At 48.7% G+C, this 283,653-nt stretch overlaps 4 protein-coding genes, 1 long non-coding RNA gene and 1 pseudogene across 14 annotated transcripts; 2 read left to right on the plus strand and 4 right to left on the minus strand.

Moving 5' to 3' along the window:
• Nucleotides 1-1,167: 1,167 nt before the first annotated feature.
• On the minus strand, nucleotides 1,168-158,043 carry ARHGAP39 (Rho GTPase activating protein 39). 3 transcript variants are annotated; one of them, XM_058276212.2, is made up of 12 exons: nucleotides 157,946-158,041; nucleotides 71,734-71,893; nucleotides 51,472-51,885; nucleotides 50,682-50,759; nucleotides 38,408-39,695; nucleotides 35,921-36,482; nucleotides 7,689-7,781; nucleotides 5,515-5,588; nucleotides 4,082-4,281; nucleotides 3,650-3,741; nucleotides 3,203-3,372; nucleotides 1,168-2,502 (listed from the first exon to the last, which is right to left on the minus strand). In XM_058276212.2, exons 2-12 carry the CDS (start codon nucleotides 71,811-71,813, stop codon nucleotides 2,308-2,310), a joined length of 3,246 nt encoding a protein of 1,081 aa, XP_058132195.1. In that variant the 5' UTR covers nucleotides 71,814-71,893; nucleotides 157,946-158,041; the 3' UTR covers nucleotides 1,168-2,307. The 3 variants fall into 3 exon arrangements, with proteins under 3 accessions (XP_058132195.1, XP_058132196.1, XP_071064191.1); XM_058276213.2 differs by lacking the exon at nucleotides 7,689-7,781 and having other exon boundaries at nucleotides 157,946-158,043; XM_071208090.1 differs by lacking the exons at nucleotides 71,734-71,893; nucleotides 157,946-158,041 and adding an exon at nucleotides 57,454-57,554.
• A 23,808-nt stretch (nucleotides 158,044-181,851) lies between these two features.
• Nucleotides 181,852-243,557, plus strand: LOC139436178 (zinc finger protein 7-like). Its single transcript, XM_071207794.1, is given in 6 exon segments — nucleotides 181,852-181,995; nucleotides 181,998-182,157; nucleotides 182,160-182,331; nucleotides 242,029-242,432; nucleotides 242,502-243,110; nucleotides 243,186-243,557. Coding segments are annotated over 6 exon segments (1,659 nt in total). The 3' UTR covers nucleotides 243,356-243,557.
• LOC131273333 (uncharacterized) lies at nucleotides 183,187-212,679 on the minus strand. 2 transcript variants are annotated; one of them, XR_011645736.1, is made up of 4 exons: nucleotides 211,716-212,666; nucleotides 196,014-196,121; nucleotides 183,779-184,037; nucleotides 183,187-183,568 (listed from the first exon to the last, which is right to left on the minus strand). It is a non-coding gene; the product is annotated as an uncharacterized lncRNA (long non-coding RNA). The 2 variants fall into 2 exon arrangements; XR_009180555.1 differs by lacking the exons at nucleotides 183,187-183,568; nucleotides 183,779-184,037 and having other exon boundaries at nucleotides 193,598-196,121; nucleotides 211,716-212,679.
• Nucleotides 227,239-241,622, plus strand: LOC101426065 (zinc finger protein 565). Its single transcript, XM_071208109.1, has 6 exons — nucleotides 227,239-227,327; nucleotides 229,390-229,612; nucleotides 229,820-229,946; nucleotides 238,138-238,257; nucleotides 239,796-239,938; nucleotides 241,533-241,622. The coding sequence occupies exons 2-5, from the start codon at nucleotides 229,412-229,414 to the stop codon at nucleotides 239,846-239,848; spliced, it is 501 nt and encodes a 166-aa protein (XP_071064210.1). The 5' UTR covers nucleotides 227,239-227,327; nucleotides 229,390-229,411; the 3' UTR covers nucleotides 239,849-239,938; nucleotides 241,533-241,622.
• Nucleotides 243,558-244,299: 742 nt separating the features above from the next.
• COMMD5 (COMM domain containing 5) lies at nucleotides 244,300-257,581 on the minus strand. Of its 7 annotated transcripts, none has more exons than XR_009180554.2 (3): nucleotides 256,565-256,655; nucleotides 253,384-254,601; nucleotides 244,300-244,564 (listed from the first exon to the last, which is right to left on the minus strand). XR_009180554.2 is itself a non-coding variant. In XM_023587701.3 (2 exons), the coding sequence occupies exon 2, from the start codon at nucleotides 254,542-254,544 to the stop codon at nucleotides 253,870-253,872; it is 675 nt and encodes a 224-aa protein (XP_023443469.2). In that variant the 5' UTR covers nucleotides 254,545-254,601; nucleotides 257,400-257,581; the 3' UTR covers nucleotides 253,733-253,869. The 7 variants fall into 7 exon arrangements, 5 of the variants coding, with proteins under 5 accessions (XP_023443469.2, XP_071064209.1, XP_023443464.2 ...); XR_188044.5 differs by lacking the exon at nucleotides 256,565-256,655 and adding an exon at nucleotides 256,045-256,269; XM_023587701.3 differs by lacking the exons at nucleotides 244,300-244,564; nucleotides 256,565-256,655 and adding an exon at nucleotides 257,400-257,581 and having other exon boundaries at nucleotides 253,733-254,601.
• Nucleotides 244,571-246,353, minus strand: LOC101413731 (pre-mRNA-splicing factor RBM22-like; annotated as a pseudogene).
• Nucleotides 257,582-283,653: the final 26,072 nt, after the last annotated feature.

The following is a 283,653-nucleotide window of genomic DNA, read 5'->3' on the forward strand; positions in this document are numbered from 1 at the left end:
TCCGCAGGGCGAGAGGAACGGGAAGGCGGCCTCGTAGCGTCCCGTGCGGTTGGGCCTCAGGCGGGAGAAGAAGGTGACCAGGAACTGCGGGTCTGGGGGCGAAGGGCGCGGCTGCTCACGCGCGCGCCGGGCGCGGGGCTGCCGAGGGGAGGGCGGGCCGAGGCGCCGCGGTACCTTTGAAGCAGGTGACGAAGTTCTTCATTCTGGAGTCGTCCAGGAAGAGCTGCAGACAGACGGGCAGCCGCTCGCAGCGCCGGCGCGGGGGTAGCGCACAGGCCGGCCGCCCCGGCCCCCGCCCCGGCCCGCCCCGGCCCGCCCGCCCGCACGGTCACCTGGCCCTGGTGGTCCACGAAGTAGAAGTACTCGCGCGTCCGGGGCTCCGGGCTCTGGCCCTGCGTGTAGGAGACGCCCCCGCGCCCCCCGCAGGCCCGGGTCCCCCGCGATTGCGCCCGCGCCCAGGCCCGGAACGCCCCGCTAGGCGGCCACATCCTCCTCTGCGCCGGAAGCGCCGGCGCTCCGCGGGACCTCGCTGGGTGAACACGCGTCCCCCGGCGCCGCGGCCGCGGCCTTCGGGTTCCGGGAGCGGTCCCGGCCCGGCCGCGCTTCCTCTGCACCCCCGGCCCCCCGGCCGCGCTTCCTCTGCACCCCCGGCCCCCCGGCCGCGCTTCCTCTGCACCCCCGGCCCCCCGGCCGCGCTCCCCTGCCCCCCAGAACGCCCGGCCGCGCTTCTCCCGCACTCTCAGGACCCCCGACCGCACGCCACCCGCACCCCGGCCCCCCTGCCGCGTTCCCCTGCCCCCCCAGGACCCTCTGCCGCGCTTCTCCCCCGCACCCCCGGGCCTGGCTGCGCTCCCTCCCGGATCCCCTGCACCCCCGGCTGCGCTCTCCCCAGCCATGACCCGCCCCCCCTCGGTCCCCTGCCCAACCCCCCACCCCACCCCGGGGACTGGGAGGCGGCGGCAGTGACCACGTCTCAGCAAGTCCGTAAGTGGTTTATTCACACCAAGTGGAGCCGTCTCTGAGTCTGCGCGGCAGGAGAGTCGGTCGGGCCGCCGCCCAGGCCTGAGCCCACCTGAGCAAGACTCTCCTGGGGGGCGGGGGGCTGACCCTGCAGGACGCCCGGCTTGGGCAGGGCTAGGCTTTTTGTTTCCAATAATAAATAAAAACTCAACTCTAAAAATATATATATATATAAACTAGGGAAAAATTAAGTTTTACAACAATTGGAACTCAAAATACAAAATGGAAAATGTACAAACTTGAGTTTTAGGGTGACCCCTACCCCCAGCAGCTCTGGACCCCAACTGGGGCTCCTTCCTGCTCATCTGCTGCAGGTCTGGGATGGGGATGGGTCGGGCAGGGTTTGGTTTTTGGTCAGAAGCCAAGGTTGGAGAAGAAAATGAAGGAATGCTACCAACTTGCTCTGCAGAGGACGGTGACGACGGCTCAGAGATAAATAGCATTTGGGTTAAAACTATGTCGTTAGCAAATTTAGTTCTTATAATCTTTCGCTCTATTTATATCTCTATACACAGGCAGACCTGGGATGCAGGATAGATTCTGGATTTATAGGTACACTAAGAAAAAATATTCTCATCCCTCCCCCTCCCTGCCCCAAGATGCCTGCCCAGCCCTGTACCCCACCCCAGAGGACTTTGGTTTGGGTGCCCTCCCATCCCAGAGAGTTCCTATGAGGCTGTGGAACGGGTGGACCCTGCTTGGGCCAGTGTCCGAGCCCCCACCTCCTGTGCAGTCACCTGGCTCAGGCAGCAGGTGGGCAGGTGGGAGAGGAGGGGGCTGGCAGGGCAGCTTCTCCTGGTGCCCAGGGGCAGCTGTGGGCCAGGACCAGCCGGAGGAGGGAGAGGGGCAGTGCTCGTCCTCGGGGTGGGTCATGTGCTCCGGCGCAGGCCTGGCGGGGGGGGCAGTGTCAGCTCGGCTCCAGGAAACAGAAGGCACTTTCTCAGGGCTGCGTAGCCGGCCTCCTGGGGCCGACCCACGGGTGGTGGTGGGCAAGGCGGTGCCGGCAGAACTGGCCGTGCGGTGGGGGAGCCCACGAAGGGCGGGCTGCAGGGCTCTTCCCCTCTGCCCTGACGAGGCTGCGCCCTCGGGCTCAGGAAGAAGACGTGGGAGGGCACCAGGCTGGGGGGGGGGGGGGGCGGCCCGGGACCCCTGTGCTCAGGGAGCTGGTGCTGGGTCACTCCGGGGCGGGGCGGGGTGGGGGCAGGCCGGGCGGGCGCCGCGCCCGCGGGCAGAGCCAGGCACGCTTCCCGCCCCCTCCCCGGGCCTCCGCGCCCCTGCTCCGCCCGGCTAGAGCACGCCCTCCATGAAGCTCGTGTCCAGGTGCTGGATGAGCACGCGCAGGAAGGACATCTCCTTGCGCGTGTTCTCGAAGATGACGCGCGGGTCGTCCGACTGGCAGCGCAGGCAGTTGGGCGCCATCACCATGGCCAGGTTGCTGACGTCCATCTTGGTGACCGCCACGTTGGCGGGCTGCGCGAACACCTGCGGGCGTGGGCGGGGCGTGGGCGGGGCTGCGCGAACACCTGCGGCACGGGCGGGGCGCGTGGGCGGGGCGCGGGGCGGGGCGAGGCGCGGGGCTGCGCGAACACCGGGCACGGGCGGGGCGCGTGGGCGGGGCGCGGGGCGGGGCGTGGGCGGGGCGCGGGGCGGGGCTGCGCGAACACCTGCGGGCACGGGCGGGGCGCGTGGGCGGGGCTGCGCGTGGGCGGGGCGGGGCTGCGCGAACACCTGCGGGCACGGGCGGGGCGCGTGGGCGGGGGCGCGGGGCGGGGCTGCGCGAACACCTGCGGGCACGGGCGGGGCGCGTGGGCGGGGCTGCGCGAACACCTGCGGGCACGGGCGGGGGCGCGTGGGCGGGGCGGGGCGTGGGCGCGGGGCGGGGCGCGGCGCGGGGGCGCGTGGGTGGGGCGGGGCTGCGCGAACACCTGCGGGCACGGGCGGGGGCGCGTGGGCGGGGGCGCGGGGCGGGGCGCGGGCGTGGGCGGCGCGGGGGCGCGAGGCGGGGGCGCGGGGGCGCGGCGCGGGGCGCGGGCGGGGGGCGCGTGGGCGTGGGGGCGGGGCGCGGGCGGGGGCGCGTGGGCGGGGGCGCGGGGCGGGGCGGCGCGTGGGCGGGGCGGCGCGGGCGCGCAGGAGGCGGTGGGAGTGAGGGGCGCGCAGGGGCCGGGAGGGGCGCCGCGCCCACCTGCAGGAAGCGGATGAGGTAGCAGAGCACCATGCGGTTGATGCGCGGCAGCGCGTGCACCACGGCCACCGCCGCCTCGGGGCTCTCGTAGTGCGCGATGCACTGCTCGTAGAACTCGGGCGGGATCAGGGGCTCCTCCAGCTCGCGGTACCACAGCTTCAACAGCGACGCTGCGGACACAGGGGCGGGCCGGGGCTGTCTGGACGCGGGCGAGAGGGCCGTGCCAAGTAGGGGTTCTCCAAGGGAGCCAGGGCCTGCTGCGAGGGGCGCCGGGACACGGGCTTGCCCCTGCAGAGGGCCAGGGGCGCGCGCCCTGCGCAAGACGGCCCGGGGGCTGGGCTCTGCACAGGCTGGCCCTGGGGAGCCCAGATGAGGTGGAAACTGCCCAGGGGGGGCAAGGCCGTCTGCTGGGGAGTGGGGGGCCAAGGGTGGAGCCCCGGCTCTCACCAGGCACGTGGGGGTCCTCCAGGCCCGTGGGCACCTTCCACTGGTCCACCTGCAGCTTCAGGGCGTTCACCTCGTCGATGTCCCCAGGGACCCTGCGGAGCACAGGGTGGGTCTGGGGGGCCTCGCTGCCCCTCGGGGCTGCCCCACACATCGGCCTCGCGGCGGGCTGCTGGCCCCCGCTCTTGGGCTGGAAGCCCCGCTGTGGCCAGGTGGGCGGCACAGCCTGCACGCGCTCGGGCTGGCCCGGTAGGTCGCGCACTCCTGGCCGGCGCGGAGGCCCGGTGAGGGCGGCGAGCCCTGAGCCAAGCTCCAGCAGCGACTGGGCCCTGCCCCCTGCCCGGCCTCCCCGCCCTGCTCTGGGGGGGCCTCCTGCTGCAGACCCCTTCCCGCCCGCCGCAGGCAGGCCCCCTGTGGCCCCCGCTGCTGTGGCACCTGAAGATGCCCTCCGTCTGGTCGCCGTTGAGGGCCAGCACCTCCTCAGACAGCCGCGTCTGCACCCAGGGCAGCTGCCGGTCGGGGTAGCGCTCCTTCTGCGCGCTCATCACCTCCTGCAGCGCGCTGCCGAACATGGACGGGCTGAACACGGCGTTCTTGGCATGCCGGATCTCCTCCAGGCTGGGCTTCCGCAGCCCCTGCGGAGACAGTGGCTCTCCCGTCCAGCCTCCCCACCTGCGCGCCGCAGCTCTGCCCACCCCTGCCCACCCCCGGGCCGCCTCCTGCTCGCCTGGTGTCTGCTTCCACTCACGCCCGCAGGCACAGGGGTCTGCACCGCTGGAGCCCACCCCACCCTGGGGCTGGCCGGAGTGTGCTCAGCTCTCGTCCCCAAAGGCCTCCTGCTGGCCGCCTCCAGCGCCCCGAGGCTTCAGGGCCCCGGCGTCACAAGGGAGAGCGGGAGCGGCCCCTAGGTGGGCCAGGCGGGGGCTGCCGGGGGGAGGGGGGGAGAGCCTGGGGTCCGGCTGTGGCAGGGCTGGGGAGCCTGGGCAGCAGCCCGGAGCAGACGAGGCCCGAGGACTTCCTTGAGTGGGTGGCGTGGGCAAGGGACTGACGTATGGGGAGGGCATGGGGGGAGCGAGCATGCTGCACCTCGGCAGGTGAGGGCCGGGGTGGGCAGAGCCAGCTCAGCGCGAGGCCAAGGGGGCGCAATGGGCGGGGGCGGGCAGGGCAGAGGCTGGCCTGGGGCTCCGGGGCTGCGTGGAGGCCAGCGGGTGGCCAGGCCGACTGCGCCCCGCCCCCGCCCACCTGCCCGCTGGCCGCTGTGCGCTGGATCCTGTGGCCTCAGCTCCCAGCAGCTCCGGCGGAACTGGGGGCTCAGCAGCAGCTCCCAGGAAACCTTCCTTGTCAAACTCCGCAACCACCACCGCCCCCCGCCCCCCGCCCCCCCCGAACCTGCCGCAGACCCCACCTGGCCGCCAGGCCCTGCTGTTCCCAGACGGGCAGCCCGGGCACCCCGGGGGCTGGGTGCACGCGTGGCCCTGGGGATAGGCGGTGCCGCACAGCGGACCCCGGGCTCCTGCCCAGCCTGCATGCTCCCTGGCAGGCTGCACCTGCACAAGGCCACATCTGCCGTCCACCTGCCTCTTGTGGTCCAGCACTGGCCCCTAAACTGGGGGCCTGGGCACAGGCGGGAGGCCCGTGAGGGAAAGGGGGCTAGGGTCCCTGCTGGGGGCTCTTCTCCCGAGCCCAGACTGCTCTTGGCTCCGAGGAGGGATGAGGCCACAGGGTCTCCCTGCCTGGCCCTCCCCACCACAGAGGGGCTGCCCACGGTCGCCCCCTCACGTCCATGATCTTTGGGTACTGCCTGTTGCCCCCACGAATGAAGGGACCCAAGGCCCCGGCCCCACCCGGCCCCCGAGAAGCGCACGCACCTTCTTGGCCCCGGTCAGGGCTGCCCGCTGCAGCTTGTGGTAGCAGTACTTGGCGTAGGCGCTGATGGCCACCCCTGGAAGGAAGCAGTGGTCAGTGGGCGCGGGGGAGGCCGCGGGGGGCAGCCAGCAGAGGCACCCCCAGCACCTGCCCACGGCAGGGCCGCCCAGGCAGAAGCAAGAAAACCCACCCAGAGCCCACGTGCCCACGCCGGGGAGGGCAGAGGCTCGGCCCGAGGGCGCAGGGCAGGCTTGGCTGCAGCGGCCTGGGCTCCCTGCGCCCTCGCCCCAGCCCTTCGCCTTGGAGAACGTGTGGGCGCCACCGATTCCTGAGCGGGAGCGGGCGCCCAGGCCAGCGCTGGAGACCGGCCAGCCGGGTGGGGGTCCCGCCCTCCCGCAGCCCCGAGGGCCTCAGGCCACGGAGGTGCTGCTGGGCCAGGGGGCTGCCCCACCCCGGGGTCTTCCCAAGGGCCAAAGGCGGCAACCGGGAAGCGCCCCAGCCCCTTCCCCAGGGCGCGGGTTTCCCTCTAACCCGTAAGGTACCCGGGCTAGACCAGGCAGTGTCAGCAGAGCCCAGCAGTCCCCAGGGCAGGAGCTCCCTAGCTACAAACAGGAGGTGTGGGTGAGGAGGGGGGGAGGGGGGAGAGGAGGGGAGAGGGGGGAGAGGAGGGGGGACAGGAGGGGGGAGGAGGGGGAGGGAGGGGGAGAGGAGAGGGGAAAGAAGAGAAGAGGGAGGGAGGGGGAGTGGGGGAAGAGGAGGGGGCAAAGGAGAGAAGGGGAGGGAGGGGGATAAGGGAGGGGGATAAGGGAGGGGGAGAGGGGGAGGAAAAGGAGGGGGGATAGAAAAGAGGGAAGGGAGGGGGAGGGGAGGGGAGGGGAGGAAAGCGAGAAGGAGGAGAGTACAGGGAAGGGAGGGGGCAGGGAGGGGGCAGCTGCGGCCTGGTGGGCACAGGCGAGGAGGGGGCCCCCGCAGGCCCGGCGCCCGCCTGCTTGGCCTCCCGCTCGCAGCAGCAGGTCCTCCTGCACGTCTCAGAATGTGGGGACTGTGGACCCGAGCTCGGGGCACACCTAAGAAAGTCTGGGTCTGGAATCTTCTAGTTTCTAATGACGTGAGAGACTCTTGACGTTCTGAGGGGCTTTTTAGAGTGACCACAAAGAGAGCAACTGGAGTTTCTCGGAACGGTTCCGTGCTGGGGGCCCTCTCAGGGTCTCTGGAGAGAACCCACCTCAGGACCCAGGCCGGGCGGCTGAGTGGGGTCTTGGCCGGAGCCCAGCCTGACCCCCGTGGGGGCAGACGGGGTCCAGGCTCTGGCCCCCCACTCTGCAGCCCGAGGCCGGGGTGGGTGCCCCAGGCTGCCCGTGTAGGGCAGGTGCCCAGGCTTGTGCCTGAGCCCCCAGCCAGGTGGTGTGGCTGGCCAGGGCGGCTCTGCCTTTCCAGCTGCAAGGACAGCAGCCTCGGAGCACCCACCCACCCCACTTCACGGCCGGGTGTCCCAGGCTGCAGGCCCGAGGGCCCGCGTGGCCAGGGGAGAGGCTCAGCCCCAGAAGTGATGCGCTGCAGTGTCGGCCAGCACGCCTGCCCCCAGGCTTTGAAGCGCCTCTTTCCAGCCACCCCGGGGCAGGGGAGGGCTGCAGGTCACAGGTGTCGCTGTCCTGGAAAGTCACGGAGGCTCCAGGGGCTGATCCTGCCCCAGGTCCCCACAGGAGTGAGCAGCCAAGGAGGCTTCCTGGAGGAAGGGGCGCCCGAGCAAGTGGGCCCATGGGAAGAGGACGTGGGCACAGAGCAGAGGCAGGACGTCCTCAGAGCGGCGGGCACCCCAGTGGGAGCCTCTGGGGGGAGAGTGGTCCAGAGCCAGAGCGCAGGGGGAGAGCGGAGAGCCGGGGACCCCCGGGGAGGAGGCGGTGGGGCGGGGCTGGGCGGCGCCCCTTGCTCACTCACCTGGGGCCGCCCCCGCGAGATCAGCGCCAGCCCGCGGCGACCCCCGAGCCCCACAAGCGGGGCGGGAAAGGGCCTTTGCGCCGGGCGCCCGCCCAGGTGGACAGCAGGCCTGGTGGTTAGTGCTGGCCCTCCCGCCCCCAGCCCGGAAGCTGTTAGAGGGCCAGGCGGCCGAGGCCGGACAGAGCAGAGCTAGGCACAGGCGCAGCTGCCCGCGCGGGCGCTGCGGAGAGGGCCCTACCATCCGGCTCTTCAACATAGGGCTTGGGTTTCTTTCTCAATTTGGACCTCTTCTTAGTGTTTCTCTCCAGGAGCTCTTTTATGTGCTGGGTCACTGGGGAGCAAACACAAGGATGAGGACGGGAAGACGGGCGCCACGCGCGTCTGCCCGGCGGGCAGGCCCTGGAGGGGCTGTCCTCCGCCGTCCCCGCCGCCCGACTCCGAGGTCTGGGGCTGACGTGGGACCACGGCCCGTGTGGGGCCCGGGGGCTGAGTGGGGCTCCGGAGCCTCTGCAGGGTCCGCTCGGGGCCGCAGGCCTGGGTGCGCCCCCGCGGGCCGTGAAGGAGGAGGCGGACGGGACGGGCAGCGGGAGGAGACGGGGCAGCCGAGGCCGCGCAGCCACCCGTGCCCCGGCCGACAGCCAGGCTGAGGGGCTCCACGGAGACCCTGGCCCGGCGCCCAGCCCGCCCACCCGCACGCCCCTACCCACAGAGGCGGAGCGGCGCGGCAGCAGGCGAGTCCGCGCACCCCGCCGGGTCCTGGGCAAACCGCCGCCCACGCCTCCCAGGGCGCTCGGCTGTGCGGCCGGAACGGCTGGGAGGCAGCGCCCCTGCGCCAAGGCGGCCCGGCCTCCCCCCCCACCTGCCTTGTAGACCAGCCCGGAGGCCCCGGGCAGGCCCGGGACGGGAGGGGGAGGAAAAGGGGAGGAGGGCGGGGGTCCTCCCTCGACCTCTGCCCTCCTCTCCCTTGGCCTCCACCCTCCTGCAGACCAAGAACGGGCGTCCCTCACGCCTCAGCGACCAAGGTTCAGAGTGCGAGGGCCGCCCGACAGAGCCACGGCCTCGCGTGCGCCGTCACCGTGGCGGCGTCACAGCTGCACCACACTGACCCAAAACGTCGGCCTGGGGGACAACGGTGGGGGCGACGGGGTGTCACCTGGAAGCTGGACCTTCTGCGCAGTGTCCCGGTAAACCCACAACTACTCGGAGCACTTCCAGGGCGGGGAGAAAGCCCTCCCAGGCACCGTGTCCCTCCCAGAAATTCACCGTTTTCAACCAGCACGGTCATCGTCAACTCAGGCAGGCGATGCCGAAGCCACGGGGGAAGGCGTGGAGGTCTGAGTCACAGTCCAGCCTCATCTCGCAGGGGCCCATCGGGATCGGCGCTGGGGCGCCCGCACCCAGGCCGCAGGCCGCCCGCGCTGGAAGGGCCTGGCACCACCCCGCAGGCTCCCTCCCAACACGCATCAGCTGAGCTGAAGGGTGAGGACACAAGCGCCAAACGCAGGCCCTTCCCCACAGACCACAAAGGCCCACGGGGCTGGAGAAGCTGCTCCAGGCGAAAAGAGGGCGAAGGAGACCTGAAAGCCGCGCCGCCCCCCCCACCCTGGAGAGAAAGTAAAGGGGACTCAAAGGGCAAGCACCAACGAGCAGAGCTGGCTGCGGGCTGCATGCCACGCGGTCTTGTGACAAGTCAGGTTTCCAGGAGATTAGATGAAGAGCCTGCCGCGGGGGCGCACCTCAGGGTGCCCAGAGCAGCTCTGGAAGCAGAGTGGGGAGGAGGCGGGCGAGCAGAGGGGCCCGCGTCAGAGAGCCTGGGGTGTACTCGCAATGCTCTAGACATGAAATGTTGGCAAAATAAAATGGTTACTAAAATAAATGTGCCTCAGAGCACAAAGCAGGTAAGCGGTGGGCCGGGCAGGAAGTGGGAGGGCCAGCGGTGCTGCGGCTGACACACAGCCCTCCTGGGGCGGCTGTCGTGGCCTGAGCTGTGCTGGGCGCTTTGCTCTGCACAATTCCTGGGGCTGCCTGCAGCACCTTCAGCAGATGAACCACGCTCCCTCCAAAACACCCTCCTCGACATCGTGGCAAGGCGTCAGCAGTGCCGCAACGCTCCTTTCACAGGGAGACCCCGGGCAGCCTTGCCCAGCTCCCGCCCGGGCTGCTGGGGGTTTTTCCCTGCAGCACCTGGGCCCTCAGCAGTCTGGCTCCGTTACTGCTGCTTCGACGCTGGTGTGCCTTTCTGCTCTGCCTGCGTTTAGCATTTTCTCGGGTTTTCTGGAGTTGAGCACATGTGCCCTGGGGTCTGCTGAGCTGCTTGGCTCTGAGGGTTGATGTCTTTCATCAGTTTTGGAAATTTCTTGGCCATTATTTCTTCCAGTACTGCTTCCTACATTCTCTCTCTCTGCTCTCCTCCTGAGACTCAAATTATACCTTTTTCAACTTTTGACTGTGTAGCACATGCTTAGGCGCTGTTCTCTTTTTTAAAAAATCTGCTTATTTTCTGCGGTTCAGTTAGGATATTTTCTAGTCTATTAGACCTATCTGAGGTGTCATTTAATCTTGGATATTATATATTTCAATTGTTATGTCCATTGACATTTTTTCATATATTACAGTTCTCTGTTGAAAAGTTCCATCGTTTCATCCATTTTGCTCCTATTTTATTCTCTGTAATATATTAATTGTATGACTTTACAGTCCCGGTCTGCTTACCCCAACACAGGGGCCGTGCCGTTTGGAGTTGTGTCCACTACGGATAAGCGTGTTCTCAAACCTGAGTGCTCCTGTGGGCTGAAGCCCCTGTGAGGCTGCTCCAGTCGGGACAGATCTTCTCCCCCTTTTCAGGAGGCGCTGGGAACTGAACTGGGACCTTGTACATGGAAGCAGGTGTGCACCGCTGAGCTGCGCCTGCTCCCCAGGGATGGTCCGAGTCCTATTTCTGGGGCCCCTTCTGAGAGAATAAGACTCAGAGAGCAAAGCTGCAGGTCAGCAGAGCCTGGAGAGGAGGCAGCGGCGTGGGGAGGCCGCCGCACACTGCCGTGGCGGAGGCGCCCAGGACCGAGGCCGGCGGCCGCAGCCCCAGGCCGCCGTGTCTGGGAGGAAAGCACTGCTTTGGTGACATCCTGATCTGTCTGGGACCCCCTCCCACAGAGGTCGTGTACCCTCTACCCAGTAATTTTGGTAGGATCAATCATTTTTATTATTTTGATGATTTACATGAACACTTGAACCATGTACAAATATATTATGATTACTCTTTTTGATTACAATAGTTGTCTTCTAAGTGATTGCAAATTTATTCCCAAACTCTCTTTCAAAATGTGCCAAGACAAAATATTTCTTTGATTTTTAAAATTTTTATTCTGGTAACCTTTATATAATGTAAGATTTCCCATTTTAACTACCTTCAAATATACAATTTATTGACGTTTATCACATTCATAAATTGTGCTACCATCAACACTACCCAAGACCAACACTTCTCCTCCACTACAGATAGAAACTCTGCACCAATTAAGAATTAGCTCCCCATTTCCCGCCCCCGGTAAACATGCTAATCACTGACTAGTAATTTGTTTATTCAGATTATTTCATGTGAGATCATACAATGTTGTCCTTTGGAGTCTAGCTTACTTCACTCAACATGATGTCTTCGAGGCTGACCCATGTTGCAGCGTGTACCACACTTCACTCCTTTCTATGGCTGAATAATATTCCATTGTATGGATAGTCCACATTTTGTTTATCCGTTCATCTGCTGTTGGACATTTGGGTTCTTTCCACCTTTTGGCTATTGTGAATAATGCTGCAATGAACATCTGTGGGTGTGTAGTTTTGGTACGCATTTCCCTAATGGCTAATTACGTTGAGCATTTTTTTCATGTGCTCATTGGTCATTTGTATATCTTCATTGGAGAAAGGTCCGTTCAAGTCTTCTGCCCATTTTTAAATAAGGTTGTTTGCCTTATTGTTGTTGAGTTGTAGGAATTACTTATATATTCTGGATATTAAACGCTTATCAGATTCATAGTTTCCAAATATTTTCTCCCATTCTGTAGGTTATTTTTTCAGTTTCTTGATAATGCCCTCTGATGAACATCTGAGAATCCACTACCCAATACAAGCAGCTAAAGCTGTTCACCAATGTTACCTTGTAGGAGTTTTATAGTTTTGGCACTTAAAATTAGATCTTTGATCCATTTTGAGTTGTTTGGTATATGGTAAGAGTTAGAGGTATACTTTCACTCTTTTCCACGTGCTTATCAGTTTCCCAATTTATTGATGAGACTAATATTTCCCTTGTCAAAAACTGAAATGTCCATGAACTAATGAATGGATAAACAAAATGTGACAGAGCTACACAATGGAATGATACTCAGCCATAAAAAGGAATGACGTATGTGAATATATTTCAATAAAAATGCTTAAAAAAAAAAAGAGGAGAGAGTGGCTGTGGCTCATGTGTTGAGCTCCTGCTCCCCACATGGGAGTTCCAGTGCCTCCGTTAAAAACAACCAAGCAAACTAACTCGGGGAAGCTGATGTGGCTCAGTGGTTGAGCGCCACCTTCTCACATACGAGGACCTGGGTTCGATCTCTGGCCCCCAGTACCTAAAAAAAATACAAAACAGAAAGGAGTGTGGTACATGCTACAACATGGAGGAAACTTGAAGACATCAGGTGAAGTGAAGTAAGTCAGACACAAGGAACATATGTGATCAAAATAAATGAAATTACATTAGGGAATGAAAATTGTCAGAAATTAGAACACAGGGCACAAGGGGCAGGGGTGGGAGTTGGAAATGGGGGTTTGTTAATGCCTAATTGGTAAAGCATTCTGATTGGATGGAAAAATTTTGGCAGTGGTAATGGTAGCACATTGTGGATATAGTTAACACCATGGAATTGTATACTTGAAAGCGGTTAGAGCTAGAAATTTTATGTTGTATATACAGGTTATCAGGAAAATAAATAAAAAATGAAAAACCCATAGAGCTATTCAAAGAGTAAAACCTAATGTGAACTAGGACCTATTGTAATGATAGTTATAACAACACTGGTCCATAACTGTAAAAATGTTACCACACTAACGCAAAATGTTAATAATTTTTTAAAAAAGATTTAATTATTTTTTATTTATCCCCTCCCCCGGATGGTTCTCTCATCTACCTGCTCATTGTTTGCTCGCCTTCTCCAGGAGGCCCTGGGAACTGAACCCAGGACCTCCCACACGGGAGGGGAGTGCCCAGTGGCCTGAGCCACATCTGCTCCCCGCGGGCTGCAGCGTCTGTGGTGTCTGCTCGTCTTCTTTAGGAGGCACAGACCCGAACCCGGGACCTCCCATGTGGTAGGCAGGTGCCCAACGGGTTGAGCCACATCTGCTTTCCTAAAATTTTTTCTGTGTGTGTTATATGGGAATGTTGTATTCTCTGATTTTGTTGTAAACTTATAACAGCTCAAATATATTTTTTAAAAAGCAACTGGCCATTGGTACGAGGATTTATTTTTGAACTCTCAATTCTATTCCATTGGTCTATATACCTGGACTTGTACCATACCACACTTTTGATTGCTGTAGCTTTGTAATACGTTTTACAATGATAAAGTGTGAATCATCCAGCTTTGTTTTTCTTTTACAAGATGGAATTTGACTATTTGGGTCCCCTTACCCCCCTTACCCATCTATATGAATATATATATATTAGAAGATTTTATTTATTTTATCTCCACCCTTGTTTGTTCTGTCTGCTGTGTCTATTCGCTGTGTGCTCTCTGTGTCTATTCTGCTTTTTTTTTAAGGAGGCACTGGGAACCGAACCCAGGACCTCCCATGTGGAAGGGAGAGGCCCAATTGCTTGAGCCACTTCCACTCCCTGCTTGTTGTGTCTCTTTGTGCATCATCTCGCTGCGTCGTCTTGTTGCGCCAGCTGTATTGCTGTGTTCTTTAGGAGGCACTGGGACTGAACCCAGGACGTCATGTGGTAGGCAGGTGCCCAACTGCTCGAGCCACATCCGCTTCCCATATGTGTATATATATATTTTAGGTTTTAAAACTTTTTATTTGCATATTAAAAAATAGTGCATTCCAGTAATTAAGATCATTTGAACAACAACAAAATGCCACTCTGATTAAACTGCATTTTATAGCCTGAAAGACACCTTGGTCCAGCTTCTGCTTTTCCTCTAGATCTCACTACTGTGCAAGTTCTTGTCCTCCCCTGCCAGCCGCCGGGCAGATGGGGCAGGCGCGGCCTTCCTCTCCAGTGGTGCTTGGTTCTTGGATGTGGAAAGGGAAGCACAGTCATCTGAACTTGACCCAGCCTCTCTGCACCTTACGGAGTTAACAGCGAAAAGCTGTGAAACAAGAAGGCAGTGCTTGTGGAATGCACACGCCTCGTTACGACTTGCTTGCTTCTTCTGTTCCATCATTTATTTGGAAGGCAGTGGATTGTTCTCTTGCATTTCTGTCTTCTTCAGTTTCACCTTATTGAATTTCTCAACCTCAGTCTTAATGGGTTTGTCAGACATGGTTGCAGAGGTAGCCGAGTGAGGCATGCGGGTGAGAAAGTCTGGTCTGCGTGGAGCCTGCTGCCGAGTCCCATATAAATATTTTAAAAACAATTTATGAGATGCAGATGTGGCTCAAGCAGGTGAGCTCCTGCCTACCACACAAGAGGTCCCTGGATTGGTTCCTGGTGCCTCCTAACGAAGATGAGCAGGATAGTGAGCTGATGCGATGGGCTGGCGTGGCGAGCTGATGCAACAAGATGACACAACAAAGAGACACAAGGAGGAAAAACACAATGAGAGACCCAACAAAGGAAGAAGCAGAGGTAGCTCCCTCCCACATGGGAGGGTCCCTAGTTAGGTTCTGATGCCTCCTAAGAAGAAGACAAGCACACAACAAACAAACACAGCAAGCTCAAACAATGAAGGAGGGGGGCAAAATAAATAAACCTTAAAAAAACAAAACTATTTTTAATTGTGGTAAAATATGTAACATAAAAATAACTCCAACCATTTCAAGTGAACAATTATTTGACATTAAGTACATTGAGAACACAGTGTAACTTTCACCACTATTTCCAGCCTATTTTAATCATTTCAAACCAAAACACACATCCTCATTTAGCAGTAACACTGCATTCCCTCATCCCCATCTCTGGCAACCTGTACACTACTTTCTGTCTCTATGAATTTGTTTATACTAAGTACTTCATATGAGAGAAATCCTACAATATCTGTCCTTTTGCGCTTGGCTTACTTCACTCAACATGCGGTCTTCAAGGCCCAGCCACACGGCAGCAGGCACCAGCTCTCCGCTGCTTCTCGCAGCTAACTATCATTCCAAGGTACAGACAGACCACATTTTGTTTGTCGATTTATCTGTTGATGGACACTTAGGTTACTTCTACCTTTTGGCAACTGTGTTTAATGCCACAATGAATGCTCATGTACTTGAATATCTGTTCAGATCCCTGCTTTCAATTCTTTCAGGTTTATTCCTAGAAGTGGGACTGTTGGGTCGTGGTAACTGCGTTTAATGTTCTGAGGAACCACCCAACTGTTTTCCATTGCAGCTGCACCATTTCACGTTCCCACCAGCAATGGATGAGGGTTCCTATTTGTCTGCAACTTTGCCAACAAGTGTTATTTTCAGGTAGTTTGTTAAAATAATAGTGGCCCTAGTGGCTGTGCAGTGGTCTCTTGTGGTTTTGATTCGCATTTCTCCAACAGTTTATGATGCTGAGCAGCTCCCCATGTACTTACTGGCATTTGAATATCTTCCGTGGAGAAATGTCTAGCAAAATCCACGACCCGTTTCTTAATGGGGTTGTCTTTTTGTTGTGGAGTTGTAGGAGTTCCTCGTATATTCGTATATTCTGGATACTACACCCTTATCACATATATATATGGTCTCCAAATAATCTCTCCTATTCTGCAGGCTATCTTTTAAATTTCTTGACAGTGTCTTTTTTGACACATAAAAGTAACTAATTTTGATGAAAGACTGTTCTTTTCCCACTGAATGGATTTGGCACCCTGGCAAAAAATCAACTGGCCATAGATGCGTGGATTTATCTCTGGACTTTCCATTCTATCCCATTGGTCTATGTCTATCCTTATGGTAGGACCACACTGTTTAGTTACTGTAGCTTTGTATTAAGTATTTTTTATTTATTTTTTGCCTCTCCTAGATGGACAAACTTTCAACGATTCTATTTTTTTAACTGCTTTTTTTAAAAAACATAAATAGATCACAAAAAACGTTACATTAAAAATATAAGAGGTGCCGACAAACCCACCCCCACCCCCCAGTCCTCCCACATCAGCAACCTCCCTCGTCATTGTGGCACATTCATTGCATTTGGTGAATATATTTTGGAGCACTGCTGAACCGCATGGATTATAGTTTATATTGTAGTTTATCACTCTCCCCCAGTCCATTCAGTGGGTTATGGCAGGATGTATAATGCCCAGCATCTGACCCTGCAATATCATTAAGGACAACTCCAAGCAAAGTTGCAAAGCCTACTCTGCAGTTCGTTGGACTTCCCCAGGTCAGCTAACAGGGAGGTGAGGATGGTCAACCACCACAGCAGGGAACAGAGAGTGCCCACAGCTGCAAGCAGGAGAATCGCATCCATCAGCCATGTGGGATCTAAGCCCCCTCTTGGTTCAGAGGTGGAGTGGACATCACCATGTATTAAGTTCTAAAATCAGGAAGTGTGAATCCTTCTACTTTTTTTCCCTTCAAGATTGTTTTGGTTGTACAGGCCTCCTTGCAATTCCATGTAAAGCTGAGGATCAGTTTTCCCATTTCTGATGACATTTTGATAGGGATTGCATTGAATATGTAGATCACTTTAGGCAGTACTGACATCTATTTTTTTTTTAAGATTTATTTTTCTCCCCTTCCCCTTCGTTGTCTGCTCTCTGTGTCCATTCGCTGTGTGTGTTCTTGGTGTGTCTGCTTGCATTGTCAGGCAGCACTGGGAAACTGTCTCTTTTTTGTTGCATCATCTTGTTGCGTCAGCTCTTCATGTGTGCGGCGCCACTCCTGGGTGGGATGTGCTTTTTTCAGGCAGAGCGGCTCTCCTTGTGGGGCGCACTCCTTGCACACGGGGCACCTCTACAGTGGGGTTTCCTGCGTGGCATGGCACTCCTTGTGTGCAGCAGCACTGCGTGTGGGCCAGCTCACCACATGGGTCAGAAGGTCCTGGTATCGAATCCTGAACCCTCCATATGGTAGGCAGCTGCTCTATCAATCAGTTGAACCACGTCCACGTCCCAGTATTGGCATCTTAATAATACTGTCCTCCAATCACGAACATGGGATGGCATCCCATTATTTAGATCTTCTTTTATTTTTTTCAACAAAGTTTCAGTGTACAAGTCTCTTCCCTCTTGGCTAAGTTTCTCCCTAGGTATATTATTATTTTTTTAAATATTTTTTATTTATTTCTCTCCCCTTCTCCCCCCCAGCACCCCACCCCAGTTGTCAGTTCTCTGTGTCCATTTGCTGCATGTTCTTTTTTGTCTGCTTCTGTTGTCAGCAGCATGGGAATCAGTGTTTCTTCTTTTGTTGTTGTTGTGTCATCTTGCTGCGTCAGCTCTCTGTGCCATTATTGGGCAGGCTGCACTTCCTTTCACACTGGGCAGCTCTCCTTACTGGGTGCACTCCCTGCGCGTGGGGCTCCCGCGTACCTGCGTGGCAGGGCACTCCTTGCGCGCATCAGCACTGCGCATGGGCCAGCTGCACACGGGTCAAGGAGGCCTGGGGTTTGAACCGCGGACCTCCCATGTGGTAGACGGATGCCCTAACCACTGGGCCCAGTCCGCTTCCCTATTATTCTTTGAGATGCTGTTGTAAATGGAATTGTTTTCTTGATTTCCTTCTCAGATTGTTCATTTCTGGTACGTAGAAATCTGAGTTCTGCATGTTTATCTTGTATCCTGCAGCTTTTATGGATTTGTGTCTTAGTTCCAATACTTTCTTTTGTCATCTGCAAACAGGGATAATTTGCCTTCTCACTTTTCAACTTGGATGCCTTCTATTTTCATTTTGCCTGGTTGCACTCATTAGAACTTCCAGTAGTTATGTTGAATAACAGAGTGAGAGCAGGCATCCTTGTTCTATTCCTGATCTTAGGGAGAAAGCTTTTCATTTTTCTTCACAGAATGTGACATTTGCTTTTTAAACATTTATAAATACCCTTTATCATATTGAGAAAGTTCCCTTCTATTCCTAGTTTTCTGCATGTTTTTTCTTTTAAACTATGAAGATTGTTGGCATTTGTCAAATGCCATTTCTGCATCAGCCGAGATGATCATGTGTTTTTTTCCTTCATCATATAAAAGTGGTGTATTCCACTGATTGATTTTAAAATACTGAACTACCCTTACATGACTGCAATAAATCCTATTTGATTGTGGTGTACCATCCTTTAAAAATATTGTTGGATTTAGTTTGCCAGTATTTTGTTGACGATTTTTGCACCTATATTAATAAAGGATACTGGTCTGTAATTTTATTTTCTTGGTTATCTATACCTGTTTTTGTTTTTTTTTTTAAGATTCATTTATCCCCCCCCCCCCCGGTTGTCTGTTCTCTGTGTCTATCTGCTGCGTGTTCTTCTTTGTCCACTTCTGTTGTTGTCAGCGGCACGGGAATCTGTGTTTCTTTTTGCTGCGTCATCTTGTGTCATTTCTCCGTGTGGGTGGCACCATTTATAGGCAGGCTGCACTTTTTTCGCGCTGGGCAGCTCTCCTTATGGGGCACACTCCTTGTGCATGGGGCTCCCCTGCACGGGGACACCCCTGCGTGGCAGGGCACTCCTTGCATGCATCAGCACTGCGCCTGGGCCAGCTCCACACGGGTCAAGGAGGCCCGGGGTTTGAACCACGGACCTCCATGTGGTAGGCGGACGCCCTCACCACTGGGCCAAGTCCGCTGCCCTAGACCTGGTTTTTGTATTACAGGTGATGTTTAGGGAGTGTTCCGCCCCTTCAGTTTTTTTGGACAGGATTATTGTAGATTCTTCTTGGAATGTCTGGTAAAATTTACTAGTGAAGTCATCTGGTCTTGGACTTTTCTTTGCTGGGAGTTGTTTTTTTTTTAATTACATATTAAGTCTTTTTACTTATAATTGGTTTGTTGAAATCTATTTCTTCTTGAGTCAGAATAGGCAATTTAGGAAGCAGCTGTGGCTCAAGCAACTGAGCTCTTGTTTACCATATGGGGGACCCAAGTTCAAGCCCCAGGACCTCGTGGTGAAAAAAGAAAAAATAAAAGGTGTCCCAGACCTGCCCAGAGAGGAGCAGGGCCCTGCAAGGTGAAGCGATGCACCAAAAAAGATGACAACACAACCAGATTGGGGGGGGGGGGGAGGAATAGGCAACTCGTATGTTTCTAGGAATTTGTCCTTTACATTTAGGTTATCTAATGTACTGGCATACAGTTGTTCATAGTATACTCTTATAATCCTTTTTATTTCTGTGGAGTCAGAAGCAATACCCCACCCCTTCATGTCCAAATATATTTGTGCCCTTTCTCTTTTCTTCCTTTGTCAGTCCAACTAAAGGTTGGTTTTATTGATCTTTTCAAAGAACCAATCTTTGATTTTGTTAATTCTCTTTATTATTTTTAGTTCTCAGTTTCATTTATCTCTGTTCTAATCTTAATTTTCTTCTTTTGGTTTGAGTTTCATTTGCTCCTTTTTCTAGATCCTCCTGTTGTGAGGTTAAGTCTCTGATTTGAGAGCTTTTTTCTTTTATAACAGAAGCATTCAGAGCTATAAATTTCCCTCTTGGCACTGCCTTTGCTGCATCCCATACATTTAGGTATGCTCTGTTTTTGTTTTAATTTGCCTAGGGATATTTCCTAATTTCCCTTATTTCTTGTTTGACCCATTCATTAGTTTGAGTGTGTTCAATTTTCACATACTTGTGAATGTTTTGGTTCTCCCTGTTATTGATTTCTAGCTTCATGCATTGTGGCCACAGAAGTTACATAGTATGGTATCCATATTTTTGCATTTATTATTTATTCATTTAAGTATGTTATTTTTACATATTTTTAGATACTGGGGATTGAACCTGGGCCCTTGTACATGTGAAGCAGGTGCTTAACCACTGAGCTACACCCACTCCAGTTTTTGTATTTATTGAAATTGATTTGTGAAATAACATAGAGTCTGTCCTGGAGAGTGATCCAAGAGCACTAGGAGGAAAGTGTATTCTGCTGCTGTTGAGTGATGTGTTCTGTGTATGTCCGTTAGGTCTGATTGGTTTATAGTATCATTGAAGTCTTTTAATTCCTTATTGATCTTTTCTCTAGATGTTCTTTCCATTATTTAAAGTTGTGTATTAAAGTTTCCAACTATTAATGTAGAACCCTCTCTTTCTCCCTTCAAATATGTCAGTATTTGCTACATATACATGGGGCTCTGCCATAAGGTGCAGGTAAATTTAAAATTATGTCTTCTTATTGAATTGACTCCTTTCTCAGTATATAGTGACCTTCTTTGCCCCTCATAACAGGTTTTGACTGAAAGTCTATTTTAATACGATATTAGTATAGCTATCCTTGCTCTGTTTTGCCTACTATCTGCATGGTATATATTTTTTCCATCCTTTCACTTTCAATCTACTTATGCTTTTGAACTTAAGCCAAGAGATGTCTCTCGTAAACAGCGATAGTTGGGCATGCTTTCTATTTCCTCCATACTGTCAATCTGTATTTTGACTGAAGTGTTGAATCAATTTAAAGTAATTATGGATAATGCAGGGATTATTTATATGATTGTGATACATGGCCAGTACAATAGCACTGGCATTCGTAACTACCCATGTTACCTTTACCATCGGTCTTTACTTCTTTATGCTACTTCAGTTCACCATCTGTTGTCCTTTCCTTTCAGTCTGAAGGACTCCCTTTAGCATTGCTTGTAGGGCAGATCTAGTGGTTACAAACTCTCTCAGCTTCTGTTTATCTGGAATGTCTTAATCTCCCCCTCATTTTTGAAAGACGGTCTCACTGGGTATAAAATTCTTAGTTGACAATTGTTTTCTTTCAGTACATTCAATATTTCATAGCACTGCCTTCTTGCCACCATATTTCTGATTAAAAATTGGCACTTGGAATATTTATTGGGATTCACTGAATCTGCTTATCACATGTATTTTTTTAAGATTTATTTATTTAATTCCCCCCACTCCCACCGGTTGTCTGTTCTCTGTGTCTATTTGCTGCGTCTTGTTTCTTTTGTCCGCTTCTGTTGTCGTCAGCGGCATGGGAAGTGTGGGCGGCACCATTCCTGGGCAGGCTGCACTTTCTTTCATGCTGGGCGGCTCTCCTCATGGGGCGCAGTGCTTGCGCATGGGGCTCCCCTATGCGGGGGACACCACTGCGTGGCACGGCACTCCTTGCACGCATCAGCACTGCGCGTGGGCCAGCTCCACACGGGCCAAGGAGGCCTGGGGTTTGAACTACGGATCTCCCATGTGGTAGACGGACGCCCTAACCACTGTGCCAAGTCCGTTTCCCTGTATTTTTTTTTTTTAAGATTTATTTTTTATTTCTCTCCGCTTCCCCCGACCCCCAGTTGTCTGCTCTCTGTGTCCATTTGCTTTGTGTTCTTCTGTGACCACTTCTATCCTTATCAGTGGCACCGGGAATCTGTGTTTCTCTTTGTTGTTTGATCATCTTGCTGTGTCAGCTCTCCGTGTGTGCGGCGCCATTCCTGGGCAGGCTGCACTTTCTTTCGCACTGGGTGGCTCTCCTTATGGGGTGCACTCCTTGTGGGTGGGGCTCCCCTACGTGGGGGAGACCCCTGTGTGGCACGGCACTCCTTGCGCACATCAGCACTGCGCATGGGCCAGCTCCACATGGGTCAAGCAGGCCGGGGTTTGAACCACGGACCTCTTGTGGTAGGCGGACGCCCTATCCATTGGGCCACGTCCACTTCCCTGCTTATCACCTTTAGGTAGTAATGACATATATATTTTTTAAAACAAATCTATTTTATTGCTACATATTAATAAAGCATACAATTCATCCAAGCTGTATCATCAATGGTATTTGATATAATCACATAGTTGTGCATTTATCACTTCAATCATTATTAGAGCTTTTCATTTCTTCAATAATAATAAACAAAAAACAGACAATATTTAGTCTTCTGATCCATAAACATGGAATGCATTTCCATTTATTTAGGTTTTCTTTAATTTCTTTCAGCAGTGTATTATAGCTTTCTATGTACAACTCCTTTGCTTCTTTGGTTAAATTTATTCCTAGATATTTGATTCTTTTAGTTGCCATTGTAAATGGAATTGTTTTTTCCTTTTTTTTAAAAAAAGATTTATTTATTTCTCTTCCCCCCCCACCCCTCACCCAGGTTGTCTGTTCTCTGTGTCTATTTGCTACGTCTTCTTTGTCCCCTTCTGTTGTTGTCAGCGGCACGGGAATCTGTGTTTCTTTTTATTGCATCATCTCGTTGTGTCAGCTCTCTGTGTGTGCGGCACCATTCCTGGGCAGGCTACACTTTCTTTTGCGCTGGGCAGCTCTCCTTATGGGGTGCACTCCTTGTGCATGGGGCTCCTCTACGCGGGGGACACCCCTGCATGGCAGGGCACTCCTTGCCCACATCAGCACTGCTCATGGGCCAGCTCCACATGGGTCAAGGAGGCCCGGGGTTTGAACCGTGGACCTCCCATGTGGTAGACGGATGCCCTAAACACTGGGCCAAGTCCGCCGCCCCTGTTTTTTCTTTATTTCCATTTCACATTGCTCATTACATAGATATGCCACTGATTTTCATGCATTGATCTTGTAGCCTACCACTTTGCTGAATTAATTTATTATCTCATAGCTTTCTTGTAGTTTTTTTTTGTTTTTTGGTATTTTTCTATATACAGGATCTTGTCATCTGCAAATAAGGAAAATTTTACTTCTTCCTTTCCTATTTGGACTCCTTTTACATATATATATATATATATTTTTTTTTTTTTTGCATTTACTGCTCTGGCTGCACTTGAAGTCCGGCTGACAGCTGCACCCTGGGTTCTCTCTTGTCCCCCTCCAGGAATTCCCTTCTCAGTTCACCAGTGTGGACTCACTCTTTCTAGATCCCATACCTCCTCTTTCTTGGGGTACTCTCTTATTTGACAGAAGGAGTGCTCCAGGAGTTTCCTGAGGAAGGCTGCATGGGAAGTTTAAATGCCTTTATTCTACTCTCAGACTTGATTGATAATTTGGCTGAATAAGGATTTCTAGACTCAAAATGAATGTCCCTCAGAATTTTGGTTGTTTCGCTTCATTATCTTCTAGTTTCTGAGAAGTACGATGCATTCTGATTTTCCTGACCTTTTGAATGTGATGTTTTATTTTCTTCTCTCGGTGGTGGCAGTCACAGGGTGGGGGAAAGAGCAGTGGGGGTGGCCTGCGGTGAGGGAGGGCACGGACCAAGGCTGTCAGCCCCAGTGTGTGCTCCACTGCCCCACCGGACTTCACCTACAAACACAAATTCAACGATAAAATTAAGAATGTTAAGATACCAACTGGAGGACATTAAACTCCAAGTGCAGGGTCCCATGACATGGTATCAGCTACACGTCTGTGACGGTGCCACGGGGATGCCTGAACGCAGTTCGTGCAATGGCGCTGGCCGCACATCTGTGAAGGTCCACGTGGACGCCTGAGCGCAGCCCGTGGATGGTGCTGGCCACACATCTGTGAAGGTCCACAGGGGACGCCTGAGCGCGGCCCATGCAATGGCGCTGGCTGCATGTCTGTGAAGGTCCACGTGGACGCCTGAGCGCATCCTGTGGATGAAACTGGCTGCATGTCTGTGAAGATCCACGTGGACAATGGCACTGGCCGCACACATCTGTGAAGGTCCACGGGGACACCTGAGTGTGGCCCGTGGATGGCGCTGGCCGCACATCTGTGAAGGTCCACGGGGACGCCTGAGCGCAGCCCATGGATGACACTGGCCACACGTCTGTGAAGGTCCACGGGGACACCTGAGCGTGGCCCATGGATGGCGCTGGCCGCACATCTGTGAAGGTCCACGGGGACACCTGAGCGTGGCCCATGGATGGCGCTGGCCGCACATCTGTGAAGGTCCACGGGGACGCCTGAGCGCGGCCCATGGATGGCGCTGGCCGCACACCCAGGAAGACGCCTGGTGTGGCCCTCCCTGCCTCCTACTCTCCAAGGTGCCTGGGGTCCTGCAGGGCAGAGACCCTTTGATGCCCCCCTAAAGAATAACCTCCAGGCATCTGTCCAAGGAAAGAAACGACAATGACAGTAGATACCGAGTGCTTATTTCATGCCAGGTGCTACTCTAGATACTTTATACATACTCATTCTTTTAAAAAGTTTAAAAAAGCACACTTTATTATAGAGAATGTATTCAAACAGGCAGGACTGTAGGATAAACTTGCAGGTACGCATCACCCAGACCAGCAGAAGCACTGATCCTAGTTGTCTTCGTGACAAATCTATGCAGTAGGCACTCTCATTGTCCCTATTTTACAGGTGACAGGTTTCACGACTGCCCAACATCACCCAGCTTGTAACAGTTTTATGAAGCATAAATGACATGAAAAAACTGCACATGCCCTAAACGCACCATCTGGTAAGTTTGGCATGTGCATATGAAACCATCCCATAATCGAGAAACCATCCCCAAAGAGCCCTTGTGCCCCTTTGTCACTTCCCACTCTTGTCTGTCCCTCTGCTCCACCCTGTGACCACTGACCTGCTTTCTGTTGTGACAGGTAAGTCTGCATTTTCTATAATTTGATACGAATGGAATTATAATGTATGAGCTCTTTGAAATCTGGCTTCTTTCATTCAGCATTGTTATTTACAAACTCCTCCCAACTGCTGCATCTATCACTAGTTGATTCTTTTTATTAAAAAAATATTTGATTGTGGTAACATCTATAACATAAAATTCCCTTTTTAACCATTTTTAAGTATGAAATTCAGTGTATTAGTTAAACTCGCCATGTTGTGCTACCAATACCACCACCTACTACCAAACTTTCTCATCACTCCAAATAAAGACTATCCATTAGGGATTGACTTCTCCTTGCCGTCCCCCGTCCCTGTAATTTGTAATCTACTTTCTTTCTCCCTAACTTTACCTACTCTAGTCACTTCCTAAATAAATGAAATCATACAGTATTTGTCCTTTAGTAACTGGCTTACTTCATTCAACATGTCTTCAACGTTCATCTGTGATGCCACATACACTAGTACTTTATTCCTTTTTATGGCTGAATAGTATCCCATTGAATGGACACACCACATATTGTTTGTCCACTCGCTTGCTGAGGGGTACTTGGGTTTGTCCACCTTTTGGCTATTGTGAACAATACTGCTATGAACATTGGCGTACAGGTATCTGCTTGAGTCCTCACTTCTCAATTCTTTGGTGATGTACACTTAGAAATGGGGTTGTCAAATGGTAATTCTAAACTTTGTGAGGAACTGCCAAATTGTTTTCCACGGCAGCTGCACCATTTTACATACGACCAGCATGGTCATGAGCTTTTATGTCTCCACATCCTCGTCAACACTTGTCATCTTCCACTTTCTAAATGACTGCCATCCTGGTGGGTGTGACGTGGGATCTCGCTGTAGTTTGATTTCCATTTTCCTGGTGGCTAATGGTGGTGAGTATATTTTCATGTGCTTATTGGCCACTTGTATATGTTCTCTGGAGAAATATCTATTCAAATCCTTTGCCCACTGATTTAGTTTCTTCATTGCTAAAGCAAATACCATGCAATGGTTTGGCTTAAACAATGGGAATGCATTGGCTCATGGTTTTGAGGTTAGGAAAAGTCCAAATCAAGGCATCATCAAGGCAATGCTTTATTCCCAAGGACTGGTATTTTGGGGCTGGCTGCCAGTGGCCCTTGGTCCTCGGCTCCTCTGTCAAATGGTAATGAACAAAATGAACAAAAACAACAGAAAGAGGGGAGAGGACATGGCCCAATGGATAGGGTGTCCATCTACCACATGGGAGGTCCACGGTTCAAACCCCGGGCCTCCTTGACCCATGTGGAGCTGGCCCATGCGCAGTGCTGATGCATGCAAGGAGTGCCCTGCCACGCAGGGGTGTCCCCTGCGTAGGGGAGCCCCATGCACAAGGAGTGCACCCCGTAAGGAGAGCTGCCCAGTGTGAAAGACAGTGCAGCCTGCTCAGGAATGGCGCCGCACACATGGAGAGCTGACACAACAAGATGATGCAACAAAAAGAAACACAGATTTCCGTACTGCTGACAACAACAGAAGCAGACAAAAGAACATGCAGCAAATGAACACAGAGAACAGACAACTGGGGCGGGGTGAGGGGGAAGGAAGGGAAAAGAAAGAAAGAAAATTAAATCTTAAAAAAAAAAAAGAACAGAAAGAAAGGAAAAAAAAAAAAGGTAGTGCACATGGCAGCCTCCACTGGCCTCTCCCTTTTCTTCCAGGTTCTGCCCACCTCCACCTTCTGGTTATTTCCTCTGGCTTTTCTCTCTGTCTGAATTTCATTTTGTCTATAAAGGACTCCAGTAATAGGATTAAGACCCATTCTTTTTGAGTTGGGCCACACCTTAACTGAAGTAACTCCATCAAAAGGTCCTATTTACAATGGGTTCACATCTACAGGAGTGGATAACGTTCAAGAACATAGCTCTAAACCACCACATCCATTTTTTAATTGGGTTGTCTTTTTGTTGTTGAGTTGGAGATTTTTATATATTCTGGACGTTAAACTCAGATATATTATTTGCAACTATTTTCTCCCATTCTGTAGGTTGTCTTTTGCTTTTTGATAATGCCTTTTGATGCACAAAAGCTATAAGTTTTGATGAAGTTGAATTTATCTATTTTTTTCTTTTGTTGCCCAGTTTTTTGTGGTATATGTATGATTTTTTTTTTAGATTTATTTATTTCTTTCTTTCACTCCCTCCCCCCCCACCCCAGTTGTCTGTTCTCTGTGTCTATTTGCTGCGTCATCGTCTTTGTCCGCTTCTGTTGTTGTCAGCAGCATGGGAATCTGTTTCTTTTTGTTGAGTCATCTTGCTGTGTTAGCTCTCCATGTGTACAGCGCCATTCCTGGGCAGGCTGCACTTTCTTTCGTGCTGGGCAGCTCTCCTTACGGGGCACACTCCTTGTGCGTGGGGCTCCCCTACGCGGGGGACACTCCTGCGTGGCAGGGCACTCCTTGTGTGCATCAGCACTGCGCATGGGCCAGCTCGACACGGGTCAAGGAGGCCCGGGGTTTGAACCGCAGACCCCTCATGTGGTAGACGGATGCCCTAACCACTGGGCCAAGTCCGCTTCCCTATATGTATACTTCTTTTTTTTGCTGAGCAGTATTCCACTGTATGAATATACCACAAGTTCTTTACCTGATGCTTTTGGTTTTGAATGCAAAAACTGTAGCAGTTAAAGCCACAATTAACGTTTTCAATTCTCTTGGATAAATATCTAGGAGTGGCATGGTGGGATCATAAGGTAGGTTTACGTTTCACTTTTTTAAGAAACTGCCAAACTGTTTTCCACAGTGATTGTACCATTTTATATTCCCTGCAGGGGGTTCCAGCTGCTTCACATCTTTCCCAAACTTGTTATGATCAGTCTTTTTAACTTCAGACCTTCCAATATGTTAGTGGCTCTATCTCACTATGGTTTTAATTTGCATTTCCCTAATGACTAAAGATGTTGTTCATTTTTTCACGTAATTTTTTTTTTTTTTTTTTTTTGCCATCCATGTATCTCCTTTGGTAAAGTATGTGTTCAAATCTTTTGCCATAAAAAAAATTTAGGTGGATTGAATTTTTATTATTGAATTTTGGGGTTTGAAAAAAATTGTTCTGGATACAAGTCCTTTATCAGATATGTGCTTTGCATGTATCTTTTCCTTGTCTGTGGCTTTTTTTTTGTAATAAACTTTTGATTTAGAATATTTGTAAATTCACAAAAAAGTTATAAAGATAGTACAGAGTTCCTATATACCACATATCTAGTTGCCCCTAGTTTTTAAAATCTTATATGTAGTATAGTACACTTATCATAATTAATGAAACAATAATGCTACATTAGTAACAGAAGCCCATACTTCATTCTGATTTCCTTACTTTTTGTTCCAAGATCCCATATTATTTTAGTGGTCATGATCCTTACACTCCTCTTGGCTGTGACAGTTTATCAGACTTTCCTTGTTTTTGATGACTTTGACAATTCTTTTTCAAAAAACACTGAGATATGCTTCACAAACCAAAAATTTGCCCCTTTAAAGAGTGCAATTCTGTGGTATTTAGTATCACCATTCTTTAACTTCTGAACATCTCATGGATTTGACTCTTCACACAGTTTTGAGGAGTTCTGTTCAGATATTCTGGAGAACGCCCTTTAGTCAGGATTCCCTGATGTTCACCTCATGGCTGGATGGAGCTGAGTTCTGAGGCCGCAGAGAAGAACTGACATTTCCACCACAGACTGTCAGGGCGCACGCTGTCCTGTGTGGCTGAGGTCATGTTTGTCAGGTTCTCCATCGTAAATTACTCCACTGTAAGTAACTCTGCCCAAATTTGAGGAGTGGGAAGTTATGCTTCCCCTCCTGAGAGTGGAGTAGCTCCGTAAATTACCTGGATTTCTTCTGCATGAGAAATTTGTCTATTACCCCTATTTATTCACAATATTTAATCATTTATGTCCATTTGGGTATTTTGTGCTTTGGGCTATAATCCAATGACTTTATTTTGTTGCTCAGATTCCTCCAGTTCTGGCCACTGGGCGCTCTTCCCGCTGGCCTCTCCAGCCTGCGGACACGCCTGCACCACTTTCCGCCCAGGCGCAGATCAGGGGCTTCTGGGCTTCCTGGCTCTAGGCTCATCTTGTGCATTTCCTGCCTCGGTCCTGGAACCAGCAGTTTTAGTTTGCCAAAGGGCTGCTGATGCAAATACCAGACATCTGTAGGCCTTTTTAAAGGAGACTCGCCTGGGGCTTACAGTTCCAAGGCCATGAAAAGTCCAAACCGAGGCACCATCCGAGATGCCCTCTCACCGTCAGCCCCCGTCGACGCGGGCAAGCTGCGCGAGGAGAAGCAAGAGGGCCGCCATCTCTGCCCAGCTCTCCGCCTCCGCTCCGCGCTCACTCTTCCTCTTGAGCTGCCCCGTGGGCCCGGCCTCTTGGGGTTTTGTGCTTGAGTGATCCTGTAGTCCTCTCCTGGCATAGGGCTTGTTTCCTTCCAGGCCTCCTGTATCTGTCTCAGCTCTTCTCCCCTCTTCCTAATTTCAGCTGTAAGCCATCAGAAAAATGCTCATCTCTCCCGAGGACCTCAGCTGCTTGAGCCTCTCCTTTCTGTCACATGGCTGGATCAAAAATGGCAGAGCTCTCTCTTCCTTTGTTTATGTGTCCATTTATATCAGACCCAGGAAGGGGGTTGGGATTCAACCTAAGCCCAATCAAAAGCCCTAACTCCATCCTATCCAGTAAACTAATCAAGGCCCCTCAGCTGCATTTAATGCAAAGGGTACCACACCCAGAGAAGATTAGTTTACAGGCATAATCTCTCCCTTTTTGGGATTCATAAAATAATTTCAAACTGCCACACAAACAGCCATTTCTCCACGGATCCCTGGTTCCTTTCGATGAAGAGTGGTGTTAGAAACCTAGAGCAGGTGCTGGGGGTGCTCACTGCTGCTGAGAGCCACTTGCTTCCAGGCCCTTTCAGCTGACAGGAAGGACATACGTGTCTGTGTGCTGGGCTGTGTATGTACACGTCTACAAGCATTTCTATAGTACCCTTATCTGTATCAAGCTCAATACAGAGTCATACTCATGCCTCCAACTTGAATCCATTGCCTTGTAGATCGTTCCAGTTTCACCCCTTGCTTGCCTATAACTGGCTTGTATATTCATTTTCTTAACAGTGTCTTTTGAAGAGACGGAGATTTAATTTTCATGATATCCAGTTATATCAACTTTTTTCTTTTGTAGATAATAATTTTGGTGCAGTGCCTAAAAAAATCTTTCCCTAACCCAAGGAGGCAAAGGTTTTCTCTTACGTTTTGCTCTGGAAGTTTTATAGCTTTAGGTTTTATATGTAGATCTATGATCAATTTGATTTACTTTCTGTACATAATGCAAAGTATAGATGGATTTTTTTCTTTTTTTTTGTAAACATAGGGATATCTTCAATTGCCCCGGCAGCATTTGGTGAAAAGACTATCCTTTCTTCATTGAATTGCCTCTGCACCTCTGTGGAAAACCAGTTAGGCATATGTTTGTGTTTGTTTCTGAGTCTGTTCAGTTCTGCTGATCTACTTGTCTACTTCATGACAATACCACACTCTCACTAGCTTTATAACAAGTCTTGAAATCAGGTAGACTCCTACTCTCCAGTTCGTTGGACTTACCCAGGGCAGCTAACAGGGAGGTGAAGATGGTCAACCACCACGCCAGGGAGCCCAGAGTGCCTACAACTGCAACAGGAGAATCCCATCCATCAGCCATGTGGGATCTAAGCCCCCTCTCAATATAGAAGTGGAGTGGACATCACCATCCCAGGGTCCAAAAGATGGAGGAATAAAATATGGATTAGAGTGGACTTACTGGTATTCTACTATAGAATTGTGACTAGCAATGGAAGAAATGTAGCATTGATGTGGAGAAAGTGGCTGCAGTTAGTTGCTGAGGGCAGGGAGAGGGAAGAAGAGAGGTGATGTGGGGGCATTTTTGGGACTTGGAGTTGTACTAAAGGATACTGCAGGCACAGATGTTGACCATTATATCCTGCCATAACCCACTGAATGGACTGGGGGAAAGTGTAAACTATAATGTAAGCCGTAATCAATGCGGTACAGCAGTGCTCCAAAATGTATTCACCAAATGAAATGAATGTGCCACAATGATGAAAGAGGTTGTTGATGTGGGAGGGGTGGGGTGGGGTGGGGGGTATATGGGAACCTCATATTTTTTAATGTAACATTTTTTGTGATCTATGTATCTTTAAAAAAAAGGCAATAAAATAAAAAGAAATGAGATAGTATTGGCCTTCCAAATTTGTTTTTCCTTTTCAAGCGTGTTTTGGCTATTATAGATCCTTTGCATTTACTATGCATTTTAGAATTAACCTGTCAAATTCTAAAAAAAGAAAAAAGCCTATTGGGATTGTGATTAGGATTGAATCTATAGATCAACTTGGATAGAACTGACATCTTAACAACAAAGTTTCTGACTCACAAACATGGCATGTTTCCATTTACTTAGGTCTTTTTAAATTTCTTTCAGCAATGTTTTATAGTTTTCAGTGTAAAGTTCTTACTAATCTTTGTCGGGTTTATCCCTAGTATATCATATTTTTTAATGCTACCATAAATAGTATTTTAAAAAACACCAACTTTCAGTTGTTTGTTGCTAGTATACTGAAATTAATTTTTATGTATTGATCCATTTTTATTTTATTTTGTTTTTCCCTTTTTTAAATTTTATTTTGTACATATAATAATTGAAAATATAAACAAAAACTAAAAAGAAAACACAGTTGAATAAAAACATACACTTCTGAATTAAGTGTACTGGATACCTATAAAAATTTTTTTGAATCATATAATACGTTACACAATATATTTGGTTCCTAGTAGTGCAGCCATACAGTACTTGTCCTTTTGTATCTGGCTTGCTTCACTCAACATAATGTCCTACATTTTTTTTGGAAGCACTGGGGATTGAACAAGGATCTCGTATGTGGGAAGCAGGTGCTCAACCACTTGAGCTATATCCGCTCCCCTATACTGGTCTTATATCTTGCAATCCTGCTAAACTTATTAGTTCTAGTAGATTTTTTTGTAGATTCCACATGATTTTCTAGAGGATCATGTTATATGTAAATAAAAACAATTATACACTTCCTTCCCAACCTGTATGCCTTCTATTTTTTCCCCTTGATTTAATCCACTGGTGAGAGCCTCTGGTATGATGCTGAACAGATGCAGGGGTGAGAGGTCAGCCTTGCTCCTGGTTTTAGGGGGAAAGCATTCGGTCTTTCACCACGAAGTATGACGTCATCTGTCGGGTTTTTATATATGCCCTTTGTAAGGCTGAGGAAGCACCCTTCTATTACTAGTTTGTTTGGGGTTTTAATCAGGAATGAATGTTAGATTTTGTCAAAAGCTTTGTCTGCATCTACAGAGATGATCCCGTGGTTTTTGTACCCTGTTGAGATGGTGAATTATATTGATTGAATTTTGAATGCTAAACCAACCTTGTATTCCTCGGATAAACCCCACTGGTCAATGTTTTAGTTTCCTGGCTGCTAAAATGAATACCACACAGTGGGTTGGCTTAAACTGTGGGAAGTTATTGGCTCACAGTCTTGAGCCTAGGAGGGGGCCAGGCTTTCCAGCCAGCCACCTCGAAGCAAGGCGATTTCTCGCCCCGGAGCCTGCGGCACTCGGGCTGGCTCCGGAGGTCCTTGGCCTCTGCGTCACGCGGCAGTGCACACGGTGGTGTCTTCTCCCGGAGCCTCCGGTGCCGCTGACTTCAGCTCCTGGCTGTTCCCTGAGGCTTCTCTCTATCTGACACTTCCTCTGTCCATAAAGGATTCCAACCATCCAGACTAGAGTCCAGCCTGATGCCGTCAGACCAAACCTTAACTGAAGTACCATTTGGAAAGGTCCTGTTTAGGACGGGTCCACACCCACAGGAGAGCAGACCAGGGCAAGGACACGGCCTCGTCGGGGACACGATGCGGTCCCTTCAGGCAAGAGCCCAGCACGCTGTTGCTGGGCTCAATTTGCTAACACTGCTAATAATTTTTCTATCTATGCTCATCAGGCATACTAGTCTATACTTTCCTTTTCCTGTAATGTCTTTTTCCAGTTTTGGTATAGAATGAATTGTGATATGCTCCTAACCACTTCAGTTTTCTAGGTGAATGTGTGTAAAATTGATGTACAAACAATTAAATGTTTGGTAGAATTCACCAGTGAAGCCATTTGGATCTGGAATTTTCTTTGTAGAAAGTTTTTAAAAGTACAAATCTAATTTCTTTAAAGAGGTCTATTCAAGTTATCTATTACTTCTTGAGTGACCTTTGATAGTTTGTGTCTTTCAAAGAATTTCATATAAATTATCAAATTTATTGACTTGACATTGCTCATAATATTCCCTTACTATGTTTTAAATTTTTATAGACTCTGCAGTGATATTATTTTCCATTCCTGATATTGGTAAGTTACGTCTTCTTTTTGTCCCAATCTGATGAGAGGTTTATCAATTTTATTGACCTTCTCAAGACTCAGCTTATTTCCCTGATTTTTCTTCTCTAGTGTTTTCCTGTTTTTTTCTTTCATTGGTTACTACTCTGATCTTCATTCTTTCTTTTGTTTACTTGTGGTAAAATTAGCTCTTTTTTCTTTTTCCTTTTAAATTTCCTACAGTAGAAGCTGAGAACACTGACTTGAGATCTTTTCTAATACAGGCATCTAAGTGGTATAAATTTCTCTCCAAGAACTACTGTGGCTACATCCTATAAATTTTAATGTTTGTTTTCATTTTCTTTCATTAAAACTGCATCTTAATATTCCTTTTTGTTTAAGTCATAGACTATTTTAGTAGTATGATTTTTAGTTTTCAAGTATTTGGAAGTTTTCCAGTTGTCTTTGTGTTGTTCATTCCCAATTTAATTCCATTGTAATCAGAGAACACATGTCCATGAGTTACAGTTTTGAACGTTTTTTAAAAGATTTTTAAAATTTTATTTATTTATTTACTTATTCCCCCCCCCCCATTGTCTGCTCTCTGTGTCCATTCACTGTGTGTTCTTCTGTGACTGCTTCTATTCTTATCAGCCGCACTGGTAATCTGTGTTTCTTTTTGTTGCGTCATCTTGCTGTGTCAGCTCTCCGTGTGTGAGGCACCATTCTTGGGCAGGCTGCACTTTCTTTCGCGCTGGGCGGTTCTCCTTACAGGGTGCACTCCTTGCGCGTGGGGCTCCCCTACACGGGGGACACCCCTGTGTCACAGTACTCCTTGTGCGCATCAGCACTGTGCATGGGTCAGCTCCACACGGGTCAAGGAGGCCCGGGGTTTGACCCATGGACCTACCATGTGGTAGATGGATGCCCTATCCACTGGGCCAAGTCTGCTTCCCCAGCCTTGAACCTTTTTGACACTTCTTGGTTTAAGGCCGAGAATGTGGTCCATCTTGATACTGCCACTGGGATTTGAATCCAGATGATCTGGATTTGGAATCTGTGTTCTCATCCACCCACTATGGCTGCTTTGTCCCTAGCACAAGTTTTCAGCCAGTCTTTTCCCATTGCTGCAGGAAGCTGGCTCCACCCATCACCGACGTTCTAAGGATTTGCCACCTTCCCTAGCTTCTCGCCTTGGGCTGTCTGGTTCGGATCCTCTGGACTGCCATGTCAGGTTCCTACTGCGCGTCCACGTGCTTCCCCCCGTCCTGGAACACTGTTCTCGCCTTCCGTTCTGTCTTCGGGGGCTTCTGCCTTTTGTAAATCACTCGCTGTTAGTTCAGCAGGAGCTCCACGCAACGTGGTGCTCTGGGTTCCGGGGGCCACATCACAGGGGCACTGCTGGCCGAGGTGGGAGGCCGAGGCAGATGGGGTGGCCGGGTGGGGGCTGCGCACGGGAGCCAGCTCGGCCTGCGCCTGCCTCCTCAGCAGCAGCCGGCACCCGTCCTGGACCACGTGGGGCGCCCGGGCAGGACCCACGGCTCCTCAGACAGCGGTGGGCTTGGAGGACCAGGCCCTCTGAGGAGCTGAGGGCCAGCACCTGGCTATCGGGATGCCCCGTGCTGCGGATTAAGCTCAGGTGCCGCAGGGGGCATGCGGGCCACCCGCCAGCAGGGGCACCAAGCCCAGGCCCTTCCGTGACCCCAGACCACGGGTTGTCCGCAACCCCGCAGGCCTTCTCCGGGGCCTCGGTGCCACAGCTGCTCAGGGCTGCACCCCAGACTCACGCCCACGTGAAGGCCAAGACCCACTGGAGCAGGCATTAGGGCAGAGGCCAAGCAAATCTCTGTGGAACAGGGAGTCCGCTGGGCTGCCCACCTCGTCTGTTCATCTGCTCGCTCCATTCTCCACACTCAAGCATTTCCGAGCGCCTGCCCGTGGCTGCAAGTCACGCCTGGCTCTGCAGCCTCTAGCGTGTGGCTACCCCATCTCGGGGCCCCTCTGGAGGTGGCCCAGGTGAACTCGAGCCAACAGGGTCGCACCCGGGAGCCCACTTACTCCTGGACAGGCCTGAGGACTCCGGGTTCGCGGAAGCCCCGGCACAGCAGGACTCCTAGGCACCTGTCCAGCGGCCCCGGCCAGCCCACCTGGGGCGGGCCATGCGCACCTGGGCCGAGGATGGCGCCTGGGGGGCGCTCGTCTGCTGCACCTGCTACCTGTGTTGAGAACTGCACATCTGGGCCAAAACCTCATCACTTCCGAGGTCCCCCTGCCAGACAGCCCTCCCCTGAGGACCCCACAGCTCTGCAGCCGTGACCGTGGCTTGCACTGTGCCCCCGTAAACCCTCGGGACCCCCGCCCCTCCCACTGTCCAGGGACAAGGACCAGTGAGGCCAAGTGGGGGCAGATGCTCACTCCTTGGAGCAGCTGCACCTGAGTCTGTGCCTGGCGGCGGGCGCCCAGGCGGGTGTGCACGTACAGCCGCAGGCTGGGGCGGCAGGCGCCGGGGCACCTGGTCAGCTGCAGGACCACCTGACACAACCACAACCCTGGACCAACACAGGCCGAGCCAGGCTCAGACGGATGGAGGTGTGCTCCCTGCTGGGAGCCCAGGGCCAGCGGGGCCGGGCGAGCTGCCCCGACCTCTGACCCCGAGCCGTCGGCGGCACTGAGGCTTCCCTGTCATGGGTCAGGGCGCCGTGCTCCTCCCAGGGACCCGCTGAGCTGGCCCGGGGCAGCCAGCCCTGTAGCCGCAGGCAAGTGCCTTGAGCGAGGGGCCTGGCTGCTCTGTCCCACCGTGTAGGGGAGGGCAGGGGGCCAGGTGGGTGTGGTGGGGAGGCAGGCCAAGCCCACCAGAGGGAGAGGGTGCCTGCTGGCCAGGGCCCTGGGACCTGCAGAACCACGAGCCTCGGCCAGGAGAGGATGCCGCTCTGCTCCGAGGACCCCGCCCACCTGCCCCTCTGCTCCGAGGACCCCACACACCTGCTGCTCCGCTCCGAGGACCCCACCCACCTGCCACTCTGCTCTAAAGACCCCTGTGTGCCTGCCGCTTGCTCCCCGGGGACCCCGGCGCGCCTGCTGCCCCGCCGCTCTCAGGACCCTGTGCACCTGCCGCTTGACTCTGAGGACCCCCTGCGTGCCTGCCGCTCTGCTCTCAGGACCCCAAGCATCTGCCCCTCTGCTCCCTGAGGACCCCGCGCGCCTGCGGCTCCCCAGAACCCCTGCAGCCGGAGGAGCTGGGCAGCAGGCGGCTTACCTCGGGTGTCGTTGCCCGGGTCCATGTGCCGGTAGATGTAGCCCTCCAGGTAGGAGTGGAACTTGGGCGTGGGCGGGAAGAAGGCCAGGCAGATGGCCATGAGCTCCCAGCCGCGCGCCAGGCTCTCGAGGCGGAAGTTCTCCGTGGTCTGCCGGCACAGCTGGATGTAGAGCTCGTCCCGCAGGCCCTGCGCGCTCCAGCCCTTGGTGGCGATCTCCAGCGCCACGTGCAGCTGGTCGGCCTTGGCGCGCCGGTCGCCCATGTACATCTGGATCAGCTTGAAGACCTCGCAGGCCTCCTTCTTGACGTGCCGGTCGCTGGTCACGATCATGGGCTTCTTGATGGACTCGCTGCTCCAAGCCAGCATGTTGGCGATGGACACCTTGCGCCGGAAGAGGCCCTGCGTGTGCTTGTTGAAGTGCTTGGATGCCCAGTTCTCGATGTCCGTCTCCGAGGATGGCTTGCGCAGCGTGAAGGTGGGAAAGACGCAGCTGGCGCTGGGCATCAGGGCGCGGTTCTGACGGCTGCTCTCAAACTGGGCGCAGGCGCCGAGGTCCTCAGACTGGGGGGACGAGGGGGCTGTCAGGGGTGCAGACGGCGCTGCCGGGCCGGCTGGACACAGCCCGGTGAGCGGGAGCCGGGGCTGCCGGACACTGCTGAGGAGACTCCTGGTCCGGGGCAGGCGGGGGCGCCACCACAAGGATGGGCTGGGGGCTCGGGGGGCAGCGGCCAGGGCGCCCGCGGACAAGGGGAGGGAGGGGCCAGCAGGACTGGCGAGCCCAGGCTGTGCCCCATGGCCCTTCCCAGGCCCTGGCCCTCATGTGGAGGGGCTCGGCCTCCACCTCCACCCGCAGCGGGGCCTGGGTGCCTGGGTGCTAAGCCCGTGCACTGCCCGCCCTCACCCCGTTGTCCTGTGCCTGGGCCCAACCTGAGCTGGGGAGGCCCCAGCGACGCTGCCCTCCTAACGGGCCCTGGGCGCACACCAGCAGCACAGCTGCCCCCGAGCACGAGGCCTTGGGCCGGGGGCAGAGCCCTGAGGGAGGCCTGAGCTCCAGCTTCGAGGACGCAGCTCTGCAGGAGGCACCGGGGGGGTGGGGGGGGGTGGTGCTGGCCCCACCCCTGCCAGCCAGCTGGCCTCCTGCTGTTCTCCCGCACCAGAGCCCTGGGACGTGGCGCCTCGGTGGGGAGGGGACACCCCGGAATGGACGCGGTCCTGGTGTGGAGGTGACCCTCTGGGTGTGGATGAGCCCTGTGGGCGCAGCCCCCACGGACGTGACCCCTCCTGGATGTGTCCCCTGCGGGTGTGGCCCCTGCTGTGGAGGTGACCCCTCCAGATGTGGACGAGCCCCGTGGGCGCGGCCCCTGGCCCGCAGACTGCGCTCTTCCCTGCTGAGTCCACCGCGTGCCTGGCTGAGCGGCTCAGCGGAGCAGCCAGAGGGAGCACCGCGAGGAGGCAGCAGGACAACCGCGTCAGTGCGCCAGACCGCGCCCCGAGCCCGCACCGCTGCCACCATCTCCTTCCTCCCCCAGGCCCTCGCCCGGCCGCCTGCACGTGGAGCTGCACTGGCTCCGCGGAGCGAGTAGTGGCCTTCCGCCATCCTGATTCCCGGAAGACCCCAGGGCGTGCCCCCTTGGACCAGAGCAGCGTCCAGGGAGGGCCCCTGGCCTCGGGCCCCACCCTGCCACCCCTCGCTGCCTCCCGCGGCCCCAGGCGTGGAGCCTCACAGGAAGGTGCTGCCAGAGGGGCCTGTAGTCAGGCACGAGGGGCCCCAGGGCCTGCCTGAAGCCCACCCCCCCTGCTGGTAGATCCAAAATGCCCGAGAACAAAGCCATGGCCAGCGCTGGTGCAAGGGGCCGCGGGCGCTGGCGGCCTCGCGGCTCAGGACGGTCCAGCAGAGAGCCTGGTCCCCAGGGCCTCCAGGTGCTGGAAAGGGGGAGCCGCAGCGCAGGCGGGGCCGCGGCGCCTCTGCTGACGGCACCAAGAGGCAGATGAGGCCGTGCCCACCGCCCGCGGTTCTTCCGGGCCTCACCTCGCCTGTTGACGCGCCCAGCGCAGGCCCCTCCTGACCTCTGCAGGGTGGCGTCTCGGGCTTGCAGGCGCCCTTCCCGGGAGCGCACCCTTGAGCAGGCCCACAGCCGTGCCAGGCCGAGTCTGCCCGGCGCTGCTTCCTTCGGCCCTGTCTGCGCAGCCTGGTGGCCCAGGGCGGTCCAGGCCACGAGCACAGACAGACTCCTGACTGGAGGCGACTGAAGCTCGCTGCCCAGAGGGGGCTGTGGGCCCCTGCCCCCTGCCCCTGCCCCCCGGGGTGCCCCAGCTTGCACTCAGCCCAGCTCTGCCCAGCCCTCCGCTGCTGCGTGGCCCCGGGTGGATGCCAGGAGCCAGGCCTTGGACTCGTACAAGTCTGCAGTGGGCGAGGGGCAGGCGGCCGGCCTGGGGCGGGGCGGGAACCGGGGCGTGGGGCCACTGCCGCCCACCGAAGGACTCACCTGGGAGGGGTGCAGGTGTGGCTCGGGTGAGGCCAGGCTGCTCTGCACAGACACGCTCTTCTCCAGCAGCGCCTGGGGGAAGCCCAGCTTCTCGAAGGTGCCCCTGCGCCAGTGCCGGCCGTCGGGCTGCGCCAGCGCCTCGTCCTCGCTGAAGGCCCGCACCACAGGCCCCGGCATGGGTGGCGGCACGGCCCCGTCGCTCTCGTAGCCCGAGCCATCCTTCTGCGCGTCCCAGCTGCCCCGCTGCCGCAGGTGGTGGTGCGCCTGCTGTGCCTCCCAGGCCAGCCGCGCCTGCGCCAGGAAGGGCTCGGCCGCGCCCCGGGGCCCCGCGGCCTCCGCGGGCTGCGTCTCAGCCAGGAGCTGCCCGCCCAGCAGGTCACGGCCGCCCGAGCTGTCCGTGGACGAGGCGCTAGGGTCCTGGACCAGGGCCGGCTTGCGGCTCTTCCTCTTGCGGGAGCCGGGCGAGTAGCCCACAGCAGCCAGGGTGTCCTGCTGGCTGCACCAGGACATGGCGTCGTCCTGGGGGGCGGGCGGCGGCGTGGGCGGCGGGCCCTCCATGCTGCTGTAGTCCCCCGAGCGGGCCTCTAGGCGTGGGTCCCGCCCCAGGCAGGTGCCGGGCTGCGGCGGGCAGGCACCCGGGCTGGCGAGCTTGTGGCGCGGGGCGGCGCGCAGCCGGGGGCTGGCCTGCTCCACGTACACCAGCTGCCGCACGTACTCCTTGCCCGCGGGGCTGTACTCAAGGCTCAGGAAGCGCTCGGGGCCCTTCTGCCTGGTGAGCACCAGCTGCTGGTATGGCGAGGCCTGCCGCGGTGACGGCAGGAAGGGCGGCCTGCGCCCCGGCGACACCTGCGGCGAGCCGGCCCTGTAGCTGCCGCTGGCCTCGTACTGCATGTCCACGGGCGGCTCGTCGTAGATGGGCGCCTGCAGCTCCACGGGCGGCTCCTCGTACAGCGGGGGCTCGTAGGCATAGCGTGGGGAGGGGGGCTGCGAGTCGCCGGAGGGCCGGCGGGGCGGGGCCTGCAGCGGCGAGCAGGGTGCCCCGAGCTCGGCTCTGCGCAGGAAAGGCGAGGCCTTCCTCTCGGAGAAGAAGACGGCCGCGTCCGCATCGGGGGCGAAGGTCTGCAGGCCGGGTGAGTGCTGGCCGCCCGACGGCCTCCGGGAGCGGCCCCCCAGCTGGCCGTCCAGGGGGCAGCCGTTGCCCTGGGGGGCGAGGAAGCCCGGCTCCCGGTCGGGCACCTTGATGAGCGTCCGCTCCCTGGTGCCCGAGCTCCACCGCAAGGAGGAGGTCCTGGCAAGGAAGGAAAACGGGCGCTGACGCCTGCGCCCCGCGGTCCCCCGCCCCCGCGGGCCCTGTCAGCGCTGGACCGCGCCCTGGACACCCAGCAGCCCCCGACCGACCCAGCCGGGCTCCTGGCCGAAGCCACCCCCCCCCCACCCGCTGCATCTCCCCATGAGGCCCTCACCCGGCCCCCGCCCGGGTCAGAGGCCCCGTACCCCAGCCCCGGGGGAGCCGCAGGGGAGCACGGCACAGGGCGGGCCTGGAAGGGCCGCGTTTCCTGACCGTGCACAGAGCCCACCAGACTACCGCCCCATCCAGCCAAGGGGCTCCCACGACAGCCCTGCCCACCCCAGGCCAGGTGAATGCACCCTCAGGCACTGATGGTTTTGGGGTTCCCGAGATGGAGAGGCGACCTCGCCCGGGCACGCAGCCTCCTCTAGCCTCGTTTCTGTCCCCGCCACAGGCTCAGCACTCCACGGTGCAGGGAGACGAGCGTGGGAACAGGGTGCAGGTATAGCACCGAGCGCCTCTGGCCTGAAGGCACGGTGTGCGAGGGCACCCCCTGGGTCCCCGCCTGGGGACACGCAGGTATTGACTGCGCAGCTCAAGGCTTTTGTGGGCCCCGGCAAGCACGTTCTTAGGCTCCTCCGCTCCTCCAGATGTGACTATCGGCCACCGTGGTAGGGCGTGGCTTACGGGGCAGCCACAGGCACAGAGGAGACCCAGGGGCTCACAGTCCTGGAAGCCAGAAGCTGAAATCAGCTAACCCCGGAGGCAGAGCCACGGGCGGAGCAGCCGACGCTGGGAGCGGAGCTGGAGAAGCCAGAGGCTGGCTCCCCGTGCCAGGAGGCCAGGCTCTCCAGCAGCGGGCGGCCTCCGGGGAGAGCGCGCTGCCCAGGGCCTTGATCTGGACGTCTCCCAGCCTCCGAACTGCAAGCTCGTAAGGTAACAAACCACGCTGTAGGCCAACCTGGCCCGGCACGCCGCCGTGCAGCCTCTGGGGAAGTGAAACGACCACCCACGAGTCGGCCGAGCGCACGTAGGCACAGGCGACGCTGGAGGCCGCGCTGGCCCGAGCCGCGTCCCCACCCAGTGTTCGGGTCCCCCAGCACACCTGCACACACACTCAAGACCTCTCCCTGGCCCCCCAGGCCTGGCAAAGCAGGGGATGGCGCAGGAGCCTGCGAGCATCCGCCCTGGGGTGCCTCAGGTGAGCTCCTGAGACCTGGCTCAGGGCGTGGCAGCTTGGAGGCCACGCTGTCCAGGGGTTGCGCCACGGGGCGACGTCCAGGCTGGCTGCCGGAGGCCAGCAGCTCTCCTCCCGGCCCTGTCTGGTGGCGACGAGCCCTGGACGCGGTAGGAGGCTGTGCCAGTGCCTGGCCGCTCCTGCTCCTCTGCTGCCCGCAGCTTTGTCTCGGCTTCTGGGAGCTCTCCTCTCCGAGGGCCTGTCCCACTCGGTGTCCGCCCATCTATAAAGGATGCTGGTCAGAGGATCAAGACCGAGCCCAGGCCACGCCTCAGCAGGGCAATCTAGCCAGGCCCGTCACCGAAGTGGTTTCATCGCAGGCCTCCTGCAGGAGCCCACACCATGGCACGGGCTGGCTCCGAGGACGTGCTCTTCTAGGGGCCCACACAGTCTCAAACCACCCAGCGGGTGGTGCAGCCTGTGGACCTCTGCGTGCCAGCTGATGTCGTGTGAATTCGTGTCGTAGTCCTGGGAGCTTTCTTGTGGGTTCCTCAGGATTTTCCAGGGATAGGGCCATGCCATCTGCTAATGGGGGTAACTCGACTCACTGCTTTCCATTTGGATGCCGTTTCTTTCTCCCCCCTAATTCCTCTGCCCAGAACCTCCACCAGTCAGGCTGACTCAGGCGGCGACATCCCTGCTTCGTTTCTGACCTTAGGGGGAAGCTTCCAGTCTTTCATCACAGAGTACAAGACTTGCTGTGGGCTTTTCATAAACGCTTGCCAAAGTTCCCTTCTGTTCCTAGTTTTCTGAGTGTTTTTATCATGAAACAATGTTGAATTTTGTTAAATGCCTTTTCTGATTTAATCGAGATGATTGTGTGGTTTTTAAAATCAATGTGGTATATTACTTGGTTTTCTTAAACTGAACCATCCTTGCATTCCTGGAATAAATCTTACTTGGTTATGGTGTATAATCCTTTTAATGTACTAGTGGATTCAATCTATTGATATTTTGTTGAGGATTTTGCTTCTATACTCATAAGGATTACTGGTCTGTAATTTTCCTTTCATTTGCTGTCTTTATCTGCTTTGATATCAGGGCAATGTTGGGCTCATAGACTGGGGTAGAAAGTAACTCATCTGCTTCTATTTTTTGGAAGTTTGAGAAGCATTGGTGTTAAATTATTTTTATGTTTGGTACAACTCAGCAGTGACACCCCACCCAGTCCTAGTGTTTTATTTGTTGGGAGGCTACTGAGTATTGATTCATTCTCTTTACTTCTTAAAGGTCTGTTGAGATTTTCTGTTTCTTCTTGGATTAGGTAATTCATACATTTCAAGGAATGTGTCCATTTCATCCAGGTTTCCTAATTTGTTTGCCATATAACTGTTCATAGTACATGTGGATTAAAAAAAAGTGGAACAGGAGTGGAGGTCCATCTTTTCCTAATATTCCCAGCATTGTTTCCTTAAAGTAGTTTGTCATAAATCAGGTGGTGTGTTTTGGACTCTCTGTTTCATTGTTTTACTTGTCCATCCTTGAGCCACTGTTTTAATCCTGTAGCTTTATAAGAAGTCTTGATCGTGTAAATATTCCATGGTCCTTTGCATTTATATGTGCATATGGGGAGAAACGACATGCTTATATTGAGTTTTCCAATCCACCAACAGGGGTCTCCCTCCATTTACATGGATTTTCTTTAATTGTTCTCAGCAACACTTTAGAGTTTTCAGTCTAAAAACTTTGCACATCTTTTGTTAGATTTATTCCTTGGGATCTAATATTTTTGATATGACTATAAATGATATTTTTAAAACAAATGACATTTTCTAATTGTTGATTGCTTATATATAGAAAGCAATTTTTTGTATATTGACCTTGTATCTGGTAATCTTCATAAGTTCATTTACTAATTCTGATGGTTTATCTGTAGATTTGTTTGGATTTTTTTTTAACATATTCATTAATGTTATCCAACAACGATGACAGTGTGATTTTCTTCCTTTCCAAACTTTATTCTTTTCCATCACTTTTCTTACCTTATTGCACTGCCAGGTCTTCAGGTTCAATGCTGAGTAGAAATTACGACCATAGACATCCTTGTCTTAAAGAAAGCACTCCATGTTTCATGTAAGTATTATGTCTATTCTAGTTTTTTGGTTTTTTTAAAAAATTTATTAAGGAAGTTCCTTTTTAACCCTAGTTTGCTGATTTTTTATCTATGGGTGCTAAGTTTTATCAAATGCTTTATCTGCACCAATTGAGAACATAAGTTTTACTTTCATTTGGTCAATGTGGCAAGTTATACCGATTTTGAACCCCATACTTCCTTTGTATTCCTGCAATAAGCCCCAGTTTGCATGCTATATTACCATTTCATATGACTAGATTTGTTTTGCTAATCTTTTGTTTAGGATTTTTGCATCTATGTTCATGAAAGATACTGAGTTGTAATTTTCTTTTCTTGTAATGTCCTTGTCAGTTTTCAGTATCAGGGTCATACTGTACTCATAAAATGATTTGGAAATTTTGTTTTCTTTTTGTATTATCTGGAAGAAGTCTTTTTGTAAGATTGGCATTACAGCTGATCCTCATTCGTGGATTCCATATTTGTGGATTCACCTACACACTCAAATTTATTTTTAACCCAAAAACTATTTGTGGTCCTTTCGAAGTCATTTCCAAACATGTTCAGAGCAGCAAAATACCTGCGTTGCCCGAAATGCACTCACAGCTGAGGCCGGGCAGGGGGTGCCCTTCCTCATTTCAGCTCCCACACTAAACAAGGGTCTCCGCAGTACATTCAGAGCTACATTTTTTGTATTTTTGTGCTTTTTGTTAGTGGTTTCTCTGTTTAAAATAGCCCCCATAGCACTGAAGTGCTATCTAATGTTCCTAAGAGCAAGAAGGCTATGATCTATCTTATGGAGGAAATACGCATGTTAGAAAATTTGCTCAGGCGTGAATTATCTGCATTTAGCTGTGAATTCAATGTTAATGAATGAGCTCCAATAATCTGTCTCCCAATGTAATTTATAATTAAATTTGCTTAGATTTATTTTTAGAGGCTCTAAGTGGTGCTCTTTTCTTTTTGGAGTAATGAAATGGTTTTAAAATTTTCTGTGGTGATGCATGCACAACATTGTGATTATACCAAAAGCCATTAATTACACTCTTTGGATAGATCGTATGGTATGTGAATCTGTCTCAATAAAAAACTGCTTAATAAATAAACGAATAATTGTGCAAGAATAGCCAGAAATAGCTGGTATGTAAAGCAGGGGAAGAGGGAGATTGAAAGGTAAAGAATTTTCTTGTTTGTTTCTTGTTTATTATTATCGAAATAATGAAAATGCTCAAATAATGACTGAAATGATGAACGCAACCCATTGCATAGTATTTGTTTTAGTGGCCAAGAAACTAAAACAGTTTTTGGTACCAGAAAGTGTGGTGCTGCTATTACAAATACCTAAAAATGTGGAAGGGGCCTTAGAATTGGGTAATGGATAGAGACTGGAAGAACTGTGAGTGCTCAAAAATGAGTGAGAGCTATAGAGAAAGGTTATGTCATCTCAGAGAATATATAACTGTCATGAACAGAATGTTGGTAGAAATATGGATGTTAAAGGTACTTCTGGGGAAGCCTCAGAAGGAAATGATGAATATGATACTGGAAAATGGAGGAAAGGTGATCCTTGTTACAAAGTAGCAGAAAATTTAGAAAAAAAACTGTTCTGATGTCAGATTAAAGGCAGAACTTGCAGGCGAGGAACTTGGATGTTTAGCTGAGGCCATCTCCAAGCTAGGTGTAGAGGTGCAGCCTGGTTTCTTAGGCAGCGTACAGTGAGATGCATGAGGAAAGAGATAAACTGAGGAGTGAACTGCTGAGCACAAGGAACCCAGCAATGAATAATCCAGAACATGCTCAGCTATCAAGACAGTGCTCTGAGCCTAGGCCAGAAGTGCCTCCCTCAGGGCCCTTGGGCTTCTGGGAAGTGAGTCTCCAGAGCACAGGGCCTGCAAGGGTTTAGCAGAATGAGGATCCAGCCAGCCTTCCAGCAGAAGTCAGGATTACAGCAGTCGTCATCCAGGAGGAATCTGCACACAAGCAAACCAGGTTTTTGTGAAAATTGTGCGAGCAGAACCACAGCCGTCAAAGAGACGGAGACAGGACAAAGTGAAGGAGGAACGATTCCTGGACAGAGCCCTGGAAGCCAAGGTCTGGACGGAGGCCTCCCTGGCCAGCAGAGCGGGCCCACCGTGTGCGCGGGGAGGGCAAGTCCACCGTCGGGCGAGGACCGGCCCATGCCCCCCGGGGATGTGAGGCGGTGGGCGGGGCCTGGCGTGCAGGGTCCGACAGGGCCGCCCTGAGGCCCTTTTCCATACTGATGACCGCCAGACTCCTCTGACTCTTCTCTCAACTTTTTTGAAACTTATCAGTTGCTATTGTTCAAAGAGTCAATTTATGGCTTTGATTTTGTTTAACCTGTTCTTTTTCAGTTTCCTGAAATAGTTTAGATGACTGATTTTCAACCTTCCTTTATGAAAATAAACTTTTCTGAAAACCCTCCTTGAGCTGCATTCCCTAAGTTTTGATATGTCATATTCTCACTAGAAATTAGTTAAAAATTATTTCTAATTTTTGTTGTTATTTCCACTTCGACCCATTGGGTTATTTAGAAGCACGTTGCCTAAACATTTGGGGGTTTTATAGGTGTGGTTTTTTTTTCTTTTTCTTCTTCCTATTATTGATTTCTATTTTAATTCTAATGTGGTCAGGAAACTTACTTTGTACAACTTAAAAATCATTGACATTTTTTCACTTTCCTTATAACAAAGATTTATTTTTGTAAATGTTCTATTTGCAGTTGAAAAGAATTTGTATTCTGTAGAACTTTTGTGTAATATGTTTATATACCAATTAGGTCAAGTTAGTTTATTTAATGTCATTCAAATTCATATCCTTGCTGTTTTTTGTCTGCTTGTTCTACCAGTTAAAGAGGAGTATAAAAAAAATCAATGGTCTTGGATAGGTTGTATGGTATGTGGATATATCCCAATAATACTGCTGCTGCTGTTTTTTTTTTTTTTTAAAGATTTATTACTTCTCTCCCCCTGCCCCCCATTGTCTGCTCTCTCTGTCCATTCGCTCTGTGTTCTTCTGTGTCTGCTTGCAGTCTTGTCATACGGCACAGGAAACTGTTGTTTTGTTGCATCATCTTGCTGCATCAGCTCTCCATGTGTGCAGCGCCACTCTTGGGTAGGCTGGGCTTTTTTCACAAGGAGTGGCTCTCCTTGTGGGGCACACTCCTTGCGTATGGGGCTCCCCTACACAGGGGACACCCCTGCGTGGCACGGCATTCCTTGCACACAGCAGCACTGCACGTGGGCCAGCTCACTACATGGGTCAGGAGGCACTGGGTTTGAACCCTAGACCTCCTATATAGTAGGTAGATGCTCTATCAGTTGAGCCACAACCGCTTCCCTAATACTGCTTCTTAAAAAACTATTGTGATTTGTCTATTTCTTCTTTTAATTTGATTAACTTTTGGCTTATATTTTACAGCTATATTATTAGATGCATAGAAATTTAGGACTGTTATAGCTTCCTGTTGATTTGACCTCATATGCGTGCAATGTTCCACTTTATCTCTAGAAATAGTTTTCCTCATTGTCTACTTGGTGTGAATAACACAAATTATTTCCACACCAGCTCTATTTTGGTTGGTCCTTGCATGGCACAGTCTTTTTCAACCGTTTGCTTTCTGCCTCCTTGTCCCGTTTTAAGGGTGGGAGCGGGGTGGTCTGCACACGGCCTGCCGCCGTGCCCTCGGGACGTGTTAGCTGGCCCTGGCAAGGGACGGGCAGTGTGGCCGACTCCCTGTTGCAGAGTCTCACTAGCTGCATGCCTTTTAGGCCCCCAGTTCGCCCTGTGCCTTTGTGTACCTGTTGCTGGTGGGGAGGGAGCAGCCCCTGCGTTGGCCATGGCTGGGGGCCGCGGTGCTGGCCCACACCCACCTGGCGGGCTCCCACACATGCTCTCCAGAGTCACTCGGCCTCTCTGGCTCCGCTTCCTCCTCAGTTATTGTGGAGGTCAGACACCACCACGGGCGTGTGATGAAGTTCGTGGCTGAGAACCAACACACAGGAAGCACAGGAAACAGCAGTGCTTATCTTCACATGTTCCACCAATGCCCGCTCAGCTATGCGCCAGGCCTGCGCTGGAGCTGGGGTGCCAGAGCCGGGAACCATGGAGGGGCCCACGCGGGGTGGCCGGGGTGAAGGCTGAGGCAGGGAGAAGCAGGCAGGAGAAGGGCTGCGGCTGGGGAGGGCCCCCAGGGAGGCTGCTGGGGTCGGCTGTCCCCTGCCAGCCCCTGCCGCTGTACATGTGCATCTACAGAGCGGAGGTTACCCCCATGGCCCCAAAACGCCGCAAGTCGGGCTTGCTGACTCCATGGGGACAGGGCGCCCACCACCCCCATGCCCGCATCCGTATTCAGGACACATGGACACGCGGAGCTGCCAGAGGAGGCTCCGCACGCAGGCCGGAGGTGCACCTGGGTGCTGTGTGGCCTGCGGTGCCAACGCCCAGCTCAGCTCCTGCCCCCGACGCTGCACAAGGTGCAGAAGGGCGAGCAGAAGCACAGGTCCACGGACCTCTGGGCCCTGCCACCCGGCCCAGGCCCAGCAGGAGGGTGGGGGAGGCGAGGCAGCCATGCTGGGCGCCCTGCAGGGCTGGGGCCGCACGAGGCCAACCAGGGCGGCTCTTCCTTCCTGAAACCACCTGCTCGAAGCCCAGAAGTGCAGCCCCTGCTCCTGGACCTGTGGGTCCAGTCCAGACCCAGACGGGAGCTTAACCAGAGCAGGTGGGGGGCGCGCGGGGGCCACGGGGGGGCTGCGGGGGCCTGCAGGGGGTGCCCCAACCCAGCTCAGGGACCCTGCCCTGGTGGCTGCACCAGCTCCCTGAGGGCGGGGGGGCGGGCGGGGATCGGACCGCAGCCTCCACCCACGGCCACCTCCTCGCACAGGAGGCAGAGCAGAGCCGCGGCCCCTCGCGGCTGGGCCCTTCAGGCCCGGCTGAGCTCCTCCTGTGGGTCACCCCAGGCCGTCCTCAGCCCTCTGGAGGACGCCCCCCCCCCCCCCGGGAGCCACACCCCCACGCCCACCCCCTCCCGAGCCGACCCTGGGGGCAGCCAGGGCCACCCCTGGGCGGCATGGGCGGAGCAGGCTGGAAGGGGGGCCGCAGCTGTGGGAGGCGGTCAGGGGGCGTGGCCGGCAGAGCAGGGGCAGCGAGCCACGCAGCTGCAGGGCCCGCGAGAGGCCTGAGCCCACCCCCGCGGCCCACGTCCGGGCAGGCAGGGACGCGGCACAGAGCGCCTGCTTGGGGCAGTGCGGTTTCCCGAGGGCTGCCTGCTGTCCAGCATCCCGCAGACCCAGGGCCGAGTGGCCGAAGCCCCTTCCCTTCGGCCAACGCTAATGCTGAACCTGCAGAGAGCCCGGGGGTGCACCCGCGTCCTGCCTGAGCTCCCTCGGGTCCCCTCGGCATCTTCTGAGATCTGAAATCCCCACCGCAGGCCTGGCTAGACGCCCACTAGAGCCCCTAACTTGTTACCTTTGACCCGACATAAAATAAGGGCCTCCTGCCCCAAACCCACCCTGTAAGACAGACGACCCTCACCCAGCAGGTAGGGCGCAGTGAACTTCCTGTCCACACCTGAAAACTGTTTGCCGTCCCTAGAAGCCCGAGACAGCTCCCACTTTCCAAGTGATCCGCTCCCTTTGCTGCAGCGAAACTGCTGTCCCAGGAGAGCCTGCGGTCTGCAAGCCCGACTCCGACTGCGGTTTTGGCTTGACTCCCCACGGCCTCTGCAACCCTGGCCAGCGCGCCTCCTCTGCCCACACCTGCGCGCGGGGCAGGTGGCAGGGCCGTCCCGGGCCTCCACGGGCAGTGGCTGGGGCCTGGGGCCCGCGTGGGAGGGGCGCAGTGGGGTGCACCGTGGCCACCGGCTCTTTGCTCCCTGCCGTCCTGACTCTTCTGTGACCGACGTGCATCTCCTCGCCCCCAGGGCTGCCAGCAAGGCCGCCCTCCGGTCAGTGAGGCAGGCCCAGCCCAGAGCAGACCCTGGCCAAGAGGAGGCTGCGGGAAAAGGGGTGCACTGCTGTGGGGGTGGGACCTGGGGCACGGCAACGCCGGCCTTCCTCCAGGGGCTCCTGCACAGAGGCCTGGAGAGGGTGGAATGTTCTAGAGCATAGAGTGAGGCTGGCGGGCTGCTGCTGTCCCAGGGAAGCCGCTGGCCCCCAAACAGTATTTCTAACGCTCGGCTTTACATGGTGCCAGGCTTGCTGCAAGCGCGTAGCCTGCCGTACCACGCGTGTTCTGAGGGAGGTTAAGCGCAGGCAGACGAGCTGGTCTGCAGCAGGGGCCGGCGAGAAGCAGGCAGCAAGGAAGCCGAAGGCTGAGGCGTGGCAGGTCAGGGCCAGGGGGGCAGGAGGCTGCACCAGGGCATCTCGGGCCCAGCAGCAGGCTCTGCTGCAGAGGCGGGTTTCGGGGCACCTGGAGGGGGAGGACACTGTGCTCCAGGGCAGCTCCCAGGGTGGCGGGGCCTGGCTGAGGGGGACGTCAGGGGGAACAACGCCCAGAGGGGGCTGCAGTGGGAGCCGCCCACCGACGGGACTGGAAAGCTGACCGGGGGCAGAGCGCCCGCGAGGAGGGAGCCAGCGCCCGTGCCGCCCACTGCCTCGCTCTGGGCCCTGTGCACGTGCCTGGTGCAGCCTGGAGCTGCTCGCGGTGGCCAGTGCCTGGTGGAGACCGGCAGCCGCTCGGGGCGAGCCCAGGGGCTTCAGCGGCCATGCTGGGCGCTTCGGGCCCCAAGGGTTCCTGTCACCCCAGAGACGCAAGGTTCTCTGCGGCCACCACGCAGCACCATGACCGGCCAGCCCACAGGGAAGCCAGACTGCGGCAGGAAGTGGCGGGGGGGCTCAAGTGGGAGCGCACAGTGGGGCTGTACCAGGCAATGTGCAGGGAGGGGAGGGGATGCACAGGGCAGGGGGTGGAGAGCAGCTCAGTGCCTCCATGCATGTGGCAGGCCTTCCCACCCCGCCTCGTCTGCGCTGCTCTTTCAGGACTTCCCAGAACTTCCCAGAACCTCCCAGGACCTTCCAGAATGTACCAGGACTTCCCAGGACCTCCCACCGAGGGCATCCCAGGGCATCCCAGGACCCTGGCCTGGGAAGAGGAAGATGGCAAACCACTTCCGAGGCCCCAGTGACGCTCCACTGGAAAGCAGCAGCAAGCCGTGGTGTGGGGTCCCCAGCCTCACAAAGCCCGCCCGGCGCCCTCCTCTGCGCGCTCCCTCCCCACCGCTTCGCCTCATCTCACAGGCATCTGGGGATACAGGGCAGTGCAGAGAGGGGAGGAGGGAGCGAGCCAGGCAGAGGCAGCTGAGGCCTCCGTGTCTGCAGGTGGAGGCACTGAGGGCCTGGGGCTTAGGGTGAGCATGTGCGAGTGTGTGCGTGCAAGGCTGTGTAGCGGTGTGCGAGCACGCGTAAGAAAGCGATTCTGCAAGTGTGAGAGGGCGTGCGCATGTCCACGTGCACCTGAGTCGTGCAGATGGGTGCTGTGAGGGTGTGTGCGAGGGCACAGGGCTGGAGTGGGTCACGGAGGTGGGGGTGAACCCCGAGACGTGGCCCGCAGGCCAGCCCAGGAGGGCGGGCAGGAGGCCCCACTTTCCAGACCACCCACCACAAACCCCAGTGGCCAGGGCGCAGTGCGAGGGGCCGTGCCCACCCGAGGCCTGGAGCCCTACCTGTAGTGGCGCAGTGGGCCGTCGGCGGCGTGGTCCTGGTGCACCTCGCAGTCCTCGAGGGCTCCTGGGGGTGGAGAGCTGAAAGGCAGCGAGAAGAGAGCAAGGCGTGGGACGCGGGACGGGCTCATGCCCTCCCAGATGTGCGGTGCCCTCGTTTCCTACTTCCTGGGAACGGGCCCTGCCCGGAGCCAGGGCCCTGGCCGCTCCTATGTCAGGCCACAGGCACAGCGATGGGGACGAGAACCGCCCCAGCAGGGGACTGGGCCCGGCCAGGGGCACAGCCCTGGGCAGCCGGGCGACGAGGCCCGCCTGGGGCTTTGGGCCTGAGACCTGCCCCCACGCCCCACCGCGCTCCGACGGGTCGCCCTGGAGTTGGCTGAGCTCGCCAGCTAGGCAGCACAGGCGCTGCAGGCCTCGGCCCCGCACCAGGGCCTCTGGGGCGCGCAGAGTGGGGATGCCAGCACAGCTCCCGGGGCGATTGGAGGCAGACTAGCCCAGGCCGCACACCCCTGCCTAGCCACACGTGCCTCTGCTCCATCCAGAGCTGCCTCTGAGCTCCCGGGAGTGGCGCAGACGCGGCTGCTCGCCCTGAGCCAGCCCGAGGGGCAGCGGGTGGGCGTGTGCCCTGCTTTCCTACGGCTCTGCTCCCAGCCAGGAGGGAGGATGGCAGGCGACCATCCCCACCTCCCTCGCCACACTGCTCACCGGGCCCTGGCGGCTGAGAAAGTGGCGGGGACGAGCCCCTCCCGGGCTGGGCAGCGCACGAACAAGCGCGGCCGCCCCTCCTTACCTGCCCTCCTCCTGCGTGGGCCCGAAGGCCGCCTGCCGGCTCGTCCTGCCCGGCAGCTCCTGCCCCTTCTCGACGACTTCCGGCTCAGGCTCCAGGGAGGAGCTGGCGCTGCTGGCGCGCCCAGGGCTGCTCTCGGCCGAGGCGCGGGGGGACTCGGTGTTCTGCTTCAGGGTCTGCAGTTTGGCCAGGGGGATGATGTCGCAGCTCTGCGGGCGGTGCCACACGGTGCGCTGCGTGGTGGCGCTGTAGTAGTAGAAGCGCGAGGTGTTGGGGTCGAAGAGCTCCCACCACTGGTTCTCGCTGGTGCGCTTGATGCGGACGCCGGCCGGCGGGTCCCACACGCACTCGCCCGTGAGCAGGTTGGCATACATGCGTTCCCGTGTGCGCGGCTCGATGATCTCCACCCACTCCAGCCTGCAAGGAGCAGAGCGGGGCATGGGACCCAGGCCGCGCCCACGGCCTAGGGGTCCTGCGCCTCCAGCCAGGGCGCAGGCCTGGCCAGCGGCTGCACGAGCCCAGAGCCCCCCGCCTGTGAGAGCTTGGTGGCCGTGGTCTGAGCACCCCAGCCCCAGGGTTGGAAAAGCGCAACACACACTAGCTTCAGGAGCGAGGACGCACGGCCGCTGGATGCTGCGCCAAAGGGCTGGCGCTGAGGGGCCATGGGCCACCGAGACGCGGGGAAGCGACTCTGGAGGTGCAGGCAAAGAAATCACCGGAGATGGGAAGGGGATGGCCAGGGCTAGGTGGCGGCTGTGTGGGCAGTGCAAGGACCCCGGCGTCTGCCCTGGGCCAGGCGGGAGCACCACGGGCGGCGCTTGGGGGGCAGGGCTCGGGGAGCGCGCTGGGCACCGCACGGGGCTCTGCCCGCACCGACGCCGTGGCGCCTGGCAGCCCTCGTGGTGGCTGCTTCCTCCAGAACTGGCCTGGCAGGCCCGGTGGGCCCGGCCCCCTGCACGCGGCCCCCGGCCCCCCCAGCCCCAGCCCATCATCCCAGCCGGGCTCCCACGCAGCCCGAGTGTGCTGGGCCTGCGGCCTGCCGGGCCTCCCTCTGCACTTGCGGGTGGGCCCAGGGGCCGCCTCCAGGCCTGCAGCTCTCACCCTCCGGCCTGACGCCCGTGGAGCTCCGGATGCCGACTGGCTAGAAGTCTGGGAACAAGGCAATGCTGCCCCTCTTACTACTCTTATTTAGTATAGTGTTAGAAGTGCTAGCCACTGCAATAAGGCAAGAAAAATAAATAAAATGCATACAGATTGGAAAGAAAGAAGTGAAACTATTTACAGATGACAATCATCTATGTAAAAAACCTCAAGGAATCTTAAAAAAAAAAAGGAAAGTGGGAAAAAACCCTTCTAGAAGTACCAACTGAGTTTAACAAGGCCAAAAGATAAAAAAGCAACAGAAAAATCTCAATCATGTTTTTATGTACTAATAATGAATGTAGAAACTGAAATTAACACACTATCAAAAGTTTTAAAAACTGAAAAATAAGACATATTAAAGAGCTCTAAAGAAAATAAGATTCTTGAATATAAACTTAACATGTATAGGACCCATATAGTGAAAATTACAAAGTGCTGATGAAAGAAATCAAGGAAGACCTAAATGAGTAGAGAAATACCATCTTCCTGGACAGGGAGGCTGGCATAGATTGTTACTTTGATCCATTGGTCTAGTGTGATCCCTATCAAAACCCCAGCAGTGCTTTCTGTAGACACAGATGAGCATATTCTAAACTTTACATGGAAAGGCCGGGCTCAGGAATAGCTAAAACCACCTTGGAAAGGAAGAGCCATCCTGATTAACACTAAGGTGTCCCAGGAGCTGCAGCGATCAAGGCAGTAGCCGCGGGAGCTGCCAGGGATGGATGCAGAGGCAGGGACGGAGGACAGCCTCCAGTCTCGAGGCTGCAGAGTCCCGGGAGCTCAGCAGCCTGGGGTTCCAGCCCAGTCTGCTCCCCCTGGGCCTCAACCTCTCCAGCTGAAAGTGGGCCAGGTGATCTGAACTACGGGCAGCAGAGCCCCGGGCCCAGGACCCCTCCAGCCACTCAACGTGAAAAACAAGGAGTTGGACACTGATGAGGAAGCCAGTGGGCCCATCAGTTTCACTGTCTTCCCAACCATGTTTGGGAAAAGCTAAAGGGTGAGTGAAGGGGCCTGGGTCTCGGCCCCCAGCCACCCTCCTGGAACCCTTCAGGGACCCTTCAACCTTGTACCCTCTGACCTTGCCCCCAGCGCTGGCCCCAGGATGTCACCACTGGAGCCTTCGCGAGCTGGGGCCTGAGGGGAAGGGCGCCATCGAGAAGCAGGTTCCAGCGGCCCCTCCAGGAAGCCGCCTTCGGTCCCAAGGCTTAGGGAGACGTGGGGCCCCGGGAGACGGGGCTGCTCAGCCTAGGAGGGTGACATTTAGCAGCAACTACAGGGGGCAGGGCAAAAGTGGGGAGGCCGGAGTGGGAGCCTGATGAGGGTGAAGAGGGGTTCTGGTTTGAGGGGAGACTGGGGTGACAACGAGGATCTGCTGGGAGGGAGTGGAAAGGACCCACGGACCCGGGCTCAGCCGCCCAGTGCCGCTCTCCAGCCTGGAGGAGCTGGTCACCACGTGGTGTGGCCGCTGCTCCCACGAGGCGGCGGGAGGGGGAGGAGCCTGGGAGAAGCCGCAGGACGGGGGAGAGGGGCCTGAAGAAGGGGCATGAGCCCCCGGAACAACAGCACGTGGGTGGCCTTCCCCCCCGAGGTGGGCAGCAGTGAAGACCACCAGGACATCTGCTGTGTCACCACACCTGGTGATGCCAAGGACAGGAGCAGGGGACCCTCGTAGGCCTTGCGGCCAATGTCCTCCAGCCAGCGCCGACCCCACCACCACCACCCCTGACAACAAGAAAATGCAAACGGTCTTCCTTATCGGCAGTGCCCTCAGTGTGTTTGGGTGGGGGGGCCCTTGTGGGTGGCTCCCTCTGACGGCCGCCACTTAGCCACTGGCACAAAGACCACGTGGGCACAGGGAGCTCAGTTCTTACTGAAGGCCAGGCTGGTGGGAGAGGAGCAATGCCCGAAGGCGGGGAGGTGGGCAGGAGGGGGCTGGGTGCTCTCGAGGGATTCTTGACAAAAGTGCAACAGCAACTCAAAGGAGGAGATACAGCCTTTCCAACAAATGGTACTGGACCAACTGGACACTCACAGGCAACAAACAAGCCGCTGTAGCAGTTTGACATGGTTATGAATGCCAAAAGTAGATACTGGATTATGTTTGTAACCTGGTCTCTACCTGGGCATGATTGAGTTATGATTAGGGCTTTGATTGGGCCAAGTCATGAGGGCATTGAGTCCCACCCCTTGGTGGGTGGGGACTCACAGATAAAAGGCACGGCAAAGGACAGAGTTGAGCATTTTTGATATTGGAGTTTTGATGCTGTAGTTTGATGCTGAAGTCTTAAGATGGAGCCCCGGGAAGTAAGCTCACAGAGGAAAGAGAAGCCAGCTCCAGGAAGAGAGGAACCCTGAGCCCAGGAAGAAGCAAGCCCCGGGAAGAGAGGAGCCCAGGAAGCCTGAACCCTGGCAGACGTTGGCAGCCATCTTGCTCCAACACATGGAAATAGACTTTGTGAGGGAAGTAACTTATGCTTTATGGCCTGGTATCTGTAAACTCCTACCCCAAATAAATACCCTTTATAAAAACCAACCAATTTCTGGTATTTTGCATCAGCACCCCTTTGGCTGACTAATACACCCACCAACCCCTGATCTTCATCTCCCCGCAGCACCTAAACAGGTGACTCCTCTGGGAAAGGGTTTCTCAGGTGTAATTAGGCCAAGACGAGCTTTACAGGGCTAGCGCGGGCCCTTAGAAGAGGAGAGGTCCAGGAAGGACAAAGTCCACGTGAAGTGGAGGCAGGGCCTGGAGTGAGGCGCGGCGAGTCCAGAGCACCAAGGACAGCTGGAGGCCCTGAGTGCCCGAGGGAGCAGGGCCTGCGCCTGCCCTGACCTCAGACCTCTAGCCGCCAGGGCCAGGGAGAACGAACCTGTCGTTTCAAACCAGCCAGCTCACGGCACTTTGCTACTAGCAGCCTAGAAAACTAACAGAACACTTTATACAAAGATCAACTCGAAATGAATCACAAACTTAAATGTAAAACATCAAACTACAGAACTTTCAGAAAAAATATAGGCGAAAATATTCGGGACATAGGGCTTGGTAAAGAGTTCTTAAACTTGACATTAAGAGTACAACCCATACAAAGAAAAGCTGATAAACTGAATCTCATCAAAATAAAAAACTTCTGCTCTGTAAAAAGTCCTATTAAGAGGATGAAAATAGGGAAGCAGATGTGGCTCAAGCAACTGCGCCCCTGTCTACATATAGGAGGTCCAGGGTTCGATGCCCAGAGCCTCCCGGTGAGGGCAAGCTGGCCCATGTGGCGAGCTGGCCCGCACGGAGTGCTGGCCTACGCAGAAGTGCTGCCCTGAGCAGGAGAACTGGCCAACGTGGAGAGCTGATGCAGCAAGATGACACGACGAAAAGAGACACAGGAGAGACAACAAGAGACGTAGCAGAAAAAAGGAGCTGAAGTGGCGTAAGAGAACAGTTGCCTCCCTCCCACTCTGGAAGGTGACAGGATCAGTTCCTGGAGCCCCCTAATGGGAATACAACAGACACAGAAGAACACACAGCAAATGGACAGAAAGCAGACAACGGAGGAAGGGGGGAGAAACAAATAAAAAAAAAAGGGGGGAACAAAATATAATCTTCAGAAGGGGAAGAAAATATTTGCAAACCACATACCTAACAAAGGGCCAGTCACTCAAATATATAAAAAAATTTTCAAAACTTCCTAAACCACACATATTCCGATGAGAAAGTGGGCGAAAGCGATGACCTGCACTGCCTCTCCGGGCCTGGGCCTTTCTGAGCCTGTTCCTGCCAGCAGGACACCTGGAGACCTGGGCCCCAAGGGCGGGCACACGCCAGCAGACGTGCGTCCTCCCAAGCACCCTCCCGAGGGCTCTGCTGGACCCAGGAGTCGCACAGGCTGTGCGGCCACGGGCTGCCTCCCTGCAAGGTGGCTTGTGGGTCATCTCGACCAGGCAACGGGCCAGTTGTCGGTCCAGCATCAACCAAGGGCAGTTCACGGCCCTTAGCCGTCAGCGAGCTGCCTACGTGCACCATCAGCCCATCAGCTTAAGTCGCTCGAAGGAAGCGATTTCAGCGTCCAGGGAGAATCCCCACCTCTGCTCCAGAAGCCAGCGCCTCCTGAGGAGCTCGACGAGGCCCTCATGGGAGCCCTGGATGCGGCCCACCCCGTGGTGCCCAGATTGCGCATCGGGCCGCGCGGGCGACTTTATAGAGCCTCATGTAATTTATGGAAATCTCCTGTCCGCCCTGCTTCCCTGGAGAACCCCGTCTACAGAACCTCCCCCAAGCCAGGCTTTGCTGTTTTCCTGCCTTATTTTCCCTGCTAACCAAACACCATACAATGATTTGGCTTAAACAACGGAAATTCGCTGGCTTACAGCGTTGAGGCCAAGTCCAAGCACGAGGCGCGCGGGTGATGCTGTCAGCAGAACGCGCACTCCGCGCACTCCGGGCTGGCTGCTGCGCTCCTGGCCCCCCCTCCACAGCAAGGCCCACAGGCGCCTCCTCCCCCCTCCTCAGGCTTCTTCCCGCGGCTCTCTAGCTGGGTCTGAATTTCCTTTTCCCTGAAGGACTCCAGCACTCTGGGTTAAGCCCGCCTGGCGCAGGTGGGCCACACCGTGAGGGTGCACAGAAGGGAGGTTAGGCTCATTTCCTCAAGGAGTCCTGCTTCCTTGTGCTTGGTTTAGAGGGAATTTGGAAAGCAGACTCGGGCCCTGGGCATGCTCACTGCCACAGGGCGTCACGGCTTCTGGACCCCTCGCTCTGGCGTGAAGCCCCCCGTCTCTCCACCTGTGCAGCGGTCAGCGCAGCAGCCACGCGCTGCCTCCAGCTCTAACCCGGCACCCGGCACTCACCTGCCTCCCTTCTCTTCCCTCCTGCTTGACGTTTCTTCCCTCTGATGGGAAGGAGCCTGGCTCCCACCATCTGCCATCCAGATACTTATTTGTTCACTGTCAGTATGTACACAAAGCAGTTTCAATTATTAATCTTTAACTGCATGAGAAAAAAACCTGCCAGCTCCAGTACAGTGTTTGTGCCCAGTGCTTTTTTGCTCCGTCTTCAGAGTCTTCCTAAGTTACCTGGCTGCCCCATCAGTGTGGCTGTGACCAGCTCACACTGCAGCTAGACTCATGGGCACAGTCTGTCCCGAACTGTATGCCCAGATCCCGGCTGACTTTTTCTTTGTCTGCAGGGACTGTTCTGTGGAGTCTGACACGTCTCGTGCCAATGCCAGCTAGAAGCCAGCAGTTCACACGGAGACAAGCTGTGCTGGATGCTCAGACACACCCAGCAGAGCCAGACACCCAGCGGCCCGAAGCCCCTGAGCGAGGAGCCCCCCTCTCCTCGGCCGGTCCCCCACCTCCCCAGAACCCAGAGGGAGCGCCCCCGCCCCACAGCAGCCCCGTCCCGGCCAGAGCCCCCAGCTCCTGACGGCAGCCCCAACAGGGAAGCAGAGCGGCTCCAAGCCCGGTCCTTGCCGGGGCCCATTACCCCCCACACCCCCCCCTCCGAGGAATGCAGGGATGGAGGATGGGGCCCCCCAGAGGTTCTCTCCACAACGTGGGCTCCGGGAGGAGGGCTGGTCGTGGATGCAACCAAAGCGAAGGGCAAGGAGCGCCCACAACCTCCCTTATGGTTCAGCTACACAAAGGAACCAACCCAATTCTTTCCTTTTTGCTGACGCAGTTTTTAAATTAGTGGCTTCAGCAATGGACAGCGGCTTCTTTTTTTTTTTAAAGATTTATTTATTTACTCCCCACTGCTCCGTTGTCTGCTCGCTGTGTCCATTCACTGTGTGTTCTTCTGTGTCTGCTTGTCTTCTCGTTAGGTGGCTCCAGGAACCCATCCTGGGACCTTCCAGAGTGGGAGGCGGTTACTCTTGCACCACCTCAGCTCCCTGTTCTGCCGCATCTTCTTATTTTCTCTTCTCTGTGTCTTTCTTTGCGTCATCTCACTGTGCCAGCTCTCCGCGTCAGCAGGCACTCCTGCACGGGGCAGCTTTCCCTCACGGGCCGGCACTCCGTGCGGGCCAGCTTGCCCTCACCAGGAGGCCGTGGGCATTGAACCCTGGACCTCCTATATGGTGGATGGGAGCCCAATCGGTTGAGTCACATCCGTTTCCCGACAGCGGCTTTTTATACAGATCAGAGCCTGTGTCCGCCGTTCTCTGCGTTCGTTTTTACGTATATTTTCAAGATACTCTTAGGAACAATTCCTCCTGGGTGTCGGCGGACCCAGAAAATCAAATGAACACAAGAGGGAACTGGTGCAACTGGCAAGTGCCTGCACTCTCCAAACCTCACAGGGGACCTCGGCCTCTCTCCCAGCACAGCCCTGGGAGAGTCGGAAGGTCCATGCACCGAGCCCCACGGGAAGATTCCGGCGTTTCAAGCTGCAGTGACGTCCCTGCGCAGCAGGCTGGAGGGACCAGTTAGCACATGGCCAGCACCGGGCTGAGAACTTTCCAACGGCAACAGCCTCAGCTCAAGCGCACCCACAGGGCACGTCCTCTGATAACCCCAATTCTACACACCAGGAAACTGAGGCCCACAGAGGGCAGGCCATGCGAAGGGGCAGAGCCGGGGCCCGGCTCCCAGGCCTTGCAGCGCCATGCATGCTGGGAAGTGGCTCCAGGGGTCTCAGCAGGAAACCGTCCCAGGGGAAGCTCAGAACTGCCCGCTGTGCCGTCCCTCACCCAGGGGCCCTTCGGAGCCGCCAGAGATGGAGGAGGAACCTCCAGGAGCCCACAAGGCCTCACCTACCGGGGCAGCGAGCTCCACGTGAGCTCTACGGTGCGTCCAACGCACCCTCATGATGACAGTTGTCTGCGTTCCACTGTGAGCACGTCCCCTACCAGTCTCCTGTGCCAGTCACAGACCAGTGAGGCAGGTGCGACAGCAGGCGTCCAGGAGAAAAAGCCCCTGGCCAGAGGCTCTGTGCAGTGGGAGAGAGACAAAAGCAAGCGACAAAGCAGACCCCCGGCCAGTGATCAGCGAAGCGAGGTGTGAAGGGGCTGGCAGACGCTGCGGTCGCCCCTTCCCAAGTCAGTGTCCCCTCCTCTGCCTGGACCTTAGCGGCCCTTGCAGCTACAGCGCTGTCGTGAGCAAGCCCCAGGCCATGAACGGAGGACAGGGACGTGCGCCTGCTCGGGCCAGGCTCTGCGAGAAACACGTGCTGCCCTCCCTGGCCCCTCTCCCACTGGCCGCAGCCTGCCCTGCCCCCGTGGTCTGGTCCTGCTGGTGCTCGCTCCTTGTGCCTGGCTCCCTTGTGTGCTTTTAAAAAATTTTTTTAAAAAGATTTATTTATTTATTTCTCTCTCCTTCCCCCCACATTGTCTGCTCTCTGTGTCTATTTTCTGTGTGTTCTTCTCTGTCTCCTTGTATTCTTGTCAGCAGCATCCGGAATCTGTGACTCTTTTTGTTGCGTCATCTCCATGTGGGCGGCGCCATTCCTAGGCAGGCTGCACTTTCTTTCGCGCTGGGCGGCTCTCCTTATGGGGCGCGCTCCTTGTGCATGGGGTTCCCCTACAAGGGGACACCCCTGCGTGGCACGGCACTCCTTGCGCACATCAGCACTGTGCATGGGCCAGCTCCACACGGGTCAAGGAGGCCCGGGGTTTGAACTGTGGACCTCCCGTGTGGTAGGCGGACGCCCTATCCGTTGAGCCACAACTGCTTCCCCCTTGTGGGCCTTAAGGCCTAGCCCTGGGTTCCTCTGAAGCCCCAGCTGCTCCTACAGCATGACTGTTAGGAGAACTGGGGGCACCAGGCGGCACCCCAAGTCCCCCAAACCTCCCCTTCAGCAGGTCACCAATGAGCCTGTCGTCAGTGCCCCAACCGCAGCTCCAGGAGGGGTGCCCGAGGGCCTAGAACAATCCACCAGAGAGCACCACCCCCCCGTGAGCCGTGCCCCCAACCTGCTGCCGTGCCAGTCCCTGCACACATACCCCTTTCCGTTCGGGGGGCCGGACCCACAGTTTGGTTGGAAAAGAAACCCAAGGCCTCACACAGACAGAAGGCTGCTTGCCATAAGCGCTCTGGGGGGGGTGGCGGCGGCCTGGGCAGGGGCCCCCCGTGGGGCAGGTGCCTCGAGGAGGCCTGGGCTGGCTGCTCTGCATCCCGACTCAGGACAGACCCAGCCCGGATGTCTCCTTGACCCCCCACCCCCTCCAGCCTGGACGATGCTGCAAACACAGGTGCAAAACACTCAAGTCTGACGAGTGTCTTGCCCACCCCGGGAACAGGCCCTGCTCCTGCACGGCCTCCAGAGCCCGCCCTGCAGCCCCGCTCAGACCACGTCCACCCGAGCCACGGCCCTGCCCATGCCTCCCAGCCCTGGCCGCCAGGAGCTGCCTGCCCACCGTGCCCACACGCTGGCCTCCCTCCCCGGCAGTGCCGCCCACTCTGGCCCAACATGTGTGCTGGCCGGCTCCTGGTGCAGCAGATCCCGTCACCATGTAGGCCTCAAAGCGGCTGCCCACCCTCCTGGGCACCCGCTGTCCAAAGGCGCCTGCGTAAACCTTCAAGGGCATCGTGCTGCTCCCCTCTTCCAGGACACTCTGGGCACCGCTCGAGGCCCCGGGCCCCTGGCCACGGCCCTTCACACCCTGCACGCGGCCAGCTGCACCCTCCCTGGAGGTGCCCTGCTGGCGGTCACTGAGGTCACATGAGCAGTTCCAGGCACCGGTTGGGCCGAGAGAATGGACAGAGGCAGGGCCAGCGCTGGGCAGGCTGCTGTCCACTCTGGGTCTTGGGCTCCAAGGCCTCAACACGCGTGCTCACCCTCAAACCCCAGGGACTGCTTCGTCTCACCCGCCCCAGAACCGGGCCTGTGTCAGTTCACGAAGTGGTGACACAACCCATCCTGCTCCTAGCTGACGGGTGCACAGGGCCTGAGGCAGGATGGGCTGTGTGGCGCTGCAGGGACACACGCCGCGAGAGCCTGGCCTGCACCTGCTTCTCTCTCGTTATCAGAGACCATCAAGGCACAACTGCGATTTAGTGTTTCGTTCTTCTATGTCCCTGTGGACATAAAAATGTTCATAAACTTAGATAACGACCTGCGAACACACATCTAACGTTTCACTGGGAACGCGTGCACCTTCCTGGCACCGCTAAGCGCAGGTGCAGCCTGAGGCTGACCCGTGCGTGTGTGCAGAGGTCGGGGAGCGCTCCCCATCCACGCGTCTGTGCAGGCGCGGCCCAGGTCCACAGCCCGACACGAGGCCGCCTGGTGGGTCCACCACGTGGCCGAGGCCGCTGCGGGTGGGAGTGCCACGAGCAGGCCGCTCCGCGCACCTCCTGTGCCAGGCTCTGCCACAGGCCTGACATGGCGCAGGTGGCGGCGCGTGCCGGGGCCCGCTTGCTTCCCCCGCAGGCTGGTCCACGTGGTGAACGTGCGGCCTCTCCGCGCCCACTCTCCCGCTGGGCACGGGGACCCCGTTTTGGGCTGCTGGGCTTCCTGCTGCTCACGCAAACGCCAGGGACGGGGGTGGCTTAGCCAACGGGCACTTGCTGGGTCAGGGCTTGAGACCAGGAGCGTCCCAGACCGAGGGGGCGCTGACGCCCCGGGCGCTGCCTGTCTCGCGGCGGTGCGTGTGCATTCCGCTGGCCTCCGCTTCCTGCTTCCGTGGCCTTCTCCCTCCGTCTGGACGTCGCTCAGCTTAGGAGAGACTCCAGGAACAGGGTTAAGACCCACGCCGACTGCGGGGCCTCGCGAACGCGACAGCCGCGCCCAGGGTCCAGGGCTCAGAGAGAAGCTGTTCTTCACTTCCTGTCCAGAGGCATCGGATAAGACACCCAGGGGCGCAGGGGACGCTGCGGGCGCCCCGGCACCACTGCGACTTCGTCGGAACGCAACACTCTTGAGCTGCCTTTAGGAGCCAGACGAGATTTCACAAGCAACAAGAACTCTAAAGAAATCTCGGATCCAGGACAGGTCGAAAAAGCTCTCTCAGCACGTGGCCTGTTGCAGTCGCTAGAAAGTAACAGCTACGAAAGCCAAACACCGAACTCTAGAAAGCTCGATCCAAGTTCTGCACTCCATCACAAACACCCGGTAGCAACTGCGGCACGCGCCTGCTGCAGTGGAAACACAGAAAGGTACCCCGTGTGCAGCGTGAGACGCTCGCACTGCTGCTTCACACCAAGGCAGCGGAGCCCTAAGGGCAAACGGAGCATCCAGCGGAGCCGCGGAGTCTGACGCGTCACTGGAGCACCAGGAGGGGAGGGGGAATGCAGCCGATGAGAGCCACCAACCCCGGGACGTGAGACGCCATGAGAGCCATACACAGCACGAACACCAAGCAGGCATCCCCGTCCCTAAGGGACCGAGGAGACGCCCCCTCTGCATAGCGCTGTGCGCGTCCTCTGCTCTGCCCTGGGTCTCCAGCCCTCCAGCCCACGGGAGCCGCGGAGAGCATCAGCCACACGAAGAGCTGCCAGCCCTCACCTGCTGCGGCACACCACACAGCCACCTCTGCACGTCCTGGCTCAAGGGACACAGGCGCAAACGACAACGCTGCAGAGGCCAAGGGCCTGCCTAGAACTCAGCTTAAGCAACACCGACGCCCAGTTCCTGCGCTCGCGCAGAGCACCACCAAGCAGCACAGGGCAGGCCTTGGGAACCCGGCTTTGCCTTTAAAAAATCTCATAAAGAAATCCAAATGGATGACTCTTAGAGCTACCTGCTCAGCTCACGGCACATATCTCAGACGCTGCAGGGACCTCTCGTTTCCCCGAGTGCCCTCTGCACCTGCGCACTCGCTGGCCTGGGGCACGCTGCAGCGTCGGTCCCCCCACGCTCCTGGGCAACAGAGCAAAGACGTCCAGAGACGCACACGCATGGAGCAAGCCAGGAAAGCCCCGCGGTGCCGGCAGGCCTCGAGGCCAGAACTGAAAATGCCAGGAAGGGCTAGAGGCCTGGAGCGACCCTCCCTCCCGGACCCCAGGCTCAAGGGGGCAGTGGCCAGGAAGGGCCTCCAGTGCCGACGCGGCTCCCCGGGTGACGGAAACGCCCGCTCCACGCTCCCTTCGCGGCAGGTGCCATCTTGACAGGATGTGTGTGTGGCAGGGGATGCCGTTCAGAGCTCGCCAACAAAACGGCCAGACGAGGAGCCCAGGAGCACGACCAAGCCAGAGAGATCGCCCGCCCAAGGCCAGCGGCAGCCGTCCTTTCAGCCGCGCCCGCGAGAAGCCAGCGGAGCCCGCGGCAGGAGGTGGAGTGACCCAGCACCTCCACCAATGGGCACGAGAAAGAAACCAGAAGATGTGCGCAAAACAGGAACTGACCAAAAGCCAGGAGGGAAAGTGGAACTGCAGGAACACAGCTAAAGGAGGCCTGGCTGTGTCGGAGCCGGCAACAGCGACTTCAACATAACCGTGATAAGATGGAGGTCGTCTACAGACAACAGGCAACCTAGAACCGCAGAACACAAGGACTGAAGCTGACGGAGCTGAGCTGACGAGCAAATCAGACACAGCGAACAGAGGAAGCAAAAGGTCAGGAGAAAATATCCAGAATGAAGCACAAAAACAGCAACTGAAACTAGAGAAGAAAGAACCAGAGCAAAGAAAAAAGGCCTAACATGTGACTTACAGCTGTCGCAGAAAGGGGGAGAGAAGAAAGGGGCAGACATACTGCTTTATATAATAGTGGCTGAGGATTTTCTGAAAGTCCAAGAAGGACTCTGAACTGCAAGCAGGCAGATAAAAGAAAATCGCACTCGAAGCACGACAACAGGCTCTCGGGACAAAAGTCACTCAACATCTTCAGGGAAGCGCGGTTGTCACGAAAAAGCCCTTAAAACAGAGGGGCTCTACCCGCGTGCCAGGGTGGCTACAGCAGGGGAGTGGCGCAGCATCCATCCAGAGTGTCGCGGGACACGGCTGCGATACCATTGCTACGAGAACGCTAGGACAATGGCTACCCACACCTCGGGGCAGACCTCTCGCCGTGACGCACGAAGGCTCAGAACAGCCACGCTGAGCCGTGGCACTGGATACAGGGGTGCTGGGGAGGGGTGAGCGGCCCTGGTGCACGAGTGCTGCATTTCTTGGCCTGCTGAAGGACGCCACCCCGTGGACCCCTCCTGCGCACCCCAGGGCGTGGACACTCTGCTTTGGCGTGCTATGAAGAACAGCCATGGCACGGCCTTCACCCTTGAGGGCCAGGGGTCCAGGAGGAACAGGAGGGCACTGGGCACGTGGGGCTCGTCTCGAATTACCCCTGGGAGAGATTTAAGTAATAGTTGTCACAGAAGGCGGGGAGGGGAGAGCCACGAGGACCTCGGCAGAGGGCTGCCGTGGTGAGGGGTGTGGGTGGCGGCAGCCTCCTGACAAGGCCAGAAACAAGGGGCTCCTTCCTGGTGCAGGAGGGGCACCACCCAGGCTGGACCCAGGCTAGACCCAGGCTGGACAAGGGGCACTGCCCAGGCTGGACCCAGGCTAGACAAGGGGCACCGCCCAGGCTGGACCCAGGTTGGACAAGGGTACTGCCCAGGCGGGACCCAGACTGGACCCAGGACAAGGGGCACCACCCAGGCTGGACCCAGGCTAGACAAGGGGCACCACCCAGGCTGGACCCAGGCTGGACAAGGGTACTGCTCAGGTGGGGCCCAGGCTGGACTCAGGCTGGACAAGGGGCACCACCCAGGCTGGACCTGGGCTGGACCCAGGCTGGACAAGGGCACTGCCCAGGCGGGACCCAGGCTGGACCAGGGCACATGGGGCCTGGCATGGGGCACTGGCTGTCCTCGAGGTGTGCCCCAAGCCTGTCTCTCGCTCTTGGGGGCCAATCTAGAGGAGGCAGGACTGAAGCCGGGGCCGGGTGTCCCTCCCACGTGGGACTGCTCAGCCCAGGTGCCCTGCAGCCCCCCTGCCATGGTGCAAACGTGCACCCCACGGTGGCTGGACACGGGGCTTCTTTGTGAAAATTATAAATGCTATACGGACTTTGTTTCTGAAAGACTCTAAAACCAGGTTTTTGTAAAGTTGCCACAATGCCAACCTGTACGTGTAATAGGGAAGTGTGACCACTACTGCCCCAGATGTGCACACATGAGTGAGCAAAGGCCGCCCGCTAGTGCCCAGGTCCGCTTTGTGAAGAAAGGACCCTGGACACACCCGGAGCATCCTCAGCGCCTGGAAGTCAGGCTGCTTGGGGCCCTGCGACCCCGCGGGTGGGAGCACCTGCGCCCTTGGGTAAATGGCGGCATCGGAGTCTACCCAAAGCACGGAGCCCATGCTCACAGGCCCACGGGCCTAAAGACACGACCATGGAGAAGAGGGGAGCGGGGACAGCTTTGCCCTCTGTGTAATTGGCGCACCCTCCACCCTCAATGACCCCCACCCCCACAGCGCCGGCTGCCAGGGCCACTTCCCTCCCCAGAGCGCAGACGGGAGAGGGGACTGGACACAGAGAAGCTGGCAAGCACGACCTCCGCCCGAGGGCCAGGGTCAGCGTCGCCGGCCGACAGCCACGCCGAGAGCATGCAGCCTGGGCGGGGTGCGCGAGGAACGGCCCACCTCCGCGTCCTTCCCGGGCAACCCCAACGGGGGCGCTCTGCAAAGCACCCACTAAACTGTCCAGAGGCGAGGGGAGGGTGGGGGCAAGGAAAGGGGAGGGGAGAGGGTGGGGGCAGGGCAGGGGGAGGGCAGAGGGCGGGGAAAGGCCGCGGGACAGCAGAGCAGCGGAGCGGCACCAATGCCGCGTGGACCCTGGGCCTCGCAGGGAGGGCGCTGGGGCCTGTCCTGGGCTAGAGCAGGGCCTGGGCCAAGGGGCTGGGGAGGGGCAGGCGCCTGGCCACCCCCCCGGCCCCCGCAGGAGCGCGTGTGTGCCGAGGAGGCAGCTAGCGGGCGTTGGGACGCGGGGCGCTGCCTCTGTCCCGCACACGGCTTGCATCTGCTTGCCAGCCATGCCCTAGCCAAGGGCGGCTGGGGGACCCTGTCTCCAGAGCACGGCCAGAGCAGGTGCGGGGGCACACCGCATCTTCGCTCCGGCTTGGGAACAGGACCGCGGGCACGCGCGCATGCACCGGCGCATTCGCACATGTGCACACACGGACCAGCGCAGCCGCACGCATGTGCACATGTGCCAGTGCAGCTGCGCACACATGCACATTGCACACACGTGCCAGTGCAGCCGTGCACACGTACCAGCGCAGCCGCACACACGCGTGCTCACGCAGCCCGCTGGCTGCCAGTCTGCGGAGCAGGTGTGAGGGGCGCCCCCGCCCTCGGGGGGCCTCTGATCAGGCGGCAGGGCTGCCACTGCACATGCACGTAGCACCCGTGGCCGTGGCCTGCGGCCAACCACCCTGATCTTCTCCGCGGGTGCTGAGGAGCCCCTGGAGGAAGGGGCAGCCGCCTCCCTCTCTGCTCAGCCCTGAGCCACCCCCTGGAACGAGCAGGAGCCGGTGGGAGAAAGAAGCTGCCGCAGGGCCACTTGGAGCCTGGGCCCCACCGCCGGCCTCGCCCCTCCACGTGCCCCAGGGAGGCTGGCAGCAGCTGTGCCTGCTCACCGCAGCACCCTCTGTCCACGTGCCCGGCCTCTGCTTCCTGCCACAGACCCCTCGGAGACTGCGTCTTCTGACCCGCCTGCTCAGCGCTTCTCGGCCCCTACCCTGCCTGCCTGCCGGCATGCAGACGCCCGTGGCACAGGCCCACACAGCAGAACACCCACGTTGCCCCATGCCGAGGGGCGCTCAGGGAACAATGCTGGGAAGCAAAGGCTGGTGGCTGGGCCACGGCCCGGCAGCCACGGGGCTGCAGCGAGCCACGGGCACCAAGGCTCGGTCACGGTGCTCTGCTCAGAGGCAACGCGGGCAACCCAGGGGCAAGGGGGACCTCGCAGTCTGTGGGGGGGACAGCCAGTGCTAGTGGGCAGCCTCAGTTTCCCCAACTGTAAATCTAGGACACTGACGGGCCTCCCTCAGGGGGTGGGGGCCGGTCGGCATGGAGCCCTGCACAGACCCGGTAAATGTAGACTGCACACAGGTGGCTCTGCAGTGCAAGAGAAGGGCTGGGCTGGGGTCCTGGGCACAGATGGGAGGGGACAAAGGGGACAGGGCAAGACATCCAGAGACAGAAGGTCACAGAGACACGGCTGCTCAGAGACAGCCTGTGACCCTTCAAGGGCCACTGGTGTTTTCTACTCACAGGAGCCGGCGGGAGCCTGGCCAGGCCAGGCGGTCGTGACGGGCACGTCCCCTCCTTGGGACCCGTGACGCACTGCTGGCGCCAAGCTCTCCTTGGTAACCTCGTCCCTCAAGCACCTCGGATGCTGCGACCTTCCCTAGCCCATTTCAAAACTACGCCGTGGGGGTGCGCGCCTGGGGTCGGCTGCCCTTTGGCCCGGACCCGCCACACCTGGCCTGCCTTCTGGGCACCTGGCCTGCCGCTGCCCCAACCGGCCCTGCTCCCCCTCACGACCACCTGCAGGAGCTCGCCCAGGACCTCAAGCGCGCAGGTCCCTGCCTGGGGGAGCTGGCCGTGCCCACCACCGTGCTTGTGCTTCTGAAGACACTGGTTCTATGGCCTCAATGACCGCGACCTGCGGCTCACACACGAGGCATCCCCGTGCCAGCGTGCGTGCGCCTCGCTGGGCGCCAGGGCACGCGGAGACTAACACGGCACTGACACACCTGCCAAGTGAGGGGACGAGGAGAGCTGCGCAGCGGGCACCTTGGGAGGGCAGCCCCGCGTCCCCTTCCTCCCTGCCAGTGGCTCCAGGACAGGACGTCTTGGACTTGAAAGAAGACAGTGCATGGGTGAAGAGGGCGCACGGGGGCGGGCCCTCTGCCCTCATGGCGCAGCTCGGGTGGGAGGTGTGTCACAAGGGCGGGCCCGGGAGGCCTCTGGGAAGGTGCTGTGCAAGAGGCCCCATGGGAGCGACTCCCAGGCCACGGGAGCCACGCAGGCAGCAGGGTGGCCAAGGCCGGCGAGAGGACAGCCCGGCACCAGAAGCCGGCAGCACCGAGGGTCTCGGAGCAAGAGCCGGGGCTCCTCTGCACCAGGGGAGTCCCTGGATGCTCTGGACGCCGAGGTCCTGCTGCCCCGGAGCGAGGCTGGAGGTTCTGGAAGGCCGCTAGGAAGCCGCTGCACCAGTGGCTGGGCCAAGACATGTCCCAGGAGGTGCCGACAGGCCCCCAGGGGCAGCCTGGGCCGGCTGACTGCCCCGCAGGCCCCGAGACGCAGGTGCGCTGGCGTCGCCCAGGCCTGCAGGGTGCCAATGCGCGTGAACTGCACGCCGTCTCCACCACAATGCCAGGCTTAAGCAGAGCAAAATGGAGAGTCCCCCAAAACGATCTTTCTGTACACAGAGAAGCCCAGAAAGCAGTAACTTGAACATTCTAAGCCCCAACCAATACCAATTTTTATTTTTGCTTAAAATACACTTTCAAATAATTTAATGACTAGAATTCCCTTTGTAAAGAAGAGCTTTTTGTTCTGTTTCTAAATTGCTCTTGTAAAGAATGACTCTGCACGACACCAGCTTTTTAGGAAGAATGTACCAGAGACCCGCAGAGCTGCGGCCTTGAACTGAGACCTGAGGGGGGCAGAGGGGACGGGCAGCGAGCTCACGGGGCGCTGAGCCGCGGGGAGACCCTGTCCAGAGCCAGCTAGCGGGAAGGACGGAGAGGCTTGAGGCAGGGGAAGAGGCTGCGGGGGAAGACTGGGGGTGGCATGGGGGGGAGCAGAAGGAGGCAGGCAGTGTGGTGGGGGGATGCGGGGGATGGACAGGTGTCCACGGGCAGTGAGGGTCTCAGGACGAGGAGGTCACGCCCACCCAGGGTGGGAGGGTCTGCAGACGCTGCCGGCTGGACGGTGACCCCCACAGCCCAGGGCCGGGGTGCACAGCTCGAGGCTGGGGTCCGGGCCAGTGATGTGCTCAACCCAGGCATCACAGAAGCCTCCTGGGGAGGGGGCGGCATAAGGTCGGCCAGCATTTGGAATCCCCTGAAAAGATCAGAGCTGTGTTGAGAACCTGGGGCAGGGCCTGGCTGCCCTCCTGCCCAGCAGGCAGAGGAGACACGCCGCTGTGGACGCAGAGCAGCAGGGCCCGAGGAGGGTCCGGCAGCTGGCCGCACTGCAGCCCTCGGGAGGAACTGCCCCGAAGACACAGCTCCACGAAAGAGGAGCGAACGAGGTGCGGCTGCCTGCCATCGCGGACTGCTGAAACAAGCAGACACCAAGCAAGGCCGGCTGTCTCCCGGGCTGCAGCCAAGCAGGAGCAAGACCCAGGAGCCGGCAGCAGGGCTTCCCAGGAGCCGCTGCCGAGGGAAGGAGCAGCGCAGAGCAGCACGGAGCCTCTCCACTTGTGTGGGGGGAGGGAAAGCAGAAAGCACACCTGACAGTCTACCTTACAAACGGGTGGGAGGGGGAGCCGTCCATGAATGCACCTTTTTGTACAGCTTGGGCATCTGGAAGCTTGTTAATATTCTACATAATTTTTTAAAAAATTTGAAACAGTAAGGTCAGGGAGAAAGAAAACCTCACATTGAAACCAAATGGAAAATGAAACAAATCAAAACGAAAGAACAAAACCAAATGGAACAAACGAACCCAAATATTTCAATGAAAATCATAACTATGGAGGAAAAAATAACTGATCCAAATACCTTATGAACACAGGCTCTGACTCAGCACCCTGTTTTTCAGGTGGAATGTGTGAGTGGGGCTTGCAAACAAATCTGAATATTTTAGGAGTCTTTTGGTAGTGGGATGGGCAAGGCCGATCTGAACCAGTTTCAGATGAATAATTAGACATATAATTGGACAAGCAAATAGGCAGAGGCATGGGTGTTCTCGGAAGCCATGGTTCTCACCAAGGCAGGGGAACGTAAAAACACAAGAGGGGAAGAGGCAGGAAAACACCCTCTGGGAGTGGACAGAACTGGACGGACCAGTGTGAACTCACTGTTTCTACAATGTGTGCGATATAAATACGGTTTATGCACATGTGCGTTTTCCAGTTCTGTTTGCTCAAAGAGCCAAGAAGCAGATCCACCTCATAGCAGCGAACACACCCAGAGCCCACATCTTGTTCTCTAATCCCAGACTTCCTTGAAAGGAACAAGAGTTCCTTGGAGAAAAAGCTGAATTCAGGCCTGGGCTTGGCAGCCCGATCCGGTTGGAAACATCTAGTTAGACAAGAAAGAAGTGCTCACAGGGCGATGGGAGCACGGCCTGCAGGCTCAGCAGCCGGCCGAGCACCTCGCTGGCCAGACCTTGAAGGAGTAACAATGCACAGTAATGAACTTAAACTGTTCAGAACTCAGATGGAGAATGAACAAATGAGGGGAGCCAGGGTCCTCGCTCATGGAGGACGCCCATGGCCGACTGGTGGTATGTGCTCAGCATTTTGCCCCATTCCGGGAAAAAATACCTCCTGTCAGGACTGATGACGGCAGGGTACCTGTGGACACAGGGCGCTCACAGGCTGCCCAGGGAAGAGAGACCACAGTGGGACAGCCCCTCAGCCCTCTAGCAGGCAGGACCGCTGGACGCACGGCTCGCACACTGACACCCGAGAACCCCATCACCTACGTAGTGGGGCCCAAGGAGGCTCCAGGCAAACCATACCCAGGCCTGCTCCATTTCAAAGGGCGGCCCTGGCCCTGTCCAGGCTCTGTACTGGATGGGGCTGCCAGGAGGGATGCGTCAGTCCACTACAGGGATGGTGACAGTAGAGCAGACGGGCCTGGGAGCCCGTGAACACCCTGAGGGTGATGGCTGTCAACTTTAGGAAATACCTGGTGAGGTGTTCAGGGGCCCAGGGCCGGTACTGAGACCCTCAGGGGACTCAGAAACCCCCGCAGGGAGGGAGAGCGGGAGCCGGCAGCAGCCACCGGCCGCAGGGGACCTGGGCAAGGCCAGCCGAGCCCCTTCAACTGTTTTTACTCTTACAACTTTTCTCTAAGTGTAGAAATACTTCCAAATAAAAAAGTTAAAAATTGGGAGAATAAGACCAAATGAAGGATGCTACAGGTACCCATGTGGGTCCCTACCGGGGCGCGGGGAAAGCCCCTTGTGGCAGTGGCGAGGCTGCGGGCCCCTGCCTGAGGTGAGGGCTGGAAAACAGGGCGCCCCCGGGGCGGGTTCCCGCTCGGCCAGCACCGCCCGCCCGCTCCTTACCGGGTGCTGGACGCCGGAAGCCTGGAGTCTGGGCCATCGGCGCTGGGGCCCCTGCACTCGTAGTCCGGTGCCTGAGACATGGTGTTCTCCTCAGCGCCGCACCCGGTGCGCGTCAGCGGCTGGTCGCGGGGCCTCCGGCGTCAGACGGGACGACGCGGAGCTGCGGGCGAGAGGAAGGCTTCAGGCAGAGCCACACCCAGGCCTCGGCCGCCCGCAGCGGCCAGCCCTGCCCCAGAGCGGGCGCGGGGTGCGGACCGGGTGTGGCGCCTCCCGCCGGAGGGTGCGGGGCCGGAGGGTGCGGGGCTGGAGGGCCCGGGCCTAAGGGCGAGGGCAGACCCTCCCTGGGACTCGGCGCCTTTGCTACAACCAGGCACTGGCACCACCTGGACACACCCAGCCCCACGTGGAAAACCCCCTGGTATGCGGGGGAGTCACTGCAGGCACAGAGGGTCTTTCCAATGGGGCTGCTGGGATGTGCATACAAACATACTTTTGGCCTGTCCTGGCCAGTGCACAAGTAATTTCAGCTAAATTGCAGATCTAAATGTTAAACAGTAAAGCTTTTTAGAAAAAGTGCAGTAGAACAGCCGTGCGACCTTAGAGTAGTACAGATATTCTAATCAGGCAAAAACTCTACCACAAAAGGAAAAAAAATTCAGACTATAATAAAATTAAGAATGTCTGCTTATTAAGACATAAGGTGGGAAGCAGACTTGGCCCAGTGGTTAGGGCGTCCGTCTACCACATGGGAGGTCCGCGGTTCAAACCCCGGGCCTCCTTGACCTGTGTGGAGCTGGCCCATGCGCAGTGCTGATGTGCGCAAGGAGTGCCCTGCCACACAGGGGTGTCCCCAGTGTAGGGGAGCCCCACACGCAAGGAGTGCGCCCTGTAAGGAGAGCTGCCCAGCACGAAAGAAAGTGTAGCCTGCCCAAGAATGGTGCAGCACATACGGAGAATTGACGCAAGATGATGCAACAAAAAGAGACACAGAGTCCTGTGCCACTGACAACAGCAGAAGCGGACAAAGAACACGCAGTAAATAGACACAGAGAACAGACAACTGGGGTGGCGGCGGGGAAGGGGAGATAATAAAATAAATCTTTTTTAAAAAAAGAAAAAGACATAAGGGAGTAAAAAGCCAAGTTTGGGGTGGGAAATATTCAATATATATATATTATAAATACACATATATTCTGATGAAGGACTAATATTCAGAACACATAAAAAATTACAACTAAATAAGAAAAAGGCAGATAATCCAATATAAAAACCTTAGAAAACAGAATGGCTAAATGACTAATAACCATGGAAATGTGTTCAACTTCATTAGTCATCACAGAAATGCTAACTGAAAGTGCGCCATGACACGAGCACACCCCAGAGGCCTCGAGTGGACAAGAGCACAGGAGCGCGCCGGGCTGCCTGTCCCTGCGCTGGGCAAGCTGGCTGCTCCAAGCCTCTTCCTCCCTGCTAAAGGAACATTTGCACAACTATTTCTTTAAATATGTAGGACTACTAGGAAACGCCATTTCCAAAAATGAAACTCAAGTATTTCTAACTTAATTGTCTTGATTGCATTTTCTAAAAAGTAGAAACAGCAGTGTTTGTGAAATTTTGAGAATCGACAAGTCTCTACCATAACCTGACAGCATCTCCAATTCGCCTCTTCCACCGGAGCTTCCTTTCAGTCCTTACCAAATCTCCTGTCCGTTCTGCACGGTTGGTCTGGAGCAGAAGACAGAGTGGTCAGCAAAGCTCACTGCCTCCAAGGCACAGGCTGACCCCACTCACCCTCTCATCCTTGACTCATGCATCAGCTCCTCCAGGAAGCCCGTCAGGGAGAGACCCCTGCGTCGGTGACCCAAATGCCCAGGGTCTTAAGTGAAGCTGGTTAGTCCCTCAACTCTGCTCTTCAGCCTTGGAGTCGTTATGATTAGAATTGCCTTTGCATTTCCACAAGAATTTCAGAATCAGCCTCTCAATTTCTACAAAACAGCCTTCCTGGATTTTGGATGGAATTATGATGGATCTGTAGATGAATTTGAGGAAGGCTACATCTTAATAGCATTGACTCTTCTGATCCAAGAGCAAAACAAGGATGTTCTTTGTGTTTTGCTTTAGACTTTTATTTTTCTGTCCTTATTTTGGATCTACAGTAGACCTAAATGAATGGTATTGCTCTCCATTTATTTATGTCTACTTTCTTTTGGCAATGTTTTGTGGTTTTCAGTGTACAGATCTTGCACACATTTCGCCAAATTTATCCCTAAGTATTTCCTATTTTTGTAGCTATAGAACGATACTTTGAAATTTTAAATTTCCAACTGTTTGTTGCTGGTACAGAGAATTTTTTTATTTTTTATTTTTTTTTTACAATGACTTTGTACCTGTAACCTTAGTAAACTCACTTCCAGTTGCTCTGTTGCAAATTCCATTAGGCTTCTACCTAGGCGACCATATCAACAGTGTCTAAAGACAGTTTCACTTCCTTCCTTACAATCTCAGGACTTTTCTTTTTCTTGCCTTACTGCACTCACTACAACCTCCGGTATGTTGAACAGACATGGTAAGAGTGAACATGCTTGACTCATTCCTAATCTTAGAAGGAAAGTGTCTGGTGCTTTACCATTAAATATGTTAGCCGTAGGTTTTTTAAAATGCCTTTTTGAGGAAGTGCACTTGTATTCCTAGTTTGCTGAGTTTTTTTTTTTTTTTTTTTTTTTAAATCAGGAATGGATGTTGAATTTTGTCAAGTACTTTTACTGAGTCTATTGAGATGATCCTGTTTCATTTTTTCTTTTAGGCTGACAGTATGCATCTAAGAACTCTTGTATTTAGATTGATGTGGGAGGCTGGTCTGTACTTTCTTGCTCTTAATGACTGTCTGGTTTTGGTATCAGGGTAATGGGAGCACAGATTACCTAAATAAGTTGAGAAGTAGTTCCCCCTCTACAATTTTCTGGGAGCTTGCATATAATTACTTTTATGTCTTCCTATACGGTAGAATATACCAATAAAGATACAAAGGTCTTTAGTTCTCTTTGTGGGAGAAGTTTTAATTACAAATTGAATTTAATATATATAGTGCTAAAGAAGGTTTTTATTTCTTATTGAGTGAGCTTTAGTGGTTTATATCAAGGAATTTGTCTTTTTCATATAAGTTGCCAAATTTACTGACATAAGTTGCTATACTATTCCCTTATTATTCTTTTTTTTTTTTTTTTAAAGATTTATTTTTATTTATTTATTTAATTCCCCTCCCCCGGTTGTCTGTTTTCTGTGTCTTTTTGCTGCGTCTTGTTTCTTTGTCCGCTTCTGTTGTCGTCAGCGGCACGGGAAGTGTGGGTGGCGCCATTCCTGGGCAGGCTGCTCCCTTCTTCGCGCTGGGCGGCTCTCCTTACGGGTGCACTCCTTGTGCGTGGGGCTCCCCTACGCGGGGGACACCCTTGCATGGCACAGCACTCCTTGCGCGCATCAGCACTGCGCATGGGCCAGCTCCACACGGGTCAAGGAGGCCTGGGGCTTGAACTGCGGACCTCCCATGTGGTAGAGGGACGCCCTAACCACTGGGCCAAAGTCCGTTTCCCTATTATTCTTTTAATATCAGTAAATTCTGTAATGACGCCAGCTTTTTCATTCCTTATATCAGCAATTTATGTCCTCTCACTTTCTTTCCTATTCTGTCTGGCTAGTTTGTCAATTTTATTGCTGTTGTTCTTTAAAAAAAAAAAAAGAATGGTTTCATTGATTTTCTCTATTGTTTTTCTGATTTCTGTTTATTTTCTAGTCTGATCCTCTCTTCAGCTTCTTTTGGGATTTTCTCTTCTTTTTCCAGTTTCTAGAAAATAAACGTTTTATTGACTTGAAATCTTTTTTCCCTCCTAATGTAGGCATTTAGTATTATAAATTTCACTGAGTAGAACTGTTGTAGAATTTGAGAGAAGTTCAATTATTTGAGTATAGAGAGGCCAGGACTCAGGAATGATTTTGAGAAGGAAAAATGGTTTATTGACAGCCGGCTGGACTCGGGAACTTCTGTTTGAATCCTGAGCCCCGAACAAGATTTTCAAACGTCTTTTATACAGAGAGGAAAGGCCAAATGGTCCCTTTGTTTCAGTTTTCAATAGGCTTCAATTAGCATATATCTCTTCCACATCTTAGGTAAGCTTTTAGCATGGACTCCAGATATTCTAGATAAGCTTTTAGCATATTTACTTTTTGCATTTCCCCTAAATACTTAAAGTTTATAGCCCTTGCATTGTTAAACATTTCCTGGGACTGGAGCCGCTGCCACTGTCCCTAAGGGCAGGACTGCAGCCTCTTACCGTTCCACACCCACAAGTCAAACAACTTAGTTATCTCTGAAGAGACAAAGAGCCTTCCACCCATAGCCCACATCAGAACTTCATAACATCCCACACATTTTTAATATGGAGTGTTTTCATTTTCATTCAGCTCAAAATGCTTTCTAATTTCCCTTTTAAGTTCTCCCCTGACTCCATGATTTTATAGAAGCATGTTATTTCACTTCCAAATAGTTGGTGATTTCCCAGCTATCTTTGTTTTGTATTTAATTCAAATTAATTCCATTTTGCTTAGAAAACATACTTGGTATAACTTGAACCTATTAAGTTTATTAAGACATTTTTATGGCCCATATTATGGTCTACTTTGTTAAATATTCTATAGGCACTGGAAGAGAATTTGCTGGGCAGAATGTTCTGAAATGGTCAACAACCTTAAGCTGGTCGATAGTTTTATCCAGGCCTTCCACAGCTTATTAACTTTCTGTCTACTAGTATCGACTATGAGAAAGGGGTATTGAAGGTTCCAACTGGAATTGTTGATTTATTTATTCTAGCAGCTTTCCTTTTTGTTTCATGTATTTTGTAGCTCTGCTATTAAGTGCAAAAGCTATTAGTATTGTGTATTCTTGATGAATTGATCTCTTTATCATTAAGAAATGATCTTCTTTATCCTCATAATATCCTTTGTCCTGTAATCTACTTCACTTGATATAGCATCTCCAGCTTCCTTTTGTTAGTAATAACATATTATCTTTTTCTCTTTTACTTATTTCTAGATTAAAATTTTTTTTAAAATTTTTTACTTATTTCTCCCCACTCCCCTCGTTGTTTGTGCTTGCTATGTCTGTTTGTCTTCCTTGTTTCTTTCAGGGGGCACCAGGAACCGAGCCCGGGACCTCTGACGTGGGAGGGAGATGTCTAATCACTTGAGCCACCTCTGTTCCCTGCTTTGTGTCCTCTCTCAGTTTTTCTTTCTTGTAACTCTTGCTGAGCCATCTTCTTGTGTCAGCTTGCCATGTCTGCCCATCATGCCAGCTCACTGTCTTCTTAGGAGGCACCCGGAACCAAATCTGGGACCTCCCATGTGGTAGGTGGGAGCTCAACTGCTTGAGGCACATCGCTCCCCTCTTTTAATCTCTTTGAGTCTTAATATACTTAAAGTGGGTTTACAGTAAACCAGCATATATTTGAGTCTTGCTTTTTATGCAATCTAACAATCTCTGCCTTTAACTTTTAACCTCTTTGAGTCTTAATATATTTAAAGTGGGTTTACAGTGGCCAGCTATATTTAAGTCTTTCTTTTTATGCAATCTAACAATCTCTGCCTTTTCACTGGGGTCTTTAGACAATCTACATTTGCAATTATAAACATGGCTAAGTTTAAATCAACTATCTTGCTATTTGTTTTCCATATGACCTATCTGTTCTTTGTTCCCATTTTCTTTTTTCTTTTTAAGTACTTACGTGATTCAATTTTATCTCCATTGTTGACTTACTGCCTATAAATTATTGTTAATTTAGTAGTTGCTTTAGGGTCTTTTAAGGTTTATAGCATACATATTTAAGATAGTCTTTCTTCTAGTGAAATTATACTATTTTAAAGATAAGAATTTACCATTATCCCCTCCTGGCCTTTGCCATTTTTGTCATATTTTACTTTTATATATAACACCCACCTGCACTACACATTGTTAATACATTGATTTAAATAATTATGTTTCAAAAAGATTTAAATAATAAGAAATTTATCTACATAGTTACCATTCCCAGTGAGCATTATTCATTTGTGTAAATCTTGCTGGTAATTAACTTTCAGCTTTTGTATATCTGAAGATGTCATGATTTGACCTTCATTTTAAAAAGATATTTACACTGGATATAAATTTCTATGTTGACAGTTTTTTTTCTTTCAGTATTTTGAAGATGTTTATGCCACTGTCATCTTGCTTGCATTGTTTCTAACACAAAATCTTAGCTGTTATCTTTATCGTTGTTAGTGTGCCTGTTTTATTCTCTGGCTGCTTTATAAGTCCTTTATCAATGGTTTTGAGCAATTTGGTTATGATATGCCTTGTAGTTTTCATCATTATTTCTAGTGCTCGGGCTTTGGTAAAGTTGTATGAGCTAGGCTTATAATTTTTATTAAATTATAAAAAGGAAGCACTTTGGCTATCCTTTCTTCAAATAGATTTCTGTCTCTCCTCTCCCATCTGAGAACTCTATAATTACATAAATATTAGACTCTAGGAGTTGTCTTACAGCTCAACGATGCTTTTGGTTTTAGACATTAAATCCTTTTTCTTTCCTTGTCTCACAATACCTTCTATTTCTTTGTCCTCAAGTTTTCTTCTGCAATGTCTAGTCTAACATTAATCACATCCAGTGTATTTTGCATTCAGATATTTTAGTTTCCATTCTACAAGTTTAATTTGGGTCTTTTCTGTATTTTCCACGTCTCTACTTAAATGTGTTCAATCTTTCCTCTAGCTTTTTGAACATATGGAATATTGTTACAATTATATTAGTGACTTTGCTAATTTTTAACATCTGGGTCCGTTTTGAACCAATTTTGATTTCTTTCTCAATTTGTTATTTTCCTGTTTCTTTGCATGCCAGGTAATTTTTCAGTGGATGCCAAACATTATGAATTTTAGCCTTTGGGAAGTTGTATATTTTGTATTCCTATAATCATTTATGAGCTTTGCTTTGGGATGCACTAAAGTTACATGAAAGTAGTGTGAACCTTCTGGTTCTTTCTTTTAGGATTTCTTACTGGAACCAGAGCAGCACTTTTCCCCCCTGGAGCTAATTATTCTCCACTACTGAGGCAAGACCCTTCTGAGCACTCTGCCTAATGCCTGCGAATTATGAGGCTCTTCAATCTGCTAGGTGCAGCAGGCGCTCTTCATGGCACTGAGAGCTCTGAGCATGTTCTCTGATGACTTTAGATATGCCATCCCATTGTCTTCCGGACCCCAGGATTTCTGATGAAATCCACTGTTGGTTTTATTGGGATCCCTTGCACATAAGAAATCACTTCGCTCTTGCTGCTTTCAAAATCCTTCGTCTTTGGATTTTGACCTTGCACTATAATGTGTCTTGGTATAGATCTCTTAGATGCTCCTGCTTGGAAGTTCACTGACCATTCTGGATGTGTATATTTACATCTTTCATCAGATCTGAGGAGTTGTCAGGCATTAATTCTTCAAATATTTTTTTCTGGCCCTTTCTTTCTTTTCCTTCTGGGATTCCATTGATGAGCATATTGGTATGTTTGATGGTGTCCCAAAGGCCCCTCAGGTTCTGTTAATTTTTTTCCTTTTTTCCTTCTTTCTGCTTCTCACACTGGGTAATTTCTATTGCCATCTTAAGGTTCACTGATTCTCTCTGTTCAGATCTGCTGTTCAATCTGTCTCATGGGTGTTTCATTTCAATTACTGTACTTTGCAGCTGCAAAATTTGTTTCCTTTTCATAGTTTGTGTTCAGAGGTTTTCATAGTTTCCTTTAGTTCTTTGTATATAGATTTCTTTAGCTCACTGAACATATTTAAGATGGTTGATTTAAAGTCTTTAAGTAATAGCTACAATGTATGAGCTTCCTCAGAGATGGTTTCTGACAAATTCTTTTTGTGCTGTAAATGGACCATATTTTCCTCTTTGTGTGTACTTTTTGGTTGAGAACTGGACATTTTGAGCATTATGTTGTAAGTCTGGAAATCCAGTTTTCCCACTCCTCTGGGATTATTTTTTTTGAGGGCTAGAGCTGTCATTTTTTTACTTTTCCAAACTACTTTTGTTCCCAAATAGGGAATGGAAAAAGTAGGTACTGCCTTTTAAGACTACTGTGCCACTTTTGCCTGAGGGTGTGGAACAATGGCTGTCTTCAGAGCCACCCACTCCAGCAATCTAAAATAGTTGGCCCAAGGCAGTGACAGGTGACGAGAGCAACCCCACCAGACTCTGGGGAACGAGGGCCTCACAGCCCTCTGGCACCAGCGAGCTGCACCAGAAGCCCAACATGCAGTCCTGAGGTACCAGCTACAAGGCAGGAGATGGGAGCCGGTACCAGCCACACAGAGGGTGGGCTTCCCTGACATTTACCACAATTTACCAGCCTCCTCCTGCAGCTCTTCCCTGAATGCCGCACAGTGCTCCACTAGACGCGAGGGTTTTCTGGAGCCTAGTGAACAGGAGACTCAGGCATTTCCCGCCAGTTCAAGAATTGTTTTGGATTCCTGGAGCTTCCTACTCTGCCATTTTCCCTTTGTAAAGGTTTTATTCTTCAATTTTGTATCTTCCTACTTCATCATCTTCCCTTTGTAATAGTATTGTCTATAATTTCTTTTCTTAGCAATGACAGCTCACTTTTATGTCCTTCTGTCTTCTCGTCTCATTAAGCTATATTACAGTGTATAGAGAAGGTTTTATCTAAAATTTCCTTCAGTTTCTTGGACTAATTCTTCTACATTTATTCTTCATTGGCTATTTAGGTGTATTCTTTCCCTTTTTATTTTTCTATTTTTAGTGTCTATACAGTGGTCTCTTATTGGCTTCTGATTATTACTCATCTTTTAAATTATAAGAGAAATGGGACTGAGTTAGGGTAGCCTCAAATCAGGTAGATCATTCGTGATACTCTATTACCAATTTCCGCCTCCACAGGCTCTTTTCTAGAATTAACCTTTCTGCTATTAGAACTTTTGTTGCCAGTGAAAGAAACCTCATTCAAATCGTAGAAAGGGGGTTTCCGGCCTCCTGTGATATGGGTCTCTAGGCGGCGCCGGGGCCACCCCTCCTCTTTGGGCTGCTCTGCTCAGGACTGGCTGCCCGTGCGGCAGGCACCCTCCATGCACCACGGACAGCTTGGACTCAAAAGCCTCCGCACAGCAGCAGGAAGTCCAGTGAGTGTCTCTGCGTAGTCACTGGGGCTCAAGAAATAGGGTCAGTGGCATCAAGATAAGACACTTCTATTAGCGGAACAGAATTGAGAGGCCAGAAATAAACCCTCACCTCTATGGCCAACTGGTTTCCAACAAACCTACCAAGTTCATGTTAAAGGGACAAAAGTCTCTTAAACAAATGGTCCTAGAAGAATGGGATATTCATAACCAAATGAATGAAAGAGGACCTTAGCTCACTCCCTATGCAAGAATCAACTCAAAAGTGATCAAAGACATAAATATAAAAGCTAGGATCATAAAACTACTAGAAGAAAATGTAGAGAAATATCTTCAAGACCTTGTAATAGAAGGTGGTTTCTTGAACCTTACACACAAAGCAAACCCAACAAAAAATAGACAAATAGGACCTCCTCAAAAGTAAACATTTTTGCATCTCACAGGACTTTGTCAAAAGGGTGAAAAGGCAGCCAACTCAATGGGAGAAAATATATATATATTTTTAAAGATTTATTTATTTATTTAATTCCTCCCCCCCCCCCCCCCCCCCCCGTTTGTCTGTTCTTGGTGTCTGTTTGCTGCGTCTTGTTTCTTTGTCCGCTTCTGTTGTCGTCAGCGGCACGGGAAGTGTGGGCGGCGCCATTCCTGGGCAGGCTGCTCTTTCTTTTCATGCTGGGCGGCTCTCCTCACGGGCGCACTCCTTGCGCGTGGGGCTCCCCTACGCGGGGGACACCCCTGCGTGGCAGGGCACTCCTTGCGCGCATCAGCACTGCGCATGGCCAGCTCCACACGGGTCAAGGAGGCCCGGGGTTTGAACCACGGACCTCCCATATGGTAGACGGACGCCCTAACCACTGGGCCAAAGTCCGTTTCCCGGGAGAAAATATTTGGTAATCAATATAGAAAGATGCTACAACCAACAATAAAAAGACAAACAACCCAATTAAAAAAGGGGCAAAAGCCTTGAATAGACATTTGTCCAAAGAAGAAATACAAATGACACACACAAAAGAAACCACATGAAGAAATGCTAACATCACTAATGATTACAGAAATGCAAATCAAAACTACAATGAGGTATCATTTCATACCTATCAGAATGGCCATTATTAAAAAAGACAGAACTACAAGTGCTGGAGAGACTGTGAAGAGATAAGAACACTTATTCTCTGTTTGTGGGAATGCAGAATGGTACAGCCACTGTGGAGGACGGTTTGGCAGTTCCTAAAGAAGTTGAGTATAGACTTGCCACGTGACCCTGCAATACCACTACTGGGCATACACCCAGAAGACCTGAGAGCAGTGACACGAACAGACCTGCACGCTGATGTTCACAGTGACATTATTCACAATTGCCAAAAGTGGGAAACAACCCAGGTGTCCATCAACCGATGAATGGATAAACAAACTGTGGTGTATTCAACACAATAAATATTATGCGGCTGTTAAGAGGAAATGAAGTTGTGAAGCATATGACAACATGGATGAACCTGGAGGACATTATGTTGAGCAAAGCAAGCCAGACACAAAAGGACAAATACTGTATGACTGTGCTACTATGAACTAAATATATTGTGTATTGTATGATTCCGTTTATATAAAATATAAATATTAATTTATAAAGATGGAATTATGGAAGCAGATGTGGCTCAAGAAACTGGGTTCCCACCTACCATAGAGGAAGTCCAGGGTTCAACACCCAGGGCCTCCTGGTGGAGGCGAGCTGGCCTGTGTGGCGAGCTGGCCCACACAGTGCTGCCCTGTGCAAAGTGCTGCCCCACACCTAAGTGCTGCCCCGTGCAGAAGCGCTGGCCATGCAGAGAGCTGGCGCAGCAAGATGACGCAACAAAGAGAGACACAGAGGAGAGACAATAAGAGACGCAGGAGACCAGGGAGCTAAGGTGGTGCAAGAGAACCACTTCCTCCCTCCCACTCCGGAAGGTCCTGGGATCCGTTCCCAGAGCCACCTAACGAGAAAACAAGCAGACACAGAAGAACACACAGCGAATAGACACAGAGAGCAGACAATAGAGGGAGGGGAAAGAAAAAATACTTAAAAAAAAAAAAAAGATGAAATTAGATTAGTGGTTATGTAGGGCTAGGGTAATCAAGTTAAAGGGTGCAGAGTTTTTCTTTTTTGAATAATGACATAGTTTAAAAATTTTTTTTGATGAATGTACAACATTGTCATCATATTAAAAGCTATTGGATTATACACTTTAGATAGATTATATGGTATGTGAATATTTCTCAATAAAACTGCTTAATAAATAGCAGCTATGTACAGCAGTGGAAACAGATTGAGAAGTGAAGAATTGCCTTTTTATTACTGAAATAATGAAAATGCTCTAATAATGATCCAAGTGATGAACGCACAACTATGTGATTATACCAAATACCAATGACTGTACACTTTGGATGAATTGTGTATTTTATTAATATGTATCAATATGATTTGATTAAAAAAGAAAGGAAAAGAAATAGGGTCTGGGCCACCAGCCCAGGACTGCGATGCCGGTGGGTGGAGAAAGACAGGACTAGGCCTCCCAGACCGCGTGGCCCAGGTCGCGAAGGAGGAGGGGACCCCGTCGCCGGAGGAGAGGCAGGAGGGCACCCCCAGCCCCCTCCCAGGGTGTGCCTCCCGCAGGCAGGGGGTGGGGGCCACCAAGTGCCCAGGCGTCATGGCTGGTGACGTTCATTTCTGCTGATGAACTCACTGGCACTGAGCTCCAGGAGAGCAGGGACCTGTCTCAGCCCGGCGTCGCCGCCGTCATGTGTGGCCGCGCCTCTGAGCGCAGCTCCGTGCAGCGGCGCTCTCCCTCTCCCCCATGAACCACGTCAGGGCCTGGGTCGACCTGACCCCTCGCTGCCATCACCAGGCGGGGAGGAGCCGTTGCCCACCCGCAGCGCCCGGCCCCTCGCGAGGGCCCCGCTTCCACCGCGCCCGCCTGCCTCCCACTGTGCTCTGGCTGTGGCTGCCCCTCAGATTCTCTGTAGATCAAGTCTTTCATTCTTTTTGTTCATTTTTGTGAGCTTCAAGGAGGGAAGTAGAACAAGGCTTTACTCAGCCATCATTTCCAGAAGGCTCAATGCTGTTTGTAATAAGTCAGTTTTCCAAGCTCTGAACAATGGGCTTATCTCAGTTTCGAGTTCTAAAAGCCTAACTGTAAGCTGGAGATACAATGCCCCATTCTCCCAGCTCAGTGTCTATGACAAGTTTAGCCACAGAGGAGGAGAGAGGGCTGCGGCACTTCCAGCGTTCGCTCCTCCTCCAGCAGCTGTTTTCATCTGACTCCCAGAATGGACGGGCAAAACTGTCATATTTAAAACTGATTGCAGCCCATTCGCAGGCCACAGAATCAATTCAGGGGTCAGGACCAGCTTTTCAAACTTTTCTGAGAAGGCAGAGGGGGTGTCAGACCACGCACCTGCAGAGGACAGGCTGTGTGGTACCCCGCACTGGGGCTGCCTGTGTGTACAAGGCCACGGGGCTGGCAGAGGGAGCCACTGCCCAGCTCTTCCTGCACCCCACACAGCAGGGCCCACCAGGCCGCCGCTTCTGCTCCCCCAGGAGCACCAACACCCGGGGCAGTGTGGCCTTCCCTGGCACCACCAAGCCCTGCGACGGCCACCACAGCATGCACCACAGCTTCTGCGCCTCCTGGATGTGACCCAGAGTGCAGGCACCGCCCACGCTGGGTGCAGCATGCAGCTTCTACAGGCACAGCATGCACAGGTCGCTGAGCGGGACCCTGTGTGCAGCAACCCCACACCAGGCCACGTGCGTTACTGACTGTTCAGAGGGAGACAATGTGCTGCACACGCCTGTACTGGTGCCTGGACACACGCGGATGGACTCTCGGCTGGGGTCTGAGAGATCCACAGGGCCCCGAGAAAGGGGCTGGGCCCTGGACCCGGTCACTTAGCCACGAGCTCTTCACTGACGTGGCCAGGCTCGCCTCTTGCCTCGCCTCTCCGAACTCGCCCTTCCCACCGAGGACACTGCCCGGTCAGGCCCTGCTTCCCAGCAGCTCAGCCCTTCCCATGGCCTGTCCCAGGCCGAGCACACGGCAAGCCGAGGGTCCAGTGACAAAGCGACTGTGTGTCCTTCCTGTCCCTTCTGGTGCGGAGCCTTCCTGCAGAGCAGCCCATGCCCGGGTGGAGGCGAGGGCGCCAAGGGGGGTCCACAGGCAGCAGAAGCAGGTGGCGGGTGGGGGGGTGGGGGATGCTGGGTCCCCACAAGGAAGCAGAAGCACGGAAAGCAGATGAAAGGCAGGTGGCTATTAAATAAGAACAGAGCCTCCTGTTCACCGCTGTAGCTCCAGCACCCAAATGTCCAATAAATATTTAGCCAGCGATGAGTAAAAACTATTTGTTTGTCTGTTTTTTATTATTACTGAAATAAGGAAAATGCTTTAATAATGATTGAAGTGATGAACACACAACTATGTGATTACGCCAAGTATCACTGATTGTGCATTTGGGATAAACTGTATGTTTTATTAATATGTATCAATAAAACTGTTTTGTTTAAAAAAAAAAATAGTGGGTTGGGAAAAACACACCAAATTGTAAGATAGGACTAGAGTTAGTCACATTTTAAGATGCTCTTGCATAGATTGTAACAAATGTCTCACGACAACGCAAGGTATCAGCGGAGCGTTGATGTATGGGACCCCTGTATGACATTATGCATGTCTGCTTTGTAAGTTCACAACTTTTACTAATACTATACACATTGTTTATGCATGTTTATGTATGAATGATATACTCCAATAAAAAATACATTAAAAAAAAAAAGATGAAACAGCTGGTTGATTTCTCAACAGAAGGTCTGGCAATAATGAAATGAAAACGATGCCCAAGAACCAGGCATGGACGACGCAGGAGGTTGTGGGGCCGTTTGCAGGACTGCACTGGTGGCCGCCCGCGCCTGGCCAGGAGGCCGACCTGGCCTCGGGCAGCACAGACAGTGAGAAGCTGCCTGCACTGAAAGCAGATGCCCACGTGGAAAATGAGGCCCGTGAAAACATACGAGAACTGAAAGTACAAGCGGACGTGGCCTTCCCGCACGCTGGTGCCGCTCCACAGGCCTCTCCCTCCCCACCGCCCACTTTCTGCGGCTCTTTGAATCGTAGGGTCCTCTCACACGCAGGCTTATTTCTTTACCTCACACGCAGTCGTTCCCCTTCTGTGCGGTCTTTGCCCACACGGACAGCATTTGGTCTGCTGTTCTCTTCCACAAGAATTTAAACTCAATTTTAACAGAACAGAACGTTTTCAGTTCTACCGGTAGTCACTGCAGTGTTTCTCTAGAAATTCTTAAACCCGCAGTCACCCAATTCTTAGCTGTTTTTGAAGAAGCCGTGGTGGGTGCTGGTGTGGGTGTGGGCAAGCAGAGGGCAGGGCGCTGCCCAGGCCGGCCTGAACAGAAGAGCCGGCCAAGCGGGATACCGCGCTGGCTGATGCCCCGCCCAGAACCCAGCACACCCCCAGGACACCCCCCAAGGCCCCCCCCAAAATGGGTACAAGTCCCCCCAGCACACCCCCCATTCTACCCCCTCCCCGCTACAAGTCCCCCCAACACACTCCCAAGGGCCCCCCCACCCCTCATGGGTACAAGTCCCCCCAGCGCACCACTCCCAGGCCACGGCACACACCCTCACACCCCCCACCCCTGGCAGTACCTCCTTGCCCCCGGCACAGCCCCCAAGCCCCCGCCATGGCCACGGCCACACTCTACCCTGAACCTCACAGGCTTCCGCCTCCCTCGCCTGCCAGCAGCTGCTGCGCTGCGGAGGAGACCACGCCGACGGGTCTGGGCCCTGGAGCCCCGGGCGGCGGACCCCAGAACTGGGCATCCCTCTTCCTGCCTGGAAGAGCAGGGCTGCCAGTGTCTGCGCCCGTGTGCTGGCCGCATGGCCTCCCAGCGCCGCAGTCGGGTTCTGTCAGAGAAGCTGCGGGTTTCCAACAGTGCTACGCAGCACACAGGTTCCCATGGGCACCAGCGCCCTGCACTCACGGGGGTGGCACGGGCTCATGTCCAGCACCTACGGGCCCCGTCCACAGCGGCCCCGCCATGCGTGCTGTGTGGGCCTGCGTTTGTGTTTATTTCTATCCTCCTAAGGCACCTACAACCAGGAGGCGCCCACAGCCAGGCTCCCCCGTGGGTGTGAAGCTGGAGACCTGACCCGTGTAGAGCGAGGTGTCGTCCAGGGACCCCCAGAGCCCAAGGCTCCGTCCTGGTGCTCCCACCCTCTGTGCACTGCAGGGAGACCCAGTACCGCGTGGGACCCAGGCACGGGGCTGCACGATGCCCAAGACGCCACCTTGGAGTCCCTGCTGGCCCAGAGAGCTGCCCTCGGGGCTCCTGGCACTGCGCACGTGCTCCGGGGCCACCTGGTCTGCGGAACCGATTCCCGCCAGTCCCCTCCGCGCAGGGGCAGGCGCGTCCCCCAGCTCTCCAGGCAGCAGCCCTGCCAAGGGCGGGGCAGGGACCTCGGCACCGCCTGTCGGTTCTCAGGAAACGCTACGGGCGGTGGCCCCCCGCAGGATGCACCCATGTCCGGAAGCAGGGCGTGCACCTGCTGAGGGCGCTGAGCCCAGCGCAGTCGCCTCGCCGGCCTCCCCGTGCCCGCACACCGCCCACAGCAGCCGGGGGAGTTCTGAGCAGCCCCGAGCCTGCGCTCCAGCACGGCCGCAGTCGACACACCACGGCGAGCCCAGCCCCACTGCTGACCCCGACTGGCGACGCTGCACACCTGCCCCCCACGTGCTGCCATAACTTCCAGCAGCTTCCAGGCCGAGGCCGGCGGGGGCCACAGGGCTGCCACTCTCCGGCTACGGAAACGCCCGTAAGGGCATCTCCCCGACCCGGAGCGGCTCCCCTTGGCAAAGCCCCCCCGCCCCCCCCCACCCCACCCCCAGCCCCGCAGCACCACGGGGCGGACCAAGGAGACTCGGGGCCACATTCCTGAAATTACTCCCACACCCAAAACCACCGAAAGCGGCAGCTCGCGGCCCACCTGCAGGCGGACGCGGCCTCGGTGCTCATGACAGGGAAGGGGGAAGACCCCACTCCCCGCCTCGAGAGGGGCCCGCCCGACGGACAAGGCCTTCCACACGCGCGCTGTGCACACCTGTGCACACCTGGCCCACAGCGGCGCCCCGCCCCAGGCCCTCTGGGTGCTGCCGCCCAGACCGGCCCACTCCACTGTGCCAACGGCCTCTGCGCCCGCCTCCTCCTCTTTCGTTAGCGCGGTATTGTGGCAGCGCCTCCAGCCGGCTGTTCCTAGGCACCCTCGTGACCTTCTCCTGCGTGAACGAACCCTCCACTCAGCACCCCTTGCCGGCGCTGCTGCAGCCGCAGGGACAAGGCCCGTGGGCGCGAGAAGCGCAACAGTGATTCCCGACAGGGCCAAACGCCACAGGACCCCATGCAGCTGCCCACCGCCCGCGGAGCAAGAGCAAGGCAGACCTGCCGGCGGGTGCGGGAGGGGCTGGGCCTGCTGCGAGGGACACACACCCGCGACCCGGAGGACCAGGCTGGAAGCAGAGGTCTGCGTGTCTGCTCTGCTTCGGTGCTTCCCGGCCCAGGGCGTCACCCACAAGGACACACCAGGAAAGATGGGGCAGCTCCCAGGGACCCGCCACCCACCCTGCTGGCCAGGGCCACTCGTGGAACACAGCCACCCTCAGTGACCTGGGCCGGCGGCAGGGGCCACTGCACATCCTCCGAGTTCAGTCGGGAGTTTCAGGCACGCCAGCCGAGCCAGAGCAACCTTCCGCCTGAAAGACAAGTACTCTCAAAGGGCCCCTTCCAGCTCAGAACGGCGCGCTCAGCACCCTAAGGCGTGGAAGAGGTGCTCGCCATGCTGCGTCACTTACCTCCCGTCCAGAAAGCGTGAGCTGTGACTCCCAGACCCCCTCTCCTTCCACAGTGCTCCAGCATCTCGGATCCTCGGAGCCAGTGAACCTCCTCAGAGGCGAAGCCTGCCCTCCCCTGGGACAGGCAGGCCCTGCCACAGCATCGGGGCTGCCCGCTCCCAAGGATTCCAGCCTCAGCACAACACTGTGGAAAGGAGAGGCGGGAGGCAAAGTCTGGTACAAACAGCCAGCAGAACTCGAAGGTCAGCTAAGTTATTTTTCAGAAATGAGAGAAAATAAAGAGATTTTCAGGCACATAAGGAGCAGCAGAGAGAGCCGCCCACAGGCTGTGCCAGCGTAACTGCTGAAGAATGCCCTCCGTGGGAGCGACGCTCGCGAAGGGACCCATGGGCAGAGCGGGGTCCTTCTCCGGCCAAGGGAGAGCAGAGGTGCTGGAGAGCACGACGCTGTTAGGAAGACTTATACTTGTTAAGTGGTGTAACATTTTAAGGGTGATCATGAAAATAATCAAATAGCACAGGGAAAAAAGGACAAATACAGAAAACTATTTGTCCAACAGAAAGCATAAAAAAAAAGATGACGAGAGCTGGGTGGACAGAAAACATAAAAAGCGCTACAGCACAAAGGTCCAACATGTCAACAGCGCAATGAGAATGGATGACACTCGGTCCTTAAGCGCAGGCGGGCCGACAGACCCACGGGGGCTCTGCGGCCTGCCTCAGGGCCCCGGGGCGCAGAGGGAGGGCCCAGGGTGCAGGGGTGGGCTGTGGATGGATGGAGGGGCTGCCTCAGGGGCCCCATCACTTGCAGCTTGTTGGGGGCTCCCAGAAGACTGCTGATCACCTGTAAATAGCGCCTGACTTCAGAAGACATTCCAAGTGGGGGCGCCCCAGCAAAGCGTTTAAACAGCACAGGGTCGAGAATCTACGTCTAAGAACCTCAAAACGGCAGCATAAACATTTCCTTCAGAAAAGAGGAGTCGGAGCAGTGCACACCCACTGGCCTGCCAGGCCCCGCCGTAAGGGCCGACCTGGGGCCAGGGGGCGGCCAGGAGGGGTGCGGAGTGGGGGGCGGCATGTCCCCGGGCTGGTCCTCAGACGGCCGCCCCTGATGGGCACACGCACGGCTTCACAAGACCCGCAGGGGAGGCCTCCGGGTGCTGCGAGTCAGGAGCTCCTGGGGAGCCCAGCAGGGGCAGGCAGGGCAGGTGGTGAGAGCCCGAGAAGGGGAGCAGCAGGGCTGCCGACGGACTGGCCAGGGGCCAGAGCACAGGGGGCGCAAGGCGGGCTGTGGCGAGGTCTGCCGAGTGCAGGAGGGCAGGGATGGCAGGAGGGCAGCACCAGGAGACGTCCAGCAGAGGGGCCCGGAGGGGCGCAGGAGGTGGGCCTAGACACGTCATGCAGGGACAGCTGGAGGCCAGGTACATGGGGTCCCATGGTACATGGGGTCCCATGGTACATGGGGGTAGGCAGGGGAGAAAGGAAGACCCCTGGCTCCTGGTGTGCAGGCAGGAGGCATCGCCTCCGAGCAGCTCCTCGGCCCCGGCACAGGAGCCTGTCTCCACGGTCCTGAAGCAGCCGCCGGCGCCCGCCCGCACGCCATGACAAAGGGCATCTCTGCAGACACTCCCAGTTGTAGGGGCAGAGTCGCCCGGTGGGAACCCTGCTTTAAAGGAAGTCGTACCGTCCATCCTCTGTCTAGAAAAGACACTAACTGTGAGTCTTCCCCACGCCAAGGAAAGAAAAACAAAGCAGCTGGTTGCCGTCTACATCTGCTCTAAGAAGTACAGCAGTGATGGGCAGGACCGCCTCTGCCACGAGACTGTCACAGAGAAGCAGCAAAGAAAACCTCCCAGGGTGCTGCCTGAACGTCTGGTGGAATGTTCTGGAGACCACTCCTGCGGTGCCTCTGAGCTGGCCGGCTGGCCTGCCAGTGGGGAGGGCCCCGGCGTGGGGCCTCGCCTTTGCACTCTAGCCTGCTGGCGGCCCAGGGGACGCTGGGCAGCAGCTAGGGGACACGGCCTGGGGCACGACAGTGCCCTGAGGGACCACTCAGCCCCTCGCACGACCTGGAGGCACTCACTGTGCACAGAGGACCCAGCCCCCTCTCCCCTGGGGGCAGAGCAGAACGGGCAGCAGGCCCCTGGCGCCGGAGAAGGCGGCCTTTGCGCTTGTCACAGCAACGACTGCCTTCCAGGAGACCCGCCTGTCCAAGGGCCCACTAGAGCCTCCAGCCAAGTCTGCTGACCGCGGCAGGCAACAGGAGTGACCGCACTTCCCGAGCGGCCAGGCTCTGCTAGCGCATGCCAGGGGGGCACAGATGCGCCTGCGAGCCGAGGCCACATTGACGGGCCTGGCGGGCAAATCAGACTCAGACTGGCAGCCATGAGGCCGGAGTCGAGGAGCGCATGCCATCTCCATCAGAAAGATGAGCCAGGCGTCCCCAGAGACACACGCAGGCCCGAGAGGAGCACCCAGGCCGCTGGAGGGCCCTGGAGGAGGACGGGCGCCAGCACCCTGGAGCAGCCACAGCCACAGCTCTGAGAACAGGGGAGGAGAAGGCCTGCACTGGCCCAGAGCGCAAACCCCTCGGAGACACCCAAGAGCTGACACCGGGGAGGGGAGGGAAAAGCGGAAGGAAAGCCGCCGTCCGCCTCGGCCCTCCCTGCCCGAGGACGGCGGGTGTGGCTCAGACGCCATGAGGGCACTGGGGGCACTGGGGTAAGGCACGGACCTGGCACGCAAGTGACCAGAATGAAAATGCCACCAGAGCTGTGAATTGTTTGGTAGGGGATAAAAAACCCATTAACAGACTGATAACTGAATTCTGCATGTTAAAATATCCAGGGCAACACCATGGAGACTGAGTGAATAAATTCCAATCTGGCGGAGGAGAAAAAAGAAAAGAGGAAAACAATAAATCCAAAAGAACTCAAGGCAGCAGCCCCTGCCCCCCCAAAAAACAGGACAAATAGAGAGTGCAAAGTAAGATGGGTAGAAATAAATTCAAGTATAATTACAACACATAGGGAACACGTGGTCTCATTAGAACAAAGACTGTCAGACCAGATTTTTAAAATTTAGATATAAGCTCTTTAGAAAAGACAATTCTGAAATCTAAGAATATAAAATTTTGAAAGTCAAGAATGGAAAAGGAGTTGCAGATGTATCTCAAGTAGTTGAGTGCCTGCTTCCCATGTACCAGGTCCTGGGTTCAACCCCCGGTATCTCCAGAAAAGAAAAGAATGGAAAGGGAGACACTAACCCCGGAAACAGCCAGTGCAGCTCCATCAGTGCCAGGCAGCGGCAACAGGGACGCGTCTTCCCAGAAGGCTCCTGCGTAAAACACACAAGCAGAAACGGAGCTCCAAGGCAAGTGGCAGAATCACCACCGTGGGAGAGCATCAACGTGCATGAGACCAAGACAGCAATCGCACTTGCTCGTGGGCAGACAGAGCACCGCACCCAGGGCCAGGAAGACACTCCTCCTTTTCAACCGTCCATGGAACATTTTTGAAAACTGACGCACACCAGGGCACAGAGCAAGTTCTTAGCAAATGTCAAAGGGCCGGCACCATCCAGCCACATCCTCTGACTGCAGCTCGACTGCGTCAGAGATCAGGGCAGAAAGAGTAAACCGGGTAAAAACCGACACAATGTCAAAGACTGGTGCCCCAAATCCACCATTTGCTATCGCAAAAGAGCATGCCAAAAACAAAAATAAAAGAAGGAAAATGCACAACTTGTGCTCCGAAGACACCCACTGCTCCACCAGGCAGATAAGGCAGCCACGGGCCGTCCAGCTGAGGACCGTGGCGAGAAGCCGAGTGCACCTGGAAAAGCCGAAAGCCTCCCCGTGCTCCAGAGCAACCGCCGCCCCCTCGTTCTACTGGCCCCACGACGCAGGGCCCCAAAGAGAAGCCACGTTCCGGGTATTTGAAACAGAAAGCAAAACCAAGAACACTAGAGCCATAAAGAGTCATCCCAGTAGACCAAACCAGTGTGCAGATGGCACTCGCCTGGTGAGAGCATGCAGGAAGTGGGCGGCACTCCGCCCCGTCCGGGGATCCCGCTGGGTGTGCAACAGGGGGCGCCACAGTGTTCACTGCTGGCAAGCATGACTCTTGGTTTCAGAGAAAGGAATAAATCGTGATGAAAATAATCTTCTCCGTAACTTGCCCAATACGCAAGTGCAACCCACTGGGCAGGGAAAACGACAAGAGGTCTACCCTAGGACCACCTCCCCACTTAGCCAGCCCCAGCCTCTCAAATCACCCATGAGCACGTGCCGGCCACACAGACCCCTCCTGCCTGGCACCAGCACACACGTCGGCACAGCCCCCAGCCCCCAGGCTGGCACCCACGGCCCTACTATGCGTGGAGCCCACGGGACACCGGAAAGTGCCGGGCAGGCCAGCGGGGGCAGGACTCGGCTGGGGGGTCTTTTCCTGAATCAGAAGGCATTCGAATGACTTACACAGAAATGTGAAAGGCGGTTTCCAAAACCAGCAGTCTGTGGTGGCAACTATACGACAGCATTCATTCGTCAAATTTCATAGAACTGTACACTTTAAAAAAGTGGATTTCATTGAACGTTAAGTTATACCTCAACAAATCTAACTAAAAAAAAAAGTGTCTCTGGGTGTGCTCTGGCTTCAGCGCAGCCAGTGCAGGAGGGTCAAGGCAGGTCAGCGAAGGAGGTGATGGGGGCATGGGGGGAGAGGGGCATCAGGGGGACTGGGCTTTCCTTGGGGGTGTCGGGCCCCCTCAGGGGGGTGTCGGGGTGTCAGGACCCTCCGAGGGGGAAGTGGACTCTCCTTGGGGAGTGTCAGGCGGTGGGCTCTCTTCAGGGGCACTGGGCAGGCTGCAGAGACCACTGCCGGCCTGAGGTCCCACGTGTGTCCAGCTCACCGAGCAGCTCCAAGCAGAACCATTCTGTGGGGTGGGACGAGGGTCCCTGCCTGGCAGGGGGTGAGCAGAGCTCTGGACCACGAGCCGATGGGCACATAACACCCTCCTGTCTGCAGAGAAGCTGACCGCCTTCCCCAGGAGCACACCACAGCCCTGGAGCAAGCCCCTCCCGCTCCTGGGCTGGCCAGGAGGAAGGCTGCCTCCACAGCTCTGGGATGGTGCCCCAGCCTCTCTGGTGCCAGAGCCCCCACCTCTCTGATTTTCTGCTACCTCTCTCCAGAGGAAAGGCCTCCAAAGTTCTCTCGGGACAGGAGCGCAGCAGCTGTCAACTCCAAGAAGCACGGGAGAGGACCTAGGGGTCCCGCTGCTTTCCAGGCAGCCCTCTTCTGGAGGATGCTGGCATCCCTGACGCTGAGTCTCTGGCCACCCTGCTGCAGACAGGCCTGGTCTGGCTGCCCACGTGGGTGCGACTCTGCTTTCCTTGTCACCAAGGCCACCTCCGCTTCTGACGCTCCCCGACCTCCAACGTGCTGCCCTCCCTGCGCCCCCCTCCACACTCAGCCTGGGGAGCTTTTCTCCTCATACAGCTTTGTAAGGTGTAGTTTCAAGTAAACCTGCAGATCTCCACAGAGATCCGTCCATGTCCCTGCATCCCTCCTCCCACCCCACAGCCTCCCGCTGCCTCTGGACATTGCACAGCGACGAAGGGCCCAGCCGTGGCTGGTGTGCGCGGCTCCTTTCGCCTGCTTGTCGAGGCCGCCCATGATGCAGCAGGCATCCGGAGCTTTGTTCTCTCCATTTCTGAACAGCGCTGCGCTGGAGGCTCCACGCTTTATTATACATTCACCAGCTTACAACTTTTAGCAATTACGAATATTCCTAGGAGCAGAACTGCTGGGACACATGGTAAATTTATGTTTAGCTTTTTTAAAACTTGGCTGCACACTCTATTTCTCGTGAGTGATGTGCAGCATTCCCATGCTGCCTCACTCCTACCGACACTTGGGGTCACTGCCTTTTCACCAGGCATCTGCGTGGGGATGAAGCAGCATCCCACTGTGATTCGGATTTGCATTTCCCTAATGAATAAGGATTTGAGTAGTTATTTCAAAGGATTTTTGGTCATTCATATATCTTTATTTGTGAAATGTCTATGCAAATCTTTTGCCCATTTATAATTGGCTTATTTTTCTTCTGACTATTGAGTTGTAAGAGTTCTTTATATATTAGGATACAAGTTTGTTAGCATATATGTGATTTGCAAATATTTTTTCCCTGTCTGTGGCTTGAATTTTCATTTTCATAGCAGAGTCTTATGATGCACAAAAAATTTTAACTTTGATAAAATCCAATATATCTTTTTTTCCCCCTTTTATGCATCATGTGTCTGGTGCCATAGTGAAGAACTCTTCGCCTAACCCAAGGACACGAAGACATTATCCTATGTTTTCTTGGAAAAGATTCATAATTTTAGCTCTTACTCTTAGGCCTCTGATTCATTTTTAGTTTCTCTGTATAGCATAAGAATCAGGGCAGGGAGGCGGACTTGGCCCAGTGGTGAGGGCGTCCGTCTACCACATGGGAGGTCCGCGGTTCAAACCCTGGGTCTCCTTGACCTGTGTGGAGCTGGCCCATGCGCAGTGCTGATGCGCACAAGGAGTGCCGTGCCACGCAGGGGTGTCCCCTGTGTAGGGGAGCCCCACGCGCAAGGAGTGCGCCCCGTAAGGAGAGCCGCCCAGTGCGAGAGAAAGTGCAGCCTGCCCAGGAATGGTGCTGCACACATGGAGAGCTGACACAGCAAGGTGACACAACAAAAAGAAACACAGATTCCCGTGCCGCTGACAACAACAGAAGTGGGCAAAGAAAGTACACGCAGCAAATAGACAGAGAACAGACAACCGGGGTGGGGGGGGAGGGGAGAGAAATAAATAAATACATTTTTGGAAAAAAAAAAGAATCAGGGCATACACTATCCATTTGTTCTAGCCTCATCTGTTGACAAGATTCTCTGTCTGTGGAAGCGTCTTGGCAACTGTGTTGAAGACAGGTGCCTTGAGATGTGAAGGTTTATTCCTGGGCTCTAAATTCTATTCCACTGGTCTGTACATTCATCCTTTTCGGCAGTACTAGACAGTCTTGATTTCTGCAGCTTTACAGCAAGGTTTGAAATCAGGAAGTAGAATTCTCCAACTTGGTTTTTTTTTTCAAGAATGGTTTCCACTACTTGGAGCCCCTTGACTTTCTATTTAAATTTTAGAGTCAGCTGGCCAATTTAGGTAAAAAAAACTCTGCAGGGATTTTGACAGGGATTGCACTGAATCTATCCTTGTGAGTTTAGGTCTTTTTTTTTTTTAGCACCCCTCTGAGTTTTGAGAATAACGTCCACTGGAAGTGAAATGAGTCAGATATGTGTCTCTGCCGCCTCGACCATCACTTCCATGATAGGTGTCAGCGTGGTCCCGTCTTCAGCACCAACAGCCCAGGAGGAGGGCCAAGGGGGCTTCTGCAGAGACCACCTGTGCCGCCTCCGAGGCAGGCGAAGGCCACACCTGTGCAGGGGGTGAGCGAGGGAGGAGGAGGAGGGGCCAGAGGCAGGCTGGGCAGGCACCCAGAGGCACCCAGATGGAGGGAAGCACAACGGGAAGCTCCGGAGAGCTGTGGGCGGGGGTGAGAGGACGGTCCACCTGCGAGGGGCTGCTGCAGAGGGCAAGTGCAGGGAGGCAGGAGGCCGGAGGCGCCGCGGCAGCCAGCACGGACGGCGCTGCAGTGACTGCATGGAAGCCGCTGTGAGGACACGTTCCCAGTGGACTCGAGGGCCCGAGACAACAGCCGGGGCAGGCCCAGGCCTGCCACCCTCAAGACGGTCGGCAAGGGTGAGCATCCAGACAGGCGCTGGCTCTCGGGGGAAAAGGAAATGAAGAAACCTGTCGTTTGCTTTCAACTCCAGTTTTTTAGACCGTCATCTCCACACGTGCTCAAATCACAAACATTCGGCATTTTTACTCTGTCTCCTTCAGAGGAACTGATGTACGCACATATAAGACAAAACAAAACACGTCCTATTTAAAAAGAACAGCGACCACAGGCAGCGCAAAGACAGAAGGTGCTCCTTGGCTGAGCCTAATGATCGAGGCCTTTGGCCAGGCTCCCCAGGGTGGCTTTTCCAACAGACGCTGCTGGGCACAAAAGAGAAATCAGTGAGGTGACCTGGGCCCATCTAATTAAATCAACACGTGCAGGACAAGACAGAATGTCTCAGAGCCTCCAGGAATCGCCTGATTGGCGATATTCACTCCCACAGAGACCACGTCAGCAGAGGAGGAGGCAGTGCGGGCTGGGCCTTGCGCCAGGGTGCCTGGTCTGGGGTGCTCCCTGCCTCAGCACAGGCGACCCTCAGACCGTCCGGCTCCTTTCCTGCTACCCAGCTGCGGGTCAGACTCCCGGGGCTGCTCAGGCCACGCCCACAGCTACTGGAGCACTGCAGCCGCCGGAGGAAAGCCTTTCTCTACACACTCGTGGTCCAGGATCTGATGCACACCTTCTCTGTGTCAAGTTTTACTTGGGCAGGTGTGGCACCAGCTGTCTTCAAATGCAGCTGCTCTGGGAAGGCTGTGTGCGAGGGGTCAGCGTGAGCTGCCAGCACTGCCAAATGGCAGCTCCAAGGGCAGGGCCCTCACAGCAGGGTACTGTTCCTTGTTCGACTAAAGATGGCAGATGCATCTGTCTGGGAGTGACAACGTTAACGGAAGCAGGAACCTGCGAGAAGTCCAATACAGGGCTCCGGGGAGAAGTAAGCCACGCCTCTAGCCAGCCTTGTGCAAGCCAGCTCCAGGGCGCAGTTTGCTGTCACCCTCTGCACAGAGTGGGCCCTTCCTGAGCAGTGGCCACTCAAGACATTTCTGCAGATGCTAAAATAATAAGGCCCAGGTTCTTGGCTTCTGACAATGCAACCCAACAGAGAAACTGTGCAGTGAGTACCAGGCAGTGCTGCCAGAGGCCCAGTGGGCCAGGGCAGCAGCCCTTGCCCTGGCTGTCCAGACAGGGCTCACGCAGCCCTGTGCACAGAGAACACACACAGGCACGCGTGACGGCCACGGGGCTTGATACCTCACCTGCAGCACTGGGTAAAAGTTGATAAAAAGCACGCACTCCAGGCAAGTGGGCATGGCTCAACTGACAGAGCATCCGCCTAGCATATAGGAGGTCCAGGGTTCAAACCCAGGGCCTTCTGACCCATGTGGTGAGTTGGCCCACACGCAGTGCTGCTGCACGCAAGGAGTGCCCTGCCACGCAGGGTGTCCCCCGCATAGGGGAGCCCCACGTGCAAGGATGTGCCCTGCAGGAAAAAGGGGCACCCTGACTAGGAGTGGAGATGCCTAGGAATGGAGAGCTGATGCGGCAAGACAATGCAACGAAAGACACAGATTCCCAGTGCCGTCAAGAATGCAAGCAGACACAGAGGAACACACAGCAAATGGACACAAGAGAGCAGACAACGGGGGGAGGGGAAGGGCAGAGAAATAAAATAAATCTGTAACTCTTAAAAAAAAAAAAGCACGCACTCCCACCCCAAAGCCCTTAACCAGAGGCCCCCGCAGTGCTCAGGGTCTTGAGTTCAGAAGCTGTACCTCACACCATGTCTCTACCCAATGCTCAAGTGAGCACAGCAGCTGGACACGCCAATTTCGGAGGCCAAAGAACCTGGATTGGTACCCAGTACCAGCTAAGTGCAGCAGGCTTGTCCTCTTGGGAAATGGGGGTCCCGTCCCCGCCTGCACGGGTGGAGCAGGGCGCAGCCGGCAAACAGGCGCCCATCTGCGTCCCTGCTCGCGGGCAGCGCTCGGAAGCCCCCATCCTCTCAGGCAGGCTCCCAGTGCCGGCTTGTGCACGAGAGGCCGAGAACAGCGCAGGAACTCGGCCTGGGCAGGAGTGGGGGAGGGCACTGACATTTCTTACCTCTGTCACATTTCCCAAAAACCTATACCCAAGCATCAGAAATGCTAACCAAGAGGAAAACGATACTCCGCCAATCACATTTCACACGCACGACACGTTTTTGCCCAGGTCAGAAACTGCTGGGACAAACAGCACTGGAGTCATCTGAACACTGCGGTTAGTAGTTCAACTGGGAATCAGAGAATGGCTTATTTTGGATGATGTAGTAACTACCAAGGTTTAATCTCAGACATGTTTGCTTGTGGAATAACTGAAAATCTATAGCATATAAAATGTATTATCTCTAAAAGGGCCTGCCTGAAGCGTGTGGATTTGGCTGATGCCCTGCAGAACCCGTGACACGGGCAGCCACTCCTGCTGCCACCACCGGCACCTGCGGCCTCCCCGACCACGTTCTTTCTCCAGCAAAGGAGGACCGTGGGCTCCCATGATGCCAAGACCTCACCGAGGAGGCTGTCCAGCAGCTTCTGCAGGCCAAGCCCCAGCAGGGGACACAAGGACTGCCTCCCTTGAGCCCTCCGTTTTACAGACGGCTGTGAGCCACCGCCACCGTGCTCTGCCCAGTCTGTCCAGTCAAAACAGGCCAAATGCAGGCCCTCCCAGGACGCACACACTCGCCGGCGGAGGGGGATTCTGCTCTGCTGGCAGACGTGGCTTCCACCCGCGCTTCACGAGAAGCCACCTGGCCATGCTGCTGCCAGTGGGGCAGAGGCACGTACTCTTCCCAAGGCTAAGGTGTTCATGCAGCACAAGTGAAGATGCAGAACCGTCTTCGGGGAAAGAGGAGAGCAAATGGCTGGGACCACAGAGTCCCTCCCGGCTGCACAGCCACAATCCAATTGTGCGCCAGAATCCTGGCAAGGAGGGAACCTCAGCGAGCATGTGCGTCCTCCTGGCCATGTTTCCTGAGAGCGTGGGCAGTTTAGAAGCTGAGCCCTGGACAAGCGGCCGGGGAGCTGAGAAGCTGAGCGTCCAGCGTGCTAAGCAGAGCCTCCAGCAGCCCCTGAGCACTGCAGAGAAGCAGGTGGCATTCAGAGCTGCCGAGGCACCCAGGGCTGAGGGGGCCAAGAGGACTTAGTTACAGAGTTTAAGAAAATGGATGGGGGAAACAGACTTGGCCCAGTGGTTAGGGCGTCCGTCTACCACATGGGAGGTCCGCGGTTGAAACCCCGGGCCTCCTTGACCCGTGTGGAGCTGGCCCATGCGCAGTGCTGATGCGCGCAAGGAGTGCCCTGCCACACAGGGGTGTCCCCACATAGGGAAGCCCCACGCACAAGGAGTACGCCCCCTAAGGAGAGCCGCCCAGCACGAAAGAAAGTGCAGCCTGCCCAGGAATGGCGCTGCCCACACTTCCCGAGCCGCTGATGACAAGAGAAGCGGACAAAGAAACAAGACGCAGCAAATAGACACAGAAAACAGACAACCGGGGGAGGGGAGGGAGAATTAAATAAATTAATTTAAAAAAAAAAAGAAAGAAAGAAAATGGATGGCAAGAGTATTAATTTCTCCAAAGAAATGGAATATAAACATACGATTCAAATGTAAATGTAAGACCTGAAAAAATATAAATACAAAATGAAGAACTCAGTGGATTTGACAGTAGATAGACTTGCAGAAGACACTGTTGGTCAACCAAGAGGAAAGTCAACAGACTACTCCAAACAGAAGCACAGAGCAGGAAAGAGGCAGACACGAAGCAGACAAAGAGTCAAGTGGGCCACGGTGAGGTCTAACCTGCACATCGTCAGTCCTAGAATGAAGAGTGACAGGGTGTGGGAGCAACATCTGAAAAGACAACGGCCAAGAACTTTCCAGAGCTGGCAAACGACACCGAGCCACAGACTCAGGAAGCACTAAGCACCCCAAGGAGAATAAATACAAAAATCCCACATCTAAGAATATCATAAGGAACAGTTTAAAACCAAATGCAAAGAGAAAATCTTGAAGCAGCCAGAAAAAGCAAAAAAGGTCCCAAGTTTATCTTGGGACGGCTCGTCAAAGCCAGCTGATGAGGCCTGAAGCCACAGAAGTAGGAAAAGGCTGGCAGAGTCAGGCTAAGGCTGGTCTGCATGCAGCCACAGCTTTTCAGCTAAGCTTCCACTCACCCACTTCAAAGGGGTCAGTTCTTTCAGGACGAGGCCAAGGACTTCCAGCTTCTTCCAGAAACCCACCCTCACATCACCACCTGCCCAGCCACCCCCTTATCTCTCACTTGACACCCACAGCCACCCCAGATTCCTCTCTTCCATTTCTCCCAACATAGGCTTTCTCACCCAAACCCTGAAGTTCCTTCTCTCTTTCCATACACACCATCCAAAACAAGACTACTTAGAAACTCAGCTAATTTCAGTGGGGGACTAGAAATAATAGTGGGAAAGGAGGGAGAACACAAGAAACAAGGAGGAAACCTACAATCGATGAACAGATGCACTAGGTCGGTTTGTTTCATTCCTACTGATGGAAGGAGGACAGGGCAGCACTAAGAAAGGTGATACTGGGAAGAAATCAGGGAACCCGAAGGCTTCTACATGCCAGCCCAAGCTCCGATTTTCCCCACACAAGGTAGGTGACATGAAGGCGCCCAATAGAGCAGGGATGCATGATCACATCAGAGAAGTTGCCCAATAGACAATGAAAGTGGATATACATCATTGCCAAGTTCCTTTTTCACTTCTGCAGTATAATAAATTAAGCATAATACTTGCTGGCTTTTTTATATTTTTCTTTCTAATCAAAACATGCGTGCGCATAGCTTAAAGACAACGAGCCTGCTACACGTGGAGGACGGCTGGCGTCCTCCCTCCAACGCCGCGTGCTGGACCAGGTCGCCTGCTCACAGAAGCCTGGCTTGGTGCTCTTGGTTTGATACCTTTTGGGTAGAGAAGATCTCCAGGCACTTCCAGGAACAGGGCAGATAGGAAGCAAGTTGTAAGACCTTCGATAGTTTCAATGGCTATACCAACAATGTGTAAGAAATCACTTTCCACAAAATTTTGATGTGACTGGTAATGAATTTCTAAATTCTAGGACTGCTGTTCAGAACTCCAGAAACATGGGACTCTCTTCTCCAGAAAAACAGCTAGAGGACAGGCTGAAACAGCTTGGACAAAGACCTTCTAGGGTTTAGGACATGAGGCTGAACCCAGCGACTGCTGCTGCTGGCACCATCCCACACTAAAGACACTTTAGAATTCCCTGGGCTCTGGGCCTGCAGCTAAAGACAAAGGGGCTCCAGGAACCACCACTCCAGGAAAAGGGAGAGAGAGGGACACGGCGTAAGGCTGACACAGCTTCTGACCCACAAATTTGGTCTCCTGTGTCCCAGGAGCCCTTCCAGGCCGGGTGGGGATGCACCAACGTTTGTCCTGGGAGCCAGGGAGGGACTGGAAAAATCCAACTCTCGCAACCTCCCTCTCTTCCAGCAGGAACAGATTATTGAGGACCCAACTCCCCAGGAAAGGGGAGAGAGAGGGACTTCTGCTGTGTCCAGGAGCCCGTCCCAGCCAGGTGGGGCCGAACCATCGTTTGTGTTGGAGCCAGCAAGGGGCTAAAGACGTGCGGCCTCTCAATCTCCTCCTCCTCTGACGAGAATGACTATTGAGGATTCAGAAGGGAGTGGAGATATTTCCCACCCAGAAAAAGGGAAGGAGCTGCCAGCGAAGGCTGGAGAACTGTCTTAGAGAAAGTAGGAATTACAAGGCTCCTCGCCTCCAGCAAGGAGCTCCATCGCATCGATCCCGTCTGTGTTACAAGGAACACTCCGACCAGGCACTGAACTGAGCACTGCCAAAGAGCGCCATCTGCGGGCCGACCAAGGAAGTGCAGTCAAGAAAATGAACAGATGGAGAGAAGACCAGCAAGATGGCAGCAGAATAAGGAGCTCCTAGAGTCGGCTCCTGCCACAGGGCCGTCAGTAAACACCCAGAGCTATCTGGAGCTAGTTGATGCACCTGTCTGGGGCTCCAGGAGGCCAGAAAAGCATCCCACAACACACTTGAAGGAATGGAAGGAGACTGCCAATCTGCCGAGAAGACTAACTAGAGCACTCCATGCCATGGAGGTCACTGTCCATCTCCCACTGGAGGCACAAGCCGCTCAGGAGCTGTTCTGCAGTTGGAATCGGAAGCTCCATTTCACATAAACATAGAGGAGAAGTTCATAACTTTTACTATACACCTATTGGTTTATGTATGTTCATATATAAATGATAAGAAGATACTAAGAATAGGGTTGGTTAGGGGAAAATACTTTGGTTAGTAGTAATATTTTGACAATGCTCTTTATCATTAGTTAAAAAGGTTTAACAAGAACGCAAGTTATTGGTGATAGGGTGAGTTATGAGAGTCCTGTATGATGCTGTATATGTTTGTTTTTTAAGTTCACAACTATTATTATACTTATTGTTTATATATGTTTATGTACGAGTGATATACTTCAGTAAACTAATTTAAAAAAATAAATAGGAGAGGCTTTTTCTGTCTTCTACAGCCACCCTCCCCAAGGCCCTAAGAAGGGATTCTACAACCAATTACTGGTCCAGTGCCCAGTTTCGAGCAATCGGCAGGACAATCCTAACAATCCAGGTCGAGCCAAGAATCAAAGAGCACTGGTAACACACAGCCTCCTGCCACTAAATCCCTGCAAAAGAAAAAGAAATTGAGCATCTGAGTAAACTACATCCAAATCAGATACCTAGACATCAGAAAAAAATTAAGAGCCATACTAAGAAAACAAAAGATATGGCCCAAGAAAAGGAATATAACAGAGCCCCAGAGAAGATGCAGAATTTGAGAGAATCAGCAAGATGCATAATCATTTCCAAAATCAAATTAAAGAGTTGATCAAAAGAGATAAATGACATCAAGAAGACACTCAGTGAATGCAAAGAAGAATTTAACATCCTGAACAGAAAAGTGATAGCTTATGGGAATGAAAGACAAAACAAAAGAGATCAAAAACACATTTGAGGCATATAACAGCAGACTCAAAATGAGAGAAGAAAGAATAAGTGATAATCAAAGACAGAAAAGCTAAAATTGAAGAGAGAAAAGAATGGAAAAAAACCGAGCAGGGGCTCAGAGAGTTGAATGACAACACATAATGCAAGAACATACATGTCCTAGGAGTTCCTGAAGGAGAAGAGAAGGGAAAAGGGACAGAAAGAGTACTTGAGGAAATCACAGCTGAAAATTCCCAACTTTCACGAAAGAAATGAACTTACATGTCCAAGAAGCACACTGTACCCCAATCAGAATAAATCAAAACAGACCTACTCCAAAACCCATACTATTCAGAATGTCAAATACCAAGGATAAAGAGAAAATTCTCAGAGCAGCAAGGAAAAAGCAAACCATCATGTACAAGGGAAGTCCAGTAAGACTTAGTGCAGATTTCTCTTCAGAAGCCATGGAGGTGAGAAGACAGTGGTACAATAAAATTAGGATACTGAAAGAGAAAAACTGATAGCCAAGAACTCTTTACCCAGCAAAACTGTCCTTCAAATATGAAGGTAAGTATAAAATCCTCATAAGCAAACTAAGAGAGTTTGCAAAAAGAATCCACCTTTGCAGGAAATATTAAAGGAAGCCTTAGAACCTGAAAGAAAAAGATAAGAGAGGGAAGAGGACTTGGCCCAGTGGATAAGGTGTACGCCTACCACATGGGAGGTCTGCAGTTCAAACCCCCAGCCTCCTTGACCTGTGTGGAGCTGGCCCATGCACAGTGCTGATGCATGCAAGGAGTGCCATGCCACCTAGGGCAGGGGTGTCCCCCGCATAGGGGAGCCCCATGTGCAAGGAGTATGCCCCGTAAGGAGAGCCACCCAGTGCAAAAGAAAGTGCAGCCTGCCCAAGAATGGTGCCACACACACACAGAGCTGACACAACAAGATGACGCAACAAAAAAAGAAACACAGATTCCCAGTACCGCTGATAAGGATAGAAGCGGTCACAGAAGAACACACAGCAAATGGAGACAGAGAGCAGATAACTGGGGGATGAGGGAAGGGTAGAGAAATAAATAAAAAATAAATCTTAAAAAAAAAAAAAGGACAGGAGAGACAGGCTTGGAGGAGAGTATAGAAGAATAGCAGAAAGGATCACCAAAAGAGTAAAAAGACAGACAAAAGTAAGGTATGAAAACCAAGAATAAAATGGAGGAAGTAAACAGTGCATTTACAGTAACATCACTGAATGTGAGTGGATTAAAGTCCTCAATCAAAAGATACAGGCTGACAGAATGGCTAAAAAAACATGAGCCAGTCATATGCTGCTTATAAGAAACTCATTTTAGACCCAGGGATACCAACCAGCTGAAAGGGAAAGGTTGGAAAAAGATAACTACAAATGAAGAGTAACCAGAAAAGACCAGGGGTAGTTACACTAATATCAGACAAAACAGACTTTAAATACAAAAAAGTTATGAGATACAGAAGGTAATTCTATATTAATAAAAGGAACAATACACCAGGAAGATATAACAGTCATAAATATCTATGCACCTAACCAGGGTGCCCCAAAATACATGAGACAACCTCTGGGAAAACTGAAGGGAGAAAAAGACACCTCTAAAATAATTGTTGGAGACTGCAACACCCCACTCACATCATTAGATAGAACTACTAGACAGAAAATCAACAAGGAAACAGAAAACTTGAACAATATGATAAACAAGTTGGACCTAACAGACGTACATAGAATGTTCCAGGCAACTCAGCAGTTAGACATTCTTCTCAAGTGCCCATGTATCTTTCTCCAGGATAGACCACATATTAGGGCACAAGGCAGCTCTCAAAGAAGAGCATTTTGAAAATAATTAACACCAATCCTGTTTAAACTCTTCCAAAAAATTGAAGAGAAGGGAAAATTACCCAACACATTTTATGAAGGCAACATCACCCTAATACCAAAGCCAGATAAAGATACTACAGGAAAAGAAAATTACAAACCAATCTCTCTAATGAACACAGATGCAAAAATTCTCAACAAAATACCTGAAAATCAAATGAAACAGCATATCAAAAGACTTATACATCACGACCAAGCGTGATTAATTCCTGGTATGCAAGGCTGGTTCAACATAAGAAAATCAATCAATGTAATAAACCACATATATTAGTCAGCCAAAGGGGTGCTAATGTAAAATACCAGAAATCTGTTGGCTTTTATAAAGGGTGTTTATTTGGTGTAGAAGCTTACAGATATCAGGCCATAAAGCATAAGTTACTTCCCTCTCCAAAGTCTATTTTCACATGTTGGAGCAAGATGGCTGCCAACTTCTGCCAGAGTTCAGGCTTCCTGGTTTCCTCTCTTCTCAGGTCTTGCTTCTCTCCAGGCTCAGGTCCTCTGTTTTCTCCACAAGGTCAGCTGGAGACTATCAGGCAAACAGCTCTGTCTCTTCTCTCCAGGGTTTCTGCCATGTTTAAGGAAAGATCTCTATTCCTCTGTGTCCTCCTGGCTCAGGTCCTCTCTTCCCAGAGCTGGCTTCTCTTTCCTCTGTGTGCTTACTTCCTGGGGTTCCAGCTCAAGAATCCAGCATCAAACTCCAAATCAAAACTCCAACATCAAAATCTCCAACTCTGTCCTTCGCCGTGCCTTTTATCTGTGCCCCCACCCACCAAGGTGCAGAGTCTCAACACTCTACTGACGTGGCCCAATCCAAGCCCTACTCATAACTCAATCATGCCCAGGTACAGACCAGGCCACAAACATAATCCAATAATTATTTTAGGAATTCACAACTATATCAAACTGCTATACCACATAAACAAATTGAAGGGAAAAAACACATGATAATCTCAATCGATGCAGAAAAGGCATTCAAAAAAATCCAGCATCCTTTTTCAATAAAAACGTTTCAAAAGATAGGTACAGAAGGAAAATTCCTCAGTATGATAAAAGGCAAATATAAAAAACCCATGACCAACATTGTACTCAACGGGGAAAGGTTGAAAGCTTTCCCTTTAAGATCAGGAACAAGATAAGGATGCCTGCTGTCACCACTGTTATTCAATATTGTACTAGAAGTTCTAGCTAAGGCAATTAGACAAGGAAAAAAAAAGGCATCCAAATAGGAACAGAGGAAGTAAAACTCTTACTGTTTCCAGATGACATGATCCTGTACTTAGAAAATTTTGAAGTATCCACTACAAAGTTACTCAAGCTAATAAATGAGATCAGCAAAGTGGCAGGATATAAGATCAACACGCAAAAATCAGTGATTTTTTTGTACACTAGTACTGAACAATCTCAGGAGGAAATCAGGGGGAAAATTCAATTTTCCACAGCAACAAAGAGTCTCAAATACCTAGGAATTATTTTAACTGAAGAAGTATGGACTTAAATGCAGAAAACTATAAAATAATGCTAATAAGAAATTCTTAAAAACCTAAACAAATGGGAAGACATTCTGTGTTCATGGATTGGAAGAATAAATATCATGAAGATGCCTATCTTTACAGATTCAATGCAATACTTGAAATCAAATCAAAATCCCAACAGCTTACTTTGCAGAATTAGAAAAGGCAATTACCAAATTCATTTGGAAGGGAAAGGGTACTCAAACAGCAAAAAGCATTCTAAAAAAGAGGAATGATGTGGGAGGAATTTCACTGCCTGACCCTGAAACATATTACAAAGCTACAATGGTCAAAACAACATGGTACTGGCATAAAGATAGACTCATCAATCAGTGGAATACAATTGAGAACCCAGAAATAAATGCTCACCTATATAGGCAATTGGTTTTTGACAAACCTATCAAGTTAATAGTCATGGGACTAAACAGTCTCTTCAACAAAGAGGGACAAGTGGATATCTATAACCAAAATAATGAAAGAGGACCCCTATCTCACTCCCTACACAAGAATCAACTCAAAATGGATCAAAGACCTAAATATAAAAGCCAGGGCCATAAAATTACTAGAAGAAAATGTAGGGAAACATCTTTAAGACCTTGTAGGGAAACGTACTTGGCCCAATGGTTAGGGCATCCATCTACCACATGGGAGGTCCACGGTTCAAACCCCAGGCCTCCTTGACCTATGTGGGCTGGCCCATGCGCAGTGCTGATGCGCACAAGGGGTGCCCTGCCACGCAGGGGTGTCCCCCGTGTAGGGGAGCCCCAGGCGCAAGGAGTGTGGCCCATAAGGAGAGCCACCCAGTGCGAAAGAAAGTGCAGCCTGCCTAAGAATGGCGCCACCCAAACGGAGAGCTGATATAACAAGATGACGCAACAAAAAGAGACAGATTCCCATGCCGCTGACAACAACAGAAGCAGACAAAAGAAAAAAGACGCAGCAAATAGACACAGAGAACAGACCATTGGGGTGGTGGGGAGGAGGGGAGAGAAATAAATAAAATAAAAATAAAAATAAAAATAAAAATAAAATAAAATAAAGACCTTGTAGTAGGTGGTGGTTTCTTGGACCTTACACCCAAAGCATGTGCAACAAAAGAAGAAACAGATAAATGGGACTTCCACAAAATTAAACACTTTTGCACCTCACAGGACTTTGTCAAGAGTGAAAAGGCAGCCAACTCAATGGGAGAAAATATTTGGAAGCCACTTATCTGATAAGGGTATAATATCCAGGATATACAAAGAGAAGTTATAACTCAACAATAAAAACACAAATGACCCAATTAAATAATAAGCAAAAGACTTGAATAGACATTTGTCCAAAGAAGAAATACAAATGGAAAAAAAAAACACACACACACATGAAGTAATGCTTAACATCACTAATGATTAGGGAAATGCAAATCAAAGCTATAATGAGATATCATTTCACACCTATCAGAATGGCCACTATTAAAAAGACAGATGCAGCACCTACCATCTGGTTTCTTGAACTTAACCTGGCCAGGTGACAGGGAGGTGAAGAGGGTCATCCACCACACCAGGGAGCCGAGAGTGCCTACAGCTGCAAGCAGGAGAATTGCATCCATCATCCATGTGGAATCTAAACCCCCTCTTGATGTAGAGGGGGACTGGACATAGCCATCTCAGGTCCACAAGACAGAGGAATAGAGTATGGATTAGAGTGGACTTACTGGTGTTCTGCTGGGGAACTACTGTGATTAGTAAGGGAAGAAACTGTAGTAGTGATGTGGAGGGGGTGGCCACGGTGGCTGCTGATGGTAGGGAGAGGGAAAAAGAGATATGGTGTGGGGGCATTTTCAGGAGTTGAAGTTGTCCTAGATGGTGCTGCAGGGACAGATGCTGGACGTGGTGTGTCCTGTCATGGCCCACTGGGTAGACTGGGGGAGTGTGTGGACTACAATGTGGACCACTGTCCATGTGGTGAAGCAGTGCTCCAGAATGTATTCGCCATTTGCAGTGGATGTGATGCAATGATGGAAGAAGTTGTTAATGTGGGAGGGGTAGGGTGGGTGGGGTAGGAGGTATATGGAGACCTCATATTTTTTAATGTAACATTAAAGAAAATAAAGAAGAAGAAAAAATGAAAATAAATAAGTAAATAAATAAAAAGACAGAGAACCACAAGTGTTGGAGAGGATGTGGAGAGACAGGAACACTTACTCACTGTTGGTGGGAATGCAGAATGATACGGCCACTGTGGAAGACTGTTTGGCAGTTCCTAAAGAAGCTGAATATAAACTTGCCATGTGACCCACTAATACCACTACTGGGTATATAAACAGAAGAACTGAGAACAGTGACATGAACAGACATCTGCACACCAATGTTCACAGTGACATTATTCACATTTGCCAAAAACTGGAAACAACCCAGGTGTCCATCAACAGATGAATGGATAAACTGTGGTCTATTCAGCAGCTGTTATGCAGCTGTAAGAACAAATGAAGTTATAAAGCATTCGACAACATGGGTGAACCTGGGGGACATCAAGTTGCGTGAAGCCAGACAGACACAAAAGGACAAATACTGTATGGCTGCATTACTATGAACCAAATATATTGTATAACACATTGTATGATTTAAAAATTTTTTATAGGTATCCACTACATTTAATTGAGAAATGTATGTTTTTATTCAACTGTGTTTTCTTTTTTTAGCTTTATTTATTTTCATTTATTTTCCCCCTCCTCTTCCACCACCCCCACCCTGCTGTTTTTGCTGTGTCTATTTGCTGTGTGATCTTCTGTATCTATTTCTCTTTTTGTCTTCTCTTCTCATTTTTTTCCCTCTAGGATTCACCAGGATTTGATCCTGAGTACCTCTGATGTAGACAGAGGTTCCTTGTCAGCTGCACCATCTCAGTTCCTGGTTTCTGCTGCGCTTCGCCTTGACTTTCCCCTTCATCTTTCTTTTGTTGCATCATCATCTTGGTGCGTGACTCACTTGCGTGGGCACTAGCTCACCACACCATCACTTGGCTTGCCACGTGGGCACTGGCTCACCGCACAGGCACGCTTTCCCTTCTTCTTTTCCACCAGGAGGCCCCAGGGATCGAATCCAGGTTCTCCCCTTTGGCAGGCGGAAGCTCTATCACTTGAGCCACATCCATTTCCCTCTTTTTAGTTTTTAATTGCTTATATTTTCAATTATTGAGTGTATGAAATAAAGTTAAAAAAAAAACAACTCTAAAGTCTTTCTGATTCTTGATCCTTGAATGGATTTATCTTTCTCTGAAAGCTTTTTTTTCTTATTTTTTATTTTTTTAAAGATTTATTTATTTAATTTCCCTCCCTCCCCTGGTTGTCTGTTCTTGGTGTCTATTTGCTGCGTCTTGTTTCTTTGTCCGCTTCTGTTGTCGTCAGCGGCACGGGAAGTGTGGGCGGCGCCATTCCTGGGCAGGCTGCTCTTTCTTTTCACGCTGGGCGGCTTTCCTCACGGGCACACTCCTTGCGCTTGGGGCTCTCACGCGGGGGACACCCTTGCGTGGCACGGCACTCCTTGCGCGCATCAGCACTGCACATGGCCAGCTCCACACGGGTCAAGGAGGCCCGGGGTTTGAACCGCGGACCTCCCATATGGTAGACGGACGCCCTAACCACTGGGCCAAAGTCCGTTTCCCTCTCTGAAAGCTTTTAGAATCTTCTCTTCGTCCTCATTGTTACAGAATTTCAAAATGTTAGGTGGATCTGTTTTCACACTGTAGTGGATGTATTGGTAGATCTGAAACATTTTCTTCAGTGGCTTTGTGGATGACTTTCTCTCAATGTTTCTGCTGTCCTGCTGAAATTTTTATTATTCAGTTCTGGACTTCCTAGATTGGTCCTTTAATCTCTTCTCTTCTCCCCTATTTGCCCATTCTAAGTTTTTGTTTTTATTCTGAGTTGATCTGAGATAGTTGACCTTGTAACCCATCTATTAAGGATTCTTTCATTCTTCAGCCTTTATTATGTGCTGCTTGTTTTAGCCAAAGAGAAGCCAAGGCAAAGTTCCAGAAAAAGGATAGCTTTTATAAAGGGGATTTATCTGGGGTAAAAGCTCATAATTCCAAAGCTGTGAAAAACCCAAAACGAGGCACCGTCAGAGATGCTTCTCACCAAAGTCAGCTACTGTTGATCCCGGTGTGCTGCCGTGATGCCACTGATCTCTGCCGAGGTTCAGCCTTCCCCTCCGGCTCACTGTCTCCTTCTGGGCTGTTCTTGGGCCCAGCCTCTTGGGGCTTTATGCTTAAGTGATCCTCTAGTCCTCTCTCTTACCTGGCAGGATCAAATATGGTGGCTTCCTTTTCGTGTCTCTCTGAGTCTCTGTTTCCATTTATATCACTCCCTGCAAGGGGCGGAGACTCAACCTGAATCACACCTCATTGATGCAGCCCAAGCAAAGGCCCTCAAGCATATAAGGCTTTTTACCTTTTTTTCTTTTGAGGTACAGGGAGCCAGGGACTGAACTCAGGACCTCGTGTGTGGGAAGCAGGCACTCAACTGCTTGACCCACACCTGCTCCCAGCATACAAGCCTTTTGTATGCTTTATCAATATGTATCAATAAAATTGATTTGTTAAAAAAAATTTTTTAAATCAAAAGCCCTAAAGCAATCTTATCAAGTAATATAATCAAATGTCCTTCAAGTGAATTTAGCAAAGGGTATCACAGAGGAATGGATTAGTTTACAAGCATAATATTTCTCTTTTGGGAATTCAAAAAACAATTTCGAACTGCCACACTGCTGCTGTTAGTCTGGTTTTTGAACCCTACAGTATTATCTTATGCAATGTTTAGATTTAGAGACACCTCTATCAATTTTATTTGTTAACAATTCTTTCCTGCATCTCACTCTTTCTTTATAGAATCACTTTCCATCTTCTTGAAGTGTAACATTTAGAAGCATCTTTAATTTAGGTCTGTTGGTAGTAAACGCTCTGTTTTTGTTTTTGTTTCAAAAAGGTCCTTATTTCACTCTTGATCTTGAAAGCTAGTTTTGGTGGATGCCCAAGTCCAGGACTTGCTAGCTTCTCTAATGTTTAAGATTAGTTCCACTGTCATCTATCTTCCATTGTCACTGCTGAGAAAGCTATTCAACTATTTCTTGTTTCTAGAGGTTCCACTTGGTCTCTTTCAAGTCTGACTGACCCTCTTAGTCTTTTATAATCTGCTCATCTTTCTGGTTCTCTCCTTTACTTCTTTAGCGCCCATGATACCTACAATTTTTGAAGTCTTCGAGAGTTCAAAAGGGGCTTTTACCCCAAATAAAGCACAAATAGACTCGCTTTCTCAGATCTACTAAGTCAATTATCACTTACCCATCTGCTCCCAGCTTCTAAAACTTTATTACTATTATCCACTCTCCCAGTTTACCCATCCTTGTATGTCTTTTTTAAAAAGCACTTTACCATTCATTTATTAGGTGTTCAGGAGAGAGTAAAATTTCATGCATGTTTTTAAAGCCATGCTTACTTGGAAGCCAACATGCTTTCTTGTAAAATTACTTTCAGCATAAAAAACTGAATAGAATTGGGCTCTAGAATTATTTTTGAATTTAAATTTCATTTCCACCACACATATTATTTCAAATTTCAAACAACATCATCTATTTAACATTAATCATATTACAAAGAGAGATAAATCCATAGATATCTTCCTAGTTAATGTGTTTTTTTTGGTTTTTAACAGTTTAGAAGTTCATAAATCAAAAAAAAAAAAAAGAAGTTCATAAATCATGATTCTTTCAAAATGAAGTTCAGTCAATGGCTCTGGAGAAAATATATACTTATGTCAAAATGCCAAATCAACATTTTCAATAAAACAACATACAGGTGGAAAAACCAAGTTGAATCCAAATCCAATTGGGAGAAGTCACAATCACTTACACACACTTGAGAAGTGCACAAAGTAACAAGGGGCAAATGCAACTCGGATGCCACTTAGATGCTGCCCCAAGAGACCTGTCAGTGTCACCAGGAAAAGCAGCAGCATTTCACCTCTGGAGTCAGGAAGCCATGCTTCAAGCATTTACATCCCAACATGATGGTCTATGTGGTAGGCTGAGGCTTTTATACACCCCAGAAAAATCATGAGACTAATCCAGTCCTGTGGGTGAACCTCTTGTGGGTGGGACATTTTGATTAGGTCACTTCAGTAAGGCGTGGTCCAGGAGGGATCTTAATCCTCCTAACAGAGCCTTTATAAATGGGATGGATATAGAGAGAGAGAGAGAGAGGAGAGAGAGAGAGAGGGAGGGAGGGAGAGGGAGAGGGACAGGGAGAGGGAGAGGGACAGGGAGAGGGAGAGGGACAGGGAGAGGGAGAGGGAGAGGGGGAGAGAGAGAGAGAGAGAGAGAGAGAGAGAGAGACCCACCCTCAGGAGCTGAGAAAGAAAGCCAGAGGAACCCAGAAGCTGAAGCAACGAAAACACAGAAAAGGACAACACGAGCAGATCCGCCAAGCGCCAAGATTCCCAGCAGCCGGTCTTCACGAAGAAAACATCGCCTGACGATTTTGGGCATTTTCACAGCCTCAGAACTGCAAGGAAATAAACTAATGAATCCCATTATAAAAGCCAACCCATTTCTGGTATATTTTAGTCTGGCAGCCTAGCTAATAAAACAGTCTATTTCTTACATAAAGGTATTATACAGTGTTTTGGTTATGTTTTAGGTAACTCGTTAGATTGACGTGTAATGAATTATTAATTTTTCCCACTTAAAATAGGATCCAGTTAGTGTCTTCGTGCAGAATGTCTGATATTCAGGAATGGATTACTGATGTTTAAGTAAGAAGCACTTGAACATTTTCACTCTTTTGAAGATTATAACACTTGTACATTACAAGTGTCATACAGAAAATATTGAAAACCATTTCTGCTGAAAGTCAGATCAAGTATGGAATCTATGCCAGGCCAGCATTTCCCTGATACCAGGGATTTGCTAAACAAGAACAAGATCAAGCAAGCTATGGCTTATTTTTCTGCCTATGACCCTTGTCAACTTTGATACAGAACAACAATTGAAAGAAGGCAGTTTTCATGGCAACTTATAAAGCAATTATTTTAATACAGATTTAGCAACAACAACAAAAAATGTTGAAGTATTGAAGTAAAGAATGCCTTCAGTGCACAGGAATAAATGGGATTATCTCATTCTTCATCTATACAGGCGTTACCCTATTTTTTCTTTCTTAATTTTAAGAAAATCACACACAGCCAGGTATATTTTTATTTCAGTACTTTTTTTATTCATCCTATTAAGTACACAAATTCAAAACACGGCTCTTTTAATTAAGGCGTTACTTAACTTTAAAAATTAGATTGACATGCAGGCTCTTGGACAAGCCCTTCTTCCACCAAGTCCATGTCCCCGAGTCTACAAGCACCTCTGGTGATCTCTAGGCAGGAGAGTCATGCAGCCGCTGGCCCCAACTCAGCACTAGCTTCACAAGGCTCTGTGAAGGGGTGTGGGAAGCCTTTTGTCCTAGCTCAGGGTCACAGGTGGGAAGGCCATGTAAAGCAAACCAGCAAATGCCCATCTGTGCTTCAAAAAACACCATTAATGGGAAGTGGATTTGGCTCAACTGATAGAGCATCCACCTACCATATGGGGGGCCCAGGGTTCAAATCCAGGGCCTCCCAACCCATGTGGTGGGCTGGCCCACGCACAGTGCTGATGAGCGCAAGGAGTGCTGTGCCATGTAGGGGTGTCCCCCACGTAGCAGAGCCCCATGTGCAAGAAGTGTGCCCCCGCAAGGAGAGTTGCCCCACGTGAACAAAGCCCAGCCTGCCTGGGAGTGGCACTACACACACAGAAAGATGATGCAACAAAAAGAGACACAGATTCCCGGTGCTGCTGACAAGATGCAAGCAGACACAGAAGAACAGCAGCGAGTGAACAGAGAGAGCAGACAATGGGGGGGAAGGGGAGAGAAATTTTTTTTAAAGCTTTAAAAAAACAAATAACAAAAATTAAAGCAAAAGACATCATTGAGAAATTGAAAAGACAAGTCACAGACTAGGAGAAAAGATTTACAAAATCATCGATGTGATAAAGAATATGTATTCAGAATATATAAAGAACACTTACAACTCAGTAACAAGATGACTTGTTGTTTTAATGAAAACTTGGGCAAAGAAACTGAATGAATTATTTCACCAATTAAGATACAGGAATGGACAATAAGCATATAAAAAGGTGGTCATCAGGAAATGCAAAATAAAACTATAATGAGATGCCACTTCCCACCCACTGGGATGGCTAGTGACAGACAATAACAAATGCTGACAAGGAGGTGGAGAAGCAGGAACCCTCATACACCGACAGGGAGAATGTAAAATGATAAAGCCACTTTGGAATTAAACATAAGTTTACCATTTGACCTAGTAATTCCACTCCAAGGAATCAACCCCAGAGGAATGGAAACATCCCCATAAACACTGTGCATGCACACTCATCGCAGCATTATTCGCAATCACCAGCACGTGGCAACCCAAATGCCCACCAACTAGAGAGTAGATAAGCAAAACGTGGTACAGCTGTACAATGGGACTCCAGTCAGCAATAAAAAGAAACAAACTCCTGAGGGGAAAATCCAGACACAAAAAGCCACATACTGTAAGATTCTACTTATGTGAAATGTCCAGAATGGTTAAATCCATAGAGACAGAAAATAGATTATGGGTCACCAGGGGCAAAGGCAGAAACTGGGGTGACTGGAAACAAGTGCACAGGATTTTTCTGGAGCCATGGAAATGCTCTAAAATTGCAGTGTGGTGATGGTGCACAACTCTGTACATTTACTAGAAATCGTGGGATTGTTTACGTAAAACAGATGGGTTCTATGACATAAATGATTTCCTCCACAACCCCAGGCCACCTTCTAACTCCGCAGCTGCTCCCAAGCAGATGCCATCTCCAAGGCCCCCACGTCAACGCGGTGACGCACGTCCACCCTGGTGACGGCCTCGCCCTTGCGCCCCCTGAGGAGAGCTGGGCCTGCATGCTCTGCTCGCCACAGCAGACCCCAAACCAGATGTCACCTGGGCAGACTAACCCACCCAGCACCTTCACCCCACGCCTCCCCTCCCCATGCCCCTTCTCAGGCCCCACCACCTCCAGCTCAGGCCAAACCTGAGAGGCCTCTCACTCCTCTCACGGAGGCGCTGCCCTGTCCCATGCTCCTCTCCCTCCATGTCGACAAGGAAGAGGATTGGCAAGATGGGATAAGCTGGAGAGATGGGTCTGGGAGCGGCTGCACCGCAAGGTTTAAGGCCCCAGGTGCTGGGAGAGCCCCCTTGAGGTCAAGAGACCGCACCAAGCCCCCTCCCCCACACGCTCCGCTGGACTCCGGTTCTGTCCTCGCCCGAGCCACCAGCCTCAGGCCTGTGTGCAGTGGGAACTGTCCCTGGGTCTGGGCAGCTCCTGGCCATCGTTTGGGGTACAGGGTGGCCTCCCAAGTGCCCCGCCCTGGACCCCAGGGCCTGCGCTCCACGCAGCCACCCTGCTCACCCCTTTCCTCAGGGTTTCGGCAGCGCCCCCCACAGAAGAGAAGCGCCAAGAAGGCCGAGCCTGCGCCCAGCTTTTCTCTAGAGACTGACAAAGACCCTCACATATTTGTCACGTGGGCACCACCTCTCAGAACTGCTATGAACTGGAAAAGGAACGTGCAAAAGTGGAAAGGTGAAGGATTCTTATCCTTGAAGGAAAACTGTCCCCAAACCGGGACATCGCTCGAGACAGCCTGGAGACCGTGGACACGGATGTTCACCTCGTGGAACTCACACCCCGGAAGAGTCACCCCACACAAGCCCGTCAGGCAAGGCTCCCGGCCCTGCTCCTGGACACGGGGACTGCAGGGAGGACGGCAAGGAGCAGCTGAAGGGGGCACCGCGCATCCCAACATCACGGCCCGCCCGACCCTGGCAGCTCTCAACGGCCAGAGAGGTGGGGCACCACCGACGAGGACGCCGTCCACTTGCGCAGGGAGCCTCCTGGACCCAGCTCCCCTCTGCCGGGCTTGTCCTCCGCGCACGGATGGTGCCCAGGCTGCCCAATGCAGCTCTGTGGCCCACATGGGAGGGTCGCCCCGCCTACAGTGCGGTGCTGCCAGCTGCCAGCAGAACGAGGGTGTTCTCGCCATGCTAATGAGCAGAGAACTTCAAGTACACTGCTCGGTGGTCCAAAGAAAGGAGAGAAAATGAGGAACCTTGTTACCTGTTTAAACCTACAATAAAAGTGGTTACCTGGGAAACAGGTGTAGCTCAAGCAATTGGGCTCCTGTCCACCGTATGGGAGGTCCCGGGGCCTCCTGGTGAAAGGCAAGCAGGCACGAATGGCAAGCTGGCCCAAGCAGAGAGCCGGCCCATGCGGAGAGCTGGTATGGCAAGATGATGCAACAAAAAGAGACACAGAGGAGAGACAATAAGAGACACAGGAGACCAGGGAACTGAGGTGGCACAAGAGATTAAGCGCTTCTCTCCCACTCTGGAACGTCCCAGGATTGGTTCCTGGTGCTGCCCAAAGAGAAGACAAGTAGACACAGAACACAAAGAGAGCAGATAGTGAGCACAACACAATGAGGGGTAGGAAGAAATAAATAAATACAATAAATCTTCCCCAAAAAAGTGGTTACCTGAGAGGTGGAAGAAACTGGCAAGAAAGTAGACAGCCAAACTGTACTGAACACCATTTATTTTCTGGTTTTGTTTTTCTTTAACCCTGTGAAAGTATCAATACTAAAAAAACTAAACTTTAAAAATCACCCCTGCCATTAAAAATAAAGTGGGGGGAAAGGAAAAGGAATAGAGGGGAAACAGGAAATGAAGGCGTGCTGGCGCTGGCTGGCCTTGGGAGCATGTGCAGGCTCACTGTGTGTAGAGTCTACAAATGCACACTGTAGGTGCACAGATTCATGCTGTATGCAGAGGAGCCGCTACAAAACAGTAAACCATGTAGGGGAACCTTTAAACCATGTGCATTTATTAATTTGATTAAAATTTTTTAAAAATTCTTTTTTTTTTTTTAAAGATTTTTATTTATTTATTTAATTCCCCCCCCCCTCCCCTGGTTGCCTGTTCTTGGTGTCTATTTGCTGCGTCTTGTTTCTTTGTCCGCTGTCGTCAGCGGTATGGGAAGTGTGGGCGGCGCCATTCCTGGGCAGGCTGCTCCCTCCTTCGCGCTGGGCGGCTCTCCCCATGGGTGCACTCCTTGCGCGTGGGGCTCCCCCATGCGGGGGACACCCTTGCGTGGCACGGCACTCCTTGCGTGCATCAGCACTGCGCATGGTCAGCTCCACACGGGTCAAGGAGGCCCGGGGCTTGAACCGCGGACCTCCCCTGTGGTAGACGGACGCCCTAACCACTGGGCCAAAGTCCATTTCCCCTAAAAAATTCTTTTTAAAACCTTACTTGAAAGCCTTGATTCCAAGAACGAAAGTCGAAAATGAGTAATAGGCATAAAAACCTAAAACAGGGGATCCATGCACCAGCGCTCAAGCATCTCAGCCCGGTGCGCCGAGTCAACATCCCCGCAGCCCCCAGCCCCCAGGACGCTGCGCAGGGGCAGGCGCCCTCACTGCCCAAGGCCCTTCAGGGCTGCCCTGGCCCGCATTTATCGTCTGCTTCCTTCTTTAAAGGAGCACGATCCCTCCCAGAAGGACACGTCGGTATGGGGAGGGGAAGGATGGACGGGGCTGTCCACCCACCTCCTGTGCCTGCCAGCCTTGGTAGGCCTGCGGGAGACCCCAGGGCTGTCCTCGGGCAGCTGTTGTGGACCTGCACCCACCACACAGTCACTGGCTCGCAGCCCCCACTAGGCTACGGGCGCCCCCCTAGGAAAGGCCCTCAGCAACCCAGAATCCGCTGGCCCACTGCTGCCCTCCTACCAGCCTGCCTTTACGAAAATAGGTATATTCACACAACAACAGCAACGTGGGAAGGATTTTACTTGCATCAGGTTGGGAACTTCAATGGGGTAAGGGAAAGAAAAACCCCTATTAAAAGACTAAGAAATCCACCCAGAACACGAAGAAACAATGAGGGAGCGCTCCCGTGAGGGGGAGAGAGGCAGGACCAAGAGCGCCATAGAGCCTCCACCAGAGGACGGCAGCTGAAGAAGTGTGGGACCCCCTGCTCCACCAGCAAGGTCCAGAAGGAAATCACTCCACGCACACGGCAGCAGAAATGAAAACAAACCCACACCTGGGCTCCTGGCAAAGGACAAAACACCGCCCTAGAAGTTACCAGGGAGAAAAGAAATGACGCAGTGGCTGGAGGTACCGAGCAGGAGCACTTGACACCACTCCTCTCAAGGTGAAGGCTGACTTCACTTCCTTGAAGGCTGACTTCACTTCCTTGAACACTCGCCTTCACAACCCTCCAGGTGAAAAAAGGCAAAGCGCGGGGCACTGTGGATCGGAGGCTGGCTGGGAAGGAGATTCCCTTCTGCGCACTCACTCCCTCTGAGTCACCAAGGAAGAGGCCTCCGCACCTGCGGTCAGCAGTGACCAAACTGCACTCCAGAGCTGCAGGTGCCAGCTGCACCTTGCGGTCCCAGTCCGCCCAACCTGGCACCAGACGCACACGAAGGGAAGCCTTCAAGACAGCGCGGCCACCACCTCGGTGCAGCCACCTGAGGCACCCCATTCCCCAATTTCTGACCCACGGAAGCCAGTTCTGGGGTGGCTTGTTATGGCGCAATAGTAAACAGAACGATCACCTAAAAGAAATATCCATGCGGACTTCAGCTCAGTCAAGGCAGTAGGACACACCAGGGTCTGCAACCCCACAAAATCCTTGAATAACTAGCAACCTGGCAGGGTCCTCTTCCGCAGAGCTCCAGAAAACAGTTCCTTGAGGTTTACAGTATTAACCAGCAAGTACCAAATCAAGAAAATGCAACAAAACGACAGGAGATGCTTGTGGCGCCCTTGCTGGACCCGCCCCCTCACTTCCCAGCATCAGAGAGCCTGGCAGCCCCCTGATGGTGTACCCCAGACCTGTTCTCCAGGGAGCAGGGTAGGCCCTGCGTACATACTGGGTGCCTGCACATCGATGCCTGCCTAAGGACTGGACCAGGATGCACAGAAGTGAGATTCTGGTTCACCTTCCCAGAACGTGCCCTGCAGGCAGAAGTAGCCTGTAGGAAGTGATCAACCTGAAGTGGCCTGGGGCAAAGAATTTACTACCTGCTACAAGACACACAATAGAGCACCGGGAGGGGAAGAAAATCTATTTTAAAGGGAGTAGAAGGGGCATTCCAATCCTTGTAAAAGGGAGATTTCTAAGGCCAGGAGTTCAAGCCCAGGCCAGGGAACATGCTCAGAAAAGACAGGGGACTCCGCACTTTTGCCTCTGGCTGATCTCCTAGGAAGAGGCTACCAGCCAACACAACCAATTTGCAAGGTCTGCAAAAGGCACGTTTCGTGTTGGGCTATTTGTTTTTGTGAGCCCTGGTATTCAAGGAAATAACTGTCATAGCACTAATTGTACACAAACTTAAGAAACAAGACAACTCAGGGACTAAATTCCAGAGCTAACACATTAAGATATTAAAATGCAACAAAAGATTACAAGACAAATGAAACAAAGGAAATGATGATGCATCCAAAGGAATGAAGACAGAACATGAGAAACAGTCAACAGAACACCAGACTCTGGACAAAGCAAACAAAGAAGTTTAAAAAAATGATCTTCAGTATGCTCAAGGAAAACAGAGAACGAAGAAAGAAATAAAGGATATCAGGAAAACAATAAATGAACAAAATGAGAATTTCAATAAAGAGATAAAAATTTTAAAAGAGTAATCACATAGAAATACTGGACTTGAGAGACCACAAAAACCAAAATAAAAAATTCTCAGAGAGCTTCACAACGGATTAAGCTGGCAGGAGAATCACTGAACTCAAAGGTAGGAAACTGAAATTATTCAGGCTGAGGTGAAGAAAAAAAGAACGAACTAAAGAGAACAGAGCCTGAGACCTGTGGGTCACGTCAAGCACAATAATATGCCTTAGGGAAGCCCTAGGACGAGAAGAGAGAAAGAGGAAGAGAGAATATTCAAAGAAATAATGGCAGCAAATTTCCCAAATTTAATGAAAGACATGAATAAGCGCATTCAAGAAACCAAACAAAGGGAGGAGAGTGGGAAGATGGTGGAGTAGTAAGTTTCACAAAGTCACTCCAAAAAAACGGCTAAGGAACTGGCCCGCCCTGTCACAATCAACGCCTCTGGAGACTCTAGCCTAGGGGCGCACTGGGTAGAGAAGAGCCTGGTGAATTAAAGCAAGTATCTGTGAAGTCCCATCCTCCAGCCCCCAAGACACATGGCACACAGCGGTGGGCCTGCAGCCCGGGCTACAGGGGCAGGTCGCTGACCAAGGCGGAAGAGAGGACGGAGGCCTCCAGCACCCAGAGCTGGGGGTCTGACCGCTCCTCAGAGCTTTTGACACGACCTTGCAGAAGCTGGAGGTCAGCTATGAGGGTGACCCCTGTTCTGACTCCCTCAGGCGAAAATGGCAGGAGAACCCTGAAGAGGGGACGTTGCTCTTTCCATTTCTCTGTCAGTCATCCAAAGCGGTCCTGATGCGAAATTCCAGAAACCTGTTGGCTTTTATGAAGGGTACTTATTTGGGGTAAAAGGCCCCAGAGAGGCCAACTCAAGGCTGCTTTCTCAGAGTCGGCAGTCACGCGCTGCAGCAGAGGGTCTCTGCCTCCTGGGCTTCCTCCTCCCTTCCGGCTCCGTGGCCCCAGCTTCTCGCCATCTCAGCTGCAGGCTGGCACAGGGCTCGTGTCTCAGGCTTCCTCTACCAGCCTGCTCTCCTCCCAAGGTCAGCTGTCAGCAAACAGTCCACCTCTCCCAGAGCTTTAGCTGTTTGCGCCTTCTCCTTTGTCACATGGAAGGATCAAAATGACAAAGTTCTTCCCTCTGTCTTCTTGAGCCAGTGTCCATCTATATCAGCCCATCAAGGGGGTAGGGATGAGTCCCTGCGTCACACCTTACTGATGTGGTCGAACCAAAGCCTTAAATTAATATAATCAACTAAACTTAATCAGAGACCCCTCACTGAATTTAATATAATCAAAGGGTATCACACCGAGAGGAAAAGATTAGTTTACAAACATAATCTTTCTTTTTGGGATTCACAAAATAATCTCAAACTGTCACAACTCCCCATTTGGGAGCGAAAGTAGTTTGGAAAAAATCACAAATTGATGGCTCAGCCCACAACAACAGCACAGAACACAGCAATCCCAGAGGTGAGTGAATAAGATTTTCAGAGTTATAAAAACATAGTACTCAGAATGTCCAGTTCTCAACAAAAAATTGTAAAACATGAAAAGAAACAGAAAATTATGCTATAATATACAAGAGAGAATTTGCTAGAAACCATCCCTGAGGAAGCTCATACATTGGAAATGGTCAAGATTTTAACTCAACTGTCTTAAAGATGTTTAATGAGCTACAGGAATTCCCACACAAAGAACTAAAGTAAATAAGGAAAACATTGCCTGAACAACATATAGCTACAGAAATGATAAAAAGGAAACAAAAATAAACTTTGGAGATTCAAAGTACACTGACTGAATGAAACACAAGATGGTTTCAATGGCAGTTCTGAAGAGGCAGAAGAAAGGATCAAGGAACTTGAAGACAAGATGATTGAAATCATCCAGTGTGTGGAGCAGAAAGAAAAATACTGAAGAACAGAACAAGCCTGGCCCATGTGGCAAGCTGGTCAGAGAGCTGGCCCGCACAGAGACCTGGCACACAAGATGATGCAACAAGGGAAACGGACTGTGGCCCAGTGGTTAGGGCGTCCATCTACCACATGGGAGGTCCGTGGTTCAAGCCCCGGGCCTCCTTGACCCGTGTGGAGCTGGCCCATGCGCAGTGCTGATGCGCGCAGGGAGTGCCGTGCTACACAGGGGTGTCCCCCGCGTGGGGGAGCCCCACGCGCAAGGAGTGCACCCATGGGGAGAGCCGCCCAGCGTGAAAGAAAAGTGCAGCCTGCCCAGGAATGGCGCCGCCCACACTTCCCGTGCCGCTGACGACAGCAGAAGCGGACAAAGAAACAAGAGTACAAAGAAACAAGACGCAGCAAAAAGACACAGAAAACAGACAACCGGGGGAGGGGAGGGGAATTAAACAAATAAAAATAAATCTTTAAAAAAAAAAAGATGATGCAACAAAAAGAGACACAGAGGAGGACAGTAAGAGACGCAGCAGACCAGGGAGCCGAGGTGGTGCAAGAGATGTGAGCACTTCTCTCTTACTCCAGAAGGTCCCAGGAATGGTTCCCGGTCCCGGTGCCACCTGAAGACAAGACAAGAAGAAACAGAAGAACACACAGCAAATGGACACAGAGAGCAGAGAGCTCGCGCAAAACTACAGAGGCGGGGCAGATAAATAAACAAGCAAATAAGGAACCGAGCCTGAGACCTCAAGGGCACCGGCGCTGCATCACTGCAGTCCCAGAAGCACAAGAGAGAAAGGGGCAGAAAATGTATTTGTTTTTTTAACTTTCTTTTTTAAGAATTTTTAGGTTACAGAAAAGTTACATCGAAAATATAGGAGATTCCTAAAAAATAAATTAAATAGGGGATTCCCATATATCACACCACCTCCCCCTCTCGCATTTTCCCCTATTAATAACATCTTACATGAGTATGGTACCTTTGTTACGATTGAACAAATATTAAAGCATTGCTACTAACCATGGTCAATAATTTACATTATGGTTTACACTTTGCACTGTACAATCCTATAAGTTTTGAAAAATGTGTAAGGGCCTGTATCTGTCATTGCAAAATCATGCAGAACAATTCCAATGCCTAAAAATGCCCTATGCTACATCTATTCTTCCCTCACCCTCCCCTTAGAACCTATGGTAACCACTGTCTTTTATATCAGTGTTACAACTTCTTCCATTACGACAATAAGAGGAAGTCCACTTTGGTTCATGGTTGCGTTCGCCCTTATGTTCATTAATTCCTCGGCGCTGAGTATTTGGGGACGGTGATGTCCACCATGCTTCAGATTCAGACAGAGACTAGGCCTTATGGGGCAGATGGAAGGAACAGTTTTGCTCGCAGTAGTAGATATGCTTTGCTTTTTAATAAGGACATTGTCCGTCACCATCATTCTGTTAGTTGTCCTGGGCCAGAAAACATATTTGAATAAATAATGTCCCAGAACTTACTAAATCTGAGGAAAGGTATAAATAATCACAACCAGGAAACTCAATAAACTCCAAGCAGTACTCTCCAGTTCACTGGGCTCATCCAGGACAACTACCAAGGAGATGATGATGGACAACAACCATCCCATGGGATAGAGAGCGTCTGCACCTGCAAGTGAGATAGTGCCATCCACTGGCCCCATGAGATCTCAATTAGAGGTAGAGTGGGCATCAGCATCCCAGAATCCTCAGGACTGGGGAATGAACGATGCACTAGAGTAGTCTTACTGGTATTCTAGTGCAGCCTTATTGTGATTCTAGCAATGGAAGAACTTTTATCATTGATGTGGAGGCAGTGGCTGCTGGAGGTTCTGAGTGAGCGGGAAAAACAGGTGTAATATGGGGGCATTTTGGGGACTTGGGAATTGTCCTGAATGACACTGCAACGACAGACACAGGCCATTATGTATCCTGTCATAAGTTACAAAATTGTGCGGAAGAGAGTGTAAACCATAATCCACGCTTAGTGCCAATGCTCCAAAATGTGTTCATCAATTTTAACAAATGTACCACATTAATGAAGGATGTTGTTAAAGTATGAAAATGTGGGAGGAGCTGGGAGCGCGGCATATGGGAATCCCCTGTACTTTTTATGTAACACTTATGTAATCTGATGATCTTTTTTAAAAAATTAAAAAGTATATTTAGAAAAATAAAGACCTAGAAAAGCATTTCTCAAGGTGTAGTCTGGATACCGACCGTCAGAGAGCCCCCTGGAGAACTTGTCAGGAAATTTTAGGGTCCTAGATCCTGCTATTATAGATCTACTCTATTTGTTATACTTCCTGGTTGCAAGGAACAGAAACCAACCGTGGCTGCCTTAAACAAACAAGGAACTGACTAGAATGTGATCAGGGAGTCACAGAACTTACCAGAGATTTACCAAGGGAGCAGAGGAACCCGTGGCAAAAATCACACAAGAGGAACCATGTGGTGTGCATGCTGACACTGTCATTGCCCCCAGCTCTCACTCTGTCACTGCATCATTGCTCTAGATTAAAAGCCCCAGAAAAAGGAGCCTAAGGCCTGTGACAGACCCAGGTGACTTTTTTCTAAGACTGTACGTAATGAGAGGTTCCTCCACAAGGTGACTGGAATGCAATTGGGAAGTGGAGCTAAATGCTGGTTAGCCGGGAAGGGGACTTGGCCCAGTGGTCAGGGCGTCCATCTACCACATGGGAGGTCCACGGTTCAAACCCCGGGCTTCCTTGACCCGTGTGGAGCTGGCCCATCGCAGTGCTGATGTGCGCAAGGAGTGCCCTGCCACGCAGGGGTGTCCCCGGCGTAGGGGCGCCCCACGCGCAAGGAGTATGCCCCATAAGGAGAGCCGCCCAGCGCAAAAGAAAGTGCAGCCTGCCTAAAAAAAGAATGGCGCCGCACACACAGAGAGCTGACACAACAAGATGACACAACAAAAAGAGACACAGATTCCCGTGCCGCTGACAACAACAGAAGCAGAACAAAGAAGACATAGCAAGTAGACAGAGAACAGACAACCGGGGTGGGGGTGGGGAAGGGGAGAGAAATAAATAAATAAATAAAACTTAAAAAAAAAAAAAATGCTGGTTAGCCAAAACTGGCAAGAGCCTGTTACCTATTAAATTAGAATCTCTGAAGGGTAGGCTGAGGATTTTCCACATTTTTAACAACCTTCTCAGATGATTATGATATATTCTAAAGCCTGAAAATCACTAACATAAAGGATGTGATCTACACCCTAGCATAGATTTAAATCAAAGTGGAAAGTACAGATACATTATTTCTGAAACTGAGGAATAATTTCAACGTCTTTATCAGAGGTTAAATTCCTCTAAACATTGCCCCTCACTTCCACCTCTCATTTTCATCAGCTATCCATATGATAAAAACTGACCATCATTGTAAAAAGGGATCTTATGTTTATAAAGTCAGTTACAACTGAATATAAGTGCATGTGCATCTTTTTTGGAAAAACAATGTATCTGTGCATAAAAGAAAGTTTAGAAGACTACACATTAAAATGTTAACATAGAAAGAAAAGAGTAACAGAAAATATAAACAAATTCATAACAACTGTATAGAATGTATGCATAATAAAAGTAACTGGGGGAAAAAACTCCAAGCAGGAGCCACTCTAAGAGAATCACACCAAGACACATTACAGCAAAACTGTTGAACTCAAAAGACAAATAAAACAAACAGCAGATTTCTCATCAAGAATTACAGAGGCCAGGAAACAGTGGGTATTTAAAGTTCTTAAAGAAAAAAAACTGTCAACCAAGAATGCTATAAATGATAAAAATTATCTTAAACATGAAGATGAAAGTAAGACACTTACAGATAAACAACTGCTGAAGGAGTAAATTACCAAAAGACCTGCCCTACAAGAAATACTAAAAGGAGTCACTGAGGCTGAAACAAAAGGACACTGGAGAGGGAGTGGATGTAGCTCAAATGGTTGAGCACCTGTTTCCCATGTACAAAGTCCCAGGTTCAATCTCCGGTACCTCCTAAAAAGAAAAATAAAATGGGAAAAAAAAAAAAAAACTTTCATGGGTGAGTAGATGTAGCTCAGTGGTTGAGCACCTTCTTCCCATGTAAGAGGTCCTGGGTTCCATCCCCAGAACCTGTTAAAAAAAAAAAAAAAAACTGGTAAAGGTAACTACATAGACAAAGATAAAATCCTTTATTACTGGATTTACAGTTTGTAAAGGCCCCTCCATATGACTTAAGAGGCAAATGTGTTCTTAAAATCTGTGTTAATGGGCAAACAATGTAAAAGATGCAATCTGAGACAATAGCAATATCAAGGAAAAGTAATGGAGATATACAGGAGGAGTAGAGAGTTTGTATATTACTGAAACCAGGTTATTAGTCAAACTAGGTTATTAGTTTAAAATGTTAATGGTAATTACTAAAGTAACCACTAAGAAAATTACCAAAAAATACAGTGACAAGAAAAGAAAGAGAAAGAAAACCAAAATGGTACACTTGCAAAAAAGCAAATAAATACAGAGAAAGCCATCAGTGGAATACCTGAAGACCAAAAACCATGCACAACATAAAGAAAACAAATATCTATATGACAGAAATAAATCCTTCCATCGCAGTTATTGTCTTAAATGCCAGTCCATTAATCCCCCCAGTAAAAGACAAAGATTTGATAGATTGGTTGAAAAAGAATGATCCATCTACATGCTGTCTACAACAGACTCACTTTAGGTACAACAACACAAAGAGGTTAAAGTTTAAGGGTGAAAATAGGGAAACGGACATGGCTCAACTGATAGAGCATCTGCCTACCATATAGGAGGTCCAGGGTTCAATACCCAGGGCTTCCTGACCCATGTGGTGAGCTGGTACATGCACAGTGCTGATGCGCACAAGGAGTGCCGTGCCACGCAGGGGCGCCCCCATGTAGGGGTGCACCACATGCAAGGAGTGCACCCCACAAGGAGAGCTGTCCTACACAAAAAAAGCGCAGCCCACCCAGGAATGGCGCCACACACATGGAAAGCTGATGCAGCAAGATGACAGGACAAAAATAGCAACACTTTCCAGTTCCATACGAAAAGAATGCAAGCGGACACAGAAGAACACACAGTGAAGGGACACAGAGAGCAGATGGGGGGTGGGGGGTGAGGAAAGGAGAGAAATAAATTAAAAAAATAAATATTCTAAAAAAAACAGCAATAATAAGAACTTGCAAAGATGCAAGAAATAGGAACCCTCATACACTGTTGATGGGATTGTCAAATGGTGCAGGTGCTATGAAAAACAGCTTGGCAGTTTCTCAGAAAATTAAGTATAAGGTTACCATAAGACCCGGCAATCCCACTTCTAGTTATATACCCAAAAGAACTGAAAGCAGGAACATGAACAGATATTTGCACACAAATACTTATAAGTAGCATTATTCACAACTGCCAAAAGATGGAAACAATCCCGGTGTCCGTCAACAGATGAATGAATAAAATGTGGTCCACCCATACAATGAAATATTATTCATGCATAAAAAAGGAATGAGGTTCTAATGATGAACCTTGAAGACATCACGTGAAGTGAAATAAGTCAGACATAAAAGGATAAATATTATATGATCTCACTGACAAGAAATAATTAGAATAAGCAAATTCACAAGTTAGAATCTAGAATACAGGTTATCAGGGACTGGGCTAGGGGTACAGAATGCAGAGTTAATGCTTAATTTGTAAACAATTTCTATTTGGAGTGACTGTAAAGTTTTGGAAACAGATAGGGGTGATGGTAGCACAATACTATGATTGTAATTAACAGCACTGAATTCTGGATGTGAATGTGGTTAAAAGGCATGGCAGTTTGAGTCTTTTGTGGACCACAGAAAACCATGTCCTTAAAGCTAATCCATTCCTCTGTATGTAAACCTACTGAAGGTAGGGTCTTTTGATTAAATTACTTTAGTTAAGGGACTTTGATTAGACTGTGTAACCCACGGTGGGTCTTACTCCTCTCACTTGACCCTTTATAAACAGAGGAATAAAAAGCAACAGACAGAGAAAAAAGCTGCAGAGACAAAGAGGAATGCAGAAGCTGAGAGAGAAGGCCCCAGAGCCAGGGCCACTTTAGACAGAAGGTGGAAGCAACGAGGCCTGCAGGAGAGGGGAGAAATGAGCTAAGGCCTCCACTGTGTCCTGCCACATGGCTCATCACCCACAGCTGCAGCTCAGGCAGAAAGCATCTCTGATGATGCCTTGGTTTGGACACTTTCACACCCAAAGACCTGTAAGTTTTTAACCTAATATATTCCCACTGTAAAATGTACCCATTTCTGGTACATTGCACCCAGCAGCATTTAGCAAACTAAAACAAAAGGGGAAATTTTAGGTCATATATATGTAACCAGAATAAAAATTCAAAGGAAAAATATAAGACTGTACAACACAGTGAGCCCTATTGTAAATGATGAAGCATACTTAATAGTACAATTACAAAAACGTTCTTCCATGAGTTGTAAGAGATGTACCACACTAATGCAAAGTGTTAATAATACAGTGGCATTTTGCGGGGGAAATACAGTCTAATGTAAACTGTAGACTAAAATTCATAGGACAATGGTAATATTCTTCATCAATTGTAACAAAGGTACCATATGCATGCAAAGTGTTAATAATAGGGGGTGGGAATGATGTATTGGTTTATATGCCTTTTCTGTAAACCTACTTCTCTCCTTAAATAAAAAATGATAATTTCAATGTCTCAAAGTACTAGAAACCTGGATATGTGAAATAATTGCTTTCAGACACTGAATATCAGGCAACAAAGAACCATGCTCCCTGACAAAGGGAAAGGAATGAGTTGAACGCTTCAGGCTCCCTGGCTTTCTGCCGTGAGAAACCACGGTGGCAAGGATCCCAAGGAGGGCACTGACGACTCTCTGTGATGAGAAGAACCACGGGATGTGATTAATTGCATTAAAGGAAAGACAGCAAAGGAAACTATCCAAAAAAATAAATACTAGTAATAAATGGATAAAACTCAGTGACCAAAAGATGGTATCAAGTAGTCTAACATATACATAATTGGAGGCTCCCCCATCAAAAGGGAGGGGGAACAGTAAAAGCAGTAAGAAAAATAATGGCCAAACATTTCCCAAATTTGATGAAAACTATAAACAACCAAGAAGCTTGATGAATGTCAAGCAGGAAAAACCACACCAAAGCTCATCATAATCAAATTGCTAAAAACCAGTGACAGGAGTGGATGTGGCTCAAGCAGTTGAACTCCCGCCTCCCACCCGAGTTTTGTTCTGGTGCCTCCTGAAAAAACAAAACAAACAAACAAACAAGCAAAACAAGAGATAAAACCAACCAAGGGAAGCCAATGTGGCTCAATGACTGAGTACCAGCTTCCCATATACAAGGTCCCAGGTTCAATCCCTGGCCCCTGGTATCTCAAAAAACAGTGACAAAGAAAAACTGTAAGAGACAGTAAAAAGACACACTGTGTACAAAGGAATAAAAATAAGAATGACTACCAATTCTCATCAGAAACAATGCAAGTCAGGAAACAATGAATATTGGAGGAGGGGCAGGATGGCGGCTGAGTTAGGAGCTCCAAGAGTCACCTCATTCTCCAGAAGTTAGTAATCACCCAGAGCTAACTAAAGCACTGTTGGGGGACTAGGCACCCAGAAGAGCATCCTCAACATCCTTGAAAGATTAGAACGCGGAGACTGCCCACCTGCAGTGACGCTGCATGACTAAGCACTCCACACCGTGGGAGCCGGTGCCCACCCTCCACTGGCGGCAGAAGCCACCTCAAGAGCTATTCCATGGCTGGACTTGAAAACTCCATTTCCAAAAACGGGGGATGAAGAGACAATTGCTCATGGACTTCAGCTACTGATGAGTAAATTCAGCAGGCTAAAGCATAATCCTAAGAACAGCTGAAGTTTGAACCTGTCCAAGTCAGAAAGAGGCCAGCAGCCTCCATTTTAACTCCACGCCTGGCATGAGGAGACACAGGGCTGCCTGAAAATCACAGTGACTGTAGGGAACAGCTTCTTCCACCCAGATTGGACTGCGGCCTTACTGTAGGCTCCAGGCCCACCTCCAGAGGGGAGGAAGCTGGAGGGACCTACACCAGCCTCTCCAGGTAACCACAGGCACTTTCAGCCAGCGTAGACTGGAGAGTCAGACACCTGGGGCTCTATCCCTGCCCCCAAAAGGATAAGGGGGAGCTGGTTCCTTAGCCTCTTGGGCAGCTGCAGATGCTTTCAGCCCACAAGGACTGGTTTGTTGAGTACCTTCGATTCCACCCCCACACAGTCCCACAGAGTAGGAGAGGAGCTGGTATTTCTACAACCTCTCTGGGCAGCTGCAGGCACTCTCAGCCTGCAGTGACTGGACACTGGCACAACAGTAGCTCCATCCATGCCCCTCAATGGGATGTGAGGGAAGCTATGTTGCCTTGGCCCATGCAGACTGGTTTGTTAGGTCCCTGTGGCTTCATCCACGCCCCACAGAGGGCAGAAGCCTCTCAGGGTATCTGCAGGAGCTCTGGACACATGGATTAGATTGTTGGGCATGCCAGAGGTCCATCACCAGCCCCTGGCAGGAGCTATGACAGTCTACCTGGGCACCTGAATACAGTTCTGACTCACATGGCTTAGTTTCCTACCCACAATTGCAGTTCCATTTCTGCCCCAAAAAGGAAAGGACAAGCATGAAGCGTCATCGTCTCCCTGGGCAACTACAGATGGTCTTGGCCCATACAACTTGATTGCTACACACAGCTGTGGCTCTGTCCCTACTGCTGGCAGAAGAGAATGGTGGGAGAACTTTTATCAGTTCCTCAGACAACGCGGGAAGCTTCACCCTACACAGCTTAGAATACCAACTACATCCTCAGGTCCTACTACAAAACCAGCAAGGAAGAAAGGGCAAGAAAGCCCTAAACTAAAGTGAGAAACTACACCCAGAATAAATACATCTAGTTAGCCAGATGCCAAGACATGAACAAAAAATTACAATCCATACCAAGAAAGAGGAAGATATGGCCCAGACAAAGGAACAAGATAAGCCTCCAGATGACATAAAGGACTGAGACAACTAATCCAAGATATTCAAACAAATCTCCTTAATAAATTCCATGAGATGGCTAAAGACTTAAGGATATTAAGATGACACTGGGGAGCATTTTGGGCCTGGAATCCCTATACAACCTGGTGGTTTTAGCACAATGAGCTCTACGAACACAGGGTATGACCTGTCAGCCTCTACATTCTCTCCTGATGGGAGAGTTTTTCAAGTTGAATATGCTATGAAGGCTGTGGAAAATAGTAGCACAGCTATTGGAATCAGATATAAAGATGGTGGTGTCTTTGGGGCAGAAAAATTAGTCCTTTCTAAACTTTATGAAGAAGGTTCTAACAAACGGCTTTTTAATGTTATCAGCATGTTGGAATGGCAGTAGCAGGTTTGTTGGCAGATGCTCATTCTTTAGCAAGAGAAGAAGCTTCCAACTTTAGATCTAACTTTGGCTATAACATTCCACTGAAACATCTTGCAGAAAGAGTGGCCATGCATGTTCATGGCTATATACTCTACAGTGCTGTTAGACCTTTTGGATGCAGTTTCACGGTAGGGTCTTACAGTGTGAATGATGGTGCACAACTCTACATGACTGATCCATCGGGTGTTTTATATGGTTATTGGAAGCCATGCCATTGGTAAAGCCAGGCAATTGAAAAGCTTCAAATGAAAGAAATGAATTGCCGTGATGTTGTTAAAGAAGATGTAAAAATAATTTACATAGTACAAGATGAAGTTAAAGCGTTTGAACCAGAGCTCAGCTGGGTTGGTGAATTAACTAAAGGAAGACATGAAATTGTCCCAAAAGATATAAGGAAAGAAGCAGAGACTAGGTTAAGGAATCTTTGAAGGAAGAAGATGAATCTGATGATGATAATATGTAACATTTACATCTGCTTCTGTTTTAGATTTCTATATAGTCCCATGTAAACTATTTAGCCATATAGATTATTATATACCCAATAACAAGTTTTCATTAAATTTTCATCTTATTAAAAAAAAAAAGATGACACCGGGTGAGCACAAAGACTTTGAAAGCAGCCGTAGAAAAAGAGCAGATCTTATGGCACTGAAAGGCACGATAAATGAAATTAAAAATACACTGGAGGCATATAAGAGCAGATATGAGGAAGGAGAAGAAAGGATCAGTGAGCTTGGAAAAGAGGAAGTAAAACTCTCACTATCTGCAGATGACGTGATCCTATATTTAGAAAATTCTGAAATGTCTACAACAAAGCTACTTAAGCTAGCAAATGAGATCAGCAAAGCAGCAGGATACAAGAGCAACACACAAAAATCAGTAATGTTTTTGTACACTAGTATTGAACAATCTGAGGAGGAAAGCAGGGGGAAAATACATTTACAGTAGAAACCTAAAGACCCAAACACTGGGAAACAGACTTGGCCCAGTGGTTAGGGTGTCCGTCTACCACATGGGAGGTCCACGGTTCAAACCCCGGGCCTCCTTGACCCGTGTGGAGCTGGCCCATGCGCAGTGCTGATGGACACAAGGAGTGCCCTGCCATGCAGGGGTGTCCCCCACGTAGGGGAGCCCCATGCGCAAGCAGTGCGCCCCGTAAGGAGAGCTGCCCAGCGCAAAAGAAAGTGCAGCCTGCCCAGGATTGGCGCCTCCCACACAGAGAGCTGGCACAACAAGATGACGCAACAAAAAGAGACAGATTCCCATGCCGCTGACAACAGAAGCAGACAAAGAAGACGACGCAGCAAACAGACACAGAGAACAGACAACCAAGGTGGGGGGGGAGGGGAGAGAAATAAATAAATAATAAATAAATCTTAAAAAAAAAAAGGGCAAAAGACTTGAATAGACATTTGTCCAAAGAACAAATACAACTGATAAAAAAAAAAAGGTGAAAAAAATGTTCAACATCACTAATGATTAGGGAAATGCAAATCAAAACTACAATGAGGTATCATTTCACACCTATATTAAAAAGACAGAGAACCACAAGTGTTAGAGAGGATGTGGAGAGACAGGAACACTTATTCACTGTTGGTGGGAATGAAGAAAGGTACGGCCACTGTGGAATACTGTTTGGCAGTTCCTAAAGAAGCTGAATATAGCTTTGCCACATAACTCTGCAACACCACTACTCAGTATATATCCAGAAGACCTGAAAATAGTGATATAAACAGACATCAGCACATGAATGTTCACAGCAGCGTTATTCACGATTACAAAAGCTAGAAACAACCCAGGTGTCCAGTAACCAATGAATGGATAAACAAACTATGGTTTAATCACAAGATGGAATATTATGTAGCAGTAAGGAGAAATGAAGTTGTAAAGCATATGACAACATACATGAACCTGGAGGACATTTTGTTAAGTGAAACAGGCCAGACACAAAAGGACAAGTACTGTATGGCTGCACTACTAGGAACTAAGTATATTGTATAACATGTACGTTTTATATATTTAAATAAAATATTAATGTATATCAGTTTATAAAGATGAAAAAATACACTGGAGGCATATAAAAGGAGATATGAGGAGGCAAAAGAAAGGACCAGTGAGTTTGAAGATACGGTTTCTGAAAGAAAACATACGAAAGAACAAATGAAGAAAAGAATGGAAAAAATTGAATAGGTTACCAGGGAACTAAATGACAGTAAGAAACAAGCAAACATACAGGTCATGGGTTTCCTAGAAGCAGAACAGCAAAGAGGCAGAAGGAATATTTGAAGAAATAATGTGGAAAATTTCCCAACACTATTGAAGGACATAGATATCCATGTCCAAGAAGCACAACATACTTCCATCTGAATAAATCCAGACAGACATACTCCCAAGACAAATACTAATCAGAATGCCAAATGCAAAGACAAAGAGAGAATTCTAAGAGCAGGATAAGAAAATGATGCAACACATACAAGATATACCCAGTAAGATTAAGTGCTTATTTCTCATCAGATGCCATGAAGGCAAGAAGGCAGTGGTATGATATATTTAAGATACTACAGAAGAAAAATTGCCAGCCAAGATCCTTATATCCAGCAAGATTATAAGAAAAATATATTAAAATAAAAATGACGGCAAGTTTAGAATATTCACAAATAAACAGAAACTGAGTTTGTAACCAAGAAACCGGCCTTGCAGGAAATACTAAAGGGAGTGCAACAGCCTGAAAAGAAAACATAGGAGAGAGAAGCTTGGAAGAAATCTAGAAATGATTATAGCAATAAAAGTAACTAAAAGTATAAAAAGAGTGGTCAAAATAATATATGACAGGTAAAACCTAAAGGTCAAAATGGGTGAAGAAGTGCTGTTACAGAAATAACATTGAATGTTAATGGATTAAACTCCCCAATAAAAAGACACAGACTAGTGGAATGGATAAGAAAATGTTAGTCACCTATACACTGTCTACAAGAGACACACCTTAGACCCAAGGATACCAACAGACTGAAAGTGAAAGGCTGGAAAAAGATATTCTACTCATGTAGTAACCAAAAATAACAACAACAACAACAACAACAACAAAAACAGCTGGAGTAGCTGTACTTATAGTGGAAGAAATAGACTTTAAAAGCAAAGCTGTTATTAGATACAAGGAAGGGCATTATACATTAACAAAAGGGGCAATTCACCAGTTAGAAGTATAAGTATATAATGCACCTAACCAGGATGCCCCAAAATACATCAGGCGAACACTGGCAAAAACTGAAGGGAAAAATAGATCTCTACAGTAACAGTTGGAGACTTCAATATACCACTCTCAGCACTGCACAGAACATTTGGGCAGATAATCAATAGAAAGTGCAGCCTGCCCAGGAATGGCCCTGCCCACACTTCCCGTGCCGCTGACAAACAGAACAGAAGTGGACAAAGAAACAAGACACAGCACACCGACACCGAGAACAGACAACCGGGGGGGGGGGGGGGGTTTAAATAAATAAATAAATCTTTTAAAAAAAAGGGAAAATGTAAGGTTGTATATATGGCAACAGAAAAAAATTTTTTAAAGAAATCCATGAAACTACACTACATGGTGAACTAAGTTAAGCCATAGACAGTACAATTACAGAAATGTGCTTTCATCAATTGTAAAAAATGCTCCAATCAATGTAAGGTGTTTTTTTTTTTTTTTTTTTAAAGATTTATTTATTTTTAATCCCCCCCCTCCCCCGGTTGTCTGTTGTCTGTGTCTTTTTGCTGCGTCTTGTTTCTTTTTCCGCTTCTGTTGTCATCAGCGGCATGGGAAGTGTGGGTGGTGTCATTCCTGGGCAGGCTGCACTTTCTTTCGCGCTGGGCGGCTCTCCTTACGGGTGCACTCCTTGTGCGTGGGGCTCCCCTACGCGGGGGACACTCCTGCGTGGCAGGGCACTCCTTGCGTGCATCAGCACTGCGCATGGGCCAGCTGCACACGGGTCAAGGAGGCCCGGGGTTTGAACCGTGGACCTCCCATGTGGTAGACGGACGCCCTAACCACTGGGCCAAGTCCGTTTCCCCAACGTAAGGTATTGACAATGGGAGGAGTGGGGAGTATCTGGAACTATATGGCAAGTACATGCATGATGGTTCTGTAAACACTCGACTTCTCTAATGAGGAAAAAAAAGACTGTCAGACCAGAAAGAAAAGCAAGGCCCAAGTGCGTAATATTACAATAAAAACAGTATATGTGATAATGACAAACAGATTAAAGTAAAAGGAAGGAAAAGATGTACTATGCAAATGCTAATCATAAGAAAGCTGGAGAGCCTATGTGTTATCAGATAAAGCAGATTTCAGTAGAGTAAGTATTACCAGGCACAAAGAAGGCCAATTTATCAAGGATATTTAACAATTGTAAATGTTTATGTTCTAATCAGAGCTTTAAAATACATGAAGAAACTTACAAAATTGTGCGGGACAGAGTGTAAACTATAATGTAAACTGTAATCCATGGTTAGTAGCAATCGTCAACATGGGTTCATCAATTGTAACAAATGTACCACACTAATGAAGGATGTTGTTGATGTGGGAGAGGGGGAGGGGGGCATATAGAAATCTCTTATATTTTTTATGCAACATTTATGTAACCTAAAGCTCCTTTAAAAACTTTTTAAAAATAAAATATATGAAGAAAAAAGCAATTGAGAGGAAGAAGAGAAAAATGCAAAATTTAAGATTTCAATACTCCTATCAATAATGGATAAACAAGTAGGATTTTAAAAAAATAAGAATATTTGACCGAAACTCTATCAATCCACTTAAACTAACTGACATTTAAATGTCATTAAACCAAATGGCAGCAGAACACACACTCTTTTTAAGAACACAGGTATAATTCACTGGGATAACCTACATGCTGGGCCACAGAAGTCTCAATAAATTTAAAAATACTGGATTGAAAGCACACAGCCCATGATCTCTGAATACCACAGAAATAAATTAGAAATCAATAACAGAGATAGCTGAAAATCCCAAATAAGCGAGACCTAAACAACATACTTCTATATAACATATCAATCAAGAAGAAAGCACAAGGAAATTGGGACATATACTGAATTGAAGGAAAATGAAAACACAACATATCAAAATCTGTGGTATGTAGCTAAAGCAATACCTAAAGGAAAACGGAGAGTATTAATTGCTTGTGATAGAAAAAAAGAGAAAGATCTAAAATCATTAAGCTTCCATCTTAAGAAACAAGAAAGAACAAACTACACCAAAGGTAAACTAATACAAACGATCCAACTACAACTTATGAAGGAACAGATAACCCGAACAGCTAATATATCTATTAAAGAATGAATTTATAGTTAAAATCCTTCCCACAAAGGCCACGATAGTTTCATTAGTGAATTCTACAAACATTTAAGAAAAACACCATCTCTATACAAATTCCTTCTCTACTACTTTCTGGAAGAAGCTCTTGTCAACTCATTTTATGAAGCCACAATCATCCTAATATCAAAAACAGACAAATGTTGCGCTCCCTCTGTGCGGCTACCCAGCACCACGGCTGCCCTCGGACCGCTCATGAAGCCCAAGATCATCAAAAAGAGACCAAGAAGTTCATCTGGCACCAGTCAGACCAATACGTCAAAATTAGGTGTAACTGGCAAAAACCCAGAGGCACTGCCAACAGGGTACAGAGGAAGTTCAAGGGTCAGACCTCAATGTCCACCACGGGCCAGGGAACAACAAGAACACAAAGCACATGCTGCCAGCGGCTTCTGAAAGCTCCTGGTCCTCAAGGTCAAGGAGCTGGAGTGCTGCTGCTGTGTAACAAATCACTGTGCTGACTGTTCACAATGTTTCTCCAAGAACTGCAAAGCGACCTGGAAAGGGCAGCCCAGCTGGTCATCAGAGTCCCTAGTCCCAATGCCAGGCTGTGCAGCAAAGAAAATGAATAGGGAACTCTTTTGCAGGTTTTCTTTGTTTTCAATCAAACCATAAAGATGCTCCAAAAAAAAACAGACACTGCAAGAAAACTACAGCCAAGTACCCCTCATGATCATTGACACCAAAACCCTTAAAATTTTAACATACTGAATCCAGAAATAAATGACCATCACAACAGAGTCAGATAAAGCATTTGACAAAACCTACTATTTGTTCTTGATGAAAACTCTTAGAATAGAAAGGAACTTCCTCAACCTAATAGAAAGGATATATATATATGAAACCTGCAGCTATCACCATACTAAATGGAATGCACTCTCACCACTTCTCTATGACATTTTACTGGATCCTAGCCAGTGCAATTGGGCAAGGAAAAGAACTAACAGGCATAGATTGGAAAGGAAAAAATAAAACTATCTTTATTCATACATGACACAACTATGTATGCAGAAACTCCTAAGCAATTCATTAAAAAAAATTCAAATTATAAGCAAGTTTGGCAAGGTCACAAGGTACAAAACCAACGTAAAAACATCAGGTGTATTTCTATATACTGGCAACCAACAACTGGAAATTGATATTAAAAATAACATTTACAATAACATCATAAACATGAAAGGATAAACTTGGCAAAATATGCGCAAGATATAGGCACTGAGCACTACAAACTACATATCAGAGAACTTTAAAAGGACCTAAATTTATGGAGAGATACATTAGGTTCATGAATTGGAAGCTCAACAGTGTTACGATGTTGGGGCCTTGTTACCACACGGTATCAAGGTCAGTGCCTTTGTCCAAGTCCACTTTCCTCACTCCCCTCACAGATGCTGGCTCAGAGTACCCCAGGAAATGTCCTGCTTACAAATCAAGAGTTAAGAGCTGACTTCCTAGAAAACACCCCATGTGTCAGTAATTAGTATTACATACATTTACCAAGGAAGACAGACAAAAGTACAATATATAATTATTATAGTCAACATAACAAATAGCAAGATACCCAATGCTCACCAGGAAATTTAAAGTACTATCAGCATAATTATAGATTAAAACGGTGGACTTGGAGAAAGGGAAAAAAAAAACAAAAAACCTTAAAACACTTTCTTTATACAATCAGATCTACCATATGAAATTGTGATTTTTTGAGTTTCTGGCCTACAAAATCTGCAATTTCATGTGGTTCAACCTAATATTTCCCTTGAGTCCTATCTTAATTACAACAAAACGTCTTTGAAGCCAGAGAACTGTTTGTTTTAAATCATCAGCCTCTGATCTTAAATGTGGCAAGAAAAGTGTTATTGATTAACCTCAGTCAGAAACTACTTTCTCAAAGTCCAATCCAAGAGTCTATCTGGGGGGGGGGATGTAGTTCAGGTGGTTGTGTGCCTGCTTCCCATGTACCAGGTCCCATGTTCGATCCCCAGTGCCTCCTAAAAAACAAACAAAAAAACCAGCTCTCATTGGGGAGTGGATGTGGCTCAGTGGTTGAGCACCAGCTTCCCATGTACGCAATCCTAGGTTCAATACCTGGTGCCTCCTAAAAAAATAGTTTACCTGGAGGACGTGGACCCTTAATCAAGAGATCAGAGAATTCCAAATCATCTTTTGCCAAAACCTCTGGCCTTGGCCCATTCTGTGGTTTACATGGTTTACTGCATCATCCTACCTCACCAGCCCGCACTCCCTTCTAAAACTTCTCTCCCCGGAGGCTCCCCAAGCCTTGAACTAACCACTTCTTCCCTGACCCACCCAGCTCTGGCCTCCTCAAGGAGCCTCCCTTCGACCTCCCTTCAACATGCGGTGCCCCAAGGCTCTTCTCTTTCTACACCACACACTTAGAATTCCTTGTTCTGCTTCCAGTTCCACTATGACCTCTCTACAGCTAAGTCCCAAATCTCCACCCCAACCAAATGTCTCCCAAATGCAAGTTCCATCTCACTTTACAGTTGCCAGCTAGACATTCCCTTGCAGTGTTTGTACACTCAGGGTTCTCTAGGGAAACAGGAAATATCTGTAAATAGTTTGAGATTCTATAAAATTGTCTCACAAAACTGGGGATGCACAAGTCCAAATTCTGCAGAGCAGGTTGCAAGCCAGGGGCTCTGAGGAAGGTCCTCAAGGAGGTCCTCAGGAAACGCTGGCTGGCTGAAGCAGAGATGGAGTTTCTCTCACTGGATGCTGAAATTACTTCTTTTAAGACCTTCAACTGATTGGATGAGATGTCATTCATTGCTGAAGGCAATCTCCCCAGTTGATTGGAAAATTAATCAGCCATAGATGCTGTACTAGTCAGCGAAAGGGGTGCTGATGCAAAATACCAGAAGCCTGCTGGCTTTTATAAAGGGTATTTATTTGGGGTAGGCGCTTACAGTTACCAGGCTGTAAAGCATAAGTTACTTCCCTCACCAAAGTCTATTTTCACGTGCTGGAGCAAGATGGCTGCTGACGTCTGTGAGGGTTCAGGCTTCCTGGGTTCCTCTGGGCTCAGCTCCTCTGTCAGTTCAGCTGTAGACTATGAGGCTCACTAGGCTTTGCCTCTCTCCACAAGGTCAGATGTAGACTATCAGGTGAACTGCTCTGTCTCTCTCCCTGGGGTTTCTGCCATGTCAAAGAAGCCATCTCTATTCCTCTGTGTTCTGGCTCAGATCCTCTCTGCCTGGGGCTAGCTTCTCTTTCCTCTGCGTGCTGACTTCCTAGGCTACAGCTTAAGACTTCAGCAACAAACTCCAACATCAGGACTCCAATATCAAAAAACCTCAACTCTGTCCTTTGCCATGCCTTTTATCGGTGAGTTCCCACTCCTACCAAAGTGGCCCAAAGCCCCAGTCATAACTCCATCACTCCCAGGTACAGACCAGATCACAAACATAATCCAGTATCTACTTTTGGAATAAATAACCATATCAAACTGCTACAGATGCAATCAACTGACTGATGATTAAAGTCCACAAAATGCCCTTGCATTACCATTAGCCCAGTGCTTGCTTGACCAAACCAGGCACCATTACCTGGCTGACTTAACACATTAGCCTAACCATCAGTGTTCCACCACCTAAAACCCAACAGTATTCCCCTCTCCAAGCCACCTTTTCCCCAACCAGTCCATGCACTTCATCCTGCATCACCTACTGCTCGTGGTACCACACTGGCTCTGCCACCCTGTCTGCATGCCTTGACCAGTTCCAGCAACCTGCTCTCAGAGCTGCTCTCACTGTTTCCAGTACACCCAGGACTGAATTCCCTCAGACCTACCTTTGGATTCCTTATTTTAAGAGCTTTTGATTAAATAACAGGAGAATCTCCATGCTTTCATCTCAAACACCACTGCCAGATCTTAAAAGCTCCAAAAAGGACAACCAAGGTCGCATCACTTTCACCATGATAAACACCGAATAAAGTAAACACTCCTTACACCATCATCTTTTTATTTTTTTTAAGATTTATTTATTTCTCCCATCCCCCCGCCCCCACTGTTTGCACTTGCTTTGTCCGTTCAGCTTCCCTGTTTCTTTAGCAGGCACCAGGAACCGAACCTGGAACCTCTGATGTGGGAGGGAGGTACCTAATCGCTTGAGCCATCTGTTCCCTGCTTTGTTGTGTTCTCATTGTGTTTTTCTTCTTACGTCTATTGTTAAGTCAGCTTTCCATGCCTACCTGTCACACCAGCTTGTTGTCTTCTTCTGGAGGCACTGGGGCCCAAACCCGGACTTCCCATGTGGTAGACAGGAGCTCAACTGCTTGAGCCACATCTGCTTCCCAACCATCATCTTCTGAAACTCAGCTGCTCAGTACAGTAGCCACTCACCACTGATGGCTACCAGAATTTAAAAAGTAAATAACATTTAAAATTCAGTCTCACTAGGCACATTTCAAGTGCTCAGTAGCCACACATGGCTAGAAAGTACTACTGAACAACACAGGCCTAGAATATGCCTAGCTTACAATCTTCACCCAGACTGATTTCCACTACTGTTGTTCCAATAAAAATATTTTATGGATTGTTCCCTAAGTAAGTCTCCCACCTGCTCTCCACCTAGTATGCTCTCTCCTCTTTTCCCCCGCCCAAGATTTATTTATTTATTTCTCTCCCCTTTATTATTCCCCCCGCCCCCTGCCCTGGTTGTCTGTTCTCTGTGTCTATTTGCTGCATCTTCTTTTGTCCGCTTCTGTTGCTGTTAGCGGCACGGGAATCTGTGTTTCTTTTCGTTGCGTCATCTTGTTGTGCCAGCTCTCCGTGTGGGAGGCGCCATTCCTGGGCAGGCTACACTTTCTTTCGCGCTGAGCGGCTCTCCTTACGGGGCGCACTCCTTGCGCATGGGGCTCCCCTACGCGGGGGGCACCCCTGTGTGGCACGGCACTCCTTGTGTGCATCAGCACTGTGCATGGGCCAGCTCCACACGGGTCAAGGAGGCCCGGGGTTTGAACCGCGGACCTCCAATGTGGTAGGTGAACACCCTAACCACTGGGCCAAGTCCGCCGCCCCTCTCCTCTCTTTTTAATTAAACTACTCATTCCTCAAGACATGGTACTGATATTCTATCTTCTAAATGAGCCACTCGCTCCAAGTTGCTGGAACATTTATTTCTATCATTCAAGTAATCTTTATAATTATGCACAGCACTAGCTTGCAATGTCTCTTGAATCCCTGATCTATCTAATTAATTACTCTGTGAATTATTGCTTCTAATTTTGCATTCATCAATTCATCCCAAAAATATCTATTTTGTATTTATGTGTTATATATTGTACTAGGCCAGAGGAATATACCAATAAACAAAAACCGACAGGGTCCCTGCCCTCACCCTTTAAGGAGAAACACGAACAACGAACAAGTACAAGGCAAATACACAATTACGAATTTTGCTAAGTGCTATAAAAGAAAATAATAATGTTCCAAGAGGGAATAACAGAAAGGCCCTACATTTAAGTGAGAAAGGCCTCAGCGCTAAGGAAGAACCATTTAAGCTGACACCCCGAAGGGCAAAAGCCAGCCCCATGGAGAAGGGAGGGCCTAAGCACGCTGTTCCAGGCAGGGGGGAAGGCGGCTGAACACAGGAAGGGCCTTGCAAGGAGCCTGCAGAGCCACAAAGGCCTCAAAGGCGTATGTTTCGATTTTTAATTGGGTTCTAAGTACAAAAGCCATTGTGATGTTAGGCAAATGTGTCAGCTCAGGCAGGTAATGTGCCCAGGTGTTTGGTCAAGCAAGCACTGGGCTGTGATACAAGGGCATTCCACAGACTTTCATCATCAGTGAGTTGATTGCACAGATGGCTGGTTACATCTAAAATCAACGGAGATTGCCGTCAGCAATGAGTGACACCTCATCCAATCAGCTGAAGGCCTTAAAAGGGGAAGTGATTTCAGAGAAAGAATTCTCACCTCACTAAAAACAGCAGCGTCTCCTGGGAACTCACTGTGGCCCTTCATCAGAGCCCTGGCTTTCAGCCTGCCCTATGGAATCTGGACTTGTGCATCCCCACGGTCATGTGAGACAATTTTACAAAAATGCCACTGGAAGAGAGTGAAGACGGCAGCTGAGTAAGGAGCTCCCAGAGTCAGCTCACCCTACAGGGCAGTTAGTAATCACCCAGAGCTCTCTAAAGCCCCTGCTGGGGGCCCAGGCAATCAGAAGAGCATCCTGTAAAATCCCTGAAAGAATGGCACGAGGAGACTGCCCACCTGCAGTGCAGCTGTGAGTAGAGCCTCCCCAGCACAAAGGCCAGGGACCGTCCTCCACTGGCGTGGAAGCCATCTTGGGAGCTATTCTGTGGCTGGAGTTGGAAGTTCCATTTCCCAAAAAAGGGAGAGTAAGGACGGATGACCACCACTTCAGCTACTGATTAGCACATTCAGCTGGCTAAAGTATAACCCTAAGAGCAGCTAACGTTTGAACCTGGTAATTGCCATTTTAGCTGTGCCCCAGCAGGATGGGAAATGGGGCTGACTGAAAACCAGTGATGGTAGGGAATGGTTTACTTCCACCCAGACTGGACTGCAGCCCTGGCCTACAGTCCATTCCCACCTCCAGCAGGGAAGAAGCTGGTAAGACCATACCAGCCTCTCTGGGCAACCGCAGGCACTTTCAGCCAACACTGATTGGATGCTTGGACATGTGTAGCTCCATCCCCATACCCCAAAAGGGTAGGAGAAGAGCTGCGTTTCTTTGGACTCTCTGGGCAACTGCAGGCAATTTTGGCCCACACAAACTGGTGGTTGAGTGCTTTCGATTCCATCTCCACCCCCACAGGCTATGAGGGGGCTGGTGTTTCCTCAACCTATCTGGATAACTGCAGGCACTTTTGGCCCCCTCGAACTCAACCGCTGGGCACCTGTGGCTTCACTCCCACCCCACAAGACAAGAGGGGAGTGGTGCTGCCCCAGGCTTTCTGGGCAACTGCATTGCTTTTGGCCCACACAGACTGAACAGTCAGACACCTGCAGCTCCATCCCCACCCCCAAGTAGGAAAGGAGGGGAGCTGGATTTCCTCAGTCTCTTCAGGTAACAGCAGGCACTATCGGGCTGCAGGGACCAGGCTGGTGGATCCACTCTTACCCGCCAACAGGATAGGAGGGCAACAGTAGGCACTCTGGGCCTGCACGGACTGACAGTTAGGTACCTGTGGATCCACCTCCACCCCTAATGGACAGGAGGGGGCTGGGGTTTCCTCAGCCTCTCTTGGTAATGGCAGGTACTTTCAGTCTTCAGGGACTGAGCTGTTGGGCACCTCTGGTTCCACCCCCACCCTCCAAAGGACAGAAGGGACAGTACTCCCTCAGCCTCTCAGGGCAACTTCAGGTGCATTCGTCCCACACGGATTAGATTACTGGGTACTCCAGAGGGTCCATCCCTTCCCCTGGAAGGGGAGGAAGGGGCTTGAAGCTTCATCAGTCTCTCTGGGCAACTACAGATGATCTTGGCCTGCACAACTTGGATTATTCCACACGACTGTGCCAGTCCCTACCCCTGGCAGAGGAGAAAGATGGAAGAAGCTTCATCGGTCCCTGAGGCAATGCGTGCAGCTTCAGACTCCACAGCTTACAGCACCAACTACATCCTTGGCTCCCACTGAACAAACAGCAAAGAGAAAAGGGCTAGAAAGCCCTAAACTAAGGAGAGTACTACACCCAGAATAAATACATCTAGTAAGCCAGATGCCAAGACACCAACAAAAAATTACAATCCATACCAAGAAACAGGAAGACATGGCCCAGTTAAGAAGATAAGCCTCCAGTTAACATAAAGGAGTTGAGACAACTAATCTAAGTTGTTCAAACACATCTCCTTAATAAATTCAATGAGATGGTGAAAGACATTAAAGACATGAAGGACATTAAGACGGCACTGGGTAAACTCAAAGAAGAATCTGAAAGCAGACACAGAAAAACAGATCTTATGGCAATGAAAGGCATAATAAATGAAATTAAAAGTACTGGGAGCATATAAGAGGAGGCAGAAGAAAGGACCAGTGAGCTGGAAGATACAGCCACCAAAAGCAAACATACAAAAGATGAAGAAAAGAATGGAAAAATTGAACTAAGTGACAGCAAGAGACATGCAAACATGTATCATGGGTATCCCAGAAGCAGAAGAGAAGGGAAAAGGAGAAGAAGGAATTGTGAAGAAATGGTAGAAAACTCCCCAACCCTACTGAAGGAAATAGATATATCTGTGTCCAAGAAGCATAATGTACTCCAATCTGAATAAATTCAAACACATCTACTCCAAGACACATAGTAATCAGCATGTCAAATGCCAAAGACAAAGAAAGAATTCTGAGAGCAGCAATAGAAAAGCAATGTATAACCTATAAGGGATACCCAATACGATTAAGTGCTGATTTCTCATCAGAAACCAAGAAGGCAAGAAGGCAGTAGTCTGATATATTTAAGATACTGAAAGAGAAAAACTTTCAGCCAAGAATCTTATATCCAGCAAGACTGCCTTTCAAAAATGAGGTGAGTTTAGAATATGCACAGATAAACAGAAATAGAGTTTGTAACCAAAAGACCAGATTTTCAGGAAATACTAAGGGTATGCTACAGTCTGAAAAGATACAAGAGAGGGGCTTGGAAGAGAGTTTAGAAATGAAGATTATATCAGTAAAAGTAGTTAAATGTGTCAAAAGAGTGGTGAAAATAAAATATGACAGCTAAAACCCAAAGGTCAATATGGGTGAAATAAGAACTGCCTTTACATAAATAACACTGAATGTTAATGGGTTAAACTTCCCAATCAAAAGACACAGACTGGTGGAATGGAAAAGAAAATATGAGCCATCTAAATGCTGTCTGAAAGAGAGGCACCTTAGACCCAAAGATACCAAAAGATTCCAAGTGAAGTGAGTTTAAAAGACACTAGTAATGCACAATCTGAGGAGGAAGTCAGGAAAAAATTCCATTTACAATAACAAACGAAAGAATAAAATATTTAGGAATAAACTTAACTGAGAATGCAAAGCATTTGTATTCAGAAAATTAGAATGCATTGTTAAAACGAATTAAAAAAGACCTAAATAATTGGAAGAACATTCCATACTTACCAATTGGAAGACTAAATATAAGATGTCAATTCTACCCAAATTGATATATAGATTCCATGCAATCCAGATAAAAATCCACCAGCATTTTTTAAACAAATGGAAAACACAATTACCAAATTTATGTGGAAGAGTAAGGGGCCTTGACAGCAGAAACATCTTAAAAGAGAAAAGCATAGTTTCAGGATTTTCACTTTTGGACTTTAAATCATATAACCTAGCTAGTGGTAAAAACAGCGTGGTACTGGCATAAAGATAGACCAATGGAACCAAACTGATGGTTCAGAAAGAGACTCACACATCTAAAGTCAAGTGATTTCTGATAAGCCTGTCAAACCCAACCATTGGGTAAGAACAGTCTATTCAACAAATGGTGCTGGGAGAAATGGCTAACTATAGACCTAAATATAAAAGCTAGAACCAAAAAGCTACTTAAGAAAATGTAGGAAAACATCTTCAAGACCTGGTGGAAGGTGATGCATTCTTAAACCTCATACTGAAAGCACAAGCGATGAAAGAAATCATGGATAAATGGAACCTCTTCAAACTTAATTACTCTTATGATTGAAAGGACTTCATCAAGAAGGTAAAAAGGCAGCCTACTCAATGGGACAAAATATTTGGAAACCACATATCCGATAAGAGTATGATTTCCATTCTATATAGAGATCATACAACTCAACAATAAAAGATCAAACAATCCAATTTAAAAATGGGTAAAAGACTTAGACATTTCTCCAAAGAGGAAATATGAATGGCCAAAAAGCAAATGAAAAAATGCTCAATATCACTAGCTATTAGGGAAATGCAAATCAAAGCAACAATGAGATATCTCACATTACATATAATGGTCGTGATTTTAAAAAAAACAGAAAACAGTTAAGTGTTGGAGAGACTGTGGAGAAATAGGAACACTCCTTCACTGTTAGTGGGAGTGTAAAATGGTGCAGACTTTGTGGAAGACAGTTTGGTGGTTCCTCGGTAAGCTAAATATAGAACTGCCATATGATCCAGCAAGTCCTATTCTAGGAATATACCCAGAAAAACTTAAAAACTGTGACACGAACAGACATTTGCACACTGATGTTCACAGCATCATTATTCACAATTGCCAAAAGATGGAAACAACCCAACTGTCTATCAACCAATGTGGTAAATACATATGATGGAATACTATGCTGCAGTAAGAAGAAATGTAATTGAGAAACATATAGTAACATGGATGAATCTTGAAGACACGATGCTAAGTGAAATAAATTAGACACAAAAGGACAAATATTGCATTGTCTCACTAATATGAATTATTATAAATACAAAGAATAAATGCATGGAGTTAAAACCTAGAGTATAGGTTATTAGGAGATAAGAGGAGGGTTGTCAAGGACTACTGAAGTTTAATGTACGTAGAAGTTTTAATTGACTGTAAAAGTATGGAAATGGATAGAGTTCATGTAAAACATTATAGTTGAGTAGCAGCTGGTTTATATACAGGATTGTGGCTGAAAAGGGTAGTCTAAGGATGTAAATGTCAATTGAAAGAAAGCTTGAAAATAATCTAGGGACTGAACAACACAGTGAACCCAGAGGTGGATGAGAATTGTGATTAATAGTATAAATGCAAGAATGTCGTCCTGTGAACTAAAACGAATGTACATCACTATTACAGGGTGGAAGGACAGAGGAGAAGGATGGGAAAACTACAATTAATGTAACCTATGGGCTACAGTTAGCAGCAATACTTTGGCATTCTTGCATCAATGCTAAAGATGTACTGTGTTAAAAATGGGGGGGGTATGGAAAAAATATGCCAAATGTATGCTATGGACCACAGTTAGTGGTAATAGTCTGATGATAATAGCTCATAATCTGTATCAATTTTTCCACAACAGAGTGGTGTGTTGGTGAAGTGGTGTTGTATGGGAATTCCACACGTGCATGATTGTTTTATAAGCAACCAAGAGTCTGACTCCAGAAGATGTGGCTCAAGCAATTGGGCTTCCACCTACCACACAGAAGGTCCTGGGTTCGGTTCCCGGTGCCTCCAAGAGAAGGTAAGCTGGCATGGTGGGCAGGCACAGTGAGCTCACACAACAAGATGATACAACAAAAGAGACACAAAGAGGAAAGACAATGACAGACACAACAAACCAAGGAGATGAAGTGGCTCAGGTGATTGAGTGCCTCTCTTCCACATGGGAGGTTATGGGTTCAGCTTCCAGTGCCTCCTAAAGAGAAGGCAAGCAGAGAGCGCACAGCAAATGGACACAGAGAACAGAAAGCAACTGCAAACAATGTGGGGGGTGGGGAGAGAAATAAATAAATTTTTTTTAAAAAAGAGCCTGACTCTGTGGTGCTATTTCTTCCAAATCTTCCTCTGCTGAAGTCACTCTCTGGTATGAGTATGTTTGTATATGTACACAAAACGAATACCTCTGTCTTCTTCCCTATCCTTTCCCTTACCATATGCCGTTAAGTTGTATCGGCTTCATGTCACAGTATTTAAGGATGTCAAGTGTAAGTATGGATGGTACCCAAGGACGTGCACCCTCTTTGAAGGGAGTTAGTACATCCCAGTCGTAGGCAGGAAGCTGAGCACTGAGGCCTTCCAGCCTCCTGGCTGTCCCTCGAGCATCCTCCACCTCTGGTCTTTGCGCTGGCGGCCCCCGCTGCCAGAACCCTCCTCCCCAGGTGGTTTATCTCCTTCCCTGCTCCACATCTTTGCTCAAAGCCATTGCCTGTGATCGCCCTGTTTAGACTGACAGGCACCCCTCCTGAAGGGAAGGTGCACTGCTGCCCTGTGAGAAAAGACTGGGCCTGTCTTCTCTGCCGTCACATCCCAAACTCCCAGAACGGAGCCTGGCGAGGAGTAAGGGCCCAATGAGCAAGCGCTGGGGCCCGAGGCCAAGAAGGCGCCACCTAAGAGAAGGCACAGCCCTGTGATTAAGAGGGGACACGCTGGCCCTGGGGATTCGAACCCTCGTGGCTCAGGCAAAGGGGGTGGCTGCACAGCTCTGTAAATCACTGAGTTTTATGATTTGTGAATTATGCCTCAACAGAGATGATTGAAACAGACCACCTGGCATATACACCAGGGCAAACCGTTCGTGACAAATGCTGCGTGGGGAGGGGACTCTTCAAATATGTGCTTAGCAATAAGGAAGGGGTGATCCTTAAATGACCTAGGACACAGTGACCAAAAATCTAATTAAAAAGCAGAGGTCAAAACCACAGGTGACATAAACTGTATCACAACCCAGAAGGAATGACCAAGGACCCACACAAACGAATCAACCACGAAGCTGAGCTGGCACAGGACGGCAGCCCTGACGGGCCGCACAGGTTCCTCGAGACCCCTCCGCCCCTGCCACGTGCCCCTCCCTGGAGCCGGGCCTAACCCAGTCGCCAGCCCCACCTGGTCTCTTCCGACTCACCTGATGCAGTGGCAGCAATGCTTCAGAGACCAGCTGAGGGTCCGACAGCTTCCCGAGGTCCTCCCACAGCTCAGGGCTGCCCGGCCTGGCTCAGCCGCCCCGGGCCTCACCTCCTAGGGTCCCCGGGCCCCCACACGCGACCCTGCTACCCCAGGGCTGCCACAGCAGCTGACTCCTCCCTCCCCCTCTCCTCTGGGGTGGGCTGTCCTGACCCCTCAGTCTGAATGGGACCCCATTCAGAATGGGACCCTCCTCCAGCAGGTTCCTGCCGGGAGGGCCTGGTCGATTTCCTTTTAGACTCAGTCACACCACCTCCCCTTTCTAGACTAGGTACCCCCTCCTCCAAAAAGCCTGCCTGGCCTAGGCAGCCAGCCCAGGGTCACCCCACCAGTGGGCGAGACCCCGAGAGGACAGGCCTGTCAGGTAACAGGAGAGCCAGGGGACCACGGCAGGGCCTGGCCATGAGGGCTCGCCCCGCTCGCGCACGCTCACAGGGAAGGGCTCTGCCCTGCGGTGCCCCTGCTGGGTGCCAGGGCCCTGGGGAGAAGGCACCACGTGGCTGCTGGGCCCTGCCCGGAGCTCCTGCACCTAATGCAGCCCTGGGACCCAGAGTCTTCCCTCCCGCTTTCAGGAACGAGGCAGCTTCTCAGGGTTGGAAAAGCAGCATTCCTACTGGCACAGCTACATTCTAAATACAAAATAAAAGACCACTGCAATTAAGCAGAAAATCCAGTATCTCCAGTTTTAGAAGTCATGTCACATTTTTAGACTGCACTTTTATTAATGACACATACAGGCTGCAATCTGATGCACAAATGATGTGGGACCTGGTTTAGGAAATTTAAATGACCCACACTTCAGCACATCCTGCTATTAGGAAGAACATGCTGGCCACTACAGAAATCCTAGGTAACTGTTAAACCAGCTATAACAGAAAACCACTAGCAGTGTCTTAGGGCAAATAATACTGTAAAATTTTGTTGGCTGAAAACACCCCACTAGTTTTTGAAATAATCCATGAAGGAAGCTGTTTCCCATCAGCCACTTTCTGACTTAAAAAAAAAAAAAAGTTAAGAGAAAACACAGAAAAGGTGAAAGAAGCAGTAAGGCAAAAAAGGAAAATAAACCGGAGCTGTGGGTGAGACAAGGGATATGCCCCTAACTCTGCTCCAGCATCTGGTGCCAGCCAAGTACTCCAAGTAAGTGATAGTTTTCTGTTTGCACCTTACTTCTGTGTACCCGGCACTCAATCGCACTCACTGTTTTTGTCTTAAGACCAGCCTACAAGAGGACAGAAAAAGTGCTCTGTGGGCTGTGGCCCATTTATGTTGAAATTAATTTGTTAAACCTCACTTACAGGTAACACCTGGTGATAAAAAGAAGCCTCTGTATAGTTATTCTACTATAGACTTATTGTTATTCTAGCAATGGAAGAAATTTTTTCACTGATGTGGAGGCAGTGGTCTCCGGAGGTCCTGAGGTTAGAGAGAAGGAAAAATAGGTGTAATATAGGGGCATTTTGGGAACACTGGAATTGTCCTGAGTGATGCTGCAATGACAGATACAGGCCATTATATATCTTGTCATAACTTTAAAAATTGGGCAGGAGAGAGTTTAAACTATAATGTAAACTCTAATACACACTTACGTACCACACTAATGAAGGATGTTGTTAGTGTGGGAGAAGGAGGGAGTGGGGCATATGGGGAATCCCTTACATTTTTTATGTAACATTTATGTAATCTAAGTATCTTAAAAAAAAAAAAAAAATTTAAGTAGTAAAAAAAAAACACTTCCCCAGTCATAAGATGAAAGGTGACCCTGAGGAAGCTGGACAGAGACCAGAAGACCGTCACACAGTGGGGACAAAACAAGGGCCTGACCCGAGGCAGCAGCAACGGAAACAGAAACACTCCTACCTAGAGCAAAGCGGTGTTACGGGCCATAGAGGAATCCAAAGCACGTGTCCCCGTCAATGACGTACTTTGAGGTAGTGTAATCTTTTGTAGCAAGGAATCTCCTTGAGAAATTAATACGTTTTTTCCTTGTTATGGATATAAAGGTGTTTCCTTCTCTTCTAACCCAAGGGGGGGAAAGATGAAGAAGCCTCTGAAACTCAGTAAAGCTTCAGCCTCACAACCCCGGCAAAGTAGCAGATGAGTTGTTCCCATCTGCAGTGAGGACCTGGGGCTCAGTCGGCTCAGCAGGTCAGCTGCTGCCAATCCCACAAGCAGCTTGTGCCTGGCCCACTTAACTCAAGCCAGCCGCCTCCTCGGCAGGGCCGCCCTTCCACCGTGCCTTTTGGGGACTTCATCGCAGATCGCTGGCTTGCCTCCCTGCCCGCTCCGGCCTTTGCATCACCACAGCCCCACAAGGGCACACACACCAAGGCCCTTCTGTGGACCCCAGGCCTCCGACTGCCCAGCTTGGAACGCTCCCATCTGAAAATCCGACTCACTCTTTTTTTCACAGCTTCATTGAGACAAGATGCACATACCATACCACCCTCCCATCTAAGGCGTACAGTCCAACGGCTCTTAGTACATTGAGTGTGCATCTAGTGCCACAATCAATTTTAAAATATTTTCATTACCCTAAAAAGAAACCCAGGACCCTGTCATTCCCCAGTCCTCCCAATCTCCCCACCCCAGCCCTTAGGCAAACACTAACCCACATTCTGGCTCCAAATAGTGGCCTATTCTGGACATTTCATGTAAGTGGAGTCAGACGCCACGTGCCTGCTTCTTGCACACAGCACAGGGTTTTCAAGGTTCACACATATTGTAACGTGTCGTGCTTTATTTCTTTTAGTGCCAAATAATATGCCATTAGACACATATACCATATTCTGCTTATCCATTCATCAGTTGATGGACACTTGGGTTGTTTTCGGGTTAGGACTATTATGAATCACGGTGCTATGAACACCTGTGTAGTTTTTCCATGAATATATTATATGTTTTCTCATCACTCTTAACCATAAGAAGGTGTAAAAAGTGAATAATTTCCAACTGAGAAACTCATTAAATCCAAGTCACTATATTATTTAAAATATATATAATTGGGAGAGATAAAGAACCAAAGGAATTTATTAAGAAAAAGGAGCAAAATCTTATCCAATGAAGTAAATAATGATTAAAGAAAAAGGTGGTATTTCTAGGATGGATTCTGTGGCACATATGCATATCTGCAAAATGCAATACATGAAGCATTTTTTATAACTGCAGAAAAGATGATATTTACCATGATTTAATAAATCATGGTACCCCACACAACAGAACACGATGCAGCCAAGAGAAAGATGTACTGGAAAATGTTCTGGTATGAAATGACCACCCACATAGACTGAGTTAAAAAAAAGGCAAGATTCAAAAACTTTTTGAAAAAAAAAAAGTAGGAGGGGAAAAAACACACACCCAGGGGAGAGGATGTAGCTCAAGTGGTTGAGCACCTGCTTCCCACATATGAGGTCCCAGGTTCAATGACTGGTAACTCCTAAGAAGGGCACATCAGGCAGGGAGGCCATGCAGGGGGCATGGCCATCTCCAGGCTCCCATTTGGGCCGCAGTGTTGGTGAGCGAGGATGGGGGCCCAGGGAGCAGGCCCTGGAGGGAACAGGATGTGGAGCCTGCTGCAGGAGCCTCCCTACATTTCAGCAGGTAGGAGGTTGGTACAGTCTCCTAATTATCAGCTCACCCTTCTTTGTATGACTGTCTGACAACCTGCCCATGGCCTGTGTATATATCCCTTCCCAGTGGCAGGCTCAGCAGTGTGATCTGCTTCAACCAATGGAATGGGAGCAAACATGCCAGTTCCAAGCAGAAGTCTGGAAAGCCATAGTAAGATTCCACTACTCTCTCACCAAAAGACCACCATTTCCCAAATAAGGGCTGGGCTATGCCCAGATCCAAGACTACAGATGTTAGGAAAAGAGCCACAACAAATGAAACATGAGTAAGACATAAACTTCAAATGCTGTAACCCACTGCAATTGTGTGCTTATTTGTTACTGCAATCTTTCCTAGAAAGAGCTGTCCAATACATGCAATACACTCAGGGTTCTTCCTTCTCCAATCCTACAATCCTACACATCACTGCCAGTTAAATCTTCCTAAACCATTTTATCACCACTATCCCTGTTCACAAACCCAAACATACAAAATGTTCAGTGGCTCCCTATTAGAGAATTAAAGTCAAAAGTCTTGAATCTGAATTCAAAGACCTTCACGCTATGACCCTAACCTGCCTTGACAACCAGACTTCCCAATATTCCTAACACAACTCTCTAATCCCCAAAATCACACATAATCCCCTTTGCCTTTGCTTCCAAAACTAGAAACATTTTATCTGGGGTGTAAAATGCCCTAGCTCCTTTCGCCCATTCACAACCTCCTGAGTAAGGCTAAGCTCAAAGACAAGCTCTTCCTTGCCTTCTCTCACTGCTCTAGGCCCCTACCATCACTCTCCCTGTGAACTTCTAGACCAGCGACTGACAATCTTCTATATAAGGGGCAGGTAGTAAACAGTTTAGGCTTTCAGAGACATACAGCCTCTGTCACAACTAGTCATTCTACCAAAGCAGCCACAAACAACACATAAATGAATGGGTGTGGCTGGATTTCAATAAAACTTTATTTACCAAACAGGCAGTGGGCCAGGTTTGGCAGGCCCCTCATCTAGGGCCCTGGTCTGTGTCCTTAATAGATGCCCTTTATCATCTCAAGCTTCTTGAAAGAACACTGTGCCAAATGTCAGTGGTACTTGAATATATGCACAATAATTGAACAAAGATAAGATGTTCAATTAACAAAATACTGAATAAATGATACTTGGAGGAAAAATTATACAGAATATCTAAAATTATTCCTAATGATATTATAACTTTCCTATAGATATCCAAAAACTTAGAAGAAAATGAAGGGAAAGTCCACACCTAATGTTGAACCAAGAAAAATTCCAACCCATGGAGCATAATTGTGGCCAATAAGCTCTTTTTACAAAACTGAGACTGTGTCAAAGCCCAGTATGAGTTTAGTAGCAAGATTTTGATAGGTTGGGGGTAGACCCATTTTATGCTATTAAAATTCACACAACTATGATAATAAAATCACCTTTATTCAAGTCACCCTAACATTCCAGGGGGTTGAGGAGGACAACAGTGAAGACTGAGCAGCTCATGTCAGTCACAGAAAAGTCTTCAGAAGCAGCAGTGGGAGCCAGGACTGTGCATCCAGTGAGAAGCTGCAAGGTAGAAAAAGTAGAAAGTGTGTGCCAGAGGACGTGAGTCAGGGCCAGATTCACTCTCAGGAAGCAGCGAAGACCTGCTCATAAAGGCAGGTGCAGCACCGAGGGTCTGAAGACAGACAAAGGCAGGCAGGCACAGAAGGCAGCGGACAATGCCAAAGACTGAGGGTAGGGCTGGTTCCTGGAGAAGGAGCTTGGAGGCAGGGCCCACCAGTCAGTTCTCCTCTGCCAGAGGCGTCTCCCAGGCCCAGGGCTGCATGGACTAGGCTGCACCCCATGTCTACTCTTCCGAGCAATGCCTTGTGGTGTCCTTATGGGACACCTGCAAAACTGACTTGGAAAGGGAACGTATAAAAGCCATAATAAATGCCCATGAGTCACTTCACTCGTGTTCACACATAGCAAAGGGATAAAACTAGCTATCTCAAATTGCATGGACATTTTTTTCAAACACAATAAAGAACCAAGCCTAGCAAGATGCTGCATTCACTAAGCAGACACTGCATTCACTCGCCAGTTGTTATTAAGTTGTTCAGGGACAGATTGAGCCCCTGTGGTGTACAGCTTCTAATCCAAGGCTTTCCCCCAACAAAGGTCGACACCATGAAGCTGAGCAACAAGCACTACGGTAGCTTCATTCAGAAAGAATTACCCAGGAACTGCTGTAAATCTCATTTTTGTCAGCAACAATCCTACCTAATCCCCAAGGTTAGTAAGTCCTGTCGTATTCTAGAGTGGCTCTAGAATCTTTATTTTTTTTTAATATTTCTCAAAAGTTCTATATAACAATTCATTTAACTCTAAATATATTGATATTTGTTCCTCTTTACCATTATAAAGACGTGTTTTTCCAAATATGACACCCAGCTTGCTTGTGTAAGAAACAAGAACCACAGCTTCAAGTTCACTTAAAACTAAGCAGTCCTAGGGGCAACTAAAGAACCAATGACCCCAGCATATACACAGTGGAAACCCCAGATTTTGGCAGTAACAATTTCTAACTTTTTTTTTAACACAATGTGCCAAGCGTGAAGCGTTTTGCAATCCTTACTCTAGTCCTCACAACAATTCTATAAAGCCAGTATTACTGCTGTTCCCATTTTACAGATAAGCAACCAAACGCCCAGAGGACCTGCCTAAGGCGACGAGGCCAGTGAAGAGAAGAGACACGACTCAGGCAGGCAGAGGGCTCTAGAACTCACCCTCAACCCCTCTCCAGCCCCTTGGCAAGACAGCTCGTGCAGGCAGGCTGCCCGGTTTGCTGCCATTCGTTCACTCAGCAAGCAATTACGGGTCACTTACTCTGCACCCAGGGCGGTTTACAGAATGAGTCTCCTCATTTTTTAGTCACACCTCCTATCAAATCTCTTTCCCTTCCCCCAGTACAGAGAAACACTCCTTGCTTATTGTCACAAGGGGGCCGGCTGGTTGGGAACCACCTGCTGTTTATAAAGACACCCAAGATGCACAGTGTTAAATTCCCCTCAATGGATTCAAGAGACAAATCACCATATTGTCTGCAGGCGGGAGAAACGCCAAGCCCTGCAACCGTACGTTTTTCTGCAGAGGTCACTGGAGGTTTGCTTAAACCCGTAGGACAGTGAGGAAGCGGGCGAAACCTAGCCGCAGTTTTGCTGCTGAAGGCTGCACAGCGCCTAGAGCAGCTGCTGGTGGGAAGCAGTATGTAACACACCACACACCCACAGCTGCCACGGCCTCGGGGCAGGATGCACGGTTTAAAATAAAAGATCCCGAGCCCCAAGACTTGCAGCCCGCATGGCGTGTGGTCCTCAGCGCAGAACCGCCTCCCGCACCAGGGAAAGCAAACCGAGCGCATTCCAGCGCCAGGAAAGACCGAGATGAGGCGGTGCTGGGCCCCGGAACGCCCCAGCCCGTCCTTGCTGCAGAGGCGAGGTCCGGGGAACCCACGCGGCGCCGCACGGCCCCGCACCCGCGGAGAGACCCGCAGGCAGCCATGAGCCCGGCGCCGGAGCCGCCCGCGCCGACCCCTCGCCTCTGGCACTGCCCGCACCGCCCGACTGTCCTTCCACCTGCCCGGCAGCCCCCTCGGCCGCAGCCGCAAAGCCGCTCGGCGGCTGCCCCCACCCCACCCCGCCTGCGCCCCCGCGTGCAGCCCGGCACCCACACCCACCTTCCGCCCCGCACACCGCTCCCGCGCACGCACCCCACCCTCAGACCCGGCCAGGCACGCTCGCCCGCAGCCACCCTCGCAGCCCCTCTCCGACCCGGCACTCTCACCCGCCCGGCCGGCACGCGCACGCACACCGACACACCCCCAGCCCCCGCCCGCCCCTCGCGGGGCGCACACTGCCCCGACAGGCCGGCGGCCCCGGGCCCTGCGGCCCGCACGCCCACGCGCCCGCCCTCCCCCGTCGGCCTCCCCCGCCCCCCAACGCCGGGACCCCGCACTCCTCCCGCGGCCGGCCCGGGCCTCCGAGGCCCGGCGGGAGCTGCGGGGGCCGCAGCGCCGGCGCCCGCCATCTTCCCAGGCCGCCCGCCCGCCGCCCCGCGCTCTCACCGGCGGGCTGCGCACGGGCCGCGCCGCCACAGCCCCTCATGCCGGCCGCGCGGCTCCAGTCTGCGCCCCGGCCGCCGCCGCCGCCGCGCGGTCCGCCTCCTCCGCCGCCGCCGCCGCCGCCGCCGCCCGCCCAGAGCGCCGCGGCCGCGTCCTCCCGTCACCAAGCGCAACCCCCCGCCTCCGGCCCCGCCCCCCGCCGGCCGCCGCCAGGGGGCGCCAGGGGGCCGTGCGCATGCGCTGGGCGCGAGGCACGCCGGGAGCCCGAGCCCCGCCGAGGGCGCAAGGTATGCCGGAAACCAAGACGGCTGCCGGCTCGCCCCGCCCACACGGTGCCGTGGGAGCCGGCGGGCCGTGGGCACTGGCGGCGGTGGCCGGCTGAACCGGGAGCCCCCTCCACGGGTCAACCCGGGTGGGGTAGTGGAACCAGTTCTGGAGAAGAGTTTGGGAGGTTCCCCAGAGAATTGAACATTGAATTACTGTATGACCTGACAATTCCATCCCTAGGTATATATCCCAAAGAACTGAAGGCAGGGACTCAGGTATTTGTACACCAAAGTTCTTTGCAGCATTATTCGCAACAGCCGAAAGGGCGAAGTAGCCCAATTGTCATCAGCAGACGAGTGGATAAATACATTGTGGTATATACACACAATGGAATGTTACTCAGCCGAAAGAAGTAAAGAGCCGGTACATGCTACAGCATGAATGAACCTTGAAGACAAGATGTTGAGCGAAATAAACCAGACACAAAGAGACAAATATCACATGATTTCTCTTATAGGAAATACATAGAATAAGCACATTCATAGATACAGCAGAATAATGGTTACCAGGGGTTGAGGTAGGGGAAATGGGGAGTTACTGCTAAATGAGTATGAGTTTTGGTTTAGGATGATGAAAATAGTCTGGAAAGGGTGACAAAAGTTAAACAATATAGTCGATATACTTAATGTGAAAGAATTACTCACGTAAAATGGTTAAAGTTCTTTTTATCCTATGTATATTTTACCACACTAAAAATAATTACATTATTTTTAAAAAATAATTACATTATTTTTAAAAAATAATATACAAGAATATAAGGATCACTCAACATTTGAAAAATCTAGCAATGTAATTCACTTCATTGGACTAGGACAAAATCTCATGATTATCTCAATTGTTGATAAAAACAATTGACAACATCTCATTATCAAAAATTAAAAACTAAGTTATAGAAAACAAATTTCCCTAACTGAATAAAGACTATATCCAAAAACAACTACACAAATTATTCTCCACTGAGAATCTTCGAATGGAAGCCCTTTAAGATGAGGAGGAAAGGGTGCTGGCTCATGTTGGAAGAGCTCAGCCCTTGCAATAAGATAAGAAAAAAGAAGGAGTCTAAGGATCAGATGGTGTAGTGGGGTGAATGGTGGTGCCCTAAAGATATGTCAAATCCCTGGAACCTGTGAGTATTACCTTATTTGGGAAAAGGGTCTATGCAGATATAATTACATTTGTGGTGATTTGTTACAGCAGGCTGAGGAAACTAATACAAAAGAAAATAACCTAAAGTCTCAAAATTTGAAGATAATATGAAACACCTCACTGAAAATATACAGAAATTTTAAAAACTATTAGAATTAATAAGGAAGTCTAATAAGCTCAACATCCAAAACTCAACAATGGTCCTCTACACTGGAAATAAACAACTAGAGAACATGATGGAAAGTAAGATCCACTCACAACATCAAGAGAAGCCATAACCATGTAGGATTTAAGCTAATAAAAAATATACAAAACTTTTATAAAGGATACTTAAAAACTCTTTTAAAAAACTCTCTTAAAGAACTTAAAGAAAGCCCAAATAAATATTTATGGGCCAGATGACATGATAGTGTAAATATGTCATTTCTCCCCTAAAATAATCTAAAAATCCAAAATAACTAATTATCTAGATCCAGCAAGATTTTTTGATGAATGTGAAAAATGTCACATTTTGAAATGTACATCTAAGAATATAGGTCTATAAATAGTTCAGTTTGTAAGAAGAACAAAGAAAAGTGATGTACTTTTCTAGATTAGCATGTACTCAAAAGCAATGGCATCTTGTAGTCCCAAGAATACAAATAGAGCAATGGAGCAGAATAAAGAATTCAGAATAATACTGATGTATAAAAATGAATGAATGGAGGGAAGCAGATGTGGCTCAACCGATAGAGCATCTGCCTACCATAGAGGAGATCCAGGGTTTGATACCCAGGGCCTCCTGGCCCATGTGGTGAGCTGGCCCACATGCAGTGCTGCTGCACACAAGGAGTGCCATGCCATGCAGGGGTGTCCCCCGTGTAGGGGAGCCCCACGTACAAGGAGTACACCCTGCAAGGAGAGCTGCCCTGTGAGAAAAAAGCACAGCCCACCCAGGAGTGGTGTCACACACATGGGGAGCTGACGCAGCAAGATGGTGCAACAAAAAGAGATACAGATTCCCAGTGCCACCAAGAATGCAAGCAGACACAGAAGAACACACAGGAAATAGACACAAGAGAGCAGACAATGGAGGGGGGGAGGAGAAATAAATAAAATAAAATCTTTTTAAAAAAAGAATGGAGATTGTTTAGTGGGTTCTTTGTTGGGAAAACTGGTTCACTATATGGAGAAAAATAAAGCTGTGAGATACGGATTCTCCTTTTTTTGCATATGAAGATCTAAGTTTTCCCTTCACCATTTGTTGAAGAGATTGTTCTTTCTCAATTGAATGGTCTTTGCTACCTGGTCAAAAATCAGTTGGCCATAGATTTGAGAATTGATTTCTGAACAGTATATTCCACTCTTTTAGTCTCTATGTCTGTCCTTTGGCCAGTACTATGCTGTTTTGATTATTGTGGCTTTGCAATAAGTTTTAAGATCAGGAACTGTGAGTCCCCAACTTCAGACTTCTTTTTCAAGATGTCTTTACCTATTCTGAACCTCTTACCTTTTCATAAATATTTGTCATTGGCTTTTCCATTTCTGCAAAGACAGTTGTTGGAATTTTGACTGGGATTAAACTGAATCTAGGGAAACGGACTTGGCCCAGTGGTTAGGGCGTCCGTCTACCACATGGGAGGTCCGTGGTTCAAACCCCGGGCCTCCTTGTCCCGTGTGGAGCTGGCCCATGCGCAGTGCTAATGCGCGCAAGGAGTGCCCTGCCACGCAGGGCTGTCCCCCGCATAGGGGAGCCCCACGCACAAGGAGTGCGCCCCGAAAGGAGAGCCGCCCAGCGCGAAAGAAAGTGCAGCCTGCCCAGGAATGGCGCCGACCACACTTCCCGTGCTGCTGACGACAACAGAAGCGGACAAAGAAACAAGACACAGCAAATAGACATGGAGAACAGACAACCAGGGGAGGGGGGGAATTAAATAAATAAATCTTTAACAAAATAAATAAATAAAATAAACTGAATCTATATTCTGCTTTGGGTAGTGTATTTGTCAGCCAAAGGGGTGCTGACGCAAAATACCAGAAATTGCTTGTTTTTTTATAAGAATATTTATTTGGGGTAGTAGCTTACCAATACCAGGCCATAAAGCATAAGTTACTTCCCTCACCAAAGTCTATTTTCTTATGTTGGAGCAAGATGGCTGCCGACGTCTGCGAGGGTTCAGGCTTCCTGGGTTCCTCCCTTCCTCAGGTTTCTCTCTGGGTTCAGGGTTCCTCTCTCCCCAGAGCTTGCTTCTTCCTGGGCTCAGGGTTCCTCTCTTCCTGGGGCTGGCTTCTATTTCCTCTGTGTGCTGACTTCCTGGGGCTCCAGCTTAAGGCTTCAGCATCAAACTCCAACATCAAAAAACCCTCAGCTCTGCCCTTTGCCTCGCCTTGGGTCCCCAAGGGATGAGGACTCAAAGCCCTGATCATAACTTAAACACACTCAGGTACAGACCAGATCACAAACTTAATCCAATATCAGTTTTTAGAATTCATAACCATATCAAACTGCTACAGGTAGTATTGGTATCTTAATAATATTTAGTCTTCCAATCCATGAATACAGAATGTCCTTCCATTTATTTAGGACTTCTTTGATTTCTTTTAGCAATGTTTTGCAGTTTTCCGGGAACAAAACCTTTACATCCTTGGTTAGATTTATTCCTAGATATCTGGTTCTTTTACTTTCTATTGTGAATGGAATTATTTTCTTGATTTCTTCCTCCGATTGTTCATTGCTTATATATAGGAACACTACTGAGTTTTGGCTGTTGAACTTTTACCTTGACACTTTGCTGAATTTGCTTATTAGCTCTATGAGCTTTGTTTTGGTTTTTTGGAATTTTCTATATATAAGATCATATCATCTGCGGATAGGGAAAGTTTTGCTTCTTCCTTTCTAACTTGGATGCCTTTATTTCTTTTTCTTGCCTAAATGCTCTGGCAAGAATTACTCTTGTCTTTTTGTTGTTGTTGTTAATATTTTTTAGTATATGTAAGCTATTTTCATTTATTCCTATTTCTATTGAGATTTTACTTGAAATTGTTCCAGAATTTTATCAAATGTCATTTATCATATATAGCTAAAGTGATTTTATTTCTCCATTAATTTGTTGAGCTAGTGATTTACAATGGTATTAGGCCATGCTTGTATTCCTGAAGTTATAGTGTGACAGTTTGAATTTTGTGACTCTCAGAAAAGATTGTTCTTGAACAAACATACTCCTGTGGGTATGGGGCCCTTTGATTGCTTTAAATACAATTAAAGGGCCTTTGATCAGATCACTTGATTAGATTGCTGTAGGGCTTTTGATTGGACTATGTTAGTGAGGCGTGACCCAAGTTAAGTCTCTGCCCTCTTGGTGGGTTGTATAAAAACTGAGTACACACAGACAGACAGACTTGGAATAGCTCCAGAATTTTATCATATATTTTTTAAATGATTTTATCGTATATTTTTTATCATATATTTTTAAATGATTTTATTAAGACTTCTCCTTTAATTTGTTGAGCTAATGAATTACAGTGATATTAAGCCCTATTTTTATTTCTGAATTAAACCATCTTGGTCATATTATGTTATTCTTTTGATATGCTGTTTGACTCTTTTTACTAACATTTTATTTATAACGTTTGTGCCTGTATTATGCATAAGAAATCTTGGTCTATAGATTCTCTGAGCTGTCTTTATCATTTTGGAGGGTTAAGGTCATTCTGGCTTTATAAAATGAACTAGCTGTTTTGTATTTTATATGACCAGGCATATTGTAAATAACTTTCAAATGATCTGATCGCTGAAGGTTGATGAGAGCTCAGCTGGGAGGCCATCTGGTCCTGGAGATTTTCTTCATGGTAGCTGTTTAATCACTTCTCTAATCTCTTCCTTCGGTAATTAGTTAATTTAAGATTTCTACTTTAAGTTTCAGTATTTTATATTTTGCTAGAAATATCTCATCCGGGCTTTTTTAAGCCGTCCGGGTCTGCGCGGGTCAGCCTGCAACGCCGGGAGCGAAGCAGCTCGATCCGAGAGCGCGGGGGTCCTTCGCGGCCTGCGGGGGTCGGCCCGGGCGGGGCCTGGAGCCTGTGCAGGCGCAGGGACGGGAAGCTGGCCGCGGCCGCTCCGTGCGGCGGGAGGGCCACCGCCGCCCTCCTTCCAGGGGTAGTGAGCCCCACGACGGCGAACGCGTGGAGGCCTGGGGAGCCTTGGGGAGCCCCGGCGGCTTCCGGGGGGGGCGGCTGCCGCGCGGGACCCCGCGGGAGGTCGCGGTTCCGCGCACGCGCCCCCCGGGAGGAGGACGAGCAGACGCGAGCGGCGGCCGAGCGGCCCAGCGAGGGGTGCGATATAAAGAACGGAAACCTTGAAAAATAAAGAAGCGCCTTCGTGGCCCCACGGGACCCTCGTGTCCGACGCTCGTGTAAGCCCGGGGCCGGCGCCGAGCGGGGGGAGGGCAGGGCGCCGGGCCCGCCGCCCCGGGCGCGACCCCCGCCGCGACCCCCGCCGCCGCGTGCGGACGCGAGGGAGGGCGGCGCCCCGAGCCCCGGCCCGGGCGCACTGCGGGCCCCGGCGCGACCCCCGCCGCCGCGTGCGGACGCGAGGGAGGGCGGCGCCCCGAGCCCCGGCCCCGGCGCACTGCGGGCCCCGCCGCGACCCCCGCCGCCGCGTGCGGACGCGAGGGAGGGCGGCGCCCCGAGCCCCGGCCCCGGCGCACTGCGGGCCCCGCCGCGACCCCCGCCGCCGCGTGCGGACGCGAGGGAGGGCGGCGCCCCGAGCCCCGGCCCGGGCGCACTGCGGGCCCCGCCGCGACCCCCGCCGCCGCGTGCGGACGCGAGGGAGGGCGGCGCCCCGAGCCCCGGCCCGGGCGCACTGCGGGCCCCGCCGCCGGCCGCGCGAACCTCCCGCGGCTCACGCCCCGTTGGGGCGGCGCGGACCGGCGGCTGCAGGGCGGGCTCTCACTCCCTATTTCTGTTGAAGATGAAAATTGTTTTGGAGCTGGATAGTGGCGATGGCGGCACAACACTGAATGTAATCACTAGCACTGAACTCATAACTGAATGTGATTAAAATGGGAAGTTTCAGGCTATGTATGTTACAAGAATAAATAAAAAGCACATAGGACTGTACAACACAGTGAACCCTAATGTAAACTATGTGCTGTAGTTAATAGTGCAATTATAATAATACTCTTCCATCGGTTCTAACAAAGGATAAACAATAATGCAATGTGTTAAAAAAAAATAGGGGGATATTTGGGAACACGGTATTTTCTGCATGATTTTTCCGTAAATTCACAACTTCTCTAATAAAAAATTTATATTTAAAAAAGCACATTTAGAGAGAGAGAAAGCATATCAGTGGTTACGTACACATGAGGGTGGGAGGTGAAGCCGGCCAGTAAGAGGGAATCAATCGATGGATCCGGTCCCAGGGGACATCAATCACCCCCGAGATGCTGCTGGAAGACCCTCCCCAAGACGGTCGTTCAGAACATGATTTCCTCCAGAAGCCAGGAGAAGCCCCCGATACTCCCTGAGAACTTTATCATTGGCCTTTTGGGGAGTGATGGGGGGAATCAGTGAAGACAGCAAACAGCTGGGACTCCTCCTAGGCCCTTAGCAAAGGGGTGGAAAAATTAACAGTTCAAACAGCAGGTGCACGGCCTGAATGCTCTCGCACTTCGGGACCCCTGTTCTGCCCTCTGTGCCCTGCTCTTGCCATTTTTCCCCTGCCGTGAGGCCATGCAAGTAAAACCTGGGCATCTATAATCTATAATGGGGAATTGTCTGTAATTCAGCCCACTTTATCACTTTTCAGCCCCTTCCTCTTCACCTGGGACCCCTGATCTGTTATTTTCTCCCATTTCTCTTCCCTCCCTACCTGAATAAATAACTGGCCTAACTCACCCGACGTGCTCTTGAAATTCATTTCTGCAGCACAGTCAAGAACCTCGACAAAATCCGTTAACAGAGGGAGAAGGGTTGGCTACAAATGGGCATAAGAGAGCATTTTGGGGTGATGGAAGTATTCTCAGACAGGATTATGATAATGGCTGCACAACTTTTAAGTTTACTAATGATCATTGATCTATATACTTACAATGGGTGTTTTTTAATGTATGTATATTATATTTAAATAAGACTTTTAAAAAGTAGAGAATTTAAATGTGTCTCAAGTTGGCAGTAATCAGCAGTAGGAAATGCAAATTCTTATTGTAAGATCTTAACTTCAATCTTGACCAGTCACTATTTCAGATATTAAAATGTGAAAAAAATGTGCATTCTATAATTTTAAAAAATATGGCAATTGAATTAGGCTAGGATAGACTATGCTGTGGTTAACAAATGAATCCCCACATTTAAGTGCCTTTACTTATTTATGATTCCTACGAAGTCTAATGTGGGTGGTGGAACACTCCCCAGTGGCTCTGCTCCAAGCAGTGACTCAGGGACCCAAGCTGCCCCATCTTACAACTGTGCTACCATCTGAAATATTAGTCTTCCAAGATTGTTGCAACAGTCCGTGAGAAGGTTGAAGAATGTCAGTGGGTGTATTTAAGGACCAGAAGTGGTACACACCACTTCCCACATTTCACTGGCCAGAATACAGTCACAGAATACACAGAATACACTCAAATCTAACTGCGAGGCAGACTGGGAAATTTAGGGGCACATTGGAATAAATGATAACTAACAATCTCTTCCTCTGTGGTTTGAAGTTATGTACTCTGGAAAAAGATGTTCTTAAATCTAATCCATTCCTGTGTGTGAAACCCATTTTCAGTGGGATCTTTTGATGAAGCTACTTCAGTTAAGGTTTGATCAACCTCGTTCAGGGTAGGACTTAATCCTGTTACTAGAGTCCTTAGAAATGGAATGAATACAGAGAGGGAGAAAGCCACAGAAGCAAGGAGCTAAAATCAACAAAATCTGGAAGAGAAGGAAAGACCAGTGACACCACCGTGGGCCTTGCCATATGGCAGGGGAGCCAAGGATCACCGGCAGCCGGACTTTGGGAAGGAAGCATCTCCTTGATGATGCCTGAATGCATTTTCTTGGCTTCAAAATGTAAGCTAATAAATTGCTATCATTTCAACCAACCCATTTCATGGTATGTGCTCTGAGCAGCCTGAAAAACTAAAACAGATTTTGGCATGAGGACAGTGAGGTGCTGTTATTGCAAATACCAAAAATGTAGGAATGGCTTTGGAATTGGGTAATGGGTAGAGGCTAGAAGAGCTGTGAGGTGCTTAATAGAAAATGCCTAGATTGCTTCGAAGAGACTGTTGGTAGACGTACAGATGCTAAATTTACTTCAGGCCTTAGAAATGATGATTTTTTAAATTGGAAACTGGAAGAAAGATGATCCTTGGTTTTTGTTTGTTTGTTTGTTTAGGAGGTACCGGGGCTTGAGCCCAGGACCTTGTACGTGAGAAGCAAGCATTCAGTCACTGGAGCTACATCCACCCCCAATGAAAGTTGGTTTTGTTTTCCCTTCATTTGTTTGTTTTTAGGAGGTACTGGGGATCAAACCTGGGACCTTATACACGAGAAGCAGGCGCTCAACTCCTTGAGCTACATCTGCTCTCCCGATCTTGTTGTTTTTGTTTGTTTGTTTGTTTTGAGGTCATTGAGGTACGAGGTCTAGGGATTTCACCCAGGACCTTGTATGTGGGAAGCCGGCACTCAACCACTGAGCCACGTCAGCTCCCCTGAGTTGTTTTTTCCATTTGTTTTGCTTGTTGCTTTGCTTTTGGTTATTTTAGGAGGCACTGGGAATCAAACCCAGGACCTGCCATGTAGAAAGCAGGTGCTCAACTACTTAAGCCACATCTGCTCCCCCATTCCTTGTTTTAAAGTGCCAGAGAACATGGTGAAATTGAGTTCTGATGTCAGATGGGAGACAATTTGAATGTGATGCGCTTGGATACTTAGCTGAGGAGATTTCCAAGCTGTGTGTGGAAGGTACAGCCTGGTTTCTTCTTGCAGTTTATAGTAAAATGTGAAAGTAAAGGGATGAGCTGACCACTGACCTCCTGGGCACAAAGAAACCAGGAGTGGATGGTTTGGAAAAGCCTGAGTTTGTGGAATTCAAGAGCCCAAAGAATAGTGCTCCATGTGAGAGTTTAACTGAACATGGAACCAGTGTCATTTCAGTGCAAGTCAGGACTGGAGGTGCAGTTATCCAGGAAGGGTCTGTGGGAAATCCTACCATCTGATGATTTGGACTCATGTGTACTATATCCAAAACCACTTTTTTTGCAAGAGCTGTATGACAGGACCACTGCCAGCCTGGACTAAAAGGGACAGAAAAGGGATAGATTGAAGGAGGAATCCTTCAAGGGCCAAACCATGGAAGCAGAGGTCTGGACCAAAGACCTCCTCTCAGGCCAGAGCATGGGCCCACCCGCCTGTGCTGAAAGGTTGAATGTGCCCCAGCACTCGGAGAAGCCGGGCCTTCACCCCGTGGCCAGGAAGAGGGCTGGCACTTGCGAGCTCTGAGCGTGTGGAGCCTGTGCCCCAGGACTGTGGAGAGCCCGACCCTCGCCCCAATGCTTGAAGAGCTGGAGCCTTCTTCACCCCAGTGTTGGGGAAAGGGTGGGCTACACAAGCAACTGGAAAGGATGGGGCTGCTGCTCCTTGAAGAGCAAAGGACAAAGCACTGGTCCACAATGGGGTGTGCTCTGCAGGGTTTAAGAATTGTTGGAGACTCCAGCACCTACAATCTGTTTTATTGGACTTACCACACTCAGCTAAGATGGAGTTGAAGAAGGACAACCACCACACCATGGAGCCTAGAGTGATTACAACTGAAAGTGGGAGGATTGCATCCAGCATCCATGTGGAATCTGAGCCTCCTCTTGACATAGAGGTGCAATGGACACAACCAATCCAATGTCCACATAGAAGAGGTGGCATTGGATTGGGAAAAGTGGACATGGTGGCTGATGGGTATGGGGAAAGGCAGGAAGAGATGAGAGGTGGAGGCGTCTTTGGGACATGGAGCTGCCCTGGATGGTGCTTCAGAGGTAATCACCGGACATTGTAAATCCTCACAGGGCCCACTGGATGGAATGGGGGAGAGTATGGGCCATGATGTGGACCATTGACTATGAGGTGCAGAGGTGCCCAAAGATGTACTTACCAAATCCAATGGATGTGTCATGATGATGGGAGGGAGTGTTGCTGGGGGGGGGGGGGAGAGGTGGGGTGGGGGGGGGTGGGGTTGAATGGGACCTCACATATATATTTTTAATGTAATATTATTACAAAGTCAATAAAATAAAATTAAAAAAAAGAATTGTTGGGGTCACGGGACCCCTATTTTCCTTCCATTTCTCCCTTCTGGAATGGGAATGTTCACCTTATGTCTGTCCCTTTTTGTGTATTGGGAGCAGATAACTTGTTCTTTAGGTTTCACAGTCCACAGCCAGAGGGGCATCGTGCCCCAGGACAGACCACAGCCATAAACTGACTTTGTACTTTAGCATGTTACAGAAATAATGATGCTTTTGGGATATTGTGATGGAATGAGTGTATTTTGCATGTAGGAAGAAGATTTGGGCATCTTTTGGGGGTCCAGAGAGTGGAATGTGGTGGTTTAAAGTCAGAAAAATGTGTTCTTAAATCTAATCCATTCCTGTGGGTGTAACTCATAGTAATAGGATCTTTTTGTTCTTAATTTATTGAAGTGTATCATTCCTACATGAACATACATAAACAATGTGTATAGTAAAAGTTGTGAACTTACAAAACAAACATGTGTAACATCATACAGGGGTCCCATACATCAACCCACCACCAACACCTTGCATTGTTTTGAACCATTTGTTACAAATTATGCAATTGCATCATCAAAATATTACTACTATCTATAGTCCATATCTTACATTTGGTATATTATTCCCCCTACCCACCCTATTATTTTTGTTTGTTTGTTTCAAGACTTTTATTTTCACTTATTTATCTCTCCCCGCCCCTTCATTGTTTGCACTTGCTGTGTCTGTTTGTCTTCTTTGTTTCTTTAGGAGGTACTGGGACCCAAACTCAGGACCTCCTATGTAGGAAGGAGGGGTCTAATCGCTTAAGCCACCTCCATTCCCTGCTTTGTTGTGTTTCTTGTTATGTTTTTCCTCTTGTGTTTCTTGCTGTGTCAGCTTGCGACACCTGCCCATCATGCTGGCTCACCATCCTGCTCATCTTCTTTAGAAGGGACCAGGAACCTCTGTTCCCTGCTTTGTTACGTCTCTCATTATGTTTTTCCTTCTTGTGTCTCTTGTTGCATAATCTTGTGTCAGCTGGCTGTGACTGCCCATCGCGCCAGTTTGTTGTCTTCTTTAGGAGGCACCAGGAACCAAACCACAGACCTCCCATGTGGTAGGCGGGAGCCCAATCACTTGAGCCACATCTGCTTCCCAATTTTTTTTTAATTTATTTTAAAAAGATATTTAGATTACATAAATGTTACATAAAAAATACAAGGTGAGGGATGACACGGGGTCCCTGTTATGGGACGAGTGGGGTCCCTGTTGCGGGACGAGTGGGGTCCCGTTGTGGGACGAGCGGGGTCCCTGTTAAGGGACGAGTGGGGTCCCGTTGTGGGATGAGAGGGGTCCCTGGCGTGGGGAAGAAAGCCTCGTACGGCCGCTGAGGCTTCCCTCGGGGGCTCCGAAGGCGTGGAGGGCGCATGACCCAGGAAGGAGTCGCGGAGACAGGCTGATGGCACAAGTCTGGTTTATTGCGGAAGGGGATGCAGATTTATAGGATTGGGGAGTGGTGTGGCGGGTTCTGATTGGCTAGGGCAAATGCTGTTTCCATATAAGGCAATGTTCTGGCATTGGGCTAGTGATTGGCCAGTAGAGTATGTGCTAACTCTTGATAGGCTGACACTGTTACTAAGCTGATAGGTGGTTGTAAGCTGTTGCTGGGCAAACAGCGTACTAAGAGATTAGGTTTAAGGGAGGGGGCAGGGGAAGTGAGAGCTGGGCTAGGCCGGAGATAGGAAGGGGGAGGGCGGTGCCGGCCAGCCGTTAGCAGCAAAGGCCTAGTCAGGCGTGGTCACCTTGTCTAGGCCCAGTGGGCAGAGGCGGTGTCACCTCTTGCCGCACTGTTTGCCACTGAGGCAAGCCGGGCGCCCCTCCTCCCACAACAAGGGGTTCCCATATGCTCCGCTCCCCACACCGCCCATATTTACCGACATTAACAACATCTTTCATTAGTGTGGTCCATTCATCGCAATTGATGACCAATTGTTTTTTAAACATATTTTTACTACAGAAGTTGTGAACTTACAAAACAATCATGTACATGTGTGGAATTCCCATACAACACCCCTCCATCAACACGCCACACTGTGGTGGAATATTTGTTACAGATTGTGAGATAATATCATCAGAATATTACCACCAGCCATGGTCCATAGTGTACATTTGGCACACTTTTTCCATACGCCCCCCATTACCAACAGCACATCTTTGGCATAGATGCAAGAATATTACAGTATTGCTGTTAACCACAGTCCATAAGTCACACCAATTGTGTTTTTCCCACACTTCTCCACATTCCCACCACCCTGCAGTAGTGATGTACATCTGCTCTGGCTCACAGGACACTCCTGCATCTGTACCATCAACCACAATTCTCACCCACCTCTGGGTTCACTGTGTTATTCAGTCCCTAGATTATTCTCCAGCTTTCTTTCAACTGACATTTACATCCCTAGATTACCCTTTCCTGCTACATTCCTATTTATAAACCAGCTATAATATGTTACCATCAACTCTATCCATCTCCACACTTTTACAGTAGAGTTAATTAAAACTTCTACATACAGTAAGCATCAGTAGTCCTTCCCAGCCCTCCACTTTCTGAGTCGGATCTTTTGAGGAGACTACTTCATTAAGGTGTGAGCACCTCATTCAGGATGGAACTTATTCCTATTACAGGAATATTTCATAAACAGAACGAATACAGAGAGAGAATAAACAGTCACAGAGGGAAGCGGACTTGGCCCAATGGATGGGGCATCCGTCTACCACATGGGAGGTCCGTGGTTCAAACCCCAGGCCTCCTGACCCGTGTGGAGCTGGCCCATGCGCAGTGCTGATGCATGCAAGGAGTGCTGTGCCATGCAGGGGTGTCCCCCACGCAAGGGAGCCCCACGCGCAAGGAGTGCGCCCTGTAAGGAAAGCCGCCCAGTGCTAAAGGAAGTGCAGCCTGCCTAAGAATGGCACAGCACACACCGAGAGCTGACACAACAAGATGACGCAACAAAAAGAAACACATTCCCGGTGCCACTGATATGGATAGAAGTGGTCACAGAAGAACACAGCGAATGGACACAGAGAGCAGACAACAGGCACGGGGGAGAAGGGGAGAGAAAAGAAAAAGTCACAGAAGCAAGAAGCTGAAATCTACGAAACCTGGAAGGGAGACCAGCAGATGCTGCCACAGGCCTCGCCACATGGCAGAGAAGCCAAGGAGCGCAGCAGCTGCTCTTCAGGAAGAAAGCATCACTTGGATGATTCCCTGATTTGGACCTTTTCTCAAAAGGCAGCACAGGGGAAACGGACTTGGCCCAGTGGTTAGGGCGTCCGTCTACCACATGGGAGGTCCGCGGTTCAAACCCCGGGCCTCCTTGACCCGTGTGGAGCTGGCCCACGTGCAGTGCTGATGCATGCAAGGAGTGCTGTGCCACGTCGGGGTGTCCCTCGCGTAGGGGAGCTCCATGTGCAAGGAGTGCACCTTGTAAGGAGAGCTGCCCAGTAGGAAAGAAAGTGCAGCCTGCTCAGGAATGGTGCTGCACACACAGAGAACTGACACAGCAAGGTGATGCAACAAAAAGAGACACAGCCCAAGTGCAACGGCAAAGACCAAAAAAGAATGAAGGTCCAACAGTGAGCCCCTGATACTAATGACTATGCTTGTGAGCCTGTGCACCTGAAGTAAGAACAAGGCTTAGAGCAGCAGTGTGCCTAAGAGTTACCTCCTGAGAGCCTCCATGTTGCTCAAATGTGGCCAGTCTCGAAGCCAAACTCAGCATGTAAATTTGTTGCCTTCCCCCCAGCGTGGGACATGACTCCCAGGGATGAGCCTCCCTGGCGCCGAAGGATTACTACCAAGTACCAGCTGATGATGTAACTAGAAAATGACCTTGAATAAAAGGTTCAACTCGGACCAGCAGAATATCTCTGTCTACATATAATAACAGGAGTTAAAAATGCTTTTTGACCTAAATCAAGGGGGAAATGAAAAGGACAAATGAGTTTATATGGCTCTGAGTCTCTAAAAAAGAGCCCTTATGCACACCTGAGCAGAGTCCCAGAGACAGATAAAATAGATACAACCCCAGGTATTGGTTCTTCTGAGGGCTACAGAGAACCACAGGTTTTATGGTCATGGCAGATGGAGTTCAGTGCCATGTCAGTTGGCCTTCTTTGGAGTTGGTGTTTCTGTGTGATGGAGCTGGACTCAGATGTGATCTCTTTTCACAAGCCTTTCCTGTGACTTTACCAGAATTGTAGTTGGTGCTGGGGTTTAAGATATACCCAGGGGATCTGAATCTCTGGACTGACCATATGATAGCCAGGCCCTGAGCCTCAACAGACTTCAGCTCCTACACTCTGGTTTATTGGACTTATCCTACTCAGCTAACATGGAATTGAAGAATGTCAACCACCACACCATGGAGCCAAAAGTGCCTACAACTGAAAGCAGGAGGATTGCATCCAGCATCCATGTGGAATCTAAGCCCCCTCTTGATATATATGCAGAATGGACACAACCAACCCAAGGTCCACAGGATGGAGGAATAGAACATGGATTAGAGTGGACTTACTGATATTCTATTCATGAATTATTGTGGTTAGTAATCGAAGAAAATGTGGCATCGGTGTGGAGAAAGTGGCCATGGTGGCTGCTGGGTGTGGGGAATGGGAGGAAGAGATGAGATGTGAAGGCGTTGTTGGGACTTGGAGTTGTCCTGGGTGGTGCTGCAGGGACAATTACCGGACATTGTAGGTCCTCCTATGACCCACTGGATGGAGCGTGGGAGAGTGTGGGCTATGATGTGGACCATTGACCATGAGGTGCAGCGATGCGCAGAGATGTATTCACCAAATGCAATGAATGTGTCATGATGATGGAGGAGAATGTTGCTATGGGGGGAGTAGTGGGGTGAGGGGGGTGGGAGGTATATGGAGACCTCATATTTTTTTAATGTAATATTAAAAAAATGAATAAAGACAAAAAAAAACTGCCAAGAAAAAAAAAAGAGAGACACAGATTCCCATGCCACTGACAACAACAGAAACGGACAAAAGAAGAACACACAGTAAATGGACACAGAGAACAGACAACTGTGGGGGGGAAGGGGAGAGAAACAAATACAAAACAAATCTGTAAAAAAAAAAAAAAACACAGCAGAGGGGGGAAGCAGCTGTGGCTCAATTGATTGGGCTCCCGTCTACCAAATGGGAGGCCTGGGTTCGCATCCCAGGGCCTCCTTGTAAAGGCAAGCTGGCCAGCGCCCGCAGAGAATTGGCACAGCAAGATGACGCAACAAAGGGAGACAAGGAGACACAGGAGAATGTGCAGTGAATGGACATAGAGAGCAGACAGCAAGCAAGCTGCAAGGGTGGGGGGGATAAATAAATAAAAAATAAATCTTAAAAAAAAAAAAAGCAGGGGTAGGTATACTAATATCAGACAAAACAGAACTTGAAGGCCATTATATATTAATAAAAGGAACAATCCACCAGGAAGACATAAGTCATAAATATCTATGCACCTAACCAGGGTGCCCCAAAAACGATACAAATTCTGGCAAAACTGAAAGGAGAAATAGACATCTCTACAGTAATTATTGGGGACTTCAACACACCATTCACATCAGTAGATAGAACAACTAGACAGAAGATCAACAAGGAAACAGAGAAGTTGAACAATATGATAAATGAGTTAGATCTAACAGACATAGACAGAACACTGCATCTAAACTCAGAGGATTATACATTCTTCTCAAGTGCCCATGGATCCTTCTAGAGGAAAGACCCCATGTTAAAGCACAGCAGAGCTCTTAAAAAACATAAAAAGAGTGAAATTATACAAAGCACCTTCACAGATCATAATGGAAAGAAACTGGAAATCAGTAATAGACAGCAAAGAGGTAAATTTGGAAATTTCTGGAGGTGAAACAAAACAGTCCAAAATAATCAGTGTGTCAAAGAAGAAACTGTAAGTGAAATCAGTAAATATATTGAAACAAATGAAAATGAGAACACAACTTACAAAAACTTACCGGATACAGTGAGGGCAGTCTTGAGAGGGAAATTTATAACTCTAAATGCCTATATTAAAAAAGAAGAAAGTTAAACTCACAGATTAACTGAACAAGTAGGAAAGCTAGAAAAAGAACACAAACCAATCCAAAAGCAAGCAGAAGGAAAGAAACAATATTAGAGCAGAAATACAAGAAATTGAGAAAAAATAAACAATAGAGAAAATCAACAAAATCAAAAGCTTGTTCTTTGAGAAGATCAATAAAATTGACAACACCCTGAATAGAATAACAAAGAAAAAAAGAGAGAAGATGCAAATAAATACAATGAAAAACGAAAGGGGGTTAATTGCGACTTTCCCCACAGAAATAAAAAGGATCATAAGAGGATATTATGATAAACTGTATGCCAAAAACCTAGACAACCAGGATGAAATGGACAAATCCCTAGAAATGTACAAACAGCCTACACTGACACTACCAGAGATACAAGAATTAACAAATCAGTCACATTTAAAGAAATTGAATCTGTCATCAAAAATCTCCCAACCAAGAAAAGTCCAGGACCAGATGGCTTCACAGGTGAATTCTACCAAGCATTTCAAGAAGAATTAACACCTATCCTCTTTAAACTCTTTCAAAAAATTGGAGAGGGAAATTAATCAACACATTTTATGAAGCCAACCTCACCCTAATACCAAAGGCAGATAAAGACACTACAAGAAAATTACAGACCAATCTCTCTAATGAACATAGATGCAAAAATTCTCAACAAAATACTTGCACACTGAATCCAACAGCATATCAAAAGACGAATAGGCGGCAGACTTGGCCCAGTGGTTAGGGTGTCCGTCTACCACATGGGAGGTCTGCAGTTCAAACCCTGGGCCTCCTTGACCCGTGTGGAGCTGGCCCATGCGCAGTGCTGATGCGCGCAAGGAGTGCCGTGCCACGCAGGAGTGTCCCCCGCGTAGGAGAGCCCTACACGCAAGGAGTGCGCCCCGTAAGCAGAGCCGCCCGGCGTGAAAGAAAGTGCAGCCTGCCTAAAAATGGAGCCGCCCACACGGAGAGCTGACACAAGATGACGCAACAAAAAGAAACACAGATTCCCGTGCCGCTGACAACAACAGAAGCGGACAAAGAAGACGCAGCAAGTAGACACAGAATAGACAACTGGGAGGGGGAGGGGGATAAGTAAATAAATAAATAAATCTTAAAAAAAAAAAAGACGTATACATCACATTGAAGTGGTATGTATTCCTGCTTTGCAAGACTTGTTCAACATAAGAAAATCAACGTAATACACCACATTAACAAATTAAAGGAAAAAAAGACACATGATTATCTCAATTGATGCAAAAAGGCATTTGACAAAATCCAGCATCCATTCTTTTTTTTTTAAGATTTATTTTTTATTTATTTCTCTCCCCTTACCCACCCCCAGTTGTGCGCTCTCTGTATCCGTTCACTGCGTGTTCTTCTGTGACCGCTTCTATTCTTATCAGTGGCACCAGGAATCTGCATTTCTTTTTGTTGCATCATATTGTTGTGTCAGTTCTCTGTGTGTGCGGTGCCATTCTTGGGCAGGCTGAACTTTCTTTCGTGCTGGGCGGCTCTCCTTATGGGGTGCACTTTTTGCGCGTGGGGCTCCCCTATGAGGGGGACACCCCTGTGTGGCAGGGCACTCCTTGCGCGCATCAGCACTGTGCATGGGCCAGCTCCACACGGGTCAAGGAGGCCCGGGGTTTGAACCGCGGACCTCTCATGTGGTAGGCGGACGCCCTATCCATTGGACCAAGTCCGCTTCCCCCAGCATCCTTTCTTGATTAAAAAAAAATAATACTTCAAAAAATAGGAATAGGAGAAAATTCTTCAATATGATAAAAAAGCATATATGAAAGACCCACAGTCAACATCGTACTTAATGGGGAAAGATTGGAAGCTTCCCCTCTAAAACTGGGAACAAGACAAGGACGCCCACTGTTACCATTGTTATTCAACATTGGACTAGAAGTTCTAGGTAGCGCAATTTGACAAGGAAAAAAAAATTAAGGCATTCAAATAGAAAAAGAGTAAAACTCTCACAATTTGTGGATGACATGATCCTATATTTATAAACTTCTGAAATGTCTACAAAAAAGCTACTTGACCTAATAAATGAGTTCAACAAAGTGGCAGGATACAAGACCAACATGCAAAAATCAGTAATGTTTCTCTACAATAGTATTGAACAATCTGAGGAGGAAATCAGGTGGAAATTTCCATTTACAATAGCAACAAAAAGATTCATATACCTAGGAATCAACTTAACCAAAAGTATAGGACCTAAATGCAGAAAACTACAAAAAAAAAAAAAAAAGTTAAATTTAAAACGACCTAAACAAATGGATTGGAAGATTACATATTGTGAAGATGTCAATCCTACCCAAACCGATTTATAGATTCAGTGCCATACCAATCAAAATTCCAACAGCCTACTTTACAGAAATAGAAAAGGCAATTACCAAATTCATTTTGAAGGGAAAGTGCACCCAAATAGCCGAAAGCATTCTAAAAAAGAAGAGCAACGTGGGAGGAATTTCACTGCCTGACCTTGAAACATATTACAAAGGTACAGGTGGCCAAACAGCATGGTACTGGTATAAAGATAGACACATCAATTCTGTGGAACAGAATTGAGAACCCAGAAATAAACCCTCAGCTATATAGTCAACTGATTTTTTACAAACCTTCCAAGTTAATGTTCACAGAATAAAATAGTCTATTCAACAACTGGTGCTGGGAGAACTGGATATCTATAACAAAAAGAATGAAAGAGGACCCCTATCTCACTCCCTATACAAGAATCAACTCAAAATAGATCAAAGACCTAAATATAAAAGCCAGGACCATAAAACTACTAGAAGAAAATGTAGGGAAACATCTTCAAGACCTTGTAGTACGTGGTGGTTTCTTGGGCCTTACACCAAAAGCATGTGCAACAAAAGAAAAAATAAATAGGACCTCCTCAAAATTAAACATTTTTGTACCTCACATAATGTTTTCAAAAGGGTAAAAAGGCAGCCAACTCAATGGGAGAAAATATTTGGTTATCATGTAAGATAAAGGTTTAATATCCAGGATATATAAAGAGATGTTACAACTCAACAATAAAAACACAAATGACCCAATTAAAAAATGGGCAAAAGACTTGAATAGACATTTGTCCAAAGAAGAAATACAAATGGCAAAAAAAAAACAAAAAAAAAAAAAAAGAAGAAATGTTCTACATCACTAATGATTAGGGAAATGCATATCAAAACTACAATGATGTATCATTTCATACCTATTAGAGAGGCCACTATTAAAAAGACAGAGAACTATAAGTGCTGGAGAGGATGTGGAGAGATGGGAACACGTATTCATTGTTGGTGGGAATGCAGAATGGAACAGAAACTGTGGAGGACTGTTTGGCAGTTCCTAAAGAAGCTGAATATAGACTTCCCATGTGACCCTGCAATACCACTACTGGGTATACAGACAGAAGAACTGAAAGCAGTGACACGGACAGACATCTGCACACCAATGTTGATATCAACATTATTCACTATTGCCAAAAACTGGAAACAACCCAGATGTCCATCAACAGATGAATGGATAAACAAACTGTGATCTATTCACATGATGGAATATTATGCAGCTATAAGAAGAAATGAAGTCATAAAATATATTACAACATGGATGAACCTGGAGGACATCATATTGAGCAAACAAGGACAAATACTGTATGATTGTGTTACTATGAACCAAATATATTGTGTAACACATTGTATAATTTTTTTAAAAAATGCATAGGTATCCAGTACATTTAACTGAGTAATGTATGTTTTTATTCAACTGTGGTTTTTTCAGTTTTTAATTGTTTATATTTTAATTATAAATGTACAAAATAAAGTTTTTAAAAAAGAAAAAAAAAAGAAAAAAAAGAGATTGAATCTGTCATCAAAATTTCCCAGCAAAGAAAAGTCCAGGACCAGATGGCTTCACAGGTGAATTCTACCAAGCATTTGAAAAAGAATTAACACCAATCCTGTTTAAACTACCAAAAATTGAGAGGAGGGAAAATTACCTAACACATTTCATCTTTTTATTTATTTATTTTAAAGATTTATTTCTTTATTTATTTCTCTCCCCTTCCCTCCCCACCCCCACCCCAGTTATCTGTTCTCTGCATCTATTTGCTGCGTCTTCTTCTTTGTCCGATTCTGTTGTTGTCAGCAGCACAGGAATCTGTGTTTCTCTTTGTTGCGTCATCTTGTTGTGTCAGCTCTCCGTGTGTGCGGCACCATTCCTGGGCAGGCTGCACTTTCTTTTGCGCTGGGTGGTTCTCCTTACGGGGTGCACTCCTTGTGCATGGGGCTCCCCTATGAAGGGGACACCCCTGCGTGGCACGGCACTCTTTGTGCCCATCAGCACTGCGTGTGGGCCAGCTCCACAGGGGTCAAGGAGGCCCGGGGGTTGAATCACGGACCTCCCCTGAGGTAAATGGACGCCCTAACCACTGGGCCAAGTCCGCCGCCCCCAACGCATTTTATGATGTCAATATCAACCTAATAGCAAAGTCACATAAAGACACTACAAGGAAAGAAAATTATAGACCAACCTCTCTAATGAACATAGATGCAAAAATTCTCAGCAAAATACTTGCAAATTGAATCCAACAGCATATCAAAAGACTTCTACACCACAACCATGTGGGATTTATTCCTGATATGCAAAGCTGGTTCACATAAGAAAATAAATCAAAAGACCACATGATAATCTCAATCAATGCAGAAAAGGCATTCTACAAAATCCAGCATCCTTTTTTTAATAAAAACAAGTCAAAAGATAGGAATAGAAGGAAAATTCCTCAGTATGATAAAAGACATATATGAAAAACCCACAGCCAACATCATACTCAGTGGGAAAAGGTGAAAGCTGGGGAATGGTTGACAGCTTTCCTCTAAGTTCGGGAAGAAGACAAGGATGCCCACTGTCACAACTCTAATTTGAAATTGTACTCGTAGTTCTAGCTAGGGTAATTAGACAAGAAAAAAATTTTTAAGGCATACAAATGGGAAAAGAGGAAGTAAAACTTTCATTGTTTGTGGACATCATGATCCTGTACTTAGAAAATTCTGAAATATCCATGGCAAAGCTACTTGAGTTAATAAATGAGTTTAGTAAAGTGGCATGATACAAGATCAACATGCAAACATCAGTAATATTTTTGTACACAAGTACTAGACAATTTGATGAGGAAATCAGGGGGAAAATTACATTTTCCATAGCAACAAAAAGACTCAAATACCTAGGAATTAATTTAATCAAAGAAGTATAGGACCTATATGCAGAAAACTACAAAACAATGCTAAAAGAAATGAAAAAAACCTAAACAAATGGAGAGACATTCTGATTTCATGGATTGGAAGAATAAATATCATGAAGATGTCTCTCTTACCCAAACTGTTTTATAGATTCAATGCAATCCAATCAAAATCCCAACAGCTTACTTTACACAATTAGAAAATGCAATTACCAAATTCATTTGGAAGGGAAAGTGCACCTGAATAGCCAAAAGCATTCTAAAAAAGAAGAGCGACATGGGAGGAATTTCACTGCCTGACCTTGAAACATATTACAAAGCTGCAGTGGTCAAAATAGCATGGTCCTGGCATATAGATAAACACATTGATGAGTGGAATAGAATTGAGAATCAAGACATAACCCTCATTTATACAACCAACTGGTTTTTGACAAACCTACCAAGTTAATGTTAATAGGACAAAACAGTCTCTTCAACATATGGTGCTGGGACAACTGGATACATATACCAAAAGAATGAAAGAGGACCCCTATCTCACCCCCTATACAAGAATCAACTCAAAGTGGATCAAAGACCTAAATGTAAAAGCAAGGACCATAAAACTACTAGAAGAAAATGTAGAGAAACATCTTAAAGACCTTGTGGTAGGTGGTGGTTTCATGGGCCTTAAACCCAAAGGACATGAACAAAAGAAAAATTACATAATGGGACCTCCTCAAAATTAAACACTTTGCACCTCATAGGACTTTGTCAAAAAGGTGGAAAGGCAGCCAACTAAAAGGGAGAAAATATTTGGAAATCACATATCCAATAAGGGATTAATATCCATGATATGTAAAGAGATGCTACAACTCAACAAAAGACACATGATCCAATTAAAAAATGACCCAAAATCCTGAATAGACATTTGTCCAAAGAAGAATTACAAATGGCAAAAAACACATGGAAAAATGCTTGACTTCACCAGCAATTACGGAAATGAAAATCAAATCTACGATGAGTTATCATTTCACACCTATTAGAATGGCCTCTATTAAAAAGACAGAACTACAAGTGTTGGAGAGGATGTGGAGAGATGGGAACACTTATTCACTGTTAGTGGGAATGCAGAATGGTACAGCCATTGTGGAGGACTGTTTGGCAGTTCCTAAATAAGTTGAATATAGATTTGCCACATGATCCTGCAATACCACTCCTCAGTATATACCAAGAACAACTGAGAGCAGTGACACAAATAGATATCTGCACACTTATGTTCATGGAAGCACTATCATGATTGCCAAAAGTTGTAAACAACTCAGGTGTCTGTCAACTGATGAATGGATAAACAAACTGTGGTCTATTCACACAATGGCATATTATGCAGCTGTAAGAAAAATGAAGTCGTAAAGCATATGACAACATGGATGAACCTGGAGGACATTATGTTGAGTGAAGGAAGTCAGACAGAAAAGGACAAATAATATATGACTGTATTACTATGAACCAATATGTTGTGTAATATTCTGTATGATTCCATTTATAGAAGATGTAAATATAAATCAATGTACGAAGATGGAAAAAATAATTTGTACTAAAGAGAAGTGTTATGGATGTATTGAATATGGGGAAATAGTCACACCTGACTCCTTATACAGCATCAGAAAGTTCACACTGGAGAAAAATATTAACGAAATGAATGTGAAAAATCCTTTAATTGGATTTCACAATTGATTGAGCATCAGAAAAATTCACACTGGAGAGAAACCCTGTGTGTGTAATGAATGTGGGAAGACCTTTCAGGTGACATTGAGCCTTATTAGCATCAGAGAATTCACACTGGAGAAAAATCTTGTAAGTGTGATGAATTTGCCAGTCTTTAGTGGGAATTCAAACCTTATTAAACACAAATTAATATATACTGGAGAGAAGCCTTATAAATGTAATGAATGTGGGAAAACATTTAATCAAAGAGCAAATCTCATTAAACATCAGATAATTCATATGGAGGAGAGAAACCTTTTGAATGAAGAGAGTGTGGGAAAAGCTTTAGTCAACCATCATACTTCATTCATTATCAAAGAATGTATTCTGGGGAGAAGCACTATAAATGTAATGAGTGTATGAAAGGCTTCAGTTAGATGTCTCACCTGGTTAAAAACCAAAGGATACAACTGGAGATAAAGTGTATGTGTGCACCATGTGCAGGAGAGGGTTTATTCAGATATCACACTTGCTTCACCATAACACAACATATTCTGGAGAGAAGCATCTTGAATGTAGTGAATGTGGAAAATCCTTCAGTCAGAGCAAAACATTCAATAGACATCAGGTTATTCACACATAGAGAGAGCTTTAGAAAGAAATGAGCGTGCGCAAGCTCTCAGCATCTGATAGATTCCCAGTCACTATCTCCTACTAGAGAGGAATCCTTCAATTCATACAGGAGGAAAAAACATCCAGGAATGTAACAAACGTGGAAAAACCTTTCTTTCTAGCTCCTTATACCATGCTTGAGAGTTTCTATTGGAGAGATACCCTATGGATGTAATGAAATGTTGGCAAAATCTTGGATCGGGTCTCAAATCTTATTTAGAATCAGATAGCTTAATAACTTATACAGAGATGGATATATGTATATATGAAAGGCAGTAGGTGAAACTCCAGTGCCTGCCACTGCCAGCTGTTCCTTTTGAATGAAGAAGTGCCTGGTTTTTTTTTTGCTCAGAGAATTTGCACTGGAGAGAAATTCCATGCTCTGTGTCAGTCAGGGGACCTGTTGTCTTTAGATCAGGGTTTTGGGATGGAGACTAAACCTTCTCAGATGTGGGGGAAGTCTGTGGCCTGTGTTTTGGGCTGATCTTGAAAAGCAGAAGTAAACATACAGAAGCCACAGGCAGAAATTAGACCCCCAGATAAAGAAATGAGTCCCCAAATTGGATGCACAGAAAAAGAAAAAATTGCTTGACTTGGTATTGGGTCCCTCTAACCATGTTTTTTACCCTGAACAGTGGTGGATGGTGACTTAAAGTCTTCTAAACCCAAATGAACAGTAGCTGAGACAGTCTCCTCCATTTCTGTACTAAGTCTCATATCCGAGGACATGTAGGAGCCTTGTTTTCATCAAAGCAACCCAATGGATGTACTGGCTGTAATGCAAGCTGCATTCTAGAATCAAGGATGTGATAGATTGTTTATTCAAAGTTCATGCTCCCAAAGTAAGTTGAAATAAATAATACAATAAGGTCATTAAAGTATAAAGAGAGAATGAAGGACTACAGAGCTAATGAGGATAATAATAATTGATTTTATGCAACTCCAAACTATACATATAATTGAGTTGCTAATTGTTTACACAAAATGGCAGTTCACAAGGTTTTGGTTAGATTTCTCTTTTAGGCATGATCCAAGTTCCCTTTGACAGGAACATGGCTGTGAGGTGCATCATCCTCCTTTACCAGGCATTGACGCAGACTTAGCCAAGTGTTTCCATCTGCCTTCAGAGACTCCGTCTTGAGGACAAAGTCCAGAGGTGCAGACAAGAGCAAGCAGGCCAACATATGTTCAAGGGCTTCCTGTCCTGGAAGAAAGGAACAAGCCATTGCCTTACACATGTTAACAAGAAGGGTGGGAGGGAGGAGAGCATGGACTTCTGAGTCAGGTGCACAATTCTGTGCTCCTTGGGGATAAGAGATCTTACACTCATGAAAGGGAGAAATGGCAGGTGTTGTCACAAACAGTTATTTCTTTGAGCCACTGATGAAAGCCTGGCTCATCACCTTCCACTCACCCATGCGGAACTCCAGATGACACCAGCCAAAGGATGTTCATGCAGGTGGAGGCAGAGCCATGGTAGCTTGGGGAAGGGGAGTCAGGAAGTCTTGAATGAGGGAGGATTTGAACCCATCCTTGAAGAACTGGGAGATGATGGTGGGGAGGACAACTGCATGAGCAAACACGTGAAGAGACCTGCTCAAGTTGAGAGTTTAACTGGAGAGCTGGGCAGGGGCAGGAGCCTGCAGGTTCTGTAGAATATTTTGTGCTCAGTTCTGTAGGCAGTGGGAGTCACAGGATTTTTTTATTTTTAATTTTGAAATAATTTCAAACATTCAGGAGTAAGAAAAATAATACAAACAGAATTCAGAGGATGCCAATGTATCCCTATCCCCTGTATACCCACATCCACCAATTTTAACATTTTGCCACATCTGCCATATCATTTTCTTTATTCATCAATGTATCGTTCCATCTATCCATCTATATGTCTATATTTATCAACACATTTTCTGAACATGATTGTAGGCTGTATACATCATGCTTCTTGAACACATAATACTTCCATGTACATTTCCTAAAAAGGATATTCACTTATGTAATGACCTAAAGCACAGTTGTAAAGTTCAAGAAACTTAACATTAATATAAGCCTTATGTATTAGTCAGCCAAAGGGGTGCTGATGCAAAATACCAGAAATTTGTTGGCTTTTATAAAGGGTATATATATGGGGTAGGAGTTTACAGTCGCCAGGCCATAAAGTTGCTTCTTTCACCAAAGTCTTTTGCCACATTTTGGAGCAAGATGTCTGCTGATGTCTGCCAGGGTTCAGGCTTCCTGGGTTCCTCTCTTCTCAGGGCTTGCTTCTCCCCAGACTCAGGGTTCCTCTCTTCCTGGGCTTGCTTCTCTTTCCTCACAGCCAAGCTCCTCTGTGTGCTTACTTCCCGGGGCTCTAGCTCAAGATTCCAGCATCAAAACTCCAACAGCAAAACTCTAACTCTGTCCTTTGCCATATCTTTTATCTGTGAGTCTCCACCCACCAAGGGGTGGAGATTCAGCACCCTACTGATGTAACCTAATCAAAGCCCTAATCACAATTTAATCATGCCCAGGTACAGAACAGTTTACAAAATAATCCAATGTCTATTTTTGGAATTCATGAATCATATCAAACTGCTACACCTTACAATCTATATTCCAATTTTTTCACATCCCAATAATGTGCCTTTTGTCCTCCCTTACTAGATCCCATCTAGGATCATGTATTGCATTTAATTATCATTGTCTCTTTAGTTGCTCTTTTTTAAAATTGTAGGAACATATATAACATCAACTTTCCAATCTTCAGTTTTTGTTTATATTTCTTCTCTCTGCTCCTCAGAGTGGATGATTTAAATTATCTTATTCTTATTGACTGATACTTTTTTTAAAGATTTATTTTATTTATTTCTTCCCCCCCCCTTGTTGTCTGCTCTCGTGTCCATTGGCTGTGTGTTCTTCTGTGTCCACTTGCATTCTCGGCGGCTCCAGGAATCTGTGTCTCTTTTTTTGTTGTATCATCTTGCTGTGTCAGCTCTCCGTGTGTGTGGCACCACTCCTGGGCAGGCTGCGCTTTTTTTGTACTGGCCTGGTTCTCCTTGCAGCGGACATCCCCGTATGGCATGGCACTTCTTGCATGTGGCAACGCTGCACGTGGCCAGCTCATCCCACAGGCCAAGAAGCCCTGGGTTTGAACCCTGGACCTCCTATATGGTAGCCAGATGCTCTATCAGTTGAGCCACATCTGCTTCCCATGATAGATTCTTTCTTCTACCACCTTCAATCTGCTATTGAACCACTCAAGAGAATTTTTTGTTACTGTAGTTTTCAGCTCTCTTTGGTTCCTTTTATAATTTCTTTATTGATATTCTCTTTGTGCTTATCAATTTTTGCAGCTTACTGAAATATAATGCACAAATTTAATTCACCATTCAATCATTTAAAGTGTGCAATTCAATGTTTTTAAGTATATGCAGAGTTGTGCAGCCATTATAAAACATCTAATTATAGAATTTTTATCCCCCCCAAAAAAATATGTGGTTTGAATTTTGTACCACAGTTTGGACATGTAATTGGCTTTGGTCCACTTTCCTGGGGTGTGGACCCATTGTAAATAGGATCCCTTCAACATATTACTTTGGATAAGGTGTGGTCCAACTAAATCAGGTTGGGCTTTGACTAGATTACTGGAGTCCTTATAAGCAGAGTGAAAGTCATGGAGAGAAGCCACAGGGTATAGCCAGAAGCCAAACCAAAGGCACCGAGAAGAGAAAGAAGATGCCACCATGTCCGTTGCCACGTGTCAGAAAAGCCAAGGACCCCAAGGATCGCTGGCAGCCAGCCTAAGACCACCACAGTTTTCCGGGAGAAAGTATCACCTTGCTGATGCCTCAGTTTTGGACTTCTCCTAGCCTCAAAACCATGAGCCAATTAATTCCCATTGTTTAAGCCAATCCATTACATTTGTTTTAGCAACTAGGAAAGTAAAACAAACCCTACACCCATTAGCAATTACTCCTCACACCGCTCCCCCACCCCAGCTTTAAGGAACCAGTAATCTACTTTTTGTTTCAATATATTTACCTATTCTGTACATTTCACAGAAGTAGAATCATATAATACATGGTCTTTTGTGACTGGCTTCTTTCAGTTAGCATATTTTCAATGTCATCCAGTTGCAGCATTTACTCAGTACTCCATTCCTTTTTATGGCTGGATAACTCCATTGTATGTATATACCACCATGTGCTTATCCATTCATCTTTTGTTGGACATTTGAGTTGTTTCCAACTTTTGCTATTTTGAAGGGTGCAGCTATGAAATTGGTGCATAAGGATTTGTTTGAGTGCCTGTTTTCAATTCTTTGGGGGTATATACCAAGATTGGATTGCTGGGTCATATGGTGATTCTGTTTAGTTTTTGAGGGACCACCAAACTGTTTTGCACAGTGCTGAACTATTTTACATTCCCACCAGTATTGTATAAAGATTCTATTTTCTCCACACCCTCACCAACACATTTTATTTTGTTTTATTATAGCCAAGCTAGTGGGTGTGAAGTGGAATCTGTGATTTTTATCTGTATTTCCCTAATGATACTGAGAATCTTCTCATGCCCTTGTTTGATATTTTTAAATTGAGCTTTTAATTATTGACCTGTAAGGGTTTTATATATATATTTAATGGATATGTCACTTACCAGATATATGGTTTTTAAATATTTTCTCCCTTCTGAGGGTCATAGTTTCCTTTTCTTAATGGTATTTGCAGCAAAATAAGTTTCCTAATTTTGATGTAGCTCAATTTACCTATTTCTTTCTTTTGTCATTTGTGGTTTTGGTGTCATATCTAAGAAATCATGCCTAACCCTAGGTGACAAAAATTTACTCCTTTGTTTTCTTCCAAGAGTTTTATAATTTTAACTCTTACATTTAGGCTTGTGATCCATGTTTAGCTAATTTTTGTGTATGTGTTAAGAAGGTGTTCAACTTCTTTTTTTTTTTTGTATGTAGATACCCAGTTGCCCCAGCCCCATTTATTTAGAAGACTATTCTGTCACCATTGAATTGCCTTGGCAACCTTATTTAAAATCAATTGGCCATAAATATAAAGGTTTATTTCTGGGCTCTCAGTTCTATTCCATTGATCTATGTATCTATCTTTATGACTTTGTCACATTATCTTGATTACTATTGCTTTATACTAAGTTTCAAAATTGGGAAGTGTAAGACAACAACTTTATTATTTTTCAGGATTTTTTGGGGGTATTCTGGGTCCCTTGTATTTTCACATGAATTTTAGGATCAGTTCAATTTCTAAAAAATAAAAAAATAAAAATAAAAAAAGCCAGCAGGGATTGACTCTAAAGATCAATCTGAGGCATACTGCCATCTTACAAAATTAAGTTTTCTGACCCATGAACAAGGAATGTCTTTCCATTATTTCAGATCTTCTTTAAAATTTTTCAGCTGTTTTGTAGTTTTAGTGTACAGGTCTTCCACTTCTTGCCCTGTACATTTGTACTCAAAGTATTTTTTGAGGATTCTTTTAAATTAGAGAAGTTGTGAGATTATAAAAAATCATCCCTCATGTGCAGAATTCCCATATATCACTTCTTCAACACCTTACATTGTTGTTGTACCCAAGTATTTTTTATGCCATTGTATTAGTCAGGGTTCTCTAGGGAAACAGAACCAATGGGAGATCTCTGTAAATAGTATGAGATTTTATAAAATTCTCTCATGTGACAGTGGGGATGCACAAGTCCAATTCCATAGACAGACTGCAAACCAGGGGCTCCGATGAAGATCCTTGATGAGTTCCCAGGATATGTTGTCTGTCCAAAGTAGAACTGGAAATTCTCTCCCTGAATGCTGAAATCACTTCCCCTTTTAAAGTCTTCAATTGATTGGATATGATGTCACTCATTGATGACAGCAATTTCCTTGGTTGATAGTAGATATAATCAGCCATAGATGCAATCAACTCGTGGATGATTAAAGTCCATGAATGTCCTTGTATTTCAATTAGCCCAGTGCTTGCTTGACCAAACAAATGGGCACAATACCTGGCTGAGTTGACACATTAGACTAATCATCACAGTTACTGTAAGTGGATTTTTCCCCTTAATTTTATTTTCAGAATGTTCATTGCTAATGTATAGAAATACAATTGATTTTTGAATATTGGTCTTATATCCTGGAACTTTGCTGAAGTTATTAGTTTTTTGAAGTTTTTAGTGGAATTCTTGGGATTTTCTAAATCTAACATCATCTGCAAATATAATTTTACTTCTTCTAATCCAGGCGCCTTTTCTTTCTTTTTCTTGCCTAATTGCCATGTCTTGAACCTCCAGTACAATGTTGAATAGAAGTGGTGAGAGAAGACATCTTTGTTTTCTCTTCCTCATCTTAGGGGCAAGTATTTAGTCTTCCATCATTGAGTATGTTAGCTGTGGGGTTTTTGTAGGTGCCCTTCATTAGGCTGAGGAAGATTCCTTCTATTCCTAGTACCAGTGACTATATACAACTTTTTTGTTTCTAAACATTATATTTGGTTCTGTTTCAAATCTGTTTCTAAAATACTTTATTATGAAATATTTCAAACAGATAAAAGAACATAAACTATTTATTCATTAGCCAGCTTTATTAGATCTTAACACTATTGCATTTGCTTCAGATCTTTTTTCTTCTTTCCTCCCTCCTTTCATTTAGAAATAGAACAGTGTTAAAATTCTCTGTATTCCCCTGTAAACCCATTAACCCATTCTTTCTTTACCAGAGAAAATTGATCTGATGGTTAAGCTATTGTGTCAACTCAGTCAGGTAACTGTGCCCAGTTTGGTCAAGCACGCACTGGGCTAACTGTAATACAAGGGCATTTATGGACTATAGTCACCATTGACTTTACTGCAGTGGTAAATCATAGACAGCTGATTACAATTAGAGCTAATCAGGGAGATTGCCATCAGCAATGAGTGCCGCTTAACCCAATCAGTTGAATGCCTCAAAAGGGGAAGTGATTCCAGCATAGAGAGAATTTCCCAGCTCGTCTTTGAGCTGCCAACATCTCCCAGAACTTGTCAAGAACCTTCATTGGACTTTCATTGCAGTCCCTGGTTAGAGCCTGCCTGTGGAACCTGGACTTCTGCATCCCCACAGGTGCATGAGAGACTCTTATAGAATCGCATACTATTAACAGATATCTCCTGTTAATTCTGTTTCCCTAGAGAAGCCTGACTAATACAACTGTTAATCATGAAATCACTATTTATCATTCCCATTCCCATTTAAAAATAATTTTGCTATTATAAAACATTGTTTTGAAAATTAAAATTTTCAAGTAAATTGTATCATACGTTATTCAGCAACTTGCATATTGTGCCCAATGTTTTCAGGATTTATAGATGTTGTTATATGTTGATATATTTTAGAGACACAGTATAGGACTATGCCCCTTTCCAGTCAAAACCCTTATTGGTTTAAAACTAAAATATAGTTGGGAAACGGACTTTGGCCCAGTGGTTAGGGCGTCCGTCTGCCACGTGGGAGGTCCGCGGTTCAAGCCCCGGGCCTCCTTGACCCGTGTGGAGCTGGCCATGCGCGGTGCTGATGCGCGCGGGGGGTGCCGTGCCACGCAGGGGTGTCCCCCGCGTGAGAGCCCCATGCGCAGGGAGTGCGCCCGTGAGGGGAGCCGCCCAGCGTGAAAGGAGGGAGCAGCCTGCCTAGGAATGGCGGCGCCCACACTTCCCGTGCCGCTGACGACAACAGAAGCGGACAAAGAAACAAGACGCAGCAAATAGACACCAAGAGCAGACAACCAGGGGAGGGGGGGAAATTAAATAAATAAATAAATCTTTAAAAAAAAAAAAAACTAAACTAAAATATAGTTAAATCAGTCTTTTTTTTCTTCATGTGTGGTTTGTGCTTTTTATGTCTTAGCTCAGAAATGCTTCCCAATCCAAAGGTCATAAAGTGATTCCTGTATTTTCTTCTAACAGTTTTAAATGTTTGCTTTTCACTTATGCTTTTAATTCACATGGAATTAATTTGTGTATAGTACGAGGTATGTATAACAGCTGTACCAGCACCATTTTTTGTATATTCTATCCTTTTATTCATTGATTTGTAGTGTCATTCTGTCATAGACCATTGACATATATGCATAGGTTTCTCTTCCTGGGGTTTGCATTAAATCACATTGATCTATTTTTACCAAAACCATACTATCTTATAATAAATTTTGATTCCTGGTAGGGTAAGCACCTTGACCTTATTTTCCTTCAAAATTATCTTATCCATCATCCTTTGTTTTAACATATGAATTTTAGGATCAGCTTGGCAAATTCAACAACACAGAAAACCTGTAGCACTTTAATGGGATTTTCTTTTAAAAATATATTTAATTGGATACTATCTAAATTTCATATACACATATAAAATATATTGAGGACAACTGACATCTTTATAAAATTCCGTCTTATAATCCATGAACATAATATAGTCTCTCACTTTTTTAGGTCTTAATTTATGTTATTCAATAATGTTTCATAATTTTCTGTGATGTTTTAAACATCTTTTGTGAAGTTTATTCCTAGGTAGCTAATGGTTTTTGTTCTATTATGATGTGGATATGTTTTTCAATTGTACTTTCTAGTTGGTTATAAGTAGGAATGCTATTATTTTTATGTATTACTTTGTGTATATACACATGTAATATTTGAGTTACTATTCCACTCATTTCCCAGCTTGACTGTATATAAAATCCTTAACATGAACTTCCTTTCCTTGTCTTTCTTGAAAATGCTGTTCCACTGCTGCCTTCTGTTGCGTGTCACTCTTGATAAGCTTGATGTCACTTACTTTTATTCTTAAAAGTAGTTTGATCTTTTTTCCTAACAGTCTGGAGAATTTACTTTTGCCTTCAAAGTCTAATCGTTTCAGCAAAATGTTGGAGATGACGGTTTCAGGTGAGTTTTCTGAGAAACAGAAGGCCTGTTCAATATGTAAATTTAGATTTTCTCTTATTTCTGGAACACTTTCTGGGATTACAGCTTTAAATATTAGTTTTATTCTATTTTGTTTTTCTTCCTTGGGGCCCTGTTTTACATTGTTGGACTTTCTTTACCTATATCCTGTTTAAGCCACTTTCTCTCTGACCATTTTTACTTACTTCATTTTTATTCTGTTTTCCTGTTCTTCAGTATCTTTTAAAAATTTTCATCTGAATCTAGTCTTCTTTAAACACTTTGTAACTTATTCTTCATTCCTGAGATGCCTTTTTCTTTAATGTCCTACCTGCATTTTATCTTATTGCATTTCTTCCTATTGTCTCTATGTGTGTGATACATTTTGATTCCTAGTTTTAAAATATGATTCTAAGCTATGTTTAATATTTGTTCATTTTTTTTTTAAGATTTATTTCTCTCTCCTTCCCCCCCACCCTGGTTGTCTGTTCTCTGTGTCTATTTGTTGCGTCTTCTTTGTCTGCTTCCGTTGTTGTCAGCAGCACGGGAATCTGTGTTTCTTTCTGTTGTGTCATCTTGTTGTGTCAGCTCTATGTGGGTGGCACCATTCTTAGGCAGGCTGCACTTTCTTTCACGCTGGGTGGCTCTCCTTACGGGGCGCACTCCTTGTCATCATGCAGGGGACACCCCTGCATGGCACGGCACTCCTTGCGCACATCAGCACTGTGCACGGGCCAGTTCCACACGGGTCAAGGAGGCCCGGGGTTTGAACTGGGGACCTCCCATATGGTAGACGGACGCCCTAACCAATGGGCCAAGTCCGCTTCTCTGTTCATTCTTATTTGATGATATTTAATTTACTTTGGAGTGTGTTGTTAGTTTTCTTCTCCTCCTTTCAAATTCTTGGTCATCTTGGCTTCCTTTCCTGGACTCCCAGCTTCATCTCAACTCATAGAGACCACTGAGCATGTCTTTGCAAAAGCAAATGGGTTTTTTCTAGTTTATTTTTTCACAAAGGGTACAGCCTTTTGTGGCTCCAGTTTATACAGGGGCCTAGGTTCCAACTATCACCCTAGAGTCACGCAGACCTCACTGATTCTATCTATGGAGGCTGTAAATACTCCAAGTACCCCAAACTAACTTAGCTTCAGTTCTTAAGTGTGCAGCTCTAGTTTTCATTTTTCTCTTTATGTTTAGTCCTTGAGATATTCCCTTCATCTTTTGGTGCTTAACCATGAATTCTCCTGCTAACATCCCCAGCCCCATTGCACAGCAGGTAAGGGCTGAGTGTTAGGAAAACTATTAGAACTTCCCTTTGAATGTAATATTAAAAAAATGAATAAAGGCAGAAGGAAAAAAAAAAGAACTTCCCACAAGTTCTGAAGAGTAAAAAAAAGAGTAAGTTGTGATATGGTGGAGGTATGAATGTTGTGTTGTATTTTCTGAATGCTACACTTTAAGTGAGCCAGGTATTTTATCCCCATTTTAGAGATGAAAAGAGACTCATAAAAATTCCATGTTTTACTCAATGTCACAGAGTGAGTCCACGGCACAGGTAGACCAGAGCTCAGTCCTTCATGAGGCCTGTGCTTGCTATACCACCACTCATGCATTTGCAGACCCTCCCACACACACCATACTGGGACTGGCAAAGCCAACACTGTGTTTAAGAATTTTATAATATAATGGAAGAGAAAGAGTATGAACAGATGAGGTAAGCTGAGCAAATCACAAAATAAACCAAATGCAGAAGTAACCATAAATTCCATAATAGAACACAGTAAGGGAGGGAGCAGAGACTAGAAAGGAAGGTCCTAGGAAAGGAGTGATATTTGAGCTGGGCCTGGAGAGAAGGATGAATGGAATAGAAAAAGGCTCTTCCAGGTGGAGTATGAGAACTGAAAACTCCAGGTCACTGATGTGGTGGGGTCCTTAAGAGATGAACCATTCCAGTGTTTTTTCAAATCTTCCAAGGAAACTCTTTAAACACTTTTATTGTTCAATGTCACAGTCAAGAGCGACAAACAAATCAAAAGCACGATAACCAACCACTACATACCTGCTAAAACAACCAGAGTTTAGAGGAGAGAAAAAAAAAACCCACAAACCTTGACAATTTCAAATGCTGGTGAGGATTCAAAGCAATTAAACTCTCACATGTTGCCAATGGGAATGTATAATTAATAATACAACCACTTTAGAAAAGTTTAGCAGTTTCTTAAAAAGTTAAATATATGCTTACCATATGACTCAGTAATCTCACTCCTAGGTGGGATCATCCAAGAGAACTGAAAATTTATGTTTACAAAAAAACAAAACAAAAACTCAGAACTGTAGTTAAGTGTTTATAGCATCTTTATTCACAGCTGCCCTGAAATGGAAACAATCTAAATGTCCCTCAATGGGTAAATGGATAAACCTGGTCCATCCACACAATGGAATACTACCCAGCAACAAAAAGGGATGGACTATTGATAAATGCTGCAACATAATGAATCTCCAGTGCATCACATTAAGTGAAAAAAGCCAGATTCAAAAGGCTACACACTATATGATTCCAATTATGTGACATTGTAGCAATGGTAGACAGACTGGACAGAAAACAAACCAGTGATTTCCAAAGGCTTGGGCGGGGCTGAGTACTGGGGCATGAGGGAATTTTGGGGTGACATGGAAATATTCTACATCCTCATTGTGGTGGTGGCTACATGACTTAGGTGTTTGTCAAAACTCGGCACTAAATTTTAAAAAAACCCTCAGTACAAACACTAAAAAGATAAAATTTTATCATATATTAACTATACCTCAATAAACCTGGCTTTAAATAAATCTTATGGGCAATTGCAATTTCCAGAAGTAGAGTTACTTGAGCTCTCCCTGCCCTGTTGTCTCTGCTGAACTGTAGGCCCCTGAGACACAAACAACTTGACAAATGGGGGCTCCAAGAAAGGATCCTACCTGCGGTTACTCGGGGCTGGTGAGGGAGATGGGACAGACCACCTTGATGGCAAGACCCCGCCCAGGGGGACAGACTCCCTGCATCACACCTGGAGGCAGGAATGACTGTCACATGTAGGACTGCAGCCAGGTAATCTCAGAAACAGGCCTGCGCTTAGCTAGAAGAGAAAATGTGAGACTGGAAATACATCAGGCAGGGTGGGCACAGTACTGGAGAAGCTGAGTTTTTATGCGCTCCACTTGCTCTTCATGAGAATGTAAACATGGTGACACACTGGTCACCTTCTGAACACGGTAACCTCAGCAGAAATCTTATTTTCCAGAATGAATTCTCTCATATTTACTTTCAAATTTAAAGTTAGTCATGCAGGCTGCTTGTTTTGCTCTTCTTGTAATATCCAGACTTTCTTATTTACCTGTCATTACATCATTAATTATCTATATAATAATAAGTACAATGGCTGAATCCTTTCCCACATGTATTCCCATAAAAGTGTCTTTCTTGGAAAATCTTTTTGATAATGAATAAATTATCTTTCAGATTCACCATTTAAAGGGGATTTCTCTACAACAGGGGTTTGCTGATTAATATGAATTGTGAGCTTTGGCTGGAGGCTCACAGAACGATGATAAGAGTTTTCACTGGTTTGTGTTACCTGACGCTGATGAAGGGCTGAACCCCACTTGAAAGTTTTCCCACCTGCATATTTATAAGGTTTCTCCTCAGCATGACCTCTGGCTGAAGGCTTTCCCACAATTACCATATTCATAGAGTTTCTCACCAGCATGAACTCTCTGGTGTAGGAAGTGTTATGAATTCTGAACTTTCCCACATTCAAAGCCCTGACAGGGTTTCTTTCCAGTGTGAACCCTTTGATGCTGAACAAGAGTTAAAACCTTGTTCTAAAGGCTTTGCTGCACTCCTTACAAACAGGGTTTTTCTCCAGTGTGACTCCTTAGGTGTTCAGTAAGGTGAGACTGATAGAAAAGGCTCTGCTGCATTCATTACATACACAGGACTTCTCTCCACTATGAATCCTATGATGGAGAAAGAGCCTTGAGTTTTGACTGAAGGTCTTCCCACACTTACTGCATTTAGGAGTTTCTTTTCAGTGTGAATTCTCTGATGGAGGATAAGGCTTGAACTTTGACTGAAGGCCTTCTTACATTGAGTATGTTCATGGGGTTTCTTTCCAGATTGAATGCTCTGATGTTGTGTTAACTCAGGGCTCTGGCTGAATGTTTTTCTACATTTATTACATTTGTAAGATTTCTCTATTCTGTAAATTTTATGATGGGAAAAACCCAAAGGTTTTTCTCCAGTATGAATTCTTTGATGGAGGAAGCAGTGGGAATTGAGCCCAAAAGTTCTTCCCACATTCATTACATTTGAATGGTTTATTTCTAGCATGAGCTCGATGGTGCAGAATAAGACTTGAGCTGTGAGTAAAGACTTGCCCATACTGACCATATTCACAAGGTTTTTGCCTTGCATGACTTCTCTGATGTCTACTTAGGTCTGAATTACTGAATTATATTTGAAGATTTTGCTGCATGTATCACTTCTAAAGACTCTCTCCCCTATTTTATTTCTTTGACGTCCAGCAACAGTTGGATTTAGATTCAAATTTCTATCAAATGTATCACACTCCTGGATTCTTTATCCTGGAGATCTTTTCCTACACCTGACAGCTACTTTTTCATTTTAAGGGGTGGGTGAGGGTTCTCTTCAAACCCTACCCAACAGAATTTCCCAGATACCCTTCTATTTTACTGTTATAGTCCCAAACCTTCTGCAACTTGGGTGCCTGGTGATTATCCCGTGAGAATCCTCTTGATATATTCCAAGGTTTTCTAGTTTAGAATGTACAGTTCCTTCTCAGTCTCAATCTCAGAATCTGTTAAATAAAAACATAAATGAATTATTAGAAAATGATGTTCTATCAGGAAGAATATCCATAATGTGTTAAAAGTTCCCATAAATCATACAAAAGATAGGTGCTCCAATAGAGAAATGAGTAATAGGGAGATTTCAGATGTACAGATGGCCAATCAACAAAGAAAAAGATTGAAGCTCATTACTTATCAAAGATATGGAAATTAAGACAAATTATTATTTTTTTCCACCTATGAAATTGGCAAATTCATCCATTACACAAATATTTAGAAGGCCAGGCTCTGTCACAGGTCAACAATATAGCTGTTAAGAAGACAAAGGGAAAAATAGCTAGAGGACAGGCTGAAACAGCCTAGAAAAAGATCATCCAGGGTTTAGGACACCAGGCGAAGGCTAAACACTGCTCAGAGGAGAGAGGGACAAAGGAGGGAAATAGCGACAAAGGAACTGTGAGTTGGAACCAGCAGCTGCTGGCACCATCCCCCACACTAAAGACACTGCAGAACTCTTGGGCCTCTGGGTCTTCGAATACAGACAAAGGGGCTCCAGGGATCCACCACCCCAGGAAAAGGGAGAGAGGGGGACACAGCCTAAGGCTGACTCAGCTTCTGAACCACAAATTTGGATTGCTGTGTCCCAGGAACCCTTCCAGGCCAGGTGGGGCTGGGTCATTGTTTGCCTTGGAGCCAGCAAGGGGCTAAAGATAAATGACCCTCCCAATCCCCTCCTCTATTAACAGGGACTGATTGTTGAGGACTCAGAGGGGAGAGGAAATATTTCCAACCTGGGAAAAGGGAGGGGGCTGCCAGAGAAGGCTGGAGAACTGGCTCAGAGAAAGTTGAATTACAAGGCTCCTAGCCCCCAGACAGGAAGCTCTATCACCTCGATCTAGTCTGTGTTGCAACAAATACAGTCCGACCAGGCAGTGAACTGGGAACTGCCATAGAGCGCCATTGCTGGCAGACCAAGGAAGTGCACTCAAGAAAATTAAAAATAAGTAGGAGAGGCTTTTTCTGGCTTCTGTAGCCTCCCTCCCAGCCCTAAGCAGCAATTCTACAGCAAATTATTAGGTCCAGTGCCCAGTTTTGAGCAACCAGCAGGACGATTTTAACAATCCAGGTCAAGCCAAGAATCAAAGAGCAGTGGTAACATAAAGCCTCCTGCCACTAAATCCCTACAAAAAAGAAAGAAATTGAGCGTCTGAGTAAACTACATTCAAATCAGATGCCTAGACATCAGCAAAAAAATCACAAGCCATACTAAGAAAATAGAAGCCATGGCCCAAGAAAAGGAATATATCAAAGTTCCAGAAGAGATACAGAATTTGAGAACTAATCAACAAGATGTGCACAAATTTCCAAAATCAAATTAATGAGTTGAAACACAATATGGTTAAAGAGATAAATGACATTAAGAAGACATTGAGCGAGCGCAAAGCAGAATTTGAAATTCTGAACAGAAAAGTAACAGAGTTCATGGGAATGAAAGACATAACAGGTGAGATCAAAAACACATTTGAAGCATACAACAGCAGGCTCAAAATGATAGAAGAAAGATTAAGTGATACCAGAGACAGAACAGCTAAAATTGGAGAGAGAAAAGAATGGAAAAAATTGAGCAGGGGCTCAGAGAGTTGAGTGACAACATAAAACGCAATAACATATGTGTCATGGGAGTTCTAGAAGGTGAAGAGAAGGGAAAAGGGGCAGAAAGAGTATCTGAGGAAATAATAGCTGAAAAATTCCCAACTCTCACAAAAGAAATGAACTTACAGATCCAAGAAGCACACCATACCCCAATCTGAATAAATCCAAATAGACCTACACCAAGACATAGACTACTCAGAATATCAAATATCAAAGATAAAGAAAAAGTTCTCGGAGCAGCAAGGGAGAAGCAAACCATCACGTACAAGGGACGTCCAATAAGTCTTAGCACAGATTTCTCTTCAGAAACCATGGAAGTGAGAAGACAGTGGTAGGATACAGTTAAAAAAAAAAAAATTGATAGTGTTTTTCTATGATATTTATATATTTTATCTTCAACAATTTTAGCATAACTTTGTTCAAAATATTTTATGTCTGTAGTATCTATATGGATGGCTTGTTTTGATTTTCATTTATTATTCATTCTCTATTTTATTCTTCTTTAGTTACATTCAGAAAATAGAAACAGATGATACATGCCCTATCTCCTTTTGAGGTTAATCATCTTTGATACCAAAACTTGATAACTTTCAAAAAAAGGAATTATCAGGTCAATCTCACAATTACAATGTAAAAAATCCTAAATAAAACATTAACAAACTAGAATCAGTAACACATCATGGACAAATAGGGTCTATTCCAGGGATGTAAGACTACCATTAGAAAATCCAATCAATGTAATACATCACACACAAAAGGGAGAAAAATCACAAGATCATCGCAACAGATGAAGGAAAAGCTTTTGATAAAATTCAATACACATTTCTGATTTTAAAAACAATTCTTCGAGAACTAGGAACAGAAGGAAACTTTCTTGGTATAATATAGGGTTGGTATCTACAAAAACACCTACAGCAAACATTATACTTTATGTAAATATGGAGAGCTTTCTTTCCCTTTGAGATTAGGCGTGGCAGTTTGAGATTTATGAATCCCAAAAAGAAAAAGATTATGTTTGTAAACTAATCTGTTCTTCTGTTTGTGTAATACCCTTTGATTTTATAAGTTTCAGCTGAGAGGTCTTTGATCACCTGTCAAGATTAGGTCTTTGATTTGACCACGTCAGTAAGGCATGACTCAGGTTGAGTCCCTGCCCCCCTGGTGGGCCTATATAAACGGGCACTCACTCAAGAAGACACAATGGAGAGGGAGCGAGCTCTGTCATGTTTGATCCTGGGGCCCTGGGAAGAGACGAGCCATTTGCCTAATAGGCTGCAGCGATTAGTACCTGAGAAGTCCCAGAAAGAAGCAAGCCCTATGCCAGAGACTGATATAGGAAGCCCTGAGACCAGGCAGAGGTCAGCGACCATCCTGCTTCAACACGTGGCAACTGACTTTGGTGAGAAAGCAACCTTGAGGTGGACTCTTTAGGGTTTTGTAACTGTAAGCATCTACCCCAATATACCTTTTATAAAAGCCAACAGATTTCCAGTACTTTGTATCAGCACCCCTTTGGGAGACTTATACAGAGGGCTAGGACTGACAAATACAGCCCTGGTAGAAATTGCTTTCAAAGTATTCTATAACTGAGAAGTGGCCCAAGAAAACACAAGAAAACTATTGTATATAAAACTAAATGAGGGAAGTGGATTTGGCCCAATGGATAGGGCATCTGCCTACCACAGGGGAGGTCCAAGGTTCAAACCCAGGGCCTCCTGACCCATGTGATGAGCTGGCCCATGCACAGTGCTAATGCGCGCAAGGAGTGCTGTGCTAAGCAGGGGTGTCCCCTGTGTAGAGAAGCCCCATGTGCAAGGAGTGCGCCCTGTAAGGAGAGCCGCCCAGCGTGAAAAAAGTACAGCCTGCCCAGGAACAGCGCGGCACACATGGAGAGCTGACGCAGCAAGGTGATGTAACAAAAAGAGACACAGATTCCCCATGCCACTGACAAGAATACGAGCAGACACAGAAGAACACACAGTAAATGGACACAGAGAGCAGACAGCTGGGGGGCGGGCAGGCAGGGAAGGGGAGAGAAACAAATAAAAAATAAATCTTAAATAAATAAATAAAGTTAAATGAAATGCTAATCTTTCAGGAGCAGTCCTGAGCAAAACCCTCCAGCAACAGAGGGAACCAGCAAAAGGCAAGCCCTCCGAGGCCCCTAGAAAGCCTCTGGGTCCCCAGCAGTGTGCTCACTGCAAGGAGGATGGGCACCGGACACGAGAATGTCCTAGTCTCCAAGGAAAGGGACACCAAGGACTACAACCCTGCAACCCTATACCCACAAGTCACAAAGGGTGAAGATATAGAGCAGCATTGTGCCTAAGAGATACCTCCTGAGAGCCTCCGTGTTGCTCAAATGTGGCCAGTCTCAAAGCCAAACTCAGCATGTAAATTTGTTGCCTTCCCCCCAGCGTGGGACATGACTCCCAGGGATGAGCCTCCCTGGCGCCAAGGGATCACTACCAAGTACCAGCTGATGACATAACTAGAAAATGACCTTGAATAAAAGGTTCAACTCAGACCAGCAGTATATCTCTGTCTACATATAATAACAGGAGTTAAAAATGCTTTTTGACCTAAATCAAGGGGGAAATGGAAAGGACAAATGAGTTTATATGGCTGAGTCTCTAAAAAAGAGCCGGGAGGTTATCAGAGGGGTTGCCCTTATGCACACCTGAGCAGAGTCCCAGAGACAGATAAAGTAGATACAACCCCAGGTATTGGTTCTTCTGAGGGCTACAGAGAACCACAGGTTTTATGGTCATGGCAGATGGAGTTCAGTGCCATGTCAGTTGGCCTTCTTTGGAGTTGGTGTTTCTGTGTGATGGAGCTGGACTCAGATGTGATCTCTTTTCACAAGCCTTTCCTGTGACTTTACCAGAATTGTAGTTGGTGCTGGGGTTTAAGATATACCCAGGGGATCTGAATCTCTGGACTGACCATATGATAGCCAGGCCCTGAGCCTCAACAGACTTCAGCTCCTACACTCTGGTTTATTGGACTTACCCCACTCAACTAACATGGAGTTGAAGAAGGTCAACCACCACACAAGGGAGCCAAGAGTGCTTACAACTGAAAGCAGGAGGATTGCATCCAGCATCCATGTGGAATCTAAGCCCCCTCTTAACACAGATGTGGAATGGACACAACCAATCCAAGGTCCACAGGATGGAGGAATAGAACATGGATTAGAGTGGACTTACTGATATTCTATTCATGAATTATTGTGGTTAGTAATCAAAGAAAATGTGGCATCGGTGTGGAGAAAGTGGCCATGGTGGCTGCTGGGTGTGGGGAATGGGAGGAAGAGATGAGATGGGGAGGCATTTTCGGGACTGGAGTTGTCCTGGGTGGTGCTGCAGGGACAGCTACCGGACATTGTAGGTCCTCCCACGGCCCACTGGATGGAACGTGGGAGAGTGTGGGCTATGATGTGGACCACTGACCATGAGGTGCAGCGATGCTCAGAGATGTATTCACCAAATGCAATGAATGTGTCATGATGATGGAGGAGAATGTTGCTATGGGGGAAGTAGTGGGGCAAGGGGGGTGGGAGGTACATGAAGACCTCATATTTTTTTAATGTAATATTTTAAAAAATGAATTAAAAAAATAAAGTAAAAAAAAAAACAAAAACAAAGGGTGAAGATCGCCATCTAGAGTGATGGGACCCAGGGGCAATTTCCTAATTACCCACAAGAAACCTCAAGTTTCTTTCCAAGTGAGTGAGGAGTTAATACATTTTCTGGTGGATACAGGAACAAGTTTTTCAGTTTTGAATCAATAGCTTACTCCTTAACTGAGTCTGTCAGCTGAATGTTCTCCTGAACCTTAAGTCTGTCTGTTAAGTGTACTCCTGAACAGTAATCCAGAATATATGTGTTAAATGTCTGTCTAGACTGCTAAATTAGTGCTTTGTTTTCAAAGATTTTTATTTATTTCTCCCTCCCCCTTGTTTGTTCTTGCTGTCTGCTCCCTCTGTTCATTATGTGCTCATCTCCTTTTTTTAGGAGGCACCAGGAACTGAACCTGGAATCTCCCATATGGGAGGGAGGCACCCAATCACTTAGGCAAACTCCGCACCTGCTTGTTGTGTCTCATTGTGTTTCTTCATTGCATCATCTCACTGCATCAGCTCATTGCACCAGCTCACCACACCAACCCGTTGTGTCAGCTTCCTGTCTTTTTTACCTTCCCCTCTTTCTCCCCCCTCCCCTGCTGTTTTTGCTGTCTGTGTCCATTCGCTATGTGACTTTTTGTATGTTTCTCTTTTTGTCTTCTCTTTTCATCTTTCTCCTCTAGGATTCAGAGGGATTTGATCCTGAGGACCTCCGATGTGGAGAGAGGTTCCCTGTCAGTTGCACCCCCTCAGTTCCCGGTTCTGCTGCACTTCACCTTGACTCTCCCCATTTCTCTTTTGTTGCATCATCTTGCTGCGTGACTCACTTGCATGGGCACTGGCTCACTACATGGGCACTCGGCTGCACATGCACTTTCCTTGCCACGCAGGCACTGACTAGCCATGAAGGCACTCACCTTGCCATGCAGGTACTTGGTTCACCACATGGGCACTCGGCTTGCAGCATGGGCACACTTTCTCTTCTTCTTTTTCACCAGGAGGCCCCAGAGATCAAAGCCAGGTCCTCCTATATGGTGGGCGGAAGCCCTATCACTTGAACCACATCCACTTCCCTAAATTAGTGTTTAACTGCATTTATACTACTCAAGTATTCCTAACTGGTTAAAGTGTGTCTAAAAACAAGCTTGCATTTTACAGGTAACTCTGACCCCAGAGGAGATCTTAAAAGCAGTAAAAACCAGAGATGTGAAATGGAGACAGCTCAACCAAAGGAGACTTATGAGTAAAATTAATGAGTTTTATGTCTCTGTTGGAGTGTCTAACTCTACTTGTGTCTGTTTGTTCAGTGTATATTTTGTTACCTCCAAATGGTAACATCAAATTAACAAATGAAAATTCTTAAAATAGCTCTTTTCAAATTGCTAAAAATTAAATAAGCACTTATACGGGTAAATGAATACCCCTGGAGACCAAAATAGAAAAGCCAAACAGTATAAAATAGTCTGCCTAAAGAAACTATTTAAAGTGAAAAAGCTAAAAAAGGTACTGAATTACTTCCACAATCTCTCTATAGCCTACCCCACCCTCAGGGTCTTCTCCCAACCTTGACTAAACCTTGATTAACCTTGAGTGACTCATTAAAAATTGGTTTAGGAAACTATGGAGGATGGGCTGGGTGTAGATGGACAGGGAAGATGTGAGTTTAGCTCAGAATTCTGTCTACCAGGCCTGGGAATCAAAATGATAGGTGCAGAGAAGAGCTTGTGTAGCTTGCTTGTTTGCTTCCCGTGTATGAGATCTCAAGTTCAATGCCCGGTACTTAAAAAAAAAAAAGAAAAAAATGAAAGGTGCAGAGAGCTATTACAGAATAAATCTTGTTTTGCATAGTCAGTCCCGTAATTCCCCAATTAATTAATTTTTAGGAGGTACCAGGGATTGAGTCCAGGACCTCATATATGGGAAGCAGGTACTGAACCACTGAGCTACATCTGCTCCCGGATGAGAGTTGGTTTTTACATTTGCTTGTTTTGTTTTTAAGGGGGTACAGGGGATCAAACCCAGGACCCTGTACATGGGAAGCAGGTGCTCAAGCACTTGAGCTACATCTGCTCCCTCCCAATTAAATTTTAACATCCTCAAGATGAGAGTAATTAATAACCCAATGCCCAAATTTCAGAAAAGCTCTTTAAAGGTTGGGTGGTGTACAGCCTTCCCCTGGTGTCCTAAACCCTAGAACACTTTTTTCCAGGCTGTTTCTGCCTGCCCTCTAGCTATTTTTCTGGGAAAGAAGAGAGTCCCATGTCATTCTAATCTGCCATCTTCCCAGAAGCTTAAGTTCTTATAAAATGATTTGTGGAAGGCCATTTCTTAAAAATGAGTGTATAGGTAACATGCATGCTAGTCTTGAATTACTATCCACTATGTTAGATCTTTGGGTGCAACCCTGAATGATTTTTCAGGAAACACCCTTGATGCCCAGGGAAAACACAATCTGAATATTTAACATAACACCCTTGCTGGTCTTGCTTGCTTGTTCTCATCTCTCTCCTACTGGCAGGGATTATCTGGAGCCTAACTAACCTAGACTTTGGGTTTCCTCATAAATAAACCCAACTAAATACCAGCATAGCTTCCTTCACTTTGTTCCTTGAAATTCTGTCCCTATACAACTTTCCCTGCCTCATGAGTAAGTTATCTTAAAAGTAATCACTTCTTTTTATTTCTAAGCGATTGCAGGCTACTAACTCTTTGTTGCATACCAGCCTCTCCAGACCAGTGGCCCAGAAAAAGGACCGTCCAGCAAACAGTATCTCCATTGCATGGATCTCAACTTTCACAAGAAAAACCCTAACATTGCCACATCTCAGCAGGGAGTAGCCAGATCAAACAATGCTCAAATTCCGGACTGGAATGTATATTTAATCAGGGAGAAATTGTAGTACTCTTAAATATTAATAGACAATGTACTGCACCTTATAATATTAGAAAAATTCATCATAACTCTTGCTCACCCATCAGGAAGCACAGAGAACTAGATTTTTTTTTAAAGATTTATTTTATTTATTTCTCCCCACCCCCCGCCAATTGTCTGTTCTCTGTGTCCATTCACTGTGTGCTCTTCTGTGTCTGCTTATATTCTTGTCAGCAGGACTGGGAATCTGTGTGTCTTTTTGTCACGTCACCTTACTACATCAGTTCTCGGTATGTGTGGCACTACTCCTGGGCAGGCTGCTTTTGCATGGGGCGACTCTCCTTATGGGGCACACTCCTTGTGTATGGGGCTCCCCTAGGCAGGGGATACCCCTGCAAGGTGCTGCACTCCTTGCACGCTTCAACACTGCACATGGTCCAGCTCCATGCAGGTCAGGAGGCCCTGGGTTTGAACCTTGGACCTCCCATGTGGTAGGCAGATGCTCTATCAGTTGAGCCAAATCCGCTTCCCCAGAACTAGACTTAACATTAACCAGAGTTAGCGCTACCAAAAATCTGCAACTATACACATCCTCATCTTTACTCCTATCCATCATCATCTGCACATCCACATCCATACCACCACTCCCATCCTTACCATTCCAAGATGACCAGATTCCAGGTACCATGTGTATTTTAAGAGTAAAGCAAAAATTAATTTTTTTGGATCCTTCTTAGGAATGCCACCCTGATAAATTAACTTTGTTTCAACTGGTATAAAATCTGTGAGAAAAACCCTTAATGGGGAGGCTGATTGTATATCTCTGGTCTCCTGCCAGTAAATAAACCCTCTTTTCCTTCCTAGCCCCGTTCGGCATGTCTACCCATTCTGCCGCACCAAGAGAACCCAGCCAAGAACCACTTTGGTCCCTCTTCAATTGATGATACCACTACATTTCCAGGAGATGGAATACTCTCCCCATAGATTAGTATCCTGAAGTCTCTCTCATGCATGAATTCCCTGGGGGCTCAATAACTATAAGCACAATCTTAGCTTTGGTTTTCCCATATTCAATAGATTTAAAGGTGTTCCCTTAATGTCAGTCCTCTCAGGTATGAAGCCTCTGTTATTCATGAAGGGGTCTGACTATAGCCTTTCCCATAATTCATTTATAGGGTTTCTCTCTAATATGAATGCTCTGGTGCTGGATTAGTAATGAAAAAAGCATTTTCCACACTCATGACAGTGGTAAGGTTTCTCCCCAGCCAAGGGTTAACTAAATCTTTGCCATACTCAACACCCATAGGGTTTCTCATAATGCAAATTCTCAGATACTGAAAAATTTTGAGTTCTAACTAAAACCTTTGCCACAGTCCTTACATTTATGGTTTCCTCTCCTGTATGAGTTCTCTAATGTTGAATGAGTCATGAACCAACCAAAGTCTTTCCCACATCCATGACATTTATAGGGTTTCTCGTTGGTATGAATTCTGAGGCTAAGTAAGATTTGCTCTCTGACTGAAGCCTTTTAAGCATTTACTCCATTTATAGGGTTTTTCTCCTGTATGTGATCTCTGGTGTCAAATGAGTAACAAACCCTGAGCAAAGGCTTTCCCACACCCATGGCATTGATAGGGTCTCTCTCCAGTGAGTCTTTTAGTGTTTATTAAGTCGTAAGTGCAGGCTTTCCCAAATTCACCACACCTATAAGATTTACCACCAGTATGAATACTCTGATGCTGAATAAAGGCTGAACTTTTATTCTACCTTCATGTCATTGATAGGGTTTCTCCCCACTGTGAATTCTCTGATGCACAAGTGAGCTCAGGCTAAAGGTCTTACCATGCCAGTTATATCTGTAATTCTCTCCAGTATGAATTTTCTGCTGTTTAACAAGATGTGCTCTCTGATGGATTTGCTACATTCAAAACACTTTTTTAGGGTTTCTCTCTTCTATGGATTCTCCTTGATAAATAAAAGCTTGAGCATGGATGGGGCATTCCCACATTCATCATATGTGTAAGGATCCTCTCCAGTGTGGGTTTTCCGATGTAAATTCTGAGTATGAATGAAGGCTTTATTCCATAGTTTTCAATTACACGATGTTTCTATCACTTCTCTGATATGAAATAAAATCCAAATTGAACTTGAAGATATTCCCACATTTTGCATACTCATACGCTATCTTTCCTACATAATCTCTTTGATAGCTAACAAGTCTTGAATCCAGACTGAAATTTATCTCAAATTTATTGCATTCTCTAACTATATCGCCTCTGAGTTTCTTGAAGGCCATAGTCAATTGGTTAAGATACTTCTCCTGGGAAAAGGATTCCCCTGAAATTAGCTTATTGAGTTTCCCTCTGATGTCCCTCTGTATTTACAAGTTTCTCCAACACAAAGTTCCTGAGAAATAGCGTTTAGGATAATTTTTACTGATACTCCTTCTAATTTCATAGCTTTAAAATTCTTTTTCATAAAACTGCTCATTCTTAACACCAATCTCAGAAGCTGAAAAACAAACATAAAATATTACCTGCTTTCTGTATTGGAAAAAAGGAACTGATAAAGCAGAAATTAGATGAGTTTGAAATTATTTTATGAATCCCCAAAAGAGAAAGGCTATGTTTGTGAACTAATCCATTCCTGTGGGTGTGAGACCCTTTCAACCAGACTACAGTAGTAAGGTGTGACTTGGGCTGTCTCTGCCCTTTTCCTGGTTCTGATAAAAACAGACAGACAGAGAGACACAGGAAAACGAACCACCATTTTTGACCCTGCCATCTGAGAGAGGATTAGAGGATCGCTTAAGCACAAAGATTCCAAGAGGCTTGGGCCCACTGAGCAGCTCAAGAGGAGAGAAGCCCTGTAGAAGCTCAAAGGACTGAGGACCAGGAAGAGACAAACCATGTGCCCAAGAGCTTGCGGTTGAACTCAGGAAGAATGCAGAGCAGCAGAGACTGACAGAGGAGGCCTGGAAAGAGACAAGCCCTGTGCTTGGTTGCCACAGCTGAGCTCAAACCTTGGCAGAGATCGGCAGCCATCTCGCTTCACCACATGGCAGCTGACATTGGTGAGAAAACATCTCTTATGGTGCCTTGAGTTGAACTTTTCATGACCTTGGAATTTTAAGCTTTTACCCAAATAAATCCCCTTTTAAAAAGTGAATCCATTTCTAGTACTTTGCATCAGCAGCCCTTTGGCAAACTGAAACACTGACATTCAAATCTAAGAGCATTAGATTTTTAAAAAGCTGTTTAAACAGGGCTCAGTACACATTCCACACTCCTGGCACGCACAGAACACCTCTGCAGAGACAGACAAGTAACTGGGAGCAACAGCTGCCTGTGGCAGGGAGACAGGGACAGAGACTGCAAGGAAGACTTTTCATTGTGTGTCCTCCTGATATTTCCAAATGTTGCCATGTAAATGTACTTCCTGACAGAAAATACTTTCATTTTCAAAATAAATAAAAAATTAAATTTTATTAAAAATAAATCAAAATTAGTTTCAAAACCTATAAAGGGTGGAAGGCAGTAGCAAAAGTCGTGAGCAAGAGATGCACTGGTAAGAAGAGCAGGAGATAAGGAGCCCACAATAAGCAGGCGAGTGCTTAAGAGGGGAAGAAGTGACACTGAGGAAGGAGCACTGGGAACACCGGGAGCCCTCTCTGCAGGGCCCTCGGCACTCACTGCCTGGGTGCTCTGAGTGGTACCTGTAGAAAGCTTACAACGCCCTCCAGGACAACGGCCCACTCAGGCCAGATGCCCTCACCCACGTTCCCACACACCAAGAGGAAGGGCTCAGTTCTTGCGGCACCATCCCCTGCCATGGGCCCTAGAGTCTTCTCCCGTTACAACACCCTGACCTTTAGCTATTCACCCTCTGAGGATTTTCAACTCATGCAGCACACTACATCATGCCTTGCTTTCAGCAAACACTGGGCGTACCTGGGTGTTCCCGTTTACCAACTAGTGCCCAGCTGGGGCCATTTCCCTGTAGCAGTGCATCCCCTCATATCCTCCCTCCAAGAGCCTCTGGAACATGGCCCGAGCCACCCAGCCTAGCATCACTCACTGAAAAGCCTAAAGATACATCACTGGCCAATGCCAAAGCCCTTTTCAATCATTTTGCTGCTTTAAAAATCAGGTGTTTCTCAAAACTCTCCACCAAAGGTACACTGCACAGGCTCCCCAAGGTGATTAGGGATGAAATCTTAAACTATAGTGACTCTTTTCCTGTCAATGTCTGGCAAACTTTGCATTCTACCCCATAGCATGTCCTTCATTGCTTTAACAAAATCAGAGGTAGTTTTGTTTTACAAAATCATCCTGTGAAACTGACGCAGCAGCAGTATGGGCCATGCTCTCCTGAGATGGGATGGCATGTCCCTCACCCCCCACATGAGAAGCATAAACCCAGCCCTGGAAAGTGCTGACACAGCATCCTGTTCTCACCCACTATGCAGACACAGTTTTGGCTGCACACTTCCCTCTCTGGCTGTTTCTGAGGCACCTGAGGCACTCCCACTGGGGAGACCCATCAGAGCAAGGCTCTCTGAGGAGCCACCACTAGACAGTGAGCAGCTTCTGTAACACTGCAAGACCATGTGAACAGAGGTCACCAGTCGTGCTACGGTGCCTGGCTGTCAGCCTGAGTTTCGGGAACTTCAGAGAAGCTACACTACTGACCTGACTGACCGCCCCTCAGCCAGCCATCAGCCAGGCGTCACCACCCCCACCCCAGGCCCCTCAGCCTTGGTGGCCACTGCCCATCTTTCTGAGCAAGAAGAAACCAAAGAGCCAAGTTCTCTCCACTTTCCTCCTACAGCCTCAAAAAAACAAATCCACACACACACAAACCCACAACAATCTCTTCACTCCTTTTGTCCTCGACTCCAATGTCTGTGTCCCCAAAGCCCTTGGTCCATCTCTCATCTACACCCAGGCCCGGTCTGTCCCTCGGCCCTTCTAACTTAGTTTGTTCCCTGTCTTCCCCTTCACAACCACAGGTCTAAAAAGAGCACCCTACACTTGTTTTCCCTCACTGTCCCTTGATTTCTGAGGCATCTAGCAGTTAAAACTCTTCACAAATAGAGAAATGTGGGATAGTAATGGCCACAATTTAACAGATGTCTTCCTTCTCCTCAAGCCATTACCGAGGCCCCACAAGGCGAGTGGTTTGCCAGGCCCAGACCTACCACCTAGCACAGACAATCACAGGTAACCCTTACACCCCACCAGAGCCAGATACCACTGTGACCATCCAACATTCGGTGTGTGAGGAAACGGAGACTCAGAGTGATGAGAGCATTAAGGTCTTTGCAGGGAAACCTGGATTTGGGCTCCAAGGCCCACGCACTCCCCATTCTGGGAGATGACAATGGAACCCTAATGGCAAGAAAGATGAGCAAGACTCCAAAGAGGGCACTGGAGTTACTCCAGGACTGTCCTCGGCCTTGACCTGCTCAGTTGCTTTTATCATTTACTCAGATGAAGACTTGGAAAGTGTCCACCATTTCACAAACCTGCAGATGAGAAGAAATCTGGGAGGAGACAAGAGAAATTAAAGCTACTACTATAATTCCAAATAATGCTAATGAGGCAGAAATGTTGTACCAAAACAACACAGTAGGCAAGCGGACTTGGCCCAGTGGTTAGGCGTCTGTCTACCACATGGGAGGTCCGTGGTTCAAACCCCGGGCCTCCATGATCCGTGTGGAGCTGGCCCATGTGCAGTGCTGGTGCGCGCAAGGAATGCCCTGCCACGTAGGGGTGTCCCCCGCGTAGGGGAGCCCTGCGCGCAAGGAGTGTGCCCCGTAAGGAGAGCCGCCCAGCGCGAAACAAAATGCAGCCTGCCCAGGAATGGTGCCGTACACACGGAGAGCTGACACAACAAGACAACCCAACAAAAAGAAACACAGATTCCGTGCCGCTGACAACAACAGAAGCAGACAAAGAACACGCAGCAAACAGACACAGAGAACAGACAACTGGGGTGGGGGGGAAGGGGAGAGAAATAAATAAATAAATAAATAAATAAATAAATAAATAAATAAATAAATAAATAAATCTTAAAAAAAAAAAGACAACACAGTATTCAGAAAAGCAGTAGCAGAAACAGCAAGCGGAACTGGGTGCTTACTGCTTGCCAGGCACAGCGCAGTGCTGAGCCCTTCACACAGACCACCTGCTTCATCTTCACCCACTCAGCCTCATCAGCCAAGTACGAATTTCATCCCATTTTACAGGTAAGAAATTAAAACTCAGGTGATAAGCCAATTGTCCCAAGGTCACACAACCCTGATGCACAGAGCCAATTCTAACTCTGCAGCTCAGTGCCAGCGCCACATTCTTTACTGGCATTGGTGTAGAATTACAGCCTCCAGCTATGCTCACTACCCAGCCTTGGTCTTAGTGCCACCTGGCATCTCACATGCCCACCTGTATTGGTTTGGGCCACTGCTATAACCACTGGTTCCTGCACATAGATGGCTTTCAAATGTATGTGCTTGGGAGCGGATGCAGCTCAAGTGGTTGAGTGCCTGCTTCCCATGTATGAGGTCTTGAGTTCAATCTCTGGTACCTCCTAAAAAAAGTACTTGCTGAATACATGAATGAAAAATCTGCATTTAGGCCAAAAAAGTAACAGGCAGTAGATTCAAGCTCAAGACAGACCCAACATGGGTAGCACAGACCTGAGGCTCCCCAAAGAGCTGACATAACGCAGCTACATGAGCAGAACATGTTCCAGCAAAAGGCAGTATGGTCTCTAGGGTCATGATGATTCTCCTGATAAAATACAATGTTAACTTTATGAGAATCAACTAGTAAAGCCCACATTGCATGGCTAACCCCAAATCACTGAGAGGGACAGGCTATCTCCCTGGTGAAAGCAGGAATTCAGCTCAGAAATCTAGCTATGGTGAGTTACCATACAACCAGCATGCACTGGATCAATAAGGCAGGTACAGCATGACCTCCAATCCCCAGTTCACAGGTGGGGAAGCTGTGCCCAAACCGCACAGATATAAACTGGAGCATTCCAGAGCTGGAGGCCCCAGACATCACAAAATCCAAGAGCCTGTGTAGACTGGCTCAGTTCAGGGGCCTCTTGGCCCCTGGTTCTGAGTCCCTGGCTAGGGTCCTCCCTGTCATGGGGTAGTGCATCCCTGTGCTGTGGTTGAACCCATTGGGGCCCACGTCAGGTTAGCCTGGCTGTGCTGTTTCAGGAGCCTGTGACATTTGAGGATGTGACCTTGCTTTTTTTTTTTTTTTAATAGATCAATTTATTGGTACATATCATTAAAGCGTACAATTCATCCAAAGTGTACAATCAACCGTATGTGGTATAATCACATAGTTATGCATTCATCACTTCAGTCAGTACAAAAGTATTTTCACTATTTCCATAATAATAAGCTTGTATTTTACAAGGCTGGAGTGGAGGTACCTGGAGCTTCATCAGCAGGCCGTCCACAGGGGCGTGATGCTGGGCAATTGCCAGAACATAGTCTTTATGAGTGAGAATTCCCTGCAGTTGCAGCCTGTCTCCTTGCAGTTAGCAACTGGGGATGCTGTGATTTCATCCGGAGCAGGGGTTAATCTTCTTTGTTCCAAGGCAGAGCTGGGGAGGAAGCAGCTGCCGGCTGAGCCTCAGCCACACTAGGAAATTCAAGGGCAGAGGGCTGACAGCAACGTGCAGACGTTCCTCAGGGGTCAGGGTCCTCAGTAGTTTCAGAAGCCCCAGCAGCTACTCCGTGTGCGCTCGCGAACTCCCCGGGGAGACCACGCACCCCGTCCCGGCCTCACCGCTTCGCATCTCCCCAGTACCGTGGGCCTCGCTGTGGCCTCACCGCACCCGACGTCCCCCTCACCTGGTTGGAGGAAAACGGTGGACCGGAAACAGAAAGGGTGTGGGAAGGAGCTCCGAGTATGAAGGGGGGCTCCGATAGTCCCGCCGGCCACCAGGGTCGCTGAGAACAGGACTCGAGTCACGGTGCTCGGGCGCCCGCAGCCTTCCACGCCCCCTGATTCCCGCGCAGCGCGCAGGCCGGAAGGAAGGGGGCGGAGGCGTGTACGTCATTTCCGGCGTCGCTCTAGCAGGCCGGGAGGACTCGGCGCCTCCCACGTATGGGGCAGGAGCAGTTATAGACCGGGGAGAGCGTCTTGAGGAACAGATCTTGTTTGACTTCCGACTGGATAGATCCAACTATGGAAATGTATTTTTTAGACAATCGGGAAGAATCTTAACGTGGGCCAGGCAAGTCTTTGTTAGGTGTGAGAATGGCACTGTGCACATCAGGGAAGCACCACGGTTTATCTTCTCAGCCAACCCCGAAGTATTTAGGCGTGAAATGATGTCTGCGATCTGCTTTAAGCAAAGAACAGAGTGTGGGGGAAGAAATGAAACTCAGAACAAAATGGTGGTGGGCGCTGACGCTGGATGTCCTCTGTACTTTTATATAAATAGCAAAATTTAAAATAAAAGGACCATCTCTTCCCTTCACCGAAAGAGAGAGAAGGAACACAGGCTGCTCCCTATCAGGGTTAGGGGAGCTGAGCACAGGAGGAGAGGATACAGTTTCACTTTTTAAAACAAGCATGTATTCTTTTTGCAACCAAACATTTGAGAAAAAGAAAGGAAAAGTATCTGTACCTGTCTACAATGAGCCAAGCCTGAGGGTCAAGCAGCCCAGCCGCCCCTGCCTCGTTCATGCCCTCCTGAAAAGGTGTGCACAGCCCTCTGCCACCCAGCCTCCGCTCTGTGCCTCAGGCCCCTGCAGCCCTCTGAGCCAGCTCAAGCCCCCTCACACAGATGACCGTTGGAGCGGTCATGCTAGCCTAACTTTGCCCGGCCCTGCAGCTTCCCACAGAGCAAGCCTGTGCTGTAAGGCAGTGAACAAGCACATGGACAGCTCTGCTTGCTGCCTCACGGCCACTGCCAAAACAGCTGTGAGCATAATCTGTAAACTCTTCTGGTCTCTCTCTCCCAATCTGCATCCGGTCTTACCATGCCTTCCACCCAATAATGAGGTGAAACAGACCCCACCCACCATTTCCCCTCTCCCTCCTGATACGGACTACCTCTCAGGGACCAGACTGTGTCCTCTGCTCTCCTGCACTTCTCATCCCTGTTTCCAGTGGCTGAACACTGAGCCTGGGAAACGTGACTGCAGACTGCATCCCTCTCGAGGGAGGTCGGCATCCAGGCAAGTTTCCAGGAGCCAAGAGCAGAAATGCATAGAATCGCCCACATTCCGCTGATGCCGTCTAAATCTGTTGCCATGTTCCCAAGCACGTCTTCTGCCAAGAGGCTGAGAAACAGGTTTCAAGGAAGAGGCCCACTCCGCCGTCACCCACGTGAGCGCCACCATACTAGTGGCCAGGTTTGCAGGGCAGAGCAGGCCTTGCCCCATCACCCCCAAAGACTCCTCCCATAGGTGGTCCTGTTAACCAGGAGCACCCACACAAGCCTGCTTCTACCCCAAACTACAGAAGACTGTTTGGCGCCTCAGGATCTCCTCAGCGACGCCTCCTGTAACCACATAACCACAACACATCAATCCTCCTCAGCACAGGATGCGGAGTGTGTGGACAACCCCCAAGACACCCCCCATGCTGTGACCAGCTGTGAGGGAGCTGGGGGAGGACCTGACAGCAAGGACCATGGTACAGAGGCAGCCGACGGGGAGGGGCCAGCGCTCACCTGCCTCAGGGCCTCCTGACCAGTGGACCCAGGCCCCCTACAGGCTGCACCAGCGTACCTGGGTCCTGGGGGGGCTGGAAGACCCGGCCCTGCCCCCCCAGACAGGACTGGTGTGAGACAGGCCCACGGGAGAGGAAATGCAACCCCTTTGCAGGTCACCTCAGGGTGTATGAAAGGTCATGAGGGTGGAAGGACAGAAGGGCACAGGCAAGGGTGGCCAAGAGCCCCAGAGGGGGGCCTGAGGACCCACTTCACATTCCCGACTCACCTGCTTGCCTCACCTGCCTTGGAGGTGGCCGTGGGCTGTCTGCGCAGCTGCCGGCGGACCAGGACTGGGTACAGCCTTGGGCCCCCAGTACCACGAGCCCACCACGACAGCTGCTCCCAAGTCTGGCAGCCACACCCGCCCAGAGCCCGGCCTCAGCAATGGCCTGGCATGCCAGGAAGGGGCAGGGCCAGGAGGGGACACGTGGGAGGTCACTGCTCCCCCAGGCTCAGAACCTGCGGATGGCAGGGTCTCCGGGGATGGCAGGTAACCTGCCCCCTGATGCCACTACCACCCTCTGCCCAGGGTCCACACAAATGACCTGCCAGGACAGCCCCCTAGGGCACAGCCTTCCAACCGTCCCTGGCATCGCACACACTTGGGGACTGTCCAGGAAGCACTGGTTTACGGCAGGGTTGGGCCAGGTGAGTCTACCTGAGCAGAACCAAGAGTCTGCTCTAGAATCTTCTGACCCACCCCACAATGTATGGAGGTGTGGATGCAGAGGTCCCGTCCCGCCTGTGGTGACACGGTGTAACCAACTGCCCCCAGGGAAGGTTGGGCTGACTCCAAGGGTCCACGCCAGCCAACCGGTTCCCTGACGTCGGCCCGCAGGGAAAAGGCCGAGCTGGGGCGAGACCCCACCTGCTTCTGATGCTCTCCGGCTCCTCCTGGAGCGAGTTCTTTTCGGCAGGACCTGGCACTACAGGCCCTGACTCCAGGTTTCCGTGTTCCCGATGTGGAGCGAGCTTTCGCGAGTCGCCTGCGGCCCCGCGGGTGTGCCCGCTGCCTGGGTACCCCCAGCCTCCGCAGGTCGCCCCTGGCCGAGGGTCCCCGGGTGCGCCCCCCGCCTGGGTGCCATGCCCGCCTGGGTGCCCAGCCTCGCAGCGAGGAGTGGGCTGTGGCCGGAGTGGGCTGTGGCCACACCCGGCGCGCGCGCGCAGCCGCTCCCTGCCGCGGGGGCGGGTGCTGGAGCAGGGGCTCTGGCCGCAGCCTGGCCGCGCTCGGGGCACGCGTGGGGCCTCTCGCCCGTGAGCGTCCGCTCGTGGCGCGCGAGCTGCGCGTTCAGGCTGGGCCTCCCCGCAGGCCTCGCGGGCGAAGGGCTTCCTGCCTGCTCGCGCTCCCGATGCGGAGCCTGCCGGGAGCTCTGCCCGCAGCCGCGCCGCACGTCTCCCGCACCCGGCCCGGGGCTACGGTGCTGAAGCCGCCCCCCGCCCCCGCGGCGCAGCCCCGCTGCCAGGGAGGCCCGGCCGCCCGGAGCCCCTCCCAGCTCAGCACGACCCCGGGCCCTTTCTCCTGCCGTGCGGGCCGTGACCCCCGCCCAAACAGGGCCGCCCGGGCCAGGGTCTCCCACACCCTCAGCACAGGAACGCGCCCGGGGCGGTGCCTGGGCGCACGGCCGGCCCTTGGCGGAGGAGCACAGGCATCCGCTCGCGCGGGCCCCTCGGCACACCCCTCGAGCTCCTCAAACGGCCTCGGAGAGCGAGGCGGACGGTGCCCCTGGATCCCTGGTACCCTGGCGGGGCAGTAAGGCGCGCCCCTCCGCAGGCCCTCCAGCCTGGAGAAGGGAGCCCTCAGAGGGCGGAGCGCAAACCGGGAGGACAGTGGGTGCAGAGCGGGACGGCCAGAGGCAGCGGGAGGGCGACCAGCCGGGTGTCCACGGACCTCCTGACCCTGACCGGCACTGCTCACTGCGCCCCCAGCCCCCTCCCCTTCAGAGCATCTCACACACAGGCCCCTGCGGGGGGGGGGGGGAGGTTCAGGGCTTGGGGTGAGCCAAATGGGATGAAGCGCTGGGCTTCTTGTCTTTTATTTTTTTCTTTTGAACTACCCGGGATTGAACCGGGGACCACGTATATGCAAGGCAGGTGCTCAACCACTGAGCCAGGCCTGCTCCCCTAGCTCACAGGGTCTTAACCAGCCTCTCTACCTGGGCGACGAGCCTGCCTCATGGTGGGGGGTGGGCACAGGGACTGCAGGAGCCTGGCCTAGAGCCAGTCGCCAGCACCCCCAAGCGTGTCAGGAACCAGCGAGAGGAGGACCCTGCTGGGCAGGGTGGGGGATGCGGAGCCCTCCACACAAACCCCAGCGAGAACCGGCTCGCCGGGACACCCACTGCCCCCGTGGCCCCCGTCTCCCTCAGCCCTGCACCCAACTCTTAAGGCTTCACCCCACCCCCAAGGACCTCAGGCCTCCTCTTCTTTCTACCTACACGGCGAGGTCAGGGCAAGCTCAAAGCGGCGGAGTGGGCGTCTGCTTTCAGGAAGATCTGAGATGCTGCCGAGCCCCCACTTCAGCCCCCCTCAGCCCGGCCCAGGCCCTGGGCTGCAGGGACGCGGGGTTCTCCAGCGCAGGCCGCTGCTTGCACCTGCGTGTCTTGGGGAAGCAGGGATGAGTGGATGAACACAATCAACCTCCAAGGCCTTTCACAGGGAAGGAAAACGAGTCTCAGAGAAGATGTGTCAGCCGCCCAGACTCAAACTGGTCCCCCTCGCGGCCTTCCCAGACCCGGGCAGGAGGGAAGCCGCAGCCCCTGCAGGACTTGACTGCCCTCCAACACCAGCAGCCAGCTGCCTGTCCTCCTCCATCTGACCTTCACTGATGATGGGGACCCCCTTGGGCCTACAGCCGCCAGCACCTGTCTTGGGACCTGCGCCCCGCCTCTCTGCCCACGCTTCGGCAGTGGCTCCTAATTCCATTTCCTAGGGCCCTTGAGGACTGCTTGTTCCCGTGTCTGTTCAAATCAAATCTCCTTCCAAATCAAGAAACAGCAGGAAAATCTCAGTCACCCCATCTACAAGCTCCAGTCCAATAGGCAGACCCCACCTTGGCCCTTCCTCGCCAAGCCCCTCTGGCCTCTCCCGGGCATGTCTGGAGACCAACTGACCTTTGACCCTGCACAGGTCAGACACCCCAGACCCTGCCACTGGCTCACGGAGGAGCTATGCCATCCCCTGCCTGACCGCCAGCCCACCCTGTCTCCCACACCCCGGCTGCAAGCCCCTGGAGAAGCAGCAGTGGCAGGAGATGCCCCACGGCACAGCTGCCCCCAGCAAGGCTGCAGTCCTCACTCACCAGGCCAGGCATGACCTCAGAGCCACAACAGCTGAGATCCCCTTCTCATGGCACTTGTGCTCCTGGTGGAATCCAAACTGTCCCCACTTAGAACCCCAGAGGACCTCACCTCTCCTGAGCTCCCACCCCTTGCCGCTCACATGCCCGTGATCCAGGCCCTGCCCCCCGGCCTGGCTGGCTCCCCTCCTCCCCTCCAGCCGCTCCCCAAACTCACCCCCCACCGTCCCCTGCCTGGACCACGTCTGCACCCACCCTGGGTGACGCCCACTGCCTCTGCCATGCAGGCCCGTCCAGGCTGCTCTCCAGCGCCACACCCTGCAGGACCGAGGAGAAACTCGAGGCCTGTGGCAAGGCGTCATGGCATGTCCTCAGGCCAGGCTGGAACACAGTACAGCTTTCCATCAATGTCAAGGTTCCCGAACTGGATGACGGCACTTAGTGTTTATATGAGTGAATCTTGGAAACGTAAGTGGCAGTATTAGGTAAGGCCCATGATATATCCAACCTACACTTGAGTGTTCAGAAAGTGGATTGAGAGAGAGAGATGGAGAGATAGACAGGTGGGCTGACAGACTGCTAGGAAGATAGAATGATCCAGCAAATGTGGCGAAATGTCAGAATTGGTGGACCTGGGTGAGGGTATGTAAGCATTCTCTGTATGGGTTTATATTATTTTTGTAATTGTCCTGTAAGTTTGAAAGTATTTCAAAATAAATTTTTTTTAAAAAGGTAGCTGCACACAGGCTGTGAAGATACACTGTGATTTGGTCCCGGCTCAACTGCTCAGTAGCAAGCCTGGGCACAGTCTGTGCCTCAGTTTCCCCCTCTGTGGACAGTGACGGCAAGCCTGCACACACTGCGGGTCAGGAAGCAGCCCTGTCACCCTGGCTGGCTCTATCCCCTCTTACCAGACACTGCCATTCTGCCCATCGGGCCCTGCTGACCCTTCCCCTGGCGGGCGCTGCCCTTCGTGCGGGCCCTGCTGCTCACGGCTACCTGGTCACCCCACCCGCCAGGCTCCTGGGGCCACCCTCAGAGCAGTGGGCTGGCCCATGACAACATGGCAGCAGCCACGGTCGTGACTGGCCTGCTGGCTCTTCCCCACCTCTGCTGGTTCTCCACAGGCCAGGCCTGCGGGGAGCGCGGGGCCCAGGCCCTCCGAGAGTGGGGGCCCAGGGCAGGCCTGCGGGGAGCGCGGGGCCCAGGCCCTCCAAGAGTGGGGGCCCAGGGCAGGCCTGCGGGGAGCGCGGGGCCCAGGCCTGCGGGGAGCGCGGGGCCCAGGCCCTCCGAGAGTGGGGGCCCAGGGCAGGCCTGCAGGGAGCAGCCGGGCACAACCTCCACATGCTCACACCCAGCTCTGCCAGCCGGGCCTTCGCAGACCCAGCAGAGGAGGGGAAGGGTCTGCTCAGGTCTGTCCCCTAGAGACCTGAGAAATGCCCCCTCCCCCAAAGGCCACCTCGGAGGCTCCCACCCAGCGAGGCCTGTTCCCGCAGTTCTCCAGCACCACGTCCCGGCAGAGCAGCCACTCCCGGCTGTGAAGGGCAGGGCCACATCCTTGAGGTCACAGGCTCCTGAAACAGCCCAGCCGGCTGACCCCCAAGAGCTGCAGAAGCCGGGCAAGGACAGGCAGAACCCACAAGCAGGCTGAGACGATGCCGGGAGCCCGGAGGACCCGGGACAGCAGCACCCACAGGCCTGGGTGGAGCCAAGACCACCCGAGGGTGTCCCCCCAGGCTGAAGCCTGACTTCAGAGGGGAAGGCTCAGGGGAGGCCACGCTCAGGGCCCAGGGCCTGGGGTGCTCCTGCAGGCAGAACTGCGGGGACCCTCGAGGGCGGGGCTGGGTCTCTACGGGTGGCCCCTGCCCTGGTGGAGCCGAGCACCCACCCTGACCTTGCACCGGGCCCCTGGGTCCTGGCAGGCGCGTGGCACTGCGGGCGGCTGGCCCCCACCACGAGGGCTCTGCGGGGTTGACAGAGCCTGAGGGCCAGCACGGTGTGGGCCCCAAAGGCCCCTCAGAGCTGCGTCCCACGAGCCCACACCTGCTCCTACAGCTCTCCCACCCGACACGATGCCCCTCGCCCTACCCTCCGGCCCATCTCCCACCCCCGTCCGGCACCTCCAGCTCGTCATCCTGCTCTGCCACCACTTGAACAATCAGGATGTTCTGAACCAGGACAAGGACCCCCACCCAGGAGAGTGTCTGTGACCCCACAGCCCAGGGCTGGGAGAACTCGACTGTGTGGTACCAGAGTTCAGTGCTGGCTTCAGGCTGTGGCAGCTTGATATCGTTTATGAATTCCAAAAAAGATACAGATTATGTTTGAAAACTGGTCTGTTCTTCTGGGCATGATACCCTTTGAGTGTTTTGGATTCAGCTGAGATGTCTGTTTAAATTATGTTAAGATTAGGGCTTGATTCAACCATGTCATTAGAGTGTGACTCAGCCCCCTTGGTGGGCTGATAAAACAAACTCTCACGGAAGTAGACACACAGAAAAGAACACGGAGGAGTAGAGACAGCTCATTAGACATGGCAGAGGTCCCGGGAAGAGAGACGAGCCTCATATTCTACAGCTGACCTTGTGAAGAGAGCAGAGCAGCTGAGCTTGGAAAGAAAGGAGCCCTGGGATGAGAGACGAGCCACATGCCAGCCTACAGCTGAGCTGGGAAGAAGCTGGGCCCATGGAGCCAGAAGAGGAAGAGGAAGGCTGAGCCCTCACAGACGCTGCCATCTTGCTACCACACGTGGCCAAGACTGTGGGTGAGAAAGTACCTCTAATGGTACCTTGAGTTGGACTCTTCAGGGCCCTGTGACTGTAAGCTTCTACCCCAAATAAATACCCTTTCTAAAAGCCAGCAGAGTTCTGTACTTTGCATCAGCACCTTTGACTGACTGATACAGGTGCCTTCATCTGCAGAGAGAATAATGCCAGGCCAGCCCTCGAATGCTCTCTGCCACCTCCACACTCAAGAACTCAGCTCCTGTTGGGTGCAACTGAGGACCACAAAGACCGTGCTCTGGGCAGTGTCCAAGCCACGGAGCCTGGCAGCCACCTTCTCACTGCCCTCCCTGGGGAGGGGGCAGCTGGGTCAGACCCAGAACCCACCCTCCATATATGGCTGGCCTTCAGGGAGGAGGAGATCCTACACCTTGGTTTTGACCCCTGTGAGTGCTAGCCCAGCTTGGACCAGGAGACGACTCCCAGTTCTGGCTCCATAGTGGAACAGGGAGGAGGTCGGCTGCACCCGGACAACAGCCGAAACCACCCACCCCAGTGAGGCACAGAGCTAGGACCCACCTGCTTCCCTCACGCAGCAGTGGGCCTGGCCACGTTCCCATTGCCACGGACAGCTGCAGGGGACAGCACCCAGCTACCTGCTATGTTCCAGCCACGTGGGGGTTGGGGGCTCCCCTCCCTTTGGCAGAAACTCGGAGATGGGGACGTGTCTGAGCCTGGGGGCCGACTCTCCCCATGCCAGTGCTCGTCTCTGGCCTGAGCACAAACAGAAGGTGGCTAATTGACTGCCCTGGGCTGGCACTCTGGGTGCTAGAAGCAAACCTCCAGGGTCATCTGCAGATGGCTTCTCAGCACTCCATTTCCCCAACACAGACACCCATCCCATCCCTGCAAGAGACAGAAGGGGGGGTGGGCCCTGCATCACCCACGGAGCTGCCTCCCCCCACTCCTCAGGGAACTCTTTCTTCTGGCCCTCCCAGGAAGCAACACATGCAAAGGGGACAAGCCCAAGGGACCATCATTTCAGTTGCAGAAACCTCTTGCACTCTGTCAACTCCAGACCCTGGATCATCTACCTGGGGGATGCCCTGCCTTCTCGTCAGCACTGGGGGTCACATAGCCTTCCAACAGCTCCAGGAACATGCAAAACTCCAGGCGAAACCTGTAATCATAGGGTCAGAGTCTGAGAATCAAAACTCCTGAGAAGTCACCTGGGGGTCCACTCTCCTCTGGGAGACAGCCTTGATTGTCCCTGCCTTTCCCCTGTAACGTCACCTGCACGTGTCCACTCTGCCCCATGAGATGCGTTTTTTTCCCACTCAAATGTGAGCCATCAGGCACTGGTCAGCCTCAAGGCTCTTCTTCACAGCCAATGCACTTTCTCTAGATGTTTGCAGCTTTTGCTACAAAGCTGAACTGGAAGAAGCCAATAATGCCTGGAAGTTTTCCTAGTCAGAGGAAAGCTGTGCAAACATACCAAAGAAACAGTGTTCTGGTAGAGTGTTGGGCAGGGCCTCGGGAATGGCAGATTGGCTCTTATTCCAGCAACAGAGCCGCTAGGATAGAACCAGGAAAACATTTCTAAGAGGCCCTAAGTTGCGGTTTGCCACGTGGTCCGTGAGCTGGAACCTGTAGGCGAGGCCCAGGCAGGAGGTTTCACACACACACAGGTGACTGCAGCGCTCCAGCCGGTGAGGAGCTGGCCCCGACCGCAGCACCCAGGGCTGCTTTAGCTCGGCAGAGCCCTCCCATGCCCCTCAGACCACTGGGCTTCCCAACCTTCCCAGAAGGAGGCGAAGAGTTCCTGCCCACCCTGAGGTTCAGGAGACAGCCACGCCCCCTCCGTGAGGCATGCCGCCCCCTCTGCTGTGCTGGAGGAAGGCATCGGCGTGGCTGTGCTCTTGGCTGGGACCCCAGGCACCTGGGCATTGCATCCTGGCAGCCGGGGCCCCAAGTCATCCACTCCCACTTGCTCTGACTCCTCCAGGAGGGGCCTGGGGACAGCCGCCCCTGCCCCTGCTCTCCACTCACAGCCCCCTGCCGCCAGCCAGCCCCCCCCGCCCCCCCCCCTGCCCACATACCATTCCTGGGCCTTCCCGCCCTGCCCCTGCAGCCTTCTCCTAAGGCACTAACTTTGTAGCTCTTGCACTCCCTTACAAATCCGGGAAATCAGGGGCCGTGCCAGAGAAGGAAGCCCCATTAGCAAGGGGTCTGCAAGGGCTGGGCTCCCCTCTGGTGGTGGAGTGGCCCCCAGCTGGACGTGCCAGCAGGAGGCGGAGAAATGCCTGGAGGGGATGGTGGGCAGAGGCCTACAGCTCTTCGGAAGGCCTCGGACCTGCAGCCCCGGGAGGGGCGAGCAGGCGTCGGTCACGGAGGACACAGCAAGAACGTCAGCGTGGGAGGGGCAGCCCAGATGCCCAGCGCCTCACCCCAGAGCCTTCTCAGGGCGCGCTGGGGGCAGCCGGGCCTCGAGCGCCCTTCGCCTGCCGGCAAAGGCCCGCATCTCACTCTTGCGCGGCCAAGCCTTTCCCTCCAGCCCCAACTCCCCCAGGCCTCATCAGCCCTGCTTCCTCCTCCCGCCCGGGAATGGGACCTCAACTCCCTCCTACACCGTCCCACACCCCCTGAAGCCCCTGAAGACTGCGCACGAGGGGCTTCAAGAAAGTTCATGCAGCAGGGCCCCCCGGGGACCCGAGCCCCGCGCTGCACCCAGTTCCCCTGCGGCCCGCTGCCCCCCACGCAGGCACGGGGTGTCCTGGGGCTCCGTGGGCGGCGTGGTCCACGGCCCTCCATCCACGTGCGCGCCCGCGGGTGCCAACCAAGTTCTGGGTTCCAACCCCAGGCCAGAGTGCACGGCCCAAAGCGTGGTTCCTGCGGGTTCAGCGAAGGTTTCGGGGGCTCCCGTCCATGGGCCGTGGACCCGGCCTCCCGCGGGGCTCCCCCGGCTCCCACGGAAGCCTCCAGGACCTCGCTGTACTGTTGGGGTCTCCCTGGCGCCCACGTCGCGATCTAAGCTCGGGGTTCTGCAAGCCCTGGCGTGGTCATCGCAGGGACATAGCCCTGCCCCCCGGGGCAACTCTCCACTGCCCTCAAGCCCCTGTGGTCGGATTGAAACAGTGGGCCAGGTCAATGGACGCAGACGGACCCAACTTTTTATCAATTTCATGATATTTTTCTCATTTTCTTCACAGGCCCTTCAGGAACCATTTGTCTCTGCCTTACTGGGTGTATTAGTCAGCCAAAGGGGTGCTGATGCAAAATACCAGAAGTTGGTTGGTTTTTATACAGGGTATTTACTTGGGGTAGGAGCTCACAGATACCAGTCCATAAAGCATAGTTACTTCCCTCCCCAAAGTTTATTTCCACGTGTTGGAGCAGGATGGCTGCCTACAGCTGCGAGAGCTCAGGCTTCCTGGGTCCCTCCCTTCCTGGGGCTGGTGACTCGGGGCTCGGCAGCTCTGCTCTCTCCACCAGGCCAGCTGCAGATGATCAGGCGATCAGTTCTGTCTCTCTCCCAGGGGCTTCTGTCATCTCTGTTCTGTGTTCTTCTCCTGTGTGTTCAATTCCCAGGCTCCTGCTCAGAACTCCCGTATCAAAACTCAGTCAAAACTCCAGTTCCTCTGCTCTGCCACATAGCGTTATCTGTGAGTCCACACCCACAAGGGCGACTCGGCGCCCTATTGACGTGGCCCAATCAAAGCCCTAATCATAATTTAATCATGCTCAGGTACAGACCAGGTTACAAACATAATCCAGTATCTATTTTTGGAATTCATAACTATATCCAACTGCCACCCTGATCTGGGGTCCCACAGGGACCCTACCCAGCACAGAGCCGCCCGCCTCCCTCCTGGGACAGCCCTGAGCCACCTTCTTCCACGACTGCTGAGGGGAGGCGGATTTGCCTGGAACGCTCCTTTCCCTTTCGGTAGCGGGCAGAGTCAGAGCGTGGTGCCCCCGCCCCACCAAGGTCCCTCACCCCAGGGAGTGAACCAGAGGGGGTATCTAAGGCAAGGCCCAAGAAAGACTTTGCTCCTTGAGAAGTGTTAAAATATGTATGTGTATATATTAGATAAGTCGTCCTTTATGGGAGTTTAATTGAGCTGTTACGATTCATGAATCACACAAACCACACATGGAAAGGAGCTCCACTGAGGGAGTGGAAACGGGAAGCTGATACAGAGTAAACGTCAAGCAAGCCACGAAATGTTCTGATCGGTGATGTTAAGTTTCTACTTTACAGTGTGTGGAGCAGATACACACTGACTGCTGTGGTGCACTTGTCCATTCTGACCAGCTCTCTCTACTGGACCGAATCTGGTTTATCGCCAGGTGCTGCTTCTCTGCAGTTCTGTGGGGTGCACTCCGTTGTTCCATTTTCTCAGAAAGCCCTTGAAGGTTGATTGCTTTTGCTTTCTGGAAAATTCCTTCTGGGGAAGGGGGTCTCTTGGTGGCATCCAATGCTGGTGCCATTTTATCTCACTTAATAGAAGGCAGCAGGTCCAGGCAGGTCCCGGAAGGAAACCCTCCTGTTTTGGAAGGAAGGCCTGGGCAGGAGCGGTGAGGACGAGAGAAAGGCTGTGGACCTGAGTGATGTGCCGCTCCCTGTGGCGTGTGGGGGGAATGCGCCGAAAGTGCGAGGACCTGGGAGAGCCCTGCAGAAGGTCTGTTGAAAGCACATTGCTTTGGGCAACCACTAAGAGGTGGGAAGGGCCATTGGAAATGCATCTCCTTGAAAGTGAGTTTTAAGCTGGACTTTTCCACCAGGACCATCCAGGTCTGGGAACCACAATTCCAGGCTCTAAATAGCTGGGAAGGAGCTAGCCCAGCAAAGGGGCACTGTGACAGGCCTCAGTGAGGCTTGGGGGGGCGGGTATGGTGGAAGGGATGGCCTGCAGAGGACCCGGGCAGTGTGCTCAAGTCTCAGCGCCGGTGTCCGCAGGGGGACGCTGTGGGCCGGGTGCCCTGGTGGCTGGGACTCTGTCCTCTGAGTGCTGGATCTGGCATCTCTTACTCCTGGTGTTATCCTGGACATGACCCCTTTACCTGGAGCCTTCCAGGTTGGGGCACAGGGGTGCTGGGCAGCTCCCAGCTCTGGGTGTGAAGCTCCCTCTGGCCAGAAGCCTCCCTGGTAGGGCGGGACGCACCCGTGTGCAGTGTGTCCTCCTTCTTTGTGGCTGTACCCTGGTGGGCATTAGGGCTGTGGGTCCTGGGGCTGGCTGGGGAAGCTCCTGTGTTTTCCACTTCCATTCATCCAGGCTCTGCAAAGTTGCCGCACCAAGGGAGAAGTGGGGCAGGAGCAGAGTGTAGCACCAGGGGAGGGGAGGTGGTCCTGCCCGGGGGCGGGCAGTGGCCAGGTGACCACAGGAGGAATCCAATCACCTTTCCCCAAGTGGTGAATTTGTTTTTCCCCAGGGTCTCCCAGCCTGGGGGTGGAGGGAGTGACTGCACCACACTTCCTTCCTTTGGTTTGAACCTCAGCTAGACCGTGGTGGTCCAGGGACCCCTCTCACCCGTCTGCTCCATCCACACACAGATCCTGCCCAACGCACAGCCTGGGCAGGCTCCCTGGCCCCCCTGCTTCCAAGCCTCCCCCACCACGGGGTGAAGACTTTTCCTCCTGGAGGGTGGGCTTCCACTCCTGGCAGGGGCCTCCCACCTCGGGACTAGGCGTTCTATGGCCTGAGGCCGACCTGTGACCACACAAGGCCTCAGTTGGTAGGGGGGGCCAAAGGGAGTGGCAGATGTTCCCCCTAGAGCCACCTGAGGCTCCACGATGCCTCGGCTTGTGGGAGGCTGGGGCAGGGGCAACGGCAGGCCAGGTGTGTCAGTCATCCACCCTTCCCCACTGGGTGCTTGGAGCACCTTCTGTGCAGCTGCACACTGCTCCAGCTGTCAAACGCGTGTATGGTGGGTGGGCTGGGGTCCCAGGATAACAGGGCAGTGATGACGGAGAAGAGGCTCCAATGACCAGAAATTCAGGGGTGGGCGGGGAAGTTGAGGCAACCCCTCCCACTGTGCTCTCCACACCCCTCCAGCTCTGCTCTGCGGGAACCGCCTACCTGGAAAACACCTGCTTTGTAGATGCCTCCACTGCCCTGGCCTGGGACTTGGTCGTTCCACTCTGGGTGCATTCCCTACCGAGGCAGGGCTGTCTCCACAGTCAACCCTGGGTACCTGGCCCCAACAGGTGGTTTTTTATTTTTATTTTTTTATTTTAAGGAAGCTTTAGATTACATAAATGTTACATCAAAAAGTTAGGGGAGGGAAGCAGATGTAACTCAACTGATAGAGTGTCCGCCTACCACATGGGAGGTCCAGGGTTCAAACCCAGGGCCTTCTGGCTGGTATGATGAGCCAGCCCACGTGCAGTGCTGATGTGCGCAAGGAGTGCCGTGCCATGCACGCGTGTCCCCCACGTAGTGGAGCCCCACACGCAAGGAGTGTGCCCCTGCAAGGAGCCCTGCACAAAAAAAGTGCAGCCTGCCCAGGAGTGGTGCCGCACACACAGAGAGTTGATGCAGCAAGATGATGCAACAAAAAGAGATACAGATTCCTGGTGCTGCTGAGAATGCAGGTGGACACAAGAATATACAGCGAACGGACACAGAGAGCAGACAATGGTGGGGGGGTAAGGGGAGGGAAAAAAAAAGTTAGGGGATTCCCATATACCCCACCCCACCAGGTGTTTTTGTTTTTTCTTTAAAGCAATAACATTTCTTTCTTTCTTTGATGCTACTGCGAATTCAATTGTGTGTAGAAATACAGCTGATATTCCCCCTCCCACCAGATGGCTCCTTCGTCTGCATGCTCCCTACTGTGCTTGTGTCACTCTCCTTGTCAGCTCCTCTGCTTCAGGAGGCACCAGGACCCAAACCGGACCTCCCGTGTGGGAGGTGGGTGCCCAACTGCTTGAGCCACGTCAGCTCTCCCCCAACAGGTGTTTTCTGGTTCCGAGACGCTGACGAGTTGTGCCTGCACCGGGTCCAGTGTTGCGTACCAGAGCCTGCCTCCCGCCAGCGGGACTGGATCCTGTTCAGCCTCGACCGGACTCAGCCCTGCAGAGCGACTCAGGATCCCGGCCCCGCCCCCGGCCCCGCCCCGGCCCCGCCCCGGCCCCGCCCATCCTGGTGCCCCGGTGGCGGGCCTGGGTACCACAGAGACGGCCACGCCTTCCCGGCCCAGAGCGGCCGGAAGCCCGCAGGGCGGGGGCGGGCGCTCGAGGCTCGTTTCCGCCCTCGTCGTGCGCTCGGGAGCCGCGGGCGGTCCTCCGCGAGGGTGAGTGGGCGGCGGGCGCGGTGTCCAGTCCCGGCGGTTCGCTTGCTTCCCGCCCTCCCGCCAAGCGACCGCGGTCCTCGCCGCCCCCGCGCGCCCTGGGTCTCTGCTCCCTGCCCCAGGCTCCCCGCGCGCCGCCTCCCCCGGGCTGGGCCGGCCTGGAGGGACCTTGAGCGCCTGCGGGGAGGTGGGCCCCGCGGGGCGGGAGTCGTGTGGCCGAGGCCTGCAGCCCCGTGCAGGGGCCTGAGGGCCCGGGGCCTGAGCAGGGCGAGCACCAGCTGCGGCTTTCTCTTCAGCTCTAGGTCTGCTCAGGAGGATCCCAGCGTCTCCTTCCTGCGTAATCCCCCCCGTGTAGGGCCCTCTTTCTTCCTCACTTATTGCTTCTTGAAGGCTTAGGACCGTTGGGGTGCGCACGGGGCGGGGCCTTGGGTGGAGTGGGCGGTTTCTACTCGCGTCTCCAGCCTCAGATGGGGACCCTCTTTACTGGTCACTACTGCCCGGGTCAGCCTCGCTGTGCCGGTGCCACTTTCTGAGCCATCAGCTCCCCTAGGAAGCCCTCTTCTTACTCTTCATTCCTTACTCCTAGGGTGTTCCCAGGGAAAGGGGCTGGGTCGTCGGCTCAGTTGAGGTGGGTGATCCACATCAGATCACAGGCCTGGGACGGGTGCAAGCTCGGTACCTCTTTCAAAAAGGATCTGATGAGTAGGGGAGGGGCCCAGACCCTTGGTGGGCACTGTGCGGAAGGCTGGGTTTATGTTCTGTCCAAGGGAGGTGGGGGGAGTTCCTGGGCTCTCCTGGATCTCTGGCTTGCCTCGGACTTAAACTTTCTTGATGTCTGGAGTCCCGCACCCACCCTTTCCCCTCCAACCTGCAGTCACTCCCTCGTCCCCTGCTGCTTGTGTCCCATCCACACTGGCTCCGTTTGACCTGGTCCTTTGCAGTGCTCTTTCCACTACCTCGAGCATCCTCCCCACCTCTTCCACCTTGGCCTAGTTAGCGCCTGCACAGCCTACAGGGAGGTGACTTACCACATTAAGTCACTTTCCTGCTATAAATGCTTTTCCTAGTCCCCTGTACTTAAGCACTTCATGGTTGCAATTTTGCATTTTTTTGTGTCGTTATTTAACCCTTTGTTTCACTAGACTGTGTTCTGTGAAGGCAGGTTTCTTGTCCTTTTTTTTTTTTTTTAAAGATTTATTTATTTATTTAATTTCCCCCCCTCCCCTGGTTGTCCGCTCTTGGTGTCTATTTGCTGCGTCTTGTTTCTTTGTCCGCTTCTGTTGTCGTCAGCGGCACGGGAAGTGTGGGCGGCGCCATTCTTGGGCAGGCTGCTCTCTCTTTTCACGCTGGGCGGCTCTCCTCGTGGGCGCACTCCTTGCGGTTGGGCTCCCCTACGCGGGGGACACCCTTGCGTGGCACGCGCTCCTTGCACGCATCAGCACTGCGCATGGGCCAGCTCCACACGGGTCAAGGAGGCCCGGGGTTTGAACCGCGGACCTCCCATATGGTAGACGGATGCCCTAACCACTGGGCCAAAGTCCGTTTCCGAGTCTTGTTTCATTGTCCGCTTCTGTTGTCGTCAGCGGCACGGGAAGTGTGGGCGGCGCCATTCTTGGGCAGGCTGCTCTTTCTTTTCACGCTGGGCGGCTTTCCTCACAGGTGCACTCCTTGTGGGGGACACCCTTGCGTGGCACGGCACTCCTTGCGTGCATCAGCGCTGCGCATGGCCAGCTCCACACGGGTCAAGGAGGCCCGGGGTTTGAACCGCGGACCTCCCATATGGTAGACGGACGCCCTAACCACTGGGCCAAAGTCCATTTCCCTCTTGTCCTTTTGTTCACACCTTTGGCCCCATTGCTTGGTTGAGTGCCTGGCACGTGGAAACCACTCATTACATATTTGTGGAGTGGCACACACATATAGGAAAATGAATGAGAACGTGTCCCTGCCAAAGAATATTTGGAGTTAGGGGTAAAGGAGTAGAGAGCACAGTACTTGTTGATTGTCCTGGAAGTTGGGGGTCTCCACCACCCTGACCTCTGTTTTCTTTCATAATTGCCAACAGGGGTACTGGCCAGGACGCGTGGATGCCCACCCATCATCATGGTAGGAAGCCCAACGGGGTTCTGCCCTTGCTCGTTCCACAAGGGCCTCCACCTTCATCCTACTCTGAGCATCCACCCTACCCACTGGACCCTAGGCCCAAGCCTTGCCAGGGCCTTGCCCACACTCAGGCAGGCCCCTTTTGCTCCTATCCCCAGGAAAGTGATGCCCCTGTCTGGACCCAGGTGAGGCTTTTGGGGGTGGTGGTGCCATGGACATGTGAGCTGTGTCCCTCCCCTACTCCCAGGCTGCCCTGCCCAGGATTTTGGCACCAAAGGGGCTGTGGTGACCCCTTGCTCACCCTGTAGTACACCTGCCTGAGACAGGCTGTGCAGCAGCACCAGAATGGACTGGCAACAGGTCTCTGTGGGGTGCTGGTGTGTGTTTTTCAGGAGGCGGTGACGTTCGGGGACGTGGCCGTGCACTTCTCGCGGGAGGAGTGGCAGTGTCTGGACCCCAGCCAGAGAGCCCTCTACAGGGAGGTGATGCTGGAGAACCACAGCAGCGTGGCCGGCCTAGGTGAGGCTGCGCCTCGGTCCCCTTCCATGTCACCCGCCACACCCAGCCTGGTCAGGCTTGGGCCAGGGACTGGGCGTGCCTGGCCATCATGTCTTAAATAGGGCCGTGGGTCCCTGACTCCTCACGTTCCATGTGGCCAGCCTGTAGAGTGGGAGCTGTGGGTCCAGAGCTGGCCCGGGAGGGGTCACCTTGGGCAAGCCAGGCCCCGTCTTTGCACAAGTGATGTGATTTAGCTCCCATGGGGTGAGCAGAATTCGAGGCACCAATAAAGCCTTCTTTTGGCTAGGCTGGTTAATTAGCTTGAAGACAAATAAAGAGAAATATTGGACTCATGGAATCTGAGGAAATGGTTGTAGATCCAAATCAAGAGGCAGCAGAGATGTCCTTGGGATGCCTGCACAGATGCACAGGCACTGTCAGATGCACCTTTGCCACTCCCGTCCTGCTGTCTTTCTCTCCTGATTCCCTCTGGTGTGCTTAACGTCCATCTTCGTGTTGGTTGTGCTCTGGAAGATGTGCTCATTTTTTAGAATACTCCAGTAGTTGTCAAGGAGCATTAGTCTCACCTGCTCTGCACTTCTCCCACCTCTGCCCATTTATTTGGCTCCCTGGCCCCAAGGTCATTCTGAGCCCCCTGAGAGCTTCTGGGTTGGAGGGTCAGGGTGGGGTTTCTGGGTTCCAGGGTAGGGCAGGGAGGTGCTTCTCGGGAAGCTGTTCTGAGCACCCCTCCTTCTGGGAGGAAGGGTCCTGCAGTCCCGCTCCATACTGGCCAGATTGGCACAGTCCAGTTTGCTAATGCTTTGCCACTCAAATAGCGTAAAGTGAGAGCCTACTGTGGTTGAGTTTGGATTTCTCTGATTGTTAGTGAACTTGAGCGTCTTTCCACACTCGCTGGCCTGCTAGGTTTCTTCCCACAACTGTTTGTTCAGAGCCTTTGCCCATTTCCCACTGGGTATGCTGTTTTTCTCTTGATTTGCTGGTGTTTCTTGTATTCCTTGCTTTAGATTTCATTAAATCTAATATGTATCTTGGTCAAACTCATCAATTTGTGGATCATTAAGAAAGATAAAATGCTGGCAGTTATACTACACCAAAATTTTTTTCTTATCACATAAAATTTTTTATTTTATGCTTTTTAAAGATCTTATTTAGACTCATTTATGTGTCACTCAAATAGAGAGGAAAAGACACATGAAATAAAGTGCTTGGTGTATTCCTGGCATTTCTTCCTGCTCTCCATGGAGTTATACTTTGGCCCAGAGTGGCATGTGTCTGCTCTGCAGGCCTTCGTGAGCATGGGCCCCCTTTCCTGGGAGTGTTGTTGGGCTTTTCTTTCATTCAGTGAAGTTTGGTTCTCAGGCTTTCTTGCCCAGCATGAAATTCCATTCCTCCCATGTGTATCTCAAAACAGCAAAACGGCATCATCCGTTTGTGCCTGCCCTGCTTTCTCAGGCCCTGCAAACATGCTCTTACTGATCTGCCAGGGACTGGAATTGCAGTCCTTCCTCCAGCAGGAAACAGTTTATTTCTCTTATTTCAAAGGTACGCTTTTCTGCTCTCCTTCCATGGCCTTCTGCTTCAGTGCTAAGTTCCAGGATATTATTTTTGGAGATATTGTAAGGAGTGAATAAATTTACTCTGTTGTACCAATAATGAGCTTGACTCAGCCAAAGCTGTGATTTCAGCAGCTGTGACTGAATTCACCTGTGCAGGCAAGGAAGGCAGATGTGAGAGCATCTACTCCAAGGTGCATCCCAGATTTAGAGAAGTAAAAATGTTACTTAAAAGTTTATCTTAGGGGGAGCAGATGTTGCAGGATGTTCTTTCAGCCTCTTAGAGCTTAGTGGTTGAGTACTTGCTTCCAAAATATGAGGTCCTAGGTTCAATCCCTGGTGCCTCCTAAAAAAAAGTTCATCTTAAAACAAGGTTTTAAAATGTTTGATATTTAATGTTTAATGTTTGGTGACCTTGCTTGCTGGAGCTGGCAAGGTCACCAAATATGCCTAGAAAGCTCAAAAGGCTAGATGAATATGATCCATAACGCCACCCCGGTCTTTTTTTTTTTTTTTATAGCAAATATTTTATTTTCTTTTTTTAAAAGATACATAGATCACACTAAATGATACATTAAAAAATATAAGAGGTTCCCATATACCCCACTCCCCACCCACCCCTACTCCTCCCACATCAGCAACCTCTTTTATCAGTATGGCACATTCATTGCATTTGGTGAATACATTTTGGAGCCCTGCTACACCACATGGATTATAGTTTACCTTGTAATTACACTCTCCCCCAGTCCATCAGTGGGTTATGGCAGGATATATAATGTCCTGCATCTGTCCCTGCAATATAATTCAGGAAACTCCAAGTCCCAAAAATGCCTCTGTATCATGCCTCTTCTTCCCTCTCCCTGCCCTCAGCAACTCCCGTGGCCACTGTCTCCACGTCACTGATAACAATTTCTTCCATTGCTAGAGTCACAGTATTTCTATAGTAGAATACCAGTAAATCCACTCTAATCCATATTTTATTCCTCCATCCTTTGGACCCTGGGATGGTGATGTCCACTGTGCCTCTAAATCGAGAGGGGGCTTAGCTCCTATATGGCTGGTGGATGGGATTCTCCTGCTTGCAGTTGTAGACGCTCTTGGTTCCCTGGTGTGGTGGTTGACCATCCTCACCAACCTGTTTGCTGACCTGGGTAAGTCCAACGAACTGGAGAGTAGGTGTTGCAACTCTGCTGAGGCTCAGGGCCCAGCAGGCACATGACCAATCCAGAGATTCAAGTGTCCTGAGTATATGCCAACCCCAGCACCAACCACAGGTTCAGTAAAAGTGACAGAAGAGGCATGTGTAGAGAGGTCACATCTGAGTCCAACTCCATTACACTCAGGAGCACAAATTCCAAAATAGGGCCCACTGTCAAGGTACTGAACTCCAGAGCCATCTGTCATGACTGTAGAACCTGTGTGTCTCCGTAGCCCTCAGGAGCACCAGTGCCTGGGATTACATCTACTTTGGCTGTCTCTGGGATCCTGCTGAGATGTGCGTAAACGTGGCCCCTCTGATGACCTCCCGACTCATTTTGAAGTCTCTTAGCCATATAAACTCATTTGTCTTTACCATTTCCCCCTTTATTCAAGGTGCTTTTCTAGTTGCATCACCAGCTGGTGATTGGTGATAATCCCTTGGCGCTAGGGAGGCTCATTCCCAGGAGTCATGTCCCACGCTGGGGGGGGAGGTAATGCATTTACGTGCTGAGTTTGGCTTGGAGAGTGGCCACATTTGAGCATCATGGAGGCTCTTAGGAGGTAACTCTTAGGCACCCTGCAGCTCTAGGCCTAGTTGAAATTTCAAGCATACAGGCTTGTAAGCATAGTCCTCAGTATCAAGGGCCCATCATTGGACCATCCTTCTTCACTGGTCTTTGCCCTTGCACTTGGGAGATTGTTGCTGTTCCCTTAGGAATGCGACAGCACTCCCTCAGTTGTATGTAACTCTCCCTACTATGACAATAGCCAACGAATATCCAAACATCTATATGTATATATTTTTTTAAGATTTATTTTTTATTTGTTTATCTCCCCTCTCTCCCCCCCCACCCCAGTTGTCTGTTCTCGGTGTCCATTTGCTGCATGTTCTTTTGTCTGCTTCTGTTGTCAGCGGCATGGGAATCTGTTTCTGTTTTTGTTGCGTCATCTTGCTGTGTCAGCTCTCCGTACGTGCGGCGCCATTCTTGGGCAGGCTGAATTTTATTTTGCGCTGGGCGGCTCTCCTTACGGGGCGCACTCCTTACGCGTGGGGCTCCCCTGCGTGGCACGGCACTCCTTGCGCGCATCAGCACTGCGCATGGGCCACCTCCACACGGGTCAAGGAGGCCCGGGGTTTGAACCGCGCACCTCCCATGTGGTAGACAGATGCCCTAACCACTGGGCCAAGTCCGCTTCCCCCCAACATATTTATATACTCTATATACATGCTCTGGAGCCACCCCAGTCCTAATCAGTGGTGTAAGAATGGCTACTGGCCTCTTTCTGATTTGGACAGGCTCAAACTTACCTGTTCTCAGGATTATTCTTTAGCCTGCTGAATTTACTCATCAATTGCTGAAATTGGTGCCCAACCGTCTCTTCCTCCCCTGTTTTGGGGAAGTGGAGCTTTTAATTCCAGCCGTGGAGCAGCTCCCGAGGCGGCTTATGCCTCCAGTGGGGGATGGGCACCGGCTTCCGTGGCTTGGAGTGCTCTACTTACGAGTCTTCCCTGCAGATGGGCATCTCCTCCTTCCATTCCTTCAAGGACGTTGCAGGATGCTCTTTCGGCCTCCTGGAGCCCCCAAAAGGTGCTTCAGCTAGCTCCAGAGAGCTCTGGGTGTTTACTAACTGCCCTGTAGCAGGAGCTGACTCAAGGAGCTCCTTGCTCCGCTGTCCTTTCGCTGGTTGTTCCAAAAATCATTATTTTTCAAAAGAAAACAATAAAAAATCTCAGAATTTTGAGACCTATTAAAACAAATGTGATCATACCATGTAGATTTTATGCATTGTAAATATCTTCTCCCATTCTTTTGTGGTGGTTAACTTCTTTATTTTTTTTAAACATTTAAAAAATTTTTTTTCTCTTCTTTACCGCCCCCCATTGTCTGCTTTCTGTGTCCGCTTGCATTCCTGTCAGGGGCACCAGGAATCTGTGTCTATTTTGTTGTGTCATCTTGCTGCCTCAGCTCTCCGTGTGTGTGGCACCACTCCTGCACAGGCTGTGCTTTTTTGGGACAGGGTGGCTCTCCACGCAGGGCGCACTCCTTGTGCGTGGGGCTCCCCTATGCGGGGGACACCCCTGTGTGGCGCGGCACTCCTTGGGCGCAGCAGCACTGCACATGGGCCAGCTCACCACATGGGCCAGGAGGCCCTGGATTTGAACCCTGGACTTCCCATGTGGTAGGCAGATGCTCTATCAGTTGAGCCAGATCCACTTCCCTTGATGTCAGGTTTTAGTGGAATTATTTTATATTTGTATGATCATTGTGCCTTTGAGGTTTTATTTAAAAGTTTTTCCTCACTCCAAGTCATCAAGATGGCTACATTTTCTCCTGTGAACTTTATAGTGCATCTTTCACACTTAGGCTGGAATCCACATTTGTGTGGGAGTTAGAAAGAATTCTGTTTTATTTGCACCTCCACTCTGAGTCATTTCCCTATCACCATCTACTAAACAGTCCATCCTTTTCCCACTGAGTGGAGGTATTTCTGAGCTCTCCTTTTGTTCCTGAATCTCTCTTGTGGGTCAGTCCCTACTTCTTTTATTTTTTTCTTTGGTGTTGTAGTATATCTCAATACCTGGTAGGGCAGGTCCCCTCTCTCTTCTTTTTAAAGGTTTACTTACCTGTTCATGGGTAATAGCATAAATCTTTAACATAAATTTTAGAATATGTTTGAGTTCCTCAAAAATCCCACTGGAATTTTTGTTGGAAGTGCTTTGAATTTGTAGATGGTATGAAGAGAACAAATATCTTTCCTATATTAAATTTACATATCCAAGAGTATAGAATGTGTGTCTCTATTTATTCCACTTATCATCTACAACCTTTACTAACATTTTGAAACTTTTTTCCAATTTTCGCAGTTAAGTTAATGCCTGGATGCTTTAGTTTTTGTTACTTTTAATCTTTTTTTAAAAAATTATGATAGTTTTAGCTGGTTAATGCTTGTATACAGAAATGTTATTGGTTTTTGAGAGTTGATCTTGTATTTAGCAACTTTGTTGGTTTAAATTGTCAGTGATTCTGTTGTCTTCTAAAGGAGGGTGATGATCTCTGCAATTAAGGGTTTTATATCTTCTCTTCCAATCCTTACCCCTCCTACTTGTTTATCTTTAGCATTGACCAGGAGCTCCAATCTGTGTTAAACAGTACCAGTATCACAGGCATGTTTGTTTTGTTCTTGATTGTAAAGGGAATGCTTCCAAAATTAAATTTTTTCTTCTATTCCTACTTGGCAAAGGAGTTTTGTTTTGTTTTTGCTCAAAATAAGTATTGAATATCAAATTAAATTCCTTTTCTGCATCAGTTGATATAATTGTGATTTTTCTGCTTTAGTCTATTACTTTGGTGAAAATGACTATTTTATTCCTGGAATAAACTCTACTCAAACCATGATGTACATCCACCCCACCCTCCCCAGCTGTCTTCATCCACAGGGACCTCTCCTGCACTGCCCGCTGGCCACTTACTTCCGTGCTTAGGGCACAATTAGTCCTCCAGTTGACCTTACACTAATCTGAGTTAAGTAGGATTCTGAGGGCCAGCCTCAGATTCCACCCCCTCCCTCCGGCCTTCCACACCTCTCCTGCCCTCATTATACACCATATCCCGGAAAGATTGTTCCAAATTCTTTACTTCAGTCCCCAGAGTTCCTCTTCTTGCTCCAGCTGCTCTAAGCCCCACACGCAGTATTTCTGGGAGTTCCCCAAGGTCTTACCCATGTCCCAGATCAGCTCTACCCTGTGGCATTGGCCTGCCATGCCCTGGAGAGGCCCTGCCACCACTGCCGCTGCCCCGCCGACCGTGCCACGAGAGCACCGTCGCCCACGCCAAGACCTCCATTTCCAGGGTGTGGACGAGAACGTTTTCCCAACTCAGGGCCATCTTTTCTCCCCTGGGATGGACCTGAAGCAGCTCAGTTTGTGCTCAAGGCTTTAGTGGCCCTTCCAGCGCTTCCTTTCCTCCCCCAGCCTTGGATCCTAACGTATACAGCGTTTTAGACTCAGGTAGCTAATATTGTAATTTGGATTTTTGCATCCCTGTTCATAAGTAAAATGGACCTATACATTTCTTTTGTAATTGTCCACTTATAGTTTTAGAACTTAGATATTATACCTCCTCATAAAATGAGCTGGATATCTTTTGCAATTTTTTTTTAACTTCTAGAATTTATATAGATGGAATTAATTGAACCTTAAAATTTTTGGTAGCATTCACATGTAAAACCATCTGGGCCTTAGCTTTTCGGGTGAGAAAAGTCTTGGACTAGTATTTAAATATCTTTAATGTTTTAAGGTTATTCAAACTTTTTTGTTTCCTCTTATGCTGTTTATGTCATTTTTAGGTTTTCTAGAAAATGACCCATTTCATTTAGAATTTCAAAAACTTTAGGATGTATTTGTTATAATACTCTTGCTTTTAACCTCCATTATGTATATAGTTGTTTCCTTTATTGGTTATTTTTTGGCGTGTTCTCACTATGTAGACCTCAGTTGGTTTTGCCATGAGACTATCATGTTACTAAATTTATGTTTAACTGCATTTTGGCTGGGTCACATAGTCTGTGATATTTTTCCTTTGGGACATTCCAAGACTCCTTTGAGACCTAATGTGAGAACAGTTTTCTGTAAGCATTGCACATGTGCTCAGAGATCCACACTTACCAGCATATACACGGTCTTTTCAAGCACATCTGGTAATTTAAGCTTATTCATTGCAGCTCTTGGGGATTTTTCCACCTGCCTCTTTAAACTGCTACAACAGGAAACCTAAGGGAAGTTTCCAGCTGGAGGCTTTGGTCAACCCCACTTCCCAAGTTCAATGCTCATTGACCCAGATGGGCTGGGAGCTCATTCCTGTACCTGCCGGCAGTGAAAGGGGCAGTGGGGGCTGGTGATGGGAGGACATGCTGCTCAACGGGTCTCCACCCCGGGGGCTAGCGGTGTCAAGACTGTTGGGTGCCAGGTGGAAGCCCAAGGCTCTGGGAGGAGGACTGCACCAGGCATGAGATGGGGAGGTGACCAGAGGGGACTGGACTTTAGCACCTTATGATTTGAAACATGCTTTGCTGGTTTATTTTTGTGGAGGGTTTTGTTGTCTTTAACCATCCCTTCCTCCTAGAGTGCTCCTGCTTCTGTCCTGAGGTGGCAGCCCTGTCTGCTGAGTGAAGCTGGCGGTGGGCCTGCCCTTTTCCTCTTGCCCCCGAGTAGTCCAGCCTGTCCTCTGTGGACTCTTGGTGACAGAGCCCTCAGAGTAGTGGCCCTGCCGTGGACAGGGAATGGGCCGGGAGCGCAGTTGGCCCTTACTGTCCAGTCTTGGGCTGGACCAATTTGGACAGAAAGGGAGCACTTGTGTGCCCCCATCCCTTTCCGCTCCTCCAGTGGCCCTGCCCGGGCCCTCCTGCCCACCACGCCAACACGCTGTCTCCTTCGCCAGCCCCCGCAGCGGGAGTCCTGGCCTTCAAGCCTGAGCTGATCTCCCGGCTGGAGCGGGGTCAGGAGCCGTGGGTCCTGGATCTGCAGGGAGCAGAGGGCATGCCAAGGACCTCGCAGACAGGTGAGACATCCCTGTGCGGACCCCCGGGCAGGAGAGGGTGAAGAGGAGTTCAGAGAAACTGGATGTGAGACAGGCAGGGCCGGGCAAGGTGGTGCTCCCGGGCGTGCCTTCCGGGAAGCAGGGACCAGACTCCTTGGAGGGAACAGGCCAGTTACAGGGCTCCAGACTGATCTAGAGAAAAGCAAGGACACAAAACACCTGTGTCTTGGCAAAGATGGAGTTCATCTTAAAAATCATACCATTTTAAACTTGACTCTTTGCAGCCTTTCCTTGCAACCATCACCCTCAGACAATTCCCCCTACCCCCTCCCATCCAGCAGCTGCTTCCACAACTTCTCTGGGCCCTGGGTGACCCCATCTGCAGAACAGGCTCCAGGGGCATTTCGGCTCCACGGAAGTGGCCTGCATTTGGCCCGTCAGAGGTGCAGTTGCATCCAGCCTTGTCTGGTGTTCTGTTTGAAGGCCTTTTCTGCAGACACACCTTGCTCATTTTCATCTGTGAGATGATGGCCAAGGAGATGGGTCTGTACCCATCTTGGCAGCAGCCAGGAGCGCCCCTCTCCACTGGCCGCCTTGTCCACATGTCCCACTTGTCCCATGTCCCTGGCCTGCAGAGACGTCGTAGTCCTGTTGTGTCATCTGCAGGCATAATAGGACAACCTGGATGTGAAGAGTGAGGACTGTGCTCCTTCCTTACACACAGCCCCATGTGGCTTGGCAGGGCCCAGAGGCTCTGCTCACTCTGCTGTAGCCTCTTGGCTCAGACACCCCATTTGCAGTGTAGGTGCCATAGTTAGCCAGTGAAGGCCGGGTGTGCTGTGGAGAGGAGAGTGCCGGGAGCCCACCTCCTGCAGGAACTCTGACCACAGCCTCACCTGCGCTGGCCCTTCTGGCCTGGTCTCTGCCACCTTCTCAATATCTTCCTGTTCATACGTATTTCTTATCTTTTCAGGAAAGGAGGTAAAGCTGTAAGGGACCCAATCCCCCTTAAATATTTTCAAGGTTGAAGGGAGATTTTAAAGAGTGCATCGTTGGAGAAATGCCAGTTACAGTTGGCAGAATTAGATGTGCATTGGGTTTATATGCATTGAGTGGTCCCTGGTGATCAAGCAACATAAGTTTTTCTGTAGGGCAAACAGAGCTGCTCGACCAGTGCAAGAATGTGGCATCTTAGATCCTAATGTATGCTAATATAAACCAGAATGTATGGAGAAAAAACCTAAATGCCCAGATATGCCATTTATGCACAGCTAGTATAGGAAATGGAACCCAGTGCAGTGGCCGTGGAGGTAGATTAGTTACCTTATGTTAGCCCAGGATGGGGAGGATGGGCTGGGTCTGTGGTGGTGCCCTCACTGCACTCTTGCCACACACAAAACCCCCAGTGGTGGTTCCTAGCACACCTGGTAGAGCCCTGTCCCATTGGTAGTTTCCTCAATCTTCCTTTGCTTTGTGGCAAGGTCAGGTGCCCCCTCTCTGAAGGAAAAACCACTTCTGGAATGAGATTTTTGTTTTTTTTAATATGTGCTTCTTCTCAGAGGTTATCCAAGGCTTGCTGGAGAAAGGATTTTGTGCTCCAGGGGAGAAATGAGAACTTTGGGCTTAAATCACAAGGCCACTCAGGGGCTACCATGTGAGGGAAACTGGCCAGAACCAGGCCTCAGTAGTGGGGCTGTCCCTGGTGAGTAGAGACAGAAGGAAATGGGTTATGCTGCTTGCAGGACTGTTGGGGAGCGGAAGGGTGTGAGGTGTGTGTGAGATGGGGCCAGGTAACTCCAAGAGCTGTGGAGAGCTGGTCAGTTGTAAGAGTCTGGCAGCAAGGAAGCCGGTTTCAAACTGGTTTAGTGTCAAGGGACCAGGTGGTGGCAATGGTGAGGAATTGTGGGGAAGGAGAGCAGCTCTGGCTTCAGCACACTTCTTAGGAGGTGACAATTTAAAATCCCAGTCCAAGCATATGGTTACAGGCGACAGGGTGAGGGGGACACTGCAGAGTACTCCAGTGGGTTTGTGGCTTCCTAGTAACTTCGGTCAGCAGTGCTTTAGGCTGTAAGCGCCTGACTGCACAGAGGTAACAGGAGGTCTGAGCTGTCCTAAGTTTGGGGCTAGACAGACCTGGGCTCTGACTGATGCCCTGTTTCGCTGTGTGGCCATGGACCAACTGCTGAACCTCTTTGAGCAAGTCTGTGGAATGTAGAGACTACTGCTGACTTCATTGGGATGCTGTGAACACTAAGTGAGACAGACCCAGGAACTGTTCCTTGTACATAAAACATACTCAGTAAATGTAAGTTCCTTCTTTATGAAGAGACATTCCAGGATGGAAAGGTAGATTGCAAGTCACTGAGACTCAGCAGTTGAAGTCTGGGAGTAAGCCGTGTTCTATGGTAGCAGAAACTGAGAACTTGAAGCTCTTGTAACTAGGTCCCTGGATTTCACTGTAGGAATAGAGTTGAACTGGTGTTTAGCAGAGATTGTCTCTGACATTGCAGAGTAGGAAAGAAACTGACATTTATTTGGAGAGTCTAGAAGGAAAGTGAATGGCAGGACTATGGGGGGCAGGTGGAGGTAGGTAGATCTTTCAAGAAACTTGCAGGCCAAAGGAAAGAGAAATCATTGTGGTTTAATGGAGTGTGGCCACTTGGAAGCTGAGGGGCAGGCTAGTGAGAGGTGATCAGGTATAAGTTGGGAGGGAATAGCTCTTCCAGGCAACTAGAGAGGAAGCAAAGGGTTCAGGTCTGGGGTCCTGCTCAGTGAACCCCACTGGAGTGAATAGCTGTTATCATGTGCCTTTTGGACTTAACCCTTATACGCCCTCTGCAGCTGTTCATCCTCCATCTTTTTCATTACTTACTCAGGCCCTCTTTAACTTCCTCACTCTCCCCCTCCATCTGACATCACTCTCTTCCTTTGGATGCTGGGACCGCTGACCACCTTAGCCCAATCCTTCCTCTTGGTGGATCTCCCACCTTTCCCAGGCCAACTTGGGCTGATCTCACTTTGTCTTCATCGCGGAGTTCTCGCCTTTACCACTTTCTGCATAGTACATGGTGAGCATTTAATCACTGATGAGTAAAGCAAAATTTAGAGAACTATCCAAGCTGTTGATTTCTTGTTGTGTTTCCACTTGGATGCAGCATAGTGCTTGATGCGATCCTGGGAGGGGAACTCGCGTCCCTCAGTGGTGATCCACCCCTCCCCACCCCTACTCCAGCAGTTTTTTTTTTCCTTTCTTTAAGCACAGAATAAGGAATATTTCTATTTTCTGTTTATTTCAGATTCTTTGATTAGGACTATTAATGAACAAGCTTGTGAGGATATGGATATTCTAAAATCAGAATCACGTGGCATGATGCTCAAAGTGCCCCCACAGGATTTTCCTCAAAGTACTGACTTTGGAGACACTGGCGATTCCAAAGTCTGGTCAGACAGTAATTGGAACAGTTCTGGGCCAAAAGTGAAGAATTCTCTTTTCCAGAAAGCTTGTTTAAATAAAGGGGCTGTGACTCACAGGAAGAACTTTATCAAGGAGAACTCCCAGAAAAGTAATGAATTGGGGACTAATGGCAACCTGGATTGTAAATTTAGTAAAAATCAGAGCGATACTACAGAAGAAACATCCCCAAATTGTGATATGTGTGGCAGAAATTTCAGATCCACTTTAGACATTGCTCTGCGTTGGGAAATTAATACACAAAAGAAATCTAACCAATGTCAGGACTGCCAAAAGAAACTGTCTCATTGCTTACAGGGGAAACTTCAAACTAATTGCCATGGAGATAAGCCTTATGAGTGTGAGGAATGTGGGAAAGTCTTCAGGTTGTGCTCACAGCTTAGTCAGCATCGAAGAATCCACACTGGAGAGAAACCATTTAAATGCATTGAGTGTGGCAAAGCTTTCCGCCTGAGCTCAAAACTTATTCAACATCAAAGAATTCATACTGGAGAGAAACCCTACAGGTGTGAGGAATGTGGAAAAGCCTTTGGTCAGAGCTCAAGCCTCATCCATCATCAGAGAATCCATACAGGAGAGAGGCCCTATGGTTGTCATGAATGTGGGAAAGCCTTCAGTCAGCAGTCACAGCTGATCAGACACCAGCGAACTCATACTGGAGAGAGGCCCTACACATGTAAGGAATGTGGGAAGACTTTCAGTCAAAGCTCAACTCTAGCACAACATCAGAGAATGCACACTGGGGAGAAATCTCAAATCCCAAGAAATTCAGATAGTCCAAACCTTGTTACACATCAAAGAATCCATGCTATAGAGAAACCATTTAAATGTGACGAATGTGGAAAAGCTTTTAGATGGAGCTCTCGCCTTAGTCAACATCAGTTAATTCACACTGGAGAGAAACCTTATAAATGTAACAAATGTACAAAAGCCTTTGGTTGTAGCTCACGGCTTATTCGCCATCAAAGAACTCACACTGGAGAAAAACCATTTAAATGTGATGAGTGTGGGAAAGGCTTTGTTCAGGGCTCACACCTTATTCAGCATCAGAGAATTCACACTGGAGAGAAACCTTATTCATGTAATGACTGTGGAAAAGCCTTTAGCCAGAGCTCCAGCCTCATTTACCATCAGAGAATCCATAAGGGAGAGAAACCCTATGAGTGCCTCGAATGTGGGAAAGCCTTCAGTATGAGTACACAGCTTACAATCCATCAAAGGATTCACACTGGAGAGAGACCCTACAAATGTAATGAATGTGGGAAAGCCTTCAGTCAGAATTCAACCCTTTTTCAACACCAGATCATTCATGCTGGAGTGAAACCCTATGAATGTAATGATTGTGGGAAAGCATTTAGTCGGAGTTCATATCTTATTGAACACCAGAGAATTCACACAAGAGCTCAATGGTATTATGAATATGGGAATACCCTGGAAGGTTCGACCTTTGTGAGTCGTAAAAAGGTTAATACTGTAAAGAAACTGCATAAATGTAATGAATGTGAGAAAATATTCAGGTGGCGCTCACACCTAATTATACATCAGAGAATTCACACTGGAGAGAAACCTTATAAATGTAATGAATGTGGGAAAGCTTTTAATCGAAGTTCAAGGCTTACTCAACATCTGAAAATTCACATGGGCTAGCTCATTTACATCTATAAATGTGAATAAACCTACAGCCTTAACTCAATTACTTTATATGGGATCATTTATACTGATAAGAATTTAGAATGTTGGGAAAGATTCAGTACTGCTCTCTAAAGAAAGAGAATATCCAGATTCATAAAAATTGTTTATATGCCAGTGTGCTTGACCTTATTACACTCAATAAAGCCTTTGTCCATTACTTCAGGATGCTATCTGTAAAGTTTTGAGATCCCAGAGAAAATTCCTGGTCCCTGTGTATGAGAAAGGGGTGTGACAAATAACCATTGGAGTTCTGCCAGACTGAGTAGGTTAAAAGAAGTTACCCAAAATGTTTTCTCTTGTGATCACTCAAACTGGTTTAAACAAGGCAATTTATTAGTTCTTATAAAAGGTAGTCCAGAAAAGAACTGCCTAGAATTCCCTTCTCGTATCTTCACTTTTTTTCTTTTTCTTTTTTCCTTTACCATCTATAATTCAGTTATATACAAACATTCTAAGACCAACAGATAACACCCTGCCTGTGAGCAAGGAATTTAAATGAGATGCTGAAGACACAGGAAGGTAAATGCTGGTGATCAAAGTTCTGGCTGTAAGTTACAAGTGTTCCATTCAGACACTCTCCAGTGCTTTTTGTTTCAGTTCATTAAGGTTCTACAGGAAGTTCTTTAAAATAATTTCATGCCAGACACCAGGCTTCTTTGATGATATATATAGGCCCATGAAATTTGTGTTTTCTTTTGACTGATAGGACTAAAGAGTAATTTTTGTCTTTTTGTTACCATAGAGAAGTAAAACTAAAAGATCTGGGCTGTGGTGGGTGCTGGCTTCTATTTGTCTTTCCAAGGGTGTGGGTTCAAAAGAGTTCAGTCACACTTATGCCACTATAATAATCAGAATTAGTAATTTTTTTTTTAGATGATAAAAAGGAAAATATCCAAATGGACATAAAAATAGATATTTATTTCCAAAATAAAAGATACAAAATGAACATATAATTGGGATGGTAACTCTGTTGAACATTCCAACTCAGTCACTTGTCCCCCAACAGGAAAAGGGAGCAGACATTAGATTTTATTGGTAATTTTATAGTAGTAACGAGATGTGTAAATGGCAGCTTATTTGAGGCCCATCAGTCCTTTGAATACATGTAGGAAAGCATGGCAGTAGTTCTCTGCCCACATCAGAGCACATTCAGCTACATGGAACCTAAAAAAGAAGAAAAAATATTTATCCAAAGATTCATTTGTTGGAAATATTAAGTGCTTTTTCTTCTGTAGAGCCCAAGCATGGTGCTAATGTGGTTGGGGACTGCTGTTTCCCAGCATGAGCTTCCATCCTGTGAGGGTCCTGAGAATGATAGTAGGTTGGTCCTGGACCCTCATGCAATGTTCCTCATGGCTGGAGGACCACTTGGGGGTAGGGTCAAGTAGTTGGCTGAGGCTTCTGCTGCAGCAGCAGGAGGGAGAACGCCTGGCAGTCCTGGAAGAGGCTCTAGCTTGATTTCCAGAGTCTGGTTCCATTCTCTTTTTACTTCTCTGGCTGCATGGGATCTTCCCCATTTTACGTTGAGTCTGCAGCCATTGACAACTTATTAAAGGATTTTTCAGCAGCCTGTTCTACAGCTTGTCTTGTGGCAAACTGGATGAAAGCACACTGTTGTCTCTGTATAACGGGTATTGTTTAAATCTCTCCAAACTGGCAGAAATGATTTCTTAGATTGGTCTCAGTGCTGGCATCTCCCAGACCACTGACATACAGTATGGTGATAGTCTTGTTCTCTGGTGGGTCCAGGCGAGGCACTGTTGAAGCCCACTTTAGAAGCTTATCTGCCACAGGGTCATTGATTCCATAATATTGCTCTTTGATATTCTGATCAGCAAGGGGTCATCTGGATCAGTAGGCTTCTTATGTCCGTAGGGATCCTCCTTTCTTACACTCTTCTTTCAGCAGAAGGAGCAAAAGTGGGGCCAATTCCGTTTCCATTTATAGTAGGGTGTGGTCCAGGCTAGTTTGAGCAGCATGTCCGTGGTGGATGTGGTTTTCCCCAGCATGCCAACTGGCCATGTTCCATCAGAGTTAGAAATCTATCCAAATTCTGTGTGTAGTACTCTTTGTTGACATGACTTTGGCATGTCACCCTTAAAAGACAATCCTGCATCACAAACCTGGATGGGCAGGCCATATTCTAGGTCAAAGAAGCAGGTCTGACAGACATTCCTCAATTTGCTGAAAGTTAGGCATACTTGAGTCTTTCTGAAATGCAGGTGAACCCTGGAACACCAGCAAAAAATAAATGGCCTGGCACAGATTTTGCCTTTCTTCCCATACTTTTGTCATTTGGATATATGGATTTTCTCCAAGACTTGTCTGGCAAAGGATGGGGAAGTTCGTATCCTCCAAGTTCAGCCTGTTACAGATGGTAGAACCAGACAGGTTGCCATCTTGAGAGCATCTGGAGGCAGCAGTGGCTTCTGAGTTAGGAGACAGGACTGCCACAATCCCATCAGGCCCCCTCCTTTAAAATACACGCCACTTTGGAGCAACCCAGAGGTAGAGACACCTAGGGTCCAAAGGGCCTTAGTCCTTTCCTCTTTCTTCTGTCTCCGCTTGTATTCTCATTAGGAACCCATCATGGGACCCTCTAGAGTGGGAGAGTGTTGGAGATTTGGACCCGAAGGGTATCAAGAATGAAAGCAAGAGAAAAAGGAGAGTGAAAGAGAAAGAAAAAGAACGAGAGAGAGCTGGGATCTGGGTCTGTGAGTAATGACTCCTCAGGCAACTTTATTTTCTGTAAGGGGCTCTCTATAATACCCCAGTCTACCTGACAACAAGCAGCAACAAGCAGTTAACTATTAGCATTACTAAGGAACTCAAAAAATCTTATCTCAAGGTATAAAGTCTAAGTGTTCTATTTACTACAAAAGGTATGTGCTCATCTTTTCTTTCAGCCTTTAACAGCTTAATCCTATTTGCCCAGAACTCTTAAATACCGCATTCCTTAGGGTGCAAGCATAGCCATGGAAACAGCACGTCTCTCCTTGTGAGACCACTGTGCCTCAGTTTCCAACAAGAGAGAGGCGATTACTCTTTTGCACCACCTCACCTCCCTGTTCTCTGTGTCTTTTCATTTTCTCTCCTGTGTCTCTTGTGTCATCTTGCTGCACCAGCTCTCCGCATTGGCCTGCACTCCTGCGCAGGGCAGCATTCCCTTGTGAGCTAGCTCGCCATATGGGCCAGCTTGCCCTCACCAGGAGGCCCTGGGCATCGAACCCTGGAACTACTATATGGTAGATAGGAGCCCAACTGCTTGAGCCACATCCGTTTCCCTAAGAGTTTTTAGATAGTGCACAAAAACACCTCTTACTGTGTGCCTGGCAAAGAAAAAACACTGGAAAGACTATGTGCAGTCCATTGCATCAGAGTCCCTTTTCCCTCCCACTCCCACACCAAAAGCCTGATGCCAAGACCTGTTTTAGTTTCCTAGCCTGCAGTAAATAAATTTATTCAAGTAAATACTGTGAAATGGTTTGAGTTAAAAAATGGCAATTTATTCACTCATGGTTTGAGGCTGGGGAAAAGTCTGAATCAAGGTGTTATAAAGGCAATGCTTTCTTCCTCAAGACTGGCATTCTGGGACTGGCTGGCAGTGAATCTTGGTCCTTAGTTTGGCACATGGTGGCATCTCCTGGTCTCTTCTTTTTCTTCCAGACTTCATTGATGTTCAGCTTGCTTCCTGTGGCTTTTTCTCTCTGAATTTCATTCCACATATAAAGTACCCCAATATCATCAAAAGTCCTATTTACAATGGGTTCACATCCATAGGGATGGATGAGATATAAAAACATGTTTTTCTGGGGTACATACGGCTTCAAACCACCACATTCCAAACCAGCATTTCCAGCCATACCCTGATTTGCAAACTTTCAGACCTCTGATCCATATGACCCATCAGTTTATTTCCCCACTTTTAGAGAAGATGCCATTAAGAGAGGTTATAGGACATGTAACCCCCCTGCCCCCCCCTCCCCGCAAAACAAATTACCTCAAAACTCAACTGAAGTGAAGTGTCTAGAGACTCGGCCCTGTTTACAAACCTAGTGAGATAGGCTGTTGCTGTTTCCTGGGTACTGACTGAAGATATGTAAGGCAGATTGCCCCAGCAGCTGCAGTAGTCAGGGTGTTAGCACGGTCACACTGATTCCGTTCACATCCTACTATGCACGTGGTGGGTTTGGGTCACAACCAGTGAGCACTGAGCTTCGAGAATTCACTGATTTTATATTGAGCAGTGAGCAAGCCTGCTCTTTGCTCAGGAGGTGGGGGATGGTACTTTATCCCTCTAGGTTGCTTGCTGCCAACACAACCTTAAGAAACGGTCCAGCTAAGGAAGGGCTGGAGCCTTGCATTGGTACACACAGCAATAATATGCAGGGAAGCTTGTGTCCATGGTAGGTCACCTCTTCCAAAAACTTAGCAGTTGGCCTAATGCCTGTCTTAAACTTTCACGTGGGTCTGCCACTCTCCAGTCACTGGTTAATCTGACTGAAGCTGTGACCAAATCCACGCAATTTGCTTCATGGAACATTTCATTAAGGCTGCTGTCCACAGGCCAGCCTGCGGTACTGCCTGCAGCCCTGCCCCCAGGGCCCAGACACATCCGGCTTCAGATAGCCAGGACTGTTCCAAGGCAGTCTGTTATCCATAACAACACACAACACTTGCTGCTCTTTGGTATTATTGTCAATAATTATAGGGGCCATATTGGGGCCAAAAAGCACTACCATCCCCACTGGAAAGACACTTTGTAGCCCATTTCCTCTACACATAAATGTAATCCTGAGGGCAGAGGTTGCTCCAGTTGCCATCATGGTTTGGTTAAGCCCCATGTGCAGACTCACAGTAGTTGTTGCCTCAATTGCCCCATGTGGCAAAACTCAAGGCTCCTCAGGTGTCAGGAGCTTATGAATTTGACAAGGCTTTGTTCTTGCATGCATTTGCATGTGCCGTAGGGGAGTTAGGGAGCTATTATTGATGGCAGAGCAGTACAGTTCAGGACCTGACATGTCCAAATTAGATTTTGTCTTTATGGTGTGTGGATGGACTGCTAAACCCAACGGCAGGTCAGATTCATTGCCAGCTGCTGCCCCTTAACTCAAGGGGACAACAGGCAAGGTGCTTGGACAGTCCACACTCCCTATCATCTGCAGGCATCTGTTTCTGTCAAGCATTGAAAGAGCTACTTCAAAAATCAGCTTACATGAAGAGATGAGATGTGGGGGCGTTTTGGGGACTTGGAGTTGTCCTGGGTGGTGCTGCAGGGATAGTTACCAGACATTGTATGTCCTCCCATGGCCCACTGGGTGGACTGTGGGAGAGTGTGGGCTGTGGTGTGGACCATTGACCATGAGGTGCAGCGGTGCCCAGAGATGTATTCACCAAATGCAATGAATGTGTCATGATGATGGAGGAGGTGGTTGTTATGGGGGGAGGAGTGGGTTGAGGGGGTGGGGGGTATATGGGGACCTCATATTTTTTTAATGTAACATTAAAAAAATAAAGACAAAAAAAAAAAATCAGCTTACAAAGATTTTTGGCTCCCACCCTAACCTCTTCCTGGTCCATGTCTAATCAATGGCTTTTAGTATAACCACAATGTGCATTCATCACCACAAAAAATTTTTAGAATCATTTCATTACTTCAAAAAGAAATCTTAGTGAGGCAGTTTGTTCACTGAATGCAGCTGTCCCCCAAAAGGGATCATCTCTCAGCCACTTATTGGATAATAATCAGGACAAAAAGGGCAGCTTAGGGAAACGGACTTTGGCCCAGTGGTTAGGGCGTCCGTCTACCATATGGGAGGTCCGTGGTTCAAACCCCGGGCCTCCTTGACCCGTGTGGAGCTGGCCATGCGCAGCACTGATGCGCGCAAGGAGTGCCGTGCCACGCAAGGGTGTCCCCCGCGTGGGGGAGCCCCACGCGCAAGGAGTGCGCCCGTGAGGAAAGCCGCCCAGTGTGAAAAGAAAGAGCAGCCTGCCCAGGAATGGCGCCGCCCACACTTCCCGTGCCGCTGATGACAACAGAAGCGGACAAAGAAACAAGACGCAGCAAACAGACACCAAGAACAGACAACCAGGGGAGGGGGGGGAATTAAAATAAATAAATAAAATCTTCAAAAAAAAAAAAAAAAAAAAGGGCAGCTTATAGAGCCTATTTTGAAAATTCTGCATTCTGCCCTGGGTATGACATATCTCTCCTCTAACAGCAACAGCAGGCCGGCCAAAGTGGGGTCTACAGGATTCCAAGCTAATTCTGACTCAGCACCTGGATTCTCTTGCTGGATTGACAAGGCCTTAGGTAAGGGGTTCTACAGCCTGTGGGCTAAATTCAGTCACCTGCTTTTATACAGCCTAAGAAGTAAGAGTGGCTTTTACATTTATATTACATAGTTGGGGAAAAAACAAAAGTATTCTGTGGCATTTGAAAAATATAAGAAATTCAAATTTCAGTGTGCAAAAATAAAAGTTTTATTAGGATACAGCCATACCTATTTGCTTGTGTACTGCCTCTAGCTGCTTTTGTGTTACATTTTTCACCATGCTAGCCTGTCCAACCTCATTAATTTTTCTTAGAACCTTGTTTACATAAATGTCCCAATACAACTGAGAATAAGGTGGTCAATTCAAGAGACAAGAATTTAAAATCCTATATTCTGGTCTAATGGACATGAGCTGGAGAAGGCGAGGATGATGGATCCTCTCTTACCTGCTGTCCATGTGAAAATGACGTGATTTTATGGGCCAGCTTGGTGTAAGTGAAGGGTGTGAGCTCTAGGCAGGATAGGGCTGTTCCATCAGGCTTCTGGTGATGAGGTGGTGGTGTCACCTTCTAGGATGTGTCCTTGGAAAGTTTCTCTCTGAGCTTATTTTCTCACCCATAAACTATACCCACAAGTAAGCATTTTAAATTTGAACTACTGCAGAGGTTTGTGTTACGATCTCAGTAGCACCTGAAATGTATCCACACAGCCCCTGGGACAAGTGCTGTCTTTTTGTGAAGGGGGAGAGGAAAGGGCCTGAGGCTCTTTGAGGGCTGCCCACTGGAAATGCAAACTCTTTTAAGAGGTTGTTCTGCCTTTACACTACATATCTCAATGTCGGAGGAAACTCATCCTGCTCTATTTACTGAACCCTGTTTCAGAGATTTTAAAGCATTTTGGAAACGAATAAATAAACTCATAATTTGGACCAGAAGTGTTTCTTTGTCAATTATTAGATTACTCTTTCATTTATGACACTGAGTTTGAATTAATTTTCAGCTTCCTAAAAGCTTCACAGTAAAACCCAGTGGCACAGTGTGAGGGCATCCCCACATTCTGTGCGTGTGGGTCTCAGTCAGAACCCTGGAAATGTTTGCTGAGGGAATCGGACAGGCATTTGGGCAGTGTCCATGCTGGGCTGGAATGTTAGAGACCCACGGAAGAGAGGAAATCCCCTGGCACGAAGGGTTTCTGCAGGAAATTAATACTAAATAGGGCCAGTAAATCTGAAAGGGTGATATTCCAGATGCAAATGCCTGTCCCTTGCAAAGGCCTTGTGGGGCGCAAGGCCAGCCCCTGCTCCCGAGGAGTCCTGGGCTGGTAGCACAGAGGACAGGCAGTCACACGGCACCTCGAGGGAGTCTGTGGGCCACAGGGGAGACTCCCACCTCAACCTGGCAAGAGTGGGCAGAGAGAGGGGTCGCAGTTAGAGGGACTGACACCCTTGGCCCAGGCCATATCCTGCCCACCACCTGGTTTCATATGGCCCTGGAGCTAAGAATGGCTTTTAAATGGTTGAAGAAAAATAAAAAGAATTAATTCAAATTCACCACTCAAAGTTATTTTGGAACACAGCCACACACATTCGTTTACATATTGTCTGTGGCTGCTTTTGAGCTACAATGGCAGTCAGGTAGTTGCAACAGAGACCATATGATCCACAAAGCCTAAAAAGTATTTAATATTTGAGGAAGGAGGTGAGATGGGTTACCCTGATGGCCTTCAAGTCTGCCTCTGAGCAGGGGAGGTCTTCTCAAATCTGATCATGCGCCCTGATGAAAATCCCACTGTAGCTCCCCTTTGCCCTCAAGACCCAAATCCTGTGACCCCGAGGCCTGGCTGTGGCCCTGGTGGGCTCCCCCTATGACCCACTCCCTTGTGCTCACTGCCCAGCCCCAAGGGGCCCAAAAGTACTTGGAAAGCCCCCTCCTCTCAGTCCTGCGTGTCTTATGCCAACAACTTAGCTCTGTGACTTTTCATGTCTTCTGTCGCTATTTGACTGTGTGTCTCCCCTTTGAGACAGAAGCACCCTGAAGGCTGTTGGGGATTGAATCATTGTGGGTGTTCAAAAAACCTCTACCCATGGATGAGAGTGCCACCCTTCTGGGGTCACAATGGGGCGACAGGAGCAAAGGCTTTAAAACACTTACACTCCAGTTTACAAGCTCAGTTCTGAACAGTTTTGACTATGCAAAATGCTGTACATGCTGCCATCACCGTGTGATCTTTTTATAGCCCAAAACAAAATGAAAACCCCCTTGGAAGGCTGTTAATAAGGGAAATACTAAGTGTGGTATACCCTCCTGACGGCCTACTCTACAGCCGTTAAACACTAACTGTTATACCCAGAAAAACAAGCCAGACAGCGACAGGTTAATGCATAGACACAGAGACAAACATGTCGATGCAGACACACAGAACATTCAGAGAGGCAAGTCACGTCTGCCATGACTATTTGTGGGCTGTAGCACTTTAAAGTTTACATCTCTGGGTGTGTTTTGACTTTTTTCCTTTGTCTAAATGTATCATGACAACAGCAAATTCCATCAACATGTTTGATGGTGAAGAATAGCACTACATGGGGAGGCTCCACTGTGGGTCAGTGTAGACTGGCATTCGGGGAGCAGTGACGGTCACAGGGGTGCATCCTTTCTGGAGACGCTGGGTCAGCTCATCTCCTCCAGGGCAGCTGCTGGGGCAGTGCAGGCCTTCTGCCCCCAGACCCCTGCAGTCCACAACAGCCTCCCTGGGCAGCCTCCCCACTCACCCCAGCCCACACAGATCCCCTTCCCTGCCTTGGCCATACCTATCTTGCCTCTGGCCCCCACTCCGAGGCTGGGTGCCAAGCACGCCTTTTCTGGCACTGCGTGATGCAAACATGGCTGCTGCTGGCTCAGCCTCACACAGGGCCTAGCAGGACACGCACATCTGAATGAGGCTGTGACCCAGCCTCCGCCTCAGGGCAGGCCAGGTTCTCAAGTGGAGGAGGGAAAGAAGAACACAAGAGGCAGCCCGTGAGGAACGGGGGAGCTGGCCAGGTGCCGAGCCCGCCCAACCACGCGCAGTGTCCCCGAAGAGAGCAAACAGGAGTGGGTGAGAAGGTGGTAGAGGCACAGAGGAAACAGCCTCACAGCATCAGGACCAAGCTCTGCACAGGACAGAGCAGACCCAGGCTCCTACTAGGAGCAGTGTTGTGCAGGACGCTGCAGAGCTGGCCGTGGCCTCTGTGTACCTATCCTAGGGGTACCCAGGGGAGCACGCCTCTCCCCTGCTACCAACACCTCACCCAGGCAAAAGCCTCTTAACTGTCCTTCCAGCCTCCAGTCTTCTGCCCTCACAACCTGCTCTCATTGCAGGTAGCACAATCATTTTAAAACAAGTGCTGAGTCAAAGCTCTCCTCTGCTTGAAACCTCCACAGAGCTCCCGGTTTTACTCAGAGCTGAGGTGAAGTCCTTACGATGGCCTTCACGGCCTGGCCTCTGTGTCCCCCGGTCCCCACTTACCTCCACTACCTTTTCCTTCCTTTGTCTGCAGCCAGACAACGTGCCGCCCCCCACCATGCCCCCTCAGAGTCAATCCCCTTGCCTCCTTGAGTCTCTGCTCACAGGTCTCACAGAAGCCCATCCAATAACCCAATTTAAACTGGAAGTTTTCTTCCCCCGGTAAGCCCCTCCCATTGTCCAGACCCTGCAAAGCTTTCCACTTACCATCCTCTTATGAGCTCTACTGTTGGCTTTTTTATTAAATTTTTTTTTGTCGTCTGCCCTCCCAGCTGCCCCAGCAGACTGTCAGCCCCACAAGGGCTGGGGTTTAAAACAGAAGAGTGAAAATGTCTGTGCCGAAATTCAGAATTAGCAAAAGTAAATGAGTGGAGAGACTTGGATGCCAAGTGAACCAGACTGAATGACTTCAGAGCCTCGCAGACAATGCCTGGAGCCGCGGGGTGCCAAACAGCTTGTGGGCCATGGCTGGGAGGGGTGTCCTCACCCCCACTCACCCCCTGAGGAGAACGGGTTAAAGATGCTTTACCTCCAAAGGAAAAAAGGCAGAGCTGTCTTTTTCAATTAAAAGAAAGATAATAATGACATCTGAACACTTGCACTGAAGGTCTGCAAAGCAGGCCGCACATTGGTGCCAACAGGACGTCTGTCCAAACGAGCCCACCCCAGCCAACCGGATGGACTGCCTACTGCTCAGTCCTGGAGTCTGCGGTCACACCTCTTCTCCAGATCCGTCATTTCCTTCAGGATCAGGGCCACGCTGTACCTCAGCTCCTGGAACTTGGCCACGGGGACTTCAAAGCGGTGTGCCGACCCGTCGGTAAGCTTCAGCTGCATCAGGACACTCGGCTGCAAGGCGCGGGTCAAGGCGCTGGTGGAAATCGCCACGTCCACTCGCCATCTGAAGTCGGTGACACGGGGCAGCCAGGCCCCCTGCTGCCTGGCCACGGAGTCAAGGCGGGGTCGCTGGCTCCCAAACACCACACTGCCTAAGTCCCCAGCCAGGTCCTGGGGGATGCAGAGCTCCTGCAGCTGGTCCCTGAAGGCGTCTGGCTTCAGGCTGGCCGGGGACAGCCGGAGGGCCTGCTGGAGCAGGGTGTGCAGGCCAGCCATCATGGTGCCCAGATGCTCTTCCGGCACATCCACGTGGGCCCCGAGGTGTTGCACGGCCTCCCGACAGTCCTCCCCCTGCAGGCTGCTGACCACCAGCTTCAGCAACTTTCTGAATGTGCCCCTGTCAAGCTCCCCCACGTGCCGGGCCAATGCTGCCACCTCTGGGGGGAGCTGGGCCCCCAGAAAACTCACCCGCCCACTGAGACCATTGCCAGGATGATGCAGGTATGGGGCTGCAGACCCCACAGCAGACATCACTGCTTCTTCCTCCTCTATCAGCCAGCCCTGAGGGGTGGTCCCAGATACAGCTGCCTGGAGGGAGAAGGGAGAGGTCCAGTGACTACATTGTCCTTTCAGGCCATCTTGTACCTCCCAGCTAATGATGATAGGTGTGTGGTCTCTGCCTTCAAGAAGCTGACAGAGTGAAGCACCAATGAAGGCTAAGTGTGATGGGCTGGGGAGGGAGGCCTGGGACCAGGTAGCAGAGGGTTCCACTGGAATCCCTGAAGAGGGAGGCCTCCCAGAGGAAGTAAGAGCTGAGACTTAAAGGGTGGGCAGGAGTTGGCAGGGGAGGTGGTTAAGGAAGAGAAGGGGACCAGGAAGCAAGAAAGCACACAGAAATTTCCAAATAAGATGAAAGAATGAATATGAAAGGTCCAGGGAACACGGGCACAGCTGCCATCACTGCTGCCTCTGGCCAAGCCAGGACCACTTAACTACTCAACTTCAATCCTCACAACAGCTCTGCAAGACCAGGTTATTATTCTTACTCTCCAAATTAAGAAACTGAGGCACAAAACACAACATGCCCAAGTCAAGGACTGGGACCTGGAACCGATCTACCTGGAGGTCCACTGTCTTTCCTTTACAGCACAGTGAGAATAAGAATAATTCACAGCCACATCAGGGCAGGAGGACCGGAGAATATATAAACTCTAACGCTGAGGGAAATAGATGTGGCTCAACTGAGAGAGTGTTCGCCTACCATATGGAACGGCCAGAGTTCAAACCCAGTGCCTCCTGGTCTGTGGGATGAGCTGACCCAGGCGCAGTGCTGCCATGTGCAAGGAGCCGCCCGGCGCAAAAAAAGCGCAGCCCGCCCAGGAGTGGTGCTACACACTTGGAGAGCTGATGTAGCAAGATGATGCAACAAAGGGAGGAATACAGATTCCCAGTGCCGCAGTGACAAGAACGTAAGTGGACAGAGAAGCACACACACTGAATGGACAGAGAGCAGACAATTGGGGAGAGCGAGGGATAAATCATGACCAGCACCTCACAGGTGACATGACACCAAACACCTGCTCCTAAGGAGGAGGGTGCTCCCATCCCTTTCTACCACTCCTGGTGCTGGAGCAGAGATTAGCAAAGCACAGCTCCTGCCCCCTAATGAGCAGCTCATCAGGATCAAAACCCCTCAGAGCAGGGGTTCTTAACCAGGGGTCAAAGATTTCAGGGGGTCTGTGAGCTTGAATTGAGAAAAAAAAATCGTTATCTTTATTTTCTGACTTCTAACTGAAATCTAGCATTCCCTTCACTTATCAATGCACGCAGTAACTACAGCAGTGCTCATTTCACCTGAGTGGCAAAGGGATCTGTGTAACAAAAAAGGTTAAGAACCCCTGCCTTAGAGCAGGCAGGCCTGGGGCACAGAGAAGCGCCACGGCAGCCCAGGAAGGCCAGGGAGCGCTCCACCGACTTCTTCCCAGTCCATACTCGGGAAGGCGGGGTCCCCTCGCCCTGGCCATCTCTCACCATCCTCTGCCAAACTTTTGGGGATTTCCTTGACTTCGTGAACGCAATCAGAGGCGCCTTTTCTTCGCCCTTGAGCTCCAGGCTCCCAAGAAAAGACTCGACGCGCCGGCGGCCTCCCGGCTCCCCGCCTAACGGTCCGGCGGTCTGAGAGGAACCAAGGCCTTAGAGGCCGCCGGGGCGCGAACCTGGCTCGGGTGATTTGCGCGGCGGCCCCGGCCTCCCTACAGCGTCCGAGCTACCTCGTCTCAGGCCGGACGACGCGGCCAACCCCTGGACGCGGGGAGCTTCCGCGCACTTCCGGCGCGGGGTGCGCGCTGGGCGGCTGTGCCCTCACACCCCGTCCGCTCGCCCACGGCGTCCCGACCCTCCCAGTCCGCGCGCTGCCTCGGGCGGTAAAGTCTCCAGAGGTCCCAGAGCGCCCGGAAGTATCAGAGAAGGGGGCCACTTCCGGCTCACAGCCCCGGCCCGGATCCTCGCAGCGCGCGCGTACCCCGAAACGCAGGGCACCGGGAGACCCCACCTCACTCCGCGGCCTCCCGCACCTGGCGCGAGCGGTCGAGCCCCAGAGCAGCCGGCGGTGGCGAGGCGGCGGCCGGAAGCTGGAGCCGGGCACAGGAAGCGCCCCCACAGGCGCTTCCGGGTCGCTCTAGGAAGCTAAGGACCCGCCCCTCGGTGGTCCGCGGGCCCGCGCAGCCCTGGACGCTGCGGCCGTGCGCTTGGGGCTGCGGTTCCCCGGGAAGGACGGGCGTGCTGAGGGCCCCGTGTGGGCCCCGGCGCCGGACACGCCCGCAGCCCCGACCCCGACCCCGACGTCCTAATTCTGGGGAGAGGGATTAGAGGGCAGAGTTTTATTTACGGTTTCAAGGGGGAAAGCGAGCCGACGCCCTCGTGGTGCCGCAGCCCCCGGCCCGCCCTCCGCTGGTTTCCAGGCCGGTCGGTGGGCCTCGTCTCCGGACTCGGATCCGACTCTCAGGGGCAGCAGGACAAACTGGGAGAACCGGACAGATGGCAGGACTGGACTCGGAGGTGGGCGGGGAGCGGGGCCGGGGGCGGCGCGAGGCGAGCCTGGTCAGAAGCGGGACCAGGGCGCCCGGAGCGCGCGGCGGTCCCGGACGAGCCCGGGGCGCGGGGCCGCGCCGCACTTGCAGTGCTTGTTCCTCCGGGGGCCCGTCAAAGGCCATTCGTAAGCCAGACGGCCCTTGGTCTCCGCCGGTCACAGCACGGAATGCTCCCGGGCCGGGAAAGCCGGGGTGGCCCCTGGGAGGACGGAGCCAGGAGGAGAGAAGAGGGGGGTGAGCGGCCGCGCCCCTACCCCGGCCGGCCCCGAGCGCGCACGCACTTCCTGGAGAGCCTACCTCTGCGGCAGCCTGCGGGAAGGTGGGGCCATATTTTTCCTTTTCCGCGAGAAAAGGAGTTGCTGAGAGCAGGAACAGAACCACTATCGCAGCGTTAGGGGAACTGGTGGTGGCGCTCCATCGCTGTCTGCCGAAACCCGCAGGTGTGCAGGCAGCCGAGCAGAAGCGACGGGAGCTCCTGGCAGATCCGGCTATTTGAGATAGACCCAGGAAAGTGTGCCCGTGTAGATGGCGGCAAGGGCAAGTTGCGGCCACCCAGTCAGCAGCCGGGGTGTAGGGACAGAGCTGTATGAGGAGGCGCCACAACTCCAAAAGAAACCCTATTCATTTTTTTTTGCGGGAATCTGAAATGGTGCTGCTACTTTGGAGACATGTTTGGCAATATATATATATATTTTTTAAATTTAAACACACAGATGCCTAGTAACCAGCAATTCCAATCCTAGATACCTTTTCAAGAGAAATGAAAACAAATGTCCATAAAAAGATTTAGAAGGATGCTCAGAGCAGCCATATTTACAACAGTAAAAATGTGGTACAACCCAAATGTCCATCAACAGAAGAACGGATCAACAAATTTTGACATAGGCATACCAGGGAATGAAACAAACTACTGGTATACTCAATGATATGGGTGCATCTCTAAAATATAATGTTTAACAGATGAAGCCAGACACAAAGGTGAATCAAATTTGATGATGTACAAGAACAATCTACACTAGTTTAATATATGGTGATAAAGTCAGAAAGTGGCTGCTTTTGGCAAAGAGTTGACTGAAAAGGTTGATAATCTTTTTTGGAGGTAGTGGTTACATGGATGTATTAAATTTTCAAAACTCATTGACCTGAATGCTTAATATTATTGCATTTTATTATTTGTGAATAATACCGTAAAAAAGATTAAAGTGGACAGGAGCCATCACTTTCACTTTCACAGAATCTGGAGCCCTATGGATTCATTTCAAAGCTTCTGTTTGTAGAGTAGATAAAGGTGGAGGTCTCAAGTTACCTTGGGAGTAGAAGGGTCTTTGGTTTTGGTGTAAGTCCTGGAATGGGCCATCAGGTAAGGTAATATAAGTTGTGAACTCGGCAATTAAGAGCTAAAACTGTAAACTAATGTAAAATGGAGAGAAACAATTGTATGAAAAGATTACTTTGACAACAAAGTTTTTTTTTATCTTTAAAATCAGTTTTACTGATACATATTTAAAAAGCATACAGCCCATCCACTGTGTACAATCAATGACACCAAAGGGGTTTTGGTTTCCTCTGATAGAGGAGATGGAAGAATGGGCCTGAACAGCCTGATGCGAGGCCCCCAGGTCTGAAGGGGCAGAGGGTCAGAGAGCGGCTGGCCCTGGACTTTGGGAACAGCAATGGCCTATGTCCTGTTCTGAATAACAGTCTCCTCCAAAATGTGCCCGTCCCCAGTGTCATGATCATGGTCCTAAGTCAGAACCTCCTAGAGTCGCTATGCAAATCCTGACTTGCAGTGCCCATGTTTAGGGCAGTGAGAAGAGACAGTGACAAGCTACCCAGAGGGACAAGGGTCAGAGAGGAAAAGAAGCTCTCAAGCCAGGATACATACCTCGGGAATATGCAGAACAGTCCAGAGAGGATTTCATGCAGGTCTTTGGAGGGGAGACTCCAGATGCCCACACTTTTTTCTTTTTTCTGTATTTTTAAAAAATGTTACATTAAAAAAATATGAGGTCCCCAAAAACCCCCCACTTCCCCACTCCTCCCACATCAACAACCTCTTTCATCATCATGGGACATTCATTGCATTTGGTGAATACATTTTGGAGCACTGCTGTACCACGTAGATAATGGTTTACACTGTAGTTTACACTCTCCCCCAGTCCACCCCGTGGGCCATGGCAGGACATACAATGTCCAGCATCTTTCCCTGCAGTACCACCCAGGACAACTCCAAGTCCTGAAAATGCCCCCACATCATATCATTTCTTCCCTCTCCCTACCCTCAGCAGCTACCATGGCCGCTTTCTCCACATCAATGCTGCAATTTCTTCCATTACTAATCACAATAGTTCCATAGTAGAATATCAGTAAATCCACTCTAATCCATACTCTAGCGCTCCCTTTTTAAAAATATTTCTTTTAATTTTTAATTATAGAATATACCTAACATGAAAATCATTTTAACCAGTTTAGGTGGACATTTTTTTTACATTAAGTGCTTTGACAATATTGTGTAACTTTTCACCACAATCTATTTCCAGACTATTTTCATCAAACCAAAATTCATACTCATTTAGCAATAACTCCCCATTCTCGCCTACTCCCACCCCTTGTAACCACTATTCTGCTTTCTGTCTTTATGAATTTTCTAATTCTAAGTATTTCATATAAGAGAAATTATACAATATTTGTCCTTTTGCATCTGGCTTATTTCACTCAACGTGATATCTTCAGGATTCATCCACGTTGCATATACCAGCACTTCACTTATTTTTACACCTGAATAATAGTCCATGGTATGGACAGACCACATTTATTTAGCTGTTCATCTGTTAATGTTCGCTTGGATTGCTTCCATTTTTTTGGCTATTGTGAATAATACTGCAATGAATATTGGTGTACAAATATATGTCCAAGCCTCTGCTTTCAATTCTTTTGGATATATATGTAGGAGTGGAATTACTGTTTAACTTTCTGAGGAAACTCCAAACTGTTTTCCATAGCAGCTGCACCAGAACTAGGAACAGTGCCTAGGACATGAAATGAAGACAGTGGGAAAGGAGCTTGGGGAGTCTGAAGAAAATGGATATTTATATGGTAATGACTTAAAGAGGTACAAGAGTTGCTGGTGGTAGAATAAAATGGGTACAATTACTGAAGGAGTGGAGCAATTTGGCAATCTCTACTAAGGTTCGAGAGGTGTATGCGACAACCTAGTTACTTAGTGAGAGACACTCACACATGCACATGCAACATACATAAGGATGCTCACTGCTGCATTTTTTGTAAGCAAAGAGCTGGGAAAAAATCAATTCCCATCATCAAGGGAAAAGAGAAATTTATTATGGTATGTTCTTATGAGTGTCTTTCATCTGTTAGATAAGTGTGGAGCAATAGGAATATATTCTTGTAGGAAAACACATATGATTAAAACATACAAAATACTATTATATGATGCTTACTTGCATATGTAGTAAAAGTAAAAAATGGAAAGGAAGGATGGTTTAAAGGAATAGGATCTGGGGAAGTTTCAAAAAGGGCTTCATCTTTAAGGTTTTTTAAAAATATCTGAAGCAAAATGGCAAAGCATTAACATACATGAGGTCTAGGTTGTGGGTCCATGGCACCCCTCTCCAGTGGGCACAGAACTCTAAAGAACAGGGTTATAGATAGCTTCCGACAAATAACTAGAACCCCTGGAACAAGACATTAACCTCTATTGTCAGATTAGCATTTTATAAGTTATTTGGAAACAATTTTAAGCTTACAAAAAATGGAAGGATAAACACTGTAAGCCAGCTAGACCTAATAGACACATATAGAACATTTCACTCAATGACAACAAAATATACATTCTTCTCAAATGTACACAGATCATTCTCAAGGATAGACCATATGTTAGGTCACAAAACAATAAATGTAAAAGATTGAAATCATACAAAGTATCTTCTCTGACCACAATGTAATAAAGCTAGAAATCAAAAACAAGGAAAACTGGAAATAAGAAATTTGTGGAAACTACATCCTTTCAAACAATAGATCAAAGAAGAAATCACAGGGATATCAGAAAATACTTGCAGACAAATGAAAATGAAAACAACATACCAAAACTTGTGAGATGGAGCAAATACAGTGCTCAATGAGAAATTTATAGCTGTAACACTTACATTAAAAAGATGAGATATCTGAAATCAATAACCTAAGTACACACCTTGAACTAAAAAAGAGCAAACTAAACTCAAAGTTAGCAGAAGGAAGAAAATAAAGATTAGAGGGGAGATAAATGATAAAGAGAACAGAAAAATCAATAAGAATCAATAAAAACAAAATTTGGTTCTTTGAAAATATCAATAAATTGGATGAACTTTACCCAGACTAGCAAAGAAAAAAAAAGATGTAAATAAATCAGAAATGAAAATAAGAATATTACTATCAACATTAGAGAAATAAAAGAATTATTTGAGGATTTTTTTTCCCCCAAAGATTTATTTATTTATTTCTCTCCCCTCCCCCCCAGTTGTCTGTTCTCTGTGTCTATTTGCTGCGTCTTCTTTGTCCGCTTCTGCTGTCAGCGGCACGGCAATCTGTGTTTCTTTTTGTTGCGTCATCTTGCTGCGTCAGTTCTCCGTGTGTGCGGCACCATTCCTGGACAGGCTGTACTTACTTTCGCATGGGGCGGCTCTCCTTACGGGGTGCACTCCTTGCGCGTGGGGCTCCCCTACACGGGGGATACCCCTGCGTGGCACGGCACTCCTTGAGTGCATCAGCACTGCGCATGGGCCAGCTGCACACGGGTCAAGGAGGCCCGGGGTTTGAACTGCGGACCTCCCACGTGGTAGACGGATGCCCTAACCACTGGGCTAAGTCCGCCGCCCCAATTATTTGAGGATATTATGAACAACAGTGTGCCAACAAATCAGATAATCTGGATGATACTGTATTCCTAGAATACAAGTTTCCTAAACTGACCCAGGAAGAAATAGAAAATCTTAGCAGACCAATAACAAACAGATGGAATCAATAATCAAAAACTTCCTAGTAAAGAAAAGACCAGGACCAGATGGCTTCACTGGTGTATTCAAACACTGAAAGAAGAATTGATACTGATCCTTCTCAAACTCTTCAAGAAGGAGGGAAAACTCCCCCCCCCCCTTTTTTAACAAAGATTTTTTAAAATGTGAGCTTCACATACTTTTTTAAAAAAGATTTATTTCTCTCCCCTTTCCTCCCCCACCCCCCCCCCCCCAGTTGTCTGTTCTCTGTGTCTATTTGCTGCGTGTTCTTCTTTGACCGCTTCTGTTGTCAGTGGCACGGGAATCTGTTTCTTTTTGTTGTGTCATCTTGTTGTGTCACTTCTCCATGTGTGCGGCACCATTCCTGGGCAGGCTGAACTTTCCTTTGCACTGGGCAGCTCTCCTTATGGGGCACGCTCCTTGTGTGTGGGGCTCCCCTACATGGGGGACACCCCTATGTGGCACGGCACTCCTTGTGCGCATCAGCACTGTGCATGGACCAGCTCCACATGGGTCAAGAAGGCCCGGGGTTTGAACCCTGGACCTCCCATGTGGTAGGCGGACGCCCTAACCACTGGGCCAAGTCCACTTCCCTACATACTTTAAAAACAAAAAGATTTATTTTTTATTTATTTCTTTCCACATCCCCCCAGTTGTCTGCTGTGTCCATTCGCTGTGTGTACTTCTGTGACCACTTCTATCCTTATCAGCAGCACCGGGAATCTGTGTTTCTTTTTGTTGTGTCATCTTGCTGTGTCAGCTCTCCGTGTGTGCGGTGCCATTCCTGGGCAGGCTGAACTTCTTTTGTGCAGGGCGGCTCTCCTTACGGGGTGCACTCCTTGCACGTGGGGCTCCCCTACTTGGGGGACACCCCTGCATGGCAGGGCACTCCTTGCATGCATCAGCACTGAGCATGGGCCAGCTCCACATGGGTCAAGGAGGCCCGGGGTGTGGACTGCGGACCTCCTATGTGGTAGGCAGATATCCTATCCATTGGGCCAAGTCCGCTTCCTGGAAAACTTCCAAACTCATTCTATGAGGCCAGCATTACCCTGATATCAAAGCCAGTAAAGACATCACAAGAAAATCAAATTACAGACCAATTTCTTTATGAATATCAATCCAAAAATCTTCAAGAAATACTGGCAAGCTAAATCTACAGCATATTAAAAAGATTACAAAAATGACGAAGAGATTTATTCCAGGAATGCTAGGGTGGCTTAATGTAAGAAAAAGAGTATAACACACCACATTAATATAATGAAGGAAAAACCCATATGGTCATCTCGATGCAGAAAAGGTATTCGACAAAATACAAAACACTTTCATAGGTGGTCAGAAAACTGCAAATAGAAGGAAACTTCCCCAACATAATAAACAGCATTTATGAAAAACCCACAGAAAATATATTCAATAATGAAGGCCTGAAAACTTTACCCTTAAGATCAGGGACAAGACAAAGATTCCTGCTTTCACCACTGGTATTTGATATTGTACAGGAAGTTCTAGACAGAGCAATTAGGCAAGAAAATAAAAAGGCATCCAAATTGGAAAGGAAAAAGTAAAACTATCTCAATTCACATGATATATGATCCTATACATAGAATATCCCAAATAATTCACAAGAAAGTAACTAGAACTAATGAATGCAACAAAATTGGAAGATAAAAATCAACAGCCAAAATCACTTGTGTTTCTATAAACAAGCAATAAGCAATCCAAAAAGGAACCCAAGAAAATAATTTTATTTGCAATAGCATCTGTTTTTGTTTTCTAGCTGCTAAAGAAAGTACCATGGGAAAATGGATACGGTTCAACTGATGGAGTGTCCATTGCCATATAGGAGGTCCAGGGTTCAAACCCAGGGCCTCCTGGCCCATGGGTGAGCTGGCCCACACACAGTGCTGCTGCATGCAAGGAATGCCGTGCCATGCAGGAATGGCCCCCATGTAGGGATGTCCCATGTGCAAGGAGTGCACCCCACAAGGAGAGCCACCCAGGAGTGGCACTGCACACATGGAGAGCTGAAGCAGCAAGATGATGCAACAAAAAAGAGACACAGATTCCCAGTGCCGCTGAGAATGTAAGCGGACACAGAAGAGCGCACAGTGAATGGACACAAGAGAGCAGACAACAGGGAGGGGGGAAGGGGAGAGAAACAACAACAAAAATGAATCTTAAAAAAAAAACGTACCATGCAATGGGTTGGCTGAAGCAACAGGAATTTATGGGCTCATGGTTTTGAGGCAGGGAGAAGTAAAAAATCAAAGTATCAAGGCAATACTTTCTTCCAAAAGACTGTGACGTTTTGAGACTGGCTACCAGCAATCCTTGGTCCTTGGCTTTTCTGTCATGTGGTAACGCACATGGTGACCTCTCCTGGATTCTCAGTTCTGTCGACTTCCAACTTCTGGCTGCTCCCAGGTCTCCGTGGCCTTCCCTTTAAGGCCTTCAGTAAGAGGATTAAGACCCACCATGTTTAAATTGGGCCATATCTTAACTGAAGTAACATCATCAAAAGGATTTATTTGCAGGGTTCATTCATACCCACAGGAATGGATTAAGTTTAAGAACATGTTTTTCTGGGGTATATAGCTCTAAGCCACCACAGGAATAAATTTGCCAAAGGAGATAAAAGGTTTATACACCAAAGCCTACAAAATGCTGCTGCAGAAAATCAAAGAAGACCAAAATAAAAGATTTCGCATGTTCATGGATTGAAAGTCTTAATATTAAGATGGCAATTAAGGGAAACGGACTTTGGCCCAGTGGTTAGGGCGTCCGTCTACCATATGGGAGGTCCGCGGTTCAAACCCCGGGCCTCCTTGACCCGTGTGGAGCTGGCCATGCGCAGTGCTGATGCGTGCAAGGAGTGCCGTGCCACGCAAGGGTGACCCCCGCGTAGGGAAGCCCCACGCGCAAGGAGTGCGCCCGTGAGGAAAGCCGCCCAGCGTGAAAAGAAAGAGCAGCCTGCCCAGAAATGGCGCCGCCCACACTTCCCGTGCCACTGACGACAACAGAAGCGGACAAAGAAACAAGACGCAGCAAAAAGACACCAAGTACAGACAACCAGGGGAGGGGGGGAAATTAAATAAATAAATAAATCTTTAAAAAAAAAAAAAAAAAAAAAAAAAAAAAAAAAAAAAAAAAAAAAAGATGGCAATTAAGAGTGATCTGCAGATTCAACTTAATTCCTATCAAAATTCCAGGAATTCCACCCCCCCAGAAATGGAAAAGCAAATCCTCAAATTCATATGTAGGGAGGCATATTTGACTCAAGCAATTGGGCTCCCATCTACCATACAGGAGGTCCAGGGTTCAATTCCTGGAGCATCCTGGTGAAGGCAAGCTGGCCTGTGTGGTGAGCTGGCCCGAGTGAAGAACAGGCCCACACAGAGTGCTGGCCTGTGCGAAGAGCTGGTGTAGCAAGATGATGCAACAAAGGATGCACAGAGGAGAGACAACAAGAGATGCAGCAGACCAGGGAGCTGAGGTGGCACAAGAGATTGAATGCCTCTCTCCCACTCTGGGATGTCCCAGGATCAGTTCCTGGAGCCACCTAAAGAGAAGACAAGCAGACACAAAAGAATACATAGCAAATGGACACAGAAAGCAGACAGCAAGCACAGAACAATGGGGGGGGGGTGGAATAAATTTTAGAAAAAAATAAAAATTCATATGTAATTGCAAGGGGCCCCAAAAACAATCTTGATAAAAGAAGAAAAAGGAAAATGTACACTTACTGATTTCAAAATTTACTACAAAACTATAGGAATCAAAATAGTATCATCCTGTCATAAGCATAGACATAGAATAATGGAAGAATTGAGAGCCCAGAAATAAACCCACACACCTATGGCCAAATTGATTTTTGACAAGTTTGCCAAGTCCATTTGATAGGGAAAAAATAGTCTCTTCAATGAATGGTGGTGGGAAAACTGGATATCCACTGAAATTGGATCCCTACCTCACACAACTTAAAAAAGTTAACTTGAAATGGATCAAGGACCTAAATAGAAGAGCTAATCTCATATATTTTCTTCAAATGCTTAGAAGAAAATATAGAGGAAAATTCTCCTGACCTTGGATTTGGCAATGAATTCTTAGACTTTACACCAAAAGCAGAGCAACAAATGAAAAATAGATAAATTAAACTTCTTAAAAATTAAAAAGGGAAGAAGATGTTACTGAAACAGTTGAGTTCCTGCTTCCCACCTGGGAGGTCCCAGGTTTGGTACCTGGTGCCCCCTACAGAAATTGAGACAAACAACAAGCAAACAAATGAAAAAGCCTACTCAGGAGCCAATTTGCCTCGGTGGTTGAGAGCTGGCTTCCCACATATGAGGTCCTGGTTCAATCTTCAGCCACAGTACCTCAAAAAATAAAAATAAAAAAACATTTGAGCATCAAAGGACATTATCAATAAAGTGAAAAGACAACCTACAGAATGGGAGAAAATAATTGTAAATCAAATATCTGGTAAGGTGTTGGAAACTGAGGCATGGTGGTCTCACAAAGGGAGATGTGTTGTTTCCATGGCTGTGCTTTTAACATAGGAATGCAGCAATTAAGCCTTTCAAGTCAACAGGATAGAGCTGTCTGGGTCAGGAAGACATATGAGCAAACACACTTTGTAGTTTGAAAGGAATACTAAATCTTTGTACTTTGAGATAAGTTCTTTAATTTATGAGTCTTGTTAATGTGTAGTTACACTGCTTGTTATTTCAATAGTTTGAGTATATATAATGCCACATATAGAAAGTAAAGTTGTCTGAGGAGTGATTACTCACAGACCCCCTGATCCCAGCTCTCTCTCTTTCTTTCTCTCTTTGTTTCACTCTCTCTTTCTTTTTCTCTTTCGTTCCCAAAACCCTTCCGGTCCAAATTGCCAACATCTGGCACCCAACGTGGGGCCTGAAGAAGTGAGTCTTCCAAATCAGTATCGGGAACCACAGAAAAGACCTCATCGAGGGTCATGTGTGACGTCCAAAGCAGAGTGACTCGAGTCTTCAAGATTAAATAAGTAACATTTCCATGAAGTCATCAGGGTAATGGGTGATCAAACGGGACATGTGGAAGCATATTCACAAGCGCTAGGAACTTTACTGAAAGTGAGTGGGGTGCCTGTAAAAACCTAGGAATTACTAGATTCGTTAGCTTTAATACAAAAGCATTGTTGCTGGCTTCAGCCTCGGGACGTAATGTTTTAAATTTGGAACAGTGGAGATGTGTAATGAAAGCTTTATGAAGAGCATATCAAAAAAGGGAATTCATTCCATTATCAGTGTGGGCCTTATGCCACCAGGTAGCGGCAGCTTTAGATCCTTTACAGTGTGAAGAAGGAGAGTAAGATGAAATTACGATATTTCCTAAGCCCATAAGTAAATTTGAAATGAAAGAAAGTAAATTGGAACAAGAACGGGAGCTTGAGGTACTCAGTATAGTTTTACAGAGTAGTAATCCAAAAATGTGTGTTAACGGTCTGTCTAAACTGCTAAATAAGAGCTTAGCTACATTTATGCTGCTCAAGTTATCTTAACTGATTGCTGATAACTAATAAAAATGGGAAAACGGACTTGGCCCAGTGGTTAGGGCTTCTGTCTATCGCCTGGGAGGTCCGCGGTTCAAGCCCCGGGCCTCCTTTACCCGTGTGGAGCTGGCCCATGCGCAGTGCTGATGCGCACAAGGAGTGCCCTGCCACGCAGGGGTGTCCCCCGCGTAGGGGAGCCCCACGCGCAAGGAGTGCACCCCGTAAGGAGAGCCGCCCAGCATGAAAGAAAGTGCAGCCTGCCCAGGAATGGCGCCGCCCACACTTCCCGTGCCGCTGATGACAACAGAAGCGGACAAAGAAACAAGACGCAACAAATAGACACCAAGAACAGACAACCAGGGGAGGGGGGGAAATTAAATAAATAAATAAATCTTAAAAAAAAAAAAAAAAGTTTCCAAGCACAAGCTTTCATGTTACAGACAACATGGATTCCAGAAGAAATTTTAAAAAGTAAAATCTAAGATGTGATATAACAGAGGACTTAAAAGCAGCTATACCAAAAAAGTAAGAATTATGAGTCAATTGTAAACTGTATGTTTCTGTTAATGTGTAGTAATTGTTTTGTGTTTGTCTATTTGTTCAATGTCAGTGTATATTATGATACCTCCAGATGGTAATATAAATTAATAAGTAAAAATTTTTAAAAGAGCTCTATTCAAATGGCCAAAAATTAAATAAGTGCTTATATTAATACATAAGTTTACATGTTAATAAGATCTCTACAATGATAAAAATTGTAAGTCTTAATTAACAAAATTACTATACGTCTTTTCATAAAAAGTTGTTCTTGTCTAGATTGAAATGAATAGTTTATTTTTCTTCACAGGATAAAATGAAGGATGTAAAACTTAAATGAATGTTAAAGAAGGTTATAAGTTTGTGGAAATGCTGACTGAAACTTAATAAGTTTTTTCTAAAAGGTGTGTTTTGTCCTAAAGTAGGATGGCTAATTTTCATAAACTCTTGGAACTTAAATGCATGTGGCAAGTTGTAGAAAGTATTGTGGTAACTTTAAGTAAGGGAATGTGTTCTGTGAAGGTAAAATTTGTCTTAAAATAATATAATTATAGTCTATATGGTTATAAATAATTATAAGAAGTTTAACAAAGCATTGATTAAATTAAGGTATTTAAATGGCTAATTCCAAAAAGTCATTATTAAACAAAAACTGAATTGATAATAATAATAAAAGGTAATTTTATAACAGGAAAACTTGTCGGCAGGCAGCCCAAGTTTGCCTGGTAACTTAGTATGTGGAATATATAGAATGTGTTTTTATTATTAAAAATAATAGTAATAATTTTGTCCTAAGATACAATGATTGATTATTGGGAAAGAGTAGAGTGTGAAACAAAACCTGAATGAATACTGAAAGTGTTAAAGGTTCATGGAAAAGAAATTTAAAGTGAAATAAAATTTGATGGATCTATCTATAAAATTTTAAAAGGTTTAGTATCAAGTAGTATACTAATGCAAAGTTAAAATTTTGTTCCCTCTCAAAGTCTCCCAAGTCATTGGTCTGTTTTGGTAAAAGTTTCCTTAATAATCAGTATACAAAGAAAGTCTGTTTTATCAAATTAGCTGCTTGTGCTTTAACCTCATCATTTCCTCAGTGTTCCAAGAAGGAAAGGTCTTACTCTTTTAAAGGAACATAACATTCAAACCTGCTTTCTCAAAATCAAATCCTGAAAAGTAGCCTTTTATTCCAAACTAATTACAAGAGATTTGTTATTTTACCTTGAAGGAAAAATTGAAGTAATAGTTAAGTTTATTTAATATGTTATAAGTCAAATTTAAGGTGTTTAAAAGTGTTATAAAATTAACAGTTTTTTTTTCTTTAACCCTCTATAAATTAAAGTTGTATGAGTAAAAGGTTCCTACGAATGCTTAAGAGTGTATAAAGTTACCAATATTTCAGAATAATATTAAAAAGAAGTACAATGTGATTAATTATAGTTTTAATTATTATAAAAGGGTATGTGTCACAGAAACAGCCTCTTATCATAGATTAAAATAACACCGTAGTATGCAGCAATCCCAAATACTGCTAGTTTGTTGCAAGAAGTTAATGTCCAGCTGTGTCGCTATCACTTTGTTTTAAAACTTGCTAATACTTTCTTTAGTGTCTTCTTAGACAGGTCAAGCCAGCCTGCATTCCCCTATCTGTGGAAAACCCAACAATGGACTTTTGCCATGCTTTTCAGGGCTATGTGCATAGCCCAACCATCTCTTCTAAATTAAAGGAAACATCAGAAACCATAGTATCTTATCTTAAGAACCTAAACTAGGCAAACAATTTGAACAAGCTGCAAAGTCCCTGCTGCTCTATCAAATTCTTAAATGTTGTTTAGCTGGGTAAGATAAAACTATAATCTGCTGTAATTGATAAAGTACAATGTTTTCTCTTGTTAATGTAGTTTGTAAAATTGTTGGAATATTAAAAATCTTTCATCCCTCATTTAACTCAAATATTAAAACTACTGTATGTATTAATTGAGAAAAGTCCTTCACAGAAGTAGGAAAACCTCCAGCAAGCTGCTTTAAATAATAATACATTAACTTAGCCTATGAATCGGATTGGCTTTGGGTGGAGTTTGTGGCACAGGCAAATCTAAACAAGTACCCCTTGGGTCTTAATCACAATTCTGGAAGGAAGCCAAAAGTACAATATAAAAAAGCAATTGTGTGCAGCATAGGAGGTCCTGCTAAAAGTGGAAGATTTAATCCAATAGTGTCTGGTCACTCTGAAGACTGCCATCCCTCTCCAGGGGTGGATTGCAAATACTAAAAGCAAGACAGAAATAATGGACTGTTGTAAATCACCCTCAGATCTATGAAAAAACATCTGGGATGCCTGCTAGTACTAACAGGTGACTGTCATGTCCCTGCCCACCCCACTAACATCCCTGTTATGACTGCTGATGCAAATGCCTTTGTGAAGATCCAGGGCCCTACCACTTAAACCTGGGAAAAGGCAAAGTGGCTCCACTGAAAGGGCAAACATCGTGAGTACCAAACCTTGTGGTGCCTAGCCCAGCAGTTCTGCCTGCCTGTTACTGGCCAACAGCTCACAGACATCCCCCATAACTTCCTTCATGCTTACTCCAATGACTGTGACATCAGATCCCTTCTGCTCTTGAGAGGAATGAGCCCCCAAATGCACAATTCAAATCCTCTGGGGAGTAATACAACAAAAAACCACCTGAACTGTATTCCTTACTTTACAAAAACAAAAAGGGGGAAAAGTGGAACTATGGCCAGAGGATAAAATACTTCACTGAGACCTGTGGCAATTGCTGCCATGCGTCACATTAACTTTACAAATCCTGGAACTGTGAACTTGCAGCTGTGTCTGCCTATGGACTTTGGGCCTGTGTGCTCTCCCTTTATGCTATTGTGGCAGGAACTGTTAACATCACAAAGGAAAATGGATACTGGCCCCTTGGGCTAATGTTAATTGTAGTCATAACCTACAGAAGAATTTGTGGAAAATATTTCTTGGAATTGCCCCTACTTATGAATGGTTGGGAAATATAAATAAGACAAAAGAGTATTTGACCCTTAATAAAACATATCATCTTAAAGCCTGTGTTACAGATCCATCTGTTTTCATAACTGGTAAGAAAACTATTAAGAATCACTCATTGTTTTATGAAAATGGTGCCATGTATACACATCTATCAGAGAGTGTGTTGCAGGATGGAGAAACAATAGCGATGGCCAGAAGAAGAAAAGGCATCTGGATACCTATGAGAATGATGCGGATTTGGCAGTCATCTCCTGAAATTCAGTTATTGCTACATATGGCACAAGAATTCTTGAAACAGATTAGACACTTTATTGGACAGCTTATAAGCATTTTTGGACTGATTGGAATCATCACAGCTGCTGTAACTGCTGCTGTCACTTTGCATGAGACTGTTCAGACTCAACAATACGTGCATGATTGGCATAAAAGTGCTACTGATTTGTGGCATAGCCAAGAGCACATTGATGAACAGTTAAATAATCGAGTTAATGATTGAAAATTGGCTGTTTTGCATATTGGAGATCAATTGTATAATTTAAACTTGTCAAGGGGATTGAAATGTGATTGGAATGAAAACAACTTTTGTATTACTCCTCTTGCCTATAATTCATCTGATATCGAATGGAGAAAAATTAAAAACCACTTGCTAAGCCATAAAAGTAATATCTCTCTGGAAATAACTGAATTACAAAGAAAAATATTAGAAATGTCTCAAAATCAAATTCACGTAGCCAATGATAAGGATATTTTCTCGGATATGATTTCACATATTACAAAATTTAACCCAGTTAATTGGTGTAAATCACAGCATTTCCTGTCAGCTTTAGGAATAGGGCTAATCATATTTGTTCTGTTGCTCATGATTTTCACTTGTGCCAGACAGTGCTTTCGAAGAAAACTGCAAAGTGTAACAGCCATGGGACATGTGAATAATCTGGTGCTGGCAAAAGCACTTCAATAACTTCCCCAAGTCGAAGAGCTTGGCCAGTAGTCAGTGACGGGTAAGACTCTCAGAGGAGGGCAACCTAAGACAGGCATGGTCACCTCGACTAAAACAAAAAGGGAAATGTTGGAAACTGAGGCATGGTGGTCTCGCAAAGGGAGACGTGCTATTTCCATGGCTATGCTTTTAACATAGGAATGCAGCAATTAAGCCTTTTGAGTCAACAGGATAGAACTGTCCAGGGCAGGGAGAAATATGAGCAAATACACTTTGTAGTTTGAAAGGAATACTAAATCTTTGTACTTTGAGATAAGTTCTTTAATTTATCAGTCTGTTAATGTGTAGTTACACTGATTGTTATCTCGATAGTTCGAGTATATATAATGCCACATGTAGAAAATAAAGTTGTCTGAGGAGTGATTACTCACAGACCCCCTGATCCCAGCTCTCTCTCTTTCTTTCTCTCTTTGTTTCACTCTCTCTCTCTTTCTTTCATTCCCAATACCCTTTGGGCGAAATCTCCAACAGTAAGGGTTTAATATCCAGAATATATTTAAAAATCCTACAGTTCAACAAATGAAAAGACAACCCAATTTAAAAATGGGCAAAGGACTTGAATAGACATTTCTCCAAAGAAGATATATAAATGGTCAACAAGCACATGAAAAGAGCCTTAAATTATTAGCTATTAAGGAAATGCAAAACTAAGCCACAATGACATACTACTTCACAACCACTAGCATGACTATTACTTAAAAAATGAAAACTAACAAATTAGGAAGGATGTGGAAAAAATGGAGACCTTGTAAATTGTTGGTGAAAATGGAAAAATGGTGCAGTTGCTGTGTTAATATAATGTGGTGGTTCCTCAAAAAGTACACATAGAATTACTATATGACCCAGTACTTCCACTCCTAGTTTTATACCCCAAAGAACTCAGATACTTATATGCCAATCTTTATAGCAGCAATATTCACAATAGTCAAAGATGAAAACAAGTAAAGAGTTCTTCAACAGGTGAATTGATAAACATAATATAATATACACATATATTTTAGTTTCCTAATCTACTTAAACAAATGCCATGAAATGCATCAGGTTAAACAATAGTAATTTATTCACTCATGGTTTGAACCTGGGAAAAAGTCTGAATCAAGGCATCATCAAGGCAATGCTTACTCCTCGAAGACTGGCATTCTGGGGCTGGCTGCCGATGGTCTTTGGCTCCACTGTCACATGGCAAGGCTCGTGGAGGTGTCTCCTGGCCTCTCCTCCTGGTTCTGTCAATGACCAGGCTCTTCCTTCCTGTGGCTTTCTTTCTCTCATGTCTTACTTTATTCCATTTATAAAGGACTCCAGTAATAAGACTAAGACCCATCCTGACTTGGCTGGCCACGCATACCTTAACTGAAGTGACCTCATCAAAAGTCCTACTTAGAATGGGTTTGCACCCACAGGAGTGGATTACATTGAAGCACATGTTTCTCTGGAGTACATACAGCTGCAAGCCACCACAACATATAATGGAATAGTATTCATCCATAAAAAGGAATGGAATTCTGGAACATGCTACAACATGGATGAAACTGTGCTAAATGACATGAAAAGGACAAGTCTCATATGATTTCACTTATATGAAATATCTAGAATAAGCAAATTCATAGAACAGGAAATAGGTTAAAAGTTGCCAGAAGCTTATGGCAGAAGGGAGTGGAATGAGAGGAACGGGGACTGTTGCTTAATAGATCCAGATATTCTATATGGAGTGATGAAATAGATAGTAATGGACAGTGGTGATGGTAGTACAACATTGTATATATGATTAATGACCCTAAATTGTAGTACACTTAAAAATGGTTAAAGTGACATACTTTTTAAATATATTGCCACAGTAAAATTGGAAAAAAAAAAAAAAGCAAAGCAAAATAAAGGCTAAAGAACAATACACTTTCCTGCAGAGACTTCATTCAGGTGTCACCAGTTATCCCCAAAAAATGTCCTCTGCAGCGAAAGGATCCACTTCAGGGTCACAAGTTGCACCCGGCTTTCACGTCTGTACTCTCCTTCAGTTAGGAACAATCCCTCTATCCCTCCTTCCCTTTCATGACCTTAATACTTTTTCCCCCTTGGTCATGTCATTTAACCAATCTGGGATCATTTGTGTATCTTTCTGAACACTGGAGAAGCAGTTACGTTTGTTCTTAGGATTAAATGAGATAAATCCTAGTGCTTTCGAAGATTACAGGACAATGATTTTAGAAAATGATCCTCAGTTTGTCTTGTGATTAGACCATATTATGCATTTTTGGCAGAAATAGCACAAAAGGGATGCTATGTTTTTCTCACTGCATCCAAAGGTGAGCACATGATATTGGCTTGTGTTATTGCTTGTACTAATTTAGATCACTTGATTTAGGACCTGTCTACCAGGTTTGTCTTCTGTAAATTTATTCTTTCTATTTAATAACTATTTAGTATGATATTTTGAGTCTGCATAAATATCCTGTTTCTCAGCCCACTGGGACCCACTAGTTTTAGTATTTATATTTCTTCCCTGATTTAAGTATGACTTTGATGTGTGCTGTGCCTCATTAAGGGTGGTCACAAATTCTTTAACATTCCTCCCTTTGAGAGTGGAAATTGTCTACTTCTCTTGAATCTGGGTAGGCTCTGTGACTTCTTGACCAACAGAATGTGGCAGAGGTAGATACTTCCAGGGCCCAGTTCCCAGGCCTGAAGAGACTAGAAGGTTCTAGACCCTGTCTCCTAAAACACTCCCCCTGGGAGTGCTAGGCTGTGAAATAATGCATCCTTTAGCCTGAGGCCCATGTGGACTCTATGATCCACTGTCTCATCTTATCCCAGCCTCCATCAAGTGGAAGAAGCCACCTTGGTTCCTCCAGGCCAGTCCATTGTGAGCTAAATACCACTGAGTAAACTCAACTTTGGAGCAGAGGAATTTCCTAGACCTGCCTGAATTCCTGACCCACAAAACATTAATATATATTAAATGGGGAAGCAGACTTGGCTCAACTGATAAAGTGTCTGCTTACCATATGGAAAGTCCAGGGTTCGATACCCAGGGCCTCCTGACCTGTGTGGTGAGCTGGCCCATGCGCAGTGCTGCTGTGCACAAGGAGTGCCATGCCACATAGGGGCACCCCCAGGTAGGGGAGCCCCACTCGCAAATAGTGTGGCCTGCAAGGAGAGCCACCCTGAGTGAAAAAAGTGCAGCCTGCCCATCAGTGGCACCACACACATGGAGAGCTGACATAGCAAGATGATGTAACAAGAAATAGATGCGGGAAATGGACTAGGCCCAGTGGTGAGGGCGTCCGTCTACCACATGGGAGGTCTACGGTTCAAACCCCGGGCCTCCTTGACCCGTGTGCACCTGGCCCATGCGCAGTGCTGATGCGTGCAAGGAGGGCCGTGCCACACAGGGGTGTCCCCCGCGTAGGGGAGCCCCACGCGCAAGGAGTGCGCCCCATAAGGAGAGCCGCCCAGTGCAAAAGAAAGTGCAGCCTGCCCAGGAATGGCACCGCCCACACTTCCCGTGCCGCTGACAACGACAGAAGCAGACAAAGAAACAAGACGCAGCAAATAGACACAGAGAACAGACAACTGGGGGGGGGGATTAAATAAAAAAATAAAAAATAAAAATAAAGAAATAGATGCAGTTTCCCAGTCCCGCTGGATAATGCAAGTGAATGCAGAAGTACACACAGCAAATGGACACAGAGAGCAGACATTGGGGGGAAGGAGAGAGAAATAAATAAAAAGAATAATTTAAAAAATATATATAATAAATGGCTTTTGTTTCAATCTGCTAAGTTTTAGGGTAGTTTTCTATGTAGCAATAGTTGACTGGAATAGTTGCCACACAGTAATTTTCAAATCTATAACTTCTTTTATATTTATTAATTGAAATTTGACTTTAAAGAAGAGCGTTTTCTTCCCATTTACTTACTGTTTATTTAAATAAATGTGGACTCAATTCTTTTTTCATTCAATAGGTTATAATCCATTACTATTATTAATTTTTTAAATTTTTTTTTTAAAGATTTATTTATTTATTTAATTCCCCCCTCCCCTGGTTGTCTGTTCTTGGTGTCTATTTGCTGCGTCTTGTTTCTTTGTCCGCTTCTGTTGTCGTCAGCGGCACGGGAAGTGTGGGCGGCGCCATTCCTGGGCAGGCTGCTCTTTCTTTTCACGCTGGGCGGCTTTCCTCACGGGCGCACTCCTTGCGCGCGGGGCTCCCCCACGCGGGGGACACCCCTTGCGTGGCGCGGCACTCCTTGCGTGCATCAGCACTGCGCATGGCCAGCTCCACACGGGTCAAGGAGGCCCGGTGTTTGAACCGCGGACCTCCCATATGGTAGACAGACGCCCTAACTACTGGGCCAAAGTCCATTTCCCTTAAAATTTTTATTTTTAAATAATTTCAAGCTTACAGGACAATTAAAAAATATTACAGACTCCATACAGAGAACTCCAACATACCCCTATACCCCTAAATAGCTATATCCACCAATTTTAACATTTTGCTACATTTGCAATATCTTTCTATTGATTCATCAATATATCAATCTTTTTGCTACATATTCATCATTTTCTGAACACTTGAGTTTACATTGTATACATCAAGCTCCTTGCACACTTAATACTGCCATGTAAATTTTCAAAGAGCAGGTATACTTACTTTTGTAACTACCTTAAATGCAGTTGTCAAGTTCAAAAAAGTTAACATTGATATAAAACTTATAGCCTATATTCCAATTTTTTATATGTCCCAATAATATGCCTTCGAGCCTTTTATCCTCCTTTACTAGATCCCATCTAAGATCATACATTGCATTTAATTTTCATTGTCTCTTTATTTACTCTTTTTTAAAAAATTGTGGAAACATATATACAACATAAACTTTCCTATTTAAACCACTCCCAATCATACCATTCAGTGGGATTAACCACATTCACAATATTGCTCTACCTCACCACCTTCCATTACCAAAACTTTCCCATATTCCTAAACAGAAACCTTAACACTATTCATTAACTCCCCAGTACCTCCATCCTCTCTATTTTCTGTCTTTATGAGCTTGCAGTTTCTTTGATATTATCTTTTTAGCAACCAGTGTGTTTAAATTTAACATCCTAAATCTGTCATTTCTTGTATGCTTTGATACCAACTTCAACAGTATACACAAACTATGTTCCGATACCTCTTCACCCCCAAACTTTTATATAGTCCTTGTCACAAATTACGTGTTTCTACATTATGAATCCAAAATCACTGATTTAGAATTACATTTTATGCATTTGCCATTATTATCCTATAGGAATATAGGAAGTAAAAAGTGGATATAGGGAAGTGGACTTGGCCCAGTGGTTAGGGTGTCCATCTACCACATGGGAGGTCCATGGTTCAAATAGTGCTGATGCAAGCAAGGAGTGCTGTGCCATGCAGGGGTGTCCCAGTATGGGGGAGCCCCATGCACAAGGAATGCGCCCCGTAAGAAGAGCTGCCCAGTGTGAAAGAAAGCGCAGCCTGCCCAGGAATGGTGCCGCACACACGGAGAGCTGACACAGCAAGATGACGCATCAAAAAGAAACACAGATTCCCATGCCACTGACAACAACAGAAGCGGACAAAGAACACGCAGCAAATAGACACAGAGAACAGACAACTGGGGGAGTGAAATAAATAAATAAATCTTTTTTAAAAAGTGGATTTAGAGTAAAAATTAAAAATAGTATTGGCATTTATTTACATATGTCATTATCTGCGCTGGAGATCTTTATTTCTTCATGCAGCTTTGTTATATTATCTAGCGTTTTTTACTCTCAACCTACAGAAATCTTCAGCATCTGTAGCAGTTTGATATTATTGATGAATTCCAAAAAGAAATATTGGATTATGTTTGTAATCTAATCTGTACCTGGGCATGATTGAGTTATGATTAGGGTGTTGAGTCCCCACCCCACCCCACCCACCAAAGGGTGGGGACTCACAGATAAAAGGGATGGCAAATAACAGAGTTAAGAGTTTCTGATGGAGTTTTGATGTTGGAGTTTGATGGTGAAGACTTAAGCTAGAGCCTTGGGAAGTAGGCTCACAAAGGAAAGAGAAGCCAGCCCCAGGAAGAAAGGAACCTTGAACCAGAGAAAAGCAAGCCCTAGGAACGTAGGAACCCAGTAAGCCTGAACCGTTGCAGACATCGGCACTCATCTTGCTCCAAATAGACTTTGGTGAGGGAGGTAACTTATGCTTTATGGCCTGGTATCTGTAAGCTCTTACCCCCAATAAATACCCTTTATAAAAACCAACCAATTTCTGGTATTTTGCATCAGCACCCCTTTGGCTGACTAATACAGCATCTCTCATAGGGCAAGTGTAGTGGTGATGAACTCCTTCAGTTTTAGTTTATCTGGGAATATCTTAGTTCCTCCATTTTTTTTTTCCACTTTCATAGTGGGATATTTCATCACAGACTTGCCCATTGGAAGATAGGTAGAGTAAAAAATTTTGTTGTAAGAGATTTTAAAACACTATTACATTTGATTATTCAGACATGTACTGAACCATGGACCTACCCAACAACATAGAAAATACACAGTTATGAAACATATAAGGGCAATTATAAAAATTGGTCACACATGAGGTTTATAAACTAGAGTTCTATTTATAAACCCTAAAATGCCTGTTAATCCAAATAGGTGTTTATTTTTTTCATGGAACAAGCCTAAAAATACAGGGTATAGTGGTTGCAAATGCCCCAAAATGTGCCTTGGGGAGTGAGAAATATTGTATTTTGGTGGCTGTTATTGTGACTGTGACCTTCATTCCAATGGTCCTAAAGTTGCTCAACCCAGCTCAGGACATTTTGTCCAATTTCCAGAAAGCAACAAGGAGAGAGGACAAAGGGAATGTGGTTAAGACAAAAATACCAATGATACTTTCCCTTCCCTAACACTTCTCTAGGAGTCTCCACATTAGCTAGGATTGTAAACTCTGTCCACTACCACTGAGAAAAGCTGGGAAAATATTAATAGTACTTATTCTGCAAAAATAATCTATGCTTCCTGAGTAGAGAAAATGGAAAGAATAGATATTACCAAACGACTGACAAAAATTGGCCACAGTTTCCCAAAATGGCAGTCATAATAGGTAACCCAAACAGTACCATGTACAGACCACATCTCATGACCATGATGCAGTCAAATCATGACATTAGTAACAACAAAATGACAAAAAACGTGTTACAGAACATACTAACCATGAGTCTAAATAATCACATTTGAAATGAAACCATATTTAGATAAGTGTATTGTAAAAAGCTACTAAATATAAAATTTATATGAAAGAACACATAGAAGGATATTCATCATATAACAGGTTTGAATTAGAAAATAATAAATTACAGTTTCTAATGTTACTAATTAATGTTACTAATAAGGTAACAGTAACAATTAGTGTTTCTTTCCTACTGTATACTAACGTGTGCCCAGTAAGTGAAAAGCTGGAACTGACAACTTCCTCATATTTATTACATTAGAGTTTCTCTCCACAGGGTGGGCTCATGCGCAATGTAAAGTTTGTGTATTTAAAGAGATCTTTCTCACATTCCTTAGTTCCACAAGGTGTCTTGTGTCTCTAGTGTTATTTCTTCTTTGGACTATCAATTTGAGACAGTATTTAAGGCTTTCACCTATTTCTCAGATTCATAAGGTTTCTCGCTAGTGTGAGGACATATATCTACTAAAGATAATGAAGAATAAAAGCTTATACTTCCAGATTTTTTTTTCAGTGTGAGTTCTCACATTTCTCTAAGATATAAGAATTCAGGGAAGAATTTCCCATGAATGTTAATACATACAGCTCCCTTCCAATATGTCCTCTTTCTATGTACAGTATGTGAATATTTTCCCACATTGCTTTCATTTACAGTTCTTCTCTCAAATGTGAATCCTTAAGTATATTTTAAGTCCAACAGAATTATTGAAGGCTTTTTCACATTCCTCACAGTTACAGGATTTCTCTCCAATATCAGATGTACTGATATGTACAGTAAGTTTTTTTTTTGAGTAATGAAGGATTTCCCACATTCTTTACCTTCCTAGGACTTCTTCACGATGTGCTTTCTTAAATGTTTATTAAGGTGTAAAGCATATTTAAAGGTTTCCCCACACAGCTTATATTCATGGGGTTTCTGTCCAGTGTGAATTTTCATGTGTCTCATAAGGAATGGCTGATAATCACCAAAGCCTTTCCCACAATCACCACATTCATAGTTTTTCTTGCTGACAATTTTCCTGAGTAACAGAATTTGGAATTTGGGCAGAGATTTTTTCATTTTTGATTATTCTCACTATCTATGTAGTATAGGGTCTCCTCTGTGCAACATGGATTGAGTTATTTCTGAAGGTGGTCCCACATTGATTAGATTAATAAATTTCCTCTCTGATGTGAGCTGTAAGGGACATGCTGTAAGGGACAAATCTTCACTGACATCTCTTCCAAATTGATTTTATTCACGAATGTTCACCCCCATAAGAATTTTGTTGTGTATATGAAACACATTGTTCTGGTTTTCAGTCCGTGCACTTGATTTCCACTCTATTTGAGTTCTCTCACACTGAATATATGGAACATTCTATCATGAGGCTCTATTGTATTTATTGTTTCCACAGATTTTTTTCATTATTGTTGAAGGCAGTACAGATGTTCTCGTTGTTGAAGGCAGATATATGTTTCAAAATATTCAAGTCACATTTATAGATGTATTTTTTTTGTGGAATTTCCCTCTGAAGGAGCAAACTTTCAGCTAGATTTAGAATTGTCCCTCATTTCATGACTTTCAAAGACATCTAACCAAACACTCTGCTTTATCTTGGTCAAGTTCAGCTTGCTTCAAGTGTTGTTTCTTTTGCTTGTGCAGTTCCTCTATTTTGTGGCATTTCTAGTGTTCTCCTAATGCATAGGCCTGGGAATCACTGCTTGTGAGACGTGCTCTGTCTGCTCCATGGAATGTTTTTGTAGAAAAAATACCCTGCTGAGTGGTCGAGTCTTCAGTTTTAAGTTGAGTGAGCCAGTCTACAAAGACCATGTTCCAGTGGTTGTTGAGCATCTTATCTCTGTAGAGTTTTCTCTGTGCAACATTCATCAAAGCCCATTCCTCCTTGGTTAAAGTTCATGGCCATATCCCAAAAGGTCACTGAATTCATTTCCCCTGTGCCCTCTGGGGCTCTGTGGGTGGAGCAATCCAAGAGCACTGCAGAAAAGAAAAAAAAAAAAAAAAAGAGCTCTGCAGACAAGAGTGATTGAACTGGAAAAGAGCAGTCACAAAAATGATGAGATGCCCCAGGAAAGGCAAGCATGGTGATTCAGTGGTGACTCATTCTAAAGCAAGTTCCTGCCAGAGCACCGGGTCAGGCATTTTCTCCCCTTCTTTTGAAAGATAGTTTTTCTGGATATAGAATTCTTGGATGGCAGTTCTTTTTTTTTTTTTTTTTCTGTTAGCTCTTTAAATATGTCCTCCTACTGCCTTCTTGCTTCCATAGCTTCTGATGAGAAATCAGCATTTACTCTTAATGAAGCTCCCTTATACATGACATATTACTTCTCTCTTGCAGCTTTCAGAATTCTCTGTCTTTGGCATTCGACAGTTTAATTATAATATGCTGTGGCATAGGTCTATTTGGGTTTATCCTGTTTTGAGTTTGTTGAGTGTCTTGGATATGTAAATTCATGTCTTTCATTAAATTTAAGATTTCAGCTATCATTTCTTTGAATATTATCTTTGTCCCTTTCTCTTTTTCTTCTCCTTATAGTACTCCCACAATACACATATTAGTATGCTTGATAGTGTCCCATAGTTTCCTCAGGCTCTGTTCACCTTCCTTCAATTTTTTTTTCTTTCTCTTTCAAATTAAGTGATTTCAGTTGTCATCTTCAAATCCTAGATTCTTCCCTCTGTCAGCTCCAATCTACTATTGAAATCCTCTAGGGGATTTTTAATTTCTTTTACTGTGGTGTTCATCTCTGTTTGGTTCCTTTTCATAATTCCATCTCTTTATCAATATTCTTTTTGTGCTCATCTATTATTTTCCTGATTTCCTTTAGTTCTTTTTTCTATGTTTTCTTTGAGCTCTTTCAGCATAATTAAGACCTTTTTGAAACCTTTGTTTGGTATGTCTCAAGTCTGGTCCTCTTCATTGATGGCTTCTATTGCTTTAATTTTTTCCTTTGCCTGGGCCATCACTTTCTTTCTTTGTATGTTCTATAACCTTTGGTTGAAACATGGACATTTTGATATTTTAATGTGTTATCTCTGGAATTTAGATTCTGAGGTTCCTTAAACTTGTATCCAGCTATTATTATGACAGAACTTTCCTTGAATGCCAGTAGCCAACCAAAAATATAGGAAAAAAGAAAACATCTTTCCAATCTTTGCAGATTGACCCATGTGAACACTCTCCCTCAGAGCCTTTCCATACAATGGTTTTGAAGAATAGCACAAGGCCAAAGCATAGGGGCTGTCTTGATCTTCCTCCTGAGGGAGAACTCAAGTTAGTGGGATGAACTACACTCCCTGCCACTGAAATTGATCTCAGAGGTGAAACATTCTTCCTCTACATTATCCATTCTAAATCAACGTGGCAGTTTTTGGTGACCTACCAGTGTGATGCCAACCTTTGTTCTCAAGGGCAAAGCCATTTATACTTATGCTCTTCTCAGAGTTGCTGCACATGTTTCTTCACAGTTTCAGTGTGCCAAGGAAGTAGAATACCTGGGCCCACACAGGTGCTGCCCCTGTGGTGTGACTATAGCCCAAACTCCTGATGATTAGGATCCAGTACCCCTGCCAGCACGGTGACTCCTTTTCACTTCATGTTCTCTGAGTGCACAGAGCCCAAAGTGCCCTGGAAGCAACTGTAACATGTTCAGTGGAAACTTACTTGGGACTAGGACCTCCAACTTGCAAAGTCCAGAATTTTGGGGAGAGGAAGCACAAGATCTGTCAGTGGGTTATTGGGAATTATGGTGAATGGAGCCACTCACATCCCTGCTTAGGTTTCCAAGACCCATACAGTCTTTCTATTGGACACAATACCATCTAGAGGCCTGTGAGTTTCTACAGTATTTCCCAGGGGCTGTCTCAGGCTTTCAGAGTGTTTTATCTAAGCTGGTGCAGCTGAAGGCCAGTTCACTCTTCTGAGGCTGGCTGCCTCTGGATGGCCTAATACATGATACAGCTGGGGATCTCCTATCTTCTTCACTGTAAATTGGGCTCCCTGTTTGAATGGTAGTTTGTAGTTCCAAATATGTGGATAAAGAATCTGTTAAGCCCCCATATGGTGGTATTGGTTAAGACTGCAAGAAAGGCAAACTCTTGAATAGTTATCCTTGTGAGGACAAACGGCTGACCTTTCAAAGATGGAAGGGGCCTGATCTAGACAACACTGACACCTCTGCTATCAGAGACAGAAACAGACCAGCATGGGGAGGAAGG

The sequence above is a fragment of the Dasypus novemcinctus genome, chromosome 14 (genome assembly GCF_030445035.2).
Source record: "Dasypus novemcinctus isolate mDasNov1 chromosome 14, mDasNov1.1.hap2, whole genome shotgun sequence".
Classification (NCBI taxonomy): Eukaryota; Metazoa; Chordata; class Mammalia; order Cingulata; family Dasypodidae; genus Dasypus; species Dasypus novemcinctus.

Bases quoted from the DNA above. Each gene is read 5' to 3' on its own strand.
- COMMD5 (XM_023587701.3), bottom strand. From the start codon at position 254,544: ATGTCTGCTGTGGGGTCTGCAGCCCCATACCTGCATCATCCTGGCAAT.
- ARHGAP39 (XM_058276212.2), bottom strand. From the start codon at position 71,813: ATGTCTCAGGCACCGGACTACGAGTGCAGGGGCCCCAGCGCCGATGGC. The intron at 7,782-35,920 runs GTAAGCCGCCTG...TTTGCTCCCCAG, and splicing joins CCCGGGCAACGACACCCGAG to TGACCCAGCACATAAAAGAG. The intron at 3,373-3,649 runs GTGAGAGCCGGG...CTGTGTCCGCAG, and splicing joins GGAGGACCCCCACGTGCCTG to CGTCGCTGTTGAAGCTGTGG.
- LOC101426065 (XM_071208109.1), top strand. From the start codon at position 229,412: ATGCCCACCCATCATCATGGTAGGAAGCCCAACGGGGTTCTGCCCTTG. The intron at 229,613-229,819 runs GTGAGGCTTTTG...TGTGTTTTTCAG, and splicing joins ATGCCCCTGTCTGGACCCAG to GAGGCGGTGACGTTCGGGGA. The intron at 229,947-238,137 runs GTGAGGCTGCGC...CTCCTTCGCCAG, and splicing joins CAGCAGCGTGGCCGGCCTAG to CCCCCGCAGCGGGAGTCCTG.